The 228,759-nt window shown below is 32.3% G+C and overlaps 5 protein-coding genes and 2 long non-coding RNA genes across 10 annotated transcripts; 4 read left to right on the top strand and 3 right to left on the bottom strand.

The window, feature by feature from the left end:
* Positions 1 to 13,220: 13,220 nt before the first annotated feature.
* Positions 13,221 to 141,241, bottom strand: LOC139486753 (uncharacterized). Its single transcript, XM_071271690.1, has 66 exons — positions 141,053 to 141,241; positions 136,204 to 136,333; positions 135,114 to 135,215; positions 131,450 to 131,557; positions 128,948 to 129,125; positions 125,198 to 125,379; positions 124,174 to 124,299; positions 122,841 to 122,918; positions 120,552 to 120,817; positions 117,581 to 117,716; positions 116,083 to 116,304; positions 114,996 to 115,202; positions 112,779 to 112,910; positions 111,555 to 111,762; positions 110,346 to 110,540; positions 109,582 to 109,796; positions 107,147 to 107,319; positions 106,377 to 106,557; positions 105,407 to 105,522; positions 101,107 to 101,192; positions 99,919 to 100,039; positions 98,473 to 98,593; positions 97,610 to 97,738; positions 95,928 to 95,989; positions 94,692 to 94,791; positions 93,369 to 93,474; positions 92,220 to 92,340; positions 91,189 to 91,261; positions 89,225 to 89,359; positions 82,099 to 82,163; positions 81,321 to 81,526; positions 80,690 to 80,754; positions 79,585 to 79,870; positions 79,050 to 79,151; positions 77,201 to 77,361; positions 76,765 to 76,827; positions 75,254 to 76,007; positions 74,180 to 74,286; positions 72,730 to 72,853; positions 71,883 to 72,080; positions 71,413 to 71,578; positions 67,949 to 68,123; positions 67,143 to 67,289; positions 66,845 to 66,934; positions 66,197 to 66,306; positions 65,342 to 65,429; positions 64,759 to 64,905; positions 56,267 to 56,446; positions 55,798 to 55,896; positions 54,049 to 54,161; positions 52,896 to 53,046; positions 52,225 to 52,342; positions 51,499 to 51,700; positions 50,868 to 50,934; positions 49,022 to 49,183; positions 46,242 to 46,334; positions 45,349 to 45,528; positions 44,065 to 44,136; positions 40,628 to 40,738; positions 25,733 to 25,975; positions 23,969 to 24,077; positions 22,879 to 23,063; positions 16,361 to 16,546; positions 15,901 to 16,001; positions 14,380 to 14,720; positions 13,221 to 13,714 (listed from the first exon to the last, which is right to left on the bottom strand). Exons 2-66 carry the CDS (start codon positions 136,276 to 136,278, stop codon positions 13,530 to 13,532), a joined length of 9,906 nt encoding a protein of 3,301 aa, XP_071127791.1. The 5' UTR covers positions 136,279 to 136,333; positions 141,053 to 141,241; the 3' UTR covers positions 13,221 to 13,529.
* Positions 57,180 to 60,970, top strand: LOC139486992 (uncharacterized). The gene is made up of 3 exons (XR_011655706.1): positions 57,180 to 57,435; positions 58,712 to 58,846; positions 60,812 to 60,970. It is a non-coding gene; the product is annotated as an uncharacterized lncRNA (long non-coding RNA).
* Positions 141,242 to 146,345: 5,104 nt separating the features above from the next.
* LOC139486757 (uncharacterized) lies at positions 146,346 to 162,423 on the bottom strand. 3 transcript variants are annotated; one of them, XM_071271695.1, is made up of 5 exons: positions 162,289 to 162,423; positions 151,753 to 151,892; positions 151,150 to 151,228; positions 148,237 to 150,537; positions 146,346 to 147,456 (listed from the first exon to the last, which is right to left on the bottom strand). In XM_071271695.1, the coding sequence occupies exons 2-5, from the start codon at positions 151,883 to 151,885 to the stop codon at positions 147,345 to 147,347; spliced, it is 2,625 nt and encodes an 874-aa protein (XP_071127796.1). In that variant the 5' UTR covers positions 151,886 to 151,892; positions 162,289 to 162,423; the 3' UTR covers positions 146,346 to 147,344. The 3 variants fall into 3 exon arrangements, with proteins under 3 accessions (XP_071127796.1, XP_071127795.1, XP_071127797.1); XM_071271694.1 differs by lacking the exon at positions 162,289 to 162,423 and adding an exon at positions 156,331 to 156,391; XM_071271696.1 differs by lacking the exon at positions 162,289 to 162,423 and having other exon boundaries at positions 151,753 to 151,998.
* On the top strand, positions 156,583 to 163,264 carry LOC139484062 (uncharacterized). The gene is made up of 6 exons (XM_071267784.1): positions 156,583 to 156,895; positions 158,291 to 158,406; positions 160,935 to 161,024; positions 161,477 to 161,544; positions 162,281 to 162,569; positions 163,031 to 163,264. Exons 1-6 carry the CDS (start codon positions 156,706 to 156,708, stop codon positions 163,262 to 163,264), a joined length of 987 nt encoding a protein of 328 aa, XP_071123885.1. The 5' UTR covers positions 156,583 to 156,705.
* A 34-nt stretch (positions 163,265 to 163,298) lies between these two features.
* LOC139486778 (uncharacterized) lies at positions 163,299 to 164,908 on the top strand. The gene is made up of 3 exons (XR_011655631.1): positions 163,299 to 163,432; positions 164,189 to 164,236; positions 164,774 to 164,908. It is a non-coding gene; the product is annotated as an uncharacterized lncRNA (long non-coding RNA).
* Positions 164,909 to 187,677: 22,769 nt separating this feature from the next.
* On the bottom strand, positions 187,678 to 195,797 carry LOC139486991 (uncharacterized). Its single transcript, XM_071272020.1, has 6 exons — positions 195,693 to 195,797; positions 193,298 to 193,362; positions 190,792 to 190,861; positions 190,293 to 190,432; positions 188,861 to 189,025; positions 187,678 to 188,534 (listed from the first exon to the last, which is right to left on the bottom strand). The coding sequence occupies exons 1-6, from the start codon at positions 195,707 to 195,709 to the stop codon at positions 188,155 to 188,157; spliced, it is 837 nt and encodes a 278-aa protein (XP_071128121.1). The 5' UTR covers positions 195,710 to 195,797; the 3' UTR covers positions 187,678 to 188,154.
* A 15,395-nt stretch (positions 195,798 to 211,192) lies between these two features.
* Positions 211,193 to 215,617, top strand: LOC139485457 (mucin-22-like). Of its 2 annotated transcripts, XR_011655327.1 has the most exons (4): positions 211,193 to 212,563; positions 213,028 to 213,727; positions 214,474 to 214,987; positions 215,047 to 215,617. XR_011655327.1 is itself a non-coding variant. In XM_071269947.1 (3 exons), exons 1-3 carry the CDS (start codon positions 211,539 to 211,541, stop codon positions 214,678 to 214,680), a joined length of 1,932 nt encoding a protein of 643 aa, XP_071126048.1. In that variant the 5' UTR covers positions 211,193 to 211,538; the 3' UTR covers positions 214,681 to 215,617. The 2 variants fall into 2 exon arrangements, 1 of the variants encoding a protein (XP_071126048.1); XM_071269947.1 differs by having other exon boundaries at positions 214,474 to 215,617.
* Positions 215,618 to 228,759: the final 13,142 nt, after the last annotated feature.

Raw genomic sequence — 228,759 nt, 5'->3', positions numbered from 1 at the left:
ATGCAAAAAAAAAACAATCAATACAAAATCAACAATGACTGTTTTCAAATGTGATAACTGTTGTTCCTAGATTTATCGTTTATCGTATCGGTCATAAACACAAACACATAAATTCAGAAATGAGGTCGAGGTCAGTTGAATCCGGTGTGACGGGCATATATACATGCAAGAAATAAAAAAAAACAAATTTACAAAAGTCCAAGGACAATGCTTAACGGAGAGTCACTAAGTAAATATCAAAATCAAAGACTCAACCATATCAAACGAACGGATAATAGCTATCATATTTCCTGATATGGTACATGCATTTTCTTGTGTAGACAATGGTGGATTAAACCTAGTTTTATAGTAAGCTTATCCCACTTGTATGCCAGTCGCATAAAATTCTATGATATTGACAGCAATGTGAGAACAAAACATACAGACGTTAAGAGGTAAACATGTCAAAAATAGGGACACAGCAATTAACATAATGCTATATTCAACGTCAAATGGAAATTACAAATGGATGTTAGCCAAAATAGATTAAACAGTAAAAGCAATAATTACAAAGACTACTACAACACATAATAAGAAGACAAACAACGTTAGTACCTACATTCCATACTTCAAGACCATTGTGTGTTATTAATGGAGTAAATACGGAACATTCATCAACAAGGTCTTGGTATCTTCCAATGACCTTTTTGAAAAAGGACGAGACGATCTTTGACGTACCCTTTGTTCATCAACTTACTGTACAGACAATGTTGATATTTTACAAAGTCTGAGTAGCAGCTGCCAGCTCATGAATACCGAACGAGTTGGGAAATGTTTATCCCTTATGCAGGTGAAATTGTTATAAATTTCTACTTAGGAGGAGAAATGAATAATTTCATAACTAAAAATCTTCTCGTATGTCATAGATTCCGCTATTGCGATATCTCCTTATGGCAAATTCAAGGTATAAGTCTAAAAATGAGACAGATGGGGCCGTGTCTGTTATTTCGTTCATTTTCAGAAAAAAATTGGATTGTAAATGGACAGAACATCAATATGTCTGAAGGTAAAATTAATTTACCTGGCTTCTTTGATGTTCATTTTTTGACAAGTATCTGACGGAACTCCGACTCATATGAAAATATGAACAGGTCAGTAAGGGAGGCACATGGTTCGTTCCTATAAGAATGCCGACAATTTTTCTATCTACTTAATTTTGTTTTTCAATATTGTACGTATGTCTTTGTAAGCAATGAAATAATTCACTAGTCTTTAATTTTCTATGTTATGTCCTGTACCAAGTCAGTAAAATGGCCATTGTTATTTTATAGTTCGTTTCTCTGTGTGTTACATTTTAGTATTGTGTTTCTGTTGTGTCGTAGTTCTACTCTTATATTTGATGTGTTTCCCTCAGTTGTAGTTTGTAACCCGGATTTGTTTTTTTTCTTAATCGATTTATGAATTTCTAACAGCGGAATACTACTGTTGCCTTTATTTAATAGCGAAACATGGATAAAATCAGAGAATTCTGAATATCTAGCATAAATTCTAAAACAAAGAGGAGCAAACTTCCTTAATATTTAGGTTACTATCAAACATACATTTTGGAAAAGCGCAAACATAAATGTATATAAAAAAATATTTTAAGTTTTTGAACTACACTCCATGCAGATGAATTTATACGAAACTAAAAGTTGAAGCACTGATGATGCAATTTCGTTGTACACTACCAACAATTTGCCTAACGTTTAGATGAACATTAAATGCCGCTATATAAACAGTACTTTTAGGAAACACCACTAATTTGTACATTAAATGCCACTATATAAACAGTACATTTAGGAAACATCACTAATCAGTACATTTAATGCCGCTATATAAGGGTGCTATAAACAGTTTCGTATAAAAAAAACTAGGGGTTATTCCCCAACTAAAAATAGACATGGAGGGAAGTCCCTTTTTATCAACATAATTGGTGAAAAAGTATCATGTTTTTTGCATTTGGTTGTAAAGATATGTTAATTAACTTCAATTAAAGCAGGTTGAATGATTAAAATAATTTTTAAAAATAGATTAAATATACATGTTTTGAGGGGAGACAACACTGTAAACAGTCTTTTTTTTTGGCAGTGAAAATTCAAAACTTATTTGCAGCCACTGTAGCTCTTTTCGGAGCAGGCGGACGTACGCTGAAGTATGAATTTTTTGAAAGACCAGGTAAAAATCTATGAAATTCATACAATTTTGATTATGAAAAATGTGCATTATTGACTGAAATATACAGTACTGAAAAATGACTAAAATTTTCAATACTGAAAAATTACTGAAATATACAGTAATGAAAAATTACTGAAATATACAGTACTGAAAAATGACCGAAATAGTAGTATACCGCTGTTTTATTTTTTTCCCTTTCTTCTGAAGTGCTTGAACATGTTGTCTATTTTATTGTCATATGTCCATCATTGATGCCAAAAACCTTCTTGTAGTATTGTTGGAAACTACAGATGATTAACCTAACATAATTTTACAGTCTATGATATCATTTTCAAAACATAATGAATAATGATATCATAAATATACAGTTGATAAAGAAATAGATAGATTTGCATCTTGAGGTCTTCTTTATCTTGTTCCTTGTTATGAATTGTCAATTTTCTATTGTCTAATAATGATTGAAAGGTTTCATTAGAAATTTGAAAACAATTTTAAAAATTCAGGTTCTAACTTGTTCATGCAAGCTTGATTTGCAGGGGATTTTGGCTATGTCCGTTTTGGTCATATATCTCTTACCGTCCCGAATCAGTGACTTTCAAATGTTTAGGCTTGGCGTACTTGATGAAGAAAAGGGCCACCAACACATACAGTTTATAAAATACAATTTTCATGTTCATGTTACTCGAGAGAAGAGGTGTGTCAATAAGTCCTTTTGTGTGTTAAAACGAAATTCAGATTTGTGGTTCAATTTCATCATATAAAAACTTATCTTGATTTTTGAAACACAAAAGAAAGATGCTAACATAAATTTGATTACAACATATTGTGTTTATCATTATTATTTTATTCCTTAAATGTTAAGGATATTTCACTGCATGATAACGACAATTCATTGCTTTGACTTCTCAGTGACATTTATCTATCTCCCGTTAAATCCATAAAAGATAACTGGTCATGAATAACAGTTCCCTGATGATATAGGCATTTAATAACTTAAACGCTCAACAAAACGTATTTCCATTTAATACTAACTATTCAAAATGATGCATTTTCTTTAAATATTTTTTTTTAACATATAACATCATTTAATAGCAATCATTAACAACAACATAATAAATATACATGTTACCTCTTATCACTTTGACTAGAGAACTATATGAGGTAGTTACATTGATATGTCAGAATATTTTATGAATGCATTGTTTGTCTACCAATTGGTTTTGGGTCTCTTACACAGCTACAACCAACCGATATCGGCTCGACTATTGTTGAATAGTCATAAATCCCATTTAAGCATCCGATTCTTCTGAAAACATTAATATAAGTGTATATTTTCTGACAAGTTCTCCCAGATCTTTGACCGATGCAATTAGCACAAATGCATTCAACATCATACATGAGGTTTGGCAATCTGTTTTCATCAATATTTTTTCTGTAGTACCACGGACAAGTACTGCCAACGGAGATCGGCTCGTGAGCTAATTCCACATGAAACACACGTCTCCGGTAATCTATGCATTCTCCAAGCTTGAATTCTGTTTCATATGTGATGTTAATCAAATGTTCTGGTACTTTATATAATGTTCCATATCCATGAAGGATGTATGAGTCACGTGGTAATATCAATGTGCTTGTTGCTATATTACTTGAGGTGAAACGGAGCTGAGGTAAGTTGACTGGTTCCGGGTCTCTACATGATGTGGTTAAATAGGCCGTTTGAATCATCAACAACAATACAACCTGTAATGAATATGTATAGCATTATATAAATGTAGCATATATCGCCGTCTTTTTAGCTTTCTTTTGTAAATAGGGAAGAAGATGTTATCGGCAGTTATTTATCTGTTTGTTTTAATTCATTCACATCTTTTTAGTTCACAATTCACCCTAGAGTAGTCTTCAATTTAATAGAGTGGATGTAATTGATAAGGATGTGACTTATGAATTATACACTCATCTTTAACCAATACAATTTTGAAACATACATGAGTATCGTTAATAATAGAGAGGAAAACTTGCTGATTTAAAAAAAATCAACGTCAATTATTTTATTTATTCTATTAAAAAATGGGTATCACCACACCCAAATATTTGAAAGCCAGGAACGCATTATAACCGAAACAGTTAAAGAGCAATATGTTGTTCCTAGTCTTGATGGGGAATATTTACCAAAATCCTAACTGAAGAATAACATACTGTAATAGAGATTTAAATCTAAATAACCAACTGGCTCAGCCCAATACTATTTGTTGGCTATAAAAGACCCCAAAATGAGAAATGTTAAAAAAATATATATCAATATTACAACCTCGGAAAACAAATTGATAAAAGACAGACGTTTCATCCATGTAATAACAAGCAGGTATGTTTTTTTTTTATATACCACATAGTATTGAATTCTTTCTGATGGTTCAATAAATAAAATTAGTAGGGATATTTAAACAGTTATTGATATTGTTAAAATTTTACTAACCAAAACTTGATATATGATTTTTTTCTTCATTGTTGGCAATATATCTTCCTTTGTAAATTGTTTCTCGATAGCTTTTTGAAGATAAATGCATATATTTTCATTTTATATGAAAAATGGAACTTTTCTTCTATTTTTAAGTACAGATAGTTCCTAGAATTGTCCTCATTATCAACAAAAAAAACTAATGGAAATTTGTGTGAGAAACAATCTTTACAAGTATAGGTACACGTATGACGTAACTTGGTGGATTAAATCTCTATCACTGACATTCATTACTTTTGCTGCTAATGAATAGTGTGGTTTTGCTTTTTTTGTCTTTAGATGACATCATGTATCCCATTACGGAAAGCAACATATTTCCGATTTTGTTTTGTTTTGTCTGTTTTGAAATCGTGAGATCAAAACTATATGTAAAGATGAGCAGTAAATTTGATATGAGCAAAAAAAAAATATCTAATTGAAATGACGATTATTTGTCAAAGCTTCAAAATAGGATCAACTTTTTATACAGTAACTTTATTTTTCAAAAAAGATTTTCTAAGGGAAGGTACAGTACCTTGTTAAGCCATGTTATGATAGTCAATTTAATGAGAGGAGTGATGTCTGAACAAAGAAAATATTATTTGAAAAAGCAGAATACCAATTTTTCTTATGTATATCGATTTTTCCTCGTGACTTTTCGAACAAGAAACACATATAAGGTTTCTAGCATATGTTTAAAACTTTCAACGTCAATTAATGTACATATAAATAGCCATTTTTTCATCTTCTTAATTTCGAATATTACTTACAGTTTTTAGTGAATTATAGTTGTAAATATATATTTTTCCCGCATAAGAAAAACATTAATGCAAAATAAGGACAAAAGACTACACTGAAAACCAAAGCCAACATGCAACAAGAACTCTACCAAAACTCGTTGAATAGCTTCCCCGAAAGCAGCCACTGTCTATCAAGGAAGAGCAAGCTTTGTTATATCAAAACCACTGGTAGACAAACTTTAGATACAGGATGTTAATTAATAGGAACCTTATTTAATTAGGTCACTGGGATTTCATATTATTAAGAATTAATCAAAAACTTTGAATAACAAAATGGATAATAAGTTCCTCATCGTTCAATATACCTCTTTGTGTATTTCGTAATATGAAGAATTTTCTACCCCATGGATTAGATTAGGCTTGCTCAATTGTATTTGACAAAGCAATTCTTACTTTTTGTCACCTGAATGTTCTTTCCTTTTTAACTTTTTTGATACGACCAGTACTTATGAGTCTTATGAAGACTACACACTCGTCTGGCGCAAAATGTTCCTAACTGAAAATAAGATATACAGAGTTTTTTTGTACAAAAAGAGTTTAATAAAACTAAGGGTTTTCTTACCATATATCATTTTGAGAAAACGTTACTTTGTGAACTACATGTGTTCCGAGTATGATTTTATTATAGATATAAGAAGATGTGGTATGAGTGCCTATAAAACAAATATCCATCCTGGTCACAATTTGTAAAAGTCAAAATACGGCCTTCAACACGGAGCATTGCATTACGCCAGCTATAAAGGGCCACAAAACGATAAGTGTAAAATCATTCAAACAGGGAAACCAACGGTCTAATCAAAATAAAAACGAGAAACGAGAAACATTTTGAACCAAACCAACAAACGACAACCACTGACCATCATGTTCCTGACGTATGACAGATGCAAACAAATGCAGCGGGTTAAAAAAAAAAATTTCCTTTAAAAATGCCCTGTACCAAGTCAGGAATATGGTCATTGTTATATTATAGTTCGTTTCTGTGTGTGTTACATTATAACGTTGTGTCGTTTGTTTTCTCTTATTTTTGAGTGTAAATTCACATTGCGATAAGACGTGTCACGGTACTTGTCTATCCCAAATTCATGTATTTGGTTTTGATGTTATATATATATGTTATATTTGTTATTCTCGTGGGATTTTGTCTATATGTGTTACATTTTAGTGTTATGTCGTTGTTATATTTAATGCGTTTCCCTCGGTTTTGGTTTGTTATCCCGATTTTGTTTTTTGTCCATGGATTTATGAGTTTTGAACAGCGGTATACTACTGTTGCCTTTATTTAATAGCGTCAACATTCACCCAACCTCGGAAACAATAGTGTAACTTCACAACACAGAAAGACACTTTGAAATAGCAATACAAACGACTTAAATCAATCAAAAGACATATTACAAAACAGTTAACATAGTTGCACTGAACGAATACATTTGATCTATGACACAATGTAAATACAATATTAATAAAGCAAGGGGGTAGATGTAAAACAATAAAAGAGGACAACCATAACCTTGGACAAAATAACGTCAAAGAAAATAACTTACTCAGGTAAATAAAAATGATTTTGTAGTAATTAAGATATTCAATAGAGTACGGAAATATAAATTACAAAATGAATAATTTTGTTGCTCATAGCAAGGAATTGTATATTTAAAAGGAATGGAAACGCGGCTCGAGATCAATCGGGATACCCGCAGAGCACCCGCAGAGCTATAATCCATGTCTGGCTCAGGCGGAAGTATGATGAATAATATAAAAAATCATGACGGTGGTCCATTTCCTGTCATATAGATCGGTCTTTAAATTCACGGGGTCATCTTGCTTGAGACGATATAAATGAGAGATAAAGCCGAAATCAAGAATAAACTTTTATTCCTTGAAAAAGGAAAGGCCTTAGGTATCATTTTAATGCCTCATTAAACATAGGTTTGTAATATTGTATTGAGTAAATTCTCATTAGAATAGACCTCTGTCTTGAAACTTGAGGGAGTTTCATCCGGATTACAAAACAAAAAAATACGGTGTTTTGATTTTTTTTCTAAAAACTCGACAACTACGATGCGCAAAACAAAAGAGTTGATATCATTATGAAGCTGAAACCTTATTCTATCGTTAAGCTCTTTTTAAAGTTTCTTGTTACTTTTCTGAGTTTTCTACGATTTTTCGAAATTTCTGTTTTGAGTTTCATTATTCTGTCAAAATATGACTATCAATCTGGGAGTGCACTACGATTTCTTTATAATATTGAAAAGTAGAAAGCAAAAAGTGAGAAATGAGATATCACTTTAGAGAAGAAATATTTTCCTACAGTTTGGTCTAAATTACGAATGCTAAATATAATTGGTACTATGTAATGATTATTTTATTTCGAAACATGTTGAAAATTTGAAGTTGTGCGTCATCAAATACATCGACACTTTGTATTTTGGTATGAGTTAAATAACTGCTTGAAATAGATGTGACATTGACATGCAATTTTAAAGCTTAATCTTTGTTCTATCAAATAGTGTTGGTTTTATGAAAATGGTGATTAAAACGAATTTGCTATGATTTTTTTAAAATCCCCTGTTTATAGTTCACATTGACGCCATTTTGTTCAGTCAAGTTCGACACCGACGAAGTTGGAAATAACAGACAAGAAATATACAAAGACTTACGATTGGGATTGATTGTGCCTTTTTATATACGACATGTACGATGTTATTCATTTATTTTTTTGTAAATACTTTTTTTATACTAAATCGTTGTTTGGTAATGCAGTTTGCCATTATTAAGCGTTGCCGCAAATTACCATACGCAACAGCAAAACTGTTCCTTCCTTTTTCTCGCAGAGCAGTAGTCTATAGGTCGCAAAAGTATTCCTTTGGTGTTAAAATACATAAAATGCGAATGTGGGAAAGTTTTTACTGTTTCTAATTAGAAAATGTATTGCATCTCTGCATAATTTAGCATTAATTAACAGGTGAGCTTGGCGTTATTAATTTTTAACCGGATTTTTGTGACAAAAATGTCGGTTATTGGTATATATCTTGGTAATTAAGACATAATTAATCTATACTTCAACGCAAACGCTTACAGCAAAACGGAAGATAAAACCATTTACGAACTTCCTGATAACAGGAACATTTATATTGACATTTCCACACCGTCAAGATAACACCAGAGTCTTGCATAACCCATATCTGCAGGTATTCTGCTATAGTAGATATAATCAACTAACTGAATATGAATACCAGTCTAGCGAAAAAGAATTAACACTAAAATAGTTTTAGTTAAAATTATTGGTTGTGATATTTTTTTGAGAAATTCTTACATCAAGGTCCAACAAATTTCATATAATACTCTTGAAAAATGAATAAATATTTAAAAAAAATTGTAGATAAAAAAAAATCGTTTGTGTTTGTGATTATCAAAAAATTAATTTCTTCCATCTCATCATCATTCATAATGTTGTGACGTGTGGTTTATATTTTGAAAAAGATCAGTGACCATAACGTTATTTTCAGGGTTGTATTACGCGAATTGTTGGTCTTTTGTTTCAAATACTTCCACATTTCTTTTTGATTTTTAAATTGATATATACGTTCTTTATTCTGTTTTCTTTTTGATATCAGGCGACCAGTAAAAAATTACTAAAGGAAATGAAAAAGGATATTTTTATAAATTATAGTTTGGAACAAGAATGATATATGGCGTTGTCAGTTTGTTTACTTATAATGAGTATTTGTTCCCTTTGGTATCTTTTGCTACACTTTAAATCTATATACAGTTGAATACGGATACAGCTTATAATATCTCAAAAAATTTCGTAACACTTTATATCACCTCATTCCAATCAAAACAACATGCACATTCTAATAAGGATATTGTTTTAATGGAAATTACTATTTTAAATGGTTGGAAATAATTAGAGTACATTAAGGAATGTATTTATCTTCCACCTGCGTACCACTGATTCCTTGTTCATTTTTTGTTATATTTCTGGTCTATTTTGTCTTCAACCTTTGTACTAGTATTAGGTTTTTGATATTAAATATTTTGGCCTCAGGTTCTATTGAAGTAATTATTTGTGGACATGCCCCCGGTGCAGTAAAAGTAGTTGCATAATATAATTAATTATGCCTTTTTGGAGATTTCTTTCATTTTACAATTTTTGACAATGAGATTTCTCCAGGAAATGTATTCTAGGTAAAATAAAAGGAGTGCCAAATTGTTAATAACACAATGAACATTAATTTTCTTTTGAATGAGTTAATATTGCTGTATCATGTTCTTAAAATTCTTATTCACATTCTCTTGTATGCAACTTTCTTGTTTTTCTTCACTATTATATAGGTTTTATGATTATCTGACAAACTGTCTTAAAATCAAACTGATATAATGTATTTTGAATGTCACCTTGTGGTAATGAAGTCATGTAGATAACCAATCGTCATATCATATTGTCCTTGCCCCCTTTATTTTGGTGGGTAGAACACAACTCGCTGTGTAACTATCTTTAAGTTAACATATGTTGTGTTAGTTGTATGAAATCTGCTTTGTATCACAGAGGGTGTAAAAGTGTAAGAAAATGTTCACATTTTACGTTCCAGAATGAACTAAAATTCAGTTTTCACCAAAAACAACAGCTGATTCATTAGAGGAAATAGACATACAGTGTATAAACAAACAACAACACAATAATTACAAACGTATGGTTTAGGTAGAATGCCTTTCCAAGTAAGAAAAGACTGTTGTTTCCCATTCGTTCGATTTTGTCATAACTTTTTTGAATATTCTCGGAGTTTGGTATTTTTATTATTTTCCTTTTTTGCATTTTTTACTATATAGTACAACAGATAAGGTAAGGGGAAACAGACATTTCATGAATCAATTTGTTACTAAAACACAATTAACAAAACCTATATTGAGACCTAAAGATTGGTTGCTTGATCAATTCATTGTTTTTTTTTAGATGTTATTCAGTGACAAATGTGACATAAATTTTTACATATTCTGGACATGAAAAAATTACCAGGAATAAAAGAGGGCAGTTAGATAGTGCTGTCAATTAATCCTTGTAAGAAGATTTGATATAAGAGTTCACAAAAAAATTGATAGAGGCACGGTCTCAACAAGTAGACACATTTCAATAGCAATCTTAATCAACCAGAAGGCAGATGCTAATCTAGTGAAATGCTGCTTTATTTCAAAACTCTAGCAATCCTAGTGATTAGGCTTAATAAACAGAAAAACGCAGTTTGAACAAAAATTTAGGGACGACATCAAAAGATCGATGTAGGATAAAAAACTTAAATCAAATAGTTTGGGGGTGGGGGGGGGGGTTAAAATTCTGCAAGTTTTGTATATCTAAAATCGATTTTTACATATATCCCTATTGGTAAATCAATATTTCCCAAATTAAGTTAAGAGGGGGGGTGTGGGGGTCAGTGAAAAAACTATGTGAATTAAGTTTTTTATCCTACATTGAACTTTTGATGTTGTCCCTTATTAACAAAGAATAAAAGATCTAAAATTATATGTTTTAGTGCACAAAGTAAAAAGTAATATATAAACAATTTCTGAAATCACATAACAGGTATACAGTATGTAACATTACCGGGAAATTATAAGAACTCATAGATCATATCCTAGTTAAAAAATATCATGATATATATGTAGTTTTATAGTTTCTTACAATATCGAATCTGTCAATGTCTTACTGTAATTATTGTTTGACTCTTGATGTTTAATGTCAGTTCTATGTCAGTGTTGTCAATGCAACTGCTGGTAAGTGTCCCTGAAGGGCACCAACAGCCAAGTAGTTTATATGGTTGATGTTTCTGCTGGTAAATGTACCTCAAGGGTACCACCAGTCCAGTAGTCAACACTTTTGTGTTAAATTGAAATAGTTTACCTTATATAAAGTTGAATTATACAAAACAGTAAGGTTTCCTATCCCTATGAATGGATTACCTTAGTCCTATTTGACACAACTTTTAAAATTTTCTGTTACAAATTTTAATTGGTCTACCTACAGTTTTCATTTACAACCACAGATGGGTCTGGCTAAATTAAACGATTGCCATGAGTACCAAATTATAAGCCAGCCATATTTGATCTTTTTTAACATAGATATTTCTTATGATTGGAAAATGTTCAATAAATTGTCATTTGACAAAGACACAGTTATAAGCATGATAAGTGACAAGATAGCAAATAATATCTATTTCTATTCAAATTTAAGTTACAGCTCTAAGCTCATATTTTGGTGATAAATTTTAAATATGGGGCATGATCTAGTTGGGACGGAATGACTTAGGACAGATCTACTTGGGGCCTAATCAACATGAAAACATCAGGTATATAATTCAAAATATTAATATATTCATGCCTTTGTTAATAGAATTTTAGGGCTATCATGTGTCCTTTCTGAAGTTGAACCTATTCTTCATGTATTGCACAGAAGTAAAATATATATATATAAACAAAAGATAGTACTAATATCAGTTTCAATAAACATGTAAAGATAAAGTGATTTAATATAAAGGTGATTACAAAGTAAATTATCTATAAGTTTTATAGATTGTTGTAATAAATAGCCATATAAAAAATATCAAATAAGTGTAAAAAATATAAAAATAAATAGTTATCACAGTGACTAAAAAATAACAAGTTAACAATAAATGCAATATTTAACATTATTATCTACTGTTATGAAAATCAAATTGAGCATAGGCAAATATATATATGAAACTATTAAGTGACTATATATCTACAAATTAATAACAAGGAACTCATGTACTAATAATGTTCCCACAAACTTTTATAGCCCACTTTTCAATCATTAAGTGAGATTTGATACCTTTACAGCTATTGGTCTAAACATAGCTTATTTGAACATGCTAATAATTACAAAGTGAGATTTTTGGAACACTCAACACTGCAGCTTTCGATAGTGCTTCTGCGTGTTCAGATTTCAATGATGTAGATAGCCATAACAATAGAGGCAAGAATTATTGATTCTGAGCTATGCATTGCTGCAATAACTTCTTATATTTACAATTGAAGCATTCTAATTTATAAATTAATACAAGAAACAAGATGCCCCTGCTTCCTCTGTCTTTAAATGTACAAAAATGTTAAGCATTATCCTAATCAAATCTTAGGCTTTTATCGTTTGCACAAAACATATCTACTATAGCATTTGTAAAAGAAATAAGCATTTTCAAATCACTGGAGAATAGCATTAGTTATACAACATTGTCATTTCTAGGTTTTAATTATACATGTACCAAAATTCTCGGAGGATCATAAAATTACTGGTGAGCATTTTTTTTTAAGTAGTTCAAGATACGAATTTTGAAAAGATTATGAATGCAAGATGAGAAACTAAGAATACAAGTACAGTTATGACAATATAAACATCTAACAATTACCCTGAAGTATTACTCTTCTTAAACCTTACAGAAAACCAACAAAGAAAACATAAAAACATATTATTGCTTTTTTTTCTGACAATTTTCTGGCTATTTGAAATAATCTAAAACATTTGGTGCACACTTTTAAATAACCAGCTACATGTGCACCACATTTGTATGTTATTTCCTCAAAGACAGAAAAAATATTACAGCCATTCCTTAACTATAGACTTCATTTAAAGGGAGACAATTATCTAAAATTTAAAGTATACAACTAAACTATAGACTTCATTTAAAGGGAGACAATTATCTAAAAATTAAAGTATACAACTATTTCATTCTTACTAGCTAGTTTTATTTCCACTGTATATTAATATTTATCTCTTTTGAATGTGTTTTGGCCTTAATAATCTTTAATTAAAGGAACTTTCATTAGAGGATGCTAATTATGTCTAATAAACAAGTAGGAATATAATTAGTATTTTCTACATTAATCACCTATCATAAAAACACTGAAACAATCAGTTAAATAAGATGTCCAAGTACTCTGTTTTTAAGAGCTCTGTTAAAGAACACTAATTTAAAACATGTAATAAATGATGTTATCAATATCATGAAGTTTCCACTGAAATGTCCATTAATTTACATAACAGAGCATGTACTGGAGCCTTTGACGTCTGCCTGTTTCAGTCCATTTCTGTTTACAGTAGATGCAGGAGCAGGCCTTTGTACAGATGTCTGATTCTGTTCATTTCCATTGATTCTTGATGCTGGAGCAGTCTTCTGAGGTGAGGACCGATTCTGACTCTTATTCTCTGGTTGTTTTTCTAAAAAAAATAAACATAACACAATTATAAATCATAAAATGCCGTCTTAAGGATTTTCACTACTCTATTTGCTTAAAAACGCTTTTATATACATGTATCTTATATAATTTTTATCATGTTAGACAAAAAAACACCTAAAATTGATAAAAATCATCATTAAAGGGCAATAACTCCAATTATGAGTTGTCAGAGGATTTCCTTCATAATTGTAGATCTTGTTTTGCAGATCGTTTTTGCTTATTCAAATTTCTATCTATCTATTATCATTTTTAAGATATAAGACAAAAATACAAAACATTGATAAAAACCTTCATCAAAGAGCAATTACTATAATAAGAAGTTGATTGACAGTTCTGACCATGCAGACTTATTTGCAGAACTTGTCCAGTTGATAGTTTTTGCATTTTAAAGTTCCTCTCTACTGTATTCATTGAAGTTTTCAAGATAATAAAATCATGCAAAAATGAACATACAAATGGTAAACTTAGTCATTCAAGGGCCATAACTCTTATAAGAAGTCCTCTGAAAGTTTTGACATTGATGGACAATTGGTAGAGCTCAACATTCTGCAAATTTCTGCTCCTGTTAGATTTTTTCTCTACTTATAAACTCAATTCAAACAAGAAAACAGCTAAAATTATAAAGTTTGTATCAACTTAAAATACCTTTTTCCTGACCTTTAGGTTTCTCAGCATAATTCTTTTCAGGCTCTTTCTTTCTCTCTTCAACCTTTGGTAAGCTCTCTTTCTTAGCTTCCTTGAGAGCACTGTCTTTTTTAACAAGTCTGGCTTTAGATTGTCTCCTGGCTAGTAAGAAGTCTTCATCTTTCCACTTAAGATAATCCTTGCTTGCTTTTAAGAAGTCTGATAGCATGATATCTTCATCATACAGGACTGTATACCCTGAGCTGTGCATACTGACGGTACCAGGTGGAAGTAGAGTTATACCAGTCCTATCCTGGTGGGTGGTACACAACCAAGATATCTTCCCTGTTTGGAGGTAACATCTGTAATCATAATCATATTTTAACTCCTGAACTATAATATAGATTTATTTATTATTCGAAATTATCATTTTAAAATTTAATTGGAACAGATAAACTACAATTTAAATGTCCAAAGTACAATTTTTAAAGGCTTGTATGCAAATTTTTTGTCAAACCATGTAATCAAAAATAAATAGACAAATGAAAATTTGTACCAAATAAAATCTATGAATCTGACCCACACCATTAAATTCAAGCAATTTCTACAATAGAAACTGAACAAGGTTATCTGTGAGCTATTGTGTACTAATGATGCACCCAATATATTTGTTTGACAAAAAACAATGATCAAGCATGCTTGCAAGCAGGTTTCTACCAAATATTATGAAACTACTGGTAAATAGGCAGTTTCTATTGATAAGAAAGATGAACTAACATATGGGAGACCCATTCCGATGGAAGGATATGGGGGACCCATTCAGGTGGAAGGATATGGGGGACCCATTCAGGTGGAAGGATATGGAAGACCCATTCAGGTTGAAGGATATGGGAGACCCATTCAGGTGGAAGGATATGGGGGACCCATTCAGGTGGAAGGATATGGGAGACCCATTCAGGTGGAAGGATATGGGGGACCAATTCAGGTGGAAGGATATGGAAGACCCATTCAGGTGGAAGGATATGGGGGACCCATTCAGGTGGAAAGATATGGGGGACCCATTCAGGTGGAAGGATATGGGAGACCCATTCAGGTGGAAGGATATGGGGGACCCATTCAGGTGGAAGGATATGGGAGACCCATTCAGGTGGAAGGATATGGGGGACCAATTCAGGTGGAAGGATATGGGGGACCCATTCAGGTGGAAGGATATGGGGGACCCATTCAGGTGGAAGGATATGGGGGAAAGACATAGACAGATTTCCATTGATTGCACTGGTTATTTTTTTGGTCTTATTTTTTCAATGAGACAGGTATTCTTGACCTTTAATCCTAGAAAATTGAAGCTTGTTTTCTAAGCTCTTATAAATTAGAACTCTAAATAATCCAATTTACCTTTTTCATTCTGATCAACTTTGAGACAATAAGAGTCAACCAGTTTGTATTGGAAAAAAAAAATTAAATGAAAACCATAGGGTCTTCATCTTCATTAAATATCAAATCTCTAGTAACAGCTAGCACATAAAAAATCTGAAGTATTACCTGTTAAGTTGGTTTATAAACTGTTCATAGTCATCGTGTTCTGCAACAATTCTATGGATTGTCTTGTAGGCATCACTAAAGTTCTTTGTATCAATACCTTCCTATTGGAAAATAAAATAGGTAAAATTATAAAACTTATATTGAGTTATCATAAATGTATCTTTATGTTGAAATATCCTTTTAAATGACATCCTATATCAAAATGTATTTATATTTGATAACTGTATATTGATTTGAGTTATGATATACATATATACCAAATATAAATATGCTATTGAGAAGCTGGTCAATTATTATATAAAATTAAATCAATTCATTCAAAAGTTGTATATAAGTATAGGTCATCCTTTCTTAAATATTTATATAACTATAGGTATTTTTAGGGACTTTCAGCGAATGTTAATTTAAAATGGGTATGTTTTTTGAAGCAAAATACCTCGTGGTATTATCTGTGTCTTACTTTTCTTATAAAATCCATAAAAAGTTCTCCTTTCAAGGAGGAACTCAAACAATTCATTGAGACCGAGCTTTGTTTCAGTATGGCATATATCCTGGCTAGGTATGGAGCTGTTTCCTTCAGTGTCTTCATGATTTCATCTTTCTTCAAATTTGTCAAACTCAACGGGTTCCCTACAAGATGCCAGCCCTAAAATGGAATACAGATATCTTAACAGCAATAGCTATATTCTAAACTATAGATTGTATATAATGTACACAATATACAAATCAGAACATGATTTCCAATGAGACAACTCTCATACAAAGACCAAATTACATAGAAGGTTATCAACTTTAGGTCACTGTAATCTTCAACAATGAGCAAGGAAACAAATTCAAATGCTAACCATTATAAATGCAATCAATTGTAATATTTTATCAGAAAATCTAATAAACCATATATCCCCCCTTGCATCCTTATCAGCTAAACTAGCTGTGTCGGAACAACACGCATGACCCCACTTAATAAAACTAGAGGCTCTAAAGAGCCTGTGTCGCTCACCTTGGTCTATGTGCATATTAAACAAAGGACACAGATGGGTTCATGACAAAATTGTGTTTTTGGTGATGGTGATGTGTTTAAAGATCTGACTTTACTGAACATTCTTGCTACTTACAATTTTCTCTATCTATATATACTTGGCCCTTAGATACAGAGGAAAATATTTTGTAAAAACTAACAAAAATTTACCAAATTAATGAAAATTGTTAAAAATTGACTATCAAAGGCAATAACTCCTTAAGGGGTCAACTGACCATTTTGGTCATGTTGACTTATTTGTAGATCTTACTTTGCTGAACATTATTGCTGTTTACAATTTATCTCTATCTATAATAATATTCAAGATAATAACCAAAAACAGCAAAATTTCCTTAAAATTACCAATTCAGGGGCAGCAACCCAACAAATGGTTATCTGATTCATCTGAAAATTTCAGGGCAGATAGATGTTGAACTGATAAACAATTTAACCCCCATGTCAGATTTGCTCTAAATGCTTTGGTTTCAGAGTTATAAGCTAAAATCTACATTTTACCCCCTATGTTCTATTTTTAGCCATGGTGTCCATCTTGATTGGTTGGCTGGGCCAGTGCACACATTTTTTAAACTAGATACCCTAATAATGATTGTGGCTATGTTTGGTTAAATTTTAACCAGTATTTTCAGAGAAGGTTTTTGTAAAAGATTACAAAAATAAACGAAAAATTGGTAAAAAATTACCATAAAGGGCAATAACTCCTTAAGGGTTAACTAACCATTTTGGTCATGTTGACTTATTTGTAGATCTTACTTTGCTGAACATTATTGCTGTTTACAGTTTATCTCTATCTATAATAATATTCAAGATAAAAACCAAAAACGGCAAAATTTCCTTAAAATTACCAATTCAGGGGCAGCAACCCAACATCTGGTTGTCCAATTCATCCCAAAAATTTCAGGGCAGATAGATTGACCTGATTAACAATTTTACCCCCATGTCAGATTTGCTCATAATGCTTTGGTTTCAGAGTAATAAGCCAAAATCTACATTTTACCCCTATGTTCTATTTTTAGCAATGGCGGCCATCTTAGTTGGTTGGCCGGGTCACCAGACATATTTTTTAAACTAGATACCCCAATGATGATTGTGGCCAAGTTTAGTTATATTTGGCCCAGTAGTTTCAGAGGAGAAGATTTTTGTAAAAGTTAATGACGACGACAGCGGGTGAGCTAAAAAGCTTGAAGCAATTTATAAGAGTGGAAATTTGAGAATGAAAGTCTGTATAGCTGCTGCTCTCACAAAATTTTCAAAGTCCAAAGCCCTTAGTTATGGCACAAATCAGAGAACATAACCAAAAACTAGAGGCTCTAAAGAGCCTGTGTCGCTCACCTTGGTCTTGTGCATATTAAACAATGGACACGGATAAATTCATGACATAATTGTGTTTTGGTGATACTCATTCAAGTGATGTGTTAGTAGCTCTTACTTTACTGAACATTCTTGTTGCTACAATTATCTCTATCTATAATGAACTTGGCCCAGTAATTACAGTGGAAAATATTTTCTAAAAATTAACAAAAATTTATGAAAAATGTTAAAAATTAACTATAAAGGGCAATAACTCCTTAAGGGGTCAATTGACTATTTTGGTCATGTAAACTTATTTGTAGATCTTATTTTGCTGAACGTTATTGTTGTATACAGTTTATCTCTATCTATAATAATATTCAAGATAATAACAAAAAACGGCAAAATTTCCTTAAAATTACCAATTCAGGACAGTAACCTAACAACAGGTTATCCGATCCATGTGAAAACATCAGGGCAGATAGATCTTGACCTGATAAACAATTAAACCCTGTCAGATTTTCTCTTAATGCTTCGGTTTTTGAGTTATAAGCCAAAAACTGCATTTTACCCCTATGTTCTATTATTAGCCATGGCAGCCATTTTGGTTGATTGGCCAGGTCACGTCACACATTTTTTAAACAAGTTATCCCAATGATGTCTGTGGCCAAGTTTAGTTTAATTTGGCCCAGTAGTTTCAGAGAAGAAGATTTTTGTAAAAGATTACTAAGATTTACGAAAAAATGGTTAAAAATTGACTATAAAGGGCAATAACTCCTTCAGGGGTCAACTGACCATTTTGGTCTTTTGACTTATTTGTAAATCTTACTTTGCTGAACATTATTGCTGTTTACAGTTTATCTATTTCTATAATAATATTCAAGATAATAACCAAAAACAGCAAAATTTCCTTAAAATTACCAATTCAGGGGCAGCAACCCAACAACAGGTCGTCCGATTCATCTGGAAATTTCAGGACAGATAGATCTTGACCTGATAAACACTTTTACCGCATGTCAGATTTGCTCTAAATGCTTTGGTTTTTGAGTTATAAGCCAAAAACTGCATTTTACCCCTATGTTCTATTTTTAGCCATGGCGGCCATCTTGGTTGGTTAACCGGGTCACGCCACACATTTTTTAAACTAAATATCCAATAGATGATTGTGGCCAAGTTTGGATTAATTTGGCCCAGTAGTTTCAGAGGAGAAGATTTTTGTAAAAGTTTACTAAGATTTAGGAAAAATGGTTAAAAATTGACTATAAAGGTCAATAACTCCTAAAGGGGTCAACTGACCATTTTGGTCATGTTGACTTATTTGTAAATCTTACTTTGTTGAACATTATTGCTGTTTACAGTTTATCTCTATCTATAATAATATTCAAGATAATAGCCAAAAACAGCAAAAATTACCTAAAATTACCAGTTCAGGGGCAGCAACCCAATAACCGGTTGTCGGATTCATCTGAAAATTTGAGGGCAGATAGATCTTGACCTGATAAACAATTTTACCCCAGGTCAGATTTGCTCTAAATGCTTTGGTTTTTGAGTAATGAGCCAAAATCTACATTTTACCCCTATGTTCTATTTTTAGCAATGGTGGCCATCTTGGTTGGTTGGCCGGGTCACCAGACATATTTTTTAAACTAGATACCCAAATGATGATTGTGGCCAGGTTTGGTTATATTTGGCCCAGTTGTTTCAGAGGAGAAGATTTTTGTAAAAGTTAACGACGGCGACAATGGACGACAGACGCCAAGTGATGAGAAAAACTCACTTGGCCCTATGGGCCAGGTGAGCTAAAAAGCTTGAAGCAATTTATAAGAGTGGAAATTTGAGAATGAAAGTCTGTATAGCTGCTGCTCTCACAAAATTTTCAAAGTCCAAAGCCCTTAGTTATGGCACAAATCAGCGAGCATAACCAAAAATAAACCCAATCAGTAACTCATCCTAGTAGACTCACATTCTAAAAATCAGCTCAAAAGGTGAAGGTGTTTAGAAAAAAAAGTCTGGATAACTGTTTATAGTTGTGGAATGACGAAATGACATATATGGATAAAACTATATAGCTCCAACCACTTTGTGGCTGGGCCATAAAGATATTTTGCATATTAAATAAAATTAGAGACACAATACAATTTTATGGTTTAAAAGAAGACAAAATAAGTGGATATTTGATTTAACTTTTGTAAAACAATCCATTTTTGTCTTTTAACATAAACTATTTTATGTTGTGATACTGTAAATTCATTGACAAAATATATCTTTTTTACCCCTATGTTCTATTTTTAGCCATGGCGGCCATCTTGGTTGGTTGGCCGGGTCACGCCACACATTTTTTAAACTAGATACCCCAATGATGATTGTGGCCAAGTTTGGTTTAATTTGGCCCAGTAGTTTCAGAGGAGAAGATTTTTGTAAAAGTTAACGACGACGACAAAGGACGACAGACGATGGACGACAGATGCCAAGTGATGAGAAAAACTCACTTGGCCCTTTGGGCCAGGTGAGCTAAAAAGCTTGAAGCAATTTGTAAGAGTGGAAATTTGAGAATGAAAGTCTGTATAGCTGCTGCTCTCACAAAATTTTCAAAGTCCAAAGCCCTTAGTTATGGCACAAATCAGCAAGCATAACCAAAAATAAACCCAATCAGTAACTCATCCTAGTAGACTCACATTCTAAAAATCAGCTCAAAAGGTGAAGGTGTTTAGAAAAAAAAGTCTGGATAACTGTTTATAGTTGTGGAATGACGAAATGACATATATGGATAAAACTATATAGCTCCAACCACTTTGTGGCTGGGCCATAAAGATATTTTGTATATTTAATAAAATTAGAGACACAATACAATTTTAATGGTTTAAAATAAGACAAAATAAGTGGATATTTGATTTAACTTTTGTAAAACAATCCATTTTTGTTTTTTAACATGAACTATTTTATGTTGTGATACTGTAAATTCATTGATAAAATATATCTTTTTCATGACTAACTTGAAATTGGTTTAAACAAGCAAAATTACATATACTCTATATATCTTCATATGATACTGTAAATGCAGAAATTATTTATAAGTGCAAATAATGCAATTGGTTGAGTATCACAATTATAAGAATTGATAACTGATACATACAACAGATTTTCCTAAAAATTGAAATAATTAATCCAGCATTTTTGCCCATTCCTAAAACAAGAGTGCACACGCTGAAATGTCTCGCCTTCTTTACTAATCATTGATGTTATGTTGATAGACCTAAATATAAAGCTTTATTACAACTGTCACATAAACTCAACATTAACCAAGAAAACGAAACATTGATCAAGAAACCATGAAAATAAGGTCAAGGTCAGATGAACCATGCCAGGCAGACATGTACAGCTAACAATTCTTCAATACAACAAATACAGTTGACTTATTGCTTATAAATTAAGAAAAACAGACCAAAACACAAACACTTAACACTTAGCAATGGACCGGGAAAATGAGGTCAAGGTCAAATAAAATGTGCGTAACAGACATATAGATCATAAAATATTTCCATACACCAAATATAGTTGACCTAATGCATAAAGTATTAGAAAAATAGACCAAAACTCAAAAACTTAACTTTGACCACTGAACCATGAAAATGAGGTCAAGGTCAGATGAGACCTGTCAGCTAGACATATACACCTTACAATCATTCCATACACCAAATATAGTAGACCTATTGCATATAGTATAAGAAAAACAGACCAAAACACAAAAAACTTAACTATAACCACTGAACCATGAAAATGAGGTCAAGGTCAGATGACACCTGCCAGTTGGACATGTACACCTTATAGTCCTTCCATACACTGAATAAACTAGACCTATTGCTTATAGTATCTGAGATATGGACTTGACCACCAAAACTTAACCTTGTTCACTGATCCATGAAATGAGGTCGAGGTCAAGTGAAAACTGACAGACGGGCATGAGGACCTTGCAAGGTACGCACATACCAAATATAGTTATCCAATTACTTATAATAAGAGAGAATTTAACATTACAAAAAATCTTAACTTTTTTTTCAAATAGTCACTGAACCATGAAAATGAGGTCAAGGACATTGGACATGTGACTGACGGAAAGTTCGTAACATGAGGCATCTATATACAAAGTATGAAGCATTCAGGTCTTCTACCTTTTAAAATATAAAGCTTTGAAGAAGTTAGCTAACGCCGCCACCGCCGCATCACACTATCCCTATGTCGAGCTTTCTGCAACAAAAGTTGCAGGCTCGACAAAAATTGTTAACAATAATTTGTGAATTTACAATTATAAATCAAAACAGACTTTAATCCCACTGCAAATGTTTGCACCTGTCTTAAGTCAGGAATCTGATGTACAGTAGTTGTTGTTTGTTCATGTAATTTATATGTGTTTCTCGTTTCTAGTTTCGTTTCTAGTTTTTTTATATAGATTAGACCGCAGGTTTTCCCGTTTGAATGGTTTTACACTTATGTCTAGTGATTTTGGGGCCCTTTATAGCTTGTTGTTCGTTGTGAGCAAAGGCTCCGTGTTGAAGGCCGTACATTGACCTATAATGGTTTACTTTTATAAATTGTTATTTAGATGGAGAGTTGTCTCATTGGCACTCACACCACATCTTCCTATATCTGTTTACCTGTTCGTCCTCACACAGTGCTCTAATACAGAATTGTTCTTCTTGCCAATCATCCTTAATCTGTTTCCTTTTAGGCTTAGAGGACTTTGGTCTTTTTGAAAACAAATTAACGTTTGAGAATCCTCCTCCAAGACTTCCTTGTGAACCCATGTCATCTATAACATTCTGTGCATTGTCATCTTCATCTGAAATAAAAGGGGGAGGTTAGTGCACACTTAGAAAATATTTGTAGTTCTTGAATAAACAAGAATGTGTCCATAGTACACAGATGCCCCACTTGAACTATCATTTTCTATGATCAGTGGACAGACAGACATACAAATGGAATAACGGACAAACAAACAAAAGGACGCAAAGACTGAAAAACCTAATTCCCATAGGTGGGGCATAAAGCAAGAGTCAAACTGTCTGTTATTGAGGTACATGTACTTATGATAATGGACAAAAAAGTACTATAAATTTTCTATAAAAGTGTTCTATTACAATAATACTCATGCTCTACCAGTTGCCTTACTGGTTGAATAGCATGCTGATAACATAAACATTGAGAAATTACAAATTGTTTTTAGCATATGGGCAAAATATACATTTATTCTGTTTTTGACCAGCTCTGCTGATATTCAATTAGAAACATTCATAAAGCATATCTTCATCTTCAGCTGTGTATATCAATGTACCGGTATATGGTTTTACACTAGTAACTTTTTGGGCCCTTTATAGCTTGCTGTTCGATGTGAGCCAAAGCTCTTCGTTGAAGCTATGATGGTTTACTTTTATAAATTGTTACTTGGATGGGGAGTTGTCTCATTGGCACTCATACTACATCTTCTTATATCTATATAGATTTAGTTTGATCAACTTCTACCATAGTAGAAAAGAATTCTTCTCAAACCTTTTCTTGTGGGTGTCTTGAACTTGTGTTGAGGTGTGAGCATTTCCTCCATGTTGAAAGACTCACTGTGAATTTGACATTGAGAACAACAATAAAATTGCTATAAACTTGTGGTTCCTTTACTTTTGATTTTGTTAAAGTGTGTAGTGATTTTTTGTCATGAAAAATACACTTTTCTTTTCTATAACACAGCCTTACCTACAGTCACAAAGTCAAGGACCAATAGTTTAGGTAGCTCGCTTTCATCACCTCTAATCATCTTAGATATATGTCTTAAAAACTTTCTCTGTATCAACTCAACTTCTTCCTAAAATTGTAGAGTAAAAAAACAACTTTGGTGATGCTATGATATTGATTAGTCCCTTATGGTTTAACATATAATCTATGCATGAAAATATATCATAGCAGTTGGGGTTTGAAACTGTGTTACAGTAATCAGTTTTTCTTTTGTATGTTTCCCACCCTCCAATTTTTGTTGTTGCTATTACAATGTATTGACAAGAGTGCACACGCTGAAATGTCTCGCCTTCTATACTAATCATTGATATTATGTTGACAGTCCTAAGTATAAAGGTAAGCTTTATTACAACTGTCACATAAACTTAACATTAACCAAGATAACTAAACAAAGACCAATGAACCTTGAAAAAGAGGTCCAGGTCAGATGAACCATGCCAGGCAGACAGGTACAGCTAACAATGCTTCTATACAACATATATAGTTGACACATTACTTATAGTTTAAGAAAAATAGACCAAAACACAAAAACTTAACACTGTGCAATGAACCGTGAAAATGAGGTCACGGTTAAATAAAACCTGCTCGACTGACATAAAGATCATAAAATATTTCCATACACAAAATATAGTTGACCTATAATGGCATATAGCATTAGATAAAAAGACCAAAACTCAAAAACTTAACTTTGACCACTGAACCATGAAAATGAGGTCAAGGTCACATGACATCTGCCCGCTAGACATGTACACTTAACAATCATTCCATACAACAAATATAGTAGACCTATTGCATATGGTATGAGAAAAACAGACCAAAACACAAAAATTTAACTATAACCACTGAACCATGAAAATGAGGTCAAGGTCAGATGACACCTGCCAGTTGGACATGTACACCTTACAGTCCTTCCATACACCGAATATACTAGCCCTATTGCTTATAGTATCTGAGATATGGACTTGACCACCAAAACTTAACCTTGTTCACTGATCCATGAAATGAGGTCGAGGTCAAGTGAAAACTGTCTGACAGACACGAGGACCTTGCAAGGTACACACATATCAAATATAGATATCCTATTACTTATAATAAGAGAGAATTCAACATTACAAAAAATTTGAATTTTTTTTCCAGTGGTCACTGAACCATGAAAATGAGGTCAAGGACATTGGACATGTGACTGACGGAAACTTCGTAACATGAAGCATCTATATACAAAGTATGAAGCATCCAGGTCTTCCACCTTCTAAAATATAAAGCTTTTAAGAAGTGAGCTAACACCGCCGCTGTAGCCGCCGCCGCCGGATTACTATCCCTATGTCGAGCTTTCTGCAACAAAAGTTGCAGGCTCGACAAAAATGAAAGAGAATACAGTCTTTTTACTCGATTATTATACTGTAGAAGTTTTTCTTTCTTTTCTTGTCCCTTTCAAAAGTTTTACCCCCACTTTTTTTGTCTACTACTACACCACTGATATGTTGAACAGTTTCTACAGATAAGCCCCCATTTCCTTAAAACTAATAAAAAACTTTATGAAATTCTTTGTACAGAACAAATAAGGGGAGATAACAACTAAAAAAAAAGGTTGGAAAGAACAAATAAGGGGAGATAACAACTAAAAAAAAAGGTTGGAAAGAACAAATAAGGGGAGATACAGAGTGTCACATTATCTTATTTACATTTTGTAATAGAAACTTTATCAACTTGATTGACTATTTATACCTGGAAAGAAAACCTGTTATCTCCTTGTTGTCTTAATTCATTTTCCATATCTTCTAGTTTCAATTTATCCTGTTTCGCCTGAAGTTTTGCCAGCTTTTCCCGTACTTTTCTTTGCTTTGCTGTTTCTGGACGCAGTAGGTAGTTTTTCACACATTCTAGAACTTTGTCATAAGCTCCACTATCTTTTTTCTGCATCTTTACAACAGTGGCCATATCTCCCTGTTTACTTATCATCAAACTGACCTGTAAGTTTATTTGTATATTATATTAGGGCTATTGCATTAAAATGTCGGTGGGAGGGTAGGAAGGGACTTTAAAATATCCCCACAACCATGAACCATTTTTAAGATAATTTTGCATAATGGTAATACTCTTAAAGGCTTGTATAGTCCACAGTTTTATTCTCCAGACAGGGTGCAGACTATAGAGTAAAATAAGCAAGAAATAAGAGAAAAATTGAATTTCGCGAGATGGTTTAGTTACATTCCGCCATGTTTGTTATTGAAATTGTAGAGGGTTTTCCTATCATTTTCAAACTAATAATTTTACCTCATCCATATAACTAAGTTATTTCTATTCAATATCAAATTAATATTGATTAATTTAAAAATCAAACGCTTCATTACAAATTTCTTGTTATTTTTTTATGCATTGCTTGAAATAAACTGGTATCTGTTTTAATGAAACAGTACAAAAACAGAAAAAGATAACCGTAAACCCGAGCTTAAAATGTGTAAACTACAAAACGTAATCGGTTATTATTCGTTCTGTTTTGGTGTTTCATACTGACAAATATGTTTTGTATTATAGGATTAAACACATTTTTCCTAGAGGTTATTGATGTGTAAACCGGGCCGATTAACTCACAAACTGAATAAAAGTTGAGTTTGTGAGAAAGAGCCCCGGTTTACACATCAATAACCTCTAGAAAAAATGTGTTTAATCCTTATAATTCTTCAGCCAAACATTTGTGATATTTAAAAGACATTTTATTTGTTGATGGCTACTATATAAATTTACCATCAAAAGCACAATGGCAAGACGTAATTAAGGAGTAGGCAGCTGTCATATGGTATTTTGAACCCCCTAAAAAGTGAACCCGGGGTCAAAATACCATGCGGTAAAATGACCCCGGGGTCATTATACCGCATGGTATTTTGACCCCGGGGTCATTTTTCACATATGGTATTTTGAACCCCCCTGCGGTATATTGAACCCCCCTGTTTCTGATAAATAGTATTGCAGATAATCTAATTAACAATTTATTGGCTATCATTTTTTTTAATTTGTGGTTTTAAGTAGGGGGTTCAATATACCGCAGGGGGGTCAAAATACCATGGCTAAGCAAAATTTTCAAAATATCTTTTCCAGTATATTAAATACATACAAACTACTTATTGGAGTATTAAAACTATGTTAAGGAGTTAGAATAGCTTGAATTTTTGTAATTTAAGGTCTATAGTAGGGGGTTCAATATACCGCAGGGGGGTCAAAATACCATGGCTAAGTAAAATTTTCAAAACATCTTTTCCAGTATATCAAATATATACAAACTACTTATTGGAGTATTATAACTATGTTATGGAGTAAGAATAGCTTGAATTTTTGAAATTCAAGGTCTATAGTAGGGGGTTCAATATACCGCAGGGGGGTCAAAATACCATGGCTAAGTAAAATTTTCAAAATCTCTTTTCCAGTATATTAAATACATACAAACTACTTACTGGAGTAATATAACTATGTTAAGGATTTAGAATAGCTTGAATTTTTGAAATTCAAAATCTATGGTAGGGGTTTCAATATACTGCAGGGGGGTCAAAATACCATGGCTAAGTAAAATTTTCAAAATATCTTTTCCAGTATATTAAATACATACAAACTACTTACTGGAGTATTGTAACTATGTTAAGGATTTAGAATAGCTTTAATTTTTGAAATTCAAGGTCTATAGTAGGGGGTTCAATATACCACAGGGGGCTCAAAATACCATTGCTAATTAAAATTTTCAAAATATATTTTCCAGGATATTGAATACATACAAACTACTTATAGTGGGGCGGCTTAGTACCGAAATTTGACAAAATCATGCAAATTATGATACAAGCAAGGGATTTGGCATAGACGTTCATTAGGAAGTACTTTATCATATTAGAGGGGTAGCCAACATGGTTTCGGTTTTTTTATGGCGGCCATCTTGAATTCAAAATTGACATCATTTTGCTCAATCTTCAAGATTGAAAAACTGTCCTAACCATTTTCAACGCTATATTTGTCATGAAAACTATTTGAAATACAATAAAATGATATGAAAATATGTCAAACAGACAACAATTGTAAAAAAAAATCCCCACTTCCGGTTTGGGTCGAAAAAGTTCGTACATTCGAGTGAAATACTAGTGGTATAGATATATGATGAAAATGTCCGTTTGATATATCGATAATTATGTTAGACATGCTGGAGGATTGATCAGTGTAATAATCTACGATATTTTCCGATGTATTCCGTTTTAACAGCTACATGAACACAATGTTGTACAGGTCAAGCCAGCTTTGTAACACTTTCATCTACCAGAACAAGTTTTTTTGTAGCCACATTTGCTACCATCTACCGTCGCAAAGCGGCGGAATCCTCGGTCAGTCCTACACCACCACCATCACTTTTAACAATAGCGTTTTTCTGTTCATGAGCCTGGTCTATCGCCATGTTTGAGAAAACACGATTTGATTTTTTAACAGTAAAATGCCCTTTAATAAATTCTCTGTAAATATCTGGGTTTTTTGTTTCTAATGAAGCCATATCGCGAAGATGAATAGGAAGCCATCTAGCATAGTTGATATGATCTAATCCAAAAAAAGTATGGGATCAAGGAAGACAGCGTTTGTTTATAAAGCTCAAAATCCGCTTCTCGTAATGATTGAATATACGAAAAAACCAACAGCTGAATTTCAAGAACCGAATACCAAAACTCAAAATGAGGTCTACCTACTTTTCTTTCTTCATTCCATTGTATAAAATTGTCAAATTCTATTGATTCATCAGGATCTTCGTTATTAGAAGATTCATAAGCAGATATCAGTAAATCAAACAATACACATGCGGTTACTTGATGTGCTAGTCTAGTTTTAGAAGTATTAGAACTTGACAAGAACGATTCTGCTGTACCAGAGGATGCAACATCTGCTTCTGATAAAGCCTCTATCCAACCGCTATCCCGCAATAGATCACCCAAAACCTTCAAACATGCCAATCCACCGAACATAACAACGAAATTGTTTTCACCGTATTTATTTGGCCCTTCCCATTGAATTTGCTTTGCCAAAACAAATAGCGGTTGGTCTGCTGTAATCACTGGAGTTTGGCCAGGATTCAAAAACGACACAACATTCCTGACCTTATCCATCGAATGTTTTATGGTAGCAACTGAGTGAGCTTGTTATTGAAATAATGGCATTAACAGTTTAGACTCACTTCAACAGTTTGTCCACGTCTCTCTGAAGAATGAAATTATGACCATAAAATATTTTCGGACGTAATAAATTCACTTGTTAACCTCACCGTATTTAACCAGTCATACTCATTTTGCAAACTCATAAATAGATAATCGTTGTTAAGTATATTAGTGATATCGTCAGGCAGAATAGAGGTTCCGGTTTTGTTTTAAGATATGCTGGTTTCATATTCATATAAGCAGCAGGGTACCTTTTTAGATTTGGGTTTATGTGTAGGTAATATTAACTCATCCCTTCTAACGCCGATATTATCTTTCATTGGATGTTGAAAAATAGAGATTTCGGTCCCATGAAAAGATGATTTTGATGTTGTTGAGCTTGGGTTGTGATCTATGTTGTCGACTGCAGCTGTTGTAAACACTTTGCTCTATATTTAAGGTTGGCATACGACACCTTCATTTAAATAACGTTCAACAACAGCTTCACCTAGTTGAGTTGATATTTCCAGTACCCGATCGTAAGAGATACATAACCCATAGCTGTCTTTTCCAGGTTTTTGTAAAGAGTAACAGTCCAAGATACACACAAAATGTTGTCTCACGATCAGATATGAATGTCTGTGTTGTACTGTAACCTTTTGGCTGTAGGTAATAATTAAACATTAAAATATTGGCCGGAGCTAAGTCCGACTTTGTAGAAACGTTGTCTAACTGCTATTTGATAGCAGGTCCATGTTCTATCATTTTCACCAACTGTAACAATGGAGGGGGTATGCTATCATCGATATCTTTAGAGACAAAGGATCCAGAAAATGTTGTCTTCGTTGTAGCTAATTAGCAGCGAATCATTCCGGCCGTCTTTGCCATATGCATGGTGTCATTGTAATCACAAACAAACCCTATAGCTGGTCCTATATCTTTTTCAATCATCAAAAGTACATCTCTGCCCTTTGTGTGTGCTTCTAATTCTGGCATCTTTTGGAATAGCGTATCCTTGAGCCGAGTAGAATGTACCTGTGCAGAAGAAGAACCAAGCTGTCCAATCTTTCCTCGAACAGGTTTGCCAGGTCTGCTAATCGAAACACAACCGACTTTTCAGAGTTTCTTTGAGTTTCAAAAATGTATGTGACCAGCTCAGCTAAAGCAGTTTCTTTCATTATAGTTTCCTCCTGTGTGTAACTGCTTTCGATCTCTGTTTGTCTCTTGTTTGATCTCTATCTCTCTATTATATACAGCTACGAGACAAGACGGGTGATAATTCATCTCTTGTGCTATAACATCACCACTACTCAGCTTTGCCAACAGTTGTTTATCCTGAAGAGCTGTTGCACATTCCACTACTAGTCGTTAGTTTAGTTTCATTGTCATTGCCTCTCTTAAGACAGATAAAGGTGACTCTTTATCACAAATGAAATATTTATGCACATTTTCAACTGGATTTTGTTGTTGATCTTTAGAACGAGGAGTACACCTAAAAAGTTTGGGAGACGTACAATCACCAGAACTTCCAGATGGTATCGGTGACATATTGCGTTTCTGGGCTCTCTCAAGTTTAGTATTATTTAACTTTATCCTACACAAATTATGGTACTTGGCATTTTTTTTCATTGTGCTTTTAATACCCTCTCCGTGGTTTAATCGCCGAATATCAAGAGGGATAGGGAGGGCATTTAGTTCATGAAAGAGAGTGATTTATTTTCCAAACAATGTAACATTGTATATCCTTCGTCTAACGATTTCAGTAGGTATGTTGTGACCTCCTGACACAAACAACTTTTTGTCCAATCAGTTTCCCAACTATCTGCTGAAGAAGCTGATAAGCGAATTCTTTTCGCCATTTCAAACCTAAGTAACTATTATAATATAAACAAAAGTAATCAACAATGAACTTATAGAACAATAACGCAAATATTATCTGAGCAATAAATAAATGCAACAGCAAACAAGAACCGAGTGAAACTAATCAACTATTAGAGAAGTGCACAAATAGCGTGTGTCTGTAACATGAATAAATTTACGCAACATAGATAAACCTCACAGGTAAAATTCTAAATATTGTATAAAATACAAGATTACTTTTCTAATAATGTTATTTGATGTATTAACAACATTATTTTTTATAGAATTGTGTTCGTAATAGGGATAGAATTCCTTCAAATCAATATCCGATCAGAATTGCAAATAAAACTTCGTAGCTAAAATTATGAACGGTGGATAGACAAGTACCGAGCCTCGTCTTATACGTGTATCAATGAGAACACACTCTCAAAAAGGTTAACTAGAATAAAATTGCGCCATCTATTGGCCTATAACCTTTCGAACCTTATGTAGCAATCGAATATTAGTCGAAGATTTGTGGAATATAACAACTGCCATTATTCGGGTTATAAAACAGTCATATTCGGTATGTTCATGAAACCGGGAGTGGGTTATCGACCGACATTTGACCGAAAGTGATACTTTATCTTATGTAACAATGATTTACTCCATTTTGTAACATTTTGGATACAATATAAGCAAAATGGGCTATATATGTGATGTCCTTTTCCTGTGAAGACGTCATTTCGAAAATCCAAGATGGCCGCCATGATAGGATGATTTTTTTTCGTGGCTACCCCCCTAATATGATTACATACACCTTAAGGCATGTTCTTACAAAGTTTTATGCTTGTATCACCATTTGCATGATTTGTGTGGTAAGCTGCTTAACTATTACTGGAGTAATATAACTATGTTAAGGATTTAGAATAGCTTGAATTTTTGAAATTCAAGGTCTATAGTAGGGGGTTCAATATACTGCAGGGGGTTCAAAATACCATGGCTAAGTTAAATTTTCAAAATATCTTTTCCAGTATATCAAATACATACAAACTACTTATTGGAGTATTATAACTATGTTAAGGAGTTAGAATAGCTTGAATTTTTGAAATTCAAGGTCTATAGTAGGGGTTTCAATATACCGCAGGGGGTTCAAAATACCATGGCTAAGTAAAATTTTCAAAATATCTTTTCCAGTAAATCAAAAACATACAAACTACTTATTGGAGTATTATAACTATGTTAAGGATTTAGAATAGCTTGAATTTTTGAAATTCAAGGTCTATAGTAGGGGGTTCAATATACTGCAGGGGGTTCAAAATACCATGGCTAAGTAAAATTTTCAAAATATCTTTTCCAGTATATCAAATACATACAAACTACTTATTGGAGTATTATAACTATGTTAAGGAGTTAGAATAGCTTGAATTTTTGAAATTCAAGGTCTATAGTAGGGGTTTCAATATACCACAGGGGGTTCAAAATACCATGGCTAAGTAAAATTTTCAAAATATCTTTTCCAGTATATCAAAAACATACAAACTACTTATTGGAGTATTATAACTATGTTAAGGAGTTAGAATAGCTTGAATTTGTAGTAGGGGCTTCAATATACCGCAGGGGGGTCAAAATACCATGGTGTAGTAAAATTTTCAAAATATCTTTTTCAGTATATTAAATACATACAAACTACTAACTGGAGTATTGTAACTAAATTAAGGAGTTAGAATAGCTTGAATTTTTGAAATTCAAGGTCTATACTAGGGGGTTCAATATACCGCAGGGGGGTCAAAATACCATGGCTAAGTAAAATTTTCAAAAGATCTTTTCCAGTATATTAAATACATACAAACTACTTATTGGTGTATTATAACTATGTTAAGGAGTTAGAATAGCTTGAATTTTTGAAATTCAAGGTCTATAGTAGGGGGTTCAATATACTGCAGGGGGTCAAAATACCATGGCTGAGTAAAATTTTCAAAACATCTTTTCCAGTATATCAAATATATACAAACTACTTATTGGAGTATTATAACTATGTTATGGAGTTAGAATAGCTTGAATTTTTGAAATTCAAGGTCTATAGTAGGGGGTTCAATATACCGCAGGGGGTTCAAAATACCATGGCTAAGTAAAATTTTCAAAATATCTTTTCCAGTATATTGAATACATACAAACTACTTACTGGAGTAATATAACTATGTTAAGGATTTAGAATAGCTTGAATTTTGAAATTCAAGGTCTATAGTAGGGGGTTCAATATGCCGCAGGGGGGTCAAAATACCATGGCTAAGTAAAATTTTCAAAATATCTTTTCCAGTATATTAAATACATACAAACTACTTATTGGAGTAATATAACTATGTTAAGGATTTAGAATAGCTTGAATTTTGAAATTCAAGGTCTATATATATAGTAGGGGGTTCAATATACCGCAGGGGGTTCAAAATACCATGGCTAAGTAAAATTTTCAAAATATCTTTTCCAGTATATCAAGTACATACAAACTACTTATTGGAGTATTATAACTATGTTAAGGAGTTAGAATAGCTTGAATTTTTGAAATTCAAGGTCTATAGTAGGGGGTTCAATATACTGCAGGGGGGTCAAAATACCATGGCTAAGTAAAATTTTCAAAACATCTTTTCCAGTATATCAAATATATACAAACTACTAACTGGAGTATTGTAACTATGTTAAGGAGTTAGAATAGCTTGAATTTTTGAAATTCAAGGTCTATAGTAGGGGGTTCAATATACCACAGGGGGTTCAAAATACCATGGCTAAGTAAAATTTTCAAAATATCTTTTTCAGTATATTAAATACATACAAACTACTTACTGGAGTATTGTAACTATGTTTAGAAATTAGAATAGCTTGAATTTTTGAAATTCAAGGTCTATAGTAGGAGGTTCAATATACCGCAGGGGGGTCAAAATACCATGGCTAAGTAAAATTTTCAAAACATCTTTTCCAGTATATCAAGTACATACAAACTACTTATTGGAGTATTATAACTATGTTAAGGAGTTAGAATAGCTTGAATTTTGGAAATTCAAGGTCTATAGTAGGGGTTTCAATATACCTCAGGGGGGTCAAAATACCATGGCTAAGTAAAATTTCAAAATATCTTTTTCAGTATATTAAATACATACAAACTACTTACTGGAGTATTGTAACTATGTTATGGAGTTAGAATAGCTTGAATTTTTGAAATTCAAGGTCTATAGTATGGGGTTCAATAAACTGCAGGGGGGTCAAAATACCATGGATAAGTAAAATTTTCAAAACATCTTTTCCAGTATATCAAATATATACAAACTACTTATTGGAGTATAATAACTATGTTATGGAGTTAGAATAGCTTGAATTTTTGAAATTCAAGGTCTATAGTAGGGGGTTCAATATACCGCAGGGGGGTCAAAATACCATGGCTAAGTAAAATTTTCAAAATATCTTTTCCAGTATATTAAATACATACAAACTACTTATTGGAGTATTATAACTATGTTAAGGAGTTAGAATAGCTTGAATTTTTGAAATTCAAGGTCTATAGTAGGGGGTTCAATATGCCGCAGCGGGGTCAAAATACCATGGCTAAGTAAAATTTTCAAAATATCTTTTCCAGTATATTAAATACATACAAACTACTTATTGGAGTATTATAACTATGTTAAGGAGTTAGAATAGCTTGAATTTTTGAAATTCAAGGTCTATAGTAGGGGGTTCAATATGCCGCAGCGGGGTCAAAATACCATGGCTAAGTAAAATTTTCAAAATATCTTTTCCAGTATATTAAATACATACAAACTACTTATTGGAGTATTATAACTATGTTAAAGAGTTAGAATAGCTTGAATTTTTGAAATTCAAGGTCTATAGTAGGGGGTTCAATATACTGCAGGGGGGTCAAAATACCATGGATAAGTAAAATTTTCAAAACATCTTTTCCAGTATATCAAATATATACAAACTACTTATTGGAGTATAATAACTATGTTATGGAGTTAGAATAGCTTGAATTTTTGAAATTCAAGGTCTATAGTAGGGGGTTCAATATACCGCAGGGGGGTCAAAATACCATGGCTAAGTAAAATTTTCAAAATATCTTTTCCAGTATATTAAATACATACAAACTACTTATTGGAGTATTATAACTATGTTAAGGAGTTAGAATAGCTTGAATTTTTGAAATTCAAGGTCTATAGTAGGGGGTTCAATATACTGCAGGGGGGTCAAAATACCATGGCTAAGTAAAATTTTCAAAACATCTTTTCCAGTATATCAAATATATACAAACTACTTATTGGAGTATTATAACTATGTTATGGAGTTAGAATAGCTTGAATTTTTGAAATTCAAGGTCTATAGTAGGGGGTTTAATATACCACAGGGGGTTCAAAATACCATGGCTAAGTAAAATTTTCAAAACATCTTTTCCAGTATATTGAATACATACAAACTACTTACTGGAGTAATATAACTATGTTAAGGATTAAGAATAGCTTGAATTGTTGAAATTCAAGGCCTATAGTAGGGGGTTCAATATACCGCAGGGGGTTCAAAATACCATGGGTAAGTAAAATTTTCAAAATATCTTTTCCAGTATATCAAATACATACAAACTACTTATTGGAGTATTATAACTATGTTAAGGAGTTAGAATAGCTTGAATTTTTGAAATTCAAGGTCTATAGTAGGGGGTTCAATATATACCACAGGGGGGTCAAAATACCATGGCTGAGTAAAATTTTCAAAATATCTTTTCCAGTATATTAAATACATACAAACTACTTATTGCAGTTTTATAACTACAATGTATGTTAAGGAGTTAGAATAGCTTGAATTTTTGAAAATCTAGGTCTATAGAAGGGGGTTCAATATACCATGGCTAAGTAAAATTTTCAAAACATCTTTTCCAGTATATCAAATATATACAAACTTCTTATTGGAGTATTATAACTATGTTATGGAGTTAGAATAGCTTGAATTTTTGAAATTCAAGGTCTATAGTAGGGGGTTCAATATACCGCAGGGGGGTCAAAATACCATAGCTAAGTAAAATTTTCAAAATATCTTTTCCAGTATATTAAATACATACAAACTACTTATTAAAGTATTATAACTATGTTAAGAAGTTAGAATAGCTTGCATTTTTGAAATTCAAGGTCTATAGTAGGGTATTCAATATACTGCAGGGGGGTCAAAATACCATGGCTGAGTAAAAATTTCAAAATATCTTTTCCAGTATATTAAATACATACAAACTACTTATTGGAGTATTATTACAATGTTAAAAGTTAGAATTGCTAGAATATAGTAGGGGGGTCAAAATACCATGGCGAGGTATGTATTAAACTTGTTGGAAAAGATATTTTGAAAATTTTACTTTGCCATGGTATTTTGACCCCCCTGCGGTATATTGAACCCGCTACTCTAGACCTTTAATTCAAAAAATTCTGGCAACTCACATTTTTATGTAGTTAGAATACACCAATAAGTAGTTTGTATGTATTTAACTTGCTGGAAAAGTTATTTTGAAAATTTTACTTTGCCATGGTATTTGGACCCCCCTGCGGTATATTGAACCCCCTACTCTAGGCCTTTAATTTCAGAAATTCTGGCAATTTGAACTTTTTTATGTAGTTAGAATACACCAATAAGTAGTTTGTATGTATTAAACTTGCTGGAAAAGATATTTTTAAAATTTTACTTTGCCATGGTATTTTGACCCCCCTGCGGTATATTGACCCCCCTACTCTAGGCCTTTAATTTCAGAAATTCTGGCAATTTGAACTTTTTTATGTAGTTAGAATACACCAATAAGTAGTTTTAATGTATTAAACTTGCTGGAAAAGATATTTTGAAAATTTTACTTTGCCATGGTATTTTGACCCCCGCCCCCCCTGCGGTATATTGAACCCCCTACTCTAGGCCTTTAATTTCAGAAATTCTGGCAATTTGAACTCTTTTATGTAGTTAATATACACACACAAGTAGTTTGTATGTATTAACTTTGATGGAAAAGATATTTTGAAAATTTTACTTTGCCATGGTATTTTGACCCCCCTGCGGTATATTGAACCCCCTACTCTAGGCCTTTAATTTCAGAAATTCTGGCAATTCAAACTCTATTATGTAGTTAGAATACACAAATAAGTAGGTTGTATGTATTTAACTTGCTGGAAAAGATATTTTGAAAAATTTACTTTGCCATGGTACTTTGACCCCCTGCGGTATATTGATCCCCTTACTCTAGACAATTCAAAAAATTCTGGCAATTTTAACTCTTATATGTAGTTAATATACACCAACAAGTAGTTTGTATGTATTAAACTTGATGGAAAAGATATTTTGAAAATTTTACTTTGCCATGGTATTTTGACCCCCTGCGATATATTGAACCCCTTACTATAGACAATTCAAAAAAATCTGGCAATTTTAACTCTTATATGTAGTTAATATACACACACAAGTAGTTTGTATGTATTAACTTTGATGGAAACGATATTTTAAAATTTTTACTTTGCCATGGTATTTTGACCCCCCTGCAGTATATTGAACCCCTACTCTAGGCCTTTAATTTCAGAAATTCTGGCAATTCGAACTCTTTTATGTAGTTAGAAAACACAAGTAATTAGGTTGTATGTATTTAACTTGCTGGAAAAGATATTTTGAAAATTTTACTTTGCCATGGTATTTTGACCCCCCTGCGGTATATTGAACCCCTTACTCTAGACCTTTAATTAAAAAAATTCTGGCAATTCTAACTTTTTTATATAGTTAGAATACACAAATAAGCAGTTTGTATGTATTAAACTTGCTGGAAAAGTTATTTTGAAAATTTTACTTTGCCTTGGTATTTTGACCCCCCTGCAGTATATTGAACCCCCTACTCTAGGCCTTGAATTTCAGAAATTCTGGCAATTCTAACTGTTTTATGTAGTTAGAATACACAAATAAGTAGTTTGTATGTATTTAACTTGCTGGAAAAGATATTTTGAAAATTTTACTTTGCCATGGTATTTTGACCCCCCTGCGGTATACTGAACCCCTACTCTAGGCCTTTAATTTCCAAAAATCTGGCAATTCTAACTCTTTTATGTAGTTAGAATTCACCAATAAGTAGTTTGTATGTATTTAACTTGCTGGAAAAGATATTTTTAAAATTTTACTTTGCCAAGGTATTTTGACCCCCTCCCCCTTTTTTTACCATGGAAAATCAAAACTACCCTTATATATATATATACATATGTTATAATTACAAATAATTAAAGCATTCAAGCTACATATGGTCTAGTTATAATGTGTCAATAAGTATTTTGAATGACATTTTGTTGGTAAAGACTTCAGAGCACCTATACCAAGCAAAGATATTTCTTTTAATTAAGCATTGAAAATGTACCTCCCCTTCTTGTATGAATGATTTTTTAATCTATGATAAGCTTTAGAATAATGTAAAATGTTCTAATATTCATCTAGGATGAAAAAAACAGGGGGGTTCAATTTTCCATACAGGGGGGATTCAATTTACCATGGGGGGGGGGGGGGGGGGGTTCAATTTACCATAGCGGTATTTTGACCCCGGGGTCAATTTACCATGGGGTTCAAAATACCATATGACACCGCCATCTTGACTTTCTAAAAACCATAAATGTCCGATAAATACAACGGAATCTTAAATGAAATAACACCTACCTCAAAAACTTCATTCTAATTAAATGTTATCCGAATTTGAAGCGTACACGTAACGAAATCATCTTTCCCTTGAAAATTTCTATTCGTATGACGTCGTGTTTTGCCATGACGTAAATTCGCCAAATCCTTCATGAAATTTTGCTGAATTTTATTAAATTTTATTTTTATACATTTTCGAAGCTTTAGTGCATAAAATTTATTTCTTTTTTTTGGGTCATATATGCACTTGAATAGTCACAACTGTTATGCAATTGTTTTTAAATCTCAATTTGCTGAAAATCCCGGGATCACTGCAAGCTTGTGTGTATCGCGCATGAATAGATTACAAAAGTAGTTTCGGAAACATGGTTTATCGAAATGTAAACTTAGAGAAAAATTCTAATTGACCAATCCAATTCAAATATTTATAGATATGCAAATCATATAAGAATTGTTAACTTATGACCCTTCAAACATTAATGTGATAGATATATCAAACACTGTTTCACATAAGGACGGAACTGTTTTACTTTCAAAGTTGTACTATAGTGATATCTATTGTGCACGGATTTCGACTCTCACCGTTTTTTTCTTGTTTTATATGTGCTATTAAAACTTCCATTTTAAACATACACAAGTTTTCTAAGTTATTTTTTGTGTGATTTAGACTTTTAGACTTATTTAAACAATAGTGAAGCGTTCTAGACTCATTTATTTTATAAGCAGTTTCAGCTTCTGTTTGATGCTGTGGAAAAGATGTTTTCCCAAGGAAAATATATTAAATGAACACACATGATTTGAAATTACCAGAGTTTCATAAGAATTTTTCTAACAGTTACAAAAAGTTTTTTTACATTAAATTTCGTGGGGGAAAAGGGGATGCAGACTATTTACTAGTGGGAACTATACAAGCCAGATTACGGTAAACATATACTGAAAAAGGACCCATGACCCAAATTCAATAATTAAACTTCCATCCCTACCCTCCCACATCCAATTTAATGGAATAGCCCTTACTCAAGATATTTAACACTTGCTTATAATAACAAAGACCATTTATTTCAACAACATTTATCAAAATTCAGAATGTACACATCAAACATTTTCAGGAACCTTCATTTAAAAGAATAAATTTAACCAAAAGGTGTAATTTTTTTAGTAACATTAAATAGTTAGTATTGATGGAAGATTTGTCCTAAGTTAGAATTGTTTACAAATCTATCTAGACGGCTGATTTAGAGTTTTTTTTGTAAAAAAAGTTTTTCTTGTTATTGAAGAACATGCATTGACCTATAGATATCTTTTCCATTATGTTGTGTTCAGTTGCAATTTCACTGACATATATGCCCCATATCTCTTTCTAATTTCTGATTGATTGTTTGAACTGACACCACGACAATATTGTGTAATGCTGACTTCACTTCAAACTATCAGCTTTCCTTCAGTTGATTGATTGATTGTTGTTTGTATTCTGTTTAGTGGCAAATATTTCTTGAACATTCATAAACAATCCGAGAACAACCTAACTGCAGTCAATTTTAGAAACTGATAGGTTCAACCCAAACCCTTTTGATATGTGCCTTTCCAAAACAAAGAACTTGTAAAGTCCGATGGTTATAATTGGTTCACATTTGCCATATTTTTGTTTTTTGTTTTATGCAATATACTTCATTCAGGCCAATAGTTTTCTCTTTTAATTGGTTTCACATTTTGTTAAATGTTGCTATTTATAGCTTACTATATGGTATGGGTCTTGCTCATTGTTGAAGGCTGTACTGTGACCTGTAGTTGTATATATACATCCTTGTCCTTTGACCTTTTGGGGATTGTTTTAGAAATTGAAATCATACCATATGTCTTGAATTTTGATAAATACATTTAATATTGTGTGGTCTTCTACATTTTTTTTTAAAGTTATACAAAAAAGAGTTCACCAAGAAGAAATAATTACCTCAGATAATTTCCAGGCTTTCCCAGTTCCTACAACACATACAACCATTGGCATCTGTAAATTATAGGCTCCAAACCTGGCTTCCATCATACATGCTTCTGACCGAAGATACTAAAAATAAAGGTTGTTGAAAATTACAATTTTTTGGAATCTGGTTTTCTAAGTACAATGTAATGGTATTTATAATGGTTATAGAATAACTTATCCATAAATTAGTTCTAAAATGGAACAAGAGGCTCTCAAGAGCCTGAATTGCTCACCTGTTTTTGCTTAAATCTTCATCAACGATTATTTTTGCTTTTCAATATATATTAAGGCAGTGTCTGAGTGTACCCGCATGCGGGTACAAATAGCAAAATTGTCGTTCGTAGGCTATGCGTACCCACATCCGGTTTTATAATAAATTGCCAGAGGATCGGGAATTAAACGTAAAATATATACAGAAATTATCGCAATTAGTGAATAAAATTGATCAACTACTTAGAAGTTTTGTAAACATTTATATATATATGTAAGTGAACAGTTTTTCTCAGTTAATAAATATTTTTAAAATGGGAAAAGAGTGATATACATGTGGGGCAGACATTTCAAAGTTATCATGAATTGGAACACTTTGTTCAAAAGTATCAGTCGATTAATTGTATATAAAATCAAACTCGGAGTCAATTGCAGCTGCAGAGAAAAGAAGAACTGGAAACACAAATAAATGCTGGAGTTTTTTAGATATAAGCCAAAAACTGTATTTTACCCTGTGTTCTATTTTTAGCCATGACGGCCATGTTTTTAGACAAAATAGAAAATAAAACACAAACTTTTATTTTATACACCCTACTGATCATTCAGTTGAAGTTTGGTTGAATTGGGTTGAGTAGTTTTAGAGGAGAAGATTTTTTAAAGTTAGCAAATGTGATGAACAAATTGTGAAAAAATTGTCATTAAAGGACAATAACCCCTTAAGGGGTCAATTGACAATTTTGGTCATATTTAACTTATTTGTAGATCTTACTTTGCTGATCATTTTTGCTGTTTACAGTTTATCTTTATCTATAATAATATTCAAAATTTCCTTAAAATTACCAATTAAGTGGCAGCAACCCAACAATGGTTTGTTTGATTCGTCTGAAAATTTCAGGGCTGATAGATCTTGACCTAATGAACATTTTCACCCCATGTCAGATTTGCTCTAAATGCTTTCGTTTTTGAGATATAAGCCAAAAACTGCATTTGACCCCTATGTTCTATTTAAAGTAAGGGCGGCCATGTTTTTTGACGGATCAAAAATCGAAGCACACACTTAGTGCAGGATAATCTAAGGAACAATCATGCTAAGTTTCATCCAAATCCATACAGTAGTTTCAGAGGAGAAGATTTTTTAAAGTTAGCAAATATGATGAACAAATTGTGAAAAATTGTCATTAAAGGACATTTACCCCTTAAGGGGTCAATTGACAATTTTGGTCATATTAACCTATTTGTAGATCTTACTTTGCTGTTCATTTTTGCTGTTTACAGTTTATCTTTATCTATAATGATATTCAAGATAATGACCAAAAACTGCAAAATTTCCTTAAAATTACCAATTAAGTGGCAGCAACCCAACAATGGTTGTTTGATTCGTCTGAAAATTTCAGGGCTGATAGATCTTGACCTAATGAACATTTTTACCCCATGTCAGATTTGCTCTAAATGCTTTCGTTTTTGAGATATAAGCCAAAAACTGCATTTGACCCCTATGTTCTATTTAAAGTAAGGGCGGCCATGTTTTTTGACGAATCAAAAATCGAAGCACACACTTTGTGCAGGACAATCTAAGGAACTATCATGCTAAGTTTCATTCAAATCCATCCAGTAGTTTCAGAGGAGAAGATTTTTTAAAGTTAGCAAATATGATGAACAAATTGTGAAAAATTGTCATTAAAGGACATTTACCCCTTAAGGGGTCAATTGACAATTTTGGTCATATTAACCTATTTGTAGATCTTACTTTGCTGATCATTTTTGCTGTTTACAGTTTATCTTCATCTATAATAATATTCAAGATAATGACCAAAAACTGCAAAATTTCCTTAAAATTACCAATTAAGTGGCAGCAACCCAACAATGGTTTGTTTGATTCTTCTGAAAATTTCTGGGCTGATAGATCTTGACCTAATGAACATTTTTATCCCATGTCAGATTTGCTCTAAATGCTTCCGTTTTTGAGATATAAGCCAAAAACTGCATTTGACCCCTATGTTCTATTTTAAGTAATGGCGGCCATGTTTTTGGACGGATCAAAAATCGAAGCACACACTTTGTGCAGGATAATCTAAGGAACAATCATTTTAAGTTTTATTCAAATCCATTCAGTAGTTTCAGAGGAGAAGATGTTTGAAAAATTGTTAACGACGACGACGACGGACGCCAAGTGATGAGAAAAGCTCACCTGGCCTTTTAGGCCAGGTGAGCTAAAAATATTCAATGAGTGACCGAACAACACAATAATTCACCAATATGTGTTGCTCATGAATAATTATCAGTGTTATTCGAACACAACTTGAATATTCTTTGTTCTATGAATACTTGAATTAGTTATTCATTTTATAACATTGACCATGGGCTTTTTAAAGGCAATAAAGTAGAAACTAAAAATCTTAGTCTACAAATTCTCAATTGTTTTGATGCAACGTCCTCAACAACATCTTGACAACACATGTTGTTATATGAAATCAGAGCAGTGAAAATTTGGATTTTTTTTTCACATGTGAAATTATTATTATTTTTTTAAAATTTCATTTGGAAATCACAGTAATTCATTGCAACCTGTTATAAATTCAAATATCAGATCAAATATCAAAACAGATATATCAAAATATGCAGCAATTAATGATGATTTAACTTCAATAAGGATATATAACCAAACACAGTAATGACAATGTCTTGAATCTAAAATCACTACGAGTGTTTATTGAAAAAAGTAAAATCACAAATATACTGAATTCCGAGGAAAATTCAAAAGGAAAGTACCTAATCATATGGCAAAATCAAAAGCTAGAACACATCAAACAAATGGAAATTAAACAACTGACATATCTCTAACTTGGTACAGGCATTTTCTTATGTAGAAAATGGTGGATTGAACCTGGTTTAATAGCTAGTTAAACCTCTCACTTATATGACAGTTGCATCAAATTCCATCAAATATTGAATTTCTACAACTTGCCACAATATAGCCTTTTCACCAGTCAATCAACCAATTGCAGCAATTACCTTACAATGAATTCTGATGTGGAGAATAAATAAAATAAAAGAGGATAATTATGCAATTACAAATTGTATCAAAACATGCATGTGCATCACTAAAGACTAGTGACTTCTTGATGTTTTTTGGTAAGCTTGCATTGATTGGTTACCTTTTCACCTAGGTTTTTCCCAAATCTGATATATAACCTACTCACCTCATCTGACACACAAAGAACCAACACTTTGGCATTTTGTAATCCTACTGTAATGTCTTGATACAATCCATTCTATAAATAGAAACAATATAGTCAGACCATTCTATAAATAGAAACAATATAGTCAGACCATTCTATACATAGAAACAATATATAGACTTGGATCTGAAGATAATATATTTAGACCATGTTTAAACTGGCAAAAAAGAGCAATCTTCACTGAGATTGATCTTTGGTCTAATGTAAACGGGAAAGATCGATCTTCAATCAGACTTAAAAAGTCTACCTCCAGAGGTGGTTTTAAAAAGATTGACCTTTCTTTTAGTGTAAACGCTTAGATAGATCGCGATCTATCTTTTTTTCAGGTGAATGTTATATTTAGATATGAAAATAAATCTGCACATGTTCGGCGGCAAATATACAGAGCGTTGGATGGAATAAGAAAGTTAATATAGATTCTTCTGTTTTGAGATTATCTTCTAAATCGATTAGTTCTGTTTCTCTGCTGCAAATCCTCATCTTCAAACGCATTGACCGTTCAATTTTTAGCGATACTAAGTCTACACACATATTTTTGTTTACTGACTTGTGATGTATGAACCAAAATAAAAATTCATAAATCCATACGAAATCCCAATGAGCAAACTATTTTCTACATCATTTTGCAGTGTGTGCGAGATTCAAAATTTTCTTTAATATTCTATTTTTAGGATTATTTGTTTACGAAATATAAGGTAATAAGGTGAGACAGGGTCTTTTATGTTGTAGTGTAAACACACTGGATTAAACAAGATCGATCTCGGTCGATCTTGCTTGTGCAATGTAAACACAAACTGGTCTTTTTAAGATCGATTCAATTTTGTTGCCAGTATAAACGGGGTCTTAGGTCCATGATTCTAAGACGGGTCCCGCTAATAAGCAGCAAGGAAAGACAAAAAGAAAATATAAGCAACAAGAACAATAATTTAGCGATGAGAAGTATAATTTTGTGACAAGAAAACAAATCTTGCAGAAAAAAATCTAGTTACATGTATTGGGAATATCACATTAAATTTTCTTTTATTAAAATGAGAGATAAGAGAATTAACATTTAAAGAAAAGCATTATAAAAATTAATAGCTTTAAATGCTACATACAAAAATACACCAATGAAAATATTACCAGAATGCATCAGATTCTGAAACAGCAAATTGTTTCCATGTATTTCATGTAACACAGCTTATCACATTTTCCATGTAAACAAAATGTATTAGACTAAGTTTAAAGCTTTTTCAGTCTACTTACTTTGCCCATCTGTTCAATATCAAGCCAGGACTTGCATCCATTTTTCTCAAGATGCCTTTTCAGAACTCTAGGATCGCCATACCCAAGTGATGTTTTCGTAGCTGTGGTGGTCACACTGCAGGCTTCCTTGGAATTACTCCAACAATAACTGAGAAACACTGAAGGATGATTGCTATCAACCTAGAAGGAAATTCAGAGTATATAAAGATCCACTATTGTAAATTCAGATATTATTGCATGCATTTATTATTGAGATTTCACCATGACAGACCAAAATGTGAAAATGATTATAAGGTGTAATACCACCAAATCATGGTACATCACATCCGGTTGTATACGAAAGTAGGTAAAAAAAAACATTCCCTCGAATTTGACAGTTGTAGGTAATTAATCCTACATTTTACTGCAGTAAAACCATTTCTGTGTCATAAACATATGTCTTGGGTATTTCAAAACACCATTATTTTTATTTGGGATTTCTATATAAAATTTTGTAATCTTGAGATTACATGGTGACTAAACCTTGTACACAGATTAAATAAGGGGAGAAATTTGATTGGTTAACTTTCAATGATGGTTATTTTCTTATATGCAATGAAATGTTATGTGAATTTTTTCTATAGAACTGGACAGGATAAAGCTTTACTCATGCCAAGTATTTCTTTATTTGAAACAAGGATAAATTCTGCACATTTTTTTGAAAAGTGCAAATTTAACAAAGACTAATAGGGGAAAATCAATGGTGGTATTACACCTATTACGATAACTGGAAGAGCTGCATACAAATATATCTTTATCAGATTTCAGAATGCAAGTTCTTATTAATGAAAACTTCATGTTAAACTATCATAACCATCTTATGAGAGGCATACAATTAGAGTGCTGTATATTACCTTCTCCGCATCCTCTATGTAACTCTTTACTATTTCTATCAAGTCCAGGATTTTCTTTGGATATCTTTCTACATTTTTTATCATTGCCATTAACTGAAAGTAGTATACCACAATAACCATATTATAAATTAAGTCAGTTATGCAGGTACTAGGAGTTTAACATCAAGGTCATCTCATGAGCTACATTAAAATAAGAGATGAATTATAGGCAAACTAACCATTATGATCAAATGTTTATTTCATTTAGTGACTGTCTACAAACGTCAGAGTTGAATGTATCTTACTTGTTCAATTTTCAAGTATAGTTATAAATGTTTTGACATGAGTATAAAATTCAACCATGTAGTTTAATTTTTTGGGACAAGAAGTCACAGTGAAAATAAGTTCTGTAATAATAAAGCATTTCCCAAATTTAGAACACTCAAGTCAACAGTTTTAGAATAATAATGCATGGGCAGCAATATATTCATACAGATATAAAATAATCAAAACCTAACCCAGCTGTACATATTCAAATCAAATATTGAGTGTACTGCATTTAAAACGACACATACATAAACAAGTTGCTTTCTTTAAAAAAAGAAAAGCAATACATGAACCTAAGACCGCTGACTGCCGGGTCACCAAAAGATTGTTGCTGAATTTGTGTTTGCTTTTGAATGAAATAATTGACTGTAAATAGAAGAAGCCAGTTGAACGTATATATTTACAGCTTCTATTTGAATAGTTATTTTAAAGCTCAACTATTTTATATATTACAGGGAATGTACATATTTTTTCCGATTATAACCCATTGGCAAATCCTAATTTCTACTAACCGGATGACTTATGCAAATTGCACAAACCTATCGCAATATAAATTTATGCACTCAGTTTGCTTTATAATCTGGAATTCTGGATGCATTTATTTTATCTATCATATCTTTATATTTTGTTTCCTAAATGAATGCCTTTATATTCTCAACTCGTATTTGAAGCTGTCTTTACTCATGGTAGATGTTGTATGCGGTTAAACCTGTGGCATGCAATTGATTGGGACCTCTTATGAAGAGACTTATTTTGGACTTCTAAAACATCTCAAATTTTAAGGATTTCCTGATTTTAATTAAATCTATTCAAACATTATACAGAGAAACTTAGTTTTGTCAAAGAATTTCTTAATTCAGAAGTTTATGAATACCTGTTCACACTTACACTTTCAAAATACCCAATTTATATAAAAAGGTACGTAGATATAAAAAACACCAGACACGAGTTAAGTCTACAAAAAAAGCATCAGTGACGCTCGAATGAAAAAATTTAAAAGGCTAAATACATTACAAAGTTAACATGAGGAATATATTCCTTGGGTAAACAATCCTAAGCTTTTTGAAAAGGTCAAAGTTTATAATAGTGACTCAAAAAAGAAACAAAAGAGAAACAACTCGAGGTCAGAATACCGTTAGTAATGATGACCGTGCTTGAAAGTCACATGTAAAGCTCTTTCTGCCGTGTCCTGAATTTAGAAAACGAAAATAAGCTTCCACGAGTGAATTTTATAGAATTGCATGCAAGTAGTATTTTAGTGCACGAAATAGTAAATAGAAAGCATCTCACTGATACTCAGGAAAAGAATACGCATTTGCGTCATCACATATCTTATTAATCTAATAGTTGAAATCGAATGTCAAACGGCCTACATTAAATGTTTTGACTCAGGATTCATTGACATTCTATCGGGAATTTTTGAGAACGCAAACCGATAGTTGTAATTAAATTTTGCTGTTATTATTGTAAATTATTTGTACGGTTGTTGTGAGCTGCAAGGATTTAAAATCATGCTTTATGAATTGAAAACACACAAGTATTTTTATTCACGACCGTTTAAAATTTAAATATTTAATAAAATGATCTTACTTTCCGTTTTATGTATATATTACAATACAAAAAATTAAATAATAATTTCTCATAAAACATAAAAACTAAAATGGTATGAAATAATTAATGTAGAAATATAATGATTATTGTTTATACACATTTTTTTTTGTAGGATGCAAGAATTTATTTAGATTTAATTTTTATGTTTCCTTTACAAATACATATTTAAAAATATCAAAGCAGAGTATCTTGTCATATAAAATACTTTAATTGTAACTCTGAAAATATTCTGATTTCAACCATTGTTAGTTTCTCCAGAAACATAAATACCGTATTTATTTTGTATATATTTGTTTGATTCTGATTGAATTAAATACTTTTGATAAGAATATTATCTTTCTGTTTTCCGATCTAATATTAATATTTAAGTCTAGTATGATGAAATACACAGTATCCCGTGGTTAAATCTTCAAACATAATTAGTTTACATGTTATCGAGACAACAGACAATACCACGTTATAATTGACCCAGATACACACAGTGCACAGTGGTCGTTTTAAAACAAATATAATTGCGTCGTCAAGGGCCATCAAGGGACCATATCAAAGACGTAGATAATAACCTGTTAAGACCTGTATAAATGACTGAAAACTTTAGAGACGTTCTGAGAATTTTATTCTGACTTCCGGCCGAGAGATATCGAGTGGCCCATAGACACATCCAAAACTCGCCAATATATAAGCATGAACCTGTTCATGCAAAAAATATCTAAGATCAAACGATCTCATTTTTTTCATGTGGAGGCTGATAATGATCAGCTAAGTATTTTTGTTGGCGATTTGTTCCCAGTACTGTTATTTTGTCCATTAATAACTGTTCCTTTAAAATAGGAATAAGAAAAGTATCAGGAATTATGTGTTACCGGAATGCCAATCTTGAAGCCAATGTTTGTATGTTGCCAGGCTAAAGATTCATCCATTACTGCTACTGCGAATGGTTTCTGTAATTGTTCTGTTGCATACAGGAACATCTGATGACACTTGGGGTGTTTTACAAATTTGTCAGTCATACAGACAACTAATACCTAAAATATACAATGTTAATTGTAACAGAGTAATAATAAGTACTGTAAATTCAGAAATTATGGTATACATTTATTATTGCAATTTTACTCATTGCAATACATGAATTGACAAAATCTTATTCAATCAATATATATAAAAAAAAATCAAAATGCGAATTAAAACTATTGTAATTATAACCTTGTCACATTTTTTGCAATAATAAAAATATTGCAATAATTTCTGAATTTACAGTACTACTGAGATGAAACTTTTCAATTGAAATACCTAACAATTTATCAATTTAATTGTATTAAAACAAATTCTCTGTATTCAAACTTTTTAGAAACCAAAGTTTTATAAGAAAATAGGTCAGAAGTTCACTTCAATACACATTTGGGAAAAAATATTTTCATTTGGACAACTATTTTTTTAGACATGCCTAGCTAGTTCACCTTTAGGCCAGGTTTTTTTTAATTTGTTGGTATACAGATTTTTCCCATGAAAAAGTCAGGTCAGTCAGTCGGAAAAAAAAGAAAAAAAATCTTTCAAGACAGAAAAAATATGCCCAAAAAAACATATTTCCCCTCTCTTACAATATGTTTGGAATGCTATTTTGTAATCATTTCTCAAATGTTAGTTCAATGAAATATTATTGCTCAGCTGTCATAAACATCGCCTAATAATTTCCAAAAAGTGGGGTTGTGTCCACGGACAAAGACAAAATAAAATCGTCATTTCAAAAACAAGAAAAAAAAAGATCTGTGTAGGTCTTTATCAATTTCAGGAAACTTGGTGAATAATAATCTTCAAGCATGAAAACTGATAAAGAAAAAAAATGCAAACACATCGTACATAAATAAATTTCAACATTCGTGGCAAAAGACTCGCCCACTGGAAAGACGAGGATATTGGGTTCATCAGTTGTCAGGCATGCACGTTTTTTATATCCAATTTGATGATTGTTTCTTATTATCTATGAAACAAGAAAATTCCAAATGATTTGTATATATTTAGTATTTTAACTTTACATCTTCCACGTTTGGACAAGTCCATTTTCCATATTTCTATGAGATAATGCATCTTACAGAATGATGACAAAAACGGGAAACGAACTTATAGTGTAATGGGTTTTAAACACGTTTCGTTTCGCAAAATTATATGCAGAAACTACATCTCAAGGTCAGTTATGATTGATTTGTCTATTTTTAGATACATAAACATACATTTATTTTTTCCACAATACAAAGAAGTATCAATTCTGTTAGAGTTTAATGCATTTCATTTCAGAAAAAAAGGAAAAGTTTATATATATATTTTTCAAGGATAATGTATTTGTTGAAGTTGGCGGGAATAAAACAAGCATGAAATGTGAATTTTATTTTTATTCTGCAAATCAGAAAAATATGGTCGGCCAATCCATAACCCAACAAAGTAAAAAAACCCTGGCCTTAGGGAATAAATTTATCTTCAGTCAGTAAAATTTTAATCCACCATCATAGAATCTGTATTAAAAATTTCGTTACTTATTACCAAAAATAATGATAACATCACAGTATTGGTTGAATTTTCATTGCTTAGGACATTGTTAGCCATTTTCAACATTATGGTGTATCTTTTGTTTAAATATAACCCAGAATGCTTCAGAATCTCAAACTGATAATTATCTCCCCTTGGTCAATAAATAAGGGCAAAGTTGAAACTTACTTTAGAATTTTTAATTTCCATGGTCATTTCTAGTTCAGGTATTTTATCTATATCATCTGGAATCCAACTGTAAAATGAAAATATAATGTAGTCACTTAACTCTGAACAAGATATTTTTTTCTGATAGAAGATATAAAAATGCTGTCCATTAGAATAAAATTTTGCTTAACTTAAATATTTCGTCAAAATTTTACATCATATACTTCAGTATATTTTTCTTTTATACTTTTTACTAATGGTGTGAAATCATTTATTTTCCTTGTGCCAGATTCATGGATTGAGGAAAAATTGTATTTTTATGGATATCTTAATTCATAGATTTGCCAAAGTTTGCATACAAGTTGATAGAAAACTTGAACTAAATTGACCAATTAAATTTACCCTTATCTACAAAATCTATGAAAACAATGTAGGCTATTAGTTTAAAACGTTATCTTTTCAAGGCTTATACAGCTGTGAAGAATTAGAAAAAATTCAGTGAAATGACAAATTACGCAAAAATTTGGCCATCCGACTCATACATGACAAGAAATAACATGCAGCACATGCATGTACAACTTTTAACAAAATATTTATTTAAAATAGGAAGAATATTTTATTTTTTGTTGGCAAAATATTAAGGTCCCTTTACCAACTGATCTTTTGCTTGACTAAATCTTTATGAATCTGTCTTGGGTCTACAATCTTTCCTTTATTCTCACTGGTAGGTAAATCATCTGGACAATACAGTATAGCTACATCCTTGGCCATGTTTGTACTGATCTCCTGTAGAGCACTTATACTCTGCTGCATCTGTACATCAAACTCTGTATCCCTGTTGTCTGGGAGGATATCTACAATGACAAACAGGAGGGATTTCTTAATATGGTTGAAAATTGTAAAGATTGTCAAATTTTTTGTTTCTTTTTTAGTCAGATATATGACAGTTGTTTGTGTTAGAGATTTTGACTTTGCCATTTGATAAGGGACTTTCAAATTTGAGATTCATTGGAGTTTGTTAACAATGATTTTTGTTATTCTATTTTTTTGTTATTATTGTGAACCCAATGAAACTTTTCCACAGATTCACTTGAACAGACAAATATTGATATTAGATCATTCAAGAGTCAATATGATATAAGATGACCATACAACCCAGAAAAAATAATGCCCCCTCCTTCCATAGGCATAGGCAGGGCATCAATATCAGGTAATTCAACTGCTATTATTCTAATTTGTAAATAAACAGTACATTTGTATGTTTCTACCTTTACAGGCGACAGTGTATTCATTCTGTGCCAATTGGTCTCATGTAGAAATTTGTCTCATTGGCAATCATACCACATCTTCTTTTATATATTGACCATTTAAAACTTACTAATGAGTTCTCCTATGGACACTGTATGAAAGTACTTGGTACACTGCAGGAACGGTGCACTAACACTGTTTGCTCTAGTTATCAAATCTGCTTTGAACAGGAAAGGTTCTCTGGTTCCCTAAATGACAAGAACAAATCATATGTTACTACACTATTTGGAAAGAGGATATTAATGAGCAAAGCACTTTTTTAAGTCGGTTTATTAATCCATTCATTCAAACTGATGAGAGCTGTAGTCAACATGGAAGGGTATTGAAATAAAATTTTAAGAAAGCACAAGTGACAATGGCTATGAGTGAAGTGGAATGCATTTTATATGAAAAGAAAATAACATAAAATCTTTAAAAGTCTGCACTTGGTTCTTGATAAAAGTAATGTTCAAAAAAAAGGAGGCGTCATCAAATTAACTCCATTATATTTGACATACACATGATATAATAATCAAGACTTTTTTAGAGAATAAAATACCATTTACATTATGACTATTAAGAACTATTACCAGTAGATCATAGTAAAATCAAAATCATTTGTCTGTTAGCCAATTATAGCAACATTTGGTAAATTTCATGCATCTGAAGTGCTTTTTCAAAGAGTTCTCAGAGCCCAATATTTGGAAGCCAAGGAAGAACATGTATAAGAATGATAAATCCTTTATAAACATGTAATCATACCTTTTTCTCGACACAGTCAGGACAAGGTATACAGTAGTCATAGGCCACTCCTGCGAAGTTATCCTTGATTAAAGTACTTATTGTTTCATGGATAAGATCTAGTATGTTCTTAGGTCTAGCTCCCTGGACAATAACGGTCATATCATAATCACTGAAAAATATTATAAAAGAATTTATATTTCTGCTTGATATGGCAAATTAATGTTTTCTCAAGTTGGCTTCATGTGCAATAACTTTCATTTTATAACAATTATAAAACCAGAATGTATCCATAGAACACAGATGCCCCACTGACACTATAATTTTTTATGTTCAGTGGACAACCTACAAATTAACCAGAGACCAAATAAAGTAGAAGTAAGCAATGGATGTCTTAAAGTCATTTCTTTAATTCACAACTGAAACCATGAATAAATAGTGGTAGGATAAGGTATCAAATTACACCAAAAGTTAAATTCACTAGCTCCCTGGACAATAACTGTCATATCATAATTACTGAAAAATAGGATGGAAAAATTTATATTCCTGCTCAATATGGCCAAGTATATTCTCGAGTTTGCTTCATGTTCAATAACTGTCATTCTTAATCACTGTAAAATAACTGATTGTTAACATAGTACATTAAACTTTTATTTGTTTTTAGCACCATGGTAGTAGATGCTTTGTATTACTGCCTGCCAACTTATATCAGTGAAATACTCAGTGATCTTCTCCTCCCTCTTCTGTTAATACATAAAGGATAATTTATCCATTACATCGAGGTAATAGTTATCTCCCTTATCTAACCAGAGCATTTGAGATCGACCCCTTTTTTGGTGGGGTTCATCTTGCTAAGTCTTAGTTTTCTATGTTGTGTTTTGTGTACTGTTGTTTGTCTTTTTTTTTTTCTAGCCACAAGTTTGAATGTCCCTTTGGTATCTTTTGCCCCTCTTGAATAATTTTTAAAACTTTGTCCTATTAAATCTCATTCATATTTAACTGTACATATAAATATTTGATATTTAACATTCACAAAATGCCATCTTTTTAACTCTTAGTTTCTACTGTACATGCAATTTCAGAATATATCATGTATTTGAGAATGATTTTATGTAATTGACCTTCTTCAATATATAATTTCACTTCATTGTTTCAATAAGCTATCAAAACTTACTTGGTCTGTTTTACTAAGGCATAATGGTCATTTTTCTTTAATATGGAACCTCTTTTCCACATCAGATCCAGAAACTCCTGGTCCGTTTTAAAACCTTGACTAAACAATCTGGCCTAAAAACAATAACAATTTGATAACTAACTTTCAAATATGTGATCTAATCTCCATTGTTTATTAATTTTACTGCAACAAATGGAAAAAAAAACAACTAGAGGCTCTAAGAGCCTGTGTCGCTCACCTTGGTCTATGTGAATATAAAACAAAGGACACAGGACAAAATTGTGTTTTGGTGATGGTGATGTGTTTGTAGATCTTACTTTACTAAACATTCTTCTTGCTTACAATTATCTCCATCTATAATGAACTTGTCCCAGTAGTTTCAGTGGAAAATGTTAGTGAAAATTGTTAAAAATTGACTATAAAGGGCAATAACTCCTTAGGGGGTCAATTGACAATTTTGGTCTTGTTGACTTATTTTTAGATCTTACTTTGCTGTATATTATTGTTGTTTACAGTTTATCTCTAACAATTATAATATTCAAAATAATAACAAAAAAACAGCAAAATTTCCTTAAAATTACCAATTCAGGGGCAGCAACCTAACAATCAGTTATCCGATTCATCTGAAAATTTTAGGGCAAACAGATCTTCACCTGATAAACAATTTCACCTCCTGTAAAATTTGCTCTAAATGCTTTGGTTCTTGAGTTATAAGCCAAAAACTGCATTTTACCCCTATGTTCTATTTTTAGCCATGGCGGCCATCTTGGTTCTATGGTCGAGTCACTGGACACATTTTTGAAACTAGATACCCCAATGATGATTGTGGTCAAGTTTGGTTAAATTTGGCCCGGTATTTTCAGAAGATTTTTGTAAAAGAATATAAAAATTTAAGTAAAATTGGTTAAATCGACTATAAAGGGCAATAACTCCTTATGGGGTCAACTGACCATTTTGGTCATCTGTGTTATTTGTAGATCTTACTTCGCTGAACATTATTGCTGTTTACAGTTTATCTCTATCTATAATAATATTCAAGATAATAACCAAAAACAGCAAAATTTCCTTAAAATTATCAATTCAGGGGCAGCAACCTAACAACAGGTTGTTCGATTCATCTGAAAATTTCAGGGCATTTTGGTTCTATGGTCGAGTCACTAGACACATTTTTAAAACTAGATACCCCAATGATGATTGTGGCCAAGTTTGACGCCGGACGCCAAGTGATGAGAACTCCTCACTTGACCCTGTGGGCCAGGTGAGCTAAAAAATCAGACTTAAACAAGAATGTGTCCCAATTACACAGATGCAAGATCCGCACTATCATTATCTATGTTCATTGGACCATGAAAATGGGAGAAAATCTCTAATTTGGCATTAAAATTAAAATGATCATATCATAGGGAATATGTGTACTAAGTTTCAAGTTGATTGGACTTCAGATTCATCAAAAACTACCTTTACTAAAAACTTTATCCTGAAATGGGACGAAGGGACGGACAGACCAGAAAGCATAATGCCCATAAATGGGGCATAAAAATATATCTTTTAACTTTTAAAATAGCCTTTAAGTCCATTGTTTCTTTCTACTACAGGGTATTTAACAGTATTGAGTATTGTATGAATTCTTAAATTTTATCATTGGCGTTTATATTTTATTGTAAAAACTTGCTAATGTGAATTGTTAATATATATTGTAAAGTGCTTAATAGGGTAATTTTCATATAAATAGTGCTTTTGTAACTATACCTGTGCTCTATTGTAGAGTCCTGTTGGTAGATAAGTAAACTTGTACTCTATCTTGCTTTCTCTTATTCCTTCTTCTTCTGTAAGATATGGCCATGGTAACTATAAAACAAAAGATGAAACTCTCAAATTGGACTTTTCTTACCCAATTAATATTACAAATATTTTCAACTTCTTCTTAATGATGCAAAACAAGTTTTTCCAGGAAAATACTGCAAACAATCACATATGTTTGATATAACCTAAGTTTCAAGAAATGTTTTTGACCAGTTACAAGTTTATTTTTTACCTGAATTCTTGTGGGGAGAAGGGGGTACAGACTATGTACCAGTGCAAACTATACAAGGCTGATTATTAATTTACGCACTAATACCCTCTTTTCTTCTAGAAATTTCTTATCTAAAAAATATTTGTATCTCATATTTTATAAACTTGAAATGAATTATTAGTTTTAAGTACTCTGGTTTCTTACATCAACTGGTTCCTTTTCTGGTAAGAGACAGGGAACAATGTTAATCTTCTCTCCCTCCTCAGAGATTGGGAAAGTCAGATCAAATGCCTCTGTTAATCTCAACATCCAGTTATAAAGACTGGAGTCATAATCTTTCCATATCTGTGGTATATTCTTGTGGTAGAGTCTTCCTTTTGTTTCCTGAAATTTGAAAGGAAATTGCTTTCTATGGTATTTTTTTTATTGCTATCTATGATTTTTTTTATAAATAGCAATCCACCCCAAGAGTTGAGTCTGGGGTATTTATTATCTACCTGGCAATAAAACATAGACTTCAGAAGGGTGAACATTTGCTCGTGAGGTTTAATTGGATACACAGCAATAAATGGTGTGATTCTAAATCAGATGCCATGTCAAGGAAAAGTGTCATGCTCTCTGCATGTTAAAGACACTTGTGACAACCAATTGATAGGTATTTTGGCATGATTGGTTCACAAGCAGGGGTATGTTTTTATTTCGATCCAATATACAATGTATCCTCTTTTTCCAGAGTCAAAATTTTACCTCCTTATTCAGAATTGACTCACTTTGCAGACCATATTTAATTTATTCATGTAATAGAAAATTAGAATGTGAGGAATGATATTCAATTAGAGAACTATTCACTAGAGTTCAAATGACACAGATGTAAGCAATTATAAGTCACTGTTCAGCCTTCAACAATGAGAAAAAAAATGTAAATTTCTTCTTAAAAAAATAATAAATATTGCTCCTCTCAATCAATATATCAAGCAAAAAAATAAAATCTACATTATATCTTAAGTTTGGTATGTTGTATAATTATTGTGACTCAAAGCAATAATTTGATTGACTTGCTTAGTATCAACTTCCGAAGCAAGGTTGTCTTCTCTCCGGACATTCCCGAAGTCCTGCGTTTAACACCCTTGCCTTCAGCAGTACTCACAGCGTGCAAGATCTTGCAGAGATTAAGCATCCGCAGCGCATGCATACATTTTTTCGTTAATTGCATAAACATATATTTAAAACATGTTTTTGTATTAACTTTAACGGTTCATTTTTAAACATACAACAATTTGTAGCCGTTTGACCATTCTGTGGAAAGTGCACACATGCAAACTACTTTGTTTACGTTTTCCAAGTTGGCGGCCGCCAGCGTACAAACCATACAGGTATGATTTTTTACTTATATTAAACGATATAACTATTTTAAATCAATGTATATGACAGAATTCAAATGCATAGGTGTCAGGTCTGATCGCTGGTGGACATTAAACAAAATTGCCGTTTCTTGGAAGGAGAAATTTAAAAAAGGGGGAGGGAGTACTTTAAAAAAAAAGGCATCACACTTTATTTTAGCTGCAGTACCATACTGTGGCATGCATAAATTTATTCTCATAGACAGAAAATAGTGTTTGCTGGATATTAAAGATAGTAGGATTACAATAGGATCACCCCCTCCCTCCCCCCCAAAAAAAACCCCACTGCATTATCATTATTGTGTGGCATTAGCATGATCAAGGATTTGTACTATACAAATCCTTAGTAAGTATAAAGTAAATCAGTAATTAAGTAACTAAAAATTTATTTGGATTCAGTATATTGACAAACAGTACAAACATATGCTCTAATGAGCTTTTCACCGAATATAAAAACATATGCAATAAAAAATAAAACAAGACATGCGGCATGCAAAATAAATTATAAAAAGCAGCACCAAAAATTAGCTCTAAGCAATAGCATAGACATGTATCTGCTATTGGAAGCCGCATGCATGATTAGGAATCAAATGAGCTATCAATCAAAGGTTACCTATGAAATTATGGTGTCATTATTTATTTGTACATGTATGTCATGAAAAGAAAAAAATCTACTTCACAGGTTTTGAAAACTAATTATATATTTTTCTCTGTGTCTATAATTTCTAAACAATTAAAACATTTAAAAGCTGGAGTATATATCAGTAACACTCAAGAATGTGTCCACTGCTTGAAAGGAAGATAGATAGATAAAAGGCTGCAAATACTACTAGTTATGTTCAAATGCCAGAATCATGTATTTTAATTTACACAAATGTAAGTACAATGCATAATCACCCATTTTTTACTATGTACACAAAATGTACATGTTCATTCCATTTATCAGTTGGATCTAGCTACTAATGGCTAGTTTACAGAAAACCAGGCATATATAATACTTTTATAGTCCACTAACCATATATTATATGATTATATATTTTTAATATTTGTGTTTTTGTTGAATTTATGCTATTTTGCATTGGTGTCCTTGTCTTCAATTTTCCCCCTTTAAGACTTGCATGTGTAGGCTGAAGGTAAAGACACAGAAGAGTGCAGGGGGAATTCATGACCAGTACTCCTCTTTTGTTGACTAGCTGTATATTTTAATATATATAGTGCTGATTCTGATGATAGATAATTATTTTTTTAGGTTTCTAATACTAAGTAACTGATTATCATGACACTGTCATAACATGAGGTGCCAGGACAGGCAGGAGATATGAGAAGTAGCAGTTTTAAAATTTTATTGCGGGAAATGTTAATTTCAATAGTATTTTATCTTTTGGTAAGTCTTATATATAAAATAATTAGAATTTTGAATGTATACATGAGGGTTGGATGGGGTTAAATGATTAAAAAAAAATGCCCTTAAAAAATGAAGATTAGAGAATAACAGGCAAAAAAAGTGAAATTATAAGAGAAAAAAGGGGTTAATTTTTGAAAATTAGAGAAAAAAGGGGTTAATTTTTTAAAGATTAGAGAAAAAAAGGGTGAAAATTAAATGTTTACAGAATTACAGACCCCCCCCCCCCCAAAATCCAGACCCTCATACATACATACATGTACATATAGAACATAATTTTTTTTTTCAAAAATAGGACAAGTGAATTCATGTTTAAAGTGTAAATTAAGTTTCTAGTTTAAAAAAATAACATTTAATGAAAAAACTAAGGTCATATATAAATGTAAAATACTGCAATCTTTTAAAACAGATAAAATAATGTCAAATGGCAATTTTACACCATGAAATATAGTCCTCATTAAAACTGATTATTTCTGTAATATGCTAGAAATATAGGTAGGGTCAAATAACTCTACTTTTGTACTTAAATGTCGGTTTGATAGTAAACTAATGTGCAATTTTATATGACTGTAAATGAGAAATCAGCTATTTTTGATTATTTTTGTCAAAATAGTCAATATTTAGAGAGTATGTTCGGAGTTCCAAAAAAACATATTCTAAGTATGAAAATAAACAGTTTTTTCTAAGACTTGCTGATCTTACTCTTTCATTCATATAATATTACATTCAATTTTGGCAAAAAATGACAAACTATAGCAAATTTATAGCAACTCACCAAAATTTTGATCATATTGTAAATTAGTTCAATACACTGTTTCATAAGGTTTTCATCATCATGTAAATATTGAAATCTGTCACTAATCATGTGTATTCTTCAAATATCTATAAATTTGTGATTTTTCTTTTCTTGATTTGAAGTTGGAGAGAATTGGAGATTTGAGCCACTATAAACATACATGTATAATATCACTGTACTAGTGTACATGTTTTTTAAGGGGCTAGCTGGACACTGCCTCCTGGTGCGGGAGTTTCTCGCTACATTGAAGACCCATTGGTGGCCTTCAGCTGTTGTCTGCTCTATGGTCTGGTTGTTGTCGCTTTGACACATTCCCCATTTCCTTTCTTAATTTTATGTATAAAATATATCTCTGCATATCTGAAGCCCCAGACTAGTATATTTCTTTTGGACTAGTAAGTTTTTGCAAAACTTTGTTTGAACCAATAAGAAAAATGTCAGAATATTGGTCTTTGGACTAGTAGTTGAGAAAAGATTTTGGTGCAGACTGTATATATATCACATTTCCTTTATCAAAAATTTTTTTCAAGCAGAAAAAAAGAATGGGTTGAAGAAAAATTATTGAAAGCTACATTTGTCAAAATTAAATATTTGCGGAAAATTTGCTCTTTTTAGTGGCCTCCTCTCATACTTGTTTCTAGCTATAAATTGCACTTATCAAAGACTTAGACAACCGCATGTTTTATTTTACTAAACATATAAATATATATATATATTATATCAGTTTTTGAATTATTTCTTCTAGAATGGTGTTTTTCTATGCATTCTACAAACTAGTTTTCTTTAAACAAAGCTCTAAAATACCTTGTGAAATATAATTTTAGCTTTTAAATTACATTCTGTAGTACATTGTTGTTGCAAAGGGAGATAAGATCAATATGTAATAGCTTCAAAGATATGAAAAAATATATGTTATATTTTACTAGATTTTTGCACATCTCCTGATATGTTCAAGTTATGTTCTGAATTTGATCATAGGTATTTTTTTTTTATTGTTCATGTATCATTATGAATTGGTTTTTTTCTTATTTTTGTATGAATTATTCTGATCATTCATAAAGTCAAATAGACACTACCAAATTATGATAAAAAATGATATGCAATGCTGTACATATACTATAAATCTATTAATTAATGATTTTTTCTTCTAGAATTGACATATATATGGAACTGTAACACGGAGAAGCTGACTTGAAAGAAATATACTTAGTATTTAGTATGCTGATAGAGAATGACAGTCACAGACTTTTATTAATGTTGTAATTCAAACAATTATCATACACACAGGAAATAAACATATATAATTTTTACTTGTTTTTTTTTTAAGTCAATCTATGGAGAAGGGTCATAGTCAAAAACTAGTAAATATTGATGTAAGCCATATACATACATCCATATGGCCTTTACTAATGAGAAATAGTTCTAAGCCTAACATATGTTAATGCACCAGAATACATTTTAAGAATACATAGGCAGATCAAGGGGGGGGGGGGGGGGGGGGGGCCTGTGGGGCCCAGGCCTTCCCTTTCGTGGGGAAAATTTGGTTGATTATATAGGGAATCATTGAAGCATGACTGGAGTGGACCCCCCCTTAGGTCTTAAAAGAATGTGTCAAGTGACCCGGCCAACCAACAAAGATGGCGGCCATGGCTAAAAAATGAACATAGGGGTAAAATGTAGATTTTGGCTTACAACTCTGAAACCAAAGCATGTAGAGTAAATCTGACACCGAATCATATTGTTAATCAGGTCAAGAAATGGTCAGTTGACCCCTTAAGGAGTTATTGACCTTTATAGTCATTTTTTTTTTAAAACTTTTACAAAAATCTTCTCCTCTATAACTACTGATATATAAAAAAAGAAGATGTGGTATAATTGCCAATGAGACAACTATCCACAAGAGACCAAAATGAGATAGAAATTAACAATAAGAAGTAACCGTATGGCCTTCAACAATGAGACAAATTGAACTAACCTTGTTCACAATCATCAATATGGTATTTATTTTTAAAAAATGTGTCCGATGACCCTGCCGGTGAACTAAAATGGCTGACATGGCTAAAATTAGTACTTAAAGTAGAATGCAGTTTTTCTGCTCATATCTCTGAAACCATTTAAAGCAAATCTGACGAGGATGCAAATGTTCATTAGACCCAGATCTATTTGCCCTGAATTTGTTTAGGCCAATCAGGCAATTTGTTGTTGGATTGCTGCTTCTGAATAGATAATTTTAAGAAATGTTTGCAGCTTTCGGTTATTATCTTGAATGTTATTATAGATAATACAAATACTACAAATAAGTCAACATGACCAAAATGGTCAAGTGACCCCTTATTAAGGAGTTATTGCTCTTTATAGTAAATTTTTAACAATTTTCTCTTCTGGGCCAAATAAAGGCAACAGTAGTATATCGCTGTTCGAAACTCCCAAATTGACTGAGAAAGTAAACAAATCCTGTTACAAACTAAAACTGAGGGGAACACATCAAATATAAGAGAACACATAACAGAAACACAACATATACATTGTGTAACACACACAGAAACGACTATAATATAACTATGGCCATTTTCCTGACTTGGTACAGGACATTTTAAGAAAAAAAATGTAGGGTTGAACCTGGTTTTGTGGCATGCCAAACAACCCGCTTTAAGGGCAATGTTCATTATAGATAGAGATAATTGTAAGCAGCAGGAATTTTCCGTAATGTTAGATCTACAAACACATCACCAAAACACAACCTTTGTCATGAATCCATTTGTGTCCCTTGTTTGATATGCACATAGACCACGGTGAGCTACACAGGCTCGTTATAGTATTTTGTTTAGATGCTATAAGCAACTGGCTAACTATATAGTTTAAATTTGACATTTTGGTGCTTTAATAGCTACTTATGTGGTATGGGTTTTGGTGATTGTTGAAGGCCGTATTGTGACAAATAGCTGTTACTTTCTGTGTCATTTGGTCTCTTTAAGAGTTGACAAAGTGGCAATCATACAACATCTTCCTACTAAGCAATATTGCCCTATGATATGAACAATCATCTTTGCCATATGTACATAAATTCACCATATGTAGACACTTATTTCATGATAATGGAACACCGTATCTATCGGTGGTCACTTAGTAGCGTGTTTGTCTAGGGGTCGTGTGTTCAAATCATGGCTGTCTGGGTCAAACCAAAGACTGTAAAATAGGTGTTTGAGGCTAATCAAGGTAAATAATCATTTCACATTATTATGTTCTCGTCTTGAATGTTGGACGTTGAGTAACCATTTTTTTTTTATCATAATGGACAATTGAACAAAACATATGGGACGAGAACTGTCATTTGAGATTTTTTGGTTGAACTAGTTTTGATTGATTGATAATAAGTGTTTAACGTCCAGCGATGAATATTACACATATATATCTATGTATATATAAATATGTTCCGGGCCATACGAGTATGGTCATGACCGTATGGTTATATACTCATACGAGTATGGTCATGACCGTATGGTTATATACTCATACGAGTATGGTTATACCCGTATGGTTATATACTCATATAGTCGGGATCATTAACAAGTTTACAGTAAATACTTTTAAAATCTTCATAAAGTATAACATTTTAGTTGTCATGTCATTATAAAAGATGGTATCAATTAAAGGTCATTTTATTATATAATAATGATAAAAGATTAATTGAATAAAATTAAGCAGTTTCAAGATTTTCTTGTATGACACTATTAAGATTGCATCTTTTAATATGTTGTTCTATAAGTACTGTTTGTTTTGATTTGCTTATGTAAAGGGTTGTTTGATTGTTAGAGTGGGGTGCTCATTTTCGCCATAACTTTCCATGTTTTCTTCAGTTTATGTTCAGGTCCGAAGTTTATATTTTTGAAGTATACTGGTATTTCTATATGAAGATAACTTCAAATGCAAAATAATATTCTTAGCTTTAAAACGTGTTTGTTTTGAGAAAACTCATCTGAAAAGTTAGATTAAGGGTGTTTGAAATTTCCTGATGTTTTGTCAATGGCGGACACATATTCGCCGTTTTCACACATCTATTTTAAAACCAAATAACTGCAGCTTTAAACAATATTTATCAAATAAATTCCATTATAGATGAATAGCAGACATTTGAAAGGTGTAAAAACTAAAATTGAGAATAGAAATAGGGAATGTGTCAAAGAAACAACAACTCGACCATAGAACAGACAACAGCAGGTCTTCAATGCAGCGAGAAATTCCCACACCCGGAGGCGTCCCTCAGCTGGCCCCCATACACATAATAATTATATATACTAGTTCAGTGATAATGAACGCCATACTTAATTCCAAATTATACACAAGAATACTAAAATTAAAAATGATACAAGACTAACAAAGGCCAGAAGCTCCTGACTTCGGACAGGTGCAAATATGCAGCGGGGTTGATATGTTTATGAGATCTCAACGGTTGAACCCCCCCCCTAATACATGTAGCCAATGTAGAACAGTAAACGATAAAAATACGTAAATTTCTATTCTGGCAAATATTGATAATAAATTTCCAATATCTTAACCTGAGGGAAAAAGCAATTAAATAATTTAAATAATTCATATGGTAGATTTTTTTTCAAGCAGTCTTTTCGTTTCCACTTGCAGTTTCGACTTTAGTAAAGTAAATGTTTTTCTTTTCATTTTAACAATTCATTTAACTCTACATTTAATAAAATGCAAACTTGAAGAAAATCTATCGAAAAGTTACAAAAGGTAACTGAAATTTCAATAAATCGAATCGTATATTATCAGCGTCAATTCATTTCTATTTCCTTTTTGGGTCTTTGGTGTAAACCCCAAAAAAGTAGTTCCGACCACAAAGAGTAGTGTCCCTTTGAACGCTTGTAGATTACAATAGAAACTGGCAGTTTCTATATCGTGACGTCACAATACAAAATAGCAAGTCCGCATAAACGATCAGTGACGCAGAAAATACAAAATACCGGTGACGGCAAGGATTGATTGCCGAGTTTATGAGCTTCAGTCCTTGCTTGGAAGTTGGCTTAGTATGTATACTGTGTTTTCAGAAGACATTTTAACATTATCAATGACCTTTTGACCTTACCCTGATAGATGTTTCATTTACAGAGACAACTTTGGCCATCACATCTACAATCCATTGAGGATTTATAACAACTTTGTCATTGAGAACCTCTGTGTCAAAGTACTGGACAATACCAAGGTCGTCTAAAAACTGTACAGCTAGCTTGATCTGGAAAATGGAAATCCAAAATCATTTTAATTCTAAACCTATTATGGAAGTGAAGAAAATTTTTTAAGTATTTCATATTTGAATTCTTTTTAATATCATTTTTATTGCAAATATTAACTATATTTACTTAAGATTTTGAAGTTAGTAATGAGAACTTCACATTTTTCTGTTGTTTCACTGGTGTGCAAATATTCATGAAGTAAAATAATTGAATCGGCATAAAATAATTGCATCTGTCAACAAGACATCAAATTAAAGAAAAAATATGTATTGGATTTGAAAGCAGTTTTCAAAGGTAATTTTGACAAAGTTTTCAATAGATTTTATGTACATCCTATACAAATATTGAACAGTTTCAGGATTTTCTTCCATAACATTTTTTAACAGTTGAATTGATTCATTTAAAATTTTCAGTTACAAATCGAATTTATCTTACATCTTTCTCATCGTTGATACCATTTTCCTGAGAAAATTCTTGAATCTTTTCCCAATCTATAATGTTAATTTTGTGTTTGTTTCTGGCACTGTAAATATAAATATCTTGGTAATTTAAAGAAAACTAAAAGCACAAACTTACTACAACTTTATGGTAGACAACAATAATCGAGGCAGATAAGCAACAGAAAGCATTGAAAACTGTGTTTAAATCACAAACAAGTTCAAACCTAGCATGCAGAAATATCATATTTAAAGATAATACATATGATTCGGTATATACTTTTAAAATTAAAAAGTGATTCAACAAATTGTGAAATACTATTTGATCTTTTTTAAATCAACAGTTTATATTTGTAAACTTTTAGCTTAAAAAAAGACTGATCATGGAATAACAGTAAATTTAAAGAAATAATGAATTTGTTTTGAAGTTATTTGGTCTGTTTTGCTTGTATAGGACACAAATGCTAGTAGACTGTAATTCAGTGGTTATCGTTTGTTGCTGTTTTACATATTTGTTTTTCATTCATTTTTTTGTACATTGATAAGGACGTTAGCTTTCTCATTTGAATTGTTTTACATTTGAGATTTCTGGGCCTTTTAAAGCTGACTACTCTGCATGGGCATTGCTCATTGAAGAAAGCCATACAGTAACATATAGTTGTTGGTTTCTGTGTCATATGGTCTCTTGTTAAGACTTAAGAGTTGTCTCATTGGCAATAATACCACATCTTCTTCTTTTATATGAGATGACGCTTTTGATAAACATTTACCTGGTATATGATGAAGCATTTATAACCATGGAAGTATTGATCAATGAAATAATATAATTATATTTGAAAGTAAACTAGCTTACGTGACTATACTTTCTTCAAGTTTCAGCCATAATAGTGGAATTTTCATTTTCATTTGTGGACAATAATTCATTGTGACATCTACAAGTGATTGTTGTAATTCTGCTATATTCTACAATATAAACTCAGTATATAGGTAGAGGGAAATGAGACTAGCTTCTTGAATTAGATCTTTTTCAATGATTACTGCAAATATTATATAAATATGAGTGTGGGACTTCAGTAAAAATAACTGGGACATATTTAGTTCAGATTTTTTCTAAGCTGTTAAAATGTAGGTCTCAGGTCCTTATTATATGTTTTGACAATTTGAAAGGACTTAAAAGCTACGGTTCCTCAGCTAATTTTTTACATATCAATTTTGTTTTTTAGATTAGTTCTTGAATATATTTGCTTTTTGGGCATCTTTATATCAAACACTAATTAACTATCTAATCTACAATGCCATGTATGGAACCTTAATAAAAGAATGCCTAGATTTTTAGGTATTTCTGTTACAAAAAATCCCAATTATTTTTCAATCATTGCTTTTTTAACATTTTTGTTAGTAATTAAACATTGATCGATTAAATTTGCAATGTACTGTGTAGAAATGATACAAGATTTTTTTCTACTGAGGGTATTTCTCTTAACATTTACTTCTAACTTACAGTGCCCTGTGTAGAACTGACATAACAGAATTTCCTGATTTGTGGGTATTTCTTCCTCAATTCATCTTCTCTAATGTCTGGCATTGGAATCTGCAGATATAAAAAAAATTTGCCCTTTACCATTTCTTTTGCTGAAAACAATTCATTTGTTGTTACCCATGGCCATTTTTTATTGGGCATTTGTGTGTTGTTCAGTCACTTGATGAAAATTTTCTATATTCAAATGCTTCAATTAATTAATTATTCTATAATTAACACAGTGATCACATAGAAATTACTTTTAATTCACACAATTTACCTGATCTAACTGGGTTCCAACAACAATAACTGGTGAATCAGGACAATGACACACAACTGAGCTAAGCCAGAAATCCAGTCCGGAATGTTCAAATCCCATCCTCATGTTCCATAGTAACATGTAAACAGCTTGTTTAGACAGGAAAAACTAAAAAAAACAGGAAAGATAAAGCATGAACTGTGAATGACTGTCCAATTCCAACTTGAACGTTCTGTGAATTCATTAATATTTGTTGGATACAAATTTTTGTGTATTTGATGGGTATATTAAAAAAGTTCAACGAATGACAAATTTCCTGTTGCCTTTTATGAAGATATCGGCAAAACCACAAAATTAAATATCCACAAACATGTAAATTTTGCCTAATCCAGGAAAATTGGTACCCACGAAAATAAATGAATTCACAGTACACTAAACTGGTCTAATCTAGAAAAAAGTTAAGATTAATTGAAAAAATTTACTACAAAAATTAAAAATCTGGTTTTCAAATTTTCCTTTTTTTCAGAGTTATAAATGTAGCTTACTAACCAATGAAAAAGCAAAATAAACAATCGAAAGCATGCATGTAGAAATGAAGACATCAAGTACTGAATTTAGGCATCTATCATCTGCAGTTGTTGGACTGAAAATTTAAATAACCAGACAGGTGTGTAGATAATACAGTACCACAAGCAATATGAAAAAGTTGATTCCAATGAATTTCATTTGTCATCTGGAAACCATACAAAGATCTTTTTATCAAATGTACGAAAATGTTTGATTTTTTGACATGTCTTGAAAATGTTATCATAATGGTTTATTCTTACCTGATGTGTATTGTAGTATACTGTCTGTCCTGCAAAGTCCCAACAACTAAATCGTATGCTCTTATTGCCTTCCTGATCAATAGGTACCATCCAGTCTTTGATGACAATTCCATCAGTTAATTTAGGAATACTTCCAGTGTATTTTTTGTTTGTAGCTTGTAAGGCCCTAAGTAAACTTTAAACAGAAAATTCTATTTTTGTTAAATATAAAGAAATGATGATTAATATTTATTTTGGGAGAGTTATGAATTGAAAATTTCCATAATCATGTTTATTACAGCTAAATAAGACACAAAGAGTGCACACAATGAGATATCACAACTGCTATACTAATAATGGTTTTAGTTTATATTCAAAGTCTTTAAGACCAAGATACTACTACAGATATCGCATAAACTTAAGGGCGCTCGTGGGTACAAACATTTCAGCAAAAAATTAAACATTTGTTTTTTCATTACAAATTTTATTTATTACACTATTAGTTATTACTTTATGATATGGTACAAAAATCAACCAAAAAAATCTATTTGGTTGGGCCCCAGATGACTTTTAAAATGTTTATATCATTGAAAAAGCTCCAAATTATCTTCCTTTGGTGCAAAAATGCCATTTTTTGGCATTAAAATTAAAATATCTTTTTCAACTCATAGGTCCCCTATATTTTTTATTACTGTTTTCAAAAAAGCTGTACAAAACTAAATAATTGTAAAATTTAAGCGGTTTCTATAATTTAGTTCTTTTTTTATTTCGATATTACCTCTATTTCTCCTATTAGTTTAACAGAAAAAAAGTACCTTTACAAAAATGTATGCTTCTTTTGAATGCACATTGTGAGCGTAAATAAATGGTGAACCCATTTTTTTTTCTTTTTTTCTATTAAGTATAAGATTAAGTTCATTTATAGAAAAATATAGCGAAATCCTATATTAGGGAAAAACTAGAGGCTCTAAAGAGCCTGTGTCGCTCACCTTGGTCTATGTGCATATTAAACAAAGGACACAAATGGATTCATGACAAAATTGTATTTTGGTGATGGTGATGTGTTTGAAGTTCTTACTTTACTGAACGATTTTGCTTCTTACAATTATATCTATAATGAACTTTGCCAATTAGTAACAGAGAACTATATTTGGTAAAAATTTACATAAATTTACCAAATTAATGAAAATTGTTAAAAATTGACTATAAAGGGCAATAACTCCTTAAGGGGTCAATTGACCATTTAGGTCATGTTGACTTATTTGTAGATCTTACTTTGCTGAACATTATTGCTGTTTACAGTTTATCGCTATCTATAATAGTATTCAAGATAACCAAAAACGGCAAAATTTCTTTAAAAATTACCAATTGGAGGGCAGCAACCCAACAACCAGTTGTCCAATTCATCTGAAAAATTCAGGGCAGATAGATATTGACTTGATTAACAATTTAACTTCTTGTCAGATTTGCTCTAGATGCTTTGGTTTCATAGTTATAAGCCAAAAACTGCATTTTACCCCTATGTTCTATTTTTAGCCGTGGCGGCCATCTTGGTTGAATGGCCAGGTCATCGGACACATTTTTCAAACTAGATACCCCAAAGATGATTGTGGCCTAGTAGTTTCAGTGGAGATTTTGTAAAAGATTACTTAGATTTATGAAAAATGGTTAAAGATTGACTATAAAGGGCAATAACTCCTAAAGGGGTCAACCGACCATTTTGGTCATGTTGACTTATTTGTAGATCTTACTTTGCTGAACATTATTGCTGTTTACAATTTATCTCTATCTATAATAATATTCAAGATAATAACCAAAAACAGCAAAATTTCCTCAAAATTACCAATTCAGGGGCAGCAACCCAACAACCGATTGACCGATTCATCTGAAAATTTCAGGGCAGATAGATCTTGACCTGATAAACATTTTTATCCCCATGTCAGATTTCCTCAAAATGCTTTGGTTTTTGAGTTATAAGCAAAAAACTGCATTTTACCCCTATGTTCTATTTTTAGCAGTGGCGGCCATCTTGGTTGGTTGACCAGGTCACGCCACACATTTTTTAAACTAGATACCCCAAAGATGATTGTGGCCAAGTTTGGATTAATTTGGCCCAGTAGTTTCAGAGGAGACGATTTTTGTAAAAGATTACTTTAATTAACGAAAAATGGTTAAAAATTGACTATAAAGGGCAATAACTCCTAAACAGGTCAACTGACCATTTTGGTCATGTTGACTTATTTGTAGATCTTACTTTGCTGAACATTATTGCTGTTTACAATTTATCTCTATCTATAATAATATTCAAGATAATAACCAAAAACAGCAAAATTTCCTCAAAATTACCAATTCAGGGGCAGCAACCCAACAACCGATTGACCGATTCATCTGAAAATTTCAGGGCAGATAGATCTTGACCTGATAAACATTTTTACCCCATGTCAGATTTGCTCTAAATGCTTTGGTTTTTGAGTTATAAGCCAAAAACTGCATTTTACCCCTATGTTCTATTTTTAGCCATGGCGGCCATCTTGGTTGGTTGACCGGGTCACGCCACACATTTTTTAAACTAGATACCCCAATGATGATTGTGGCCAAGTTTGGTTTGATTTGGCCCAGTAGTTTCAGAGGAGAAGATTTTTGTAAAAGCTAACGACGACGGACGACGACGGACGCCGGACGCCGGACGCCAAGTGATGGGAAAAGCTCACTTGGCCCTTCGGGCCAGGTGAGCTAAAAATGATTTAGACCCGCGAGCCCCCATAACATTATCAAGATTCATAAAAAAAAAGGGTGTAATGTCTATACCAGATAGACATGAGCACCTTCCAATAATTCAATAAATCAAATATAGTTGAAATTCTCCTTATAGTATCTTAGAAACAGACCCAATCATGAAAACTTCATATTTATCTTAGGCAAAGACCAAAATTCAATGAAATTTCAAATGGAATTCTTCCTAATGACCTACACTAGATACCTTCTTAATCTTGTTTTCAATTTAATTTAATTTAACTTTCACTCAAATTATGAAGAAAATAGTTAGGCACTACAAGTTGTTTTTTCTAAGTATTAGACGAGATTACTGTGTGGTATACATCCTCTTCTTCTGACATGATTCTTTGGTTTTGTAAGTTATTCATGATAGGTGCCACAGGTGGAGCAGGATCTGCTTCCCCTTCCAGAGCACCTTAGATCACCCCCAGTTACTGATTGGGTTCGTATTGCTTATTCTATATTTTCTTTGTTGTGTTTAATGTTTACAATGTTTCAATCTATTTCAAAGATTTTCCAGAAAAAGTCTGCACCTTCATAAGTATACTAACATTTCAAATTGTCAAAACAAATTGAGTATCAATTGAGCTACTTACAAAAATGTTTATTTTGGCAACTATTTTTGGCTAACCTGCATTGTTAGGTTGCTATAACCCAAACCTCTGCTGATAAATATCATGTAGGTTTTTTTTTATATAAAATCAACTTACGTAGTTTTTCCAGCTTGTCCTAAACCAATAAACATCAGTTTTGTTCGTAGGCACTCAGTAAAACCTCCGGCCATCTTCTGTAAGAAGGATTTAACAGAATCGAACCCTCTATTTACTATATCTCGTGGTGGAGTTTCTAATGCTGCACAGCTGTTCAGATTTAAACCTGAAATATATACAAAATTACCTTTATCAAAAGTTTAAAATAACCTTATAGTCTATTTTTAAGCAAATTTCAGTTATTTGTTCATTTTTTAATATATTTATTGTGGGTATATTCTCATGAACTTTAAGAATAAGAAATCTTTAAGGATGTCTAGGTCCAAACCTGCTTGCTACATTTTATTTTTAATATAAATGTTCCTATCTCGATCTTCCTTAAAAATAAATGTGTATGAAAAATAATTTCTGACTTTAAAGTATTAAGTATTATTCATCCGTCCAATATACCTTTTTTTTTCTATACTTACTTCTGAGGTTTGGCAAGAGACCTACATCCCCATCTAAACTCTCTAACAGAGGACAATGTTCTAGATTGATGGTCTGTAGGGTTAGAATTTCTCTAATCATCATAGGAAGCTGTGTTACAGCAGTGAAGGACAGGTCTAAAGTTTGTAACAAAGTTAACTTAAAAACTCCAGCTGGTATTCCCCCATTTTCTGTATCACCTGAAATAAATGTCAACAAATTTAAACAAGTGAAACTGCGAAGTACTTCTCACTGATGATACCCATGCCACAACTTGATAATTTTAATATTGTAAAATATGTAAGTGTTTTCGGTAAACAGGAAGTTGTTGAGTGATGAATATTAAAGCACATCACACGGTATAGCTGACTTATATAAACCCTGAAACCCAATTTCAGAAATCCTTCTGATGTAGTTCCTGAGAAAGCTGCCATGAAAATTACCCCCACTTTTTCAATCAAATTATAATTATGAGATTCTTTTTTTAGATACACTGTACATAAAGCTATATAGCTAATCCTAAGTGTCTCCTATGCTGTACAGTAAATTGAAAACAATTGTTGGATTGCTGAAGCAAATTTAAAGCCTGCCTATTAAACCTAATGTTGGCCTCAAACTTAAATACAAAACATTTTTTTTATCACAAAATGTTGGAAAAATTACCAATAAACAGCTGCGCCATGAGCGCATGATACTCCCATAGCTTTTTCGATAAAGTTCAATTACTCTTCAATGTTATATCAGAAATTTATAAATAAACTGTTATCACAGAGATACCGTATCGCAGGTTATTTTCGTGGGTGCAAATTTTCGCTTATTTTGGTAATGTAGAATGTTATCAGAATTTACCTATTGACTGACATCCTAGTCTTGGAATCTTGTTCATAATCTGTAAATTAAGTCTTGCTAATTCTGACTGCTCTAAAATGTCATTATTATTGACATCACATTCACTGAACAGTCGATCCACTTCCTAAAATATATTATATTTCTGTATAAATAGTTATGCCTTGTATCAGATAGACAATGCTTTAGATCTATCCACACATGGATATTTAAAAAGCCTAGTTCATAACTGTTGACATTAAATTTCATTGTATGAAATCTGCACCCATATCCTAGTGTACCGTATAAGCCCATGTACAGTATGCATAGATCCAACCAGTCTGTGCCCAGGTAAAGACTACTTGCAACACAAACACTGGCATAGACATGTTGATCAATACAAGCATGTGTTTACTAATGTAAATCCCTACAGTGTTTAAAAGATCAAAAGCATATTACCCCTCCAAGGTTAATACCTGAAAGAACAGATAGTATATTTTCTCTACTATACTGTTTTGGACTTATAAATATTTTCTCTATTGTAAATTGTGTTCATACCTTAAAACATTGGCTCGATTCATTTGTGTTTCATTTGTAGCAAAATAAATTAAACCTTCAGTGCCATTGTGGGAAATTGAAAACCAATTAAGGATGTACTTAGGTGAGGTTTTGGAATTCGTGTCAAATTTTCGGTCTCCTTCGTGTTTTTCCATACAAAACAAGGTAAAATATTTTGCCCCATAACACCCATTTATTTTTTCATATAAGACGAAATAGCTCATGACAGGTCATTTACCAAAATTTTAGAAGATTCTTAATTTTCTTTCTTTTGTTTTAGACCCAAATGATACCAATGCAAACATAGGGTAAAAGTCTGAGTCAGCCTTTTCCCGCCCTATTTCAAATCTCAAATATCTCGAAAAGGAGGTCCATGACCTATCAATATTTTTAGCTTATTTCTATCCTTTAAGAATGCTCTACAAGCTTATAGGACCAATTTTAAATTCTTGATTTATTAATTTTCACCTAACCTCACCTTAGTACATCCTTAAGAGTCGTTGATTCTTTTTAGAATTTTTTATTTTTGTTTGTATTGAAAAAGAACATAATTAGATTGGATTTTACAAAGTTTCATCTTCTTGAAAATCAGTAAAAAATCTACAAATGTGAACATCAAATATGTATAAACATTCTCAAAGTTTAAAAGCTGTGAGTTGTTAACTGTCAAAGGAAGTTGATTACACAATTCATAAGTCCTCCTTTCCTTGCCTTGCCTACCTTTATTCACGATAATAAAGGTGAAAATTTAAATTTATACAATCAGCAAATAATGGACAGTTAATCCCCACATGGTCTTAAAATAAAGATGGCAAAAAAAACCTAACACTCCCTCCCCCCTCCCTTTTCTCCATGATTATTCTCAAAATAGAAATTTATATCTATAGAAGTTTTTTTTCAAATAAAATTAACTTACGTCTTCTCCAATGTTGTTTTTCACATATGGATTTTCAGTGTGCCACGTGGTGTAGACTTGTTTTGGCATTTGCTCAAATTTTCCATCAGAAGCAATCCATGGTATTCCTAAAATATAACTCATTCTCTAAGAATTTCATGCAAACATGGTTTATTTATACTAAATGTCATAAGAGCAAGGAGTTAATTCTCAATCTGTCTTTTTACTTTTGATGTTTGATTAGGTATAAGACTAGGTAGATTTAAAGTAATAGTTAAAAATTACTGTAGAAGACTTTCCCATTTCAGTTTTGCAAATGAACAGCTCCAGTTGACCTTGGTTTATTTGAGGAAAAAAGGTTAATAGGACATTAAGAGGTGAAGATATTAGCTTTATGCATTAATTTGAAGATTGTGTATTCATCGCTCTGTACATTTTGGCAGAGGGAAATTTGTTTTCAAAATTAGCCAATAGATAATACAGCAAATAGTTCTTGGAAATAAGTTAAAAGAAATCAAGTCCCACAACTCTGGAAAGAAGGTAATAGAATTTGTCATCTTCAAAAACTAATATCGTGCAATGTAGATGTTATTTTAAGATTATAATAGATTCTTGATACCTGTTTGATTTCATCAGGAAATAAGATAAAATACATACATCTGCATGGAAACATAAGGCAAACCAGGGGCATAAAATTTCAGATTTTAAATTTAAGGTACAAAATTCACTGTTCCACAAAAAGTTACATGTAAGAACAATTTGACCTCTAATCTTATCTTCTCATAAATAAACATGAAAACAAAAACATGAAGGGCCTGATGGGGGGGGGGGGGGGGTCTGATCACGATTCACCAATTGATTTTTTGGTCAATCATGATTCACAGAAAATAAATTTCCATGATCATGGATCACGAAAATAAAAAAAAACAAAAATCTGTAGAAAACGGATCACGATAGCGAAAATGCTCTGATCATGAAGAACGAAAATATGGAGGATACATGTGAAACATCATTCTAAACAGCAGATATCAAATTTCACTATAATTCATTGGTTCCTATGACTATAAGCTGAAAGATTCAAAATTATCTATTTACCTTTTACACTTAAAAACTTCAGTTTTGTCAAATTCTCTATTTCTTTTGGCAAGCTGGCAATTGGATTGTAATCTAAGCACAAATCTTCTAGATCTTTTAACCTTCCAATGTTAGCAGGGATATCTTCTATCAATAGTCCTTTCAAGGTCAAATTGATCAATTTGTTCTTGACTGGCCAATCAAATTCAATCTTTCTTATGGGGCAGTTGTGAATGAAAAATGTTGACATTACTGGGCCACTGATGATGTCCTTTGGTAGGTCAGTGATGCCTTTCAAGTTGGCAAGAATAAGAACTTCTAAATTGCAACACTTTGATAATCCACTTGGAAATACATGTGTGTTGTCCAAGTCAACATTAACTATTGACATTACTCGTAAATTTCTAAATGTTGTCCAGAGGTTACTGGGAAGTGTTTTCAAATTCTGACTTTGAACTGTTAAAGTTTCTGCAAATTGTTCATATGGTTCATAGTATGAAGATTCCAAAGAGTAGTCTGGTATTGGTACATAATCACCACGGCTATATGCATGTGCTCTACATGCTAGAATATGGCCATATTCCATAAATAATGGTTCCTCAGCTGTCATTCCTGATCTCACTTGTTTCATTGGGACATCATCTCTAACAAGATCAGCAATCCAGTCAAGGAGATCTCCTGGTGCACCCTGGGAGGATAGACCACCATGTTGGGTAGCAAACAAACCACATAATGAGGCATAAGGTTGTAATAACTGGAACAGTAATGTCTCTATCTGAAATGAAACATTTTCTAAATTATTACAAAAACATATACTTTTTAACCATTCCTTAATGGTTTTTTTTTATTTCAGTTGATTCACTCATAATCATTAAAAATCATTTTCAGAAATCTTATTTTAGAGGATACCTTAGTTTGTGACTTTGACAAATTCTGTGTATAAGCCTTATAAAAAAATGAAGTATTTCATAAAAAAAAAAATGAATTTGTTGTTAGCATATAACTACTGAACCCATGAGAATTGTTACCCAGATAATAATGATTTTGAGAATACGATTTTGATGGCATATTTTAGAGGCTCTGTTAAACTTGTTAAAGATTCAGGGCAATAATTATCTTGACATATAAACCCTGGTTTTTGTTGGAGACTGTATCACTAGATATTGTCTGGATATTTGTGTTGATTGGCTGCTGTCTCATGGTATCAAAACCAATTAATGATGCATGTTTGGCAGGTTGCACTTCGACTTTTAGCACAATATTGAGTATTTTCATGTGAATATCTATTCAAATTCCAATTCAATTTACAGTGTAACCTGTCTAATCCGACACCTAAGTATTGAAACATCCTGCTTTTACTGACACATTTTCATGGTCCCAAAATAAACCTATCCTTGCAGAAAAAAACTGAGTATTCCGACACCCTGCTTAATGGAACATTTTTTTCTGGTTCCCCAGTGTGTTTGAAGACAGGTTACACTGTATATAGAAAAACCTCCTAAAATTATACTGGAATAAATCAAATGACATACTTGCTGCTTGCTCCATTTTCCCTTGTTTTCATTCAACATCTTCATCTGAGGCGGAATTTGCAACTGTTAACAATATAAAATGTAAATTGTGATATGAAATGAAAAAGAACAATATGAAAGGAGAATTGCACATGTCATTCAAATATAGGATTAATAAAATTCAGAACAATTTGCATATTTTAATTCAAAAACCTATTTAAATGTGATAAAAATTTCATTAAAGCGTTTTCTTCTTAATGAACGAATAGTGTTTGGCAGCCTCCCACCTGCATGCCATATATCCCCATTCCTTCGGGAATTGGATTAAAAAGAAATTTGATCATGCATTTTACATTGCTATTTTTTAACAACAGACAACAATGCAAAATTTATTATTCAATTTAAGAAAATGTTGCAAATAAATACTGCTATCAAAAATTACAGTAGCTTAGCATACCTTGTGTGTCAGAAGTGCAATATAATTCCATGCCTGGTATAGATTGCCGTAACTGTATTCTACAGGGATATCCTTCTTCAAAGGAAAACCTGGCAAGTCCATGAAATGTATAGATGTCTGCTTTGGTTGGTTTAAGTGGTAAAGATTTGGTCTGGTACCATCTACAATGATTACTCTATTCAGTAAATATGTTACACCTAGAACCAGTCAAGTGCTTACCACTTAGTCAGTATGGGTTCATTCTATTTATATTGTTACCATGTACATACACAGGGCTTTATATTGGGTGATAACTTATATTTGACATATACATAAACAGGGCTTATACCTTCTACTTCTACCATGTATATACAAAAGTTTTTGTATTGGGTGATTACTTCTACTAACCACATACATAAATAGGGCTTTATATTGGGTGATTACTTTTACTTCACATGTATATAAAAAATTTGTAAGGGTTCCGCGGAACCCAGTGTCTCGCCTACTTTTGCTGTAAATTGCAGGATCAACAAAAATGAGGGAAAAAATCAATGAAAATATTCCGCTTGATACCATGTTTGGATTGTAGGAAGCTTCTGTCCAAGTTTGGTAAAAAATCCTAGATAGTTTATGAATCTAATAAATGTTTTAAAAACTTTAACTGCAGACTGGATGTAATGTTAACTGGAAGAAAAACTAAGTCCATTTATAAGTAAAATACAGATACACAGGTACAAAATATTAACAAAATTTCCTTCTAGATACTAGCTTTTGATCATAAACAAGCTTCTGTCTTAGTTTGGTACAAATAAAAAATAGTCTGTGAAAGTTATCAAAATTTTTAAAAATTTAACCACAGAGTGAATTTGTTGTTTCCTGGCAGAAAAAAAGTCCATTTAAAGTAAAATATGGAAAAAAAGGATATGTCATTTTACAAAATTTACTTCTGGATACTATCTTATGATCATAAACAAGCTTCTGTCCAAGTTTGGTACAAACCAAGGATAGTTTAAGAAAGTTATAATAATTTCAAAAACTACAACCACAGAGTGATGTAATGTTTTCCCGCAGAAAAACTAAGTGCATTTATAAGTAAAATACCGAAAAAATGGAATTTTATTTTCACAAAATTTACTTCTGGATACTATCTTATGATCATAAATAAGCTTCTGTCCAAGTTTGGTAGAAATCCAGGATAGTTTAAGAAAGTTATTTAAATTTTAAAAACTTTAACCACAGAGTGTATGTAATGTTTTCCAGCAGTAAAACTAAGTCCATTTATAAGTAAAATACGGAAAAAATGGAATTTTATTTTCACAAAATTTACTTCTGGATACTATCTTATGATCATAAACAAGCTTCTGTCCAAGTTTGGTAGAAATCCAGTATGGTTTAAGAAAGTTATTAAAATTTCAAAAACTTTAACAACAGAGTGAATATTTGTGGACGCCGCTGCCGACGGAATGTAGGACCGCTTAGTCTCGCTTTTTCGACTTAAGTCGAAGGCTCGACAAAAAGGCTTTATAATGGTTGATTACTTCAACTGACCATGTACATAAACAGGGCTTTATAATGGGTGATTACTTCAACTGACCATGTACATAAACAGGGCTTTATAATGGGAAATTACTTCTTCTTTCCATGAACATAAACAGGACTTTATAATGGGTGATTACTTCAACTGACCATGTACATAAACAGGGCTTTACAATGGGTGATTACTTCTAATTACCATGTACATACACAAGGCTTTATAATGGGTGATTACTTCGACTTACCATGTACATACACAAGGCTTTATAATGGGTGATTACTTCTACTTATGATGTACATAAACAGGACTTTATAATGGGTGATAACTTCTACTTACCATGTACATATACAGACTGTAAATTATCATTGCTATAATCTATCTTGACTTTAGGATAAGCAACTTTAGGCTGTATGCTGTTAATTCCTAGTTCATTGTCTTCTGTAAGGCAAATATTCAAATATTTTAAATATCAAATGAATACATTTTGGACATTCATATTTTCAGTCATTTTGGTATTTTTTTAAAAGGATCAATATTCAACCATGGCTGTATTATCAGATGTATAATATTACCATATTTTCTAAATGATGTGCAAATGCTAATCGGAGTGATGTTATTTCAATGTTCAAGTCAATGGTTATTCTAGTGGTTGCTAATAGTGACTCACTATACTGTGTGTGCAGAATTTTCTTATTCCTGTTTATGCTTTTATGACATATAGCATTGATGGGCAGGACATCATTAACTCCCCTGTTGTATGCCCTGATAGCAGTTTATACTTTATATGTTGGATAATGCCTTGTTGTTGCTTAGCTCAGTGACTTTTTTTTCACAAATACAAAAGGTAATGTTTCTACAGTACCAAACTTACCATGCATATAACAAAGTCGGTGAACATTAACATCATCAAACATTGTCATTGCAACAGGATATCTCAAGGTCACATCATCCAAGCCAGAAGGAAGGTACACAAGAGAATAAGGCATCTCAAAGTTAGTGCTTCTAATACTTGACCACTCTTGTAAATGTCTAGAATGTAATGTAATGATTTGTTCCTGAACAGAAGGACGTGTAATCACCTGACAACAAGAACTGTGTGCAAATATGGCCTTTATTTTCCATTCATTGTCAGCCAGGTCTAAGGCAGAACTACTTCCCTAAAATAGTATGGATACTCAATTATCAATTAATTCATTTGTTTTATAATAATTACAGTGAACCAATCGCAAAATTTCAAAAGTGGCTTTTCACATAATTCATTAAACAATTACATATATAATTGCCGGTGTCATATGTTATTTCAAACCCCATGGAAAATTTGCCCACATATCTTTCAGGGGGGTTCAAATCAACATTGGACACTTGCACCAAAACCTATTAGAATTTTAGAATTTGATTATGTAAACATATCTTTTTACCTTTTCAATGAACAGTCTCTTGCACGTTAAAGACACCCTTGTAGATTTCGAAAAAGAGCAGGCTAATGCCACTACAAGGCAGCACTCGCACCCGCAAAGTGGAAAGGGATTAATATAAGTCGCAAAACTTGTTTCCCAATCCACTATAAATAAATATGTTTAAACTAATGAACAGTCATTTTTGAGAATAAAACTAACAAGTGAAACTGTGAGCTTCTGCTCACTGATGATACCCCCGTCCAAATATGCATTTGGAAACTTCAACTTGGCTATCAGGTGTAAAAATGATACAAGTGTTCAGTAAACAGGAAGTTGTCGAGTGATGAATCTGAAAACGCATCACACAGTATAGCTCTCTTATATCAAGCCTGAAACCAAATTTCAGAAATCCTGGTAGTGTAGTTCCTGAGAAAAATGTGACGAAAAATATTCATGGGACGGACGGACTGACGGACTGATGGACTGATGGACTGACGGACGGACAGACAGAGGTAAAACAGTATTTTCAAAGTGGGTTATAATTAATGTGTTATAAAAGTAGTATCATTATTGTAATACCTTAGTTATCAGGAAAGGTGGTGCTGGTACATAGGTCTTCTCTAAACGGTGTTGTTCTTTAGCTCCTATAAAACATAACATATATAATAAGGGGAGGAAAAAGGAAAGCTGATATAAGAGAGATAATTCTTTAAATAAATAACCTTAAAAGTTACTCTTTTAACTATATTATCTATCCTTATTAAATTTTTCAAAGGGATTTGACTCATCCTTTCTGTTTTTATGTCACATCAATTTTATGACTTCATCATATATATATTTTAACAAATGAGACAGCATTCAAACATTTCCTTCCATTTCAGAATTTTCTTTCTATCATGGTTCACAAGAAAATAAGAAGATAATATTTGCAATTTACCCACATGTTCTATTTTTAGAAATTTTTAGGATGACTGTGGTAAAGTTAGATTCCAATGGGCCAAGTAGTTTAAAAGTACATGATTTTTTAAAAAGTTTATCTGACAACCAAAATCAGATGAAATAAAAGCAAATAATTGATGAATACTTAATTACTGCTATAGTTTATACCAAGTGCTATTTTGATCAAGGAATAAATGTATACTGTTTCAGCAACTAGCAAAAAGAAAAACCCTAAAATCCTTCTTTTCCATTTTTTTTTTTTAGCTCTTACCAGAATACATAGCAATATTCCCAGCCTCCTTTTTCTCCCTTCTAAGACTATATAAGTCTTTATAAGCTTGGTCTGTAAGAAGCTTACATTCAGGTTCTCCCAAACTGTCCTCATCTTCATCGTCATCTTTACTCGACAGATATTCTATTGTTCCATCCTCTTGTACTCTACTTATAACTTTCTCTTCATATCTCACGGTCTCAGATCTTTGAAAACACAAAAAAAAATATGTGCGACTTGGATTCATTCATTTTCGTGGGTACCAATTTTCGTGGATTAATGAAAACTTACATGTTCGTGAATATTTGATTTCTGTTTTTGCTGAAGTCTGTATACAAGCCTTTAGATAGATAACTTGTCATTCTTTAAACATTTAATTTCGTGGTTAACCTTTAGCAAAGAAATCCATAAAAATTTGTATTCAATGAATGATAATGAATCCACAGTATATGAATCAGATCTTTTCGATTATGTCTCCGTGTTGAAGGCCGTACTTTTTACAACTTGTGACTTGGATGGAGAGTTGTCTCATTGGCACTCATACCACATCTTCTGATATCTGATTAATGTGGATATTTAGACAATTTGGATTAAGTCTGATTCAGTCAGGACTTCAGTTTATACATTGATGTTGGTATAAATATCTTTTAAACCAGTCTAAGTAAGACAGGTTTACATTATTAAGTGGATTTACAGTTTAAACAAGATTAGGTTTAAGACAGGTATTTGCTGTAATTTGTTCACACTATATCACCTTATCATATAGACATATACATACCCCTCATCTTTAGCACAAGTAATAACTTTCAATCCTCTTTTTAATTTTGGTGGGTACATGTAGGACTGAAATGCACAAAGCAAGATGTGTGAATTTATCAATAAGACATATACAAATCCTACTAGAAGAACACAAAATCAAATGTAAATCCCCCCCCCCCCCCAAAAAAAAAATTAAAAAAATTAGAGTCTTAAATGGATATAAAAGAATTGCAACTATAATACAATTATGTTATCAGGTTACAAGATAATGAGTTTTATTTTTAAATCTGATATCATTTTCATAAATACAAGATTATAATGGGAGACTTAATCAGGATCAGAAAAATATGTCCGCATTAAATATCAACTTATTGGTTTGTCATCAGACCAAAGGTTCTGAACAACGGAACAACGAATCAAAACAAGAGGCTGTCAAATTGACAGTACTCCATATTTTCCGGCATGAAAATGCTTTATATTCATTGACAAATAACCACATCTGAAAAAAATTTCATACCCAACAGTACCTCCAGGCTTTTCAGCATATTATTAATCTTAATCATATAAACAGTTTGCAAGAATAATATAATTGAAAAATGAAAACGAGACAAAGAAGTAATACATGGAATTTTTAACCCTTAGACTGCTGCATTCATTTCTATTGTACTTTTGTGTATTGCTGAATAAATTTTTAATCACTGATGAAATACACATGTTCACTTACAATTGCTGTATCTTTGTAAATAAAAATGTATTGAATATTCATCAATAAAAGTTATATAAAAAAGTATTGTTATGATCTGTATTTTTTATTTATTTTATTTTTGTGAGTCTCTGGTCATTTTTTACCTGTACAGGTGCAAATAGAAGTAAACAAAGGTAAACTTATTTTTTTCATGTTTTATTAACGAATCCATCAATGTAAAAGTATCCATGACTTCAGAATTGAACCAATATAGTTAAAAATCTCTTTTAAGAACTAGTTTCATTGTGATTATCAGAAAAAAAAGTTTCTTCTCGGACCAACAGCCTTTTTTATGCAAATATTTTCCGGTATTTTCCTCCGACTTTCACTGCGCCGACTTTTACTTTCATGTACAAATATATTTATACGACAAGTTCATTGTTATAGCTTTCATAAATAATTAATCTTGACAAACTTAAAGTTCGGATCTATCGATGTCAGTCAATATTGATTCACATTTGAATAATACAGTATCCAAGCTGACAAAGGAAAACAAACAGTTACTTGATATTACTTCTAAAAATCAGGAACGTTTCAAGAACTTTCAAAATCAAATAACTGCATTGCGGAACACGTGCGAAAACTCAAATCATCAGCTTAGCGAGTTTAAGATTAGATTTACGCAACAAAACTCTCAATGTGACTCACATCATGCAGTTATCTCCAAATTAGAAAAGGCTTCGTCTGATCTTGACAAAAAGCTAAGTTCTTCTGCGAAGGATTGGGATCAGCTGAAACATGAATCTGGAAAACTCAAGAACGACACAGCGATATTATCAAAGAACTATAAGGGGCTTCAAAACGAAGTCAAAATTGAATCATCAAGAATCAATCAGATCAGTGATACACGTTTTCTCGGTGTTCAGAGTATAAAAGCTAAAACTGACCTGCGTAATGACAAAGTTAAGGAAATTAATGATACATTAGAATCAACACAAGAAAAGAGTGCATCTTTTTCTCAGTCCATAACCGACATTCGCAAAAGGTTGAGCAAAGCAGAAAAAGAAGTAAATTGCCTCGACAAGACTAGCAAAAGTTATGCCAATATCCTGACAACAAAAATGGACCACATGGATAATATATCTACAGTGGACTCTTCTTACTGCTCTAGTGAACTAGCACTGCCGGATGTGCATAGAACTATAAATATCACAAACAATACAGAACCTGAAGGCATACATTCTACTTGTTCAGTAAACCAAAAATCAAGACACAACAAGATCAACGTTAACGTCTCAAATGACAGCAACGATGTGATAATTGAAATGCCTTCCAATATTACAAAGCAAAGTTTAAAACATAACCGTTCTTCGTCTCATGCTGAATCAAAACTGTTGCAAGATGAAAGCGATCGATCGATTCCAGTACACTTCCCACGATCTACATGTCGTCCAACTCAATCGTCAATTTTTAGTGGTTTTGTCAAAAACTCTATTCGCAAAGTTAAACGGTTTTATATAGGTGGGATCAATAAATCGTCTACTGAAACCGTGAGGACGTATTTATCACAAAATGGCATTCGAGTAACTCATCTACGTTATTTTGATAAGCAAATGAGAAGGACCGCTTCAGCACAAGTGAATATTGACGCCCAAGATGAATGTAAGATTCGTGATCCGTCTTTTTGGCCACCGGGAGTTTTCATGAAAGACTGGCTTCCTTGGTCTGTGTTCAGATCAGAAAAGGATATTACTCAAGACCCACATACTAAATCATGGATTTGAAAGTTGCATGCTGGAACTGTCGCGGTATTATGTCCGCAGTGCCTTACTTAACAAATATTTTGAGCGAATTGAAAATTGATGTTATTGCAATAGCTGAACATTGGCTGCGGAAATCGCAATTTCATTTTATGAACACAGTTGATTCGAGTTATCGAGCGTACGGGAAAAGTGTAGATGAGTATCATCCTGAAATGTACAATTTTGCGCCTGTCCCAAGTCAGGAGCCTCTGGCCTTTGTTAGTCTTGTATGATTTTAAATTTTAGTTTCTTGTGTATAATTCGGAGTTTAGTATGACGTCCATTATCACTGTACTATTATGCATATTTTAGGGGCCAGCTGAAGGACACCTACGGGTGCGGGAATTCTCGCTACATTGAAGACCCATTGGTTGCCTTCGGCTGTTGTTTGCTCTATGGTCGGGTGGTTGTCGCTTTGACATATTCACCATTTCCTTTCTCAATTTTAATTGTAACTTTCGTGGGGGAGTTGCATTTTTAGTGTCAAACTATTTGTGTCCGTTCATAGTAGAACTTGATATTGAAAGTAATCGAATATGTGGCATTGAAATACAGTTTCCGGGTCAACCTAGTGTTTTCCTAATTTCCGTATACTTACCTGCTACGACACAGCCGTTTCATTTGTTTGTGGATGAATTGGAATATCTAATGGATATCTACCGTGCTTATACAAACCTTGGAACTGTCTTCTTATTGGGCGATTTCAATTGCAAGATAGAAGGACCGCGATATAAATTTGTGAATGACAGAAGGAGCAACTTACTGAATACACATTTAGAGGCGACTAGTAGTGTCTCACTTCACACACTAACTTTTGCCATTGGTCCTATACATACCTTTCAGTCTTACGATGGTGGTCCAAAAACTGCTATAGATCACATAATAACTCAAAGAGAATACGTTTGTCATATATCCGAAGTTTTTATTCCTGATGAAGATATATTCAACGTGTCGGATCATAAACCTATTATATGCACGATGGAAATTAACGGTTACCGTAGACCGGACAGTATAAATCAGAATCCACTTTTAACACAGTTAAGTGAAAAAGTTGCTTGGACGAAGGCGATTGAACTTAATTTAATCACGGACTATTCCTTTGCCGTTTCTCAAAATCTTTGGAGTGTCTGTGCACCATCCTCACCTGCAACCGCAGAAACTATTGAGTCATACTACAAGACTATTGTCGATGCAATAATGACTGCCGATCATGATACATTACCACATAAAAGCTTCGTCAAACATCTTAAACCGTATTGGACGAACACTGTAAAAATTAATCATGCACATATGAGAAAGCGTCGTGCAGATTGGATTGCAAACGGCAAAATACACAATAGAAACAACTCTTTCTTCAGAGCATACAAGGACGCTAAAAGAGATTTCAGAAAGGAATTAGAACTCGCATATAATGCTTATATGAAAGACTGTGCACAAAAACTCGAAGAATCTATAGACTCAGACCAGAAATACGTATGGTCAGTTCTCAAAAGTCGAAGAAAACAAAAGGTTATTTGCCGTGAACTTCGTGTAAATGGACGTACATATACAGAAGATAATGATATATGTGAGGCTTGGGCCGACCACTTTGAATCTATATTCAAAACCGACAGAACTTTGCTCAATCCTGAAAGAGAACAAAATATGAAACAAACAATTGCTGATATTCGAAACTGCTTTAGAGCAGTCAGTGAAAATATTACGGAGTTTGAATATGACGAAGTCTATGATGTTTGTAAAAAGCTAAAGAATAATAAATCTACTGGTTTGGATAAGGTTTCATACGAACATGTGAAGTATGGTGGAAAACAACTACAAAAACATTTGTGCGCCTTATTCAATTTGATAATTCAAAACTGTTATATACCTGTTGATTGGAAATCAAGTGTTATAATTCCACTGTTCAAAGGTGGGAATAAAAATAAAACTGACCCAAATTCATTCCGAGGTATATCGCTAACAAGCTGCATATCGAAGATTTTCGAGAAAATACTCGTACCTCATTTAGAACCTCTTCAACAAAACTTTCCGCATCCGACACAAATGGCTTATCAGAAATTGTTATGCAGTACACATGCATCGTTTACTATGCAGGAGGTAATAAGACACTATATCGAACGCAACAGTAAAGTCATCGTTGTTCTGATGGACAGTATGAAGGCATTTGATTCATTGTGGCATGACGCTCTCCTACTAAAATTAAAAGAATATGGTGTTTGTGGAAAATTTTGGCTTCTGATTGATGAAATGTATCGTGGCATGAAAAGCTCAATCTTATTCAATAATAAACTGTCGAGATGGTTTCAACTACAACGAGGAGTGCATCAAGGAGGTGTGTTATCAGCTGTTCTTTACTTAGCTTTAATCAACGACTTACTTATTGAATTGAACAAAACGAGTTACGGTACAATTCTCTATGACGTAAGAGTCGCATGTTCTGTACAAGCGGATGATATAGCTCTGATGTCTCCTACAACCCAAGGAATGCAAACCCTAATAAACATTTGCCAGCTGTTTAGTGAGCGATGGGCTTTCAAGTTTTCACCCAGTAAGAGTCATGTATTACTATATGGAAAGTGCCAAAGAAACACTATTGATAGATTCTTTCTATATGGTTCAGAAATACCAATCGTCAAATCTACTAAACATGTCGGTATTCTCTTAGAGAGTAGCTTTAATTCTATGGAACAAACGATGAATGCGTGTCATATGTTACGTGCAACTACTATTTCCATTATGAACTCTGGTGTCCATCCAGCTATCTTGAACACATCTACATGTTTGAAAATTGTAAACGAATTGGCTTATACGAGGGCACTATATGGTTGCGAACTGTGGAACAATCTTACCAAATCTGAATTACTATTGCTCGAACGAGCTCACAGATTCGTATGTAAAGTGGTACAAGGATTACCTAAAAGGTCCAGATCAGACAAGTGTACCAGCCTTCTTGGATGGCTCTGCATTGAGTGTTATATTGACAAATGCAAACTTTTATTTTTCGGCAGATTATGTAGACTGAACTCAACTCACCTACCAAAGCAGATCATGATGGCCAGACTACTAGAGTTTAAATACACATGTGTGGACAATCAGCTTGGTTTCATTCCTGATATGTATAGACTATTTATTAAGTACAATCTCTTGCAATATGTTGTAAATTTTATTGAACTTGGGGCTGTTCCTTCAAAAATTGTCTGGAACAATGTAGTGTCGCAAAACATTCACAAGACTGAACAATTGAAGTGGCTAGAAAGGATTTCAAACGACAGCGAGTTTAACTTTTTCAAACTTATCCATCCAGTCATTAAGTTACATAAAGCATGGATAATTGCGAAGAGATATCCAGATTTAAGAGTAGCTTCAAAGTACATAATCGACTTGTGCGCTATTGTTCGTATTGAAGCTGAACAACTCCTATGTGAAAAATGCGGGAAACTGTTTTCAAACGTTTTAGAACATATACTATGCTCATGTGATTTTGTTCTTGATTACAGAAATGAAATGTGGAGAGACATTATAAACATAAACCCAATCCAGTTTAGTGTCTATATGGACAGCCTATCGTCTCTAGAATTCACAGCCACTCTTCTATCCTGTGACACTTTATACGAGCTTGATGACGACGAGAGTATTGTATTCTCAAAACTTTGTGTCCAGCATGTCTACAGCACATGTAAACATTTTTATCGATAAACTACTGATCATTAGTGACAATCGAAATTGCTTAAATATGTGCCTTTGATACTTTGAACTGTCTAAATATATGGTTTTTTTTTTGTGTTTTGTTCTAATATGTATGTATGTTGTGATATAATCTCTGTATAAGAGGAAATAAAGTCAATAATAATAATAAACATCACAAATCTTGTTTCATGTCATCCATTTTGAACAAGGTCTGGGAATCCCCGCGGTTCTCGCTTTAAAAGTCTTCTGTTTGCAGTTTTGATAGAATGTTTCTATTTCCATCTATTATATCTTCTGTTCTCGTCCAAATCCTTTTAATCAGCTGCCGCTGTTAAATCGTTATTATTGAAATACATCTGAATGTGTTGGCCATTTCTCCAAATAATATCTGCCATTTTGTCACTTTTTTCCATCCAAAAATTTTCACTTTCGGTTTTATCGCTTATACCTGATTTAAAGTCAAGAGACACTCGAAAGAACGCAGATTTTTAACCAATCAGAATCCATACAAGTCAAAACTGCCGCAAATCTCATGAATATTGACTCCGCCCATTCCATGGTAACTGTGTAAACAAACGAGTTACGGAAAACGACTATAGTCGCGCATAGCAGCAGAGGACTGCTTTATCGGAACGACGATAGTCGCACATAGCAGTCTAAGGGTTAAGGTGGTACCTAACACTACAGGGAGATAACTCTGTAAAAATCAGCTAAACATTTTAATCTCATTGTAAAGTTACGCAAATGATCAAATGATCAAATTAGGTGTTTGTGAAACTGCTATATAACTATGAATTTTTTCTGATAAAGTGGTTGGTTCTTTGAAATTTTTATATTTTGTCAAATAATCAAAGGAAACGTTAATTGTCAAAATTTTATATAAAAAAAGGGAGTAAAAAAATATGAGTGAAGAAGTTGGGTACCACTTAAAAGTTGTCAATGGTAAAATATGCAAGCAATCTTGTACTTACTGGACATTTTGGCCTCTTCATTAAATACTCATCATAACCATCTATCTTTGCAACCTCAATACAGTATCTTCCTTTTTTCAACACATATGAGTTCACTAGTGTATTATTCTTAATCACATCAAGTTTATACCCATCCTAAATAAATAAATACAAAAGTAAGGTAAACAATATTCATCCTAAATAAATAAATACAGAAGTAAGGTGAACAATAACCATCCTAAATAAATACAGAAGTAAGGTGAACAATAACCATCCTAAATAAATACAGAAGTAAGGTGAACAATAACCATCCTAAATAAATACAGAAGTAAGGTGAACAATAACCATCCTAAATAAATACAGAAGTAAGGTGAACAATAACCATCCTAAATAAATACAGAAGTAAGGTGAACAATAACCATCCTAAATAAATACAAAAGTAAGGTGAACAATATTCATCCTAAATAAATAAATACAGAAGTAAGGTGAACAATAACCATCCTAAATAAATACAGAAGTAAGGTGAACAATACCCATCCTAAATAAATACAAAAGTAAGGGAACAATAACCATCCTAAATAAATACAAAAGTAAGGTGAACAATATTCATCCTAAATAAATAAATACAGAAGTAAGGTGAACAATAACCATCCTAAATAAATACAGAAGTAAGGTGAACAATAACCATCCTAAATAAATACAAAAGTAAGGTGAACAATAACCATCCTAAATAAATACAGAAGTAAGGTGAACAATAACCATCCTAAATAAATACAAAAGTAAGGTGAACAATAACCATCCTAAATAAATACAGAAGTAAGGTGATCAATAACCATCCTAAATAAATACAGAAGTAAGGTGAACAATAACCATCCTAAATAAATACAGAAGTAAGGTGAACAATAACCATCCTAAATAAATACAAAAGTAAGGTGAACAATAACCATCCTAAATAAATACAAAAGTAAGGTGAACAATAACCATCCTAAATAAATACAAAAGTAAGGTGAACAAATTATCCCATGTTTGATGCTACTATAGTTTCATGTAATTCTTATCATAATGAACAAATTTAACTTGTAATATTTTTTCTATGTGTTGCAACTATAATGACAATCATCTGTAAAGTTTGATTCTTTAACTGTCTATTTTCCTACACTAATATATTTCATATTTTAACCACATTTAAAATGTACCAAGAATATGTCCAAAGTACACCGATGCCCCACTCCCACTTTAATTTTCAATGTTCAGTGGACTGTGAAATTTGGGTCAAAACTCTAATCTGAAAGATACTATATTACGTAACATGTGTTTTAAGTTTCCAGTTGATTGGACTTCAACTTCATCAAAAACAACTTTGACCAAAATTTTTATGTGAAGCGGGCACTAACATTATATGTTCAGTGGACCTTAAATTGCAGCCAAAACTCTAATTTCAGACTTTAAATTAGGAAGATCATATGATATGGAACAAGTGCTCTAAATTTCAAGTTGATGGAACTTCAACTTTATCAAAAACTACCTTTACCAAGAACTTTAATCTGAAGCAGGACAGATGGATGGACGAACAAACAACGTAAGGAAACAAACGTCAGTAGGGCATAATAAATAGAGGTAAAGTAGGTAAGAAAGCTATTCAAATTATATTAAAACTTGTATAAATAATGAACTTTACTCAGTTTTAACAGTTCCCTGGCAGAAATTTTTCTTATTTTATTAACATTAGTATAATTTCCATAAGTAATGCAATGGATATACTGTTAACCAACTTATTTTTGTGAATACTACATTTCACCTCTTGCCTACTTTACAGCAATTTAATATCACGAATTTCTTATTTACTTGATGAAGCCAGATAAGGAAAATCCAAGTTTTACATATTCATGACTATTTAAATTTTCATTACTTATATATAGCTACATGTGAATGTCACAAAAATAAATAACTCATAAAAATTAGTTGGTTCAAACACCACAACTCACATTGTCTTCAGTCTCATTAAATGTTGGTAAGGTTTCTGTCGTGGAAGCTTTCGCGTCTTTTTTCACTTTTAACCTATACAAAAACAAATTACAACATGTTAAAATAATATTTAACTTTAAATGTCAATTCACTAATCACTTAGTACTTAGATTTACGAAATTATACACAAACATGTACATTTTTATTTGGTATCAAATTTTGTTGTTGGAAAAATAGACAATATACGTATAGTGTCTTGAAATATGAAATTTATTTGTATGAGGCTTAGAAACGGGGGAAATGCGAGGTTATACCGAGCATTTCCCCTGTTTTGTGCCGAATATATATTGTTATTATACTGAAATCGATAAAAAAAATAATTAAAATATGAAACAAATATTATTAAAAAAAAGTGTTTGGAATTTCCCCCTTGGGGTACCATTTTGGGGTATTTCCCTATGAGCGTAGTCTAGGCGGTAAGACATTGACAATTTAAGGAATTAGAAAGGGAAAATGAATTTAATTAATAACATTTGATAAACATGGTATATAAATTACCAATTTGTAGACATAACAAGTTTAAATTCGTAAAAGTTTGACCATTGTTACTACACGTTGTCATGGTTGTGACGTGACATTGTAAGTAGGCGGGGCTTATAGGTGAGTTGAGGTCATTGACGTATAAAGCTAACGTTTATACGTATAGCTTTACCTGTATAGTAAAAAAGCTGATTGCAGTATAATAAATAGTAACCTGCTATTGACAATTATTTTTTGTTTTCATAAGCACCATATAAGTAAAATGACAAATATAATTTGAACTTCGAGGAATATTCAAAATGGAAAGTGCCTAATCTAGTGGCAAAATTTCAAGCTTGAACACATCAAACGAAAGTATAACAACAATAAGAAATAGCTGGATTTGTTTTTGCCATATCGATCAGTAAATTATTAATAGCAGTGACATACTTGTGACTATACTTTTTATTTTCGTGAGCCTCAGTAAATAATTGTTTTATATCATCAGTACTATAATCAATAACTGACATACTTGTGACTATATTTTCTGTTTTCGTGAGCCTCAGTAAATAGTTGTTTTATATCATCAGTATCATACTCTTTGATTTTATTTATTGCAATCCATTCAATCACCACTTCTTCATCTTCTGGAGCTAAAAAAAAAGATAAGGCAATTATATAGATTATGCACTGTGTCCATGAATAATACAAGAAGCCTTGCATATATTTTTATTTTATATGCATTCAGAAATGTTCTGTTCTAATGTGTCTAGCTCTTAGTAGATATAAAAAGATGTGGTATGAGTGCCAATGAGAAAACTCTCTATCCAAGTCACAATAAGTAAAAGTAAACCATTATAGGTCAAAGATTGGTCTTCAACCCGGAGCCTTAGCTCACCCCAAACAGCAAGCTATAAAAATTTGACAGGATTGTAATTAATCGCAATAATTTAAACTTGCATTTGAAATTTTTTATATGAATTAAAAAGAATTTTTCTCAATATCTCAAAAATTTAAATCGCATTTTAGTCTTAAATGAAAAAATTGCAATAATAAAAGCACGCAATAACTTTTGAATTTACAGTAATTGTAATTTTGAAATTGACTGTCAGTATAATGTTAAGAATACTGTTGTGTATGGTATTGACTACAAGAAATAGTAGTCTCAATTGAAGACAAATTGCAATCTGGTAATTTCACTTATAGTCAGTGTAAACATAATATTATTCTCTAATTAATCAAAGCTTTTTCTTATTAATTTGAGGAAAATATGAAAAATACATTGATTTAAAAAATATATTGAGTGATTGCCCAATATTTAATGAAAGGGTTAAGTGAACATTATCATTTTTGCGCCTGTCTCAAGTCAGAAGCCTCTCGCTTTTGTTAGTCTTGTTTGATATTTAATTTTAGTTTCTTGTGTATATTTCAGAGTTAAGTATGACATCCATCATCACTGAACTAGTAAAAATATTTGTTGAGGGGCCAGCTGAAGCACGCCTCCAGATGCAGTAGTTTCTCGCTGCATTGAAGACGCATTGGTGGCCATCGACTGTAGTTTACTCTTTGGTCGGGTTTGTCGCTTTGACACATTCCCCATTTTCATTCTCAATTTTATCAGTATTGGTCAAATACACATTTTGACCAGCTTTCTCATAATAATACTACATGTTATACATACTATTTCTTTTCATGTGTAAAGGAAGAGATTCATTTGGGCCAAGTGATCCAATTTCTGTAGTTTCTACAAGTACTCCAAGAGTAGAGTGTTGACAGCAAATTTTGATCTGAAATTGGTGGTAATAAGCATTATGTATGAGTTTCATAACATTTGGTAGAGGCAAATTACAGTTAAGAGTGCATAAACTGAAGTACCCAAGTACACCATGAGGCGTAGCCGAAGGGTGTACAGGGTACTGAAGGGTGTTAAAATATCCATATCTACAGATATGAACGTAGATAACAAATTTATCCCCGGTCTTAGTCCGAATCGGGCGAGTTTTATGGAAATTCGGGTACAAAGTGTAACGTGAAAACAACGGTTTTTTCATTATCTAAAAAAGTTTTATTGAAATTTGGAAATTTTACATAGTTTCTACGGGGTGTAAGGTACTACCTTTGGTAGAACCCTACAGGTAGTCAAATATAAGACGTTTTTAATACGGAGACAGAGAAAATGAATTGAGTCAAATTTGGCGCTCAGTCTTGTGAGAGTTACGTCGTAGATGGTGTGACGTTTACGTGGGTCATTTGCATAGCTAGTTCAGTAGTCCCATTCCTTGAAAATGTGGCAGTCAAGTGATGCATTTAATGAAATGAGTGTAAATGATCGGCATAATAGGACAAAATCGTTAATGAATTAAATATTTAATTACAAACATCATGGATAATCTACAGAATTCAATATTTCACAAGGAGCAATCATGGAACTAAGGAAAACTTGCGTGAAGTTCCCCGGGATAATGGTAAGCAACGTCTGGGGATATGGGTAAGCAACACACAGGGGCTATGGGTTTTGTAACGACATGCGTTAACCAATCAAAATCCTACATATAGGCTAAGCCGGGGATAAAACTCTAGAACAGTTAAAGTGAGACCACCCACATTTACATTGGACCTGTGTTTGGTTGTGAATAAGTTTCATGACATTTAGTTAAGGCAAAACAAAAACCAATTTTGGGATGTATGCACATACAGACTGACAAGGGTAAAACTTTATGTCCCATTCAACTAGAGCTGGGGCATAAAATAAGAAGAACACAAAGATGAAAAAGTCAAATTTGATATTATAAACTAGGTGAGTTTGAAATTATATAGGACATAATTTACAAATGCTAGAAAACGGATATATTGAATCTTAGTGTCTGTTTTTATTATCCTATGCACAAAAATATCAATTTTTTTTTCAAGGTCACTCACAAACGATCAGTTTCAATTTATAGGTGTAAGTCGAGAAATATGATAAGGAAATTACCCTTTTAGATTGTGAAATAGTTTTAATTACCTGATATCCTATAAGTCCTTTGGTAGGATTATGTAGTATAACCCATCCGGTCAGAAAATCTGTTTTGTCTTTTGGTGTCATTAATAAATTCTTTCTTGGACTACAGAAAAGAAACAAAACTACTGACACTAAGATATGTTTGGCTTTTCATAAGTGATTCCCTTTAAATTAAACTTAACTCAAACTTTATATAATGCAATCATGATGATTATAGGGCAGGGCCATAATAATCTCAATGAAAATGAGAATTGCAAATGCTTATCAACTATATCTCAAATATTAATTAGACTAAAATTATGGTTCATCTCTTACACTAATCTAATCACAACCTTACATCTAAACAATGCAAAATACTCAAAGCCAACAGACCATGACTGAGAGAAATAGTCATATAATTTCTGTGAAAATTAGATATGCCAATGCTTATACAACTGCATACCCAATATCACCGACCTTTCTTTAATGTTTCCACTTCAACTGACATAATCACAAACTTATAAACATGTAAATCTGGGACTAATAGATAAATGTGTCAGTCCCATATGTCAATTAAGCAAAAGTTAATATACCATGACTGAGGGGGCGGTGTCCACTGAAAAGAGATGTCCCAATGCTAAAATAACTGCATACCAAAACCCAATAATATACCACTAGTGGCTCTCCATAAACTGACCTAATCCCAAACTAACACATGCAAACTAAGTAAAGTTTCAAATTCAATATACCATGACTGAGGGGAGGGGCCAAATAATCTGCAAGGAAATGAGGTTTGCCAATGCATATACAACTGGATACTAAATATCAATGACATTATTGTTCAACTAGTGGTTTTCCATAAACTGACCTAATCACAAACTAATACTTTGTTGACGCTGCTGCTACCAAACTCCATGCTTTTTTAAAAAAGTCTTTCTTTTTCAAGTTTGTCAAAGCTGGGCCAAAAAATGTTCCAAAATCAAGTTTTATTTTTCATATATCTTCAAAAACATCAAGAAATCTATGAAAACTACAGATATATATATATACAAGTATAAACATGTTTCAATATTTATAATCTATCTGTTTTAGATAGGACAAGTACATTTATTTTGTATCTGTGATTAAAAAAAATTAGAGGAAAACCATAGAACACTACCCATAGTAAATCAATTTTGATATATTACATGTATATATAATGTGATTCGACAACATAATAAACTGCATGAAACATAAATTTGTCTAAGAAATCCATTATACCTTATCCACATGTTTCCATACTTGTATGCGTCGTAGCTCCATTTCCATGAATTACTGAAAGTCTGAAATAGAAATAAGACAAGAGAATTTATAAAAAAACAACTTATTTTGCCAATATTGTCTTTCTCAAAGGACATTTGAGGTAAATAAGAAGTTTAATGAATACTTTGTATTAATCACATTCAGTGAAAATAGTGCTATAATATCCATCTTGATCGAAATTTCAGAATTTCAGAACCATTTTTCCCCCTCCATAAAGTTATTCCTTCAGACCTTATAATACAAAAGTTTTGTATTAAAATTAATATCTGTTTACCACTGATATAATTATCAGAATTCGCGTTAAATTTCCTTACTTGTCAGGCATGAAGCCTTTCTATATAACTGTTTTTAAAACTTGTCTGACGAAGCATCTGTCACAAACAGGCATTGAGAAAAAGGGTGACTTGAGATAATAGAATCATTTTTTTAAACTCTACAAAGATTAATAATGTTTAACAACACGTTCAGCACTGTTGTGCTATTTCTTAGCCCTTTTATTGGGTGAGAAGCTGCAGTTTCTGGAGAGAACCACCTACCTTTGGTAGGTAAACTGAACCTAGTCAATCAAGATAAGAGTGGAGTGCGCTTGCAGGTGAGGTATTGGAACTTACAGACTCATCATTGACAGGCTAGTCCCTACCATGTATAATGTTGTCCTCCAAGCTTGCAACTGATCAGGTCAATTTAAATCTCACCATTATTCTTTTCATATACAAGAGTGCACACACTAAAATGTCCCACCTTCTTTACTTATAATTGATATTATGCAGAACTTTGACCACTGAACCATGAAAATGAGGTCAAGGTCAGGTGACACCTACCAGCTAGACATGTTCACCTTACAATCATTCTATACACCAAATATAGAAGACCTATTGCATACAGTATAAGAAAAACAGACCAAAATGCAAAAACTTAACTATAACCACTGAACCATGAAAATGAGGTCAAGGTCAGATGACACCTGCCAGTTGACATGTACACCTTACAATCATTCCGTACACAGAATATACTGGACTTATTGCTTATAGTATCTGAGATATGGACTTGACCACCAAAACTTAACCTGGTTCACTGATCCATGAAATAAGGTCGAGGTCAAGTGAAAACTGTCTGACGGGCATCAGGACCTTGCAAGGTACACACATATCAAAAATAGTTATCCAATTACTTAAAATAAGGGAGAATTTAACATTACAAAAAACTTAACTTTTTTTTCAAGTAGTCACTAAACCATGAAAATGAGGTCAAGGACATTGGACATGTGACTGGCATAAACTTCGTGACATGAGGCATCCATATACAAAGTATGAAGCATCCAGGTCTTCAACCTTCTAAAATCTAAAGCTTTTAAGAAGTTAGCTAACGCTGCTGCCGCCGCTGCCCGATCACTATCCCTATGTTGAGCTTTCTGCGACAAAAGTTGCTCAGACTTTTGGCAGACTTTTGATTTCTTTTCTTTAAATTTGAGAACCAAATAATACCAATGCAAATATAAGGTAACAGTCAGCCAACCTTTTCCCACCATTTTTTTACATTAAATATCTCGAAAAGGAGCTCCATAACCTTTCAATTATTTGGTAAAACTTTTCTTAACCAAATTTTGATCTCATCACACTGTTTAACTTTCTGGCACTTACACGATTGGATCGAAGTGTCCACGGTTCTTTCTCCAATAGCTTTACACATTCTCCGGCTGAATGGAGAGACACCATGGGGTAAAATCCATTTGGTGGTACAGTGATCATTTCTTCTGGTACTTTGTATATCTATAGAAAATAAGTTTACAGATATTAAGTTGAAAATATCTAATTTCTGGAACTGATAAATTTTATGATAACCACTGACAGTTTCTTAAAAAAAATAAATATTGACTTGAAATTAAAACTAAATCCTTTAATTGTTCCGTTTCTGATAAATTGGCATTAAGGATCTCATGAAATACAATAGGGAGATCAAATCCTGTGAATTAGGTTCACAAACTTTAGTCTAAAATAATTAAACTGAAAGGTTAAGTTGTGAAATTTGACAGCATCATCATATTTAAGAGATTTATATTATTGAAATTCCAGGTACAGTGGATTAATAATTTTGTGAGTAACCAATTTGTGTGGCATTGATGGGTATACACATCAACAAATTTAAGTGTTAGAAACAAAACACCGAAAAACTATACAGTTGTAAGTTGACCTTGACAAAACCACATAATCAAGTATCCGACAAATTAAAGTATAACTTCCCATTAATCCAGGAAAATTTGTTTTTTCACAGTATTACTTATAAACCTAAATCTAGAAAAGAAAATATTTCAATTGCTATCAGAAATAGGCTTAACTTTGAATCTAAATACTTAAAGTGTCTTTAGGATCCTTCCATAAATCATCATATCAGGTTGTATTGTTTCAGAAAAGAAAATTGTTCATGCAAAATATTCAATGCAACACATACTAAAAAAGAAAAGTGTTGCGCTTGTTCTAACAAGTATGCAGAAAATTAAAGTTACCATTTTATCATTCTTGTAAAATTTGATATCTTTGGATTCAGTATCACAATACACAGACATTATGTCACCTTTGTAACACCTGGCAAATTTTGTATTGGAGGAACTTTTCCCTGTATAGATTCTGTAAAAAAGTAATTTAAGATTTCATATTATAAATCTTGGGGTATTCCATAATCTACCATTCCATATATAACAAAAGTTAACATATCAAAGTTGAGAATGGAAATGGGGAAAGTGTCAAAGAGACAACAATCCAACCATACAGGTGAGGTCTTTCACACAGCAAGAAAATCCTTCACCTGGAGGTGTGCTTCAGCTGGCCTCTAAACAAAAATGTGTTCTAGTTCAGGGATAGAAATACACTTTAGTTAAGAAAGTCGTACTGCTTTCTCCAAAATATCACAATATTAAATGTTCTTTTTTTTAAAGCCATCAGTATCATTAAACCTGAAGAGGACAGACTGAGAATTGAGAATGAAGAACTGAAGAAGGACATAGAAACTTTAAAGGTCCAAAGAGTAGAAAACAGCTGAAGGCCACCAATGGGTCTTCAACACAGCGAGAAAATCCCTCACCGGTGATGTGTTTCAACTGGCCCAATAAACAAAAATGTTTACTAGTTCAGTGATAATGGACGTCATACTAAACTCGAAAATATATATTAATGAACTAAAATTAAAAATCCTACAAGACTAACAAAGGCCAAAATTTTTTTTGGCTTCTGCAATAATATAGGAATCAATATTTTTACTATGAAGTACATGCGAAAAGTGTAATGAAAATTTATGGATGAATTCAAGGAATGAAAGGATAAACTGAAGAATGGTGAGACCAGATAAATGCTACTTTAATTAACATACAGTCATATGTACAAAGGGATAAACTGACAAAGGGATTGCAGTATGCCATCCATTTAGGGAGTAGAGGTTTAAAATCATTTAGTTTAAATCAGGTGGCATCAAATGCATTAATTATGACCTATATCTTGTCCTTTCAAGGAAACTAATTCCCTCGTAAATTTTATGGACGCCATCACGAGTTGGTTGAACGTTATAGATCGTTATAGAATAACCGTTTCACAGATGATATCTGTTTTGTTTCTTATGTTGTAACTACAATCCCCTTCCCTTTTCATGAATATGACCTACCGAATTAAGACTATTTACAGGGTTTGTGATAACGTAAGCAACACAACGGGTGCCACATGTGGAGTGGAGCAGGATCTGCTTACCCTTCCGAAGCACCTGAGATCAACCCTATTTTTTGGTGGGGTCGTGTTGCTTATTCTTTAGTTTTCTATGTTGTGTCATGTGTACTTTTATTTGTCTGTTTGTCTTTTTCATGTTCAGCCATGGCATTGTCAGTTTATTTTCGATTCATGAGTTTGACTGTTCCTCTGGTATATTTGCCCCTCTTTTGATTGACACCCATACAATAAATGTTTACCCTCCATCATCAGCATGGTATCCGTATGAGGTTGGGTTCCATCCTGGCATTCTGTTGGGAGCATAATCCCTGGGAGCAACTCCTATACCAATAAACCTACTTTTACCTTCATGAATTATTTCTGAAATAAAATATTTAAATTAGTATGATCCTTTATCAAACTTTAAAAAAAAACCACAAGAATGTATCCATAGTATTTTCTATGTTCAGTGGACTGTGAAATTGGGATAACAAGAATGTGTCCAAAGTACACGGATGCCCCACTCGCACTATCCTTTTCCATGTTCCATGGACCGTGAAATTGGGTAATAATCTAATTTGGCATTAAAATTAGAAAGATTATACTATAGGGAACATATGTACTAAGTTTAAAGTTGATTGGACTTCAATTTCATCAAAAACTACCTTGACCAAAAAACTTTAACCTGAAACTCACACTTTCATTTTCTATGTTCAGTGGACCGTGAAATTGGGGTCAAAAGTCTAATTTGGCTTTAAAATTAGAAAGATCATATCATAAGCCACAAGTGTAATAAGTTTCAAGTTGATTGGACTTCAATTTCATCAAACAAACGGTACAACCGACGGACCAACGGTCCAACAGATGGACGGACAAACGGCCGCACACACCAGAAAACATAATGCCCATAAATGGGGCATAAAAAAACAAGAATATGTCCATAGTACATGGATAGTCCAATTGCACTATTATTTTCTATGTTCAGTGAACTGTGAAATTGTGGTAAAAACTATAAACTCAAAATAACTTGACAACTGTTGTTAGAAAGTTTACTTAAGAAATGAGATCACAGGGAAACTATAAATAATCAATATAATAAACATTGCTGAATTACACCACTTATTTTTCACATGCTCCACATGATTCTGTCTTGATTGCTAAACCTTGACATAAAATACTTGCATTTTTTTTTATATCAATATTATAGCTATAGTTCACAAAACAGCACAAGACAATAAATTATAAAAGCAGTATATATATCCATCACTAGAAATTGATTTTTTAGGGGTTGGTGATTTTTGGTGTTGTTGCTTTTAAGCACAGCATTTAGGCTATTTTGTGGCGGCCAGTTTTTATTGGTGGAGGAAGCCAGAGTTACTGGAGAAAACCACAGACCTTCGATAGGAAATAAACCATATAACAAATATCAAATCAATATCAATACTCACTATAACTAAACTTTTTTATGTTTTCTGAGAAGCATTCTACTCCAATAAACTGTGCAACTGGTGAAGAAGTGGATTTTGGTTCATAGCTGTAATAAAAAGATATAAATTACAAAAAATGTTCAAAGGGTACAGCAACTAAATACATAAATGTTAAAGGTAAAACATAAAAAGAACAAAAACAATAAATGCTAAAAACATAAAGAATGTGTATGAGGATGCAAATGCCACTGCTCAAGTTTTCCAAGTTAAAAAGGGGCATAACTCTATGACCATAAATGACTCACTATCCAAATTCAAACAGGTTTTGGGTGTTGCGGTACTTAGTATTATGAGTTTCACGAAATTTGCATGAGGCAAACTTAAGTTAGAGTGTGAAAACAAAATAGGACAGGCAGATAAATGGTAAGACAAAATGAAATGCTTCGCTGAGTGCAGCTGGATACGACCGCAAAGGTCCAACCCTGAACAGTTGGGGCAAAAATGGACAATATTCGCGCTTGATACAGGTCTGAATTTGGATTGTAATTAAACAATTGACACACAACAGGTTTCTGACACAGAATAACTGTGGTCAAAGAACATAGAATTGGTTATATGATTTGAATTTATATTAAATATTAATTTTTTTACTTATTTTGCCACACGCTATGCTGTTGCGAAATTGTCCCCCCCCCCAAAAAAAAAAATAAAACAAGAGGCTCTCAAGAGCCTGAATCGCTCACCTTAATTTTTTTGGTTAAATCTCTCATCAATGATTATTTTGGCTTTTCAATTTATTTAAATGTTCTTTGAATCGTCCTATTTTCTTCAAAAGCAAAAAAAAAATCATTTTCTCCTATGTTCTATTTTAGCCATAGGAGCTATGTTTCTGACATACAAGGAAATGAAATATAAAATTTATACTAGATACTCTGAAACTCATTTAGCCTAAGTTTGGCTGAAATTGATACAGCAGTTTCAAAGGAGAAGATTTTTTAAAGTAAGTCAACATGATGAACAAATTGTGAAAAAAGTCTTTAAAGGGCAATAACTCCTTAAGGGGTCAATTGACAATTTCTTATTTGTTGATTTTACTTTGCTTAACATTTTTGCTATTAACAGTTTATCTGTATCTATAATAATATTCAAGATAATAACCAAAAACTGCAAAATTTCTTTAAAATCATCAATTCAGGGGCATTATACCTGAAAAACCAGTTACCCAATTCGGCTGAAAATTTCAGGACAGGTAGACCTTGACCTAATAAATACTTTAACTTCTTGTCTTATTTGCTCTAAATGCTGGAGTTTTTGAGATATAAGCCAAAAACTGCATTTTACCCTGTGTTCTATTTTTAGCCATGACGGCCATGTTTTTTGACGAAATAAAAAATAAAGCACAAACTTTATTTTATACACCCTACTGATCATTCAGTTGAAATTTGGTTTAGTAGTTTTAGAGGAGAAGATTTTTTAAAGTTAGCAAATATGATGAACAAACTGTGAAAAATTGTCATTAAAGGACAATAACCCCTTAAGGGGGTTCGCAGGTCTAAATCATTTATATAGGATTTCTCTATATTTTTCTATAAATGAACTTTATCTTATAGTTAATAGAAAAATTAAATAAAAAAGTGGGGTCACCGTTCATTTTCTTTCACAATCTGCCTTCGAAAGAAGCATACATTTTTGTAAAGGTGTTTTTTTTCTGTTGAAGTAGTAGGAGAAATAAAGATAATATCGAAATAAAAAAAGGAAATTTATCACAGAACTCGCTCAAATTTTACAATAATTTAGTTTAAGTACAGCTTATATGGAAATTATATTAAAAAATATAGGTCACCGATGAGTTAAAAAAGATATTTCAATTTTAAAGGCAAAAAATGGCATTTTTCCACCAAAGGGAGATAATTTGGAACTTTTCCAATGATGTATACATTTTAAAAGTCATCTTGGGCCAACACGAATTAATTGTTTTGAATGATTTTTGTACCATATGATAAAATCACAACTACAAAAGGTAATAAATAAAATTTGTAATGAAAAACAAATGTTTAATTTTTTTCTGAAATTTTTATACTCTCAAGCCTCCTTAAGGGGTCAGTTGACAATTTTGGTCATATTAACTTATTTGTAGATCTTACTTTGCTGATCATTTTTGCTGTTTACAGTTTATCTTTATCTATAATAATATTCAAGATAATGACCAAAAACTGCAAAATTTCCTTAAAATTACCAATTAAGTGGCAGCAACCCAACAATGGTTTGTTTGATTCATCTGAAAATTTCAGGGCTGATAGATCTTGACCTAATGAACATTTTTACCCCATGTCAGATTTGCTCTAAATGCTTTCGTTTTTGAGATATAAGCCAAAAACTGCATTTGACGCCTATGTTCTATTTTAAGTAACGGCGGCCATGTTTTTTGACGGATCAAAAATCGAAGCACACACTTTGTGCAGGATAATCTAAGGAACAATCATGCTAAGTTTCATTCAAATCCATTCAGTAGTTTCAGAGGAGAAGATTTTTTAAAGTTAGCAAATATGATGAACAAATTGTGAAAAATTGTCATTAAAGGACAATAACCCCTTAAGGAGTCAATTGACAATTTTGGTCATATTAACTTATTTTTAGATCCTACTTTGCTGATCATTTTTGCTGTTTACAGTTTATCTTTATCTATAATAATATTCAAGATAATGACCAAAAACTGCAAAATTTCCTTAAAATTACCAATTAAGTGGCAGCAACCCAACAATGGTTTGTTTGATTCAACTGAAAATTTCAGGGCTGATAGATCTTGACCTAATGAACATTTTTACCCCATGTCAGATTTGCTCTAAATGCTTTCGTTTTTGAGATATAAGCCAAAAACTGCATTTGACCCCTATGTTCTATTTTAAGTAATGGCGGCCATGTTTTTTGACGGATCAAAAATCGAAGCACACACTTTGTGCAGGATAATCTAAGGAACAATCATGCTAATTTTCATTCAAATCCATTCAGTAGTTTCAGAGGAGAAGATTTTTTAAAGTAAGCAAATATGATGAACAAATTGTGAAAAATTGTCATTAAAGGACAATAACCCCTTAAGGAGTCAATTGACAATTTTGGTCATATTAACTTATTTGTAGATCTTACTTTGCTGATCATTTTTGCTGTTAACAGTTTATCTTTATCTATAATAATATTCAAGATAATGACCAAAAACTGCAAAATTTCCTTAAAATTACCAATTAAGTGGCAGCAACCCAACAATGGTTTGTTTGATTCATCTGAAAATTTCAGGGCTGATAGATCTTGACCTAATGAACATTTTTACCCCTCTAAATGCTTTCGTTTGTGAGATATAAGCCAAAAACTGCATTTGACCCCTATGTTCTATTTTAAGTAATGGCGGCCATGTTTTTTGACGGATCAAAAATCGAAGCACACACTTTGTGCAGGATAATCTAAGGAACAATCATGCTAAGTTTCATTCAAATCCATTCAGTAGTTTCAGAGGAGAAGATGTTTGAAAAATTGTTAACGACGACAGACGACGACGACAACGACGACGACGACGACAACGACGGACGCCAAGTGATGAGAAAAGCTCACATGGCCTTTTAGGCCAGGTGTGCTAATAAAAAAATTGATGACCCCTTTTTTTAATTTTGTGTGAAACACTGAACTGTTGCATATTGACCACGCCATTTATATATCATATCACAAATATTTCCAACTTTGTATGGTTTCAGAGAAGTTGCTGCTCAATGAAATCTGTCTCTTCCTTTAGTAGTATAGATACATATATAACATGAATATAAAGAAATTAAAAACATCATTGTATCTAGAAAACTTAGTTCTGGTTAATGAACGATGACAAATATCACAAAAGTTAAGTTTTCTCTGTTCATAAATATAGAAAGATGTGGTATGAGTGCCAAAAAAACCACTCTTCATCTAAATATATAAAAGTAAACCATTATAGATCAAGGTACATTCTTCAACACTGAGCCTTGGCTCACACCAAACAACAAGCCATAAAGGGCCCCAAAAAATTACTAGTGTAAAATCATTAAAACAGGAAAACCAGCAGTATAATCTACATAAAAAACGAGAATCAAGAAAGACTTATCAACCACATAAACAAACTACAACTACTGAACATCAGATTCCTGACATAGGACAGGAGCAAATAATTGCAGCAGGATTAAATGTTTTAATGGTACCAAACCTTCTACCTTTTCTGAAACAATAGTGTAACATCACAATTATAGAAAGACACACTATAAAATATCAATTGAAATAAAGAATAAAAGACAACATATTTTACCATAACAGTCCAGTTTCATGGCTGGTTTTAAGATCTCTGCTTATGATTGGCTGATAAACAACTTTGGACTCTTTAATGGCTGTCATGTCCAGTTCACCACCTTTACCAATTATTCTCTGAAAAAGAAGTTTGTTATAAAGTCAAGAACATCTTTTTTCATTCAATTTAGAAAAATCCAGCATGAAAATTAAAACACTTGAATACTTAAATTCATGTTTAACTTAATTGACATAAGTAGACAAAACGTTATGCAGGGCAGTGTGAGATCTAGAGGTAGTAAAAAGTTATATATAAACTTAAACTTACACATTTCAATTTGTACTGGCGTAGATTTTCCTTCTTGGTGCTATAAACATAGATTCTACCACTGCATCAAGTGTAATACAACATTTTTCTACTTGAGACAGTAACATTTTCATGAATGTTTTTAACTGTCAAGAGAAGATAAGTATCGTATTGCATGAGATTTATTGGTGGAATCTGTTTCTCAAATGATTTTAAGATAATATGCAGATAATTTTAATCCTTCTATTCGTACGAACTGCAAAAAGATGTTGTTCTTTCTACATGACATCATCATGTATGATTGCTTTTATTCAAGATGTCACAATAGCAATTTCAGAGGAAAGCAAAAAAATTTGACCTCATAATTGAATTTTGACAAAAGAAGAACTGAGATCAAAAGAACCACATAATGATTAAATAAAAGTTATCAACAGGTCAGGAAAAGGATAAATAGAGTAAGAATTAGAGAAATAGTAATATTCACTGGTTGCAAATGGCCACCCTGGCAAACTAAGGTAGTCATTTGATATAGGGGAGATAACTTTGACAAGTTTATTTGTTCTGGCTGAGAGTAACCATCTGGTCCTTTGTGGATCTTAATCTGATCTTCCAGCTGTTTTCTGCTCTTAAGTCAGGTTGTTATCTCTTTGAGACATTCCCCATTTCTATTCTCAATTTTACTTACACCTGGATCTGATATTCTGATTTTAACACAGTCACCATGTTTACAATCATACAATGGGTCTTCCACATCCTTTATCAAAGTCTTAAACTTCTCAACAATTTTGCTATTGGACACAATATCAGCTGATGACAAAGCAGTGGCCTTCCCAGGGAAAACGCTAACAATAGCACCATCTTCTGCACTGAAATATAAATCCTGAAAAATCAGTATTATTGCGACGTTTTTTAAAATTATTGCGAATAATGGGACAGGGTTATAACTGCCACATAATTTAAATTCACATGTATAAGAATTAAACAGGATTTTTCTCAATTCCACAAAAATATAAATCTCATTTTAGTATTAAATGACAAAATCGCAATAATAAATGCATACAATAATTGCTGAATTTAGATTATCACTTTTGAAGTCACTTTAATCAGATACTGAATAAGATGTCAAATAAAATCTTAGCATATGAATTTGTCTGTGTTTACATACTTTGTATACTACACATTCTAACCAAGATAACAGTAATGTAAAAGATTAACTCAGAGGATGTATATGAAATTTTGAAAATGATTAATTAGAAATTCTAAAAAAAAATATGACATACTTTGTAAGCTTGAAAAGGGAGTTTGTACAAATAAATTTTAATCTGATTTGAAATCCCATTTATAATGTCTGATTGGCCTATGTGCCTCCGATTGACTGTTCAGTAGAAAAAAACAAATTCCAATGAATATTTTCTGTCCTTATTAAGGCACTGTCATGCATGATAAAGAACTTACTCTCTTAGTAATAAACCCTTCTTCCCTTCTGTATTATAAACCAGCTCTACTTCATTGTAAGCTAAAGGATCTAGTGGAACTTTGTTTAATATACTTTCCATATACGTGGATGGACTTGACACAACCCTTTTACTGTTGCAATAAACCTGTGGTCGTAAATAACTTCTAAGTTCCTGGAAATTATAATTTAAACAATATTATTTACGATAATTTTTTGAACAGTATATTTATTAGCTCTTTAATATTATATCAGAACAATAATTTTGCAAGAGAAATGTAATTTGTTTAATAAAGAATTTTCATCTTAATGCAGAAAATCATCTGTTTTATATTATTGTAATAACTGAAAATATTTTTGCTCCATTCACATTTTTCAACTTAGACATGTAAGGGGAGATAACTCATGATATAAAGTTATATGTAATGAAATGTAAGTTATATGTTTTGTAGCAAGAAAACTTGTCACATTATCCCATTTCTTTTTATTGACTGAAAGCTCATTATAAGAACTATCTAAATCTTATATGTTATCTTAAAATTCTATCATTCCGTTGTCTTATCATGTTACAATTTATTTTCATGTGTAATCTATATAATATATATATATATAAATTCAGAAAATTTTGCACACATCCAGTAGCTTGAAAATTGACAATTAATTAATTGAAAGTCACTGGACCATGACCCCTCAAAATAATGATCAAACTGATATGTGCTGATAGCAATTCAACTTCACCAAAAAATCAAAGAGCAGATTGCTCTGAGGGATACGATTGCCATTGTTTTCATTGATACATGTACATGTATTAGTATTATTTTCAAAAATAATTCAACTGCACACGTAAAAATACTCGTAAAATGGAATTTACGTAATCTGAATAGTTATTCAACTTTAAAAATAGCCAATCCTCGATACAAGTGTATGAACAATGTACTTATTGTGTATTTTTCTTGTACTATCGATTCCAAGTTTACTTTCCACAGCAGTCACTGAGAGTGAGAGAAGGTATTTTGACGCTTTTTACCTTATCACCTATTTTCCTACGTGAATTCTAAATGGAACCCCATTCCTAACTCTTTAAATATTTAATTTCCTTTATGTCAGTGGGCATGACTCCTTTCTGTACACATTCCTCTGTTTAAATTGCGATCGGTTTTAATATGATACAAAGTCTATCGACAGAATGAGTTAATTTTTCTCGACGTATCATATTGTCGTTTGACGAAAGTTACTTATGGAAGGGAGACAACTCGAAGTGATAATATGGAAGACTCCAATTTTGCTGAAGGGGTGTTCTAGTTACACCTTTACGTTGTGGACTACATTTATTTTAATTTAAATGATGCATATGATTTAAAGTTATGCAACAACAATAACCCTCAATAGCAGACAGACATAGAGAGGATCCCATGAGTTTCAAATTAATCAATGGAGTGGGGAATCCAGAGCAACCATTCAATCTGATAACCCTTCAAGTCAAGAAAACTATATGCATGCGCATAATTACCTAAACAAACCCTAGACTTGTGATTTGTAGCAAAGACGTATATTGAATGTTAATTAAACAACCTCCATCTCTTTATGGAAGTACAATATCAAATATCAGTTTCATAACGGTGACATATTAGAAAACTCCACTTCAGTTCTTATATAACAGAAATAGATTGATCGATCGGAATCCAGAGAACTCTAGCATGTTATCAAAACTAGGGAAATCCCTCTGACTTGTTTCTAAATTTATAAAAACACTAAATATAAATACTGCTTAATTCTGATTTTCCGTGTTGTTAAAAACATGCATACAAGTCAAGGGAAATATCGAAACATGAAGATAATGAGAACATTATAGGACACTTGTTTAAATTCAATCCTTTTGTTTTTTATACCATTTAAAGCAAGACAACTTCAAGAATCTGAGATGTTCCTTGATGTTTAGAATAAAACGATTGACGTGAGGGCATGGCCCCGAGTCAATGGTATAAGTCTACACAGATTGCTTAAAAGCAATGGTATCCCAAAAATCATTAATCTATTACTAGTAGCTCCTATCAATCTAACTTCAGCAGAAAACTTAATTAACATTTAATTTTAACCTTCCTTTTACCTTACTAGATAATTTCAACTGTCATTCTATCAGTTATCAGGTAAGTATCAGAATAAAATTGGTTTTATTTGCAAGTATAACAGTGCAGATATCAGTGAGACTGACCTATGGTCTTTTTAAATTTTGCCGCTATGAGAAACACTGTCTTCTGTCAAACCAACAATGATGATGGGGGTTTATAACAACCTTTACTGGCTATAAAGCCCTTGCGCTGTCAATAAACCAACAACTTGCCTTATAATGGATTATAAATTCATTTTACATTAATAAATTTTTCTGCTCTATTTCATGAAACTTATGGTTAATTGTTATTCTAATTGCAACATTTACCCATAAGTCATTAGCACAATCTGTACAAATCCCACAATCCACACATCCTGGTAAAGAGGTTTTACACAGACACTCTCTAAAATTGTCTCCCATAATTCCATTGTATTTACACTTCCTGCCTAGCCCACAGCATCTGTTACACATGGAACAAACAGACTGGTTGAACATACTATCAACTTTCTTCCAAACATGTTTGCAACCAAAAGAGTTGTGAACTGAAAAATTAAAACAATCAAATACTAATTCAAATGTTCAACAAATAACATATTTTCAAGCACCTATGTATACAGAGATTGGTCTTCAATACAGGGAGAAAATTCTGCACCAAAGAATAGGGCCTTCAGCTAGCTCCTAAACAAAAATTTGTACTAGTTCAGTGAAAATGGATGTCACACTAAAATCTGCGTAACATATATTATGGATTCTTATATTTGTTGGTATTAATTTTCTTAGATTGCTGAAAACTTGCATATTTGTGGATATTTGATTTTTTGGTTTTTCCAATATCATTTCCATGGTTTGTGAGAAAATTGTATACTTTTGGAATCTTAATTTTCAGGTTTTAAAAAATTCTTACCTGTTCTTTTATTGAGAACAGGTGAGCTAAAAATGAGTTATATGAAAATACATTGACATATTTTATATATACAAGGTTTATTAACCCAAAAATTTTTAAAACATCCTCTGCGAATGGTCTCACTCAATATGTCCATGGTTAAACAATTGAGAAATGAAAATTAAAATACAGCTATTAAGCCACTCACCAAAACCATTTGGAACATCTCCTGATTCTAGATATATGAGATCACGTTGTTTTAGAACTTTCTCAATCATGTCTGTGTATAAGCAAAAGATGTTCCAAGTGTACTCTTTGACATAAAACTCTGTTTCGTCATTGACAGGCTCTGTTTTTAAATCAGGCAGGTAACATTTAGTCTGAACTACAATCTCTCTGTTGTCTAAAAGTACAAAATGTCATAGTATCTAATGTGGTTAATATTAAAAATAAACAGCTGCATCATAAGTGCATGATAAACCTGTCACTTTATCAAGAAAAGAGTTCAATAACTTCTGAATTTTCATATCAGAAATTCCTGAAAATTAAAGGGAGGTTATCTTAATATATATAAGCAGTCACCAAAGTTTAATGAAAACTGCTCAGAGCATTTTAAAATTCTGGAAAATCCTCCATTTTTTATTAATAAAATTCCACAACTCAGAAAAGTTAATCTAAAAGTTGAAAAATAGTCAAGGCGCTCATGCCAATAGATATAAACAATACATCAAAGTTTCTTGCAAATTGGTAAAAGCATTTTTATGTTATTGTACGGAAACTGGAAAATCACCCTTTTTTAATGAAAAAAACATGTAACTTTTAAACTTGACATCTAAAATTTATAAAAAATGAAAGGGAGCTCAAATCAAAAGATATAAACGATTCACCATATTTTCGTGCAAATTAGCATTTTTTTATGTTATTGTCTTACATGTTGACGACGGACAGACAGACAACAGTATACCATATTATGTCCAATAAACCAGCATATAAAAATTATGAAAAATTAGTCAATTATTAAACCAATCCACACAAACCATTTCAAGTACATTTTTGTACCCATTCAACCTCAAAATGTGCACTTTAAACTAAAGATGGGAAGAATTTAATAACTACTAAATTTCAAACTTATGAAAAATAAGACATTCAAATGTTCCCATTTCTGTCTTCCAAACAATAGTTACGCACTTTAATCTTTGTGAAATTATAACATGTTTTGAGGTTGTTGCAAATTTTATACATAATCAGGCTTTCATATTTGGTGGCATTTTCCTTTGATCTATTGTTTTCTCTTTGATCTTCACAATTTTGACAAAATCTCATGATTTTGCTTCAAGAAAACAGTTCTGCATAATACACATGTATCACAATGACAATTTTACAATGATAGAAGTTTAAAAGAAAATGATTCACTTACCACCTGCCCAATTCAAAGTTTTTACAACAGTCTGTACACACCCTATCTGAAAGACAGCGCCATCTGCAGTTACCAGTAGAGGTCTGCCATATTTAGCAGCAGACGACACAACACCTGGCAACACTTCCTTAGCAACAGGGTAGATAAATTTATAAGACTTTTCCATTACAACAAAGTTTGATGGCTTCTTTTCACTGTAAAATGTATCCTGTAAGTGAACATAGATAAGTAAACAAAATTTTCTTTTCATTCAAAAAAATTATATGGTACTTATAAACAATAATCATTAGTAAATAAACAGCTGCACTATGAGGGCATGGTATGCCTGTCACTTTTTTCAAAGAATAACATCAATAGATATAGATAACTGGAAGAAAAAGCAAGTACTGATTTCTATTTTACAAAATTTACTTCTTGATACTATCTTATGATCATAAACAAGCTTCCGTCCAAGTTTGGTAGAAATCCAGGACAGTTTAAATTAGTTATTAAAATTTCCAAAACTTTCACCACAGAGGGAATATTTGTGGACGCCGCTGACAATGACGGAATGTAAAATCCCTATGTTTCGCTTTTTTTTTAAAAGTTACTGACCCATCAAAAATTGGTGTGGTACATTCACTTGTCAAATGAAAAAAACTTCTGTTCATTTTCTGTAAAATCTATGACTTTTTAAAATCATTTTTCAGACTATAAGTTAGAAAGCCATGCATCAACTCTATTGGTTGTCTGAAGGTGTGATATTCCAGGTGAAATTTATGTTCCTATCAAATCTAGCCTCATTTTTCAATGGTATTTCAATTTTCTCGCCCTACATCCTGGTCAACACATAATGCAGGATTTAATGATTGTTAATATTGTTCATTTGTTCTTTCCCTGAACACACATCAAATATTTGCCACTGGACATTAAGCAAAAATCAATCAATCATATTTTCACAACCGGGTGATTTAATCTATTTTTAAAAAGATGCTTTTTAAGATGATTTTTTAAACAGATGTTTAAGAAAATGAAGCATACTTAGAAAATCCCATGTCAGAATTATTCTTTATTATGAATTAACATATCATTGTACCATGACTTGTGTATTGAACTTCTGGTTCATGTTATTAGGAATGTTGGTCTTCAATTCCTCCATAAGCCAAATGAGCAGGCTTCAGAATAACCTCTTCAGAAATACAGAAATAATAATTTAGTAATGACATAAAATATTGTGATATTTACCAATGAGACCACAAGTTTTTCCAATTTTTCTTGAACAACATATATAAATTGTTCATCTTCTGGTTTCAATCTCCATCGAGGTAACTCAACTAATCCACAATAATCCTGTAAAATCTTCAGCAACAATGTCGACTGAAATTATAAATATGTATTAACATAGAAAATAACTTTTAATTTAAAACAAGAGTGCACATGCTGAAATGTCTCGCCTTCTATACTAATCATTGATATTATGTTGATAGTCCTTATAAGTATAAAGCTTAGTTTTATTACAACTGTCTCATAAACTTAACATTAACCAAGATAACTAAACAAAGACCAATGAACCTTGAAAATGAGGTCAATGTCAGATGAACCATGCCAGGCAGACATGTACAGCTAACAATGCTTCTATACAACATATATAGTTGACCCATTACTTATAGTTTAAGAAAAATAGACCAAAACACAAAAACTTAACACTGTGCAATGAACCGTGAAAATGAGGTCACCGTCAAATAAAACCTGGGCGACTGACATAAAGATCATAAAATATTTCCATACACCAAATATAGTTGACCTAAGGCATACAGTATTAGATAAAAAGACCAAAACTCAAAAACTTAACTTTGACCACTGAACCATGAAAATGAGGTCAAGGTCAGATGACATCTGCCCGCTAGACATGAACACCTTACCATCATTCCATACAACAAATATAGTAGACCTATTGCATATAGTATGAGAAAAACAGACCAAAACACAAAAATTTAACTATAACCACTGAACCATGAAAATGAGGTCAAGGTCAGATGACACCTGCCAGTTGGACATGTACACCTTACAGTCCTTCCATACACCGAATATACTAGCCCTATTGCTTATAGTATCTGAGATATGGACTTGACCACCAAAACTTAACCTTGATCACTGATCCATGAAATGAGGTCGAGGTCAAGTGAAAACTGTCTGACAGACATGAGGACCTTGCAAGGTACGCACATACCAAATATAGTTATCCTATTACTTATAATAAGAGAGAATTCAACATTACAAAAAATTTGAACTTTTTTTTCAAGTGGTCACTGAACCATGAAAATGAGGTCAAGGACATTGGACATGTGACTGACGGAAACTTCATAACATGAAGCATCTATATACAAAGTATGAAGCATCCAGGTCTTCCACCTTCTGAAATATAAAGCTTTTAAGAAGTGAGCTAACACCGCCACCGCTGGATCACTATCCCTATGTCGAGCTTTCTGCAACAAAAGTTGCAGGCTCGACAACTAGAACTAAAAATACAGGACATTTACAACAGGACATTCTAAGAGTCTGGAATCCAGTTATGCAAATTTGATTATCTCCTCTTTATAATGTTGAACTGCAATTATATTCCTTTTTGCTTACATTGTTCGAGCTCTGTCGGAGAGCTGTCTCAGGTAGTGTTCAACATGTGTGTAAAGATTCATCAATATCTATCAAGCTATTTAAAGGGGTATTAGCTACAAGATATAAACAAAAATATATAATGAAAGTGAAAAAAGTGAAATAATAATTTGCTTTTAGTAGACAGTTTGGTTCAACGTTGTCAAAATAAGCTAATAAACATTGCTGATGAATTTATCAAAATGATGATTTGGTGAACATTAATTTAATAGCTAATGCCTCTTTAATAGTTGTGCTCACAAGAAACTTATTACCACATATTTCAATAGTAAAGTAAGAAAGTAAATTAATCTTTCCTTTAACATGCAGCACTGTTAGTTTTTTAAAACTGTTTAATGCTTCATCAACACCAGTATACCTGTTTCAATAGTGATGCACTAAAAAGTAAAATGGAGAATAGAAATGGGGAATGTGTCAAAGAGACAACATTTGGACCAAAGAGAAGACAACAGTCTAAGGCCACCTATGGGTCTTCAATGCACATACACAGGTAGTGAATTTTCTGTACCTGGTAATAAAAGAAAGGAATTCTGTAAAGAAAAATCGGATATACTGTGGATTCATTATTATTCGTTGGTTACCAATTTTTCGTGGATTTTGTGGGTACAGGTGAACCTTAAAATTAAGTGTTCAAGAAGAACAAATTTTCCATAGGCTTGTGTGGAGACTTCGGCAAAACCACGAAATTCAATATCCACGAACATGTAAGTTTTTCTTAATCCACGAAAGTCAGAACCCATGAAAATAAATGAATCCACAGTACATAATATTGTTATTTATGTTTTTTACCTTTTCATCATCCTCTTTCAATGTATAACCAATTTGTATTGAAGCTTTGTGAAGTGTGAGTCCTCTTGTTTGGTTTTTAATAGCAGTTGAATAAGATTGGCTTGTTGTATAAGTACCAGCTTTTCCGACTTTATCAACCATAGATTTTAAGAATTCTAGATCTACTATGAGAGTCTTGGAGCAGAGTTGCAGGATAACAACTTTCCCCTGTAATAAATCAAAATATTTAAATTGAGTTATATGTACTTGTAAAATATATTTGAAAAATCTAATCTTTTGTTTAATGAGAAAAAATGAAATATTGGAATTTATTTATCCTTATTAAATATGCAACAGAGACATTTATAATCATATTGAGATTTAATTAAAATCAAATTGATAAAAATTCTATTGTCTTTCAATATAAAAATCTATTAGTATCTTAAGATTTATCACTGTTTAAAAAAAATGAAGAAAACTTTAATTTGGAGGGGTCAGAATATAGTTATTTTTCTTTACATTGGAGTGGTTGGAATATAGTTATTTTTCTTTACATTTGAGTGGTTGGAATATAGTTAATTTTCTTTACATTGGAGTGGTTGGAATATAGTTATTTTTCTTTACATTGAAGTGGTTGGAATATATTTTTTTTTCTTTACATTGGAGTGGTTGGAATATAGTTATTTTTCTTTACATTGGAGCGGTTGGAATTTAGGTATTTCTGTTTATTTTGTTTATTTTGGAAGGGTTCAAATATAGGTATATTTCTTTACTTTGAAGGGGTGGGAATATAGTTATTTTTCTTAAATTTGGAGGGGTGGGAATATATGTATTTTTGCTTACTTTTGAAGTATGTGAATCTAGGTATATTTCTTTAGTTTGGAAGGGTGGGAATATAGGTATTTTTCATTACTTTAAAGGGGTAGGAATATAGGTATTTTCTTTTCTTTGGAAGAGAAGGCATTTATGTATTCTTCTTTTTTTCCACTGTTCATGTATCTGCCTCACATAACAGAAAGTACAAGCCAAAAAGTAACCTTAAGTATTTTGGTTTTTTTTCTTTTTAAAAAAGAAACTTTAAATAAGGAAGACTACAGGAATTGCCTACCTGTTCCTGTAAAAGTTTTGCAATTGAGAGGAACTCAGCTCCTGCAATGTCAAAACTTTCTTTAAGTCCAGAACTTATATCAATGACTTCATTTTTCTTCACAGTTTCTAAGACAACACTTAGGTATTTCTCAAACTTTTCTGCTATCTTGTATCTCATTTCCTGATGGTGTTTCCGACAATCCAAAACTTCTGTCATCTTGTCATAAACACTATTTAAACACTACAAATAAATTAGGAAAATGATAATATATATACTGTTTTACTTTAGCTCTCAACCAAATTACTGAAAACCAACTTATTTTCATAGATACTTTATTTTGAGCTAAGCTCTTTCTAGGCGACTTCGCAGTGAATTATTTTCATGATTTTCTGGAAGTATTTACATAAGTAAGATCTGTGTTTTATTAATTCATGACAATTTACATTCACATTATTTTTCTACAATAAATGGCTATCTGGCTATCAAAAATTACTTGTTTATTGCACATCAACAATTTTATGCTGAACCAATCCAAAACTTTCTTTATCAGAGCCCCAAATGTTTGAATTGCTCACAAGACATGCAAGTGACAAGGTGATACAAAATTATAACCATCCAAACGGTATCAAGTATAGTATGAGTGATTAAACATGTAATATATATCATAAATCCTGCAAAAATAAAACCTGAATGAAATTTGACATAAAAAGGATTTTGCTATTTTTGTCCTATAAGGTCATATAGCTCTTTAACTTTTTTGGTTCTCAAACATCCTTGGCTTTCAGATATTTGGTTTTGAGCGTTCCTGGTGAATGGAAATCTAGGGATAGCACTTCAGAAGTGTAAAATTTACATGTTTCATTATTGTTCTCAATACCTTTTCATCCATTGAACAAAATAAAGAAAAAAACTTTAATTATAATTTTAAGTAAAAAAGTTGGGTTTTTTGGGTAAAATTAATAAAATTTAAGAGCAATTAATAAACATAATACTGTGGATTCATTTATTTTCGGGGTCACAAATTTTCGTGGATTGAGGAAAACTTGCATTATTGTGGATATTTGATTTTGTGGTTTTGACAAAGTATGCATATATTCCTTAAAGAAATTTGTAATTCGTTGAGCATTCAAATTTGGGTTCCCCTAAATCCACGAAATCCATGAAAACTGGTACCCAACAAATACTAATGAACTGGTACCCAACAAATACTAATGAATCCACGAAATCCATGAAAACTGGTACCCCAAAAATACTAATGAATACACGAAATCCATGAAAACTGGTACCCAACAAATACTAATGAATCCACGAAATCCATGAAAACTGGTCCCCAACAAATACTAATGAATCCATGAAATCCATGAAAACTGCTACCCAACAAATACTAATGAATCCACGAAATCCATGAAAACTGCTACCCAATAAATACTAATGAATCCACGAAATCCATGAAAACTGGTACCCAACAAATACTAATGAATCCACAGTAGTTCTGTGTATACAAATAACTATTTACCTCTTCAGATTCCATATCTATGGACATGAAATGAATTCGGTCATTTTTCTCTGTATTGAAAGTTTCTAATTTTTCCTTAGCTGCACACAATGATGCATATGCATTCTGTCCTACCATATCCATATCAGAGAAATGTCTGAAAAAAAAGAAATATATACAGACTTCTTATACGTTCAGGTATTTCACATCCAATTTTTTACGGAAATATTCTTTATAAAGCACAAAGGTGTCAGTATTCACCTCAAAAACTAACAAAACCTTTGAATAGACTTATTAAGAAGGGATATAGTTACGATACTGTTGTCAGGTCATTAAAGATTGCATATTTTGGCGTTAATATTGATTCACTTATAGGGTCTTTGCATCGGAACTAAACACATTTATTCAAAAACCAGTTGTTGGCATGACACGGGTTATGTTCTTCTCATATATGTTATGATGGTACGATACTAAACCCCTAACGGGAAGGATTGTGCCTGATGTTCATATGATGAAATCATAATCTTTCAGTCAGTTTAATTGTAGTCTGGAGCTGGCATGTCAGTTAACTGCTAGTAGTCTGTTGTTATTTATGTATTATTGTCATTTTGTTTATTTTCTTTGGTTACATCTTCTGACATCAGACTCGGACTTCTCTTGAACTGATTTTTAATGTGCGTATTGTTATGCGTTTACTTTTCTACATTGGCTAGAGGTATAGGGGGAGGGTTGAGATCTCACAAACATGTTTAACCCCGCCGCATTTTTGCGCCTGTCCCAAGTCAGGAGCCTCTGGCCTTTGTTAGTCTTGTATTATTTTAATTTTAGTTTCTTGTGTACAATTTGGAAATTAGTATGGCGTTCATTATCACTGAACTAGTATATATTTGTTTAGGGGCCAGCTGAAGGACGCTTCCGGGTGCAGGAATTTTTCACTACATTGAAGACCTGTTGGTGACCTTCTGCTGTTGTTTTTTTCTATGGTCGGGTTGTTGTCTCTTTGGCACATTCCCCATTTCCATTCTCAATTTTATAGTATATCAAATGTTTATAGTTCGTAGATACTTATAACTATTTTCTTCAAAACAGAAAAAAAATCATTATTTTTCTGTTATTTCGTAACAAATCCATTTCTTGATATTTCTTTAAAAAATAAATGTACTAAATATTTCCAATGCCCAACTTTTACAGGAAAATGCTGCTTGTAAATGATTTTTTTTTTAATCTGGTTTTCTGATAGAAGTTCTGTTATTGAAAGTTGTTTCTGTGCAATTATAAATTATTAATCATTCAACCAATGTTTTTTAAAATGTTATATGTTGTCACTGATCTCAAACAAGAGTGCACACGCTGAAATGTCTCGCCTTCTTTACAAATCATTGATATTATATTGATAGTCCTAAATATAAAGCTTTATTACAACTGTCACATAAACATAACATTAACCAAGAAAACTTAACATTGACCAATGAACCATGAAACTGAGGTCAGGTTCAGATGAACCATGACAGGCAGGCATGTACAGCAAACAATTCTTTCATACAACAAAAATAGTTGACCTATTACTTATAGTTTAAGAAAAACAGACCAAAACACAAAAACTTAACACTGAGCAATGAACCGTAAAAATGAGGTCAAGGTCAAATAAAACCTGCACGACTGACATATAGATCATAAAACATTTCTATACACCAAATATGGTTGACTTATTGCATATATAGTATTAGAAAAAAAGACCAAAATTCAAAAACATAACTTTGACCACTGAAAAAATGACTGAACCATGAAAATTAGGTCAAGGTCAAATGACACCTGCCAGTCAGCCATGTACACCTTACAATCATTCCATACACCAAATATAGTAGACATATTGCATACAGTATGAGAATAACAGACCAAAACACAAAAACTTAACTATAACCACTGAACTATGAAAATGAGGTCAAAGTCAGATGACACCTGCCAGTTGGACATGTATTACTTACATGCCTTCCATACACCGAATACTAGATCTATTGCTTATCTGAGATATGGACTTGACCACCAAAACTTAACCTTGTTCACTGATCCATGAAATGAGGTCGAGGTCAAGTGAAAACTGTCTGACGGGCACAAGGACCTTGCAAGGTAAGCACATACCAAATATAGTTATCCTATTACTTATAATAAGAGAGAATTTAACATTACAAAAAATCTTGACTTTTTTTTCAAGTAGTCACTGAACCATAAAAATGAGGTCAAGGACATTGGACATGTGACTGACGGAAAGTTCGTAACATGAGGCATCTATTTACAAAGTATGAAGCATCCAGGTCTTCCACCTTCTAAAATATAAAGCTTTTAAGAAGTTAGCTAAGGCCACCGCCGCCACCGCCGCTGGATCACTATCCCTATGTCGAGCTTTCTTTTGTCCCAGGCTCGACAAAAGAAGTCAAGTTCGATATTAATGATTTTCACTTTTGCTGCTTAGTAGTTAAGATTTGCAACTAAATGGAAAATGGCATTTTAAAACATTTTCAGGCATTAGCTGGTTACAAAATAGCTGTAATTTTTTATATTGCAACTTTATTGACTTCTACTGTTTTGGAGTTATTTTTGGTACCTGATTGATTTTCCAGAGTTAAATGTTGTAATGTCATGAGATGAACACTATATAAAAGAATATGATTTGAACATCAGCTAATATATCAAGTTTTAAATCATTTTTTTCTTCAAAATAGAAAGACATTGTTCCTGAGGAGAAGATGTAAGGGAGGAAAGGGAGGGGTATGGGGATAATTTTCTCTATCTACATTATTCTGATTTTTGCAGATCCTGGTATAAGGAAATATTGTGTTGTTTGCAAACATAATTCTCAATTTTTAGTACTTGCTTAAAACCAGTCCCCCCTATTTCTTCTGCAGCATAAACAGGGCTAACTTTTTTAATAATCCTGGGTCCACTTACTGTAACCCAAGGATTTAGTAAAAGAATCCATATACATTTTACTTACTGTTCATGGTATTCCATTGACTTGTCTAGAACTTCTAATTTTGTTGTCAAAAATTCTCCTGATATAAACTGTTGTACCTCCTCAATCAGTTTAGATGGTTTTCCTATTTGTATTAATATAAATTCACATTCTCTGAAAGGTCTAACATCTGCTGGTTTTTCATCTTCTTTCACTTCTTCAGTCTTCTCTTCAGGCTTCTTCTTTTCTGGAATCTTTACTTCTACTTTCACTTCTTCTTTATTCTCTGTTTCTTCTCCCTCAACTTTCTAATTAAAATAAATCTAATATATTTAACATACTTTCAGTAACTGGGAGCATTCTTTTATGTGATATATTTTGCTTCCAGTAACTGGGAGCATTCTTTTATGAGATAAATTTAGCTTTCAGTAACTGGGAGCATTCTTTTATGTGATATATTTTGCTTCCAGTAACTGGAAGCATTCTTTTATGAGATAAATTTAGCTTTCAGTAACTGGGAGCATTCTTTTATGTGATATATTTAGCTTTCAGTAACTGGAAGCATTCTTTTATGTGATATTTTTTGCTTCCAGTAACTGGGAGCATTCTTTTGTGTGATATATTTAGCTTTCAGTAACTGGGAGCATTCTTTTCAAAATTTATGTAATATATTTTGCATCCAGTAAATGGGAGCATTCTTTTAAGCGATATATTTTGCTTTCAGTAAGTGGGAGCATTCTTTTATGTGAAATATTTTGATTCCAGTAACTGGGAGCATTCTTTTATAAGATATATTTTGCATCCAATAACTGGGAGCGTTCTTTAATTTGATATATTTTGCTTCCAGTAAATGGGAGCTTTCTTTTATGTGATATCTTTTGTTTCCAGTAACTGGGAGAGATCTTTTATGAGATATATTTTGATTCCAGTAAATGGGAGCTTTCTTTTATGAGATATCTTTTGCTTCCAGTAAATGGGAGTATTCTTTTATAAGATATATTTTGCATCCAATAACTGGGAGCGTTCTTTAATTTGATGTCTTTTGCTTCCAGTAAATGGGAGCTTTCTTTTATGTGATATCTTTTGTTTCCAGTAACTGGGAGAGATCTTTTATGAGATATATTTTGATTCCAGTAAATGGGAGCTTTCTTTTATGAGATATCTTTTGCTTCCAGTAAATTGGAGTATTCTTTAATGTGATATCTTTTTCTTCCAGTAAATGGGAGCATTCTTTAATGTGATATCTTTTGCTTCCAGTAAATGGGAGCTTTCTTTTATATGATATAATTTGTTTCCAGTAACTAGGAGAGATCTTTTATGAGATATATTTTGATTCCAGTAAATGGGAGCTTTCTTTTATGTGATATCTTTTGTTTCCAGTAACTGGGAGCATTCTTTAATGTGATATCTTTTTCTTCCAGTAAATGGGAGCATTCTTTAATGTGATATCTTTTTCTTCCAGTAAATGGGAGCATTCTTTAATGTGATATCTTTTGCTTCCAGAAAATGGGATTATTCTTTTAAATGATATCTTTTGCTTCCAGTCACTGGGAGCATTCTCTTATGCGATATTTTTTTCTTCCAATAAATTGGTGCATTCTTTTATGTGATATCTTTTGTTTCCAGTTTTGTTTTAATGTCATATGAATATTAACCCTGCTTTGTACTACACAGACAGCCTGAGCTGGATTTTTAACGTGCTAGTATTGCTGTGTGTTTGTTTTTCTACACTGCTGTGTTGTTAATTGTTGTGTGTTCATTTTTCTACATTGGCTTGAAGTATAGGTGGAGGGTTAATACCTCATAAAACATGTTTAACCTCACCACATTTTTGAACCTGTCCAAGTCAGGAGCCTCTTGCCTTTGTTAGTCTTGTATGTTTGTTTAACTTTAGTTCATTTATATATTTCTGAGTTAAGTATGACGTCCATTATTACTGAACTAGTACACATTTTTGTTCAGGGGTTCGCAGAATCATGCTTCCAGGTGCAGGATTTTCTAACTGTGTTGAAGACATATTGGTGGCCTTCAGCACCATAAAGCATATATATAAAATATGGGTTTTATAGCTCTTCTAGCTAATATTATACATGTATAAAGCATCATACCAATATTTACTAGACTAGAATTTTCTGTCTTGTATTTAGCATATTGCTGCATTAACAAATATGTCCAGTGATAAAACTCTCTGCATGATTATGGCTTACTGTACATGCATTACACCCTTGATTTATCTTTATGTTAAATTATAATTCTGAAAAAAGTGGTTTATTGTGTTGTGAGGATGCTGTCTAAATGATGATACCTCACTTATCTATTAATCATACAAACCTTTGTCTCATCATTTTCCACTTCTTCTTTTTTAACCTCTGGTTCTTTATTTTTGGGGTAAACTGTAGTGAAAGCAGCCTGAAATTTTAGTTTTAAAAATATTTAACTTCTCTATATCTCAAAAGTTTTCTACAATAAGAAGGTATTTTATTTCATAACATGGATTCTAAATATGTCATTTCAAGTATTAGACACTTTTTCATTATGGGAGAAAAGTGCACACTATATTTACAGAAAATGTAAACATGTTGTTAAATAAACGCTTACTGTTGTCTTTTAAAAGTATACATATAAAGAGAATATCATATGTCTTTTTCAATATCACATCCCCATCAACCTGAGACAGCAATATAATCCAAAGAGCTCTACTCAAGGAATAATGTTGGTAGAGGGTTCATAGGGTGTGTAATGCTGAAAAATCCATATCATATATACTTTATTGTATAACTTAAGTAGATGTTTATCTATGTGACATGACTTATACAGATCTAAAGTGTGATAAAGCCTTTGCAACCTAGCTCGACTGACATAACTATCATCACGGATGGCTGATTGCCTTTGACAGTATTACACATACCATGTATCTTTATTTACTACTTAAATGTATTTATTTTCATTTAAAGCATTAACTCCCCATTATCCATTCAAGAATTCTAAACTTATAACCTCACCTTACACCTTTGTTTTTATCAAACCAACAGCTCTTATTTTCTTACTTTTGTAATGAACCCTGTTATCAAAATAGGAAAACTAAATTTCTAGCTTTGTCATGTTTGTGGTGAAACAAATTAACCCTTATCTCAATTCTTACTTTAGTGACTACCATTCTTAAACAAGAATCTGAATTCTTAATTTAGTGACTGCCATTGTTAAACAAGAATCTGAATTTTTAATTAAGTGACTGTCCTTGCTTACCCAAACAACCACCCTAAATTCTCAACTTTAACAGATTTGTTATCCAAGCGTCAACCTGAATTATTATTTTTGTGACTCTGAATTATGCTTTAATGACCTGTGTTTGTCTATTTTAAGCTAGAAACCTTGAAGACATTAACCTGAGAAATTCTTCTCAAAATTGATCCTCGCTTTCCTGCAATGAACCCTGAACTTTTTGTCTGTGATCCCCATTGTTTTAAAACAATCCTGAATTGATCGTTATTTCCCAACATTTGACCCTAACTTATAACCTTTGAGTGACTCTTGTTGTTTTACATCAATCCTGAATTGATCCTTATTTCCATACATTTAACCCTAAATTATGACCTTTGAGATGACCCTTAATTGTAGTCATACAACAATCCTTATTTTCCAATAACAAACTCTGAATACTTACTTTTGTAACAACCCGTGTTATTGTATCAACAATATGATTCTTAACTCCCTCCAAATTTCCCTTTGTTGTATTGAAGGTGATAATAACTTGAACAGGATGGCTACTGATCACCACATCAAACATTGGCTGCAAAGATACATCATTATAAAATACGGTAAATTCAGAAATTATTGTGTTTTACAATTACAAAAATCTGCATAAAAACTATAATTCAGTTATCAAAATGCAAATTCTAGTTATTGCGATAATCATCCTGTAGCAATATTTAAGGTATTTAAATCATTTTTTTCAAGTGAACAGATCGATTGAGTCACCTGACCTTCAATAACTTTTGTCCACCTTACCAATCTTGATTTATCTGATATTCTGATCAAATTAAAATAGAACTGATGACTTTCAATTTGAAAAAAAACATTGTTATTAAAATGGTCTAATTCATTCCTTCAAGGTGAATTTAATTTTACTCACTGGATTCTAGTTTTTGAATTTTAAAAACGTTCAACAAAATAGAAGTTTCTCTCTGCTTCTGCTCCTATGCAGAATTTGTCAAAACTGTAATTTTCCTCAATACTGAGGATTCATTTATTTCATGCAAATTCAGGACAGAGGTCATAAAAGTGATCATGATAAATTACCTTGATATTCATTTCAGAGGACAATTATGCCTCATTGATTTTAAAGTCATTTATCTGAGTTTTTTTTTTATTCTTATACAGTTGAGTAGTATAACTCATAATGACATTATCGCAATTTTACAAACTTTTCCTTTGATCTTACTGACTGATAATTGCCTTTTTTAGCACAGTAGAGTGATATGAATCACGAGAAACTAATGGATTTATTTGAATGTGCTGTTGTCAATGAAATTAACAAATTTTTCATAGGTAAAATAGCGATAAACAGATTATCATTGGTCATCTCAATTCGATTGCTGTTCTCACGTTTACCGTACCGGCTCAAGTAAGAAAATCAATCTCAGTGAGATGACCAACAATAATCTTTAATTATTGATACATGTACTTACATGATCTAAAAGGACTTCAGTTAATGTTACTTTCCAGTCTTTTATGGGTAAATCAGTTACTTGATTGAAGGGTTGTAGCGCACCAAGCTTCTGCAGAGTTTTCTTAGTCTTAACAAACTCAACAAAATAACCAGCTAAGTGTTTCTGTGGTACTACTATTGTATGACCATGGTTCAGATCAACTATAAAAAGAGAAATGAAAACATTTGGTCAAATAAAAAAAGATGTGTGTTTCCTATGACTGTAAACACCCTATTTTTTAAGCTAAAAAATATCCTACCCTAAAGTTTTTTTTGTCATTTTTCAATAAGCACTGTTAAAATTAGAATGTCCCTCCCATAGACTCAATGTAAAAAAAAAAAGGTAAAATAAAAAAAAAAAATTCCCTACCTACCTACCCTATTTTTTTCAAAGATGTAATAGGAAACACACATATTAATTTTTTTTGGCCTTGAATACAAAATTCAAATGCATATCTAAGGACTATATTTCAATGGCACTACATGTATTAATATTTGAACTGAATATACTATTATTTCTATAAAAATTTCAGCATATATTTATTTAGGTAATTTTCTTGTCTAATAATAGTAGACATCTTGCTTGGTCAAGTGAACAAGGTGTATTGCATTTCCACTAATTTTCAAAGTCCCAATACTACGTTTCCGGAAATTTAAAGTATATGTTTCCGCAATTTGTTTGTATTCCTTTTCCGGAAATTTACCTGGTAAATTATAAATATTTGAAAATATATTGGATAAATTATTTATTTTATTTTTTTAACAAAGAAAAGGTTCTGATCTTATATTTACAATATACTAGATATAACCAGTTGATAGTAAAAACACCCCTTTTGGAAATATAAAAAGGAGCAGAACTTCCTTCTTGGGGGGGGGGTTTCCTTCTTGAACAAAATATTAAACTTGTAAACGGTGAATGTACTACTGTGAACTTTGTACGATGTGTTCCCTACAAATATTCTGCCAGAACTGACCTATGAACTCATATCAAGATATATCTGTTTAGTGCTGACTTTTGAACATACGTTTTCATACATTTTAATGATGAATTTTACCAGCATGTTATGCTGACCTTTTTATTTTTTATTATGGCTATGTTTTCGATCAACAGGTATTTCTTAATTATTTGCGGAAAAGTAATAAATTATTTTTTCTGGAATAGTTACTTTTTTCCCGGAAAAGTAAGATATATATTTGCGGAAACGTAAACTTTTATTTCCGGAAAAGTAATACCAATTTGCGGAAACATAAAACGCAGAGTGAACATGGATATGTAAATATTCTGAAAACTAGCAGTACAAGAACACAGTTTCATGAAGATTTCATTCATTTATTTTCTTCACTACTGAGTTATTCACAATTTTATGGATTTGACACTAAATATTCTTTTCATTGTAAATTCAGAAATTGTTGTATGCAGTTTATTATTGCGATTTCGTCATTTTAGATTAAAATTCGATTTTAATTTTTGCAATATTGAGAAAAATCCTGATTAAGGTGGTACCAAACACCTTGACTAAAATTAATTTGGTTTGTTTAATTTTCACAAAATTTTGACAAAATATTAGCTTTGACCTTATGAAAAAATATAAAAATTTCAAAAAACTTGAACCAATTACTTTCTCCGAAAAAATTGGTTGAATATATAGCAGTTTGACAAACACTCATTTTGATTATTGAGAAGCTTACTATTTCCTTAACAATGCAATGTGATTTAAACATTTAGCTGATTTTACAGAGTTATCTCCCTGTAGTGTTAGGTACCACCTTAATTCATATAAAAATTTCATAAAGAGAATTTAAATGATTGCGATTATAACCCTGCTTCATTTCTCACAATAATAAACACATTGCAATAATTTCTTAATTTACAGTATAGTAACAGTTGCCATGACCACTGAGTGCACTTATGACTTAATTTCACCAATTTCGAAAATGTACATCTAAATTCTTTTAAACAGCAAACCATTATTACATACTACAGCAGCTTAAAATATTGTAACCAATTATTTTTTGTTCTAAACTTTTGGGTAAAGAAAACTAATGTGAATATAATTCGTTGCGAAAAATTCAAATTTGGGTCTTTCCTTGTCTATATAATTACACCAAGTTAATTTTGAAAATCATGAAATTAAATCGCTGTGAATTAGGCTAGAAGGGCTAAACTTGAAATAAAGTATCCATGCAAATAAGATGGTTTACAGAAGTTGTACTTTATTATTTTAGAGATGACCTCAATTTTATCACAATCATCATTGAAAACAGGTGCTTCATCACCAAAAACTTGCTTTTTTGAATGATGTGTTTAATAATCAGTTCCATCGAGCTTATATTTGATGAAAATGTTGTTATATCAATTCAAGTCCATACCTAAATGAGGGTAAGCATTGGGGTTATCACATTACTACTAACAGTAATTATGTGGTTGAATTAAAGTTACAGTGACAAATGCAATAAAATATTAAGACTAGTTTTATTCTAATGGTAGTCTTTGACACTTGATCATAAAGACCATTCCTACCTTCATTAATATCAATAAAACAAGATTGTTAAATAGTAACACGTTAAGTTGTACTATATGCATCATAAGATTATCTAGTTTTCCACTTCAAACTTTTTATCCAATAAAAAGTAATAATATTGCATTTAATACGAAGCTATACTCAATCCTTGCAAAACCATGCCTTTTACAGACAAGATATAAGACATGCAAATACTAGCAAAATGCCAAACAACTATTCACACTATCTTTTATCAGACATGTCGTAATACATATTATGTTAATCTAATGAAAATTTACTCACACAATGATAAAATTGTTCTGAAATATATAAGTTTTTAACTTAACTATACATGTACTACATTTAAGTAGATATGGCTATTCTTTTAATGTCCTTTTTAGTCATATATCTTCGTATTGAAGTATTAATACATTGAGATAATCATGGTTATAATCAAATACAAATTATCTCAATTATCAATTATTATACAGACGGGGGCTATGGTGAGGCATAAGAATAAATGAACTTTTGTAGCTTTCAGAAATGGAAAGGCCAAAATCGATCTTATTATCAATTTGACTATTGGCAACTCAACTAAGATAAAGCTAAAATCAGGAAAATCTAACTGGACTCTCATTTATTCAAAGGAGCCATATATATCTAAATTTGAAAATATTTTGTAAAGGAGTTTTCAAGTTAATTACACAGGGACATTGTTTGGCTGCTGCCCGTCGTACATCACCAAATTGATAACCAATCTTTTCCTTTGAAATTCATGTTTTAAATAATGGAAAATGGTTAGTTTTTGGTAAAGAAAGATTACATGGCACATACATCAAGTATTTTGCACGTACTTTGCACCTGTTATTGGTGCCAGGGAGCTGTTGCTCGTACTTTGCACCTGTTATTGGTGCCAGGGAGCTGTTGTATTTTGGAGGATTGTTATTTATGTTTTTCATATATATAATTTTTGCCACACCTTTACTAGATTTTGTACAAGTTAAATTACTTGATCTGTTGTGGAAAACAGTTAATAATTTATAAAACTAATTTTTTTTTTTTTTATAAGTATTGAAAAATCATGTCACAAATAAAATCATGTACACCAGCAATTAATAATAATAAATAAATCAAATTTCCTGTCAGTCGATTTTGCTGTCCTTCAGGATTGTAAATATGTAACTATCCACCATATATTATATTGCTATTCTTTTTATAATTATTCTTACCAAGATTTTCATCTCCAGTTAGTATAGGACAACCATTGATCAGAAAAGTTTTGACTGCAGGATGACTAAGATGTCTGATGGAGACTCCTGTCAGCGAGACCAATGTCACCTTAGGCATAGCTGCCAGAAGTAAAGCCACATCATCGTCTGTCAACTGATGACACCCATCTAAATATATCTGTTTGTAAAAATAAAAGAACAATTAAAGAATATACTGTAAGAAAATACCAGCAGGGATTTGGAAATACCATCCTCATAATGCCCCAAAATTTCTGTGCAAGTATATATGTTCCTACTACTTTACCAATAGGTACATGTATAAGTAATATTATAACACTTATCCATAAAACACACTTATCTTTGAAATTTTAATGTAATTTTGAATAGCATGAGTACTGCTATCTTAATGTTGAATAGCATGAGTATTGCTATCTTACTGTTGAATAAAATGAGTATTGCTATGGTAATGTTAAATAGCATGAGTATTACTATCTTAATGTTGAATAACATGATTATTGCTATGGTAATGTTGAATAACATGAGTACTGCTATGGTTATGTTGAATAACATGAGTACTGCTATCTAACTGTTGAATAGCATGAGTATTACTATCTTAATGTTGAATAACATGAGTATTGCTATGGTAATGTTAAATAACATGAGTACTGCTATGGTTATGTTGAATAACATGAGTACTCCTATCTAACTGTTGAATAGCATGAGTATTACTATCTTAATGTTGAATAACATGTGTATTGCTATCATAATGTTGAATAACATGAGTATTGCTATGGTAATGTTAAAAAACATGAGTCCTGCTATCTAACTGTTGAATAATATGAGTATTGCTATCTTAATGTTGAATAACATGTGTATTGCTATCTTAATGTTGAATAACATGAGTATTGCTATGTTAATGTTGAATAACATGAGTACTGGTATCTAACTGTTGAATAACATGAGTACTGGTATTTAACTGTTGAATAACATGAGTACTGGTATCTAACTGTTGAATAACATGAGTACTGGTATCTAACTGTTGAATAACATGAGTTTGGTTATGGTCATGTTGAATAGCATGAGTATTACTATCTTAATGTTGAATAACAGATGTATTGCTATGTTAATGTTGGATAGCATGAGTATTGCTATCTAACTGTTGAATAACATGAGTATTGCTATTAATGTTGAATAACATGAGTCACTATGACCAAAGATGAAGGGACACAATGACCAAAGATCAAGTGTCAAATTAACTTTAGATGAAGTGTCAAATTAACCAAAGGTGAAGCGTCACAATAACCAAAGATGAAGCATCACAATGACCAAAGATGAAGCATCACAATGACAAAGGATGAAGTGTCAAATTGACTAAAGATGAAGCTTCACAATGACAAAAGATGAAGCATCACAATGACCAAAGATGAAGCATCACAATGACCAAAGATGAAGCATCACAATGACCAAAGATGAAGCTTCACAATGACCAAAGATGAAGCTTCACAATGACCAAAGATGAAGCATCACAATGACCAAAGATGAAGCATCACAATGACCAAAGATGAAGCTTCACAATGACCAAAGATGAAGCATCACAATGACCAAAGATGAAGCATCACAATGACCAAAGATGAAGCTTCACAATGACCAAAGATGAAGCTTCACAATGACCAAAGATGAAGCATCACAATGACCAAAGATGAAGCATCACAATGACCAAAGATGAAGCATCACAATGACCAAAGATGAAGCTTCACAATGACCAAAGATGAAGTGTCAAATTGACTAAAGATGAAGCATCACAATGACCAAAGATGAAGCATCACAATGACCAAAGATGAAGCTTCACAATGACCAAAGATGAAGTGTCAAATTGACTTTAGAAGACACATCATAATGACCAAAGATGAAGTGTCAAATTGACTTTAGAAGAAGCGTCATAATGACCAAAGATGAAGTGTCAAATTGACTTTAGAAGAAGCGTCATAATGACCAAAGATGAAGTGTCAAATTGACTTTAGAAGACACATCATAATGACCAAAGATGAAGTGTCAAATTGACTTAAGATGAAGCGTCACAATGACCAAAGATGAAGCGTCACAATGACCAAAGATGAAGTGCACAATGACCAAGGATGAAGCTTCACAATGACCAAAGATGAGGCATCACAATGACCAAGGATGAAGCTTCACAATGACCAAAGATGAGGCATCACAATGATCAAAATCCTACCTAAGTGGGAAACTGTTGCGGACAGGTAGTGAACAAAATCTATAACAAATAAAATTGAGCATGGAAATGGGGAATGTGTCAAACAGACAACAACCCAATAGACTGTTTATTATAACAGTGTAATTTTGGTTACAAATTCATAACAAATGTGGAAAAATCGTAACTGTTTGCATCTATGGCATCAATTTGTCTAACTAAACCAGTTTTTTTTTTAACTAAATACCAATTACTGAGATGAGAGTGTACATATATTTTATAAACCAACATACCGATTTGCAATTTTTTGCCTCTGCCAATAACTTTGTCAGCCATTTAATACCAGCATTTGTAATCTGATTGCATCCTTGTAGATGTAAGTCTGTGAGATTCCCAAATTTCTAAATAAAAAATGTCAAATATTAGTCTTATTCAATGAACTTTGAATCTGATTTTAAATATTTAAGATTTAGAGTTAAAAGTGAAATAGAACAAAGACTGCGACTGAATGAATATTTGTGGAATAAGAGTTTTTGTCATTTTCATGAGGGAGGGGGGTAACTGTTTTCAACACACTGTGTTAACTGTTATCAGCATTTTTGCCTTTGTTGTTAACTGTTTTTGCCAAAATCGAGGTGTTGTTAACATATTAACTGACCCCCTATTGCCCCCTTCTTTCATGACTAAAGGTAATCCATGAATTTAAAGTTCAATAAAGGACTTATTTCTACATGCTTATATGCAGACTTTTGCAAAATTATGAAATCAAATATCTACAAAAACCAATCAATGAACATTATATCTAGGAAAATATATAAATTTACAGTATAAATAGCAAAACATCATACCCTGTAATTTTAAAAATACATGTACTTTTATTAATTATTATTTCAATCAGTATTAGCATATTAACTTTCTTTAAGACAATGTTGTGCACATTTAAACAGGAAAATGACAGAAAAATAATTATAAGCTACCCCCTCTTTTTTTGAATGATCAATGCATTTGAATGGGGACATGTGGTTGGAACACCCCCCCCCCCCTTTCCTGGGTTGGGAACCCCCCTTTTTAAAATGGTTGGATCTTCCCCTGCATTACGAGACTCCCATATCTGCTTGAGGCTTTAGCTGAGGGTCAATATGGGTTGAGGGATGATACCAAGGCAAATATGGAAAAAGCATGTTATATTTTTTTTATCACATCTTTAAGTTCTGCAGAAAAGAGAAAAGTGTTTAATTATAAAAAAAAAATATCACATTTTCTATTAATTTTTATCATTTACTGCATACACATTTATTGTAACATTTTCCCTTATTTTTGAATATGGTAATATACAAAAGCGAGAATTTGGCATAACTGGTGCTAAATCGATAAAAGTTGGTTAGACATTATTCTGTTACGCCGTTCCTTAATTTATATAGTTCGTTTGATTATATTCTTAATCTATTTATGTGTTCCAGCCTTGTAGGATTATATATCTTTTACCTTATAAGAACGTTAAAACATCATATCATTGCTACCTTTCCCTCTCTCACACGTATCCGTTACAGGGAAACTGCAAGGTCATTACGATCACGAGGAACATTTCGTGGCTAACCACAGAGTGAGTTAATTATATAACATTGTATTTAAAGCCTTCAAATTGCCTTTCGTATAATTGAACCTTTTCTCCGTGAAATACTGGAAATGTAACCGTTCTTGAAAGTACAATATTTTCTCGGATTTAACGGACTGTGCAATCAATTATTTTGGACATTTCCTACACTAGAAACATTAATTCAACACATAACAGGCTATTATTTAAACTTGGAATTATTTTTAATTATGGAATTTGCTTCATTTCTTCTGTTTAAAATTTATAATAAATTTCATGTGTATTTGGCATTATAATCTTTTGAGCGGTTGATAACACTTTCCATACAATGTATTTTGGTTAGATTGTGTTGTGCGCGGCACAGTACATTCTATTGAAAATATACTATTTTCTTTGTTATAGAAAGTGTTGTGCGCAGCACAGAAGATTTCAGTACAGAATAAACATGGAATTTATTAAAAAATTCAATAACAAGAAATCAAGCAAATTCCATAATTAAAAATAATTCCAAGTTCAAATAATAGCCTGTTACATTGTAAAATTGTATTTTATTCGTTTTTCAGCTTTTTACCATTTGTTAGATTGGTTTAGGAATAAAGTATCAGCACCTGATAGTCTTTCTTGCTTGAGTCCAATCGTCGGTTAAACTTAATGGTCAGGCCATTACAGACATTATTACTCATGGCCATTGTAACAGAATTATCTTAGTTTTCAATACAAACAGTGAAACACCATCATTATTTGCCATTGTCGTTAAGGACTCAGTGACGTCAAATCATTTAATCGGGACACAATAACCACTTTTTTGCACTGGGCAGCAATATGAGAAGGACAATTTTGCGGCTATTGCATATGCAAAACCCAACGTTTTTTGTAACAAATATGTGATAAATAATTATAATAAACAGCTGCGCCATGAGCGCATGATACGCCTTTCTTCTTGTGTGAGAAGTTTTATGCAATAATCATAAATAGTTTCTGAGATACGGCGCTACATGATAATCAATAACTCTAAAATAAAATTTTGAATCTTCACCAAAAAGTATACAGATCTTAAGATTAAAATAACTAAGAAGTGTGTAAAGTTTTAAGCAATAGTCATTAATGGTTTTTAAGATACGATGCAACATGTGAAAAAAAACCTCTTTTTAACAAAAAAACTCAATAACTCCAAAAATAAAATTTTGAATCATCCCTAAAAAGTATACAGATATTTAGACTAATATAACTAAGAAGTGTGTAAAGTTTTAGGCATTAATCTTAAATAATTTATGAGATATGGCGCGACATGTGAAAACCCACCCCCCTTTTTAATAAAAAACGCAATAACTCTAAAATAAAATTTTGAATCATCACCAAAAAGTATAATCTTTGGATTAATATAATTAAGAAGTGTGTGAAGTTTAAAGCAATAATCAGAAATCGTTTTTGAGATACAGTGCGACTTGTGAAAAATACACCCCCCTGTTATAAAGTCCTGTAACTCAAAAAGTTTAAATCCTATTTTCACCCAAAATTATACAAATCTTTTGACTATCATAAGAAACCTATATTGCAAGTTTCATGAAAGGAGTAGGTTCGATAAGGGCCTAAATTGGCCCCCTTTTTTAGGCTAAATTTCAAATTTGGATTTATTGACCAATATCACAATGAATAATAGCTAATTTTGTGACAACATAGAAAATAAGTCTTTTTGTTGCAAAATTACGTTCCTGTGTATTATTCATGACGTCACAAATAGTACTCATTTTGATTTTCCACGAAAAAACAAGGAAAATGGGTAAATTTCCATTGAATATTTGGACAGGAAACATAGAGCGCATACGTCGACAAAAAAGATCTTTGACAAGAATGTTTGTAAAGACATTTTACATGTCTAGCTTGAATATTAAGGTTGTCGACGGCTGCGCTTTAGGTTTCCTAATCATAAACTTGGCTGAAATCCTGCCGATTTTGTCATATTTCACCAAAATCCCTTATTTTGACCTAACTCGGATGTAAAATTCAAGGCTTTAGAATAAAACTATGACAGAAATTGTTCTATAACACTTTCTCACATGTATTTAGGTCAAGTAAAAACATTTTTTATCTTGTAGTATTGAACTTTATAATTGGGGCCAAATATGACCCTTACCGAACTTACTCCTTTGGATAAGCGATTCTCAAGTTACAGTGCGGCATGTGGACGCTGGACATTTGTATACATAATATGTCCCGTCAAAATTTTGACGGGCGTATAAAAAATTGAACATGTCTGTTTATCACATGAATAAAAAAAAAATCAATTATTTTTATACTGTGTAGAAATTGTCCTTTTTTATTGCATTACCTACAATGTATATAAATAATTGTAATATATTTACCCTCTTTCCTGTCTTGAGGAGATAAAGAACAGCATCATTACTATAGGCATTTTTGCAAAATTCTACTTTTGATGATACATAGCTTGCCTTCTCTAAATATTTCTGTAAATGAAATTATTTCAAACAATGAATATATATAACATACTTGGTAATGATTTGAAATAAAGGGGGTGTTAGTGAATTACATTGTAATTGATTCAAACTTGGTAGCTGTCTCCATACATACCATATCCTGGAAAATCTTGTGTTGTAGAAAAATCTAGTATCTGTACTTCAATACTATTAACTGCAAACATTTTTTAAACTGGAATTTTTACAAGAAACAATATCATAGTTCAGGAAGTGTTTCTAAACTTGTCCAAGAATAGAAATTGCCAAAGATGATGTATAGAAAAATAATTCTTTCAAATCAAATAACTTTTGCAATTATATAGATATAGGAAGATGTACGTGGTATGAGTGCCAATGAGACAACTCTTCATTTAAGTCACAAAACTCTCAATTTGTAAAAGTAAACCATAATAGGTTAAAATACGGTCTTCGACACATAGCCTTGGCTCACACCAAAGAGTAATATCTTTTTTTTTTATATGTGACCTACTGTAATGTTATCATTGTAGGAGGCCAATGTGTAATAATTCTGTATTTACTAACTACTACTTGTTCATGATGTTTATCGTAAGACAACATGATATAAAACTTCCATGTTATATTAACCACAGTGTATTGTATAAAAACAAAGTCAATGAACTTTTAGCACTTGTAACTGGTATTGACAATCAAGATAAGATTTTAAGCAGAGTCTCTATAAATGTAAACAATGTGTAGAAAACCTGATTATCTGTTTATTGTCCTATAACTGGTTGTTTTCCCCGCCCTAAAACAATTTTATGCTTGACAAAAGCAAGCTTGATAACGTCTCCTCTCACATTGTGATGTCGTTTATAATTTCTCCTCTCAGATTGTGACGTCGTTGATAATAGCTGCTATCGTCTCAAAGCTGTGATACAAGAATTACTAAGCGACTGAGCAGGGTGATATAGGCGTAGGGAAGGACGATAAGATGAAATAGCAATATCATTTCACTCACCTTTAAATCTCCAAGAGAAATTCGACCACTGTGTAAAGATGCAGTGGCTTCACCCACACTCAAAAAGTCTGCCATTTTATGTTACCGGACACATGTACAAATTTTATTGTATAATTCAAAACTCCATCATCTGTCAACAAATACAGTTATGTATATATATTCTGTACGTATTATATGCATATTATATTCCAATACATAAAAATATGGTCTACAGAAATAAAATAAAAAATACATAATGATATTACAAACTCTATGATCTGTAAACAGAAATATGCAAAGTAAAATAGCTATTTGCTATCATTGCTGCATATTATGACATACAATACACTAGAAGACTGAAATGGCCAAAACTTTTCTTCAACAACAAATCATTTCAACATAATAATGAAAATGTAAAATGGGAAAAGTTAAGGTGACGAAAAATCTTTAAACATCTACATAATGGAAAACCTAAAGATCTGAGTTGAAGAAAAAAGGTCTCATCTTTTGAATTTTTTTTAAAAAGTTCGCAAGTGCAATGAGTGTGAAACTAGAGGCTCTAAAGAGCCTGTGTCGCTCACCTGTATTTACTGATGCTTTGGAAATCATGTAAATTAAGGTTAAAATCATAATTTATAGTATAAGATATCATTAGATACATGTACTATAATAATATCTAAGATAATAGCAAAAAACTGCAAAATTTCAATAAAATTACTAACTCAGGGGCAGCAACCCAACAACTGGTTGTCATATTTGTCTGAAAATTTCAGGGCAGAGATATCTAAATCTAATGAACATTTTTGCCACCAGTCAGATTTGCTCTAAATGCTTCAGTTTATGAGATATAATCCAAAAACTGCATTTTACCCTAAGTAAAATGTACTATTTTAAGCCATGTCTGCCATCTTGGTTCGCGGGCAGGGTCATCCGACACATTTTTTAAACTAGATACTCTTATGATGATTGTGGACAAGTTTGGTACATTTTGTCTTAGTAGTTTCAGAGGAGAAGATTTTTGTAAAAGATTACAAAAATTTAAGAAAAATTGGTAAAATTGACTATAAAGGGATATAACTCCTTAAGGGGTCAATTGACCATTTTGATCAAGTTGACTTATTTGTAGATCTAACTTTGCTGAACATTATTGCTGTTCACAGTTTACCTCTATCTATAATAATATTCAAGATAATAACCAAAAACGGAGAAATTTCCTTAAAAATTACCAATTTAGGGGCAGCAGCCCAACAACAAGTTCTCCCATTCATCTGAAAATTTCAGAGCAGATAGATCACCTGATAAACAATGTTAACCCTTGTCAGATTTGCTCTAAATGCTTTAGTTTCAGAGATATAAGCCAAAATCTACATTTTACCCCTATGTTCTATTTTTAGCCATGGCGGCCATCTTGGTTGGTTGGCCGGGTCACGGGACACATTTTTTAACTAGATACCCCAATGATGATTGTGGACAAGTTTGGTTTAATTTGGCCCAGTAGTTTCAGAGGAGAAGATTTTTGTAAAAGTTAACAACGACGGACGGCGACAGACGACAGACGACAGACGCAATGTGATGAGAAAAGCTCACTTGGCCCTTCGGGTCAGGTGAGCTAAAAATTGGAACAAGTTCTTCAAACAATTGCATAATAGCAGGTGCACAACTCTAACATGAGTACAATCTTTATGTGAAGTTTCATAAATCTTGGCTGAAAACTGTAGTAGAGGTTCAGTACACTTAAAACTGGTACTATCTGATCAATTGTAGATTTAGACGGAAAAAAACTGAATTCCAAACTTATCCCAAGTCTGTAAAAATTGAAAACTTCTAGAAAGATTCCATAAAGTAAAAGATCAGAGATCTTGGTTGAAAACTTAAGGAGAACGTGATTATGCAAAATAGATACCTTCTTTTCTGAACACCCTGCCCTATAACCTCGCCTCCTCACCATAGGCAGATCCAGGGGGCCCTGGGGGGCCCAGGCCCCCCCCCCTTTCATGGGAAAAATTTGATTGATTATATAGGGAATCACTGAAGTGTGACTGGAGTGGGCCCCCCCTTAGGTCAGTCAGCGGGCCCCCCTTACAAAAAGTTCTTGAACCGCCACTGCTCACCCCCAACATCATATACTAAAAGCTGGTTGTGGAATTTGTCTTACAGTATTAATTCCTGTTAACAGCAGGTATTATTGATATGACATAATGGTAAAACCTAAAACCACTCAAAGAAGTGGTTTGCTTATATCAACATAGCTATATATATATACATGTATATATATATATATAGATATTCTAAAAGAATATTTTCAGAAAAATGATAATACATTGTGTAACAAGCATATGTCCATTTAAAGGACTATATATTTCATTTAATTTGCACTTGAAATTTCAACCCAATCAATTCAATAAAACATTACAATATAAAAAAAGAAGATGTGGTATGATTGCCAATGAGACAACTCTCCACAAGAGACCAAAATGACAGAGAAATTAACAACTATAGGTCTCCATATGGCCTTCAACAATGACCAAAGCCCATACCGCATAGTCAGCTAAAAAAAGCCCTGAAATGACAATGTAAAACAATTCAAACAAAACTAATGGCCTTATAATATTTATGTAAAAATATGAAGTCTTCTATTGTTACGTTAGAGATTATCAGATGACAGATACAACCAAATATCCAGTAAACGAAAACTGCACAGACTTGCTCTTCACAAAAGATAATTTTGGTCACGATTAATAATTAAATATCAACTCAATTAAAATAAAAAATTCTGTACTGTTACTATACATGCTATAAATATGACTGATAGTGAAAAGTAACAAATATCACCTTAATCAACTCAATGAAAATTGCAATCCCTCAATTGTAATGATATATGGGATAGAACAAGATTAATTATCAAATATCAAACTTGCTAAACTCACTAAAATGTAAGCAACAAATGTAGTTTTAGATTCTTAAATAAAAAAAGTATTCCTATTTCCATATTTACTACAAGATTTGTTTTTCCTTGCATAACCTTTGATTGAAACTGATCTTTATGTTGTACTTAAAGGAAGAAAAAGACAGTATTTTTTGTGATCTAAGAATGATAGGATCATATAAACCCTTGAAAACCAGAAAGGACAGTTGAATAAAGTGATCATCTCTTAAACAATCTTATAATAATCAACTCTTAAACAAATAGTTATGATCGTGCCCTTTAAACATGTTAAAAACAAGAACAAAATATATATGTTCCAGACCGTATGAGTATTTGGACCGTACGCGTACGGTCTGACTGATATTAAGAAGTTGGTCAAGCTTATTAGATACAAATGTATATAACAGATCAACATGACTTATATCTCCAATTAATATAAAAAGTTCAACAGCATTTGACATAAAAACTTAACATTTTAACTATTTAAAAAGATCACGCTTATTTAATCTGTTAATCTCCTGTATTTTGCAGGCCGGTAATTCATTAATTGCAGCTCAGTATGCTCATTGAAATTGAAGTTATCGGAAGTAAACATAATGTGGGAGGACAATTGTTTTAGAATATTTATGAACTTTACAAAAGAAATGCATACGCAAAGGAACATGCATTAACAAAACATGTAAATGTAAAAAATACGACGTTCTTATTAGAAGCAAGTGTCACCTTCGGCCAGAGTAACAAAATAGAATTCACGGATATACAATTAAGCAAATATTTAACTTTATTATGGGCCATCTATTTTGTAATAATAACAATTTGTATAACTAAAAATAAAGATTTTGATAAATATTTGTTTAAATTTAACCCATATGATCCCAAAACGTATGATCAGCTGGACCGTAAGCGTATACTCATATATAGCGTATGGTCGGACCGTACGAGTATACGTATACGGTCCAAATACTCATATGGTCTGGAACATATATAATTGATTAGATTGATGGCCTCTTGTAAGCTTAAGGTGATAGTGATTGAATTAGATTGATACCATATACACATGTATGTGCATAATGGCCATAATGAACCTTGAATACAAGATGAAACCATTCATTGAATTGATCAACCGAACTCTATAAAAATCTTGATATAATCAACTCTTATAAATAAAGGGTTGGTTTAGAATCAGGGGGTGTTCTAAAAGGTTCATTATTGACACTATGTTTCATGAAATCGGTAAAAATATCAATGTGCAAGAATTTTTTTTGCGCCTATCCAAAGTCAGGAGCATCTGGCTTTTGTTAGTCTTGCATTATTTTTAATTTTAGTTTCTTGTGTATAATTTCGAGTTTAGTATGGCGTTCAATATCACTGAACTAGTATATATATTTGTTTAGGGGCCAGCTGAAGGACTCCTTGGAAATTTCCTCGCTACATTGAAGACCTATTGGTGACCTGCTGTTGTCGGTTCAATGGTGGGGTTGTTGTCTCTTTCACACATTCCTCATTTCCATTCTCAATTTTATTAACTGTTCCTTAGTTGTGAAATGGCAATTTTATTGCACGTTCTTCCGTGCAGATACTCCTCCTTTATGCCCCAGCCTCAGTTATCACCAAATTTTTCAACATAACTACTTTTACAATATTGTTATACATGTTTCTCAAAAAATACTCAATACTATTTAGTATAAATTATTTTACCTACATTTTGTACAACATGCATGTATCTTTATAATTAAAAATCAATTATTTCACATTAACAGTATTTATTGTCCATCATGTCTATTGATATTTTACCATTTCTGTGATCATTTAAAATTTTCAACAATTAAACAGCATGTTTATAGGTCACTCATAGAGTTCAATGAGCCTGAGATTTCTATAACACAGCAATCTCTGTGTTATAAAAATCTAAAAATGAGCTGAATAATAAGTCATTTAAATTACCTTATTCCATTGGATTTGTACAAATGTACAGCATGCATATCATTTTAAACTACCCAAGATCCCCCATTTAAGAAAGGGAATTCCAAGAGTAATATGTAAAAATATCACACTATTTTGTAGCAACCGTCATGGCATGCAGTTTCTAATTTATTTAATGAATGATGTCGATCGAGCTGTATATGGCTGAACGGATTTACCTTGATTACTACACAATCACAAGTTCACAAGTACCAGTTCACAAGTACCTGGATATCGGACATGCTGTCCGTTATTGATTTTAATACAGTCATCGATCTTTAATTCATACATGTTCATCCTAATAAAACGAGAAAACTAATGGCCTTATTTATGTAAAAATATGAAGTCCTCTATTGTTACATTAGAGATTATCAGATGACAGATACAACCGAATATCCAGTAAACGAAAACTGCACAGACTTGCTCTTCACAAAAGATAATTTTGGTCACGATTAATAATTAAATATCAACTCAATTAAAATAGAAAATTCTGTACTGTTACTATACATGCTATAAATATGACTGATCGTGAAAAGTAACAAATATCACCTTAATCAACTCAATGAAAATTGCAAGCCAATCCCTCAATTGTAATGATATATGGGATAGAACAAGATTAATTGTCAAATATCAAACTTGCTAAACTCACTTAAAATTCTTAAATAAAAAAGTATTCCTATTTCCATATTATCTACATTTTCTACAACTTCAAGATTTGTTTTTCCTTGCATAACCTTTGATTGAAACTGATCTTTATGTTGGTATTTATTATAGGAAGAAAAAGACAGCATTTTTTGTGATTAATTTTAGCCAGCAATAAACACAGTTAGGAAAAAAACTTTAAAGTGACACTCATAATTTTTAAACACCCTCTTTCCCCTCCTGTCTAACAAAGAAGGCTTTATATGTTTGTTATGCATGTACATATACTTATAGAAAGAGAATCTTCCATAGATTTGATTTCTAATGGTCATAAGGGTGAAATATAATCCCGTTTGGGTGTAACCATGGCAACAATCTGCATTTCTTAGATACAAAATATAGCAAAAAAGGGGGTGAACATGTAACAAAAGTCTCCAAAATTTGGTCTAAAGGAAAATTTCAATCAATTACAGTGATACCTTTCCTGAATCCATAGGTTTATATCTTTCAAGTAAAATTGAATTGAAAAGATCGAGCGCAAAATCTTTGTTGATAAACACTACAATAATGTATGGACCTATGAACGGTATGGATAGGAAAATACGGACTGTCAATCATATGAATGGCCTATAAAACATGCTAAAAACAATCTAAATATTCATATAAACCCACTAATAAGCCTATATTATTCTTCAAGTATCTATAAATCAATTTTATTGTACAAAAACTTTCATACATTGTATTTAAAAAATTCACAGGGGCCATAATGCGAAACTAAACTTCTAACTGTGTATTGCTACCTTAAGGATTAACATTTTTTTTCCCAATTCCACTTTAAATGGATTTCTGTTTTCTACTAGCTAAAACGAGCAAATTGGCCTGCTAGTTTTGAAAATCAGTTCAGAAATAAATATTTTATGAAGGTTAGCAGTTGACACTGAAGTGCAACAAAAAAGTGATTTTATGAAACATGCCATGTCAGAGTGCATTTTCTCCTTTTTTAGTCAAATTTCTAAAACTATACCTTCTAAGCCTGTCTTTTCTTGTTTAAAAACTTAAATTAACCTTAACAGTAGACAAATTTTACAAGTTAAAGCTATTTTAAAGCTCTATAATGTCAATTTTGTTGTGTATTACCATACCAAATCCTTGGTTAAAATTGAGTAAATACTGAATTTATTTATAACAGCGGGAAAAATTTAGGCTTAATTCATGCTAAATTGTGACTTTATACTTGCTAAAATAATAAATTTGATTTAGTCACATGAAAAAATATAAAGCATTCCCTTTTAAGGTTTCTACATAACGCGCAATCTTCTTTTCCATGGGGTAGCCAATAAAGTATCAATTTATGACGGAACCAAGTCTTTGTGTCAAAATGTCTATATTGGTTGCTAAGGACAATAAACAACAAAACTAACATATATTGTCTTACTAAAGGTTGTTTCTCCCTCAGAATTGTATCTATAACCTAAATATCAATAGATTTGTGGTATGATTTGTCTAAAAAAAAGCAATTCTTTGCTTTGTCAAATGCCATAAGGTAGCAATACACAGTTAGGAAAAAAACTTTAAATTGACACTCATAATTTTTAAACACCCTCTTTCCCCTCCTGTCTAACAAAGAAGGCTTTATATGTGTGTTATGCATGTATATACTTATAGAAAGAGAATCTTCCATAGATTTGATTTCTAATGGTCATAAGGGTGAAATATAATCCCTTTTGGGTGTAACCATGGCAACAATCTGCATTTCTTAGATACAAAATATAGCAAAAAAGGGGGGTGAACATGTCACAAAAGTCTCCAAAATTTGGTCTATTAAAGGAAAATTTCAATCAATTACAGTGATACCTTTCCTGAATCCATAGGTTTATATCTTTCAAGTGGTCAAAAAAAAATCATATGCTTTTCTGCTTGTTTTTCCATAAAATTGAATTGAAAAGATCGAGCGCAAAATCTTTGTTGATAAACACTACAATAATTTATGTACCTATGGACGGTACGGATAGGAAAATAGGGACTGTCAATCATATAAATGGCCTATAAAACATGTTAAAAACAATCTAAATGTTCATATAAACCCACTAAGAAGGCTATATTATTCTTCAAGTATCTAAAAATCAATTTTATTGTACAAAAACTTTCATATTTAAAAAATTCACAGGGGCCATAATGCGAAACTTAACTTCTAACTGTGTATTGCTACCTTAAGAATGATAGGATCATATAAACCCTTGAAAACCAGAAAGGACAGTTGAATAAAGTGATCATCTCTTAAACAATCTTTTATTAACCAACTAAGTACATTATTGCCAAAAATGACTATTTATTAAAAATTACATATTTTTTGTAATGGCCCTGTTTTTTCTGTAATGGCCCTGTTTTTCTGTAATGGTCCTGTTTTTTCTGTAATGGCCCTGTTGTTCTGTAATGGCCCTGTATTAATGCCCAGTTTGTCTGTATTAAGCCCAGTTAGGGTTTTTAATAAAGTTAATAAAATTAAGTTTTAAAGAGTATAATACCTTTTTTGTTTGTTTAATTTAGTAACCAGCAACAAACATTAAAGAGTTATAAAGAACCATATAAAGGGATCACTGTTCATCCTGTTTTTCAACACATAACTTCTTTCAACTTTATTTGGATATTTGGTATATTTAAAGCTTTATCATGGTGAAGTACAAATTATTTATTTCAAACTAAACTGTCATTAATAGAGTAATTAAGAGAGTACATCAAGTTGGTAGCAACACATATACTTTTGTTCAGTTGGTTAATAAATGTATTAAGAAACGGTTGTTTTTATAATGGCCCTGTTATATGTCCTCGGTCAGTAATAATGGCCTCGGATGTCTGTAATGGCCCTCGGCGTTGCCTCGGGCCATTACAGACTTCCTCGACCATTATTACAGACCTTGGACATATAACAGGGAAATTATATAAAACACCCATTCATTAATACTATAATAACAATCAACTCTTAAACAAATAGTTATGATCATGCCCTTTAAAAACAAGAACAAAATATATTGATTAGATTGATGGACTCGTAAGGTGATAGTGATTGAATTAGATTGATACCATATACACATGTATATAATGCATAATGGCCATCATGAACCTTGAATACAAGATGAAACCATTCATTGAATTGATCAACCGAACTCTATAACAATCTTGATACATGTATAATCAACTCTTATAAATAAAGGGTTGGTTCAGAATCAGGGGGTGTTCTGAAAGGTTCATTATGTTACACAATTGGTAACATTAATTAATTATCAAGGAGTATTAATTAGGAAATTTATTAAAAAGGAAATAAACAATTCAATGACAATCATGTATGCTTTGGACACTAATAACCATCTGTGAATACATTAAATAGCAGAAAGCCTTTGGACACTAATAACAACCTGTGAATACATTAAATAGCAGAAAGCCTTTGGACACTAATAACAATCTGTTCGCATACTATGGACATATATACCCCGAAGCCCATAAATGACCATGTTTACTTTAAAATAACATTTATCCGTTAAAGGTTAATTACATTATTTGACAATTAACCTCATGTAAATAGTACTCGATAACCGGACGATTATACAACCGGCCTACAGCTATAGGCAGGTGTATGGACCATTGGACTATATAAGATACCTCAATGGACTACAAGGACACAATTCGATCACACCAGAATTCGTCACATCTCGGCCAGTGTCAGTGCAAAACATTTATTTGAACTTTAATCGCTCTTTGAATAATTCCTCTAGCAGGAGATTCCAAGCTAAGGTCGGAATTCCGAGCTTTGAGCTTGGAGTTCCGACCTACATAATTCGGAGAATTGTACTTAGTTATTTTTTAGCTTGGAAAATGTTCGGAAATTTGTACTTTGTCAATTTATGGTTCGGAAAAAGCTCGGAGCTTTTGACTTTGCCATTTTTATAGGTCGGAGATAGTTTGGAATTTTGTACTTTGTCATTTTTATATGTCGGAGATTGTCCGGAGTTTTGGACTTTGTCATTTTTATACGTCGGAATTCTTAGAGATTATTCGGAGTTTTGGACTTTGTCATTTTTATACGTCGGAGATTATCCGGAGTTTTGGACTTTGTCATTTTTATAGGTCGGAGTTCTTAGAGATTATTCGGAATTTTGGACTTAGTAATTTTTATAGGTTGGAGATTGTTCGGAGTTTGGGACTTTGTCATTTTTGTAGGGCGGAGATGGTTTGGAAGTTTGGACTTTGTCATTTTTGTAGGTCGGAGATGGTTTGGAAGTTTGGACTTTGTCATTTTTGTAGGTCGGAGATGGTTTGAAGGTTTGGACTTTGTCATTTTTGAAGGTTGGAGATGATCTGGAGGTTTGGATTTTGTCATTTTTGTAGGTCGGAGATGGTTTGAAGGTTTGGATTTGTCATTTTTGAAGGTTGGAGATGATCTGGAGGTTTGGACTTAGTCATTTTTGTAGGTCAGAGATGGGGTTGAATTTGGATTTCTTGATAAAAATTTAAAGTCATACATCCAATGGACAGATTTTTTTCATGATTTGAAGTGTGTGTAGTATTGTCCTCCTGGTACTTCTTTTGATTTTTCAATAAACATCATGAACAATAAACATAAAACATTTCAATGAAATTTTTTTTTTAATAATTTCATATTAAATCATTCAGTTTATACAATTACCATTTGATTGAAACCTTTCAACATACAAATTAATTCATATATACAATATAGATATACCATTATCTTGATACTTTTGCCAATTACCTCGTCTCTACAAAATACATTCTGTCAAATACACACACAAACACAGTTTTATATATCAATCGCATGCAAATAGTTTTTCCCTTTCTAAGCCAGTATATTAAATACAATATATATGAATACTTAATGATATATGTTTACTATAGAACTCTTCAAATAGATTTGCATTGTGGTGGTTTTTTACAAATTCAGATTTTGAGGAACTTTTGCCTATGTTGGAAATCATTATCAATTAAAAAATCCTTTCCATAAAAAATGAACACAAATTAATTCATATATAGAATAATCTTGATACTTTTGCCAATTACCTCGTCTCTACAAAATACATTCTGTCAAATACACAAACACACAGTTACATAAAAATTGCATGCAAATAAGTTTTTTCACCCATTCTAAGCCAGTATCTAAACTCCAATATATATGAACACTTTATAATATATTTTAACCACATAACTCTTATAACTCTTTAAAACAATTTGCATTGTGGTGGTTATTCAAATTCACAAATTCAAATTTTGCAAAACTTTGGCCTATGTTTGAAATCATTATCAATTGAAAAATCCTTTTAACAAATTTTTTTAATTATTAACCAATTAAAAAATTTAATAAATATAAAAATATGCCAACTGGGCAGTTTAAATGCCAATATTAACATGATTAAATGGATCAATAATAATAAAAAAAAATACAATGGCTAACCATTTTCAACAGTGTTGGCTCTACTCAAATTGATCATTCCTTACAAAAATACAACAACACAAATATCAGCAATAAATAGAAATAACATGTTTATAACATTTAAATTTCTAAGGAACTAAACTATAAAATTTAAAGTTCTACATTTAAAGTTTCAGGAATAGTTAAGGATGTTCAGTCTCGCTCCACATTGTTTGGGATAACTCCACAGCAAATCTTTGAATCAGTCTTTACAACAACAACTGGTTCTTGCAGTAGTTCAGCTCTTACAACAGTATTTTCAACACTGAAAAAAAGAGTATTATTCAATCATAATGAACACAATAAGGAAAAATATTCATAAGATCATGTAAAAAATTCTTCAGAAAGTTAAGTTTATTTATTGCTTTTTACCTATATTTAGCCATGAAAATTTAGTTGCATAGATATGATCAATCCAAGTACCAAAATTTCTACATCTATAGTCCTTTTGTGTCGAGTTGTATCTTACATTTCTAGCTCTGATTTGTTTCTGTAAAGAACATATTGACTTATTATTGTTTACATTTTTGCCCTTTAACTAACAGTTGACTCATTGGCAATATTGCTAAATATATTGAAACTAAGATTTTCTTATAGCCCTACTAGTCATTATCTGCGTCTTCAAAGTCAGTTATTTCCCTAGATAAACAGTTAAAAAAAAACAGAAAATATATAACTGGTGCTAGGGGTCTAATGAACCTGCAGTGATGTGGGAGTTTTCTTAATGTTGACAGCCTTTAATGAACTGTTACGAAGAGCAGCAATAAAAGCACTGTTCCTTTGCTTATTTCAATTTTTCTCTGTTTATATTGTTTAAGAATCACTTTGTTTCAATTAAGGTGGTACCCAACACTTTCACTAAAATAAATTTGGCTCGTATAATTTTCATTAAATTTTGACAAAGTATTTACTTTGACCCTTAGACAAAAATATAAAAATTTCAAAAAATTTGAACGTTTAGATGATTTTACAGAGTTATCTCCCTGTAGTGTTAGGTACCACCTTAAATTATAATAGGCTTCTGTATAGTTTTAAAAATATTTACCTTTGTAATTGGAAAGTCTGAAGATGCTGCAAGCGGTTTCTAATCAATGGTCCCAATGGCTGAAACTTCTGGCAAACAGCGACCACTTTCCTTGAAGACTTGTGTATAAGAAAATGTTCCACTTCTACAATTGTATTATCCACCATCTTTATTGTGTAGGAGTTTCTTTTTACAACACGTGAACACTGTTTTGAAAACATCAAAAATCCATTCCTTGAAATCTTTTTGACTATCATGAAGTTGTTGGTGTCATATGTACCACAGAGTCTCACCAATTCTTCCTTCACAATATTTGAGAAATTAAATGTTTTCTGAATCTTGGCAGGGGTGAAGACAACACACTGGTAGGCATCTTCGCCTCCTTTCTGTCGTGCATTACTGCCTTCAGTCATACACTGGTAGAAGTCTCTGAGTTGGTCTTCTTTGCATTGAACTGCCATTGCCTCTACCTTTTTCTGGCACTGAAGGGACCAAAATATCTGCCTGCAAGCATTTCCAGTACCATGAATGCACTTCTTTATTTCTCCATTGAAGGACTCGAAAACAAAGCAGGACCAGGCCCAAAGTGGCCCCCACATTCTAACACATCTTGTCAGGTGGATTAAATTGTGTGCATTTAGGCCTACAATACTGTCTCTGTACAATAAGTTTAAATTTCTAACAAAGGTTCTTAGAAGGAGATCTGCTCTTCTTAAGTCTGCCTCTGAAATGCCTTCACCAAGGAGAATGAAGGTACCTTCTACCAGCAAGCTATAGTGAGTTAAATAGATATCTGGTAAAATGTTCTGTAATGCTGGCAGGGAGAAATACAGCAGCCAGGATCTAAATTCAGACGCTTTCCAGTGGTTATAATTTCCATTAATCTTACGGGGTAATCTCCTCAAAAAGTATGGTGGCTGTATGGTCTTGATGATTGAGTCAACCTCATCAACTCTCTTCCCAATGTAAAATGGTTCTTTGCTGTTTTTGGAATCAAACCACAAACTCATCAGTTTCTTTAGGATGCCCAAAAGGATACCATGCATGTAGTCAATTACAACATTTGTGGTGACATCAAAGTATGGAAGGCAAGACAGGACTGACTCTGAGTTTATACCATGAACCCTTTTTCCACTAGCAATTGCTTCCTGGGCATCTGATTTGATGTTTTCTTTGGTTCTTGGTTCTGGATCAACATCTCTGTATGGGTAGCTTCTACAGTTTCCTTTACCGCTCTTCACTACTTTTCCTGGCTCGAGACAATATAAGCAGCCATGCTCGCCGTTGTGTTGAGTCATTTGCAGCACATAAGCTCTTGCCTGCAGGTCCATCGTAGCAACAATCATCATGGCTCTAGTTCTGATCTCAGTTTGCTGGATGTTGACTTCAATACCTCTTTGGAAAAGTTGACTCAAGTCTTCCACCAATGGACGCAGGAACATGTTCATTTGTGGTTTACCACAACCTTGCCAAATTCCCCATAACACCATGTTCTTTCTAGTGAAGCGTTGTTTTGGTGGCAGTTCATTCAAAATCATGTACACAGGCCAGAGTGATACTTTTGAACTTTGAAAAAGTGGTATACCATCTGTGAACAGGGAGAAGGTGATGTTGTTCTTGTCAGCCAGAAATCCACCTGGTTCCTTCAACTTTCTGTACTCCTCACCATCCAAGATGTCAGAAATTGTTGTGTGGTCAGAAGATCTAGTGCTTACATAGTCTTGAACTGCTGTCCATATGCCATCCCTTTCCAAGATCTCTTTTAGCTGGGCTTGCATACTTCCAGTCACAAAATAGTTGGCAGTCTTCTTTTCTTTTTTTCCTAGGCAGCCTGGTGTCTTACAGTTTTCTACATCACCCGTGAAAAGTTTTTTACATGAAGGACAGTAGAGGTGATGTATTAGGCAGTCTGTGTCAAAACCACATACTTGTTTCAGTGTGTCGATGTTGGTTTCCATGAGGTTTTCTGTAGGTATATGGAGTCCCATTAATTGGATAAGATGACGAAAGCCTCTGTCTGATAGACTGTGGTAAGTTGCAAAAGCACACATGGTCATGTAATGATGATACTGTGGAATTGGAGCGTTGTATACCTGCTGACTAGGTGGCAAGACATAAAGTGGTGGTCCAAAACTTTCAACAAAATTTTCAACTAGCTCTTCTTCATCTTCAATATCCATGTCTACTTGAGTATCATGTATAACGTTTGGAGAATTGTCATTATTATCACCGATGCTTTCCATAGTATCCTGAACTGGCATTGCTTGTTGTGGCTCTGCTGCAGCAGGTGGCTCAGGTAGTTCTCTTTCTTCTTGGCTTTTCCTGCAAAAAGGGGTAAAAACAACAATTTAAACATGGTTCAGAAAATTGAATATATTTATGATCTAAGTTAGTGTATATAAGCTAGCCTGACACTGAGACACATTTGTTGATTTAAAAAAAAAAATGTTATTTCAAATTCAATAACTATGGTTTCAAAAATTAAAGATCTACTGAAAATTTGTTTTTTGATTTGATTTACACATAAGTTAACTATACACTAGTTTTAAGCTCAAGGTCATTTCATCACTATTAACACTTACTGTTTCCAGTCATGATATTCAAATTGACAAATAGTCAATTATTTATCGTTTTATTTTGGGATCAGTAGAAACAAAAATATGTGTCTATAGGAAAATAAGACTCACTCATACTATAGTGTCTAGTGATGTGTCATTGTCTAACCAGTTTAGGTCCAAAATGCTGAATTTGCAGAATGGGTTTTGCTCATTGTTGAAGGTCGTATTGTAAACTTAATTTCTGTGTCATATGGTCTCTAATTGACTCATTGGTAATCATACCACATCTTCTTTTTTTTGCCTATTCATTAAGTCTTTTAGTGCAATTCTAATTTATTTATCTTTAAGGAGAAAAATGCATATATAGAAAACATACTGATGGTAAAAGGTACTCTTTGGCAATGGAACATCTTCACTGACTTCATACATTTTGTATCTCTTTGACGGGTTACCAGCTGAAATAATAAAAACAACATTTTATTTAACATTACATGTATTTGATCAATTTTCATAAAAACTTCTAAATATGATACTATACATGGATTAAAAAAGCTGATTTATAATAATATATATGTTTGACTGACATATTCATGTTCGACATTCGACTCACTTACACTTTAAGTTAATATCAAGTAAATAAGTATGTATAATTATAACCCTACAGCTCTTGTGCATGTTGTGATGTTTTTAAATTTCTCAAAGTAGTAGCTTATTAGATATGAAAATGTTATTTTGTACTAAAGTGTTTATATGCCTGTTTATGGGACATATTGTGGTATACTGTTGTCTGTCCATTTGTCATCAATATGTTTGACAATAAATTGTTAAACTTTAAGCAATTTGCATGAAACTTTGGTCGATTGATGTGAGCTACCTTTTTGATTTCATTTTTTTTTTCAGATTATATACATGTTTATGTTTCTAGCTGTTGTTCATTCTTTAAAAAATATATCAAACAACGAACAATTCATGAAAATACCTTTAATTTCATGACAGCTCCATAAATGCTTCTGTAGAGTTTGTTTTCTTGATAAAGATCTTCCACAATTAGGAACTGGACAAAACCATTCTTTGTCACTTTTTCTGCAAGCCTCAAGCTCTTCTTCATCCATTGTAATTCTGCAATAGTTAAAAATAAAGATTGTTATTTTGGTTTATTGGTGAGAATTATAGCCATATATACATAGTGTACATCTAGAACGTCAAAAAAATATGTTAAATAGAATCCACATATAAATTTTAATAATTTTGGTGTTAACTTTTTGTACCTACTTAAATACTTTGAGAAAGAGAATTGACATTGGGATTCATGAATCACCCGATGTCGCAAAGAGAATTGTAACAACATAATACAAATGTACAAAACAACCCAGAGCCACCAATGATCCCCAATAGACCTTCAACAAAGCAAAAAATTCCACAGCAAGAGGCGGGATTGAGCAGTCTCCTAAATGCTAATGTATACTAGATCAGAAAAATGGATATCACTCTACACTTCAAAAACAAAGATTGTGTCTTTCAATGTAATGATGTTACACTTTTGGTTCAGGATAGGGTGATCCTATGAAGGTACCTATTTAAACCGGTTGCATTGATAGCACCTGTCCTTAGGAACCTGATGTTCATCGGTGTTCTTTTGAGAAATGGTTCACATATGTTTTTTTATTGTCATTTTGGAACGGTTTTAAACTAGTTGGTTTTTTTTTTTGGGTCAGCCCTTTTACATTGTTATAGCTAACTGTTGAGTGTGAGCAAAGGGTCTGTATTAAAAATTGTACATTCACCTGAAATGGTTAACTTTTACAAATTATGACTTTGATGGAGAGTTGTCTCGTTGGAACTCATACCTTGCATACCACATCTTCTTATATTTAAAAAAAGTACAAGACTAAAAAAGGCTAGAGGTTTCTGATTGAAAACAGTTGCATAAAAGTGGTGGGGTTTGACATGTATTTGGAGATCTTTATAACTTTCCCATTAAACTTCTAGTTAACTAGGGAAAAAGACATGATAACGTGTTTCGTTGGAAGACTACTTGAAATGTTTAGAGTGAAACACCTTTTGGGTTCTTGTTTCTCAAACTGTTTATATGCACAGATGCATTCTGCTGATAGTTTTAAATAGTTTTTCATTTCATCCATCCATGGGAGCTTGAATGTACAATTAGTAGTTTCTGTCTCAGTGTTTAGATGGGTGCTCCTAGAACGGCTGAATTATTTCAGCAGAGAAGACAAACTAGCACACTGTTATTCATATCATTTCTCAGTGATGCTAGTTTTAAGAAAGGTGCATAATAATAAGTTTACTCTCTGTGTGAAAAAACGTGCTCAAAGAACAAAGGTAATTTCTAGGAGAAGACTATCTATAACTTTTTGATGATTTAAAAAAGCTTTTAGTCATGCCAGTTTGTACTAAATATTATTTTTTTAAATGGTGTGAGTTTTCTCTCTGTGAATGAGCCCTCAGAGGAAAGGAAAAAATTTATAGAGATGAAGAAAACAATCTAAGGCCACACCAATTTAATTCCTTGTTCGACGGACCCGCCCGCACCTATTTTTTTCAAAGTAGATTTTTTTTATTTTTTTATATTCCCGCTTCCCGCATTCGGAAATGTAATCGTGTCCATTTCCCGCACCGTTTTTTTGTAAATATTATAAACACCCAAGTACACTACATTAATTTCATATAAAAAAAAGCCATTAGCCAATGTAATAAAAAGTATTTATCTAATTGTCCTATTTGAATATAAAAAATAAGACAACTTGTGACAGAACGCCGCTATGGATTAAACTGGTGCTGCGCACTTTGTCTAATTTTTGAAATTCAAATAGGGCGATTAGTTATATTATAATTATTCCAGTTTGTTATATTTCTATTATTGGTACTTAAATGCTTTTATTGTGCCACGAAATATATCCTTTGCATGATTAAAATTGATTAAACTGAATAAATATTCATTTATCAAGTCGTATGAACAATTTTGTACACTTAAAAATAAATATGTTATAAAAAGAAAATATTTCAAGATTATTCCCTTATATTATATTCAAACATTTGTCAACAATAGGACATTTAATGGTATTAAGTAAATATTCTTATTCTTATATATCCTTATACTATAATTAATATGCCTGTAATTTACCATTCAACATGACATTTGCATGTTGATAGTTGTGTGTTACTTAAAAATGAGAGAAAAACAATGATATTTGAACATAATTCAGCATTTTAACAAACAAGGAGATTACTTCTTATTTGGTTTGTTACTGTTTTCCATACATGTACATCAATAGCAGAATAGACCACTTTCGAGTTCATCCGTCACCGGAAAAAACTCGTCAATTATACGCGCCTTTATCACCGTCATCTGTGCGTTTAGGGGCGTCGTCACTTCCTTACAGTGTTGAGCGAGTGGTTGGAAAATTATAATTCTATATTGTACGAATTATTCGGCAAATTGAATTCTGAAAATAGACAATCAACACTGCTGTCATTAGGGAATTGTCAGTAAGTACCTACAGAGCAACCATTATTTCTAGTTTATCCTGCACAAAAACGATCACTTAGACGCTTGATGAACGTAAATAGTGCAGGGATACAGGCGAGCCCCTCTATCTGGTAAATGACGTCATAAAGGCGTGCATAATTGACGAGTTTTTGCCGGTGACGGATGAACTCGAAAGTGGTCTATTGTATGACATTTTTTCCCTGGAACTTTTTTTACATTAACCATTTAAGATGAAAAAATATTATCAGATTGATCGCTCATTTTTCCATTTTTTATTTCTTTAAAATGTTATTTGGAGTTGCATGTCATGCTTTTTTTTAAAAACTGTATTAAAGCTTGTTTATTGTCAATATGGAAGTGTCAAAATTGGCAGTAAAATGGAAATGCAGGCATTACACTTATCACAGGAAACAACTTTCAAATCAATTGAAAGGGATAATTATAAAAAAATGATTTTACCTACATAAACAATTCTTGATTAATAAGAATGACAAGGACCTCATTGATCATAAAACAATATGGCTTCAATGTAACCAGGAAATGTTTAACCTAATAAACAAATTTTAAATCAATATGACATTACAATCTGATGTTATTTATTTTTTAAATATACATATCTCTTGCTCACCCTTAAATTTTTATTTCATTTTTGTAGGAGGAATATTTAAATCTCTACTGATTTCCTACTTAGTAACCAAGCTAATAAATGTCTGTAAAATAAAATAATATTGCCGACTGTTTTTCAGCCACAGGTACATACAAATGTACATGTATTTAAAAGGAAAACATGTATCTTTTTGGTCAAGCCAATTAAATTTATAACAAGGTATAGTCCATCAAATTGCAGTAAACATTTTGACATAGTAAAAAAAGGGGGGAGCCAACAATAAAATTAAATAAAGTGATACAGTGACAGATTTGATGTCAACAAATTGTAAACCAAGAGTTTAATTATTGAATGCATAGTCCAGAAAAAAATTATTAAAAATGTGTGTAACACCAGCTGTGAAGCTTACTAATGAATACTGAAATGTTGATTAGGACCATGATCAGCAAAGGTTTGTTGTGGTAAAAAAATCAATCCGAAATTAATTAATATGATATAAACAACAAAGGGATTATAAGCTGCACATGTTATTATAATCACTAAAAGTTTGTTTAGCCTGGAAAGGTATTGAAAAGGAACACAAGCTGTTTATTTATGCATTAGAAAGCCATTTATTTGCATGTTTGTTTAAGACTTAAGGCACCTCAGGTATGCAATCAAGAACACACTGGCTTCTTTTGAGAAATTGTTGACAACCACCAGCGGTGATTTGATAACTTTACAAAAAGATGGTGTTCATAAATTTACAAAATAATGATAAGCTTCATACATTGTCATACACATTAAAATAAATACATTTTCTTGTACAAATGCTCCATACATACTTGATAATTATTTGGGTTGTTGTTGAGGTTTTTTTTTTGTAAGTGCTAGCCAAAAAGCATTGCAATGGAGTTGAGCTTGCATATATATCTTAGTTGTGACAATACATTTTGAATTGGAAGCAAAGTTTAATAAGGTATGAAATCAGACAAATTATTGGAAGGAAAAGGGTCATATATATATCTAACCTCTAATATTCAAAGTAAAAACAAACTACAACAAACACAAAATAATTTTATTCAATGACGCAAAGTGATTAATAATAAAATTACTTATTGTTCTATTTACATTTGCTGCCAAATGAAACCAGTGTTTTTTGTTAAATTCTGACCATCAAAGTTTGAAATATTTAATCTAGGCATACATGTTTGTATTTAATGTATTTTTAATGTCTATGCTTTTGGTTTATAGTGGTATAATTTTGTGTATTAATGTGCAGTAGTTCTTTAAGCACTTGTCCTCATCAAGTTGCAGTTATGTGTCTGCTCGGTACTTGTTTCGGAAATTTGCAAATGTTCGTTTCATAAACTTGTGTATCTATTTTAAGGTCTATCAGGAAATTGGAACTGATACTACAACTATGATTTATTATAAAGGACCTGCATTTGCTATGTACCTACAAATCGTTTTTTCCTTCTTGTAGTATTTTTAAAATTCTGTATTGTCAATAAACAACCAAGATGGCGGAATGTTTACCTATATGGCATTGTGGGAAAACAAAATTTATCATCAACATTAGAATTTAGCGATATTACAGATTTTTTCACTACGATTTTAATATTTTCTTTAATAATGAAATATTTAGAGCACTATCGTTGTGAAATTACGTAGTTTTTGTAACAATGTTGTTGTAAAAACATTCCGGGATTGAACGGAAATTATCGAATGAAATTACTTGACCAATCAGTGAACTGATTGGGCGGCGCCAAAAAAAGTAAATATTTTGAAATATAAAACACCGTGATACAGCATGGCGATCAAAAGTGTAATTTGCAATGGCTTCTACTGGTATGTTTGTTCTTATCATCTGGGTAAACGACGATCCTATCAAAGGCAACGTTGTGAAGGTTACTAACATCGCCGAGCCACGCAAAGCCTTCAACGAATACAGTGTCGGTGAGAAAGTAACAGCAAAGTGCCCTGGTTTTCGTGGTGTACACAACGGTGTTATTGCAATGATTGGTTGTAAGTGCATATATATATATCTTAGTAGAAGTTGTGAATAAGGTTAAATAATTTTATCTCATTCTTAAGTTAAATTAGTTTTGAGAGAAAAAAAAAAAAAATTTCCAAATTAACTTCCTCCTTAACGGAGCACCCATGTTATGACCAGGGGCGTGTAATCAGTACCACACCCAAAAAAATGTAACTCCCTGTGGTCAAATTCACCATTAAATTTGTTTAACATTTATAAATAACTTTTATTCCCTAAAGATCTAAAATGAAAAAATTGAAGAATATCATTATCTGCCAACAAAATTATTATAATTTTTTTTTTTAAATAAGTTAATAAACATGATAAAGAATATATATACTGGTTTTGATTGCCAAGGAGACAACCGTGCACAAGAGAATAAAATGTCACAGAAATTAAAAAAGTTATTGGTCACCGTACGGCCTTCAACATTGATCAAAGTCCAAACTGTATAGTCTGCTTCAAATGGTCCCAAAATGATAATGAAAAACAATTCAAACAGGAAAATGAACAGCCTTATTAAAATATAAAAAATATACAACACATAAACAAACGACAACCACTGAATATGGGCTACCGACTTGGGACGGACACATACATACATAATGTAAACATGTTAGTTGGATAAGAATGCATTCATGGTCAGTTAAGATTATATGTTGGTTTTTTTTTGGAAAATGTAAAACATGTGAAAATGCTTATATTTTCTTGCATCATTTTCCACTAAAAGTCTTAAATTAATTAATAGATTTTGACGGCAGGTATATATATATTTTAGATTAAAGTAAAAGACAATTGTTAAAGAGCAGAGAAAAAGATAATTTATCATATATTTATTATATCAATGATTGAAAAGGAAATACAAATGTAATGTCAGCCATGTAGTTGAGAGGGAAAATAAAGAACTGAAGAAGGCCAATGGCGGAAACGTCTTGAAAAATTGGTTCATTTAAACAATTAGATAATTTTGAAATAAAACATTTTGCAAATAGGCAGCAATTAAAATAAAATCTTGATAAAATTAAGAAGTAATTTGGATATCTGACATAACAAAAAGGAATATTTAATACACATCCTTTATTTAATCATATGTGACCACATTCATGAATAATTTACATGAATAATTTAAAATCACAAGTCTAATAAAAATATGCAACAGAATGACTATAACATTTTGATAGATTTTTTTAAATAAGAAAACTAATAACATATTTACAAAATGCAGAATGTACCCCTTTCTAGCTCTGATCATATTACATGTATATCTTGTAGTAATTGAGCAAATGTCTTGCAATTGTCAAAGTATGAAAATTACTTTTCTAATAATTATCTTATTTTGAAAAAAGCTTGTTTATAGCATTTTATATACTGTATCTGTATTTTAGCTTTAGAAGAGAAGCAGCAGCTGGAAGACTGTCTGAAAGGTGACCAGTTTAATCAGCTTGTAAAGACGTATGTCAACAAAGACCAAGAGGAAAGAACAGAAAAGATCCCCGACAAGGTGTTTATCTTAAATATTGCATGGAAGGTCAAAAACCAAGTGTAAAGTGTTTTTTCAGGGTTCACTTTGACTATGATCATTATCATAAGTTACCATATTAAGCTCTTTAATAAACGTCATTTCATTTTTGTCTCTTGTGGAACGTTGTCTCATTGGCAATCATACCACATTTAAAAAAAAAAATTTTTTATAAATCTTATGGAGATAAAATTATTGATATTATAATCATAGTATACAGCTCTCACAAGCTTATATATATATAAAGGTTCAAATATTTAAAGAAGATTTATGGGGATTGTTGACCATTTGATTTTTTTTTAACTCAAAATTAAAAAAAAGATGCATTGTATGTAAGAAAATGAGACATCTAGATATAAGAAAATGTGGTATGAGGCCTAAATTAAACTTTTGTTTGTTTCCCCAATCCTGTCCTGCCAAGCCAGATGTGGGTAGATAGGTAGGAAAATAATTTTATTTTTCCAAAAAGCTTGAATATTTTCGGACGATCCGACAAGCCTGAAAATCAAAAATGAAGAAAATAATATTTGACTCAGTTTTGACATTAAAATTTTATGAGTAGCACCAATTTTGAAGGGTCGGTCAGGATTTGGGAGACAAACAATATTTTATTTTAGGCCTGAGGGCCAATAAAACAAATCTCCATCAAAGTCACAAAAAAGTAAACCATAATTGGTCAAAGTACAGTACGTCATCAACATGGAGCCTTGGCTCACACCGATTAGCAAGCTATACAGGAACCCAAAAATGACTAGTGTTAAATGATTCATACAGGAAAACCAATAGTCTTATGTATATAAAATTGATAACTTCTTATGAACCACATCAACAAATGACAACTATATATTGCTTCTGAATATCAGATTTCTGACATAGGACAGGTGAAAACAAATGCAGCAGGTTTTAACATTTTAATAGCAGTGTTCCAGCTAGGATTTGAAAATAGAGGGGCGCGTTTTTAAAAAGGGCACTTTAGCGCCTTCTCACTGAAAAAAATCAAATACTTAATATTACCACATAAAGACATATTTCTTGATGCATGGTGGGTCTAAGATGAATTTGCAATGCGATGCGCTGCGTTATTTTGTAGAATTATTTTTATTACACTTGTGAAATGAATTGTGCATGTCAGTTTAAAAACTTCACATAAATCTGCAATACAGTCAGGAACAATACTTAACATTTTCTCTGAAGGCCAGCCTGGATTCAAAAGTTTTTACAAGGGCCCTGTAGAATTTTTTTAGGCCTTACCAGGTTTGTTTTTACTGCAGGTACATACATACTAATAGTCTTGAATGTTCTTATATAAAAGCCAAAAATATATGTTTGAAATACCTTATACATGTAGCTTGTTTCTTATTATGATGGAAATAATAAAGGAATTAAATAAACATGAGTTTTTCAGAATTAAAATCCATTTAACCATGTATTTTCAGACTGGTGAACTTTATATATATTTGTAATATTATTGAAAAAAAACCAAAAAAAAACAGCCCCCCTTTCCATACCCCTAGATGTAAATTATTTTAATAAAAAAAGTATTATCAGTTTCACCCCAAGAAATTATTATAATTTTTCATGAATAAATCTTAGAAGTTGTAATCAAAATGATTTCCAAAATGAAATTCCTACTGTCTATAAATAACAATGAAATGTAACTGTTTCCTGTTAATAAGGGGTTTCCCGAATTTTCCCGCCAAAAAGCACATGGCTTTGAACAATTGTAAACAAAGCATTCAATTTGTGATCATGGATTACAGTTTTGATTAATTTAATTTGGATATAGATATTCAACTTAAGGTACAGTCAAGCAATGTTTTTACTTTCTTCTGGATTAAAACTAGTTTGAAAGATCAGTTTCAAAAATAAAAACATCAAAACAAAAACGATCTGAATTGTGAATATTCAGTGACCCATAAATTTTTTGAACTCTGCTACGGAGGTCAAAGTTACATCATGTTTCATGCATTTTGCGTGTTGACCTATTGGAATGATTCTTTTTAAATGACATAATAAATAACAAATACAATAGAAATGAACACCGTTCACATTTATTTTATAAATTATATTTTGCATCGTCAGGTGTTAAAATAATCAATTTATTTAACTTCGATGTTTGGTGCTTCAGGGTAAAGGAATTAGACAGGGTCGTAAATTTCACCTGATTAAGTAATTGACTCTAATCAAATAGGTGATTATAATCAGGTAACAAGTGTCAACAATTTTAATGATTAATCTGTTGTCTTAATGAAGTGTGTGTATAAAGAACTCAACAAAATGGCGACGATATGAGGAAAAAAGATCGTTTTTTAAACTTTTTTTCAAAAGGGCACAGAGGGGCGCAGGGGCGCTTAAAAAAGGCAGAGGGGCGCAAAATTTCGGGGGCGGGGCGCGGCGCCCCTCCATTTCATGCTAGCTGGAACACTGAATAGGTACCAACCTTTGCCCTTGTATATATTAAATATTAAGGCTATTATCATGTAAAACATTATTTTTTATATCTTTTATAGACATCTTCCAAAACTCCTGTTGAAAAACCTGTTGTTCCTGTCAAAAAACGCAAGATACAAAAAGAAAAGGCTACACCCAAACCAGTAGAGGTATGTATTTTTGGTATGAATGTTATCAACAGATTTTTTTCTTCTTATGTTATGAATATATATGAACGTTTCATAAATTCAGCTTTTTTTCTATTCTGGCACTATTCATGCTATTTAAATGGTAGTACATGTAGTATCGCCTAAATGATTTTAGTATTTTTTAAAATAAGAAAATGTGGTTTTAATGCCAATGCTCTATCCAAGACACAATATGAATACGATGTGGTATGAATGTCAATGAGACGATTCTTCATCCAAGAAACAATGTATTTTAATGATTATTATGTAGTTAAAAGTAAGAATTATAGCTTTCAGAGCAGCCTTTTATGCAGAGTCCTTGCTCACTCAAAACTACAAGCTAGAAAGAACCCAAAAGTGATAATATTTATATAAACAAGAAAACACACTGTCTTATGATGAAAACACCATTGACCTATATTTTAAATTTTCAGAAAAACCTTGAGACAGTTGCCAGAGAACTGGAGGTAACAGAGCTTCACCAGCAGCTTGAGGAAAACCGGTAAGTACATAATTGGAAAATACATTTTGTATATCAAACCCACAACAGTAGGCTAATAAAGGGTTGCACTTTAGCGCATGATATGCCCGTTGCTCTTTTAACTCGTCTTTTATGCTTTAAATGAATTTATATGATCAACTAGAAAAAGTGTGAGCCCTGTCAAATACCCCCCCCCCCCCCCCCCCCAAATAATAAATAAAAATGCATGAAAAAATTGGCACTAGTTTCATTGACATTGGTGAAAGCCTTTTTGAGTTTATTGTCCGAAGTGTTGAAAATCCCCCCTTTTTTATGAATTAAGCCCCATAAATCTAAAACTTAAAATCTTAAATTTAAAAAAAAATGAAAGGGAGTTTACGTCAATAGATATAAGCAATTCACTCAAGTTTCATGGAAATTGGTGAAAGTGTTTTTGAGTTATTGTCCGAAGTGTGGCGACGGACAGACAACGGTATACCATAATACGTCCCGTCTAAAAGACGGGCGTATAAAAATTGGTTACTTGTAAGTAACACCAAATGCCAATGAGATTCGATAAAGTAATTTAATATATATATACATGTACATATGAACCTGGTGCAAGATAACACATCTATAAAAGTTACACATATTTATAGCATAAAATAACATTAAAGTTTTAATCCATTTTAATAATATTTTATTTTAAATCTAAATCATCAAAAAATGACAATGCTTAGTGTTTTTGTTCCAACATAACAAATTCTAAATTTTGTAGGTACTTACCAATCAGCCAAGTTATAAGAGAGTCGATGGATATCTTGGTAACCGATTCTCGACCAGCAACACCAGAGCGTGACGTTTGTATTGACTGTACAGTTCTACAGGAACAGGTCCAGTCCAACACCAACCAGATATGTGGTCTACAAAACCAGCTGCAGTCCTATAATAGCCAGCTCCTTTCAACAAAGAGCCAACTGCAGTCTTCACTAAACCTCAACCAGAGCTTACAACATCAACTTAGTAATCTCCAATACTATGTGCAGATAATGTGGAGTAAGAATCCGGTAAGAATTATCATGTAACTTAATACCAATAATTCTCCTCCTAAGATTTATGCTTATAGAAACAAACAGTTCCCCCGTTGTACCCAAGTAGGTAAAAATAACATTATTTGAATATTTGACATAAATTAAATTGTTTAGTAGGGACATGATAAATAATTAAATAGATATTTAATCTAAAGATTAAAAATCTTCATACAAAAAAAATATTGCAACAACTTAATATATATCTAAATACTTGTTAAATTAAATGTACCAGGCTTTTTGTGACTCATAGATACAGGACTAAATTATGGATGATAAAGGTAATTTTACGGATCTCTGTCATTTACTGTATATAACTGAATATTTTTATTTTGTAAATTTTTATAGTTATATGTGCTAGAGTAGTACAGATAATGCCTGATAATGGTAACAAGCCAGTTGCCGAGTAATAGGGTAATGATATTTTTTTTATATTTCAGGGTTGGTTTCAGTCCTCACGCAATGACCCTAGTACTTGCTATAGAGGTGAGAGCAGCTTCCAACAACACAGTAACAACAACCAACAGATATCAACTCCACAGCCATCAACTCCTCAGCCATCAACTCCTCAGCCATCGACTCCTAAGTCATCAACTACTCAGTCATCAACTCCACAGCCATCAACAACTCAGTTTAGTTTAAACATATTTTATTGTTCAAAACAAATGGATTAGACTCAGTTAACTCCTCAGTCGTCAACTCCTCAGTCATCTACTCCTCAGTCAACTGACCACCATACATCTTTAAACAGAGTTACATTTGCCACTTCACAGAATGAAACTCTTGACATCAGCTGTATTCCAGTCAGTACAACACCAATTGCCAATTCATCATTCATTCAGGTATTATATCACTTAAATTTTTTTAAAACCTTGAAACTGTATGTCTACCTTTAAATGTTAAAATTTTCCTCTAAATCAAAAATGAAAACTTGTAAAAAAACCTAATGAAAATGATTATTTCTTTTTTAAAATAACAACATTTACACTGAAATAATAAAGCGTTAATGCTATATATAAAAAGGATAATTTGGTATGATTGCCAAACGAGACGACTCTTCACAGGAGACACAGACATTATCTCTTTGTCAACTATCACAGCTATGAAAAGCCCCAAAAGGCTTGGAAAAAGCACTTGTTTTATTTATTTTTAGCAACAGAAAAAAAATCAATATGACCTAATTTGAAAGATACAAATGGAAATAGGAAGACATGGTATGAGTGCCAATGAGACAACTCTCCATCAAAATAACAATTTAACAATTTATAAAAGTAAACATTATAGGTCAAGGTACAGCCTTCAACACAGAGCTGTGGCTCACACTGATCAACAAGCTATAAAAGAGGGACGAAAGATACCAAAGGGACAGTCAAACTCATAAATCAAAAATAAACTGAAAACACTATTGCAAAAAATGATAAAAACAAACAGACAGCAATAGCACACACAACTTAGAAAACTAAAGAATAGTATAGAAATGTAGAAAAAGCCCCAAAATTACTAGTGAAAAACAGGATAACCAACTGTCTAATTGTCTAAAGTTTAATTCTTTACAATGCTATCTTTCGGATTGTTTAATGGTTTATTTTATTTTATAGGATACAGCAGCCTCTTCCACAGTTGCCTTTTACAACAACTACACACAGGTATTATATTTTTTATGCTTAACCAAGTGATGTCATGTTTTTTGGGTCTGTTTAATGAAATTGAAGGTGAATCAATGTTAAACTTAGTACACATGTCCCCCAAGATAAGTCACGTCTAATTTTAGGCCAAATTAGAACTATAAACCAATTTGGTCAACCCAGTATAGAAATAATAGTGCTTGTGTGGCAACTGTGTACTAAGGACATAATTGAGTTTATTTAGATAATGGTAGAAATCAATGAGACAGCTACCAAATTTAATATTGAAGCAATTAAGAGATTTGTACACCTAAATTGATTGATTTAATAACTTATTATTAATACTATTGAATTATAAATTTGAAACAAAATGAATTTTGATATATTTAGTAATAGCTTCTCTTTGTGTTATACTTAAAGTAAGTCACTTCAAAATATATTTTTATTTAAATATGAATATGTCATGTCGTTGATATTTAAAAAATCTCATAAGTTAAATTTTATTTAACATGATCATGTATTTAAAAGCATATGACTACAATTTATTTTTAAATTCAGGAAATCCTAGAAGCCAAGGTTTCCAAAGTGAAAAACTTCAGCAAATGTGCAAAGGTACTACTGAGACTGCTATACAGTGACCAGGAACGTCAGGGGCGGAGTATATCAGGTGTAGCTGCTAATTCAAAGTATGAGGCCAAACCTGCATTACAACATCCTAACAGAATTCAGGTTATTTATGGTATGTAATAGAATGTATTAATTTCAAAATTTTACTGCTGTGAAGTCTTTAAACAAAGCACACTACCAAAATCTATGGGCAGCACACTAAAACTGCTTTCTACAGCTAAACTTATTTGTGTAATGATGTGTTTTGTACAAACTTAAAAAAAAAAAAAGGACCTTGAACTTGTTCATCTTTCTTGTCTCTTTACCGGTAATACATTATCCTGCAAAAAATTCTGCAAAAATGAAATTTTTGAGGCAACACTTCTTCTGATTGGCTGATGTTGTTTTCTATCAGCTCATAGACTTAATTTAGTCATAAAGTGTTATAGAACAATTTTAATACAATTGACTGGAATTGACTTTGAATCCATACCAAGAGGGACATGATAAATAATTATCATCCTTGTCAGGGTAAAGGTCAATATGAATACTTCAGACATTTGCAGTAGGATTAGCTATGTATTAGCTCTTTCAAAGAAGTCATTAACTGCTTTTTATTAGGTTACAACATCTCATAAACTTGAAATATATTGATTTTTTTTATTTTTACAGATATCATAATCAAGAGATGGCCCACTGTGTCAAAAAAAGAAATCAACGGCAAGCTAGCTGAATGTCTGAAACCAAGTGCCAGCAAGTAATTGAGTTTGTTCAAGAAAATAAAGGATTTTGTTTCCATGTTTGCTTTAACTGTCTTTTACAAATAGTGCATTTTTTTTTTAAGACAAATATTTATATTTTTCATGATACTTGATATGTATGAGTCATTTCCCAATGATTGTTTAAAAATAGAGGTTCAATTTTAGTAATTTCTTATGTGACAACTGCATGTATTTATTTTCTATATTGTTATCAAATGTTGAAGTTTAATAAATTTTATTTTTCATAGAATTGGTTTTTTTTAATAATATTGAATTATGGGATAGATATATTTGAAACACCTTCAAAAACCATAACAGAAGCAAAAAACTGGAGATGAGCTGCTTTTCGACCAAAAAATTGGGATATCTGCAAACCCAACAGAACTTCTAATGAATTATTTAGAAAAATTGCTTAATAATTTAGGGTTTCCCTACAATGTTGGTAATATTTTCCTGACTGGTTTGCAGATTTTTAATGAATGATTTGGGGAAATATTCCAAAAGATTCAGAGAAATTTTCTAAATAATTTTTGAAAATATTTTGAATGATTCGGAAAAGATTTCCAAATGATTTGGAGAATATTTCCAAATGATTTGGAGAATATTTCCGAATGATTTGGAGAAATTTTCCGAATGTTTTGGAGAAATTTCCGAATGATTCGGAGAAAATTTCCAAATGATTTGGAGAATATTTCCGAATGATTTGGAGAAATTTTCCGAATGTTTTGGAGAAATTTTCCGAATGATTTGGAGAAAATTTCCAAATGATTTGGAGAATATTTCCGAATGTTTTGGAGAAATTTTCTGAATGATTCGGAGAAATCTTCCGAATGAGTTGGAGAATACTTCCGAATTATTCGGAGAAATTATCCGAGTGTTTTAGTGAATTTCCAAACTAGTTATAATTTTCCGACCTAACTTCGGAGTATTTGGACAACTCCGACAGCTTTTCCAAGGTCAATTTGGAGTATTCGGACAACTCCGACCTTTTTTCTGAGGTCAGTTCGGAGTTTTCTGATAACTCCGAATAATTCACGAATAGAATGCGGAATTTTAAACAAATCTCCAAACAAAAGTTTGGAATTCCGAATATATGCGGAGACCAGCTTGGATTTTTTTTCAAAAACCTCTCATTTTGCACGAAAATATTTTTTTGGAGCTCGGAGAAGTCCGAATACTCCGAACATAAATTTCCGAACTAACATTTGGAATTTCCTGCTAGAGGATACTTGTAAATTAAGCAATAAATACTAATTGACAAGTATCACTTATTAACTTATTGATTGTGCCACATCAGTCAAATTGGTGCCGTTCAGACCACGGATTAAGGACTTCTAACCACTATACGACCAAGGAACCAAGGAACCACGTAAGTTGCAATTACCATAGCTTTCATTCTTTTTTGATGGATAACCAAGATACTTCTATGTCAGCACAAAAAGTAGAATTAGCTTTCAATTCTGTCGCTAACGAATTACATGGGTTACGAGAGGTAGTTACGATTCAAGGCGATGTAGCCACGGAAATTAAAGGGTTAAAATCAGCCATTTGTTCTCAAAATGTAGTTCAAGGAATAACGCCTTTTGAAGGTAATACGAAAGATTTTAAAGCCTGGATTAAGTCAATTGAAAAATATGCTTTACTTTTTAATGATAGGGATCGAATTAAGGAAATAGCTTTTCAAACATGTAAAGGGGCTTGTTCAGATTACATACAAAGGTATTTAAGAGACCATCAGGACACCACTTGGGAACAATTAAAAAAAGAATTAACTTCAAGGTTTGGGGAAATTACTGACCCTCAACATGCGTCGACACTTTTGAGACAATTAAAACAAAAAGGGGACGAATCTGTTCAAATTTATGCAGAAAATTTATTGAATTTGGCAAATGAGGCATATTCAGATTTAGATGGACATAACGAAGCTATAGAAAGGGAACTCGTAGGCATTTTTATAGATGGTTTAGCTCATTCGTATTTAAAAATGAAATTAATGAGAGAAAACCCAGCTACTTTTTCTTTGGCAGTTAAAAGTGCAATGACTGAACAAAATTTGAGAAAAAGATTTACTTTAAGAACGGAAAGGGTAGACGAACCAAGGTATAAAACGACACGACCAATGACATTAACAAGACCAAGACGGACTGAACCTTTGAACTCTCATGAACCAATGGAAATTGATCATTATCGTGATGCAAAACGTTGTTATTCTTGTGGTAAAGTAGGTCATGTATCACGTGATTGTCGTTCTGGGGGAAATTTGAGACAAATTAATGCCGTAGAAATGCAAACATATCACGGAAATTCGGGTAGAAATAGGGAAATTAATTGTTATTCTTGTGGTAGGGTAGGACATATAGCACGAGATTGTCGTTCTAAGGGAACCTATAGACAAGTAAATGCAGTTGAAACGCAACAATATCAAGGGAATTCGGGAAGAAATAATGAGATAGTTTGTTATCAGTGTAATCAACGGGGACATATTAGGCCAAATTGCCCAAATAGAAAACCTAGGACTGTTAACATGGTAGAAAACTGGGGTGTATATCCGGAAAACTAAAGCGCTCTTGTCACGTTGAAGCCAGTGATAAGAGTCCAATTAAATTACCTACTTATTCTATAAATGTTGCAGGAGCTCCAAATTCAACTTTAATTAAATTTCAAAATCAAAGATATAGAGCTCTTGTAGATTCAGGCGCTAGTGTTTCTTTGATACACAAAAGAATTTTTGAAACTTTGAGGGATAAACCAAAATTATTAAAGAAAACGGCTAATTTACAGTCCGTAAATGGGGGGTCTTTACATGTAGAAGGTTGTGCAAACCTTACTTTTAAAATAGGTAGTACAAAAGTTACTCAATTATTTTATGTTGTTAGAGACATGAACAGAAATGTTATTTTAGGAAAAGATTGGTTAGTACAAAATGGAGTTAGGTTATATTTTGATTTAGGATGTTTGAGAATTCAAAAAAATTATGTCCCATTAGAAGAAGATATTAATGTGGCTTCAGTTGTAAGATTAACCGTAAATGCCGTATTAAAACCACAATCAATTAATGTTTGTCCCGTAGGCCTTAAGAACAATCCAAGTTTTGGAAGTACTAAATTGTTGGAAATCTCACCTGTAGCTTCAGGGTATGTTAGTACAGAACCAGGCTTAATGATAAATAATACGGTGGTTAATTTTAATAAAAATAGGAAGTTTCCTTTGATGATTGTAAATAACACAAACAAATCAATTAGGTTAAAAAGGGGTTGTGTAGTAGGTAAGGCTTCTCATTTAGAAGAAATAAATTTAGTCAATGTGAATCAATCTCAAGGAACTTCGGGACTCAAAAAGTTAGATGAGTCTGAAATAAGTGTACCGCAAGAATTTAAAAAGGATATACTTAGAATGATAAGGGACAATGAAGATGTTTTCGCAACTTCAGATAAAGATTTGGGGTGCACTGATACAGTACAAATGACTATCGATACAGGGAATAACCCACCTATTAGATTAAAACCTTATAGGGCCCCACTCAATCAGAGAGAAATAATAGATAGGACAATTGAGGAACTACTAGAGGCTAAGATTATTAGGAAGTCTAGGTCGGCTTGGGCTGCGCCTATCATTATTGTTTCAAAAAAGGATAAAACTTCAAGGATGTGCGTTGACTATCGCAGGCTAAACGCAATTAGTAAAATTTATTCCTTTCCGTTACCATTGATTGATGACTTGCTTGCTTCGGTAGGTAAAGCCAAAGTAATGACTTCGCTAGATTTAAAGTCAGGTTATTATCAGGTCAAGGTCAAGGAGTCAGATAAGGAAAAGACTGCTTTTGTATGTCACAAAGGATTATTTGAGTTCAATGTATTACCATTTGGTCTCGCATCAGGGCCCAGTTTATTTAGTGAACTAGTTACAGAAGTATTACAAGGGTTAGAGCATTTTTCAACTGCTTATATAGATGATATTTTGATATTTTCCGAAACAGAGGAAGAACATTTAGGCCACATTCAACAAGTTTTTGATAGATTACGACAGCACAAACTTAAATTAAAATTGAAAAAATGTAATTTTTTGCAAAATGAAACCAACTATTTAGGCTTTATAATAAGTAAAGATGGATTGAAACCAGACCCTGAAAAGGTCAAGGCCATTCAAGGCATGAAAGCTCCCTCGAATGTAAGGGAAGTAAGAGGATTAATAGGTTGCTTGAGCTATTATCGCAGATTTGTACCTTCATTTTCAAAAATTGCAGAGCCTATAGTGGCTTTAACTAGGAAAAACAAGGTTTTTAATTGGACCACAACTTGTCAGGTAGCTTTTGAAAAGTTAAGGGATGAACTAGTGAAAGTACCATTATTGGCATACCCAGATTTGAATAAACCCTATGTGCTGTACACGGACGCTAGCGATAGTTGTGTAGGGGCTTGTTTAACGCAATTACAAGAAAATCCAATCAAGGGTGAAAAGGAAGTGGAAAGACCGATTTATTTCCTATCTCATAAATTGAGTGATACGCAAACACGTTGGTCAACCATTGAAAAAGAAGCATTTGCTATTCATTATGCGTTACAAAAATTGAATCATTATTTGTATAATGCTGAATTTGTGATAAAGACAGATCACAAACCTTTGAAATACATTTTAGAATCCCCCATGCAAAATAAGAAAATTCAACTGTGGGCTTTGAACATAACGGGTTATAACTGTAAGATTCAGTATATTCCAGGGCCCCAAAACGTGTGTGCAGATTTCATGTCTAGATTACCTTCAGATGAAAAACCAAACGAAAATCCAGATCCTTATCCGGATATTAGTGACAATACTTACGAAATTAATGTGATTAATTCAAATAGATTTCATTTTACTGATTATGCAAATAATGACAAATTAGTTGAAGATATTCCAGAAAAAGAAAATTTTCAGTTTAAAGAATTTGATATGTCAATTGAACAAATGAAAGACAAAACATTACGCGAGTTAAAGGAACAACTTGTAGGCGATAAGGTACCCGAGGCAGTGCAAAACAAGTACATCATAATAGATGACATACTTTATTACATCTCAAATGTAGATAATGATCCTATTATAAGGTTGTACATACCTTCTCATATAAAACAAGCAGTTGTAGAACAGTATCATGATAAGAATGGGCACATGGGCATTGACAAAACATTTGATTCGATTCGTCAAAAATATTTTTGGCCAAACATGTTTAAGGAGTTGTATAATTATGTCACCACTTGTGTACCTTGTCAATCACGCAACTTACAAAAAGTTAGAGCGCCAATTCAGGAAACAAAAATTCCGCCTTATCCTTTTTGTCATGTAGGGGTAGATTTGAGTGGACCATATCCAACTACCATGTCAGGTAACAAGTACATTATAGGATTTATCGATTTGTACTCGGGGTGGCCAGAAGCTTTTAGTGTCGCAACAAAAAGCACTGACAATGTTGCACATCTTTTGATTGAAGAAATTACTTCAAGGCATTCTGGGATACAAATTCTAACAAGTGATAACGGAGGGGAAAACTGTTCTAAGGCTATGGAAGAAGTTTGTAAAGAACTTAATATAAAGCATATTAAAACTTCATTCTATCACCCTCAGGGTAATGCAAAAATAGAAAGATTTCATAGAACATTACATGATGTTTTGTCAAAATTAATAGAAGATCATTCCACAACTTGGGACTTATACTTGAACCAAGCTTTAGCAGCAATTAGATTCAATATCAATGAGTCCACCCAACTTTCACCTTTTTATGCATTATATAACAGGGATCCAGTTTTACCCTTAGATAACATTTTACAGCCTAGGAGAAAATACAATGGGGAAGAATATCATAAAATTGCCTTACAACAACAACATAAATCATTTATGCTGGTTCATAAAACTATGAAAAAATCTAAGCAGAAACAAGCTAAGTACGCAAACAAAAATAGCAAAGATATAAAGTTTGAGGTAGGAAACCCAGTTTTTTATAAAAATCATAGAAGGGCAAGCAAACTTTCAAAAAAATGGACTCCGTACTATAGGATTATAGAACAAACTTCACCTGTTAGTTTTATTTTAAAAAATCAGTTAGATGGGACAACCACAAAGGCTCATGCTGAACAAATTCGTTTGGCTAAGTTAGATTGGGAAATTCCTAACAACAATCAAGGTAGGACATTACGTAAAGCCGCGTATGTAGTTCCCATGGAGTCACAATCGGAAGACTCCTCTGATGATGAAAGCATAGATTCAGACACTCCGTTAAATCAAATTGCAAAAAGATATAAAAAAGAAAGGGAAAATTCTGATGAAGAAGATGATATACCATTAATGGAATTATCTAAAAAATTAAGGGGAAAGAAAATTTTTTTAGAACAAGATAGTCAAATAGAAAATGATGATAATGATGATCAAGTCATTAAAGAAAAATTAGAAAATTCGCCTTCGGATTATGAAGTCTCTGACATTGATGATAACATGTCTAGCACTCATTCTTCGTCGGTAACATCTGAACATTATGACATTGAAGATAACATGTCTGTGAACAGTGTTAAAATAAAAAATAATCAGAAAACTACTGATATTGGGGCTAATGAAACAAAATTAGTATCTAAGGAACATGTACAAAACTTAGTGAGGGCTTTAATAGGTATTATGTAGGTATCAATTGGCTTCATAAGTAGTATGAAGGATGCAAATCATTTAAGAATTTCAAAACTTATAAAATATGTTATTTAAACCATTTGCAATTACAATTAAACATGTTGTCCTTAGGACACATGTCACCTAGTCTTATCTCACCCGGTAATTTAAGAGTACTATTGACTGACATAAAACGACGACTACCGGCGACATTGAAAATACCTTGTGACGAAATTAAAGATATTTGGAATTTTTTTATAAATTTTTGACTATTGCTGCAAATCAAAAAAATAAAAAAAATAAAAATAAATAAATATATGCTGCTAAATACCAATGAAATTGACAAGTGTTCCAATCCTTTAGTTATTTTTTGTGAAATTAAAAGTCCAGTTTATCCAGTTAATATAAGTAAATTATGTATCATAGCCTTATTTGCCAATAAAGAAAATTAGAAAACAAGATGTACAGCGAAAGTACGACCAAATACAATTTTGCCTATGGCAACTTGTTTGACCGATAGTATGTGGGCAGTTACTACCATTAATGAATTTAGAATCACGATTAGATGTGATGACAATACAAACATGTTGACGGATCAGATAATTAACCCTCCTACCACTATAATTAACTTAAAGCGAACTTGTACCGCTACGAGTGATCATTTGACCTTATTACCTACTTATCAAATGGAAAGTACATTTTTAACAGAAAAAACGTTCGATAGATTCTTAAATACCTTTCAAGTATTGAATACAAGTTTATGGGAACCCTTTCATGCTGCTTTACCAAATTTTACAAAGCTTGAACTACCAAGAGAACTAACGGCTATTAAACAAATTCCTATGAACGCTTTGATTGAAAAACTTAAAAATTTACGGGAAATTGAAAATGATGTTGTATTTCCAAATTGGGGAGTAGGTTTATCCATGGGTTTGGGTGCGATATTCATTGGAATAGCTATATTTTTGTACTGTAAGTTTTTTAGAAACAAATCTTGGTTAGCCAAAAAGAAAGGTGAGAGTTCGGGTTCTAATGCCACGAACGATGGGTACCAAATGGTGACAACGCAAATGGTTGGGACAGAAGTACCTGATTCCAGAGAGAAGCTTCCCTCTGCACCATTACTCAAGGACGATGTTAGATCAAAGACCGATGCGACCAGTCTTTTGAGAAAGATGTACCCAGAGCTAGATACGTCGACTACTTCGTAAAAGGACTGGATTGTAAACCATACAACGTAGACGACCGAATCAACTAGCGGAAGACGAACCGTGTAAATAATTTTCAAAATGACTTTATGAACTGTGTAAATAGAATTGTATAAACATTTGCGTTCCTAATCAGTATTGAGGAACAACTTATTATGAGGGTGTTGGAAATAAAACACGAACTATGTATATCGAAATATTTTCAAATGACCTATGTGTAAATATATTCAGATGTTGGACTTGCCGAATTTTATGAACTATATATGTGGTGATGGTTACAAAAAAAAAACTTAACAATGGAACTACTGGATTTACAATAGCATAAATGAAGAAGGATTATCGTATTTTCCGAACTTTCGTTCTTATTGCGAGGGAAGGAATAATGTTACACAATTGGTAACATTAATTAATTATCAAGGAGTATTAATTAGGAAATTTATTAAAAAGGAAATAAACAATTCAATGACAATCATGTATGCTTTGGACACTAATAACCATCTGTGAATACATTAAATAGCAGAAAGCCTTTGGACACTAATAACAATCTGTGAATACATTAAATAGCAGAAAGCCTTTGGACACTAATAACAATCTGTTCGCATACTATGGACATATATACCCCGAAGCCCATAAATGACCATGTTTACTTTAAAATAACATTTATCCGTTAAAGGTTAATTACATTATTTGACAATTAACCTCATGTAAATAGTACTCGATAACCGGACGATTATACAACCGGCCTACAGCTATAGGCAGGTGTATGGACCATTGGACTATATAAGATACCTCAATGGACTACAAGGACACAATTCGATCACACCAGAATTCGTCACATCTCGGCCAGTGTCAGTGCAAAACATTTATTTGAACTTTAATCGCTCTTTGAATATACTTGTAAATTAAGCAATAAATACTAATTGACAAGTATCACTTATTAACTTATTGATTGTGCCACAATTATTGACACTATGTTTCGTGAAATCGGTAAAAATATCAACGTGCAAGAATTTTTTTTGCACCTGTCCCAAGTCAGGAGCCTCTGGCCTTTGTTAATCTTGCATTATTTTTAATTTTAGTTTCTTGTGTATAATTTGGAGTTTAGTATGGCGTTCAATATCACTGAACTAGTATATATATTTGTTTAGGGGCCAGCTGAAGGACTCCTTGGGAATTTCTCGCTACATTGAAGACCTATTGGTGACCTGCTGATGTCTGTTCAATGGTCGGGTTGTTTTCTCGTGGACACATTCCACATTTCCATTCTCAATTTTATTAACTGTTCGTTAGTTGTGAAATGGCAATTTTATTTCATGTTCTTCCGTGCAGATACTCCTCCTTTACGCCCCGGCCTCAGTTATCACCAAATTTTTCATCTTTAACTACTTTTACAATATTGTTTACAAGTGAATCGAAAATCGTGTTTTTTTCTTTATTTATACAATGACTTTGTGTCAGGAAATTTGGACTGTGAATGATATCCAAAGCGCAAGAATCGTAGAACAAATTGGTACAAAAAAGTTATACATGTTTCTCAAAAAATACTAAATACTATTTAGTATAAACTATTATCCCTACAACATGTATCTTTATAATTAAAAATCACTTTAATAATCATTTCACATTAAGGTAGCTCGAGTCTATTCGAAGTTTCTATCAGAAGTGCAATATTTTTTGTTATTTTATTCTTTACAGAAAGTGAATCAAATTGGTCAAAAAAATTTAAGGGGTCACGGACCATTGAAGCTCAAAATTTTATTTTTTAACAGGTATGTAAAAGGGACCATTTTTCAATGAAATGATAGGGAAAATCGCGGTGTTGACATATTTTTATCGGAATATCAAAACTAGAGGCTCTAAAGAGCCTGTGTCGCTCACCTTGGTCTATGTGCATATTAAACAAAGGACACAAATGGATTGATGACAAAATTGTATTTTGGTGATGGTGATGTGTTTGAAGTTCTTACTTTACTGGACGATTTTGCTTCTTACAATTATATCTATAATGAACTTTGCCCATTAGTAACAGAGAACTATATTTGGTAAAAATTTAAATTACATATATTTACCAAATTAATGAAAATTGTTAAAAATTGACTATAAAGGGCAATAACTCCTTAAGGGGTCAATTGACCATTTAGGTCATGTTGACTTATTTGTAGATCTTACTTTGCTGAACATTATTGCTGTTTACAGTTTATCGCTATCTATAATAGTATTCAAGATAACCAAAAACGGCAAAATTTCTTTAAAAATTACCAATTGGAGGGCAGCAACCCAACAACCAGTTGTCCAATTCATCTGAAAAATTCAGGGCAGATAGATATTGACTTGATTAACAATTTAACTTCTTGTCAGATTTGCTCTAGATGCTTTGAATTCATAGTTATAAGCCAAAAACTGCATTTTACCCCTATGTTCTATTTTTAGCCGTGGCGGCCATCTTGGTTGAATGGCCAGGTCATCGGACACATTTTTCAAACTAGATACCCCAAAGATGATTGTGGCCTAGTAGTTTCAGTGGAGATTTTGTAAAAGATTACTTAGATTTATGAAAAATGGTTAAAGATTGACTATAAAGGGCAATAACTCCTAAAGGGGTCAACTGACCATTTTGGTCATGTTGACTTATTTGTAGATCTTACTTTGCTGAACATTATTGCTGTTTACAATTTATCTCTATCTATAATAGTATTCAAGATAATAACCAAAAACAGCAAAATTTCCTCAAAATTACCAATTCAGGGGCAGCAACCCAACAACCGATTGACCGATTCATCTGAAAATTTCAGGGCAGATAGATCTTGACCTGATAAACATTTTTATCCCATGTCAGATTTCCTCAAAATGCTTTGGTTTTTGAGTTATAAGCCAAAAACTGCATTTTACCCCTATGTTCTATTTTTAGCGGTGGCGGCCATCTTGGTTGGTTGACCAGGTCACGCCACACATTTTTTAAACTAGATACCCCAAAGATGATTGTGGCCAAGTTTGGATTAATTTGGCCCAGTAGTTTCAGAGGAGAAGATTTTTTGTAAAAGATTAATTTAATTTATGAAAAATGGTTAAAATTGACTATAAAGGGCAATAACTCCTAAACGGGTCAACTGACCATTTTGGTCATGTTGACTTATTTGTAGATCTTACTTTGCTGAACATTATTGCTGTTTACAGTTTATCTCTATCTATAATAATATTCAAGATAATAACCAAAAACAGCAAAATTTCCTCAAAATTACCAATTCAGGGGCAGTAACCCAACAACCGATTGACTGATTCATCTGAAAATTTCAGGGCAGATAGATCTTGACCTGATAAACATTTTTATCCTGTCAGATTTCCTCAAAATGCTTTGGTTTTTGAGTTATAAGCCAAAAACTGCATTTTACCCCTTTGTTCTATTTTTAGCCAAGGCGGCCATCTTGGTTGGTTGACCAGGTCACGCCACACATTTTTTAAACTAGATACCCCAAAGATGATTGTGGCCAAGTTTGGATTAATTTGGCCCAGTAGTTTCAGAGGAGAAGATTTTTGTAAAAGATTACTTTAATTAACGAAAAATGGTTAAAAATTGACTATAAAGGGCAATAACTCCTAAACGGGTCAACTGACCATTTAGGTCATGTTGACTTATTTGTAGATCTTCCTTTGCTGAACATTATTGCTGTTTACAGTTTATCTCTATCTATAATAATATTCAAGATAATAACCAAAAACAGCAAAATTTCCTCAAAATTACCAATTCAGGGGCAGCAACCCAACAACCGATTGACCGATTCATCTGAAAATTTCAGGGCAGATAGATCTTGACCTGATAAACATTTTTACCCCATGTCAGATTTGCTCTAAATGCTTTGGTTTTTGAGTTATAAGCCAAAAACTGCATTTTACCCCTATGTTCTATTTTTAGCCGTGGCGGCCATCTTGGTTGGTTGACCGGGTCACGCCACACATTTTTTAAACTAGATACCCCAATGATGATTGTGGCCAAGTTTGGTTTGATTTGGCCCAGTAGTTTCAGAGGAGAAGATTTTTGTAAAAGTTAACGACGACGGACGACGACGGACGACGGACGACGACGGACGACGACGGACGCTGGACGCCAAGTGATGAGAAAAGCTCACTTGGCCCTTCGGGCCAGGTGAGCTAAAAACGTTCTATATGACACTTGGTCCAAAACTGTAATATAAAAAGCTGAAATATAGCTTCAAAGAATGAGCAAATAAAAAACATAGGTCACAAATAAGCGAAAAAAAATATTTTGCCTTAAAACCCAGATTTTGGCGGGAAAATGGATGAAATGTCATTTTGACCCTTTAACATGTATGGATAATAACGGAAATATTCTATTAGTCACTTTACTACAATGATTAAACATTTCTAATCAATCAAAATATTTAAAAAAAATATATGGAATTTACGACAAATATTTTTGTAATTCATGCGTGAAATTATACGCAGTCGAATATAGTCCCGAGCCACCTTAACAGTATTTATTGACTATCATGCATGTCTATTGATATTTTATCATTTCTGTGATCATTCAAAATTTTCAACAATTAAACAGCATGTTTATAGGTCATAGAGTTCAATGTATTATGAGCCTGAGATTTCTATAACACAGCAATCTCTGTGTTATAAAAATCTAAAAATGAGCTGAATAATAAATCATTTACCTTATTCCATTGGATTTGTACAAATGTACAGCATGCATATCATTTTAAACTTCCCAAGATCCCCCATCAAAGAAAGGGAATTCCAAGAGTAATATGTAAAAATATCACACTATTTTGTAGCAACCGTCATGGCATGTAATTTCTAATTTATTTAATGATGTCGATCGAGCTGTTTATGGCTGAACGGATTTACCTTGATAATTACAATCACAAGTACCAGTTCACAAGTACCTCGATATCGGACATGCTGTCTGTTACAGTATTGATTTTAACACGGTCATTTAAGTTCGCCCTTATTCCATTCATACATTTACCTTTTTGCAAAAAAAAAGTCGAGGGATTTTAAATCCTTGCTGAAACGTATTTTTTTATATATATATATATATATAATCTTTGCAAACAGCATTACATTTGCAATACATTCCTTAAATTCTTTCCAGTTAACTTATAACCCAGATGTAATGGTCTGAGTTGACAGCGTGTGGCTTCATTGGCAACACAGGGAGACAACTGTATTAATGTTTGTAATATTTAGGCTGGTCCTCTCCCTCTCGCCCTCGCAACATTAACAGATAACGGACAGAAAACCAGTCCATTTGTTATATTTGCAGAATTATCTCCCATAATATGTTAAGTGCGCGGGCTTTTTATAAAAAGGCCACAGACATATAAATCCTCTGGTAAGGCCAGAGACATATATATATATATGTCTCTGGTAAGGCCAAGAAAAATATGTATACAAGCATAAAAACATAGCCGTATTTGACCAACCTTTTTCAACTTTTGATCTTCAGTGTTTCACTTTCAATCTCATTTATAAATCTGGGCGTCACTGGTGAGTCTTGTGTGGACGAGGCGCGTTTTTGGCGTATTGAATTTTTAACCTGATGCCTTTTGTTATCTATTTATCATGTGTTTCTTTGTCTAATACGTTCTCCTATTTATTTGTATTGTAGTCCTGTAATATTATGTTGTCATTTCAATGTTATATTTAACGTTCCGTGATTGCCATTAAAGTGCGAGGTTTGGCATGCCACAAACCCAGGTTCAACCCACCATTTTTATCTTTAAAAATGTCCTGTACCAAGTCAGAAAATGGCCATTGTTATATTATAGTTCGTTTCTGTGTGTGTAACATTTTAACGTTGTGTTTCCGTTGTGTCGGCGTTTGTTTTCTCTTATATGATCTTATATTTGAGTGTGAATTCACATTACTATAAGACGTGTCATGGTACTTTTCTATCCCAAATTCATGTATTTGGTTTTGATGTTATATTTTTTATTCTCATCGGATTTTGTCTAATGCTTAGTCCGTTTCTGTGTATATTACATTTTAATGTTGTGTCGTTGTTCTCCTCTTATATTTAATGCGTTTCCCTCAGTTTTAGTTTGTTACCCCAGTTTTGTTTTTTGTCCATAGATTTACGAGTTTTGAACAGCGGTATACTACTGTTGCCTTTATAGAGGGGGGGGCAAGGGGGGTCCCAATAACAGCAAAACAGCAAATTGATTTGGCTCATAACAGATAACAAGGAATTAAAATGGACAAAAACAGATAACAGTAAATGAAATATTAAAATAATATGGTCTTTGACAAATCAGTACTTCTTATTACGGATATAATCCTTTTTAATGCATTCCATTTTCTATGACTATGTTTTTAGTATTAATTTATGTATCTAGAATGTGTTTAAATTACAACTCAATATATTATAATATTTTTTATACGCTCGTTAACGGTATACTGTTGTCCGTCTGTTCTAAACATGTCGGACATTAACTCAAAAACTCTTTAAACAATTTGCATTAAACTTCGGGAAATTGTTTATATCTATTGACGTAAGCTCCTTTTTTTGCTTTTTTTTTTTTTATAAATTTTAGATTTTAAGTTTCTGGGTAATGGGTTTTTATTCAACAATATTGGTGGTTTTTTTTTTTCAGTTTTCTGATAATATTTCAAAAATGCTTTCACAAAGCAAGGAATTTTGGTGACTTGTTTATATCTATTAACATGAGGTCACTTTCAATTTTTATAAATTTTAGATTTTACGTTTCCGAGTTAACGGGTTTTATTAATTAAAAAGGGGGGATTTTCCAGTTTTCAGACATTAACACAAAAATGTTTTCAGCAGTTCTCATAAAACTTTGCTGAAATGTTTATATCTATTGTTATAAACTCCCTTTCGATTTTTATTAATTTTAGATTTTATGTTATTGAGTTAAGGGATTTTATTCATTAGAAAAAGGTGGTATTTTCTAGTTTTCAAAAATAACTCAAAAATGCTTTCAGCAGTTCTCATGAAACGTTGGTGTATTGTTTATATATATTGACTGAAGCTCCCTTTGTTGCTAATAAAAAAAAATGACCTAAAAGAGTTTGAATATTCTGACTTTTTCTAAATGACCATCTAATGAGGTGTGTGAATTTTTCTTAATAAGACTATGAGGCAAAGTGGTATATAGGGTAGAAAAATCAAAAGCACTAATTATAAGCATGCAATTTATCAAGTACTTTAATTCGAACGAATTTTGACACTCCAAAAGCAATTTATTCCACTTTTTCAAAGGCCTTATTTGAACAATTTTTTATCAGGTTTTTGATTGTACATGTTCAAGTGTACTAGTAAATAGAATACATAGTTTAGTCGGGAAACAATGGCTTGAAACGAAATAAATCTTTGTTTGTAATGACTTATGTGCAGCTTCGAACGCAAGTACATGGTTGGAACTTTCATTGTACAATACATTTGGTTCTGCTTTGAAAAGAATCACAGAGCTGAGTCTATGTACCATATTTTATAAAAGATTAAGTGGTTGTTAGGACCTAGTCCTTAATTGAGATCCTTGTCAAATATTCCTGGCCATATGTTTTCCTTTTTGTCATATTAAAAATTGTTTTAATTTAATATGTTCGTAGGGGAAACAAGGAACATTATTCTCATACAAAAAATTAAGATAATTCTAAATACACATTCATAAACAAAATGGAATTTATTACAAAGGATAATCATATAAAGATATACTTGAATTGTCCTGGACCTCACTTCTGTGATGGGTATATGTCAATGGAATCCTTCTCTGAATACGGGACAAACATATTAGTAGTGGTAGACCCCAATGTCTAATGATCTTCAATTTATACCGAATATTGACTATAAAAAAAATGCTAACATTCCAATTTTCAATAACAGTTAACAGAAAATACATTATCACAATAACAGATAACAAAAAAACTAAAAGCCCAATAACAGCTAACAAAGAATAAGACAATAACAGCTAACAGCAAATATATTTTCAAAATAACAGATAATAAAGAATTAAATTGCCCCATAACAGCATAACAGTTAAACCCCTTGCCCCCCTCATTTATAGGTCACCGTATGGTTTTTACCAATGAGCAAAACTCATACGAACACCATCTCACCCCAAAAAAATGTATTTTTCTCGTGTTATTTTTTATGCATGTGAAAAAAACGGTGTGTATTCACCGGGTATGTCAGTTAATTTAACCTCACGTCAGTTGATCATGATACAATTTGTAATGCATTTTTGTTATATTGCTTTGCATCACGGTTCGGAGCTATTAGTTTCAGTCGAAATACACGCCATCTTGAATTCTGATTGGATGCGGCTGAGATACAGCAACAGCTAGTGGCTTAAATGAGATTAAACATGATAAAGAATTAAACTTTTCTCAGACAGGATATAACATCAAATTCACGACTTGTTGTACATACTCTGTTTTTTGTGGTGGTGGATACTGTTCATTCATATTTTACAGAGGATTTATTGTGTGTTTTAATGTACAGATACTGTTAACATTTATCGGTCTCATCCGAGTGCTCCTAAACAGGAGGGAATTACGAAAGAAGAAGAAGAATGCCGGAAAATTGACTATGTGTATTTCAGTTCCGATCAAATGTTATTAATCATGTTCGTTTTATTATGCATACATTTCACAGATTACCTCAATATTGAAATATCAATTAATTATTAATACGTGTTTATTTCTTTGTTACTCTGCAATTTGCACGATTTTCTTTGCCAAACAATGTGCGTATATATACAATGTTTACAAAAATGCATAATCTGAAGTTTATAACTTCTGACAATCTAGGCACACCTCCAGAAAGGCACACATCAAGAGTCGTGTCTACTTAATATAATTGTTTTAATTTTCAACAAGAAATTTAGATTTTTTAAAAGCATGGGTGTAAAACGCACACTCTTAAAGTATATTCATTTATATCAATCAAGAAAGCTAAAACTTGTTCACTGTTTACTTTTGTGTATTTCGTCTCAATATTTTCAATATTTTCTTGTAATTATTTGCTTGCTGTTCGGTGAGAGCCCTGAAGGTTCCGTGTCGAAGGCCTGCTTGACTGGCCTTTAATGGTTTACTTTTACAAATTGTGACTTGGATTGAGAATTGTCTCATTGGCACATATATCACATCTTCTTGGGCATAGGACGATACCTGCTTTTTTTTTCTTTTTACCTGTAACACGATATGGACATTTGCGGCGGTCCAAACACTATGGACATTTCCGCTTTAAATTTGTATACACCTCATATAAATTTACCGCACATTTGCGCTTTAAATTTTAACTATATTAGTAGAGTCTATCTGTAATTATAATTAATTCACGTTAAACTTTAAATAATCATACAGAAATTCAGCTATAATATTTTCACAATCTTGAACATAGAGTTGCAAATATTGATATGCTATGAAATCACTTTTAAACACGAATGTACTATGAAATGACTATTTATCTTTTATCAATAAATTAAAGTTCTGATTTTAACTTTGCCAGGTCAAACACACCAGTCCTAAGCCCGTATAAAACAGGATTCATAAGAAGCAAATATTATTGAAAGAGTGCAAATGTCCTGTATAAAAAGCGCAAATGTCCTTTTTTAGGCTCACCTGGCCCAAAGGGCCAAGTGAGCTTTTCTCATCACTTGGCGTCCGTCGTCCGTCGTCGTCGTCGTCCGTCGTTAGCTTTTACAAAAAATTTCTCCTCAGAAACTACTGGGCTAAATTAATCCAAACTTGGCAACAATCATCATTGGGGTATCTAATTTAAAAAATGTGTCCGGTGACCCCGCCAACCAACCAAGATGGCCGCCACGGCTAAAAATAGAACATAGGGGTAAAATGCAGTTTTTGGCTTATAACTCAAAATCCAAAGCATTTAGAGCAAACCTGACATGGGGTAAAATTGTTTATCAGATCAAGATCTATCTGCCATGTTATTTCAGATGAATTGGACAACCCGTTGTTGGGTTGCTGCCCCTGAATTGGTAACTTTAAGGAAATTTTGCTGTTTTTGGTTATTATCTTGAATATTATTATAGATAGAGATAAACTGTAAACAGAAATAATGTTCAGCAAAGTAAGATTTACAAATAAGTCAACATGACCGAAATGGTCAGTTGACCCCTTTAGGAGTTATTGCCCTTTATAGTCAATTTTTAACCATTTTTGGTAAATCTTAGTAATTTTTTACAAAAATCTTCTCCTCTCAAACTACTGGGCCAAATCCAACCAAGATGACCACCACGGCTAAAAATAGAACATAGGGGTAAAATGCAGTTTTTGGCTTATAATTCAAAAACCAAAGCATTTAGAGCAAATCTGACATGGGGTAAAATTGTTTATCAGGTCAAGATCTATCTGCCCTGAAATTTTCAGATGAATCGGACAACCCGTTGCTGGGTTGCTGCCCCTGAATTGGTAATTTTAAGGAAATTTTGCTGTTTTTGGTTATTATCTTGAATATTATTATAGATAGAGATAAACTGTAAACAGCAATAATGTTCAGCAAAGTAAGATTTACAAATAGGTCAACATGACCGAAATGGTCAATTGACCCCCCAAGGAATTATTGTCCTTTATAGTCAAATTTTTACATTTTTCATAAAATTTGTAAATTTTTACTAACATTTTCCACTGAAACTACTGGGCCAAGTTCATTATAGATAGAGATAATTGTAAATTGCAAGAATGTTCAGTAAAGTAAGATTTACAAACACATCACCATCACCAAAACACAATTTTGTCATGAATCCATCTGCTTCCTTTCTTAAATACTCACATATACTTAGGTTAGCGACACAGGCTCTTTAGAGCCTCTAGTTTAAAGAGCAATTGTCCTATAAGTTGAAGCGCTTGTAATAATTTAACATATGCTCAGTTGATATACATACGATGGTAAACGATTTTGTATAAATACCAATTCTGTTTGAAATTTTTAAGAAAAGTCAGCAATTAAATCAGTGTACTATGATATACACATGATATACATGCAGTGAATTATTGATATAAAAACAAAATGCAACAACTCTTTGTATAAGTGTTGTTAAACCAAAAAAACATTTTGTTTTCAAGGTACAGGTTTCTTCCTCAATATTTAAAAAATGAATTTTAAAAACGCTAGACTTATACAAACGTTATACAATCTCTTCTATATGTTTTTTTTTGTGTTTTTTTACATAGGATTTCGAATTATTTTATAAGAAGATCTGCCATGAAATGATAATTTATTGAAATATAATTTGATACTGTATGGGCATATATAGGCCTGTCTGTGAAATCTGCTTCAAAATGTTAAATTATCGAGCTATCCTTGTATAGCAAGGAACATGGGCTTCGGTTGTCGAGTGGCCTCTATACTAGTAGTCTATAGCTAACTACTGTTTCATTAGTCTGTCAATACTGAGGTTGTTAATTTGTATCCCGCATGTAGCTGCATGGTGCGCTCAACTCTAACCTTAATTGGCTAGCTTTGTCAGTTTTCCTACCGATGTTATGTGGTTCTCTCCAGGTACTATAGTTTCCTACACCAGTACAAATTAACCAACTTGAAATAGCACGATAGTGCTGAAAATGACGTTAATTTCCAATCAATCAATAAATGTATATAGAAATCCATAATAAAGAATTTTCTTACCACGAAAAACAAACTCTGGAATATCAAATCAACAGAGGGTTGCATATCATTCTCAAAATGTGGAAACTGCTATTGTCTTGTCTTGCGATCAGGGGCGTAGCTAGAAAGAAACGATGTGCAAGCAACTACCGCCTTTTTTTGGGACCCTTTTATGCAGAAGGCGATGTTGCTTTGTAAAGTTGAAAACCCACAAAATTGGCATTTCTGTTTATTGTAAATTATAGTTTAAATATATATTTCAATTAAGTTAATTGACGGACGAATCATTCAACTTAAACATTTAAAATTGAATTGCAGCTAATATTATCTTTTTTAAATGTCCCTTGAGAAGTCCTTATATATAGCGAACTCTCATTTACGAGTTAAAGAGGCCGGGTCTGGCTCCCATGGGAATGCCTACAGCCTGTTGAAATGCATTACTATATCTCGTCAATAAAAGAAATCAAACATTTTCATGCCAATTTCAAATATTATTTTTGTAGAATCAAAATATAGAAGTATTATATAAATCTTTCCAGAATGAAGACGTCTGTATCTACAATGGCCCTTCTTTTCCTGTAAAAGACCGTATATATATGTCGTATATTGCTACTACAACCGTATGGTGTAATCGCTAAGGTTGCAATCTAATCAAACTATATATCTCTGATTTCGAGGAGTAAGCAATCGTGATAGATATTAATTTCAATCCGAACTATACAAACAGCCATTCCGACTGACACTTTATAATTGATATGTTATAATAAAGATGCTGACATGCTGGATACATTTTAGAATTATACATACGAGTTCTGATATATATGAATTTTAATCGGAATGGGATAGGTTGTTTCTTTCCCTAAAATATAAAGTATGCCTTCGGAATATACAACGAAGGACGCCTCCAGCTGGTGCGGGAGTTTCTGGCAGCATTGAAGACCTGTTGGTGACCTTCTGCTGTTGTCTGTCCTATGGTCGTGTTGTTGTCTCTTTGACACATTCCCCATTTTCATTTTCAATTTTAAATATGAGCAAACTTGTCAAATTGTGGTCGTGGTGGGAAAGGCAAACCAAGTTGTGTGTTTCTTATTTCGTGTTTCGGACATTCGGACTAATTTCTAATATTACTTACAGTTTCTGTCTTATTTTTTCATATAATATTATTTTAACTTCAACATGTGTTTCGATTTGCATTTAATTTCTTAAATATCATTCATGTGTGTTACTTTCAAATCTAAAACTCTGTGAAAAACTATACAAGGGATTAAAATACACAACTTTTCATTTAAATAATTTATAAACCCGTTAACGTTAAAAGGTATATATCGTACATACCTATAGATAATTTTTTCCAATATCTATTTTACCAGTTCTTGTTAAGTAAATGTACGACCACAATGATATTAATCCGTTTTCAATAAATTACGGTCTTTTGTTACTTTTAAAGTGCTGTTAGTAAAATTTTCAACTTTTACTTATTCAATATCATATGTTATCTTAATTCATTGGCAACCTTTAAACATTGGCCAATCTTAATTGACTTGGATTGTCAGCAGTTTTTCTATCGAAGGTCAGTGGTTTTCTCCGGGCACTCCGGCTTTCTCCGCTTATTAAAACTGACCGCCACGAAAAAGCTCAAAAGTGGCGCCTAAAAGTGGTGTTAAAACAGTTAAACCATGGTGCAACAATCAATCGAGCAAGAACTCCTTTCTTGCATATACATGTAATTTACTTGCTTTAATTTTGTATACGTTTTCAAAAAGACTGCAATTCTTACATTTAAGATTTTCGAAAGAAAAAAACACCCAAATTTTTAATACCTACATTTTGAATAGAAATGTAAAAAACAAAATTCTGAAAATTCAGCAAGATGAAGGCAGTATATTTTCATGTGAAATCAGTTAACATTTGCATCAGAAAATTTATGATGTTCAGTGGCCTGGTTTTTTTTATGAAGATTAGACCGTTGGTTACATTTTTGAACGTTTTTTGTTGTCCATTCGTTAGATGTATTTTATCATTAATTTTGATTTTGCCATTTGATTAGGGACATTTTGTTTTGAATTTTCTTCGGAGTTCAGTACTTTTGTAATTTGACTATTTACACTTGTAATTGTTGGTGCTCTTTGTAGCTTGCTGTTCGGTGTGAGTCAAAGCTCTAGGTTGAAAACCGTACTTAAACCTATGAGGGTTTACTTTTACAAATTGTGAATTGGATGGAGAGTTGTCTTATTGGCACACATACCACATCTTCCTATATCTATATATCACCTTGCAAGCATTATTGCACATGTAAGATGATATTATGTTTTATTGTTATATATATATATATATATATATATGTATATAAATTATCCATATTTACAAGTTATATCATTGTAAACTTATATTTTCAAATAAATTAAATTAGCGATTTTTTTTTTTAAATTGTAATCGTTTGAGCGAAGTATACGAATTTTGCCAAAAAGACAGTTTTCATAAATTAAGCTAGGGGAGGGTTTTTTTGGTAAAGGGGGGGGGGGGGGGGGGGTTAATGATACGGCCATGGTTGCTAACAGCATTTTGTATGAATCAAATGTCTAGTGTAAATATATGAAATTAAACTTAAATCTGTATTAATATATTACAACATATACAATCAAATTAATAATATTTGACATTTTTATTTTAGAAATTATAGATATAAATTAGAATAAATATATTAACACATATAGAACAAACATATTTAAACGCTTCTGAATAGTATGATAGAATCCTAACAAAATCATAAAAACAATACACAATACACAATAGCATCTTCTAAAAGTGATGTAACTTAGAAAGCACTTTTTTTACATTTTACCAAATTAAATAAATCGCAATCGAGGCTTTTTAAAACAAGACTTTTTTGTTCAATTAGATTCGACATGTCTCCCTCTGAAACATTAGAAAACAGAATACAGGACCTGATTATTAGCTATATAGATGAGGGTGCATATAAACCTAAAAATATAACAAGTTCATTTTATTGAATATACATACAACAAATATGTTGTATATTCTTGTATTGTAAGTGTAAGAAAGTTCTGCAGGGTTTTAATTTGGTGTTCCGTGAATGTGCAATAATGGTGAGCGACACTTAAAAGTTTAGTCAATCTCGTGCACTTGTTGAATCGGTGGCAATTTATTGCCTCTGGTCTGACCATCAGAAAGATTCTTGAAATTGATTAGATCAGGCCTTGGTCCGATATTAAGTGGTGCTGCCATCCCCTCGAGTTCTGACCAATCGTTAGGTAATGGTACCGGGCTATCAGCTGGTAAAGGTGGCTTATTGTACTCATCGATTGATGACGTGGTTTGGTAACTGTCTGTTTTCGTACTGGTAGTCGCCTCTCCTACTGGATTGACCCGTTGACTATTCATCTTTGTCTTCTTCATAACGTAGAAAGCAATTATAGCAACACAAACAACGATAGCAACAACTATTAATGCTAGTGCTATGTAAAGACCAAAAGCAGCAGCTACATCTGAAAAAGAGAAAAACGTATACCGATAATCAATAGATTCTACTTAGTATTTCAGTTTTATATTCGTTTTCCTCTTCACCTTTTTTTAGCGCAGGATGAATAATGGCAAAGAATACGATTCTTTTAGATAAAATATATGTATGGGGTTATCGTAAAGTGAAAGGTGACACCATCTGAATGTAAGGATAATTTGGGACTATTGACTGTTTTATCAACAAATGAGGTCGAAATATACACGAAATATACACCATTTTCTTATAAAATGAAGAGCCAGAGAGAATAAGAATAATGTGTTCGAACGTTGAAGAAATAAGCATACTACATACCTGGAGATTTATATGCAGAATTATAATACTTGATTCTAAATCCTTTGGCTACAATTGTGGCGTCTGTTACAAATCTAATTAATATGCTAGGACCAGAACTGTTCAATGCTGGTACATCTGTAATACAGCATGATTGGTACAGCGCGGTAGAATTGTCAAACTCGCCTGGAAAAGAGAATCAGAGAAATCAAAAACAAACCAATAAATATAAACAGTAAAATTGGAGATTTCATTCAAATTGCACACGATGAGATGAATGGATAGAATTAATATAATTTTGACATTAATTGGCATAACCATCAGATGACATGCAAATCAGATAATAACATGTTTATGAAATATGATATGAACACTGAATTGTAAGGACTGACGACGCGAGTAGAATTTTATAAACTGCTTGTTACAAGACCATAGTTCACAGTAATACATTGTTATCCTACTCGGATACAGAAGTCTGACTCTAAGACGGCGGACCAGAAACTGCAAAAGATGACAGTAAATAATCTTAAAAGACTTTCAAGGTAGGAGTCAATTGATGATTTCAACAATGTTGACTTGATTGTAGATCTCATTTCTCTGATTTTTTTCTTAAGTTGTTGCGCTCTATCCACTTTCGATTCGTTTCTCAAAAAAATCATAAATAGTGTAAAAAAATATAATTCAGGGGCAATAACTCCAAAAACAGGTTTTTCGATTTCGCAGGAGATATTAACCTTTTGATTATTTCAACCCTATGTCAGATTTGCTTCATCTTCCTTTTTGATTTACCATTCGAACTGCATTTTATCCTTATGTTCTATTTTTAGCAACAACAGCAATGATTGTTGATTGATTCCCGGATAAATGTTTTAAACTAGACACCATAAGGAACAATCAGTTAAGAGGCAGAGGAGAAGATTTTTTTAAATGTTTAGGACGACGGAAGCCAATTACAAATGATGACAATAGCTCATATGGCCTTTAAGACCAGATGAGTTAGAAAGACGGGAGTGATGATACAGGGGCGGATCCAGTCATTTTAAAAAGGGGGAGGGGTCCTAAACAAAGACAAAAAGGGGGGGGGGGCTTCCAACTACATGTCCCCATTCAAATGCATTGATCGTCCAAAAAAAAGGGGGGTTCCAACGCCCCCCCCCCTTTTGATACGCCATTGTGGTATAAAAAATTACTACACTCGCCACATTTACACGTGCCTGTACCGAGTCAGGAATTTCGTCATTACTTTAGTTCCGTAAAACTTTTGAAGGAATAACTGTACAACTTTAGCAGTAGGAACCCTTGTGTTGTAATACTTATTGTTAATTTTGAAATCTGTTTTTAAACAAGAAACATTATTAGTTTAACACCAGTCCTTTAGAATAATCAGAACTTTTCATTTTGAAAAGGCGAAGCAATCAGGATTTAACCAGCAATAGGACTGTCCAATACTTACCATCATAGATGGATAGTTCATCAACTTGACATGTTGATGTCACCTTTCCTTCCAAATATTCAATCTGGCAATCTTCTACTATAATGTTTACAAGTTCTGTTGAAATATCAGATGTTATAAGCCAATCATATGTCAAATTACTGTAAAAAAACAAAAATCACTCCTATTATTCAATATGTTTTAAGTGTTAGTCCTACAAATAATCACAAGGTATTCAGACAAACAGCTAATGGTGTGATTGACAATGAGACCGCTATTCACAATTGCCACAGAAATTAATAACTATAAGTCACCGTACAACCATCAACAACGAGCAAAGCCCATACCGCATACAGCGAAGAAACATTTTTAATGCCTGTCTATCTTGGTATATTTATGGTTGTTTGTATCATATGTGTATTTAGGTTGCCGGCTCGAAGTGTGTACACATAAAATTGATTCTGCAAACTTTTACAGAAAGACACATGATAGAGTCATCAAACATGTATGGTAAACTTACTTTGAATAAGCAGTTGGGTACCCATCGGAATACAAGTACTTCGCTGTGGAGGTTGCAATTAAGCTCACATCTGAAACAATATATTCAATATACATTTGAAAATGAGATAAGACAAAGAAACAGCACAAAAAAGTCATGATTGTGTCTTGTCCACTGAAAAAAATTATAGGATAGATTATTTTTATCAATACTAACATTGATTTTGTTTTAAACAAATTAAAACGTGTTAAACTCATGTAAAAAGAAGATATGGTATTATTGCCAATGAGACACCTCCGCACAAAAGACCAAATGACACAGAAAGTAAAAACTATGTAGGTCAGCATAAGGCCTTCAACAGTGTGCAAAGCGGTAACCTCGTATATAGTCAGCTGTACAAGGCCCCGAAATGACAAATGTAAAACAATTAAACGAGAAAAACTAACGGCCTTTTATATGTACAAAATAATGAACAAGAGAAAATATGTAAGCGCTATAAAACCAGATTCAATCCACCATGTTCTACATTTGAGAATGTCTGTACCAAGTCAGGAATATGACAGTTGATGTCAACTCGTTTGATGTGTTTTATCATTTGATTTTGACATTTGATTAGGGAGTTTCCGTTTTGAATTTTCATCGGAGTTCAGTATTTTTGTGATTTAACTTTTTACACAGCAACAACCTAAATCATGCAAAAACAATTAACAAAAAACAAAAAAAGCAGACAGCAATCAACAACAGCCACTGAATTACAGGTTCCTGGTCTTGGACAGGAATTAAGAAAAGAATAAGGTGCGATCAAACACGTTTTTGGGCGGTCAACCATGTTTTAGCGGCCAGCCATGTTTATGAGCGCCAAATCGTGTTTTGAGCGCTAAACCGTCTTCTAACCTTGGAGGTAAAACAGCAAAAAATAAAGAAAAAAACACATTCAATAAGTTGGAACGGGTAATGCTTATCGGATCGACGTAAAACACAAAAATAAAAGACAACACACGAAAAGTAGCAACATAAGAGTACTCAGTGTAACTGAAAGCTAGTTCAAAGCCAATTACAACTTAGAATTTGGTCAAAAACTATGATTCATAACAATAAAGCTACCGGTCTTATATAAACCGGACACTATAAGTGCCCATAGGAATACATACAAAATGTTGATAAATGTACCTTTTATAGCCGACTATACGGATGTGTACTTTTCATTATTGGAGGCCATTATGGTTGCTTGCATCAACTTCAATGAACATTGGTGGATAGTTGTGTCATTGGCAACCATACTACATCTCCTTATTTTCACATAAAGTGCCAAGTAGAACATAACAGCTTTAATCAGCTCATCACAGATCCATGCATTAAGTGTATCTAAGATATAATTTTCCATATTCTACACAAGAAAATGCCCGTACCAAGTCAGGAATATGAAAATTGTTTACCATTAGTTTGATGTGTTTGAAATTTTGATTTTGCCATTTGCATAAAGACTTTCCGTTTTCAATGGCGGATCCAAAACTTTTCATAAAAAGGGGGCGCTGACTGTGCTTAGGGGGACCGTTCCCGCCATGCTACAGTGATTCCCTATATAATCAACAAAAAATTTTCCCACGAAAAGGCCGCCCCCCCTAGATTCCTATATGGTTTTGAATATTTTTTCTTGAAGTTCGATATTTTGACTTTTTATTATATGGAAGAAGGCTTTATATGAGTTGAGGCAAATACATTCGCTGTCAGATTTTTCAAAGGATAGAATTATTTCTATATTAATAACATATCCCGAATTATTTTGGTGTTTACAGAATTTGACGAAGGTATACAGAATTGTTTTCTGACTTGTAGAAGTCGGTTTTCAAGTACATATAAATATTTTCGTATATCTAGACTTATATTGGAATATACATGCATACATCAATATTTTGACCTTGATACCGCAATGAATGCTTTGCACCTGTAAGTCGGGAATCCGATGTTCAGTGGTTATCGTTTGTTAATGTGGTTCATAACTTTCTCGTTCTCATTTTTATAAAGATTAGACAGTTGGTTTTCCTGTTTGAATGGTTTACACTAGTCATTTTGTGGCCCTTTATAGCTTGCTGTTTTCGGTGTGTGCCTAGGCTCCATGCTGAATACCATACTTTGACCTATACTAGTTTACTTTTACAAATTGTGACTTGGATAGAGATGGTTGTCTCTTGTTACATCTTCTTACAGCTAAGGCTAGTGAAGACAGTTTTGATGCAATATCGCCAATTTTTCATGTTTAATTTGTCAAGCTTTGTATCGGAGAACATGATTATTCAATCATGAGGAATGAATTTGTATTAGAAAGACAACTATACATACAAAGAATCTTGTTTTATAAGAATGTCCGTCGTCTAAATCTATTTTAGTGATAACTAATACGCATTAATCTACCCGACACCGAATGTATTTGGTCATCTGATTTAAGTCAGATTCATTTAAAAAATATGCCGTTATGCAGCAATAACCTAAAATATGCACGCAAAATGGTCTTAAAATTATCACTTACTTTGAGCGTTAAAGGGTTGCAAATATGCCAGCAGTAGAATAAGAGGCACCTCTAATGGAATAAAGCTGAAATTACATATACAGATCAATATTAGATAATCATAGTGAAGAGAATTAGACGACTGTTAGATAGGACCAGACTGGGAAACATACCATGCATGATATTACATACTATTGTTTCAGAAAAAGGGAGAAGGTTTGGTACCCTTAAAATGTTTAATCCCGCTGCCAATGTTTGCACCTGTCCTAAGTCAGGAATCTGATGTACAGTAGTTGTCGTCTGTTTATGTAGTTCATACGTGTTTCTCGTTTTCATATACCGCTGAAAGACCGTTGGTTTTCCCGTTTGAATGGTTTTACAATAGTAATTTTTGGGGCCTTTTTAAATAGGTTGTTGTTTGGTGTGAACCAAGGCTACGTGTCTAAGGCCGTACCTTGACCTATAAGGGTTTACTTTTATGAATTGTTATTTGGATTTAGAGTTGTCTCATTGGCACTCTTACCACATCTTCCTATATCTATGTAAAAAAAAACCTCCTCAGTAGCTTAGAACTTCTGTACAGGCATCAGTATACATATATTGTTTTATTGAATTCGTTGCTTTTATAAATCTTAGAAAATCATTTTAGTTAAATGAACGGATATCTGTCGTGCAGTGCTTTGTCCAGTAATGACAGTTTTTGGTATTTTCCGGGTAAATCAGCTCTTTAGTTTGCACAATATATGATATTATTGACCGGACTGGTAAAAATGCCGCATTCAGTTGTTGTTTTATAGATGTATATCCCACATATTAAATTCCTTATTGTTCTTTGTCATTAGAATGTATCTGATGCGCTGTGTCGATTTAGACTAGAATTTATTTAACCCCGTACTTGGGATTATGCTTTCATATATATTTTTTATAGCCACCAAACTTGCCCTTTATAAGCTCGTGATGATTTGGAGATTGACAAATTGTATCGACAGCTTTATCTATTGCTGAACATTGAATGATGCCTCTGTGACGTTTTGCTATTGTTTTCGTTGGGTTTCTGTCGCATTGATAGTTTTCCATAGAAAAGCGAACTAATTAATATATACTACAATCATCCTGGATGTATTAAGTTATAACGTAAAACGTAATATCGGAATCAAACTACCACATGCAAAATAGCTTAATGCGATATGGGCTTTGCTCATTGTTGAAGGTCGTACGGTGACATATAGTTGTTAATTTCTATGCCATTTAGTCTATTGTGGAGAGTTGTCTTATTTTCAATCATACTACATCTTCTTTTTTAATATTCATTCAGGTACTGGGCTCTTGCAGCAATACTTCAATCGTTTGCAAGAACCATTGACCTCTGTTGTAGGAAACGGAAGCATTTGTTTTATGTTATGTTTATGTTATCTGTGTCTCTGGGCTGCTGTCTCCTTGACATATACTTTACGTTTTTAGTTATTTAGTTATTCTAGGTTAACCATGAAAATTTGTACCATGAACAGTTATAATCTACCACAGACATATACATATTTGTTTAAAGTTCATTATTTTGTACATTAATCAGGCCGTTAGTTTTATGTTTGAATTTGTTTTCTATTTGTCTTTTCGGTAACTTTTATAGCTGACTATGCGGTATGGGTCTTACTGAAGGCCGTACGGTTACCTATAGATGTAAGTTTTTGTGTCGTTTATTCTCTTGTAGAGTTGTCTCAATGGCAATCATACCACATTTTCTCTAATTTAGATATATATAGATATGTTTTCATTTTTCTCACCAACTAAAACATTTCTCGCACAATTGTAATCCAATTTGGTGACCATGCAGCTATTAATATTCAACCTAAAATTTACGGATGAAGCTAAAATTTGCATTTATAGTGGAAAATGTTGATAAACCACAGTCAAATCATGTATTTAATTGTTGGTCAAGTTATCTCGTAATTGGCCAGAAACGATTATTGTTCCTCTGAAATGAAAAATGCCCACCTTTTACCGTGATTCGGTCTAAATAGTGATGGGTATTAAATGTGAAGGCAAGAAAGTTTACACAAGCTTCATACAGGTCTATAAAAAAAAAGGTATGCAAATTGAAATACAGAAAATAAGAAGAATCAGAAATAAATACTGAAGGTTTAAGAAATAGAAACTATGAACTGGGGTGTAGTATTCAGAGTCGACGCTTATAGGGTATGATATTTTAGCCGGTTTGATATACAAGTCAAATTAACCACGAGGATATTTCTAATCTTTCCTATATAAGTACTTTTTTTTAAACATTCAAATTTTATAACATAAGAAATTTATATTGAAGAACGAGAAAAGAGAACATCTTGAAATTAATTTTTAGTCAAGATTTAGTATGGCTAGTTATTTGATATCAATATAAAACTGGAATATAAAATATACATACTTGTACAATAAGCCCATTTCAGTTTAGTCAAGTTTTATAAAAAATGTCAGCGCTGATTAGTTCCAGGGTGTCATCCTCTGAATTCACTTTTAGCTGTTTATCAATTTTGGGGCCAATATCTAAATGTATTAGTCCCAGATCTATTGTTCAGAGTTAATGTCAATTCTGACTTTCTAATTCTAGTTTGGAATATATCAACACACTGTTATGTTGGGTAGGCTCCTGCCATAGGAACCGACACGGAAATTTAGTCTATCAAATCGTGTTTTCCACAGTTTATAACGCGTCAGATATTAATTAGATAACCTGTTAAAAACTTTGATCTAAAATGATTGGAAAATAATCAAGGTATTATTATTGTAATCAAATATGCTTGGCAATAAATTTTGACATAGGTGTGGACGAATTATCGAGTCCGATTAATTATTTTAAAACGATGGATAAATCTTCAAATACAAATCTGGTATACTACAATACACTAGCAAATTTTAATTATTTGTCATATGCAAAAAAATATAGAAATTAATGATTTAGAAATTTTCAATTTTTTTTTATAATTTATACAAAATATGAAATAATAAAAAAAAAAGTGCCTTAAAATTGAATTATATGTAGCATCTAAATTATTACTTGAAATGTCAATATAAGATTCGGATAACTAATCAAATTGAAAGTGCGAAAAACAAATTCTAAAGCACATACATTAGTTAGATATAGTTAATTAAACGAATGTATGAAACCAGTGTAGGCGGCGGAGGACACTCTGTTTTTTGTATTCTGCAATTTTTTAATGCATTTTTCTCTATTCAGAGCTCTTTGGATTATATTGGTGTCTCGGGTTGATACGGATGGTATTTTGAAAAAGCCACTATGATATGATATTCTCTATATATCATATTAGGTCACGAGTACACTATATAATTAACATGTGGTATTTAGACTATAGTGGCCTATCAAAGGGATCATTGGCAAGTCTGCAATCCAACGTTAGTATAAGAACCTACTTCCATGTATATAGGTCTATACAAAACCAATGCCAACAATAACTTGTTAACTCTAAATTTGTTTTATGAATTTATTTCAATCGTTTATCATCAATTTTTGAAACCTTAAAGATTTTTCCTCACTGAACACCATGTTGTTTTTATAAAGGGACTGACACCACAGATTTTCCCTTACTGAATACCGTGTATAGTTTTTATAAAGGGCCTAACACCACTTTTAATCATGTATTGAAATACGTCTCGCCTACTAACCTATTACGAAATATACACATGTACAGTCTCCATGCGGTTGCTTTTAACCAATCATATTCCTAGAGTGTATAGGTGGATCATATTTGGTTTGTGATACGAGGTAATAGTATTGAAAAGCTAAAAATCATACATAGGCTAGTTTTATAAATTCACATACCTGAATCAAGAACCTTGGTGGGGGGGGGGGATAAAATTATCAACAAAAAAATAAGGAATATGTTGTCTACGGTTGTGTTTACTGTTGTCTGTTGATCTTTTTGTTTTTAGTAAGGCGGTGAACTTGTCAATGAGTTTGAATAATGTCCTTTTGGAATCTTTCGTCTCTCTTTTGGAAGTGCGGTTTTTTGTTTCGTTATTTGTCGTTTTGAAAAATAAGAAGATATGATATAATTGCCATTTGGACAACTAAGTCTCCAAAAGATAACCAAAATGACACAGAAATTAAGAACTATATAGGTAATTGTATAGAGAGTTGTACTGTCAACTTGGCTATCCTTCCATATCTTCTTATTTTTATAATTAATAAAAATTGATATTTTGTATTGTAAATTAGGAAATTACCCATTTACGAAAAACAATTTTAACAACAACAACAAAAAATAAAAACATTACCAAAGAAAAAATTACAAATGCATGGTATCATCTCTATGTCAAAAAGGGCGAACAATCAATCAAGGCGAATTTTTCAGTAGGGCAACCGGATGTGCTTTTTGGCTAAAATGTGTTTCGGCGGCGCTCAGCAGTCCTACGCCGAAAATTGGACTATTTTACGTCGGCCGACGTCAACTAAACAATGGCGCTCTTTTGTATTTTTTTTTTCGTTTGCGGCAAAGACTAGATAAATAGTCTACTGTCGATTGTAAGCATATCTATATGAGAAAAATATACGAGTTTACATATTATTTTCATTTTCGAACATTGAAATATAAGGAAATCTTTTCTTTTTTTTTTACATCTGAACATAGAATTTCGGATTATAATTTTCTGCACTGTAGGATTAAATGTCTATATCAAAAAAGGAAACAAAAAAAAACCCTATCCTTCGATTTGCTAAATTTTTTTTACATCCTATTCTCGCGAGTTTTGGGCATCGAAATTCGTAAAGAACACGTGTGTTCCAGCCAGGGCAAAAAGTTGTTACCGTTTTAATGTAGGGCCCGGGTCTCAATTTTTTATAGGTTTTTCCTTGCATGGTCGGTAGATGATTTGGAAATTGGAAGAGTTACTGTTTTTAAAGTGAATTTTCATTCAAATGTCATGAAAAGTGAATCCTTACATGGCCGGTATGAAACCCCTTTAAATATAACAATATGTGTCAATGAATTGTAAAATTATAGATTTTTTTTTCGAAATTGAAGAAGGCACCATTTTCGTCTATTTTTCCATTCCGTATATTGATATGCTATGAGGTGTTTCAAAAAAATCTTCGCCTCGATTTTTTTTAAAACTTTCATATGATCTTTATGAAAAAATTAGGCACCTCTATCGAGTAGAAATGGAGAACGGTCTTCTTTATTTTGTATGTCCCCACTATGGGGGCATGGTCCTTCCTGGACCATGTTTCTGAAGTACACGATAGTAATTCATCTCCCGAAAATAATTATCCTCTAAAAATTATTGAAACATAACAAATAGAGTGGGGTGCTCATTTTCGCCATAACTTTCCATGTTTTCTGCAGTTTATGTTCAGGTCTTTATGTTTTTGAAGTATACTGATATTTCTTTATGAAGATAACATCAAAAACAAAGTATTCTTAGCATGAAAATGTGTTTCTTTGAAGAAAAAAAAATCATCTGAAAAGTTAGATTAAAGGCTATTTGAAATTTCCTGATGTTTTGTCAAAGGGGGACACATATTTACCGTTTTTATACATCTATTTAAAACCAAATAACTGCAGCTTTAAGCAATATTTATCAAATCAATTTCATTATATAAGAATAGCAGACATTTCAAAGGTGTAAAAAACTGAAGTTTAGGGCAATCAGTCAAAGAATTACTAAGAAATACTTCTTTGAAATCATTTTTTCATTCAGGAAATTGGCCGAAAATCGTTGTCTGTTTTTCGGTCCTTTGCGGTAAGTGCCGACATATTGTCTAAGTTTAAAAAATAATCATATTTTTGTAATAATATAATTTACCGGCATATTTCTTCCATTTTTAAATACCTATCCTTTGAAATTTACACCTTAAAATCATGTCACCGGCGAATATAAGCGCCCCACTCTATATTTTAAGACATCAATATATTTTACTTGTTTGTGATTTTTTAAGCAGAATTGTCGGGATCGACCTCAACCGAGGCTGTATCAGTCATCAGTATACCATCAGAACTACTCTGCCTGTCTGGCTGCACGAAGAAATATTTATTGTACTGCATAGCGAGAATGGCCGAGTAGTTACGATTGATTTCTACAGAAAAAGCCTAAAGGGCAACGTCAAATAACGTCATAATACGTGAACTTATCGAATTCTTGCGCCAAATTTTGTAGATCAGTTTATTTAAAACTGCATAATCAAAATTCTCAAATTCTCTCTTCACCAAAGTTACACTGTGAGACAGTTAAGCAAAAACAGTTCTTACGTCTGTTCATAAATCATACTTAAGTTTCCTGCATGCATTATTTCATTCCTGCGCGTAGAGTAAACTTCTTGTTACGTCATAGTAGGTCATTCTTCCACAACTACGACATCGTAGAGGAAGAGCATAAAGAATCTCAAAAGTATTTTAGTTTAACCGAAGATTCCGATTGCTGCAGAGCATCATCGTTTTTTCGAGTAAGTAAAACATTATTTTTTTACGGACTTGTTTCATTGTTTGCAGACTTCATTTTTTGAATAAAAAACGAGGCGCAAAATACAAATTAGCTGTCATAAGCTAAAGTTGAAGAGGACTACCGCAGCATCTTTTCAGTTTTAAAAACATCACGCGTTTTCTTTTAGGCCCTTTCTTTTATATATTAGGCATATTTATTTTTTTGGAGGGTATGAAATGAATGGTGCAAAATCCTGCATTCTAGGCATTTTTAGAGAGTTTGATAATGTTTTGAATTTGGACACTTTTTACATAAATTATTCATTTTTTAAGACTTTTACTAACACCAAATTTTTAACAACTTTATTTAAATTTATATGTAAGATAATCATCCAAATATCACTGATTTGAGTCTGCTGCCAGAACATAGAACAAACATCGATTCAGTAGAGTTTTCCAAATTTTTCTATGGACGGTTCAGTCAAATCGTTTCAGAATCATAATTTGGTCTGCTGATATCCTTATCGCGATGAGCATGGCAAGACCGCACAATCTCGCGCCACTCATGCATGCTCTTTTTCAAGTTTTCAGTTGTTTCAGGGCAGTCTGTGTTTCTAAAGGTAGCACATCATCATCAACACAATGATCAATGTCTTCTTCCAATTCCTTCTCCATCAGCAATTCGGTAGCAGCATCGGTAGTAACAGTTTTGTTTGCAAAAGGGAATTAAGTTTTCCTGTAAGCACCATCATACAGTCGCAGTTACAAAATATTAAACTCGCTTTTATGCTGACAAAGAGTAGACAAACTAGGGATAGAATGAGATAAGATATACAATTTGTATATGATTCTATCTATAGAGTAAGTATATATGGGTACAGGGGAATTGGAATGGAGTTTTTGACGTTTGTACATGTAGTTCCGTAATTTCAAATTATTTCTGGAAATAGTTTGTGGTATTTTAGTTCCAGAATCTATAAATTTAGGGATTAGGGTTTGGGGCTGTCCGATTCCGAATGGGATATTCTTTCAATTTTTAAGGTTAAAGAAACATGGATAAAAACTAATCCATGCATTCATGTTTCATATTATTTATATTTCATTTATCTGTAAAGAGAAAGTTTAAAGTTCGTCAAATGAATACGCAGACAGCGGTCTCACTAATTAGCGACAACAAGAATTTTAGCGACAAGAAGCGTCAACAAGCGACAACAAGAATTATTTTAGCGACAACAAGCGACAAGAAACTATTTAGCGACAAGAAAACATTTTTTTTTTAATTGAAATTAATTATTGCAATAAATATTAAAAGAATGTGCAAAAGAAAATAATTTTAGCGACAAGAAAGTTAAAATTGATAGAAAAAAATGAAACATTATTTACATATTATACTGCACTCGATCTATATAATTTGTTTTTTAAAACTCTTTTCTTGCAATATATATTTAGCTCTTAAAATGAATTATTTCTGCATCATTGTCCTGAAAATATTGACACAAATTGTGAAATACAAAGAACTGAAATCAAACAGGAGGAAAAGAAAATTGAAATGTGAATGTTTTCATCTTTTTATTTGTTTATTGCCTCATTAAACGATATTTATCATGTTTATGCATATTGATTGAAGACGAAAGGAAATTAATGACAATCTTGAGTTTTCAACAGGTATTCATTATTTACAATGATTGTATATTATATTCTGGCGCGTGTAATTGCATAGTCTGACGCGTGTACAAAGTTGAAGGTGTTAATTGGATGTTATTGTAGCAATAAAACAGGGGACACGCGACTCGTTAATCTCATTTGATGTTCCACATGTTTGCTTATCAAAATGGGACCACCATGTACAAAATGTATAAATATTATGTTAGATAGGAATGTACATATTACTATATAATGACTAAAAATAATTAAAAAAAAAAAAAAAATATGGACCCCAAGGTAGAACCACGTCCTTGTCGTGGGGTCTGGAAACACGCTTAAATAATAAAGATGGCAAAGCGTGGCTGAGAGTTCTATAAATAAAGCATCGAATTGACATAACAAGAGTACACGTAGAGCATAGTATTAAGCAAATGAATCAAAATATTATATTCCATTATGCCCGCTCCATATATATATCCATTCGTTTATTCATACTTTGACTTTGATGAAAACAGATACATACATTATCTTATACATATTCTTCATATTTAAAAATAAAAAAAAAGAAGCTCAATCTCTTTCTTTTTCACAAATGTTCAATTTCTTCATCTACCAATATACTAATATAAACTTCACAATCTCTTTCTTCCTCACAAATGTTCCATTTCTTTGTCTATCTAACTATAATAAAACATTTTAATTAGACATATCTGCTCGTATATTTAAAAAAAAAACATTAAATACAAATTTCTTTATATCTAATAAAAAAAAAAATGTTTTCTTGTCGCTAAATAGTCTTCTTGTCGCTTGTTGTCGCTAAAATAATTCTTGTTGTCGCTTCTTGTCGCTTGTTGACGCTTGTTGTCGCTAATTAGTGAGACCCCGCAGACAGGACTGCCCCCTTGCGATGCCCAGTACTTGATTTGTCAAAAGTTGGTGAAACGGAGAAATGAATACGCAGACAGGACTGTCCCCTTCCGAAGACCAGTACTTTATTTGTCAGTCTACTTATCGTTTTTTGATTTTTCTAATGAAGTTATATACAATACTCAGACTCTGTTAAAAAAAAATAGTTTACTAGAATTATTCCTTCTTTACCTTCAGTGTCGCTTTTCCCTTTTCTGCAAGAGCCTGTTTTTAACTAAAGATCCATGATGATTATCGTTACTATGTTAATGTAATCGAGAAACATCACCCGTTGAGATGCCGAGTTATATCCAGGAAGAATAGTTTAAAAGGAATGATGACAAGTTATAGAAATTAAGGTTGAGACAGAACAACAAATGACTATTATATTTATATATATGTATAAAAAAAAATATTAGTGTCGAGATTTTAGTGCCTCACTTGCCTCAAGGGTAGCTACGGCCTTGTAACTAACTTGTAAGGATGAGATGCTTCCAACCCGATTTCCCGATATTAAATCTGCCGTCTGTATTTGCTGACGGCAATTTTCGTTTTTGATTTTTTTTATCGATTATTGAAGGCAGTCCAAGCAAAACAATATTATACGCTGCTTACACGACACAATTATAGGTTAAGGTTTATCATCACAAAAAGTGTTTAAGGTTTATCACAAAAAGTGTTAACATTTTTATTTTGTTTCAGAATGTTTCCTTCTCCAGGGCGGAAGTCTCGGTCTTTCCGTCGGAAATCATCACCTAAGAGTGTAGATGACATGGCCTTTTTTCAGGAAAATGGTGAGTAAATTGTCAGTCTGAAACCCAAAAAGGGTTTGTAATGTATAAATCAAATTATAAGTTCTAACCTGAATACACCAAGTAGGTCAAACTGTAATTATAAACTAAACTAACAGTAAGATTGACACCAGCCAAGGTATGTACCTACACAGACTAAGCAGTAATTTAGATTGACACAAGGTTTGTGGCTACACAGACTATTAAAGCAGTTATTTAGATTGCACAAGGTATGTGACTACACAGACTAAGCAGTTATGTTAGATAGACACATAGTAGGTGGCTACACAGACTAAGCAGTAGAAATTTTGATTGACACAAGGTATGTGGCTACTCAGAATAGGCAGTAAAGTTAGATTGACACAAGGTATTTGGCTACACATACAAGAGAGTAAAGTTAGATTGACACATTGAAGGTATTTGGCTACACATACTAGGGAGTAAAGTTAAATTGACACATTGAAGGTATGTGGCTACACAAAATAACCAGTTAAATTAGATTGACACAAGGTATGTGGCTACATAGACTAACCAGTAAAGTTAGATTGACACATTGAAGGTATGTGGCTACACAAACTAAGCAGTAAAGTTAGATTGACACAAGGTATGTGGCTACACAGACTAAGCAGTATAGTAAGATTGACACATTGAAGGTATGTGGCTACACAGACTCTGGAGTAAAATTAGATTGACACATTGAAGGTATGTGGCTACACAGACTAAGCAGTAAAGTTAGATTGCCACAAGGTATGTGGCTACACAGACTAAGCAGTAAAGTTAGATTGACACATTGAAGGTATGTGGCTACACAGACTAGGTAGTAAAGTTAGATTGACACATAGTAGGTGGCTACACAGACTAGGCAGTAAAGTTAGATTGACACAAGGTATTTGGCTACACAGACTAAGCAGTAAAGTTAGATTGACACAAGGTATGTGGCTACATAGACTATATAAGCAGTAAAGTTAGATTGACACATGGTATTTGGCTACACAGACTAGGCAGTGAAATTAGATTGACACATTGAAGGTTTATGACTACACAGACTAAGCAGAAAAGTTAGATTGACACAAGGTTTATGACTACACAGACTAAGCAGTAAAGTTAGTTTGACACAAGGTATGTGACTACACAGACTAAACAGAAAAGTTAGATTGACACAAGGTTTATGACTACACAGACTAAGCAGTAAAGTTAGTTTGACACAAGGTATGTGACTACACAGACTAAACAGAAAAGTTAGATTGACACAAGGTTTTTGGCTACATATACTAACCAGTAAAGTAAGATTGTCACAAGGTTTATGACTACACAGACTAAGCAGTAAAGTTAGTTTGACACAAGGTATGTGGCTACACAGACTAAGCAGAAAAGTTAGATTGACACAAGGTTTATGACTACACAGACTAAGCAGTAAAGTTAGTTTGACACAAGGTATGTGACTACACAGACTAAACAGAAAAGTTAGATTGACACAAGGTATGTGACTACACAGACTAAGCAGTAAAGTTAGTTTGACACAAGGTATGTGGCTACACAGACTAAGCAGTAAAGTTAGATTGACACAAGGTATGTGGCTACATAGACTATATAAGCAGTAAAGTTAGATTGACACAAGGTATGTGACTACATAGACTATATAAGCAGTAAAGTTAGATTGACACAAGGTATGTGACTATACAGACTATCCAGTAAAGTTACTTTTTCAATTGATTTTTATAGTTCGTTCGTATGTTGTACTGTTATACCACTGTCCCGGGTTAGGGGAGGGTTGGGATCCCGCTAACATGTTTAACCAAGCCACATTATTTATGTATGTGCCTGTCCCAAGTCAGGAGCCTGTAATTCAGTGTGGTTGTCGTTTGTTTATGTGTTACATATTTGTTTTTCGTTCATTTTTTTTTCTCATATAAATATGGCCGTTAGTTTTCACGTTTGAATTGTTTTACATTGTCTTATCGGGGCCTTTTATAGCTGACTATGCGGTATGGGTTTTGCTTATTGTTGAAGGCCGTACGGTGACCTATACATTGTAGTTGTTAATGTCTGTGTCATTTTGGTCTCTTGTGGACAGTTGTCTCATTGGCAATCACACCACATCTTCTTTTTTATAACCAGTAAAGTTAGATTGACACACTGTATGTGGATACACAGACTAACCAGTAAAGTTAGATTGACACAAGGTATGTGGCTATAAAAACTAGGCAGTGAAGTAAGATTGACACAAGGTTTGTGGCTACACATACTAGGGAGTAAAGTTAGATTGACACAAGGTTTTTGGCTACATATACTAACCAGTAAAGTAAGATTGTCACAAGGTTTATGAATACACAGACTAAGCAGTAAAGTTAGATTGACACACTGTATGTGGCTACACAGACTAAGCTGGCAGTAAAGTAAGATTGACACAATGTTTTCGGTTACACAGACTTAGCAGTAAAGCTAGATTGACACAAGGATTGTGGCTGCACATACTAGGGAGTAAAGTTAGATTGACACAAGGTAAGTGGCTACATAGACTAACCAGTAAAGTAAGATTGTCCCAAGATATGTGGCTACATAGACTAACCAGTAAAGTAAGATTGTCACAAGGTTTATTACTACACAGACTAACTAGTAAAGTTAGATTGACACAAGGTATGTGGCTACATAGACTAACCAGTAAAGTAAGATTGTCACAAGGTATGTGGCTACAAAGACTAACCAGTAAAGTAAGATTGTCACAAGGTATTTGGCTACAAAGACTAACCAGTAAAGTAAGATTGTCACAAGGTATGTGGCTACACAGACTAACCAGTAAAGTAAGATTGTCACAAGGTATGTGGCTACAAAGACTAACCAGTAAAGTAAGATTGTCACAAGGTATTTGGCTACAAAGACTAACCAGTAAAGTAAGATTGTCACAAGGTATTTGGCTACACAGACTAACCAGTAAAGTAAGATTGTCACAAGGTATTTGGCTACAAAGACTAACCAGTAAAGTAAGATTGTCACAAGGTATGTGGCTACACAGACTAACCAGTAAAGTAAGATTGTCACAAGGTATTAGGTATTTGGCTACAAAGACTAACCAGTAAAGTAAGATTGTCACAAGGTATTTGGCTACAAAGACTAACCAGTAAAGTAAGATTGTCACAAGGTATTTGGCTACAAAGACTAACCAGTAAAGTAAGATTGTCACAAGGTATTTGGCTACAAAGACTAACCAGTAAAGTAAGATTGTCACAAGGTATTTGGCTACAAAGACTAACCAGTAAAGTAAGATTGTCACAAGGTATGTGGCTACAAAGACTAACCAGTAAAGTAAGATTGTCACAAGGTATGTGGCTACAAAGACTAACCAGTAAAGTAAGATTGTCACAAGGTATGTGGCTACAAAGACTAACCAGTAAAGTAAGATTGTCACAAGGTATTTGGCTACAAAGACTAACCAGTAAAGTAAGATTGTCACAAGGTATTTGGCTACAAAGACTAACCAGTAAAGTAAGATTGTCACAAGGTATTTGGCTACAAAGACTAACCAGTAAAGTAAGATTGTCACAAGGTATGTGGCTACAAAGACTAACCAGTAAAGTAAGATTGTCACAAGGTATGTGGCTACAAAGACTAACCAGTAAAGTAAGATTGTCACAAGGTATGTGGCTACAAAGACTAACCAGTAAAGTAAGATTGTCACAAGGTATTTGGCTACAAAGACTAACCAGTAAAGTAAGATTGTCACAAGGTATTTGGCTACAAAGACTAACCAGTAAAGTAAGATTGTCACAAGGTATTTGGCTACAAAGACTAACCAGTAAAGTAAGATTGTTACAAGGTATGTGGCTACAAAGACTAACCAGTAAAGTAAGATTGTTACAAGGTATGTGGCTACAAAGACTAACCAGTAAAGTAAGATTGTCACAAGGTATGTGGCTACAAAGACTAACCAGTAAAGTAAGATTGTCACAAGGTATGTGGCTACAAAGACTAACCAGTAAAGTTAGATTGTCACAAGGTATGTGGCTACAAAGACTAACCAGTAAAGTTAGATTGACACATAGTATGTGGCTACAAAGACTAACCAGTAAAGTAAGATTGTCACAAGGTATGTGGCTACAAAGACTAACCAGTAAAGTAAGATTGTTACAAGGTATGTGGCTACAAAGACTAACCAGTAAAGTAAGATTGTCACAAGGTATGTGGCTACAAAGACTAACCAGTAAAGTAAGATTGTCACAAGGTATTTGGCTACAAAGACTAACCAGTAAAGTTAGATTGACACATAGTATGTGGCTACAAAGACTAACCAGTAAAGTAAGATTGTCACAAGGTATGTGGCTACAAAGACTAACCAGTAAAGTAAGATTGTCACAAGGTATGTGGCTACAAAGACTAACCAGTAAAGTAAGATTGTCACAAGGTATTTGGCTACAAAGACTAACCAGTAAAGTAAGATTGTCACAAGGTATGTGGCTACAAAGACTAACCAGTAAAGTAAGATTGTCACAAGGTATGTGACTACACATACTAATTAAGGAGTAAAGTTAGATTGACACAAGGTATGTGGCTACATAGACTAACCAGTAAAGTAAGATTGTCACAAGGTATGTGGCTACAAAGACTAACCAGTAAAGTTAGATTGACACATAGTATGTGGCTACAAAGACTAACCAGTAAAGTAAGATTGTCACAAGGTATGTGGCTACAAAGACTAACCAGTAAAGTAAGATTGTTACAAGGTATGTGGCTACAAAGACTAACCAGTAAAGTAAGATTGTCACAAGGTATTTGGCTACAAAGACTAACCAGTAAAGTAAGATTGTCACAAGGTATTTGGCTACAAAGACTAACCAGTAAAGTAAGATTGTCACAAGGTATGTGGCTACAAAGACTAACCAGTAAAGTAAGATTGTTACAAGGTATGTGGCTACAAAGACTAACCAGTAAAGTAAGATTGTCACAAGGTATGTGGCTACAAAGACTAACCAGTAAAGTAAGATTGTCACAAGGTATTTGGCTACAAAGACTAACCAGTAAAGTAAGATTGTCACAAGGTATGTGGCTACAAAGACTAACCAGTAAAGTAAGATTGTCACAAGGTATGTGACTACAAAGACTAACCAGTAAAGTAAGATTGACACATAGTATGTGGCTACAAAGACTAACCAGTAAAGTAAGATTGTCACAAGGTATGTGGCTACAAAGACTAACCAGTAAAGTAAGATTGTTACAAGGTATGTGGCTACAAAGACTAACCAGTAAAGTAAGATTGTCACAAGGTATGTGGCTACAAAGACTAACCAGTAAAGTAAGATTGTCACAAGGTATTTGGCTACAAAGACTAACCAGTAAAGTAAGATTGTCACAAGGTATGTGGCTACAAAGACTAACCAGTAAAGTAAGATTGTTACAAGGTATGTGGCTACAAAGACTAACCAGTAAAGTAAGATTGTCACAAGGTATGTGGCTACAAAGACTAACCAGTAAAGTAAGATTGTCACAAGGTATTTGGCTACAAAGACTAACCAGTAAAGTAAGATTGTCACAAGGTATGTGGCTACAAAGACTAACCAGTAAAGTAAGATTGTCACAAGGTATGTGACTACACATACTAATTAAGGAGTAAAGTTAGATTGATACACATAGTATTTGGCTACTCAGATGAGAGGGTCATACAAACTCCATCACAAGAGATGAAAAGAGGGCCATACAAATTCCATCAACATCACTTGAAGAGGTAATAAGATCATTTTTCTCAATTAATATTATAGAGTCTACCAGAACACCACCATCACCACAATTGAAAGAGATTATCAAATCTTCTCCATCGCCACCACCAATTGATATTGAAGAAGTGATAAAATCATTTTCATCTCTAAACATTGACGAACAGGCCACAAAACCAAAAGTTGAAAAGGTGACTAACATGAGAATGTCACCAAAGATAACAGAGCTGGTTAAATTACCACCACCACAAGAGGTAGATATTGAGGCCACAGAAACTTCATTACCAGTGGCAATGCATATTGCTTCACAAAACATTGAAGGTAATAAATTTTCCATTAAAAAAAATCATTTTAAGTGTACAAAAGAGGACACTCTGACCAGATTTACAGTTGGTTTTGATTATATTAAATAGCTGTCCTGTGTAATAACAACATGCAGTAAAAATAGAACCATTGAATCTGATTTTAATTAATATGAAGTTAGGATGAAGCTGGTTAGACACAGGAGATAGACATACATCCCTTCAATTTATTGCTGTGCATGTTTCTACTGTATATGGGGGCATCGGTGTCCAAGTGGTCAAAGTATTTTCTACTGCTATAATCCGAAATTTGTTTCTGTGGAAAAAAAAAATCTAGTGCAACTTGAATCACAGGAAGTATTTTCTGGGAGATTAACTTTTTTCACAGATACTTTCTGTTTAATTTGTTCTTTCAATATAAAATAAGTTCCACACTTTTATAGGGAAAAAAAATGTCCAACATATATTTCAGTGTCAGAAATCAAATAGTATATCAAACAAAGTTGTTAACAGTTATATAGAAATGTTTTATTGTCATTGTCCTAGGAACCTCACTGTTTGACCTCTGGTCCCTATTTTTACTTCTAGGGTTGAAACAGACAATCATTCATCTATTTTGAGTAATCCTCATTAGGCAAAATAAAATAAAATGTGTGTTACTGTTTCCTATTACCCTACCCTTTCTATTTTTAGCTTTAAAAAAGCTTACATTAAACTTTCTTTTGTCATTTTCAATATTAAAAAGGCACTGTTAAAGTCAGAATATCAGATCTCTCAGAAATTTTTTTTTGCTGCAAACCTTAATCGAAATAAATTGAAGTATAAATGGCAAGATGTTTTGAATATATTTGTGTGTGCAATGAATTATGTATAAGGACTTTTTAAATGATGCATAAAGATATACAGAAATTTCAGGTCAGGGGAGATTATGCTGTACTACTATGAAAAAGACTTTTATCATGTTTATGATTTAGGCTTTGACATTGCATTTAAAAAACAAAAACAAAAAGCAAAGTATCTAAGGAAAGGAGTTTTGATTATACTTGTGTGTTGCAATGAATTATGTTATAATGGTTAATTAAATGCTGCAATATTAAGATATAATTATTCAGAAATTTCAGTTCAGGGCAGATAATGCTGTACTATTATGTAAAAGACTTGTTATCAATATTTTGATATAGGCTTTGAAATAGCATTTAAAAACAAAACTATCATTGAAAAGTTAAAAAGATACCAGTAATATAATATACATTATAACAATATTTATTAGCTCAACATTTTCTGTTTATGATTTTTTTTTCAATTTGTACAATTCCAGCAAAGGGGAGATAATTCAGTGTTCAATGTAAGGTATTTTAGATGTTTTCTATTTGATGTTGCATGTTTGTCTTTATTATCTAACATTTCAATTAACCTAATTCAGTTTGTTCTCTCTTTATGCTTCCTCTATCTCAATTTTATTTATGCACTGCACTGTGAGTTTTCAATGGGTAGTGGTTGTTTCTGTGTCATTTATAGTTGCTGTTTTATATCTTTTTTATATATATATATATATATATATATAACTAGCTTTTTAATTAAGTTTTAATGCTAAGTCTGAAAAGGAAGATATTGCCTTATCTGTTATTTCACAATTTTCAAACATACTGTAAGTTGTATTATATACAATAAGAAAGTAATTTTACTGAATGAATGGCTACTCATTTTGAATTTATTGAACCTTAAATTCATTTTTGACTCTTAACATTGAATAAGCTGCAAAGTGGATTGTGTAGAATGTGAAGAGTCAAAAATAAATTTTATGGTTCAATAAATTTAAAATAAATGATTGCCATTCATGATAAATAAATTTCTATAAAAAAAAGGCTCAAATAACTTTTAATATTGTTACAATAACAAAGTACGCAACATCAGAGTGGGCGTGTCGCCATAAAAGTTGACAACATTGAAAATAAAAGTTAATACTTTAATCTAATCAGAAGACAGTTAATACACCAAATTTATTTATTACAGATTAAGAGAAAACATTTTATTTTTTTTTCAATACTTTGTGTTTGAAATTTGCACTTTTTGCTTGTTATTATTTTTTTATACCTATATACTTAGAACAATACTTCATAGAAGAATGAAGTGTTCACCTTTATAACAGGAATGAACATTTTTTAAGATGATACTTTTTAAAGTTGTTTATTTCAAGATGCATAATTTTATCATATTTTTAAAGTTTTTTTGTGATTAAATTTAAAGTGCACTGCACTTGAAGAAGTAAAATAAAAATCTGACAATAAATACTTTAACTAACAATTTTTTTCATTCTTATAGACACTGCACTTGCAGAAGAAATTATCTCAAAATGCATACTTTTATCATCTTTTCAAATAAAAAAATGTGAACAAATTTACAGTTCATTGCACTTGTAGAAAAATCTGAAAATAAATGCTTTACCTCGCATTTTTCTTTTATTGTTTAATGATTTTTGTTTTACAGAGATGATTATACCAGGAACTGCATTTACTACTTCTGGAGCTATTGAGATTGTTACTACTCCTAGAGCTATCGGGATTGATACTACTACTCCTAGAGCTATCGAGATTGATGCTACTACTCCTAGAGCTATCGAGATTGATACTACTACTCCTGGAGCTATTGAGATTGATACTACTACTCCTGGAGCTATCGGGATTGATACTACTACTCCTAGAGCTATCGAGATTGATGCTACTACTCCTAGAGCTATCGAGATTGATACTACTACTCCTGGAGCTATTGAGATTGATACTACTACTCCTGGAGCTATCGAGATTGATACTACTACTCCTGGAGCTCTCAAGATTGATACTACTACTCCTAGAGCTATCGAGATTGATACTACTACTCCTAGAGCTATTGAAATAGATACTACTACTCCTGGAGCTATCGAGATTGATACTACTCCTGGAGCTATCAAGATTGATACTACTACTCCTAGAGTTAGCGAGATTGATACTACTACTCCTAGAAATATCGAGGTTGATACTTCTACTCCTAGAGCTATCAAGATTGATACTACCACTCCTAGACCTATCAAGATCCATACTTCTACTCCTAGAGCTATCAAGATTGATACTACTACTCCTAGAGCTATCAAGATTGATACTACTACTCCTAGAGCTATCAAGATTAGTACTTCTACTCGTAGAGCTATCAAGATTGATACTACTACTCCTAGAGCTATCAAGATTGACACTACTACTCCTAGAGCTATCATGATTGAAACTACTACTCCTAGACCTATCAAGATTGATACTCCTACTTCTAGAGCTATCAAGATTGATACTCCTACTCCTAGAGCTATCAAGATTGATACTACTACTCCTACAGCTATCAAGATTGATACTACTACTCCTAGAGCTATCAAGATTGATACTACTACTCCTAGAGCAATCAAGAGTGATACTACTACTAGAGCTATCGAGATTGATACAACTACACATGCCATTAATGGCCATGATCGACCCGAGAAGAAGGATAAAGTGTAAGTGATGAATTAAAAAAACTCATAAAGATTTCTTGTGTAATGGTATAATTTTCATATTAAAAGCTATCAAACTTGAATTACCAATTAACATCAGTTAGATATTCCTAAGATTTTGGCTATGTAACATTCTGACAGTAAATATATTTGTATAGGCTGACATTAACTACACTACCGATATCAAACTTATATTAGTCACTGGAAGCTTAAGAATTTTGAGCATGCACGTCCGCGTACCTCAGAATAAAATAAAATTTCACAAACACATGATTCTCAGGCGAGATGACATGATTTTGATTTTATATTGAGGATATCTCAGAATTTGAAAATAATAGCTTATTTAGAAACAGGAAAATTGAGGAAATTACCTATGCAACATTATAATGTTGTTTATTAGAAATACTGTTTTATTTTTCTTAACTATCTCCATTTTATAACTGATTATAACTACTTGTATTTAATAGATTACTGGATATTTTGAAGAAGTATAACCATGAAGATGCTGATATTGATAAACTCAATAAGGAACTGGATGATGCTGTAAACTGCCTCCTGGATAACATTGAGAATGATATTGATAGCTTGAAAGCACATAAGGAAATGAACCATTATCTGATTAATAAATTCAAGAATGAGCACACAGTTCTCAGAGATGAAAAGTACCTCATCCAGAAACAGCTGAAATTGGCTAGTAGAGGTTGCAGTGGGCAGAACAAAAGCAAGAGCAAAGAGGTTGACCTACTGAACATTGCATACAATAAATTGGATCGGAAGGAGAGAAGCACAAGAAGGCGCATTGCTAGTTTGAAAGCTGAGCTCTCCCTCATTATCTCAAAGCTAGACATGCCAAAATCTAAGAAGGAAAAGCCTATTGTTCCTCCTCTTGAATTGTCAAAACTTGGTGAGCGCAAAGTTTTACCACCATTGAAGAATGCACCAAAAGCACCAAGAAAAGGTGTAAACATGAATTCTGATTTCAACACTGGTACCAAGAGGAGAATGAAGGCTCCAGAACCAAAGCTGTCCAACAGTACACCTATCTTGCAGAATCATGTTTTTGTGAGACCAGCTCTTTCTGAAGGAGATAACAGAAAAACATATCCAAATAAAACTGGTACACTAAATGGTCCAAGGAACCAGCATGATAAGAAGACTGTCAGACAGGTAAGATAAAATATAATGTTGACTGATGCCATGTTTAAAAGGGACAATAAGGTAATATTATCTGAAAAGGGGACTGTCAGACAGGTATGATAAAATATAATGTTGACTGATGCCAATAATAAAAGGGACAATAAGGTAATATCACCTGATAAGAGGACTGTCAGACAGGTAAGATAAAATATAATATTGACTGGTGACATTAATAAAAGGACAATAAGGTAATATCATGTGATAAGAGGACTGTCAGACAGGTAAGATAAAATATAATGTTGATTGATGCCAATAATAAAAGGGACAATAAGGTAATATCACCTGATAAGAGAGCTGTCAGACAGGTAAGATAAAATATAATATTGACTGGTGACATTAATAAAAGGACAATAAGGTAATATCATGTGATAAGAGGACTGTCAGACAGGTAAGATAAAATATAATGTTGATTGATGCCAATAATAAAAGGGACAATAAGGTAATATCATCTGATAAGAGGACAATAAGGCAGATATAATCAAAATATATAATATTCCACTGTTTATACATATATTGATCATGTTGATGGTTTATAATCTGGCATATATAATAATTTGATTGGTTGAGACTTTCCAACGTGTCATTGAACAAATCTGCATGATCCCCTTTGAAATTTCATATGTAAATTGTCTCCTAAAAAAATACCAATGGAAGAAGGTGATTTGTAAGCAAACTTCTTGTTATAATCACATTAATTTATTTACCATTTTTTCTAGGTTATATTCAAGAATAAGCCAGTAATTACAAGGAAAGATGAGGGCACACAATTAGAGGTTCTCAAGCTCCCTGATATTGTTAAAGGATCTCAAATGATAGATAAATCCAAGATTGTTCCAAAGCAATCCTGTGAATCCAGAAGACCTGCACCAAGGGGTGCAGATAGGAAACCTTCTTACCAGGAGAGACCACCATTTTGTTTTTAGATGAAGTCTACTCAATATTTCTGGCAAAAGTAGGTCCCTGGGATAACTATTATTCGTGTTAAAATCTGATAAGATTCAATTTAAATCCAAAAATCAGTTTATATCTTTCATATTTTTTTTAGTGGTGGAGAAAAAGTGCTTTCATATTTTTTCATATTGTTTTTTAATTTACTGGTGAAAAACTGCATTGCTCTAAAACCTGTTTAACTAAAATTAAATTTAACCAAAACAGCACAGAATTTAAATTGTGCATCAGTACTACATGATTTGAAGACAGGGTGCGACCATTTGTTTGCATGATAAAGTTGTAAGTCACTGGCGTGTATGGAATATGACCGTAAACTTCCCTTTTGATTGCATGATGAGGTAAGTCACTGGCGTGTATGAAATAAGACCGTAAACTTGACCTGCTACAAATCAGAGAGTTACCATTTGGTCTGGGATTCAAAGTTTTCTTTTTAAAGGGTAGGGGCTAGATCTGGTATTTTGGTGTGGGATTTTAAATTTTCTTTTTTAAGAGTGAGGGTGTGATCTGGTATTCAAATTTCTATTTGAGATCATTTTAGATAGAGTAATGCAGTTTATGCATCATTTTGTATTTGTAAATTCAGATTCAAAAGTTTTCAAACTTCTTTTTTTTTTAAATTTGACTTTTAAATTATAGATCTGTGTTTTGTTTTGATTGAAATTTTGCAAATTTACACTAGTTTATTTATATTTTTTTCATATTCAATTGAATATTTTTCTATTTATTAAAACTGTTAAAAAAATTTACTCAAATTTTCAATATAACCTTTATTCCATGTTATTTTATCTTATTTTTTTTAAGGGAATACACTAATTGTTTATTATAAAGGTGACATTGCTATTGATTCAGCTGCATTTTAAGTAATGCAAATCATAATCTGAAATGGATTCTCTTATTATTTTTTTTCAATTAAAAAAATATTGACAGCTTACCCATTTTTTTATATACTTTTCTGGAATTTTTATACCTCATTTGCTGAATACTCTGTGCCAAAGCGCAATTACATTGTCAATATATGTAAATGATATTGTTGAATAAAATTATGCAAAGAAACATATTTTTCCCTCCGGTTTATATGGTCCATTCATCCTATATTGACTCTCAAAACTCCAGGGTCTATCTCAAATTGAGGGTAAATTATATGGCCTTCCAAATATCGTCTCGATCCCTAACATCACTGAAGAGACATTTATTGTCAAAATCCGGATCTGGTGTACAAAAAAAATAATATATTGACACTTATGTTTGTGGCATAACATCTTGGCCACAAGTTTATTGTTTTCTGTTTAGTATTAAATTTATATTAAGATCCATTTTGTTACATCTTGTGATCAATTTTATTTGGCAATCGCCAATGACAGCCAGCAGGGTTAAAGAACATAAGTTTTTCGACCTGTTAGTCAAAAAGTAAAATAAAAAAAATACTGAACTCAGAGGAAAATCAATTAGGAAAGTCCATAATCACATGGCAAAATCAAATAGCAAAACACATCAAAAACGAATGGACAAGAACCGTCAATATTCCTGACTTGGTACAGGCATTTTCAAATTTAGAAAATGGTGGATTAAACCGGGTTTAATAGCGCTAACCCTCTCACTTTGATGACAGTCTCATCAAATTCCGTTATATATACAATGATGCGTTAACTAAACAGACACAATAGATAAAATAGTCAAAATATGGGTACAGCAGTCATCATTTAAAAGGAACAATTTAACAGAACACAAAAACGTCTATCTACAAACTTCTTCTTCTATGAAATTCCACCCTATTTGCAGGGTCATATTTTGGTACGTTTATGTAGGTTGTCCTGACCCATAAAATGGAATCCCTTAGTCTGGAGACTGGTTTACAAATTGTATATTAAGTTCATCCAACTTTGTGACCTCTCTTTTGATGTTAGTCCCCTTACTGTGAGACAGAAGAACAGGATTGTATTTCTGCTACAGACCTGCAATGTTGACTTTGATTTGTCTCAAACTTCTTATATAGCTATCGGTCATGAAAACAGACTTGCTTGGCAAGGAGTAATAATTTTATATATAAAAGGGGGATGGGGTGTTACAGATACCAGGAATAAAAGTAAACAATAAAAGTAAAAATGACCTACGATGTCCTGTGTGCCTACATGATGGATCTAGTCAGCAGAGAAGATATTTAATTGTATTTTTAATTATATTTTAAATTGCAAATGGGTATTACAGTATTAATAAAGAACTGTTTTGTTTTCAGTATATAAATGAATAATAAGATACAATAAAGTAAAATTTACATGTTTTAATGGCTGGAAATTCAAGCTCGTTCTGCACGGGCAGAATTCCAAGTTTTGATTTTAACTTATTATTTGGCTTATTTTTGTGTCATTTATTACTAATGCACATGGATGTACCTGTATTTTAAATGTTTTAGGTGATGCAAATAGGGTGTGTCAGTGTGGAATTCCTGAAAACTTTCAAAATTCTTCTCCGTGAAAAAATCCAACCAGTCTTCTCAACAACCTCGTTATCATTGCTTCGCGTGTCTGACGTCAGAAAATAGTATACGTCACATATATTTATCTTTCAATGTACATACAAACAATTTTAAAATTTCACTCCGGCAATATTAGCATACACTCACACCACATCTTCCTATATCTATTAAAAAATCAAAAGTATTTAAGAATAAATTTCAGAAATAGACCGAGATATAAAATAGTCCAAAAGTTATATAGAATTTATAAAAATCCACAAATAGTTAATTCCACTACGCAATTGAATGATTTTTTATGTTTGTGGTTCAACGTATTTTTTAATTCATAATGGAAATATATCATAATGACATAAAATAGAACAATATCATATTGACGGGATCTTTTAGAGTACAGAGTTACGTTATACGGACCAAAGAAATACAAAAAGACGTATATACAAAACACACCAGCAAAAAATGAAAGACAATACAAACACATTGACGGGATGTTTAAGTACCGAGCCACGCCAAATGGATATCACATAAAACAATCGAACAGTAAAAGTAATATTAACAATAGAACAAAGGCAAATGAAAGAACAACAAAACACGTTAAGATGATAAACAACATCAGTACGCAGAATCTACCATAAAGACCATCATGTATTACTTGTGAAGTTGATACGGAATATTTATCAACAAGGTCGTGGTATCTTCCGATTAACTTTTTTAGAAAAAGGACGAGACGTTCTTTGACATACCCCTGGTTCATCAACTTTCTAGTCAGACACTGATGACGTTTTACAAAGTCTGAGTAGGAGCTGCAAGCTCTCGAATATCGAATACGTTGGGAAATATATATCCCATATGCAGGTGAAGTTGGTATATTGCTACTAAGATTGGGGGAAATTTATAATTTCTAAATTAAAATCGTCTCGTTTGTCATAGATTCTGGTACTGAGATGACTGTGTAAGTCAAATTCGAGATATAAGTCTAAAAATAAGGCGGAGGAAGCCGTGTCTGTTGTTTCTTTAATTTCTAGTTCTGGGGGATATATTAATGGAACCCAATCAGAAAAGTTCTGATTGTTTATGGAAAGAACATCATCAATATATCTGAAAGTTAAATAATCTGGCTTCTTTGATCCTCTTGTTTTGACAAGTGTCTGGAGGAATTCCAATTCATATGAAAAGAAGAAGAGGTCGGCAAGAAGAGGCGCACAGTTTGTTCCCATAGGAATGCCGACAATTTGTTGGAAAAGTCTACCTCCAAACTCAACAAATATGTTGTCGATAAGAAACTCCAGCATACTGACCACTTGTTCTTCTGTGTAGCATGTTTTACCTTTTGGTTTGTCACTATTAACGAAATATGCCTTATGAATCCAAAAGTAATAAATTTATAGTGCTACCATTTTTTGATGTTGAAAGTCATTGTGGATTATTTCTTTTAAGCAAATTTTCAATTTCACATGGGGAATGGTGGTATACAGGGTTGAAAAATCAAAAGTTTTGATATAACTAATTTCAGAAAAAGACCGAGAATTAAAATTGTCTAGAAATTCTTTAGAATTTTTAAGAATCTACATATGGTTAATACCACTACGCTAGTAAACAGTTTCACAGTATTTCTGAAAACCCTCTTTCACTGCGGACAGAATTTTAGTCAATCTAATGAACAACTCTTTAGTGGAACATGAAGATGAACCAGCAATATACCGTTGTTTTTACGGAATTTTGCTTTGGTATCCAATACAAACAAGGTAAGTCCTCCGATTTGGTGTTCAATGTAATATGTTTATTGAAGCCATGAACGACTTATGATTTGCTAAAATCTCATCCTTGTCAAATGATATGTTTTTGTATGTGGGATTACCTGAGTGCTCCTTTATACCCAATTCTTTTACAAGACATTCGTAGTAATACGATTTACATACAAAGACAATTTTATTTGAAGCTTTGTCCGCAGGAACAACACATACTTATCATGAAGAGACGATAGACATTTCATGGCCTCGTTGTCTCTGAAAACGGACTTCTTCTCGCTTAGCCCATGCTCTGGCGTAGTCAGAAATGGAATCCATATTTATTTTGAAGTAATGGTTCCAATTGATTTGTTGGGGTTCTCTAAACTTAGTACCATGAGAAATCACCTTTCGGAGATTTTCATGTTGAATTATGTTAAGATTCCAAGTTATAACATGACCAGAGGGGCTGTAATTATTAGGAGAGTGGGAACAGTCACATGTCGGAGTTTGTTTTAGGTATTGTTCTAAGTCAAGGTCCTGCAATGCTTGTTTATAGTTAAATATTTTAGGTGCAATGGTTTTGGTGTAAATGTAGGATACAATAGGAACAGACTGATTTTGAAAATAAATAGGAATTTTAGATGTTACCTCCTTGTGATGTAGAACGTTGCAGATATTGATTGCATCAATTCCTCTATTGGCAAAATCAACAGGAAGGAATTTCCTCTTTTCCTCATGTAAAGGTTCCGATTTTACTGGTTTGAAAAGACGGAAAAGAGCTACATTTCAAATAATACTGACTAGTCTGTATATTGTAAAAAATGTATTGGTGGCTCCTTTGTCATGTGCATAATCTCTCAAACGTTGTAGAAAATTAACTAGCAGTGAAAAAAAGAATAGGTCTTATGTAATGTAACCCTAGTGGATGTTGAAGATCTGAAAGGTCATCAAAGCTCCTAGAGGGTGATCTAGATTTGGAATACTTTTTTACATTAGGCCGATGGTAATGTTTTTGCCCATGACTACGTTGTTGTCGTAAGGTAGTATTAAATAAACTCATTACATTAACATCACTAGAGGCGGGACTTGACAAATTTGCAACCATATGGCATTGCAATCCCTAATTCCCTTATTCAGAAATTTTCTCTATCTTTGCGGAAAGGAGTACTTAGTAAACGGCTATTTGTGTGGTGATAAATTTTCTCAATGATGCGTACTTTCATAGATAAAGAAGGATCATGGTCCGGTTGATTAAAATGGTTAAAAAGAACCCTAAATTGAGGATCTTTATTATCAGATCGGTGTTGATGCATTCTTTTACGCAAAGTTTGACGAGTTTCACCAACATAAAGAAGTCCACACAAAGTACATTCGATTCCGTACACGACATTGTCCGTGGAATAATCCAGAGAATCGAAAGATCTAGTTTAATATGTTTTAGATGTTAAATTACTAGTAAAATCAGGAATCATGATTAACATATCACATGTCTTACACGGGCTCTTTTTTCCTTTTTTTAAGTCTACAAGAAGAAATGATAGGTGTTGATTCACTTGTAGCAGGTGTCTTTAAACAGTCGAAAATATTGACGCAACATGGCTTTAATTTATGAAAGGTATCTGAATTTTTAAAATAGTAATTACCTTCTGGCTGAACATAAGTCAAATCAGGGGTATCCTGGAGGATATTCCGTGGAACAGACAAATCAAATGCTACAGTGTTCCGTGTAGCAAAAGGGGACCTTGGTAACCCGGGCGACGTCCCAGCCGGTTTGTTCTTTGTATTATTTGTATTCATCATGCATAAAGCTACCAAGTTGCGTTTTGTTTAAATATACTTTTTCACTTTTTTGGTCTTTTGGAAAATGTTGTTTGTGCTGTATTTAGACCCTTCTTCAACGAAATTTGTTTTACATGCACACGTATAAACATTGCGGTTTTTATCCAACGCAATCATAGGTTTGAATGTAGTTTTCAATTTAGACATAAATCTGTTGTTGAGTTGTCACTGGCTCAGACGTACTTATAAATATAATTATTTTCTGTGACTGTATCTTACATCAATTTGTAGGATCCTTTACTATAGATAATTTAGGTGATCTGTAAAAATAACATCTCCATGCCTTATATATCATTTACTGTTGTAGGACACTAGATTAAAACTGACGTGGAAAGGTAACACCTGGCCACCGAAAGCTTTATTTTTATGAAGCCCAGGTGGTCGTGTGGATGGCTACAGTGCAGGTGATTTTGTGTCACGATATCTCAGTAGCATGGGTTCGAATCCCGGCGAGGGAAGAACAAAAAATTTGCGAAAGCAAATTTACAGATCTAACATTTTTGGGTTGGCTACGTCTGAATAGTAGTCAACGACTTTCCCCACAAGGGCGCTGGATCGTTACCAGGCCTGGGGTAATGGTAATTTGTAATTGTAATACATTGTAATATTACTTTTTTTGGATGTAATGCAAAGTAATTCGTAATGCACATTTTCTGCATTACAATTACATGTAATGTAATGATTACTTTAGTTAAAAATTGATGTAATGCCTCCATTACTGTACATTACTTTTCATTACAAATTGGTAAAATAGATAAAATTGAAGAATATTGTATAATAAAAATAAAATATTAACAAAAACAAAAGAAAGTATGGAATAAAATTTTTGTCGCAGTTAATTACTGTATTAAATAAATTACATCAATCTTTAAAACACACATTAAGGTAAGAAATATAAAATGGTAAAAAATATCAAGTCTTTGATCTTGGTTTCTGATATTTGTTGAATATGATATGGGAATATTTTGGTGTTAGGTGGTCTTTGAAAAATCTTATAAAAAAAATTATCAAACAAAACTATATAGATCAATGAAAAAAATATGAAGATGAAAATTTCATAATTCTATACACACCTTACATGTATTTCAATGAAATATTGAATATATCAAACAACTTTTTAAACCAGACTGTGGTTTGGGTCCTGTCTGTGTTGTTATTTCACCTAATTAATATCACAATGTTTTTATTGCAATCAAATCTTCTCAACTTATGTTTGTCCTCACAGAACCCTTAGGCATTTCACAAGATAATCATTTAATGACACATTTATTATATCCCTTTGAAATCCTTAATGATGTGTTAATGATTAAGTGATCAATGTTAGAAACAAAATTATTTGATAATTTATTTATTTTTTACCACCACCTTAGAAACTTAAAAGTGACTTTTTCAGTTTCATGCCTCCTACTACTCAATCAAAGGGTATAGACACAGGTAAGGTGCAGTACATGATGTTGACATCTACTTGTCTGAGCCATGTGAAGAAATTTCAATCAATGCACTGGAATAATGGAAGTCAAATTCAGTGTGCCTTTCTTCTTTGGTTAATACAGCTATCAAGTATTTAGCCATTTCCCACACATAAGCTCCTGTAGAAAGGCTTTTAAGTATTGCCGGAAAGATGAACAGAACTGATCGCTGTTGTCTTAATGGCATAACATTTAAACCACTTATGATGATTAAGTGCAATGGACATATTAATTAACCAGTATTTGAAGTCTATGTCCCTGACACTGTATACATATGTACATATACCTCTGTTTTTGAAATGCTTTTTGTTTTTATATTGAAAAAGTAATGTGTAATGTAATGCATTACACAGGCAAAGTAATTGTAATGTAATGCATTACATGTGAGAAAAAATGTAATTGTAATTGTAATTGTAATGGAAGAATCACAAAGTAATTGTAATATAATGCATTACATTGCAATGTAATGGCCCCAGGCCTGATCGTTACATGTACACAATAAATAAATTATAAAAACGCCTAAAAAAGTGTACACAACAACTCCAAATACAAAAACAAAGGTAACTATAAATGTAATTATTATAAATATTAAAGTATAAATTTTAAGATTGTAATAGTTTAATCTAAGATGACTAACAGATGATTCATTTAACATCAGAATCTGACTGAGGAAGGATAACTGTTATCCGAAATATTTATAAATAATTACACTTATAGTTACCTTTTTTTGTATTTGGAGTTGTTGTGTACACTTTATGAGGCGTTTATATATATATAACTCGTCTAAACATCAACCCAACAATGTTAGATCTGTAAATTTGCTTTCGCAAAGTTTTTGTTCTTTCCTCACCGGGATTCGAACCCATGCTACTTAGATATCGTGACATCAAATCGCCTGCACTGTAGCCGTCCCGCTAGACCACACGACCACCTGTGCCACACGACCACACGACCAACACACACACACACATACATGTATATATATATATGTGTGTGTGTGTGTGTGAGAGAGAAAGCAATTTAATCCAACAGATATGTATAACAGAAATAAATGTTAATTAGACAGAAACCCTAATACAATTATTATCAAAAGCGATATCAAGCAGAGAACGACCTGCAGTCTTTAATGATAGGGTTAATTCGAGACACACAAAAATAAACCTAACCATCAAAACTTGAACCACGAAAATAAGGTCATTTATATGATACCTAATAGACAGACATGTACAACTTACAATAATAAAATACACAAATATAGTTGGCCTATTGCTTAAAGTATCTGAGAAACTGACTAGACCAGGAAGCTTAACATTTGTTTAATGAACAATGAAAATGAAGTCACGGTCCAACGAACCGTACCAGAAAATAAAAACAAAAACAAAACATATTTTCTCAATGATAAGAGATACATATTTTATATTTACATTGCGTGGAGGTGTAATTCATACAATATTATTAGTTCAAGCTATTACAATCAGCTTTAATACTATAAAAGCTCTTAACAACATTATGTTTGCTTTAAATGAATGTTCAAATCATACATATCGCTTGTTCCAGCTACACTTACAGTACTAATGTCCGTACATTTTCCTTAAGATTCCGACAACATTTGGAAATTAGCCAAGGCGATAATTTAGCTGAAGCTATAAGCAATGTTTTCTTTTCTTAATTTCATGCAGGCATGTAGCTAGGCAGTTGCCTCCTATTGCGGGCTGGCAAAACAAATTAAATAAAGAAAAATATCCACAGAAAATTAAAAAAAAAACAAATGTTTAAATCATGCATTATTTTAAAAACACTATTTGTTAATTTAACTTGGGCCAACAAGGTGTATATCATAATAGCAGGGTATTTTCTATATTTAGATCTTGTAAATATCGCTAAACGGTACCCAATTCCTTCAAACACGTAAACTTTTTATGCTTAGCAAAATATTTCCCTGTGGCTTATTCTCGGGAATTATAAAAAAATTCTGCTGTCTCGCCATATGAGTCTGAGGTTGAAACTGGTCCCGACTCGAAAGACATTATAGGCTCTATTGCTAATGAGTATAAATGATATCCCATACCCTGATGACATGCCACAGAAGGTCACAGATGGAAAACTTGTACGTCTATTAAGAAGATTAAGTCAAAATGTACAAAAGAGCAAGCAATCAAACACATACAGTTCTACCGAAATATAAAACATATACTATCGATTCTGTTAGTCTGCAAGTTGGGTCTTGCAGTTGTGAGAAATCGTTTTCTGCGCTACATCACCTTTAAACATGGAACAGGTCAACAGTGACGGAAAGCAGATTGTGTTGTCTGGCTATATATACATAGAAGTGACAATGTTTGCAATATTGAATGTACGACAAGGTCTATACTGAGAAGTACTAAAGAGGTGGGATACGTTCGATCAAAGAAAAATTGCATAATTAGATAAAGCTTAACGAACTAAAATTTTCAGTATAAACAAACAGTGTAATGTTATAAATTTGAATTTAAATAATAACATTATGAGTTATTACGTTAGCATTTTCAGTTCAAGGTTTGAACATGGTGACTGTGAAACGAAGTTAAATAGCTCGATTGGGAGAGCAAAAAAAAAAAAAAAAAAAAAACAACAGGATAAACCAAAAAAAAATGCTCAACTTCAGGGAGGCCTTTCATTTTAAGTTCGCAAATTATTTCCCTAAACCTAAGTAAAAAATCTTGTGAAGAGTAATAAAGCAGAATAAAGCGTTAAAAAATATATCTTGAAAGGCACACCTAATCTAACCCTGAATTTTAACTGTATTCAATATATTCCAGGCGCTTATTTCTTAAAATGTACTTAAAATCTAACTAGTGGTGGCTTCTGGGGAGGTACATTGCATACAGGGAAAAATGCCAAAAAAAGATATCATTTTCTGCCAAAAATGGGTCAAAAACATTTTCCAGGCAATATACGGCCCTGCATACAATCATCCTATGATCTAAATATAGTAACGGAGGTTAACTCTAAACTACAGTAAAATAGAGGCGTAAGATACATAATGGACAATCAAACTCACAAGTCGAAAACGAACTCAAATAAAGAAGGCGAAAAAAGACAAACAACAGTATACGTAACAATTAAAAACTTTGAAAACTAAGATCAAACAACATGAACCCCACTAAAAGCGGGGAGGATCTAAACATTTATAAATGAACCATGACATTAAGAACATGTACGTCATACAATTATTCCATACACCAAATAAAGTCGACCTGCTTATAGTACCTGAGAAATAGTCATAATAGCGCTAGTATGAACACTACCTCAAACTCTTGATTTGGATTGTGATTATATATTTAACTCTGAATAGGTTTCTGAAAAGAATGAAAGCGGTAAAAGAACTGGAAAAAAATCAAAATTGAACTTAGTAGGGTCAAAGATGCAAAATCAAAAGACAGGGTTTGATTCAGCTTATAGAAAAGCAACAGTAGTATACACTGTTCAAAAGTCGATTAAGTGAAAAAATCCGCGTTGCAATCAAAAACCGTTGGAAACGCATCAACTAGCAGAGAAAATAACAAAACAACAGAACAAGTGCATCAAAAACCAATGACAATGCAATAAACATAGAAACCAACTATTACATTAAAACTGCCATATTCCCGACTTGGATCCAATTTCACAAAGAATTTGTCTTTTTTTCATCAATCGACAATATAAGTTAACTTAAAGAGTTCGCTTCATAGATATATACATATATATAACTTCAGTGTTCTGAAAGAATATACCCAGACTAACATGAAAATTCTGCAAAAAATAGGAAAAAACGAATGTCAACGGTGCAATATTCAACAGTCAACATTAAAAACAATCATTTGTTTTTAATTCATGGTTTCCATTTTTTTTTCAATATCATTTTCAACATTCAACATTCGTTTTCATTATTCAACATGCTTTTCAACAATAGATTTTTAGCATCAACTTTCGTTTTAAATATTCAACATTCAACATCCGTTTTCAACATTCCTAGTTTCAAATCCTTTTTTTTTCAACCTTTGATTTAAACATTCAACATTCGTTTCTCAACTTTCATAGTTTCAAACTGTTTTTTTGGTGAACATTTGATTTTAACATTCAACATTCGTTTCTCAACTTTCATAGTTTCAAACTTTTTTTTGTGAACATTTGATTTCAACATTCAACAGTCGTTTCTCAACTTTCATAGTTTCAAACTTTTTTTATGGTGAACATTTGATTTCAACATTCAACATTCGTTTCTCAACTTTCATAGTTTCCAACCCTTTTTTTTATGAACATTTGATTTTAACATTCAGCATTCGTTTCTCAACTTTCATAGTTCATTTCCCTCAATCAGCATTTGAGTTTTAACATTCAACGTTTATTTCACTCAATCAGCATTCGAGTTTTAACATTCAACGTTTATTCCCTCAATCAGCATTCGAGTTTTAACATTCATCGTTCATTTTCCTCAATCAGCATTCGAGTTTTAACATTTATCCTTCATTTCCCTCAATCAGCATTCGAGTTTTAACATTCAATGTACATTTCCCTCAATCAGCATTCGAGTTTTAACATTCAACGTTTATTTCCCTCAATCAGCATTCGAGTTTTAACATTCAACGTTTATTTCCCTCAATCAGCATTCGAGTTTTAACATTCAATGTGTATTTCCCTTAATCAGCATTCGAGTTTTAACATTCAATATTCGTTTTAAATATTCAACATGCAAGCAACGTTCAATTAAACATTCAACAGATAATTTGTTTTTCAACATTCGATTTCAACATTTAACATTCATTTTTACTATTTAACATTCGATTTTGATACTCTTAGTTTGGTATTCAATATTCGATATCAACAGTCAACATTCGTTTTCAATATTCAACATGCATTTAACATTCAACAGTATAATTTGTTTTTCAACATTCGATTTCAACATTTAACATTCATTTTTACTATTCAACACTCTTAGTTTGGTATTCAATATTCGATTTCAACAATCAACATTCGTTTTAAAATCCATTATTCGTATTTCAATATTTAACATTTGATTTCATTATTCAACATTCGTTTTATTGTGTACTAGATAATGTTGTCTGGTAGACAACTTATGATCGATGTGGAAAGATGTGATGTAGCGACGGTAAACGAGTATATAATCCCTTTTCAAAGAGTATAGTATGGCGTTCATTATCATTGAACTAGTATATACATTTGTTTAGGGGCCAGCTAAAGAACGCCTCTTGGTACGGGAATTTTTCGCTGCATTGAAGACCTGTTGGTGACCTTCTGCTGTTGTTGTCTCTTTGACACATTCCCCATTTCCATTCTTAATTTTATCACTATATTTTAAATTCCGGTCTTAAAGTTGTTTACTCTACTTCTTACGTTCCTAAACTGCTCTGTTCAACATTTCAGATTTACGTGCATATTCCAGGTTTTAAAATCGAATAATAAACGAGTGTTGAATGTTGAAAAATAATGTTTACCATGTTTAATATTGAAAACGAAAGTTGACTGTTAAAAATTGAATGTTAAAAACGAATGTTGAATGTTGAAAATCGAGTGTTAAAAACGAATGTTGAGTCCTGGTATCTATGATGAGTTTATATTGAATGTAAAAAAGGAATGTTGAATGTTAAAATATGACGAATGTTAAAAAACGAATGTTGAAAGTTGAAATCGAATGTTGAATGCTAAAATCAAATGTTGAATGTCGAAAATAGATTTTGAAAAAAAAAGGTTGAATCATAAATATATATATATAAATATAAAAACGAATGATGAAAAAAATCAATGCTGAAACGAATGTTAAATGCTGAAAAAGAATGTCGAATGTTAAAAACGATTGTTGAATGTTGAAATCGAACGTTGCATATTAAAATCGAATGTTGAATGTTGAAAACGAATGTTGGAAAACAATAATAAAAAAACAAATGTTGAAGACAAATGATGAATGTTGAAAAACGATTGTTGAATACTTCTATCGAATGTTGATTAATAAAAACGAATTTTGAATAATGAAAACGAATGTTAAATGTTGAAATCGAATGTTGAATGTTAAAAACGATTGTTGCATATTGAAAACGAAAGTTGAATGTGGAAAAAACGATTATTGAGTTTTGAAATCGAATGTTGAATATTGAAAACGACTGTTGAATGCTGAAAATGTATGTCAAATGTTGAAAACGAAAGTTGAATGTTGAAAATTGAATGTTGAAAAACGAATGATGAATGCTGAAATATAATGTTGAATATTGAACAGGAATGTTGAATGTTAAAATCGAATTATTTTGAATGCTGTAAACCAATGTTTAATGTTGAAATCGAATGTTGAATATTAAAACGCATGTTGAATACTGACACTCATGTTGAATGTTGAAAATTCAATGTTCAAAACGAATGTTGAATGTTGAAAAGAATTGTTAAAAAATCACAGGAAACCAATATGTATTGTACAAGTATTTGTATATAGTGGAGCGGCGAATGTTGAAAAAGTCGCTTAGTTAACGATTTTAAATTACCTAAATACCTCATGGAATTTTAAGGTCCTAAAAT

The sequence above is a fragment of the Mytilus edulis genome, chromosome 8, assembly GCF_963676685.1.
Source record: "Mytilus edulis chromosome 8, xbMytEdul2.2, whole genome shotgun sequence".
Taxonomy (NCBI): domain Eukaryota; kingdom Metazoa; phylum Mollusca; class Bivalvia; order Mytilida; family Mytilidae; genus Mytilus; species Mytilus edulis.
The sequence above is the reverse complement of the archived record's forward strand: the minus strand, read 5'-3'. Positions and strand labels throughout refer to the sequence as shown.

Coding starts and splice junctions, on each gene's coding strand:
- LOC139486991 (XM_071272020.1), bottom strand. Junction 189,026..190,292: donor TGAACTATCCATCTATGATG/GTAAGTATTGGA, acceptor TCTCTTTTCCAG/GCGAGTTTGACAATTCTACC. Junction 188,535..188,860: donor TTCTGCATATAAATCTCCAG/GTATGTAGTATG, acceptor TCTCTTTTTCAG/ATGTAGCTGCTGCTTTTGGT.
- LOC139486753 (XM_071271690.1), bottom strand. CDS start 136,278: ATGGCAGACTTTTTGAGTGTGGGTGAAGCCACTGCATCTTTACACAGT. Junction 97,739..98,472: donor TTTACAAGAATGATAAAATG/GTAACTTTAATT, acceptor TATTTTCTATAG/ATATACAAAGTACCAGAAGA. Junction 50,935..51,498: donor GTCAAGCAAAAGATCAGTTG/GTAAAGGGACCT, acceptor TTCATTTTACAG/TTGGATTCCAGATGATATAG.
- LOC139485457 (XM_071269947.1), top strand. CDS start 211,539: ATGATTATACCAGGAACTGCATTTACTACTTCTGGAGCTATTGAGATT. Junction 212,564..213,027: donor CCCGAGAAGAAGGATAAAGT/GTAAGTGATGAA, acceptor TGTATTTAATAG/ATTACTGGATATTTTGAAGA. Junction 213,728..214,473: donor ATAAGAAGACTGTCAGACAG/GTAAGATAAAAT, acceptor CATTTTTTCTAG/GTTATATTCAAGAATAAGCC.
- LOC139484062 (XM_071267784.1), top strand. CDS start 156,706: ATGGCTTCTACTGGTATGTTTGTTCTTATCATCTGGGTAAACGACGAT. Junction 156,896..158,290: donor TGTTATTGCAATGATTGGTT/GTAAGTGCATAT, acceptor TCTGTATTTTAG/CTTTAGAAGAGAAGCAGCAG. Junction 161,545..162,280: donor CAGCAGCTTGAGGAAAACCG/GTAAGTACATAA, acceptor TAAATTTTGTAG/GTACTTACCAATCAGCCAAG.
- LOC139486757 (XM_071271695.1), bottom strand. CDS start 151,885: ATGGATGAAGAAGAGCTTGAGGCTTGCAGAAAAAGTGACAAAGAATGG. Junction 151,229..151,752: donor GAGCTGTCATGAAATTAAAG/GTATTTTCATGA, acceptor TTATTATTTCAG/CTGGTAACCCGTCAAAGAGA. Junction 147,457..148,236: donor CAGACTTTCCAATTACAAAG/GTAAATATTTTT, acceptor TCTTTTTTTCAG/TGTTGAAAATACTGTTGTAA.